At 46.4% G+C, this 241,332-nt stretch overlaps 6 protein-coding genes and 1 long non-coding RNA gene across 10 annotated transcripts; 1 reads left to right on the top strand and 6 right to left on the bottom strand.

Moving 5' to 3' along the window:
- Positions 1 to 25,532: 25,532 nt before the first annotated feature.
- On the bottom strand, positions 25,533 to 27,117 carry LOC132592384 (uncharacterized). Its single transcript, XR_009557852.1, has 3 exons — positions 26,602 to 27,117; positions 26,230 to 26,396; positions 25,533 to 25,575 (listed from the first exon to the last, which is right to left on the bottom strand). It is a non-coding gene; the product is annotated as an uncharacterized LOC132592384 (long non-coding RNA).
- Positions 27,118 to 35,026: 7,909 nt separating this feature from the next.
- Positions 35,027 to 36,215, bottom strand: LOC118086857 (small serum protein 2-like). Its single transcript, XM_035118855.2, has 2 exons — positions 36,037 to 36,215; positions 35,027 to 35,197 (listed from the first exon to the last, which is right to left on the bottom strand). Exons 1-2 carry the CDS (start codon positions 36,213 to 36,215, stop codon positions 35,092 to 35,094), a joined length of 285 nt encoding a protein of 94 aa, XP_034974746.2. The 3' UTR covers positions 35,027 to 35,091.
- Positions 36,216 to 44,995: 8,780 nt separating this feature from the next.
- Positions 44,996 to 46,202, bottom strand: LOC118086858 (small serum protein 2-like). The gene is made up of 2 exons (XM_035118857.1): positions 46,036 to 46,202; positions 44,996 to 45,107 (listed from the first exon to the last, which is right to left on the bottom strand). Exons 1-2 carry the CDS (start codon positions 46,200 to 46,202, stop codon positions 44,996 to 44,998), a joined length of 279 nt encoding a protein of 92 aa, XP_034974748.1.
- A 26,233-nt stretch (positions 46,203 to 72,435) lies between these two features.
- Positions 72,436 to 83,831, bottom strand: LOC118086859 (small serum protein 5-like; the record flags this gene model as incomplete). The annotated part of the gene is made up of 4 exons (XM_035118858.2): positions 72,436 to 74,268; positions 78,016 to 78,145; positions 82,291 to 82,384; positions 83,769 to 83,831. Coding segments are annotated over 4 exons (396 nt in total), but the record flags the coding sequence as incomplete, so codon positions are not given.
- Positions 83,832 to 88,165: 4,334 nt separating this feature from the next.
- LOC118087609 (small serum protein 5) lies at positions 88,166 to 97,905 on the bottom strand. Of its 3 annotated transcripts, none has more exons than XM_035120414.1 (4): positions 97,747 to 97,905; positions 90,189 to 90,282; positions 89,309 to 89,438; positions 88,166 to 88,336 (listed from the first exon to the last, which is right to left on the bottom strand). In XM_035120414.1, exons 1-4 carry the CDS (start codon positions 97,888 to 97,890, stop codon positions 88,231 to 88,233), a joined length of 474 nt encoding a protein of 157 aa, XP_034976305.1. In that variant the 5' UTR covers positions 97,891 to 97,905; the 3' UTR covers positions 88,166 to 88,230. The 3 variants fall into 3 exon arrangements, with proteins under 3 accessions (XP_034976305.1, XP_034976306.1, XP_034976307.1); XM_035120415.2 differs by lacking the exon at positions 97,747 to 97,905 and adding an exon at positions 92,624 to 92,781; XM_035120416.1 differs by lacking the exon at positions 97,747 to 97,905 and adding an exon at positions 91,366 to 91,389.
- Positions 97,906 to 127,982: 30,077 nt separating this feature from the next.
- On the top strand, positions 127,983 to 207,895 carry FER1L5 (fer-1 like family member 5). Its single transcript, XM_060276486.1, has 51 exons — positions 127,983 to 128,096; positions 128,149 to 128,240; positions 129,148 to 129,256; positions 132,161 to 132,262; positions 133,088 to 133,227; positions 134,384 to 134,393; positions 134,611 to 134,673; positions 137,149 to 137,199; positions 138,402 to 138,432; positions 140,673 to 140,788; positions 143,188 to 143,311; positions 146,168 to 146,244; positions 147,849 to 147,917; positions 149,729 to 149,772; positions 150,118 to 150,200; positions 151,800 to 151,906; positions 152,482 to 152,592; positions 154,114 to 154,291; positions 156,808 to 156,932; positions 158,729 to 158,829; positions 159,651 to 159,840; positions 160,982 to 161,137; positions 163,450 to 163,581; positions 164,322 to 164,485; positions 165,783 to 165,897; positions 167,585 to 167,687; positions 167,801 to 167,964; positions 171,219 to 171,392; positions 174,262 to 174,322; positions 175,375 to 175,556; positions 179,433 to 179,594; positions 182,543 to 182,641; positions 183,049 to 183,210; positions 184,553 to 184,718; positions 185,998 to 186,023; positions 187,964 to 188,023; positions 188,475 to 188,585; positions 189,608 to 189,730; positions 190,318 to 190,473; positions 190,641 to 190,732; positions 191,803 to 191,973; positions 192,609 to 192,757; positions 193,569 to 193,708; positions 197,582 to 197,670; positions 198,055 to 198,150; positions 199,317 to 199,458; positions 202,369 to 202,468; positions 203,350 to 203,561; positions 204,208 to 204,317; positions 205,240 to 205,387; positions 206,894 to 207,895. The coding sequence occupies exons 1-51, from the start codon at positions 127,983 to 127,985 to the stop codon at positions 207,893 to 207,895; spliced, it is 6,804 nt and encodes a 2,267-aa protein (XP_060132469.1).
- Positions 207,896 to 213,401: 5,506 nt separating this feature from the next.
- Positions 213,402 to 233,924, bottom strand: LMAN2L (lectin, mannose binding 2 like). 2 transcript variants are annotated; one of them, XM_035118468.2, is made up of 9 exons: positions 233,707 to 233,924; positions 232,413 to 232,531; positions 229,748 to 229,865; positions 227,440 to 227,522; positions 223,995 to 224,027; positions 221,474 to 221,635; positions 221,250 to 221,364; positions 219,909 to 220,028; positions 213,402 to 219,036 (listed from the first exon to the last, which is right to left on the bottom strand). In XM_035118468.2, the coding sequence occupies exons 1-9, from the start codon at positions 233,909 to 233,911 to the stop codon at positions 218,894 to 218,896; spliced, it is 1,098 nt and encodes a 365-aa protein (XP_034974359.2). In that variant the 5' UTR covers positions 233,912 to 233,924; the 3' UTR covers positions 213,402 to 218,893. The 2 variants fall into 2 exon arrangements, with proteins under 2 accessions (XP_034974359.2, XP_034974360.2); XM_035118469.2 differs by lacking the exon at positions 223,995 to 224,027.
- Between the last annotated feature and the right edge of the window lie 7,408 nt (positions 233,925 to 241,332).

Below are 241,332 nucleotides of genomic sequence, written 5' to 3'. Positions count from 1 at the left end.
TAGTTATAAGAATTTTCTATAATGACATCAGATATTGATTTTAGCGTAGTGCCTAAATTTTTAATCATATTCTTAAACTTTTCTTTTTGTTAATATTTGTCCTTGTGAGCTGTGAATTGTGTTATATTATTTGTGGCTTGAACGAGTCCGCTGTTTTATTTGATTTATTTTGTTGTGTTGTGTTTTATGATGGGCGTAAAGCCGAATAAACATCCTTCTCCTTATTTGGTAATCTGGCACTGAGAATTTGGTATTTTGTAAACTACTTAAAGACTAATTTAAGTACTAAGCGACATATAATTCTATTTAAATAAATAAGTGATGGAGTCATAGCTCAATGGCAGAGCACCTGACTAACATGTACTGTAGTCGAATCCTCAGCATCTTTAAGCTGGCCTGAGAACATTCCATTGTCTGAAAGGCTGGAGACTCACTAGTTACAGGTAGGTAGCTGTGTTGGTCTGACGTAGTCAAAATAATAATAATAATAAATCCTTCCAGTAGCACACAAAAGCTCACACCAATGACAAACCTAGCAGTAGTTGGTCTCTAAGGTGCTACTGGAAGGAATTTTTTAATTTTGGAGAGTCACTGTCATTAAGTGCCACAATACTGAGTTGGGTGGATCAATGGTCTGACTCAGTATAAAAGAGCTTCCTGTATTCCCATATGTTCTGTCTGTGGCTCTGGCCATGTGCAGAAACCGAAGGATGTTGCTGAAATGCCTTCCTGAACAGGAGTCGTTCAAGGGAGCACAGCACAGCACATATTTTTAATTCTCCATCCACCTTATGATAGGATAGACTCAATCGACACTATGGTTTTTATTCTGGTTTAACAGAATCCCGGACCTCCCTAGACAACTTCAACAAAATATTGTTCTGACGGGAAGGTACTTGGGGGGTCTACGGTTCCCAGGATTCTGCAATGGAAGCCATTTAGCTGGTACAATCATGGACTAAATCTATAGAATGGCTATACCCATAACCTCAGTCTGCCACAGCCAGAAACACGTTTGTAGCATGAAATAATGGTGATTAGGCTTTAGCAACATTACCTATTGAGCACATTCCATTGCACAAGGCCAGTGAGAAACAGATGACAATGATGCTCAGTAGGACTTTCTGAAAAAGAAGAACAAAAGGTGTGTGTGTGTGGTGAATCACCCAGGGAAGTCTCTGCCTTCAATTCTGTTTCTTTAAAGGCTTTGTGACCATTTCCATCATCTTAAAAAATGAAAACATAAGAAAAACCATACATTTAAAGCACTATGAAAGACACTTCAGTCTCTTTGTAGCTGCATTCACACAGCAGTTTATTTCATTTCTCCCAACATTCCCCTAAATGTTAATTTCCACAGTATATTTGATGTAAAAGCCACTTCCACAAAAATAATGGAATATTGTATAACACACCTATGGGTCTAAACCACTGAGCCGGCGGTTCAAATCCCCGCGACGGGGTGAGCTTCCGTTGCTCTATGCCAGCTTCTCCCAACCTAGCAGTTTGAAAGCATGCCAAAAGTGCAAGTAGATAAATAGGTACCACTCCGGCATGAAGGTAAATGGCGTTTCTGTGCGCTGCTCTGGTTTCAGTGTTCTGTTGCACCAGAAGCGGCTTAGTCAAGCTGGCCACATGACCCGGAAAAACTGTCTGCGGACAAACACTGGCTCCCTCGGCCTGTAAAGTGAGATGAGTGCCGCAACCCTAGAGTCGTCTGTGACTGGACTTAACTGTCAGGTGTGGGGTCCTTTACCTTTTTTAAACACATGTCTAGCAATCATTTCTGTGTTATTTGATAACAGAAAAAATATCCATTTCCAGTCCTATTAACTTGGAAAATCATGGGAGAAAAGTGATGAGATTTGGGATGTAATATCAGCACACAATTTTTTCCTGCTGTTTTCAGGGGGGAAGAGAAGCATGAATATGCATAAAGCATGAGGGAGTGATGACATTGACCAATGAGGTCTGTTGTGTTACACCACGGCCATTGGTGTGAATGAAATATAGTGCACCCTGCTGGTATATTGCTCAAAGAACCGCTGTTCCATATCACAACAGGCAATGCAGTGTGAAAGGAACATTAGAAAAAAGAAGCAGGAGCATTATAATAAGGAATACTAGCACAAAATTCAGCACGTCTGAATGTACTCTGTGTTTTATGTCGCTCTGAGTCACCTTTGTAAGTAAATCAACTAATAAGTCTAGATGCAATATGAACATATGGAAATTGATACTTTACTGTCATCTATCTATCTATCTATCTATCTATCTATCTATCTATCTATCTATCATCTTGAGGGCATCCTGAGCAAGTTTGCAGATGACACCAAATTGGGAGGGGTGGCTAATACCCCAGAAGACGGGATCACACTTCAAAATGACCTTAACAGATTAGACAACTGGGTCAAAGCAAACAAGATGAACTTTAACAAGGAGAAATGTAAAGTACTACACTTGAGCAAAAAAAAAAGAAAAGAAAAGAAAAGAAAAGAAAGGCACAAATACAGGATGGGTGACACCTGGCTTGAGAGCAGTACATGTGAGGGAGTCTTGGTAGACCACAAACTTGACATGAGTCAGCAGTGTGATGCAGCAGCTAAAAAAGCCAATCCAATTCTGGGCTGCATCAATAGGAGTATAGCATCTAGATCAAGGGAAGTAATAGTACCACTGTATTCTGCTCTGGTCAGACCTCACCTGGAGTACTGTGTCCAGTTCTGGGCACCACAGTTCAAGAAGGATACTGACAAGCTGGAACGTGTCCAGAAGAGGGCAACCAAAATGGTCAAAGGCCTGGAAACGATGCCTTATGAGGAACGGCTTAGGGAGCTGGATATGTTTAGCCTGGAGAAGAGAAGGTTAAGGGGTGATATGATAGCCATGTTCAAATATATGAAAGGATGTCATATAGAGGAGGGAGAAAGGTTGTTTTCTGCTGCTCCAGAGAAGCGGACACGGAACAATGGATTCAAACTACAAGAAAGAAGATTCCACCTAAACATTAGGAAGAACTTCCTGATAGTAAGAGCTGTTCGGCAGTGGAATTTGCTGCCAAGAAGTGTGGTGGAGTCTCCTTCTTTGGAGGTCTTTAAGCAGAGGCTTGACAGCCATCTGTCAGGAATGCTTTGATGGTGTTTCCTCCTTGGCAGGGGGTTGGACTGGATGGCCCTTGTGGTCTCTTCCAACTCTGATTCTATGATTCCATCTTCTATTTTCATCTATCTAGATATTTGTCTCCACAGCCTCACCTCAAGGAGGAATCTGTCAAAAAAGGCAATGGGATGGGGCAACTCCCCCAAGGAAAGATTGCAGCATTTGGGATTTTTTTTACCCTAGAGCAGGCACGTCCAACAGGTAGATCGTGATCTACTGGTAGATCACTGAACGTCTGTGGTAGATCACCGGTAGATCACTGGCTCCCCCCAAACTTTAGCTCCCATTAAAAAAAGCTCAACAAAGTTTGCCCTGCACCGCCCCAAAATGTGGCTTTACTCCTCCCTAAAAGGTCAACAACTTTGATCTGAACCTAAAAAAAACCAGGGCTTTCCTTCATAGAAAAAGCTCAACAACCTTGACCTGAACCCCCCAAAAGGGGGTTCTATGAGTAGATCGCAGTCTCTTGGGAGTTGGCCACCCCTGCCCTAGAGAAAAGGCAAGTAAGAGGTGACATGATACAGGCATATAATGTTAGGCACAGAGAAAGTGGAGAGATAAAAACTTTTATCTCTCATAACACTAGAACTTGTGGACATCCAATGAAGCCGAATGTTGGAAGATTCAGGACAGACAGAAGAGAGGACTTTGTCATGCAACATCTAGTTAAACTAGGCAACTTGCTCCCCTGGGAGGCCGGGATAGCCACCAGTTATGATGCCTTTAAAAGAGGACTGGACAAATGCATGGAGGTCGGAAGGGGAGAGGGCTTTCATTGACCACCAGTCACTGTTCCGCCTCTGCAGTCAGTCATCTGCCAAAGTTGTGACATTTGCTATGAGATAAGCAAAAGCCAGTGGACTGGCCAATTCATCTGTAGGAAAAATTCCTCCCTGGCTGTGAGAAATATATAGAGGTTGTCTTTTCAGATTGCTTTCACAAAATAAAAAAATGCTTCTTTTATTATGAAGGTCACAATGCTATAGGACTGTAGGGCGTAGGCTGCTATTGCTAGCATATTTCAAAATAGCTGTGACTAAACATTCTATAGGGTGTTGTTTCTTTAGAAATCACGAGGCTAGGGACTTTTTTAGTAAGGAAAACAAGTTGTTGTATGTTTCTGAAGAAATTGGGTATCTTTAGCAACCTTATGGTCAGGGGCTTCTAGAAAGAAAAGAAGATGTTGCCATGCTTCAATCATAAGGCATCTTTAGCAACCTTGCGGTCAGGGGCTCTTTAGCAAGAAGGCAGAGGTGCCAACGGCCATGCGGGGAGGAAAACATGGCCCCCCGGGACCAGAGTACGGCTGCGCCGAGGCAGAAAACGCCACTTCCCTGGAGCCCCAGGGAAGTGAATTCCTCAGTAATATTATTGCAGATGTACAAGTAGTATCAATTCCTCTCAGTGAGCTACACTTCCAGAGTAGTTTAACGATCAATCCCCCTCCCCAGGCACCCCTCAGCACCCTTAAAATCCTTCCCAAGATGATTTGGAGGACACCATGACTGTGAAATGACCTCCGAGTGCTTTCAATGGATGCTGCTCGTGTGGCCTTAATCTCAGCTGACCCAAGTGACTTGCTTGTGGGCCTCAGGTGCATTGCCTGCGTTTTCTTGTGAGAATGGGGGTAGTTTTTTGGTCACAGTAGAATATGCTTGTTTTTATCCATGTTAATAAAGACATCAATAAAAGAAGAGACATACAACAATAACTGATTGTCGTGGTCACCCTGACCTGCACATCACCCCTAGATGTTTTACGGTCTATTGATGATGTGCCAACGACAAAATAAATATCTCCTGAGACTCAAAACACTTCAGACCAGGATAAGGTAAAAATAAACATTGTTGCTTTATTGTGCGTACATAAGCGTATTGGTTACAGAATAAATCTTAGAATGTTCCAACTGACAGGTGTTTCCTTTACCGGCCTATTACCTCTAAATATAAATTACCGGCCTATTACCGCTAAAGTCAACTAAGTAAATATTTGTAAATAAACTCACAACTCTGTATCCTGACTGACTATATTCCACCATCTATTCTCCACCTCAATATTTAAAACCAGCTCTCTCTACAAATAACCAACCAACTACCTCACAAGCTCCCACTAACCGACCAACAACCCTCTTCAACTAACCAACTTCAACTCAACTGACTAACTGACTCCAGGCACCCCTGGAGTTTTTATACTCTGCCAGAGCCCTCCCCCCTGGGTTCTAACAATTCTATTAGGATTAACCCTTAATAACCTGGCTAACTTTAGGCTGATCGCCACATACCTTCCCCCATTTTAGGTTTGATCAGGAGGGGTACTTCTCCAAGTTACCTCCTGATCAAACAACACAGTTTAAAATACAAACATTTGAATCTACATTAACTATTCCTTACCTTTTTATAACCACATCAAAACAGCAAATTTTGTAATTCAACATGCAAATGTGTATCTTAGTTACATGCAATAGAATACAGTTTAATTGACATGCAATAACAATTTAATGATGCAATTGTCTCTAGTTCCTACATTAGTCTCTGATTTACACGATAAAACATCAGCCACAATGTTCAGAAAGTCTTTTATCTTCAGGACAACTTAAAGTCTTGCTTTGTCCACTGGAATTTGAAGATCTTGATGATGCAGCAACTGACTTGGATGCAATGCAGCTTTCAGTCTTCTTTGGTTTTGCTGTAGCTTTCTTCGGGTCCAAATGATGATAACGTACTTGACCATGCTGGTTTAGAGATGACTTGCTTCTGCGATAAAATCGGTTTCCTTCGCTGACTGATGCACTTGGCTGCATTAGGCTGCCCTTTCTGACAATCTTATCTCTCTCGTGGATAACATCACCATCAGATGGACAGACTGGTGGTAGTACTTTGAGTCTGCATCTAGGCTGTCTCTCTCTTAACATTTTTAGGGATAGCAGTATTCTTGGCTTCCCTATGTTTCTCATCAGACTCTAGTCTGTTCAAAGTTTTTATCTCTTCTACGTTTAAACTGTTCTCAGAGATGCTTTTATTTCTTTTAACTGTCCCTTTTGGTGTGGTCAGCTTTCTCTTGAGGGCACCATTTCGAGTTTCATTTCTGTGAGGGACAGGGGATATCGCGAAGTCCCTCCCCTCCTGAGTTCAAGCCCGTCCCCGAGCAAAGGGGAAAGCAGGGAGAGTTCCGATTCCAGTGGGGAAGCAGGAAGTCGTGTCCGAGGCTCAGGCAAGGTAGAGGAGCCAGGGTCCCAGGTGGGACAGGAAGGGGCAAGTAAGGGGGGAAGACCCATCCCCCCAACTCCAGAATTACGCAGGAAGAGGAGGGGCAAGAGGATGGGTCTGCCAAAGCTTTTGTGTTGGAGAAAGACGCGCCAAAAGCCATTAGGAGGTTCTGAAACCGACTGACAACATCGCTCCGTGTAAATAGCATTGACTTGAGCACTGTAAATACGCAGCACCAATAAAAGAATAAAATGCAGAGCTGCGTAGCGTCGTTACTCTGAAGTAGTCCACTCCGGCCACTGTGACAGCAACCTCCTAATCATTTTTGGGCTACTTTGGAGTTGCCGGGATGAGCGTGTCAGAGGCGGAGAAGTGGCGGCAGATCGCTGAGCAAGCCCAGCTAGAACTGCAACAGCTGTCGCTGCAGGCGCAGGGAGAATTGAAGGCAGCTAAAGAGGAGACTAAGAAGGTCCAGGACGACCGGCTACAACTTGCGGAACAGGTGAGAGAGCTCCAGGAAAAAGAGCAGCATTTAAGGGCGGTGGCGGTAGACCTCCAAAACAAGCTGGATGCAGAGAAAAACAAGGCGGGAGGGGCACCCCAAGTCCAAGTGCTGCCAGGAAGGAGAGCCGGGACCCTAGTAAGCAAGTTCAATGGAGACCCGAAGGAGTTTCAGGGCTTTGAGACTGAGATTGTGTATGCTCTTGAGCTGCACCACGATGAGTTCCCTGATGATGAGCACAGAGTAGCGTTTATTGTGGAGCACCTTACAGGGGCGGCCAGGGAGTGGCTAAGACCGTTAATTGCAACAAGGAATCCTTGCATGAAGAATGTCAAACTATTTCTAGAAGGTTTGAAAACGATGTATTCGTCCGATAGTCATATGGACCAGACTAAGGAGGAACTTCATAATTTACGCCAAGGAAATATGACAGTTCGCGCGTATTGGGCGAAATTCACCATGCTGGTGCACAGATTGGGGTGGGATCTGGAGTCTGCCCCAATGCAAGCGGCGTTTTACTTGGGGTTGCATGGGGAGGTGAAGGATGAGCTCTCGAGAGGTCCAAAGCCCAGTAATATGGATCAACTGAGCAAAGCGGCTCTGGCGGTGGGGGTGAGGCAGGAATCCAGATGGAGCGACAAGCAAGCAACGCGCGCAAAGCGGGCTTGGTTCCCACGGTCGCAGGAGAAGCCACTCCCTCAACAACCCTTTCAAGCCACGCCTGGGGCCAGTCAGGACCAGGAACCCATGCAGATTGATAGCGCGCGAGCGCGGGCTTTTCAAACCCCAGCGGCGCCAAGACGCAAGGAGGGAAGGGGTGGGAATTGCTTTCTCTGCAACTCCCCCCAGCATCTCGTCAGAGACTGCCCACATCGCAGGGAGTGGCAAGGAAAGGCGGGAACGGTTGTGCCCTCCCCCACTGACGCAGCACCACAGCAGGGAAACGGGAAAGCCTGGCTGCAGGAGACAAGGGGCGGCAGCCAGGCACAGTCAGCAGACAACAGCCCCAGCCCACCCACCCGCACAGAGAGGAGCAGAGCCAGCCCACCCCTCCCAGAGCAGGAGTGGTTCTAGAAGTGACGCTCACGCTCCCAAATGGCTATCCATTGACGGTCCTCGCCCTAATTGACAGTGGTGCCTCAGCCAACTTCTTCTCGAGAAACTTTGCAGAAGAGCACCAGATCCAGCTTCTGCAGCTGGATTTTCCTCTGCACGTGGCAACCATTGACGGCAGAGAGCTGCTGGGAGGGGCCATCACTCATCAAACCCCCCCCATGAGAATGACGGTTGGACGGCACTCAGAGACACTGGCATTCAACGTCACCACCATCTCAGACCCCCCAATCGTTTTGGGCATGAGCTGGCTGGCGCGCCACGACCCCTCCATAAGTTGGCATCAGAGATGCATCACTTTTGGATCGGACTTTTGCCTGGAACATTGCATGCAGCACCAACCAGGGGAGGGGCCTCCGATAGCCACGGTGGCCACCATGCACGTCAAAGGGGGTGAGGCGATACCCAAACCATACTGGGACCTGCAGGAGGTCTTCAGTGAAGCGGAGTCCGACCACCTGCCCCCACACAGGCCTTTTGACTGCCAGATCAACCTGGTGCCTGGGGCAACTATACCCCCAGCCAAGCTGTACGCCATGTCAGACCAGGAACTGGAGGATCTGCGCGCTTTTATCGACAAGAACCTCAAGCGGGGGTTCATCAGAGAAAGCAAGGCAGCAGGGGGCAGCCCGGTCTTCTGGGTGGACAAGAAAGACACGCAACAGCGCCGTCTTGTGGTGGATTTTAGACGGCTGAATTCGGTGACAGAGCCAGTGGCTTTCCCCATGCCCAGAGTGGATGATCTCCTGACAGCGGCACGCAGAGGCAAGATTTTCACCAAGCTAGACCTGAGGGGGGCGTACAACTTGATCAGGATCCGGGAAGGCGATGAGTGGAAAACCACGATGTTCACGCCTCTGGGCTCTTTTGAATATCTGGTGATGCCCTTCGGGTTGCAAGGGGGCTCAGCATGCTTCCAGGCCTTCATGCACCACGTCCTGGGGTCCCTACTCTTCAGGAAATGCTTGGTCTTTCTGGATGACATCCTTATTTACTCCAACGACCCAGTGCAGCACGTGAAGGACGTCAGGGAGGTGTTACAGCGCCTGAAGGAGAACCACCTGTATGTGAAGCTGGAGAAGTGCAAGTTTCACACCAAGGAGGTGGACTTCCTGGGCTACAAGCTGTCAGACAAGGGGCTGGCAATGGACAAGGACAAGGTGCAGACCATCCTGGACTGGCACAGCCCCAGGACGCGCAAAGATGCCCAACGCCTACTAGGCTTTGCCAACTTCTACAGGAAGTTCATCAAGAACTTCTCTCGAGTTACGGCTCCCATCACTGACTGCCTGAGAGGCAAGCAGAAGTTCAGGTGGACACCAGAGGCGCAAGCAGCGTTCGAAAGCCTCAAGAGGGTGTTCGCCTCAGACCAGAACCTGTTCCACGTGGTTCAGGACGCGCCCCTACGCATTGAAACAGATGCTTCTGATAAGGCTGTGGGCGCCATTTTGTTGCAACTGGACGCCAACAGAGAGTGGAGACCCTGTGCCTTCTTCTCCAGGAAGTTGACCCAGCCCGAGCGAAACTACACAGTTTTTGATCGGGAACTTCTTGCGATCCACGCGGCGTTCCAGCACTGGAGACACTTCCTGGTGGGCGCCAAGCACCCCATCCAGGTGTGCACAGACCACAAGAACCTGGAGTTCTGGAGAACTGCCAGGGTGCTCAACCAGCGGCAGATACGGTGGGCGGAGTTCTTCTCGAACTTCAACTTCTCCATACACTACATCCCAGGAGAGCAGAATGTCAGGGCGGATGCCCTCTCCCGCAAGCCAGAGTACATGGAGGAGGAGGCGCCACCAGCCCCAAGGCACATTTTCCCCCCGTCGGCATGGTCCTGCGGAGCAGCAGTGGTGAGCGAGGCAGAACTCACAGCACTGACGGCAGCGGATGAATTTGCCAACCGCATCTTCAGAGAACTGAGAGGGGGGAGGGAGCAGGCAAAAGACTTTGCAGAACGCAGAGGGCTGCTTTTCTACAAGGGTGCGCTGTACCTACCCACCACCCAGCTTCGACGTACGGTCCTCAAGCAGATGCACGACAACCCTACAGCGGGGCATTTTGGAAGGGACAAGACCACTCACCTAGTCATGAGACACTTCTGGTGGCCAGGGGTGAGGGAAGATGTTCGAGACTATGTAAGGGGCTGTACCACCTGCCAGCGGGCGAAGGTGGTCAGAGCAGCGCCACCAGGGTTGCTGGAGCCCTTAGCCACACCACACAGGCCGTGGGAAGTGGTGTCCATGCACTTCATCACAGATCTGCCTTCGTCCAGGGGTAAGACTGCAGTGTTGGTGGTGGTGGACCTCATGTCCAAAATGTGTCACTTTATACCGTGTGCCAGGGCAGTCTCGGCAGAAGAGACAGCCAAACTGTTTGTTGATCACATTTTCAGACTGCATGGATTACCTTTAAGGGTTATTTCGGATCGTGGCCGCCAATTTGTTTCCAGGTTCTGGCGGCGGCTCATGAACCTCCTGCAGGTGGAGGTCAGCTTGTCGACGGCTAGACACCCGCAGACCAACGGACAAGCGGAGAGGGTCAACGCCATTCTGCAGCAGTACCTGAGATGCTACGTCAGCCAGCGGCAAACGGACTGGGTGGATCGCTTGCCACTAGCAGAATTTGCCTACAACAATGCAGTGCACGTCTCCACAGGGGTGTCGCCCTTTAAGGCCAATTACGGGCGCGACCTCAGATCTTTCCCAGAGAGGGAGAGGGAGGAGGAGGAGGAGGGCCCACAGGCTGAGGATTGGGCAGAGGAACTGGAGACGGTGCACCAGCAGCTCAGAGAACACTTGGAGAGGGCCAAGGAAGCGTACAAAAAGGGGGCAGATCGCCACAGGCGACAAGGGGAGGTCATCAGGGTGGGGGACAAGGTGTGGTTGTCCTCGGAGGGCCTTCCCACCAGAGGGAGGTGCAAAAAGCTGGCACCCAAATGGCTGGGCCCCTTCACGGTCACGCAACAGGTCAACCCGGTGGCATACAGGCTGGCACTGCCAGAGGACATGAGGGTGCATCCAGTGTTTCATAGATCGCTGCTGTCGCCGTACAGGGAAAGCAGCAGGCTCAGAGACAGCGAACAAACCCCCGAGGGAGGGGGGGAGATGGAAAGCAGGGAGCAACTCAATGAGGCCACGGCCATCCTGGATTCAAGGTGGGGGGTGGGGGGCCTGGAGTACCTCATGGCATGGGAGGATGCTCCACCGTCCCAGAATGAATGGGTTCCCGCCACTCAGATACAGGAGGAATTCTTGGTGGAAGAATTTCACGCCCTCTTTCCCCACAGACCCAAGCCCTGGCACATGGAAAGGGAGGGGGAGGAGGAGGAGGCACGGGAGAACAGCTCACCATGGCGCTGGGAAGCGGAGTTTGAGGAACCAGAGGATGAGGTATGGGTGTCGCCAAGATCCACCCAGTCAGAGGAAGGAGCAGATTGGCAAAACATTTTTACCCCCACCAGCTCTGACGCCACGGACTTTTTGGGATTCCCGTCCTCCCAGGCGGAAGGGGGGGGCTCGCAGGACTGGGGGGAGGTGTTCACACCAACGGGCTCGGAGAGCACCGAGTTTTTAGGCTTCCAGTCGTCACCGACACATGGGGGGGGCCTGGGGAGGGGTGAAGGAGAGCTTGGGAGGGGGGTGGATGTGAGGGACAGGGGATATCGCGAAGTCCCTCCCCTCCTGAGTTCAAGCCCGTCCCCGAGCAAAGGGGAAAGCAGGGAGAGTTCCGATTCCAGTGGGGAAGCAGGAAGTCGTGTCCGAGGCTCAGGCAAGGTAGAGGAGCCAGGGTCCCAGGTGGGACAGGAAGGGGCAAGTAAGGGGGGAAGACCCATCCCCCCAACTCCAGAATTACGCAGGAAGAGGAGGGGCAAGAGGATGGGTCTGCCAAAGCTTTTGTGTTGGAGAAAGACGCGCCAAAAGCCATTAGGAGGTTCTGAAACCGACTGACAACATCGCTCCGTGTAAATAGCATTGACTTGAGCACTGTAAATACGCAGCACCAATAAAAGAATAAAATGCAGAGCTGCGTAGCGTCGTTACTCTGAAGTAGTCCACTCCGGCCACTGTGACAATTTCCCTCGGTCTTAATTAAACTAAATTCTTCTTTGATTTGTTTAACAACTGTAGGACTCCTATTAGCAAGTTTGATCTCTCTGGTATTGTGTGAATCATGGTTCTGTTGATTCATATACTCTATCTTCTCATTTGGCACTGATTCTATCTTTCTAAGTTTCTCAGGAATGCCTTTAAATTGTGCGCATCTGGCCTTGTCAATAACATTTAAACTGCTCTCTTTTATGTGTTTTGTTTTCACTTCCCCAGGAACATGGTGTGTGATAGTTTCTGTGAGGGGCAAGGGATATCGCGAAGCCCCTCCCCTCCTGAGTTCCAGCCCAGCCCAGAGCACGACTGAAAGCAGGGAAAGCTCCAGCTCAAGTGGGGAAACAGGAAGTGGGGTCCAAGGCTCTGGCAGGGTAGAAGAGCCATCGTCCCAGGTGGGACAGGAAGGAGGAAGAAAGGGGGGCAGACCCATCCCCCCAACTCCGGAACTTCGCAGAAAGCGTCGGGGGAAGAGGATGGGTCTCCCCAAGTTGTTATGCTGGCGCAAGACGCGCCAAACGCCATTCGGAGGTACTGATTCAAGCTGAGAAGATGTGTCTCTGTAAATAGCTCCACCTTTAGCACTGTAAATACGCAGCACAAATAAAAAAATAAAATGCAGAGCGGTGTAGAGTCGTTACTCTGAAGTAGCCCTATCCGGTCACTGTGACAGCTACCTCCGAATCCTTTTTGGGGGCTACTTTGGAGTTGCCGGGATGACAGCGCCAGAAGCGGAGAAATGGCGGCAGATCGCGGAGAAAGCCCAGCAGGACCTGCAGCAACTGGCGTTGCAGGCACAGGGGGAATTAAAGGCGGCTAAACAAGAAACGGAGAAAGTCAAAGAGGACAGGCACAACCTTGCTGAACAGGTGAGAGCACTTCAGGAGAAAGAGCAGCAGTTAAGGGCGGTAGCGGTGGACCTCCAAAACAAGTTGGATGCAGAGAAAAACAAGGGAGGAGGGGGTGCCCAACTCCAAGTGCTGCCAGGAAGGAGAGCAGGGACCCTAGTAAGCAAGTTCAATGGTGACCCGAGGGAGTATCATGGCTTTGAGACTGAGATCGTGTATGCTCTTGAGCTGCACCATAATGAGTTCCCTGATGATGCGCACAGAGTAGCGTTTATTGTGGAACACCTTGCCGGGGGAGCCAGGGAGTGGCTAAGACCGTTAATCGCGACAAAAAATGCATGAAGGATGTCAAACTATTTTTAGAGGCTTTAAAAACCATGTATGCGGCTGATAGCCATTTGGACCAGACCAAAGAGGAACTGCATAATTTAAGACAAAGAACAATGACAGTTCGCGAATATTGGTCAAGATTCACCATGCTGGTGCACAGACTGGGGTGGGAACTGCACTCGCCTCCGATGGAAGCGGCGTTCTACCTGGGGTTGAATGAGGATGTGAAAGATGAGCTCTCGAGAGGTCCAAAGCCCAGTAATATGGATCAGCTGAGCAAAGCGGCTCTGGCGGTGGGGGTGAGACAGGAATTCCGGTGGAACGACAAGCAAGCAACGCGCGCAAAGCGGGCTTGGTTCCCACGGTCGCAGGAGAAGCCACTCCCCCAACAGCCATCTCACGCCATGCCAGGGGCCAGCCAAGACCAGGAACCCATGCAAATTGATAGCGCGCGCGGGGGGGGGGCTTTTCAAACCCCAGCGGCGCCAAGACGCAAGGAGGGAAGAGGCGGGAATTGCTTTCTCTGCAACTCCCCTCAGCATCTCGTCAGGGACTGCCCACATCGCAGGGAATGGCAAGGAAAGGCGGGAACGGTTGTGCCCTCCCCCACTGACGCAGCACCACAGCAGGGAAACGAGACAGCCTGGCTGCAGGAGACAAGGGGCAGCAGCCAGGCGCAATCGGCAGACAACAGCCCCAGCCCACCCACCCGCACAGCGAGGAGCAGCGCCAGCCCACCCCCCCCCCCAGAGCAGGGGTGGTTCTAGAAGTGACGCTTACGCTCCCAAATGGCTATCCCCTGACGGTCCTCGCGTTAATTGACAGTGGTGCATTGGCCAACTTATTCTCGAGAAACTTTGCAGAAGCGCACCAGATCCAACTTCTGCAGCTGGATTTCCCCCTGCACGTCTCCACCATAGACGGCAGGGAGTTGCTGGGAGGGGCCATCACCCACCAGACCCCCCCCATGAGAATGACGGTGGGACGACACTCAGAGACACTGGCATTCAACGTCACCACCATCTCAGACCCCCCCCATCGTCTTGGGCATGAGCTGGCTGGCGCGCCATGACCCCTCCATCAGTTGGCACCAGAGATGCATCACGTTTGGATCGGACTTTTGTCTGGAACATTGCATGCAGCGCCAACCAGGGGAGGGGCCTCCCATAGCCACGGTGGCCACCATGCACGTCAAGGGGGGTGAGGCAATACCCAAGCCGTACTGGGACCTGCAGGAGGTCTTCAGTGAAGCGGAGTCCGACCACCTACCCCCACACAGGTCCTTTGACTGTCAGATCAACCTGGTGCCAGGGGCCACGCTACCCCCAGCCAAGCTGTACGCCATGTCAGATCAGGAACTGGAGGACCTGCGGGTGTTCATCGACAAGAACCTCAAGCGGGGGTTCATCAGAGAAAGCAAGGCAGCAGGGGGCAGCCCGGTCTTCTGGGTGGACAAGAAAGACACGCAACAGCGCCGCCTGGTGGTGGATTTTAGACGGCTCAACAGCATGACGGAACCGGTGGCTTTCCCAATGCCCAGAGTGGATGATCTGCTGACAGCGGCACGCAGGGGCAAGATCTTCACCAAGCTAGACCTGAGGGGGGCGTACAACTTGATCAGGATCCGGGAAGGCGATGAGTGGAAGACCACGATGTTCACGCCTCTGGGCTCTTTTGAATATCTGGTGATGCCCTTCGGTTTGCAAGGGGGCTCAGCATGCTTCCAGGCCTTCATGCACCACGTCCTGGGGTCCCTCCTCTTCAAGAACTGCTTGGTCTTCCTGGATGACATCCTTATTTACTCCAATGACCCAGTGCAGCATGTAAAGGATGTCAGGGAGGTGTTGCAGCGCCTGAAGGAGAACCACCTGTATGTGAAGCTGGAGAAGTGCAAGTTTCACACCAAAGAGGTGGACTTCCTGGGCTACAAGCTGTCAGACAAGGGGCTAGCGATGGACAAGGACAAGGTGCAGGCCATCCTGGACTGGCACAGCCCCAGGACGCGCAAAGATGCCCAATGCCTACTAGGCTTCGCCAACTTCTACAGGAAGTTCATCAAGAACTTCTCTCGCGTTACGGCTCCCATCACGGACTGCCTGAGAGGCAAGCAGAAGTTCAGATGGACACCAGAGGCGCAAGCAGCGTTCGAAAGCCTCAAGAGGGTGTTCGCCTCAGACCAGAACTTGTTCCACGTGGTGCAGGATGCGCCCCTACGCGTGGAGACAGATGCTTCAGACAGGGCCTTGGGCGCCATTTTGCTGCAACTGGATGCCAACAGAGAGTGGAGACCCTGTGCCTTTTTCTCCAGAAAGCTGACACAGCCAGAACGCAACTACACGGTGTTTGATAAGGAACTTCTCGCGATCCACGCTGCGTTTCAGCACTGGAGACACTTCCTAGTGGGCGCCAAGCACCCCATTCAGGTGTGCACGGACCACAAGAACCTGGAGTTCTGGAGAACGGCCAGGGTGCTCAACCAGCGGCAGATACGGTGGGCAGAGTTCTTCTCGCACTTCAACTTCTCCATCCACTACATACCGGGAGAGCAGAATGTCAGGGCGGATGCCCTCTCCCGCAAGCCAGAGTACATGGAGGAGGAGTTGCCACCAGCACCCTGACACATTTTCCCCCCATCAGCATGGTCCTGCGGAGCAGCAGTGGTGAGCGAGGCAGAACTCACAGCATTGACGGCAGCAGATGGGTTTGCCACCCGCATCTTCAGAGAGCTGCGAGGGGGGAGGGAGCAGGCAAAAGACTTTGAGGAAAGGAGGGGGTTGCTTTTTTACAGGGGAGCCCTGTACCTGCCCACCAACCAGCTCAGAGGGAAGGTCCTCAAGCAGATGCACGACAACCCGACGGCGGGTCATTTTGGAAGGGACAAAACCACTCACCTAGTCATGAGACACTTCTGGTGGCCAGGGGTGCGGGAAGATGTTCGGGACTATGTAAGGGGCTGTGACACCTGCCAGCGAGCAAAGGTGGTCAGAGCACCACCAGCAGGGTTGCTGGAGCCATTAGCCACCCCGCACAGGCCGTGGGAAGTAGTGTCCATGGACTTCATCACAGACCTGCCGTCGTCCAGGGGCAAGACCGCAGTGTTGGTGGTGGTGGACCTCATGTCTAAAATGTGCCATTTTATACTGTGTGCCAGGGCGGTCTCTGCAGAAGAGACAGCCAAACTGTTTGTTGACCACGTATTCAGACTGCATGGATTACCTTTAAGAGTTATTTCGGATCGAGGCCGCCAATTTGTTTCCAGGTTCTGGAGGCGGCTCATGAACCTCCTGCAGGTGGAGGTCAGCTTGTCGACGGCTCGGCACCCGCAGACCAATGGACAGGCGGAGAGGGTCAACGCCATTCTGCAGCAGTACCTGAGATGCTACGTCAGCCAGAGGCAAACGGACTGGGTGGATCGCCTGCTACTGGCAGAATTTGCCTACAACAATGCGGTGCACGTCTCCACAGGGGTGTCGCCCTTTAAGGCCAACTACGGGCGCGACCTCAGATCTTTCCCGGAGAGGGAGGGGGAGGAGGAGGAGGAGGGCCCACAGGCAGAGGATTGGGCAGAGGAACTGGAGACGGTGCACCAGCAGCTCAGAGAACACTTGGAGAGGGCCAAGGAAGCGTACAAGAAGGGGGCAGATTGCCACAGGCGACAGGGGGAGGTCATCAGGGTGGGGGACAAGGTTTGGTTGTCCTCGGAGGGCCTTCCCACCAGAGGGAGGTGCAAGAAGCTGGCACCCAGAAGGTTGGGCCCCTTCACGGTCACGCAGCAGGTGAACCCAGTGGCATTCAGGCTGGCACTGCCAGAGGACATGAGGGTGCACCCAGTGTTTCATAGATCGCTGCTGTCTCCGTACAGGGAAAGTAGCAGGTTCCGAGGCAGCGCACAGACCCCCGAGGGAGGGGGGGAGAGTGGAGGAAGGGAGCCACTCAATGAAGCAACGGCCATCCTTGATTCACGAAGGGGGGTGGGGGGCCTGGAGTACCTCATGGCATGGGAGGATGCCCCGCCGTCCCAGAATGAATGGGTCCCAGCCACCCAGATACAGGAGGAATTCTTAGTGGAAGAATTCCACGCCCTCTTCCCACACAGGCCCAAGCCCTGGCACATGGAACGGGAGGGGGAGGAGGAGGAAGCACAGGAGGGGGAAAGCAGTTCACCATGGAGATGGGAAGCAGAGTTTGAGGACACGGAGGAGGAGATATGGGCATCTCCGAGGTCCACTCAGTCAGGAGAAGAGGTGGACTGGCAGCAGATTTTCACCCCCACCAGCTCTGAGGCCACGGACTTTTTGGGCTTTCCCTCTTCCCAGGAGGAAGGAGGGGGCCAAGGGGACTGGGGGGAGGTGTTCACACCAACCGGCTCGGACAGCACGGAGTTTTTAGGCTTTCAGTCACCACCGACACCCGTGCAGCCTCTCGGGAGGGGAGAAGGGGGGCCTGGGAGGGGGATGGATGTGAGGGGCAAGGGATATCGCGAAGCCCCTCCCCTCCTGAGTTCCAGCCCAGCCCAGAGCACGACTGAAAGCAGGGAAAGCTCCAGCTCAAGTGGGGAAACAGGAAGTGGGGTCCAAGGCTCTGGCAGGGTAGAAGAGCCATCGTCCCAGGTGGGACAGGAAGGAGGAAGAAAGGGGGGCAGACCCATCCCCCCAACTCCGGAACTTCGCAGAAAGCGTCGGGGGAAGAGGATGGGTCTCCCCAAGTTGTTATGCTGGCGCAAGACGCGCCAAACGCCATTCGGAGGTACTGATTCAAGCTGAGAAGATGTGTCTCTGTAAATAGCTCCACCTTTAGCACTGTAAATACGCAGCACAAATAAAAAGATAAAATGCAGAGCGGTGTAGAGTCGTTACTCTGAAGTAGCCCTATCCGGTCACTGTGACAGTTTCCCTACCCATATGATTCTTTTGCAAGTGTTCAACTTTAGACAAATCTAGGGTGGAATCTGAGAGACTAGTGCCTGTCTCTAACTTAGAATCCTTTGTTATCTGCAAATTATCTTTTCCATATTCTTTCACTTCCATTTGGTTCAGATGGGGCTTATTTATCTTATTTGAGTCCTGAGGTACTGTATCAACAGAAACCTCGGGTGACTGATGGCTTCTATGGTGCACATCCTCTTTGTTGTGCTCATTTGGTATTGTTGGGACATCAAAATTCTTTGAGACAACAGATGTCATTTTATTGGGGTTTGAGTTATAAACTGCACTCCAGTTCCCCACTGTCTTCTTTGTCTCCCCATTTAACTTTTCCACCTTATTTGGTGCTGTCCCACTGTATAGTAATCCCCTTTTCACCACAAAACGCCCAGGGCTCTCAGGGGTTAATACTTTATTACTTGCAGCGGCCTCAAAACAAGAATGTAAACTTATATCAGCCTTTTGGCGGCTCTCAGCAAACCTTGAGGGTTGACTAGAAACTAAAGGAACTAAAACTGTATCAGAATTTTCTTCAGCGACTGTTTCATTACTTATGTCAGTGCTGGGTAACTGTTGCTGGTTTTGTGCTCTAGTTATTACCAATGCACTCTGTACATGGTCAATAAGATCCCAACCGATTAATACTGCTGCTGGGATTTCTTTTGACACAGCCACTTGCCATTTGCCTGACCAATTTTTAAACCTCAGATGTACCTCAGCTAATGGCAAGATTGCAGGAGTCGGAGGAATTCCTTTCAGCGTTATTGTTTTTTCTGGGATATAAGCTTTTTTCTCTACCAACTCAGAGTGAACCACGGTCACTTGAGAGCAAAAATCTTTCAGACCCATATAGTTTTTACCCTCAATCCATATTTCTTCCCCTGTTCGGTTTAATAAACTCTCATCCTTCTGAATAAGATAACATTCCACAACTCTGGCCTCTGGTACTGTCTCCTCAGGCTGAGGCCTGGTCGTGTGTTGTGTTGCCGAGGCAACCACAGTTTCAGCAGAGGTTGGCTCTAGGGCCCTGACACAATATGTCTTCTTTGGAGACCCACTATTTAATAACTTATTTTTTCCTGGTTCAAATCTACAGAAAGCTTGCCTGTGCCCTTTGCGACCACATCCCCAACAAATTATTTCAGGCTTTTCACCCCCACCAATTTTTATACGTTTTTCTTCAGCTGCCCCAGATATGTTGGATGTCTTATATGTTGTATTTGGTCCTGAGGGGAAATTTTTCTTTACCGCTTCTGAGGTAAATTTTGTTTGTGGAGTTGGCTTTGTATTTTTATTTACCAGTAACTCTCCCCAAAGTTTTTCCTTATTTCTTGCACCATCATAGACATGATCTCTTATTTCATTAATCTCATCCCCCAATCTAGCAGCTTCTAATATCGTTGCAGGCCTCTTTTCTTTAATGAGATATTTTAAATGATTATTTATGGTGTCATAAAATTGCTCTAAGGCAATAACTTCTTTAATTTTTTTCCACAGAATCTGCACCCTCCTGGTCCAACCATTTGTTTAAATAATTTGTTAACTTTGCTCCCAGCTGAGCAAAAGTCTCTTCACGTAGTTTACTGGTGCTTCTAAACTGTTGCCTTAATCGTTCTGAGGTTATCCCAAACCATGAAAAAACTAGTTTTTTAAAAGAACCAAAATCTCTGGACAGTTCCAATGGCATTTGTGAATAAATACTTCAGACCAGGATAAGGTAAAATTGCCTTATTGTGCGTACATAAGCGTATTGGTTACAGAATAAATCTTAGAATGCTCCAACTGACAGATGTTTCCTTTACTGGCCTATTACCTCTAAATATAAATTACCGGCCTATTACCGCTAAAGTCAACTAAGTAAATATTTGTAAATAAACTCACAACTCTGTATCCTGTCTGACTATATTCCACCATCTATTCTCCACCTCAATATTTAAAACCAGCTCTTTCTACAAATAACCAACCAACTACCTCACAAGCTCCCACTAACCGACCAACAACCCTCTTCAACTAACCAACTTCAACTCAACTGACTAACTGACTCCAGGGGTGGGGTTTTTATACTCTGCCAGAGCCCTCCCCCCTGGGTTCTAACAATTCTATTAGGATTAACCCTTAATAACCTTTAGGCTGATCGCCTTAATAAACTTTAGGCTGATCGCCATACTGATTTATTTAGATTCCTGTATATGAAAGGACAGGGGTGTGTTTTGAAAGCTTAGAAACATGGTTGGGGGGGGGGGGGCTTGGATTTTAATGTATTAATATTCCCACCTGCAGAATCACCGTATCTAAGAAGGAGAAGAACATACACGCCAAGCTTTATCTAAAGTTGCAAAGGTGTTTTTCTTCCACAGCCTCCATCTACTTTGGAGCTATCTTGGAAATACTTTGCTGGATGCAGGGGAAACGAAGGTTTCGGAAATCAAACTTGGGTTTGTCCTGGGGCAAAGTTTGCTTGGGGAATCTCGGGCTGGATGGGTGGGGGGAATTCACTTAAGTTCATACTGAAAGCCAAATTTATCAAATTTGCACTTTCCAAAATAATACGAGAACCAAAACAGAAGCATCTCTGGAGATTCAGTTATCCAAATTTTGTGATGCAGTTCACCAACAAACCATTGTTTACCAAAATACACGTATTGGGTAAAAATGTGCTTAAAAGTGAATATCTTAGTGAAAATAGCATACAGTGGAACCTTGGTTTACGAACACCTCGGTTTATGAATTTTCGGTTTACGAACGCTGCAGACCCATCTGGAACAGATTAATTCACTTTCCATTACTTTCAATGGGAAAGTTCGCTTCAGTTTATGAATGCTTCAGTTTATGAACAGACTTCCGGAACCAATTGTGTTCATAAACCGAGGTACCACTGTATTTATTGGGAAATATAATCCAATCCAATCCATTTATTCTGCAGTTTAGTGGCCAAACACGCAAAGTGTCATTGAAAATCTGCTCATGAAGTCAGAAGTCAATCTGGGGGAAAGTGCCCTCCTGAGTGGGAGAGGCAGTTGCTTTCAGGACCAGTTAGACACACACACACACACACACACACACGGTTGAAAAGTGGGTAACATAAAGGAATACCAGGCATTGGATTTGGAAGGATTTGACAGAAGATAACGGTGGCATTCATATCTGTGGTTTTACAAAGTCAAAGTTATTAAAGATGATGTCCTTAACCTTTATATATATAGGAGTCTGCTGGAGATGTAGAGGAGACATAAAAAGCTTCTGGAACACACACACACCCTGTGTGCATAAAGAAAGAAACATGCAGCCTAAATGGGTTATACAGTGGTACCTCGGGTTAAGAACTTAATTAATTCTGGAGGTCCGTTCTTAACCTGAAACTGTTCTTAACCTGAGGTACCACTTTAGCTAATGGGGCCTCCTGCTGCCAGCGCACAATTTCTGTTCTCATCCTGAAGCAAAGTTCTTTATAAAGTTCTGTATACAGTGGTACCCGAGGTACCACTGCATACAGAGATCTATTGAGCTTTCAGGAAAATGCATGTAAGCTTAAAAAGTACAACAAAATATGAAACAGTGAGCAACTAAGATGTACAGATGGTTTCTATCTACAAAGAACTAGCTCAAATGTATAAGAATGTATCAAACCCATGTTGGAAATGCAAGAGCTGTGAGGGGACATTTTATCATATGTGGTGGATCTGCAGGAAGACCAAGGCCTTTTGGGACATGATACATAATGGGGAGGGGGGGGAATGAACTGACCTTTCCCAAGAGGCCAGAATTCTTCCTGCTGGAGATATGAAAAAGCAAAATTCCAAAGAAAGCCTCAGCTGTAATTATGTACATAACTACAGTGGCAAGGATTCTCTTCGTATAGAAATGGAAGATAAGAGGACACTCTCAAAGGAAGAATGGCTGATGAAAATCCTGGAATATGCAGAGAGGGCAAAACTGAGGCAATGATTAGAGACACAAATTGAGAATCTTTTAAGGAGAACGGCTTAAGGCAGGCACGGCCAAACTTGGCCCTCCAGATGTCTTGGGACTACAATTCCCATCATCCCTGACCACTGGTCCTGTTAGCTAGGGATGATGGGAGTTGTAGTCCCAAAACATCTGGAGGGCCAAATTTGTCCATGCCTGGCTTAAAGGGAATGGCCATAGCTAGGGGTGGGAGCATCTGAATGGCCATCATTACGCGGGGGTGCAAGGGTGCAGGGCACCCCGGTGCCGAATTCTGGGGGGCACCAGGCGCCCGCTGCTGAAGCCACCTAAGCATATTGTATTGAGCTGCAATGCGGCAGTGGGGTCAGTAGAACCTTTGACACGACTTATCTTGTGCTGCATGCCTGCCAGTCACCAAAGCCAGGAGGAGGGGGAGTGACAGGAAAGAGGGAGAGACAGACTGAAAAAGAACATGCCTATCTAGCGACAGGAGCGCGCACAGGCCTTGGAACCTTCCCAAGAAGAACTCGTATATGTGCCCTCACAAGGGCCCTCCCAGCTCCTCTAGAAATAAGGTTGCTCCCACAATGAAAGGCTGCCCAAGATGGCTCTCCCACACATATGCACAATGCCTGCCCATCTCATCTTTCAGACACCTCCCTACGACCGTAAGCGCATCCGTGGAGTCTTTACCCCGACTCTCAATGTGTTCTTTGTCTTCTTTAGAAAAGCTGGTTTTAAACAAAACACACACACAAAAATATCCTTTTGGAGCCGCACAGGCGTGAGCGCTATTTATCAAATGATCATAGAGTTGGAAGAGACCACAAGGGCCATCCAGTCCAAGCCCCTGCCAAGCAGGAAACACCATCAAAGCATTCTTGACATATGCCTGTCAAGCCTCTGCCTAAAGACCCCCAAAGAAGGAGACTCCACCATACTCCTTGGCAGCAAATTCCACTGCCGAACAGCTCTTACTGTCAGGAAGTTCTTCCTAATGTTTAGGTGGAATCTTCTTTCTTGTAGTTTGGATCCATTGCTCCGTGTCCGCTTCTCTGGAGCAGCAGAAAACAATCTTTCTCCCTCCTCCATATGACATCCTTTCATATATTTGAACATGGCTATCATATCACCCCTTAACCTTCTCTTCTCCAGGCTAAACATACCCAGCTCCCTAAGCCGTTCCTCATAAGGAATCGTTTCCAGGCCTTTGACCATTTTGGTTGCCCTCTTCTGGACACGTTCCAGCTTGTCAGTATCCTTCTTGAACTGTGGTGCCCAGAACTGGACACAGTACTCCAGGTGAGGTCTGACCAGAGCAGAATACAGTGGTACTATTACTTCCCTTGATCTAGATGCTATACTCCTATTGATGCAGCCCAGAATTGGATTGGCTTTTTTAGCTGCTGCATCACACTGCTGACTCATGTCAAGTTTGTGGTCTACCAAGACTCCTAGATCCTTTTCACATGTACTGCTCTCAAGCCAGGTGTCACCCATCCTGTATTTGTGCCTTTCTTTCTTTTCTTTTTTTTGCCCAAGTGTAGTACTTTACATTTCTCCTTGTTAAAATTCATCTTGTTTGCTTTGGCCCAGTTGTCTAATCTGTTAAAGTCATTTTGAAGTGTGATCCCGTCCTCTGGGGTATTAGCCACCGCTCCCAATTTGGTGTCGTCTGCAAACTTGCTCAGGATGCCCTCAAGCCCATCATCCTAGGCCGAAGACAGAACCCTGTGGCACCCCACTAGTCACCACTCTCCAGGATGAGGAGGAGCCATTCATGAGGACCCTTTGGGTTCGGTCAGTCAGCCAGTTACAAATCCACTGAATGGTAGCATTGTCTAGCCCGCATTTTACCAGCTTCTTTACAAGAATATCATGGGGCACCTTGTCAAAGGCTTTGCTGAAATCAAGATAGGCTACATCCACAGCAATCCCTTCATCTACCAGGCTTGTAATTCTGTCAAAAAATGAGATCAGATTAGTCTGACATGACCTATTTTTCAGAAACCCATGCTGACTTTTAGTGATCACCAGAGTTTCTTTCTAGGTGCTCACAGACTGTTTGCTTAATGATCTGCTCTAGTATCTTTCCTGGTATTGATGTCAGGCTGACCGGGCGGTAATTGTTTGGGTCCTCTCTTTTCCCCTTTTTGAAAATACATCATTAAATTAAAACATAGTCAGTACATGTAAAATGTAAAGACTTTGTACCAGTCATTGAACAGCAGGAGCCCTGCATAAAATTGTTTTTTCTCTGCCAGACAGCAAAAATAAAAATATATAATTAAAACGAGTAAACAGAAATTAATTCCCTAGGCAACTAGGATAGCTACAGAAGAACTTCCTAAATAAGCTTTGCTCTTGTACTAGCAACAGGTACGTTTCAAGATATTCTAGGCACACCTCAGAAGGAACCCCTATGTTGAGAAACCCTGGGGAATTTCATTGCATCCATGGCTCACAGCACTTCTGGTCTGTCACTATTTTCAGATGCGATTCATTCATGTCTCCAAAAATTCCAGTTGTGCAGTTCTCTTGCACAATGAAAACACCCCCCCCCAAAAAAATAATCAGACATTTTGCAATAAGGAAACTGGTCAGAAAATGTACTGAAAAGTGCAGGGTGACATCATCTAACTTTTCAGTGAACAAATCAGAATAAATGCTTGATAAATAGCTGGCACTGTCAAACTTCCTCACAAATTTTGTGCCAACAAATTAGGGTGAATCTTCAATAAACACATCATCTGGAAGCAACCCTACTTGAGAGCTTCCCATTGGCATCTAGCTGGTTACAAGAACATGCAGTTTGACTGTCTGATGCCTGAGGCCCTTCAGGCAAGAGCCACAATGTCCCCTAAGCAGGATCCATGCATAAGAAAGGAACAAAATAAAAATTCCTTCCAGTAGCAGCTTAGAGACCAACTAAGTTTGTCATTGGTATGAGCTTTCTTGTGCATGCACACTTCTTCAGAACGAAAGCTCATACCAATGACAAACTTAGTTGGTCTCTAAGGTGCTACTGGAAGGAATTTTTTTATTTTGTTTCGACAATGTCAGACCATCACGGCTACCTACCTGTAATAAGAAAGGAAGTGGCTCTGTGCCAGAGGGCAGATGCGTGGGCCTCCTCCCTCACCTGGCTGGTGGTGAGAAAGACAATAGACAGAGTGTGTGTGAGAGAGCTGGGCTAGAAGTAGAAGCTGGCAAAAGCCAGAGCCTGAGAGCCATGTGAGAGCTGCTGCCCGTCCAGAGGGAAACAGGGTGGGGGTGGGGGGCGCCTGAGGGATCCCTGCACCATGGCACCAGATAAGCTTAAGACGGCCCTGTTTGTAGCCATTGGATCAAAGGATGAGTGTTTTGGAATACCTGCAAACATTCCAGCTGCTCCAAAGATTTATTTTGCTCTTGACGGATGCGGCTATGAGGCTGTCAGTGGTCAACTCCAGTGTAAACAGATTTCTGTGTGTGCAAAACAGAGTGATCCAGGAATGTGTGTGCATCAATATGTGTGCATGCATGATAGAGAGAAGCACATGAATGAACTGTGTGGGTACTAGGAGTGGGAAAGTGTTATGTGTGTCTGTGAGAAGGGGGAATGGAAACCAAGATAGTGTTGCAATTAAATGGGCATCTGCAAACTGGCATTGAGGCTAATAATGAGAGACTGAGCATTTTTAAAAAAAAAATGGCGCAGAATTACCACTCCAAAATAGTCAGAATCTGTGTTGGTGCATGTGTGACCCCAGGTTCGCACAAAGAAAAATTGAATCCTGCACTCAGAAAGCAACAACGATCCTCTGCAAAGTCTCCAAAGAAACCATTAGCAAAGCATAAAAAGTCAGAAAGCACTGGAGGAATGCAGGGCAGGCAGTAGATGGACCAAAGGTCAAAGAGGACAGAGAAATGTTCAAGCACCTTATCCTTTCGCTGCTGATCCGTGTAAATCTGCCTTCCCACTGCAACTTTTCCAGCATTTTACAAGACCCAATCGTAAGAAACGGTTGGATACACTAGCACATAAAACCATAATTTGTTGTAAGCTGCTCAGAGCGGCTGGGACAACCCAGTTGGATAGCATATTCGTATTTGTATTAGTATTACAATTCTGCTTACCATCCTGGCTTTTCGATGAACAAATTCTTCCAGGTAAGACACAGCTGCTTCTCCAGGGGCTGTTCCTTGCAAGTGACTCCAGGGAATCTGCCTCCCAAACGTATGCAAATATGGGGCCAGAGATTACGCTGACGAGTCTGGCTCCATCATGTTGCAGTTCTGGTGTACTAATGTGTCAAAAAAAAAAGTTAGAGAGAGGAAAATATTTGCTTCAGACATTAGTTTGTGTTCATTTTGAAGAATGGCAAACAGAAGCCTCTTCAGAAATACTTGAAACAGCATTTAAAATTCCTCCAGCCTATTTGTGGGTAGAGAAAGTGCGATTTCCTCGAATTTCTCCAGGGAGAGGAGAAATTGTCCAGCATGTCTTACCATTAGCATAAGTAGGATCACAGCTTCTTTGCTTTTCCTTCCTAAGATTTGCAGGAGTGGCAACTCTCTTGGAAGCTGCCTGGGCATCCTTTTGCATCATCCAAAAGGGTGGGAAAAGAATGTTGAGGCCATTTCACTTCCCCTGCTTGGGCTGCCTTTTGAAAAAGTGGGCGACCTAAAAGGTATCATTGCCATTTGCCTTCTCTTTGCTTTGCTGCCCATGGAAGGGCTTAACAAAAAGGAGCAGGAGACATTTTCTTGTAGGCAGGGGCATTTGAAAAGCAGGGAGGAGTGCCAGGGGCCGGGCTCCTTTGCCACCTCCTGGCCAGGCAGTTTCTCTAGCCATAGAGGAGTTTTTGGAAAGGGCTGTGTATGTCGTGCTGGAGGAAGAAATGCAGAATCCACCCACTTGCTGCTCTAATTGTTCAGTTTTGCTGCCTGCCAGCCTTAAATGGCTCACAATCACAATACCAAGGACTGATTCTCTCCGTTTGAACCTACCGGTCAGGGGCTGGACTGGGGAGGAATGCTGAGGACCCCCCCCTTCTCCTGAACCTTCCTGAGAACAGGAGGGCAGTATAGATTAAGAACAGTGGTTTGAAGAAGGGCATAGCTGACAGGCTGCAGAGGGCAGAAGCTGGGAAATATTGGGAGAGGAAGAGCAGGAAGAATAAGCAGCACCAGGGGAGAGACAGCTCAGTGTCCTTGGAAGGATTCCTGACACACACACCCCTTCCAGGGCCAGGTAGGCATTGAGAGTAGTAGAACAGAGAGCTCAGAGGCAGAAAGCTCAAATTAGCCAATGCAGGAGTGACGTAGAATAGGGGAGACCTGGAGGGGATGCCATTATTTAGGGAAGACTGCATTCCTTCGTCACTCTTTGTGAATTATTGAATAAGTTGCTTGGTAAGAACTTTCATTGTTTCTCTGCCTCTTGGCTGCCATCGTTGGAGGGATCTGATTCCCCAAAGCATGACACTACAGGACCCTACAATCATCTTCTGAGGCCCTTCTTAATCTGCCTCCTCCCCAAGAGGTCCAGTGGGTGGGAGAGGTATTTTTTCCGTTTGTTTTTCTCTTCCTGTTTTTAGTATGTGTTTTGTGTATGTATTTTATATTTTTATGCTGTCAACTGCCCTGGGATCTTTGGATGGAGGGCAGTATACAAATATAATAGAAATAAATTTTAAAAGTTGAGTCTCTAACCCTTCCAGGAAGAAATTTATGAAGCATAATGTGTATTTTCTAAGCAACTTCGTTTAAATGAGCTAGCCTGGCCACTCCTGTCTGTCAGGGGTTTCAGCCAGGTCAGAATTTTGATTGGTAAGTGAGTTGTTTGGCCACCCAGCAATAGGAGCCCCTAACATATTGGCAAGGTCCGAATTTCTAATGGTGCAGTTAGAGTAATTGCACCTGAACGTATGCTGAGCTTTCTTTTTAACAAAAGGTAGTCTCTAGCCCTTGTAGAAACGCAGTTTTGACAAATCGGGTCCTCCCTAACAAGAGGGCACGTGTTGCAGTGGGACCCGGCAATCAGGCCTAGGTGCTGGAGCGGGACCATTGGAGCAGCCACAACACCCTATTGGTGGTCCCTCTAACGGGGGAGCAATTAGGCTATGGGCATGGCAATCAAAGTAGTTAGAGGGACCACTATTTAACTGCTGCACGTGACCCTGAGCTTCTCTTTCGGGTCTCAGTCCTACCTGTCTCCATTGCCAACCCGAAAGAAAAAGAGCGATTGTCGAACGGTGAATTGTTCTTATTTCCCCTTATTCTTTCCGCTTAGCCTTTTTTCGTTTAATTCTTTTTACGGTATTAGAACTTGCTGCACAGTTCTAATTTAACTAATTGAAGTTAATTGAAGTTTATTGAATCGCACAATGCCAGGAAAGCATACTCCAAGCCCAGCTGTCCCTGCGAGACGGGTGATACGAGGTCAATCTCAGGCGCTCCGCTCTTCTACGCCTCTGGACTTGCCCCAGAATATTACAGACCATTTGCAGTCTATTATGGCTGTTGTGGGGTCAGACCCAGCGGCCTTGGCCAGGCTTTCTTCCGAGATGGGTTCATTAGCGCAGCGCTTTGGTGGAGGGCCGCCTGCTTCTCAGCCAGGCCCATCGACTGCTGCCACTGTTTATGAGGTCCAGGCCCCTTCTGAGAGTGAAGGCAGTGAGCAATTGGACCCTTCTGGTGCTTTATTTCCCCAGCTTCAGCAACCTGCTCCCATAGTAGCAGCCAGTGCTTCAGTTCAGAGAGGAAATTCAGGCCCTGCTAGTGAAGGCCCATCACCTTTGGGCCAGTCTCACCCACAGTCAGGTTCTGGGACCTTCAGAGGCCCCTGCTAGGCAGCAAGGGGGGGCAGTTTGGGTTCTCTTCAAAGCTGCACGCACCCCTGTCTTTCTCCTTCATTGCAGCCCCCCCCCCGAGGGAAGTGTTCAATGTTCAATCTTCAGAGAAAGATGCCATCGTCTGGAGGCAAGCGTCACAAGAGCAGTCATTCCAGGCAGAGAGCAAAGAGACACAGAGAGGGGGATACCACCTCATCTACTGGTACATCTAGCGGGTCCTCTGTGGATGAGGGTGATGCAGCTCTTGGTCTCTATTGGGGCCATGGTGAGGGGGCTGCGGGCCGGCCCGGGTGGACGTGGCTGTGCAGGTGGGTGTGGCTGCACAGGGCCAACACTCATAGGAAGAAATATGGCCTGCCTCTGGAATGTGTAGATGGGGTCCCTGCGAGAGACGTAAAAGTGAAAGATGGGCATCTTATCCCGGGTGCCCATCTTTCTTCCAGACTGTGCAATAGGATTTTAAATGGTTGATATGTTGACATTTTCAAGCTGCTGCCCCCTAGCGAGTGCCCTAGAAAAGACAAGGTGCCTGCGTCTACAAAAGGAAGCCTTCTTCTGGCAAGGTCATAAAGACCTTTGAAAAGTGGCTTGATGCCTTCCAGGTTTTTGCAGGCGTGGTCTTTGCTGCTTACCACAAATGCAGTTTACACCTTTGGATCTATCTGTCCTTTGTGCGTGGGGTTTATACACTGGCTGACTCTGAAGCAGCCATTACTTACGATGAGACCTTTCGCCGTAGAACCTCTAAGATTCCTTCTGCTCGATGGGATCGTAAGGACCTTGATGTTTGGACCATGTATGTGGCTCCTCATTATGAATTAAAATCCACTGAGTAGACCAAGAATAAAGTAGAGCCTAAGAAGCAGGGCAAGCGTTTAGTTTGTTGGGAGTACAAGAAGGGATCTTGCCAGTGTGCGGGGCGCAAATACCCCCACGTTTCTACTAAATGCTCGGGCAGTCATTCTGCCATTTCCTGTGGAGTCAAGCGACCCTTTCGTGGTGCAAGGGGGGGGAACCAAGCAGGAGCCAAAAGGTTTCCCCCCCTCAAACCCCATGTGATGCCAAGTAATGACTAAGATTCATTGGTGCATACTCCCATTAAATTGCCCGCTTTGAGGACTTGGCTGCTGCTTCTTATTTATGGCAAGGGTTTTCCTCAGGCTTTCGGATTCCTGTCGCGTTCCTGTTTAGGTCTGCGAAAGTGGAAAAATAAATAATCAGTGCGTGCAATGCCTGATATAGCGAGGCGTAAAATTAATAAGGAATTGGCCCTGGGCAGGATTGCTGGCTCTTTCAAGTCCCTTCCTTATCCTAATTTGCATTCGTCACCTTTGGGTGTTGTCACAGGTGTGATGCCTAAAAAGGCTCCAGTCGAATTTCGTATTATTCATAATTTGTCCTTTCCAAGCGGTACATCAGTAAATGATGTTATTCCTCCTGAATTGTCTTCTGTTAAATATGCTACTTTTGACCAGGTGGTCGAGTTAATCAGGAGTTTCTGAAAGGGTGCATTATTGGCAAAATGCTATATTGAGGCTGCTTTTCACTTGCTTCCCGTTCACTCCTTGGATTTTAAACTTTTAGGTTTCCAATTTGAGGGTGCATTTTTAAAGCCATGCCTCTGGGTTGCTCTATTTCCTGGACAGCTTTTGAAGCATTTAGCCCATTTCTTGATTGGGCCCTTGATTGGGAAAAAACAGGTTTTAGGGGTGTAACCCATTATTTGGATGATTTTTTTATTAAGCTCTGCAGCTGATTCCAATGAATGCTCACTATTGTTGCAGGCCTTTAATGACCTTACAGCTGAATTGAGTGTACCCCTGGCTGCTGATAAAACCGAGGGCCCATCAACAAAATTATCTTATTTGGGTATCCAGTTGGATACCGTGGCACAAACCTCTGTGTTGCCTGAGAATAAATTGCTGGCATTGCGTAAGCTAATTTTACGGTTTCTGCTCCTTAAGAAGGGTACCATGCAGCAGATTCAGGCCCTGTTGGGACACCTGAATTTCTGCAAGATTTTAATGGCATTCACTATTGCGAGATGCCCTGAATTTGCAGTTTGATTTCAGGTCCATTCAAACGCTGCCGGCTCGCTTGACTTTGGCCTTTATTTCAAAGGTTGTTGGTGTGCTCAGAGGTGGCCAGAGCAGTGCCGGGGTACAGCTGTTACTCGCAACTTAACATTTCTTGAGTTTTAACCCATAGTAGTGGCAGTGCACATCTGGACCAAGGAGTTCCAGGACCACTGGGTCTGTTTCTGGACCAATAATCAAGTGGTGGTGAGCGTTTTGGCGAGGCAATCATCCCGCTCCAGTCGAGTCTCTGCCCTGCTGTGCACTTTTGTGTTGTGCTGCCTCAGGTTTAATATTGTGTTTTCTGCCTGTTTTGTACCTGGTGCTAATAATGATACCCTATCCTAATTTCAGATGGAGTGCTTCAGAGCGCTGCCACCAGTGGCCTAGCAGTGTCTGGAATATTTCCCACCTCATCCTTGAAGCCTTGACAATTAATTGTCATGCAGGGAGTAGTGCCATCTATTTCTCCTTCTACTTTGAGGTCTTATAAGAAGGCCTGGATGGACTTTTTATCTTGCATCAATACACAGCCTATTGGCGACCCCAGTGTTAATCGTCTCGTATCTGGCTCACCTATGCACCTTAGGTCCGCCTCCCATGCTGCTCTGGATTGTGGGTCACAGCATTGTCCACTGGGCCAGCAAGAGGGCAGCAGAGTCTGGATTTGGACGGAGGCTTGGGCTTCCTGGCCACACACACACAGACGAGGAATGTGTTGGGAGGAGCTTATCCCAACGTTGTGGGCAAAGGTGTCCGAGAAAGGCATGCCTGTGGCAATGGTGCTCCAGCTGGGTGAGAATGACCTGCCGGAGGCTCCCGCCTTGCGCTTGCGCACCCGCATGCAGGAGGACTTGGATGAGTTGCATGCGGCTCTTCCTGGACTGAAACTCTTTTGGTTGCAACTGCTACCGCAATGCAATTGGAGAGGGAGTCATTGCCCAGCTGCCACCGACCAGGCCCGGAGGCACGCACAGAGCGCAGTGTCCAAGAAGGTTTTGCCTCTCGACGGGATGGTCATTCGTCACCCAAGCATTACCGCATGCAATGCAACCCTGTACAGGCAGGATGGGGTCCATTTGTCTGTATTTGGGAACGATTTATGGCTGACCTCTGTGTCAGTGGGGTTAAGGGATTGGTTACAGGAGTGAGTGGTTAGCAGAGAGCGTGTGCGCTCATTGTGGCAGATAGGCTCTGGTTCTTGTTGATAGGGATGGCAGGATGCGTAGCCATCCCTATGTGATGGGTATTCCTTTAAAAGGAATCCAAGGACTCATTGTTGGTCTTCCCTGAGCGGGGTTGTGCCCTGAGCCATGCCTGCCTCTGTCCCAGGTGTTCACCCAAGGCTGACTTATGCCCAGAGTCAGCGCTGCTTGCAATGCTGCAGGAAGCTAGCCGGACCAGAGCCTATGCAACCACTCACTTGATTTGCAATCAATAAAGTTGTGGCCTAAATTCTGCCAAAAAACAAACCAATTTTTTTTGAGTCCTGCTTGAATTTATTTCTAGGCCAGGTTAAAGGGTCACAACATGCAAATAATGTGCAGGCAACTATCTAAGCTGAGGGCTGATAACGCAATGCAAAGAGAGGGGTGAGTCTAATGCTTCTTCTGGTTCTGCAGCACAGAGCACCCACTTCCAGCTACAATTGGCTGTACTGTTACTGATGCACATAGAGACCTATAAGCTCAGCTAACTAGCCAGGCTAGAGGCCTTGTGCTTTATCTTGTGCTAGGACCAGCTTTAGTCCCAAGGTTGTAAACAACATTCCCAAGTGTCTACATTTGACAATGAGACGTGCTGAGGGGTTAGCACATTTGAGCACAGCACGTGCTAACCCCCTCAGGTAGAACGGAATGCAAAGAGACCACGTGCAGCGGTTTAATAGATTATTGCATTTCAATATTCTGTGGAAACCGCCCAGAGTGGCTGGGGAGGCCCAGCCAGATGGGCGGAGTATAAATAATGAATTATTATTATTATTATTATTATTATTATTATTATTATTATTTAAATAAAGAGTCCTTTTATTCCTTGCGTAATGAATATGTAATGAAGGAAAGCCCATGCATGGTATAATTAGTATTGTTTTGTGACTTTAGATTGGAAGAAGTTTATGCATATGTATTGCTTAACAGCTACCGTATGTATATTAAGAATGCCCCACCCTTTGGGGCTGGCTCAGCTTTTGGAGAGTGATTCCACTGAGTCTAGCAATAAACACCCTCTGTTTTCTCACCTCCATGTAGAGATTTCCTTCAGCCTCAAACGTTAATTTTTGCCACATTAATTCCTCCACCCCTTTTTGGAGGGAAACCCTTGCCTTCGCAGATGTTGTGGGACAAAACCGGAGAGGGACTTTGGGTTTTTGGGTGCTGTTAGTGGTGGGGGAAGTGCTGTTTCACCACCTCTGCTTTGGCTGCCCATGAAAGGGCCTTTGAAAAAGCATGAGAGCTCAAAAGCGTCACACCCGCCAGACTTCTCCTTACTTTGCCACACATGGAAGAGCTTATGGAAAATGTGGAGGGAGACATTTTCTTGTGTGTGTGTGTGGGGGGGGGTCTTTTTGAAAAGGAGGGAGCAGACATGTCAGGGTCTGCTTCCCCCCTCCTTGCTTTGCCAGGCAGCTGCTCTGGCAAGGAGGAGTGGTGTTGTTGTTTCTTTGAAAGTGTGTGTATATGTAGTGCTGGAGGAAGAAGGGCAGAATCCACCCACTTGCTAGTTTTCCGCATGGAGCTGCAGGCCGGCAGCTACTTTTTTATTTAAAAAGTGTGTGTAGGGATGTGGAGCAGTGCAGGAATTGCCTGTTGCTTGTGTTGCTCCTTGAGGGACTTTTTGAAAATGCATGGGTGGGTTGGAGGAAGAAATAGGGGGATCAACCCAGGGCTGCCGTGTTTTTTTTCTTGCCTGCTGATATATGGAGCAGGCAGCTACTTGAGAGGTGTCTCAGTGGAATGAGTGAGAGAGGGGAGGAGATGGCAATGCTTTTTTGTTTCTGCTGCATGTGGTACAGCAGAGATTGTTTCAAAGCTGTTCCGGGAGGGCACCTAGTTCAGAGGCATCATCAGCCCCATGATCTACTTTTACCTAATTTTTCCCAAGCTATTGTTGTTGGAGGCAGTGCAGATGCATTATTATAATCATTATCAACATTTAAATTGTCTCGATCATTTTCCTGAATCTTCCAAGCCCCCCCCCCCTTTTGTGGGGAAGGGGGTTCCCAGTGTGGACGCATCAGTATTGTTATAAACTTTTTCCAGATAATTTCCAGATAAAGTTGTCTTGGGAGGCAGTACAAAAGTATCATCAACATCATCATCAGCATTGTCATCATATTTCCCCCCATAGTTCCCAGGTTTTTTTGGGGGGGGGAGGCATGTATTTCAGAAGCATATCATCACCTTTTCCTCCAATCTGGCCCTCAACAGGAATTGTTCCCAAGTTGTTTGGGGAGGGGAATCACAGTGCAAACCCAGAAATATTATTGTTGTTGACTCACCCACCCCCAGGTCGACATAATCATATTTGTTTAAGTGCAGGAATGGGGCCTCAAAGAACTATAAATCCACACACACCTGCACTTACCTGGGGGTTAGCACAATTGAATTCAATGGGACTTACTTCTGAGTAGACTTAATGAGGATGGTAGCCACAGATGGCTTTGTGAGGGGCCATTTAGCCACTACATTAACTTTGCCTATTATTATTATTATTATTATTATTCCCCACCCATCTGGCTGGGTTGCCCCAGCTACTCTGGGCAGCTCCCAACACACATGAAAACATAATAAAATGTCAAACATTAATAATAATCTGATCCAATACAAAAAAGTCACAATAACTCTTAAATAAACAACTTATATCAAATAAAGCAATATTTAATAATTCACTAGAATCTAAATAGCGGCTGATAGCTGATATCACTGTCACTGTCACTATCACTATATGTCTCAAATTCTGCAAGTGGTGATATCAAGCAAAGACAATAGAGACACACAGAAATGCACATATGACTGATTTATTCAGATTCTCTTACATGAAAGGAATTTGGGTGGGATTTGTAAAGATCAGAAACAGGGTTTGGAGGGATCATCCAGTTTATAGAACTCATATTTACATGTTTTTGGATTTACCACTGCTTTACATCCCTCAACTTCGGCAGTACCACCGTACCTAAAGAAGAAGAAGAAAAATGTGTAAATAAGGTTTCCCTGAAGATCTTGTAGAGGGGTGCTCCTTTCTCCTGCTCGCTTAGGACGTGCCAAGAATGATTGGAGCTACCTGGCAGAAAAGCAGTTTTGCAAGATGTTTGCTCGATCCATGGAAAACCAGGCCCTTAGAAAACATTTGCCCTGGGGGCAAATTCACCTGGGGAATATAAGCTGAATGTACAAAGGACATGTCTTGCACAATATGCCATTGCATGTTGCTGTACGATAACCCTCCCCCCCCAATATGTTTGCGGTGGTTGAGGGCAGCACCCATGCACAAAAAAGGGTGTAGCAAAATGTTGGTGCGAAACCAAGAGGCCAGCCAGGAGGGAGACAGAAGGAGACAGGGAGGTGCAAGAAGGAGGAGGGATCCTGTTCCATCGGGTCCATTGGGGTCCCTCTCTCCAGCACCAATTCCTAGGTGGCTTGTGGATGAGAGGATCTGAGACTCGGGGAGATCCCAAAGTCCAAGCTTCCATGCAGTGAATGCCTGGTCATCGGATAATTGGAAAGGCACTCTGGACATGCTCATTGCTTGTTACCTGATCAAATTTCATGACTCTGCTTTCTATAAAGTCTATATCTTACGGTAATTAATTAATCAATTCACTGTTTGGTTCAAGGAAATGTAAGCAACAATTTTATGCAACCTATCTTCAAATTATAGATTTATTGGGACACCCATCTTCAGCTAATTCTGTCCATTAATATTTATTAAGCAGAAGGTCTTCTAGAGAGAACAGGGCAAAATAATTTGAAAGAGATTAATAGACCCAGTGCCATTCTGGGGATTCGCCCTACCTGGTACAGCATTCCATTCCACTTCTACTACATGTGCATTCCATGCACTCCGCTGTATTCCACTTAGAGCCCAATGGATGCTTGCTCCCATCATAGGGATCAGTACACTTGGTGGGTACCACTAGCTGACCTAGGGAGAGAAATCCTATACATTTAACATCCGCCCCCAAACAGCTCATGCAGTCAGAAGCTGCTGCTCAGCACAATGCAAAGACTGAGCAAGAGAAGTACAGTGACTGCAAATTTTCCACTTGTTCAGCTCCTCCTATGCTACTGACATCAGCCTGATACTCAAAAATATAATCGGTAAAGCATTTCCAGACATGGAGAGAAGTGCAGTGGGAAGCTTTGCCACCTTTATTCTTGCGTGTCCTGGTTGCTGGCAAGAAAGTTAGTGGCCCCGGGCTCCTGTCTTGCTTATACTGTGGCCATGGAATCTCTTGCTTGCGTCTGCAGATGGTGGTTGCAAGCTTAAAACAGGGTGGGGAGTGAATAGGGGTGCCCTATGGATGGGGGAATCTGTCCGTTTCAATTCCCATCAGTTATTATTATTACTATTTATATACCATCCTCAGGGCAGTTCACAACGTAAAAATACAATCTAAAAACCACAAAATACACAATAAAAATAAGAGCTTAACCAGGGACTCATCAATGAGAAGATGAGACGGTAGCAGCGTTATGTCATTTTAGACTCTGAGCAGCATCACAACATCCGGAGAAGTGTAAATTTTGAAGGGTAGCTGCATTTTGGTCTGTTTTCTGGTTCTGCAAGAGCAAATTTGGTAGGTGTATGCTAAAAATGAATGGGGTGCATTTTCCCCCAATCTCTAGTCAGGAACACATTTTCCAAACATTAAATAATTATTTGGCCAAATGAATAGGCTGCTTGACAACATTACATTGTTGTTGTTGTTTACTTACCATCTTTAATCACTTTTTTGTGCGGGCTAAACATACAGGCTCCCTGACATAAGGCAAGTGTGAAATACAAGGCAGTCAGGCTCAAGAGGATTTTCTGCAAAAGAGACACACAAATCATTCAAGATGGTTACAGGTAGGTAGCCGTGTTGGTCTGAGTCGAAGCAAAATAGAAAAAAATTCCTTCAGTAGCACCTTAAAGACCAACTAAGTTTTATATATTTATATTTAGAGGCTCTCTTTCTGTTAAAAAATGGATTGTATGTGACTAAATTTGAGTCAGAGCAGAGCCACTGAAATTAATGTGCCTAAGTTAGTCTCTTGGCCATCAATTTCAATGGATCTACTCTGGGTATGATTCGCACTGGATTGAACCCAAGGCCTTTGAAAAATTCCCTCTACATTAAGCTTATACACTTGAGTAGCTGAGTTGGGTCATTTTATACTTAGTGGGATTTTTATAAAGTAAATTGCCTCCCCCCCCCATAGCATTCAGTATCTCAGAAACATTGATTTTGTTTACAGATCTGTTTTCAAAGTCCATCAGTTTTGGATTCTGAGCCACAGCAAAGAGAGGAGTGTTCAGAGATAAATGATACATTAAAGCACAGGGTGATGTTCAGGTTGGCCAAGAAAAAGTCTTTGGCCAATTCCCCCGGCAAATTTCCTGACAAATGCGAGAAAGAAAACAGTCAGAGGGGATCTCAGGCTATGTGGTTTGTACCCTGGAGTTGTTGCTGTGAGAGTTCCAACTGTAGGTCATTGTAATGAGTCCTAAGTAATTAAGCTGAGCAGCTGGGGTGAGCTGGAATTTATATTAAAAAAGGTTTCACTACCCCAGCTAAAGGTAACTAAATGATGTTGTGAGCACTGGTCTGAATAGAGCATAACCTCCAAATGCTGTGATTTTCCAGAGACAGTTCCACAATTACAAAAGCCACCCCAGCTTTGATTTGATGCCCAAAGGTGAGCTCTAAAGCTAAAAGCACAGACAGTCTGGAAGTAAGTGTGGATAAGCCCTCATATAAGCCTGGAGTCTGAGAAAGCCTCAGCAATTGTGGTACATTATCCTCATAATTCTGAATGCCTTTGCATACCTCCTCTCCACATCACAAACCTCCCTTTCCACTATTTAAACCTAATGTAGATGGAAGAAAAAGTTGTGTGCCAACCGTCACCAAAGCATTCCACTTACCATCTTGGTTTTTCAATGAGTTGCCGGCAAACTCTTATTGGGGCGTGCAATAAGAGGTCTGAAGTCCCTTGTGTAAGTCTGTGGAGAATCCCATGTGCCCTTTTATACAAATGAGAAGGAGGAGGGGCAAAATGAGAGGGATGGGTGTCCTAATTGGCCGAGGAAATGCTTGCATCAGAAGAAAATATTAGCTTCTGATGACATAAATGTTCACAAGAACAGCTGGTAGAGTTCTACGTCTTCCGGAGATATTCATTGATAAGTGCAGTCCAGAACCGGAACCCAGAACAGGAAAATCAGGTTAAATGTTATTCGACCAGGATAGTGTTGACTTCTGCAAGAGATATGGCTCTAGATATTTGTCTCCTCAAGAAGGATACTGTCAAAAAAGGCCAGCAAAATGAACAAGGTGATGGGGCAACTCCCCCAAGGAAAGATTGCAGCATTTGGGATTTTTTACCCTAGAGAAAAGGCAAGTAAGAGGTGACATGATACAAGCATATAAAATTAGGTGCAGAGAAAGTGGAGGGATAAAATTTTTTATCTCTCATAACACTAGAGCTTGTGGACATCCAATGAAGCCGAATGTTGGAAGATTCAGGACAGACAGAAGAGAGGACTTTGTCATGCAACATCTAGTTAAACTAGGGAACTTGCTCCCCTGGGAGGCAGGGATAGCCACCAGTTACGATGCCTTTAAAAGAGGACTGGACAAATGCATGGAGGTCGAAGGAGGAGAGGGCTTTCATTGACCACCAGTCACTGTTCTGCCTCTGCAGTCAGTCATCTGCCAAAGTTGTGATCCATGTTAATAAAGACATCAATAAAAGAAGAGACACACATGAAATAACTGATTTATTTAGATTCCTGTATATGAAAGGACAGGGGTGTGTTTTGAAAGCTTAGAAACATGGTTGGGGGGGGGCTTGGATTTTAATGTATTAATATTCCCACCTGCAGAATCACCGTATCTAAGAAGGAGAAGAACATGCAGGCCAAGCTTTATCTAAAGTTGCAAAGGTGTTTTTCTTCCACAGCCTCCATCTACTTCGGAGCTATCTTGGAAATGCTTTGCTGGATCCAGGGGAAACGAAGGTTTCGGAAATCAAACTTGGGTTTGTCGGGCTTCCGGGTTCAGCGCCAGCGCCGATCGGCGGGGTTTCGTCTCGTCTCCGAGACGGCCCGTCCCTGCTAGGAGTGGGGAGGGCAGCGAGAGCGACGCTGCGCCCCTTAGAACCTCGGGAAGGGCGTCCCGGGGGCAATTTGCTCGGCACAGCCCCAATCCGGACTCCCCAACTCTTCGGTTAGCTCTAATAAGAGCTCCGGAGCGAGGAGGGTAGAAGTCGCGGGGGCCATTTTGAGCGGCAACGTTATTCTAGCAGGGAGAAGCTTCAAGCCGAAGGCGGAGAGCGCTAGATTCTTCCGAAAATAAAACGATTGGAAAAGACTGTAAGTAACCTCACGATTTGGATTATAAAACAATTTGGATCTGGGAGAGAGGGGAGAAAAGAGGAAGCCACCCCCCCCCCACGGCAACAAAAGAGACAGTAAATAGAAACCCGAAGCCATAAACAGAAGATTTGCAATTCAAAAGGATCCCTCAAAGGCATCAAAGAGAATCTCCCCTTTGATGCAGGGTGAGAAGGGGAGAGAGACTGTGGTTTATGACTGCCCTGCAGCAAGAGGTAAAGACTGAGAAAAATCTTTCTTTTCCTCGGGAGCCGGCAGCCCAGACAACCCAGTGAGTTGATCAGGATTTATGAGTCAATTTTTATTTCACTTTGTATTTCTGGACTTTGTGGAATTTCTTTTTTGGTTTAAATGTTTGTGAAATGTGAGTTCGAACTTTATTGTTAATAAGACTTGAAGAATGCAGCCAGCTTGTTAAAATGGAGTCGAGAAAATAAACTGTGATCATATTCCACCCCACGTGACAAGTTTTGACCTTGGCAGGATTGAATTATGTCAACAAAAAAGTGTTCCCCTGAGTTCCAGCGGTCTGTTTTGACCTTAATGTGGGAAACAAGAATAGAGCTATGTCAAGAGGAGACACGACGGCAAGAGTTACAGCAAAAATTTCAGATGGTGATGGCAGAATATGATTTTTTAGGAGATGAAGCTTTTGACACTGAAAAAGATGAATGTGAGAATGACAATGATGATGACTGTGATTTGAAAGGAAAAGATGAAGATGAGGACTGTGATGATTCAACACAAAATGAAGCACACCACGAAAAAAATGATGACTTTACTCTACAAAAAGTTGGATGGAGTGCCCCGCTTTTGAGGGGGGCACGATTGGTATTATTGGAACTCCAGAACGCTCACAGGGAAGAAGGAAAAAATATGCAGAGAAGAGAAGAAATTCAGGGGTCCTGTATGGTGGCCTGGATGGCAAAAGACTGTAAACAGGGGGTGGGGTGAAGGGAAAGTGATGTTGTGATTATATGGATGGATTAACAGGTTTATAACTGGTCTGCTGATTATGGAATTTGCTGGATTGGGGGGGTGGAGCCGGTAATCGGGGATGTAAGGTTAAATTGAGAATAGTTATAGTTTTAAAAGTGAATGGATTTTGGAAAATGTGAAAATATGGAGGCTTATAGAGGGAGAAAAAATTAGGCACGGGAAGATAAAATGGGAGTTTGATTTTTCAGTGATTTGAATATTAGATGAAAATGTTAACAATTGATTTATAAGTTGTATAAGATACAAAGGTGTATTTCTATAAAGTAAGACATTGTTGCAGATGATAAAAAAGGGATGAAAACCGGGGAAGGGGGGGGAGGGGAAGCCCACAAAATATGGTTTTACAATCATGAATGTAAGAAAAAAATTTCTGTTTTGTATTGTTTTTTTCTCTTTTTTTGCCCTTTCTTTTTTTTCTTTTTTCCTATTTCTATTTTTCTCTTTTTTTTTGGTATGACAATAGATGGTTGGATGGATGGCCTCCTGCGTACTGCCCTGGTTTGCTGGAGCTCCCTGGTGGCAGGGGGGGGCTTTGGGGTCAGGGGAGGGGGAGGAGGACAGAAATCCAAGCATAAAATGGACCATCTCTGACTGTTCACATACATGGGATACTTCTGTGGCAGGGGAGGACCCATGTGGGTGGGTAGGAAGGAGGTGGAAAAGGTGTTTATGTATGTACCGTTTTTTTTGTTTTTTTGTATTCTGTAAAGTTAATAAAAAGTATGTTTAAAAAACAAACAAACTTGGGTTTGTCCTGGGGCAAAGTTTGCTTGGGGAATCTTTGCACTTTCCAAAATACAGTGGTACCTCTACTTATGAATAACTCTACTTACGAATGTTTCTACTAACGAATGGAGCTCCGTCCGCCATCTTGGATGCGGTTTAGATAGGATTTTTTCTACTTACGAATTTTTAGATAGGGTTGCTTCGACTTACAAATTTTTTCTCCCAATGCATTCCTATGGGATTCGACTTACAACTTTTTTCGACTTACGAATGTGCATTCGGAACGCATTAAATTCGTAAGTAGAGGTACCACTGTAATACGAGAACCAAAACAGAGGCATCTCTGGAGATTCCGTTATCCAAATTTTGTGATGCAGTTCACCAACTAACTATTGTTTAGCAAGATACATGTATTGGGTAAAAATGTGCTTAAAACATAGCTGCCAAGTTCTCCCCTTTTTTAAGGGAAATTCCCTTATGCTGAATAGGCTTCCTCGCGAGAAAAGGGAAAACTTGGCAGCTATGCTTAAAATGAATATATTAGTGAAAATAGCATATTTATTGGGACATAGCATTCACCTATGGAGAGAAATCCAATCCATTTATTCTGCAGTTTAGTTAAAATAGCATATAAAAATGCTTTATATTAAGGAAATTTAGCCCTATGTTTCTGCCCAAGACAGGGTAATAGAAGGAACAGGGGCTTAGTCTGCTTTTGTTTGTTTGTAAGGAAGCAAAAATCCCAGTCCATGTCACGACATCTCCAACCCTTCGAAAGATTCCATCAACAATCTCTCCGAAATTTTTTTACACATCACTTGGGAAGACAGGCGAACTAATATCAGTGTACTGGAATGTCAGAGGTTCTTGCGGCTACTCTTGAGTAACGACACTCCACATCTGCTTGTCTTTAAGATGTTTTTTTATTGTGCATTCTATTTACAGTGCAAAGTGCCTAGAAAGCATGTCTGCTTAGTCTGAGTCAGAACCTCGCAATGGCTTCTTTCTGTTTCGCTTCCAACATAACAGCTTGGCAACTCCAAAGCGCCTCCTTCTTGTCCTACGGGGTGCCATACTCCTCAATTCAGGCGTCGGGGGGAAGGGCTGTCCCTCTGACTGCTCTCCCGTCATTTCCTCCCTCTCTACTTGGCATGGAGGCTCTTTGACGCTGCTAGAGCCTTCTCTCTCCCCCTCTGCTTCCTGACTCCTGTAATCTGATCTGCTACTGGACTTACTGCTCTGAGAGGAACTCGACCTGATGAGGGGGGTCTGTTCCCTATAAGCCTTCCCCCTTACATGGAAGAAGCAAAGATCACCAGTGTTGGAGCAATGATTCTTCAACATCAACTTTGTTGGACTGGTCATGGTGTGCGGATGCCTGATGATCGTCTTCCAAAGCAATTATTCTATTCTGAACTTTAAAATGGAAAGCGTAATGCTGGTGGTCAACAAAAGAGGTTTAAAGACTGTCTCAAGGCAAATCTTTTAAAAATGTAGTATAAACACTGACAACTGGGAAACACTGGCCTGCGAGCGCTCCAGTTGGAGAACAGCCTTTACCAAAGGTGTCATGGGCTTTGAAGACACTTGATCTCAGGACGCAAGGGAGAAACGTGCTAAGAGGAAGGCACGCTTGGCAAATCCACACTGTGATCATCTCCCGCCTGGAAACCAATGTTCCCACTGTGGAAGGACGTGTGGATCCAGAATTGGCCTCCACAGCCACTTACGGACTCATTGTTTAAAACCGTGTTATGGAAAACAATCTTACTCGGCTACGAGTGATCGCAGAAGAAGAAGAAGAAGAAGAAGAAGAAGAAGAAGAAGAAGAAGAAGAAGAAGAAGAAGAAGAAGAAGAAGAAGTCACGTACACCTGAGAGATGGTGTCTGTTTAATACAGGGGTTGTGGGAGTGCTTTTATCAACCTGGATGACCACATCCCAAGCTTCAAATGCCAGTGATGGATAGGGCTAGAGGCAAAAGTGGGAAGAGCAACAGAGGTGAGTCTTACCTTTGTACAGGAGGCTACATTCCAGCCACAACGAAGTCAGATGTTTCTGCACCCACCTCTCCAAGCAGGCAAATGGGAAACTTCACCAAAGCTCAAGACACATTCCAGTCAAATCCAAGCACTCAAGGAAAGAACAGAGCAGAGCCCATGAAGGACATGACCTGGAGAAAGGCTTGCCTGGGGAGATCCCTGAGGGGCTGAGAGAAAGGACTGGAGGGCCACTTTGGGCCTGTGAGCTTGGTGGTCCCTTCCCCTAGCTCAGTGGTTCTTGAACTTTTTTTTTTTAATTTGGCCACACTTTCAGAATAAAAATTTGCTTGTGGCACACCAATTTTTTAATTGATAAGAAATATATGGGGAAACAAAAAGAAGCAACTCCTAGCCGTGCTTGATTTATTTATTTATTTATATTAAAGATTTTCTTGATTTTCTTGATTTTCAAAGATATGCAATGTCTCTCGTAACATTTTTACAAATCAGTTTCATTTGTTAAGACATTGGGAAGAAAGAGGGCGATAGAAGTAGATGGGGGAGAGATGGGTGGGGTTGCGGTTGGGTGACGATGTTTCTATTTTACTTAATATATGTGGGGGGGTTTTGTCAGCGTCGCTTGTGCAGGTTCTCTGCTGTTCGTTTGTGTTCCTTTGGTGATGACAACAACCATACGAGAAATAAGCCCTGCTTGATTTATAACACAGAATGTACCTACTTTATAATATTATCATGGGGCATCTGGAAAGTATAAAACAATGCAGCTACAAAAGAACATGGATCATTCCCAAAATAATTATAAATGAGCCTCGTACCTTAAGTATGTGTACAAACTCAATGAGATTTGTGAGCTTGCTTTTGCCGGATAATCTCATTTATATTGGGTCTATTTTGAGACAAACGACCACTCATCTCATCAACACAAAGAAGTATTACTGTTTTCTGATTTTTCATATTTGTCAGAGTTGAAAATCCCTGTTCACAACAATATGTCATGGAGAACTGTAGAAGAATAGCCAATGCTCTTCTGATTGTATATCCTTTTGGGGGGGGGGTGATACTATGCTATACTACACTGAAATGTTTAAATGCTATTTTGATTTTCCTTGAATCTTCCTGTCACACTTGCCTTCCTGTCACGACTGCCCTGGCTTAATGCAGAAAGATATCCCTAATTGTAGAAGGAGTTTAAACTCGCAAGCAGTCTGTTTATGGCACAACTTGTGCATAATTATTTGCTAATGGTTCCCATGCTTAAATATTCCTATTCCATTTGTGGTGGAGGTGATATTTGTGGTCTCAATGATATCAGGTGATTAACAGGAGAGCTGTGTCCCCCCTTTCAAAGTTGGCCCACAGTGGTTGTGGGCAGATAACCTTCTGGCTCCCCAGCCATTTAAAGCTCGTGCAATTGGCTACAGCAAGATTAGTTGCTGGGGCAGTGGTCTGCAGTGCATGTTTACAGTCCCACCTCAGGTTGCAAAATGGCCTGGCCTGGCCCTGAGACCTCTCCCCACTCCACACAGCGAAAATAAAGACATTACTTTGTTGGATGCTGAAAGGAAGAAGTCAGAGACTGAGAGCTATGCAATCGCCCAGTTTATTCATGTCCTGATATAAACATGACAAGAAGGCAGGCTGGGTTTTTAAGGTACATCACATGGTTTTGAGGGGTCGTTAATTTTACGAGACTTGTATGTACATGTTTCTTTATCAAGATAAGATGTGCATCCTTCTAAGTGAGCAATGGCAACATATCTAAAAAACAAAAACGTGTAAACATCAGTTCCATCTTTACTTCCCAGTCTTTTGAGCTCTCATTTTTTCCTAGGAGCCAAGATTTAGTAAAAATTCTCTTATGTTTAAGGATGTTATAAAATCACACCCCACCCAATATAGAATATAAACATTTTCATTCCATGTTAATTTAATGAATCTGGGGTTAATTTAAACTTTTATTGTTTTATGATTGTTTTAAAATGGGATGCTTCCCTGAGTGCTGTGATAACAAGGGAAGAGCAGCAATATATTTTCTTAAACAAAATAAATGATATGTTATAACTAAATTCACCAGCGCTCATAAACTCATTATTATGCTTTACTGCTGGCATGTGATGTGATCCCCCCCCCCCATTCTGTAGTACAATGACCTTGACGTTTGATTGTGCTCTAATTGAATTTCCTACATTCTGTAGAAACATCACCAATAAAGAAGAAACAGAAAAATAAACCTTGTTCAGTCACTCAGTGCCTCTCTGAACTGACCCCTTTTGATAGATGGTGACTTAAAAGAAGCTGACTTAAATACAGCTTAACTTTTGAATATTTATTGCAAGTTAATATCCCAGTATGGAATGCAGCTCTGTCTTCAAAAACACAAAAGGCTGCCTGCCTATGGAGTCACACCATTATTCCATCTCAACCCTGCTTGCTCCAGCAATTAGCCCTCTTAACCCTAAGAGGAAAAACTTACATTGGTAATAGCGGAAGCCTTATTCCCAAGGCTGATTGCGGCATGGTGGGGTGTGTGTGTGTGTGTTAGGAAGGTCACAACCGGAGAGGAAAGGATTGTGTGGTACCCTTCTCCCAAATCTCTGCCACATGGCAATTGGGGTTGGGTGGGTTTTTGTTTTTTGTTTGGAAACCCACTTGCTGAGAGATCAATAATTTGGAGGCTTATGCCTACCTGGAACAGCAGCTCATGGTGCCATGATTACACTCGCAACTCATGCACTCAGATGTATTCCATGCTGACCCAGATGGGTGCTTGCTTCCATCATAAGAATCAGTACATTCACCTGGAACCAATTTCCTCTGCATTAGTGTCAAGCCTCCAAATGTCAGGGAAGCCATAGGTATATCTGGGGAAACCACCATTCGTCACCATGTTCACTACAATCAAGTTGTAGTTGCCTGATTGTTTGTTTTTCTGATGCAGCTCCTCTACATTTGACAGTAAGCTGATATACAGAGGTATAGCAGATAAACCACCTTTATTTCTCTAGCAGAGACTCCTCAAAAGTGATACAATTGATATAATCTTGTTGACATAATTTGGATAAATCAGTAATGTCAGGGGCAGCTTCCAACTGTCACTACATTAAGGTGGGATTCAGCCGGCAAGATCAGGTTGCACAATTAAAGTTGATTTGGAGGTTTTCCACAACAAACCTACCTCCTCAAAAGACTGGACTACCTGAGAGAAGGAAAGTGATGGGGAAATTACTGGGTTGTGTGGGATAGTAACACTCGCTTTGATGCAACACCATCTAATCTCCCACAAACAAATAACAAAGAATGGTCATTAAATAGCCAGCATTGTCTAATCTCCCTGCAAACAAATAAGTTAGAACTGCTGCTCAGAGCTCTTTCCCTAGCATACAAGGCTGGAAAGGACCGCTTACCTAATTCACCAGGAGTGGTAATTGCGGTCCAGTGTGGCCGGGTGGGTGGGGTGTCCCTCACGGCCGCTGAGTGACATCAGCTCCTCTGTTGGTTGCGGTGGTGGTCAGAAGTCACCCATGAAATCCAAACATGAAGTGGCCTATCACTGCCCAGCAAGGGGGAGGGTAAAAGCTGGCTGCACTTTTCCCTAGCAGTGCAGCCCCCACCTTCCCTCCCCTGTGTGCCCTGCTCAAAAGTGAGCGGGCAGAGCCTATTCGTTGACTTTTCTGTGGATATATCTGGTTGCCATATTTGGCACCAGGCTGGGATATGTTTTGCTTTCTCTGGGATTACAGAGATGCTAAGGAGTCTCCGAGTAGTTCTATCAGAAAGGGAGTTTTTCACCTGGCATTTTTCACACGTGAACAAAATGCAGAGGACGTGCCAGAGTGGGTGAGGAAGCAGCTGCCCTTTGAATCTGTCCAAAACACCTCCACTGTCCTGGGAGCTCCAGCACAGAAGGAGCCCATTTTGCTGGCACTTGCCCAGTTTAAGGGAGTTGCATTCCTAGCCTTGGATGCTAAGGACTCCAGCCCAGAAGCTGCACAAGAGCCAGTCTCCCACTCCTGGAGCAGGTGCAGGCGAGGCCCCGTTCACTGGAGAGACTTTGATGAATGGAGGTGGAGACAGCTGGAGGTGCAGCTCTGTTTAAGCCTCAGTCTGTGTTCGCTTGCTGCCACAGCTCCCTATGGAGAGATCTAGAAGGCTTCCCAGTCCACTTGACTGGAACTTAATTTCAGATTTGCCTTGCTGGAAGGTGACCTTCTTTTGCTTGTCTCACCTCACTGAAATGCCACGCTACCCTTGCTGGAACCTGAATTCATAATTACCCCACCTTGCTCAGCTGAAACCCCAACTGGGTGAGCTCTGCAGTAAAAGCAGATACTTCAAGTGGTCGAGGTACACATAGAGCCACACCCGGCATTTAAAGCAAATGACACCCCAGCCATGGGAACTGTAAATCCTAGCAACCTTAACAAACTACCTTTTTCCTAGGGGGAAGCTAAGTCTCTGGACGTGTTTTATACATATGGTGTGGATCTATCTGTACCAGGACCACCTTGTTCCTTACGGAACAATCCTTCTGCCCAAACTAACAGAGTGTTTGAAAATATTACCATCCTTATTGTCAGCGGTAAAGGAATTATGGATGCAATGTTCATGGGACAAGTCCAGAAAGATGAACAAAATAGACAGGTGGAAGATCACTTTCTGAAACAGAAGCAAAAGGGTTTTGTTTTGTTTTTTTTTAAAATCTAGAGAAGTCTCTACATAAAATTCTGGATCTATCAAGAAGACCCCATGATCATTTACATGCCCAAGTTTTTAAAAAAATGAAAACATAAGGAAGGGCCTTTCATTGAATGAGCCCAGAAATAACTTCAGTTTATATACCTTCTTTTGTACTGCAGCAAAGGCAACACTATTTGCATCCCTCCAGATCAGAAAAACACCAAAGCTCTCTTAAGAACATCAGAGCATCAGAAGAGCCTGCTGGGTCAGGCCATTGGCCCACCTGGTCCAGCATCCCTTCTGCGCCCATGATTATTGGCGAGACTTAGAAGTAATAATCAGACAGAAAACAGACTAGGCAGAAGCAGGCATGTATTAGAAGGACTAAGCATCATAATGGACTAAGTGCAGATGGGGCCATCTGGCTGAGAACATGGGACACCATTGTCAAAACATCTGCACTGGCTGCCCATCCACTTAATTTACAAAGCTCTGAACAACTTAGGTCCAGGGTAACTCTATCCCTGCTCAGTCCGAGATCATCAGCAGGAGCTTCATCGGCCATTTCTCGGGTTGATAAGGCTCATTTGACAACAGCAAGAAACTGAGCATTTATTGTCGCAAGTCCAGTATTGTCCACAGAGATTCAGCAGGCGCCTTCTGTTTCAACCTTCAGATGCTTGCTGAAAATTTCCTATTCCATCAGGCTTATGCAGGCAATTAAAATACACCATTCCATAATAGTTTTCTGATTTTGATATTTTAATGTTTTTATTGTATGTTTTTGAACATAATTGTTATGTACTGTATTCATACAAAAGTATCAGAGCAGTTTACAAGTATTTACTGTACAGTGTGTGTGTGTGTGTGTGTGTGTGTGTGTGTGTGTGTATATATATATATATATATATATATATATATATATATATAATTTCTCCAGTCTTTGATTTACTGTATCAAAATTCTGAATGCCTTTGCAGCTCCCCAGCCTTGAAATAAATCCACTTTATGGCAGCCTTTGCACAGTTTTACCTAGTCCAGATTCAATAAAGCATTGGCTATATAAAAAAATTCCTTCAGTAGCACCTTAAAGACCAACTAAGTTTTTATTTTGGTATGAGCTTTCGTGTGCATGCACACCTCTTCAGTTACACTCATACCAAAATAAAAACTTAGTTGGTCTTTAAGGTGCTACTGAAGGAATTTTTTTATTTTGCTTCGACTCAGACCAACACAGCTACCTACCTGTAACTAGAGCATTGGCTATAGTTTACTGCAAAAGCATTGTTCTGCTTACCATCTTGGTCTTTCCATATGCTGCCAGCAAAGTCTCTTTGTGGGGCCTGGTTCTGGTAGCAATGGAGAGCAAGAGCTTGTCCCTCGCTTAAGCCTGCAGGGAATCCACTGCCTACATTTATACAAAGGAGAAGGAGGGGAGGCAAAGTTGAGGGACAAGTCTCCCTTGACCTGGTGTTCGTGGTGTACTATTGTGCCCACATCATGTTTGTTTCGAAGAAAACATTTGCTTCTGACTCAGCCGGGCCTTTTTCTCTTTGCACGGAGAACGCTAGAGTAGGTGGCAGAGTATTATCAGCTGAATCGTCTTCAGATCTGTTTTATTGGTAAGAACATGCAGAAACCAGAACAGGAACAGCTTGTAAAGCATCATTGGCAAAGTGAAGCCTGCATGAAGTTTAGCGCCAGATATTCACAACAACAGGCTGTGGAAAGAGAGGGCTGCCCACCGAGGAGGAGAGGGGCCTGAAATGGGGTGTCATTTGAGGGGGAGATGGCTTGGGGACAATAACTTACCTGACAGTGAGGGTTGTAGAGTTGGGATAGGGTGGGGATAAGCAGGGCATGGTGAAATGGGTGTAAGCAACCATCCTTTTCAGGCAGACAGAATTGGCCCAACCACTTACTTTGGGCACTGCAAATAGCAGTGCTTTTAGCTGGATTGGGTCGGGGCAGAGTCACAGAGAATTTGGGCTGAGACGAAGATGACTAGTGGATTTATGCCAGGTCAGGATTTGAAGCCAGGCAGTTTCAAAGCGAGAATTGTTGATGCTTTGTGGAACAGCCTCCTAATGAGATCCACCTGGCATTTTTGTTGACACCTTTTCTGGGTGTGGTAAAAAATTGTATCCCACCTGCCAGGCTTTTCTTGGATGAAAACAATGTTGTTTGATTGTGTACCATTGTCCCCATCCCCATTCTTTCCCCTGCATTGTAATGGGAAAAATAGCACTCATCAATAGGAACCACCCCCCTCCTCAGAGCCTGGCGTTTTTAGAGGCCACTCTTGGGTGAAAATGGCTACCACTTTCTCCTAGGGGTGGGAGAGAAATTTGATTCAGTTCACATTTAAACCAAAATCTATCAGATTTTCACTTTCTAAAACAGTAAGAGAACTGAAATACAGCCACCTTCAAAATCCACACTTACCTAAATTTAGCAAATTGGTGGCCATCATTACATCTTGTGGGAGCAGCTTCCATCACTTTATGCATTGTGTGAAGAGCCTGCTGAATCCGGCCAATGGCCCTCCCCAGTCCAGCATCCTGTTCTCACAGCCGCCAACACTGTTGTGCAGTGGGTATTCAGTGATTTCAGCCTGGTGCAGATAAGAAGCTGGAGGCGAGGATCTGGTACAACATCTCTTTACATCAAAGAACAGGTAAGAGCCAGAACACAGGAATGGGGAAACTGGGGCTCATATAATAACAGAGGACTAGCAGGGAAAAGATACATTTTGGCGGGAACCAATGGTACGGATTCCCTCCCGCGGAAACCAATCCGGCAGAGGATCCAAATCCTGCACCCTGAACCAGCAAATGATAGGCATTCTTGCTGGAACGTGTACATTCAAATAAACTCTGTAATACAATACAATAAACTCTATATTACAATACATCCTTGGCTGTGCTATTACTTTAATACACAACAAACATGGTGCCTATTGTGAAGCTTATGGGTCATGAAAGTGGAGGTAGAACACAGTCATTCGAGTTAGTAGCCTTACCCTCCATGAATTTGTCCAATCCTCTTTTCATCCCTCCCTCCCATGTGAGATGTTTCCATAATTTAACTATGGGCAGCATGAGTCATTTTATCTTCCCTGAATCTTCAGCTTCATTGGATGACCATGAGTTCAACTCTACCCATTTTCTCCATACCAGACATGATTTCACACACCTCTATCATGCCGCCTCCTGCCTTTTCTCACAGTGGCCAACAAGAGACTGATGGTAATGTATAAGTTATTGCTGGAATGGTAAACTAAAGATGAAGAGGTAAAATCATTAATGATCCACTGGGCAAAAGATGTGGGGTATGATATACAACTTGCAGATTGGGAAAGACTGTGGAAGGAGGACTTGAAATTTGCAGCCTGCTGTACAATAAAGAGAACTATATGAAAATGATGTATAGATGGTATTTGACTCAGGTAAGACTAGCAGGAGGGTATAAAAATAATACTATGCTGGAAGTGTAAAGAGAAAGAATGGTGGACATACAAAAAGGCAAAGGCATTCTGGGAAATGATATACAATGAATTAAAAAAATGTTTAAGATAACTTTTGTTTAAAAAACCAGAAGCCTTTTTAATAGGTATTACAGGAGAAGAATTACCAAAGGATATGAAAAGACTGTTTATGTATATGACGGCAGCTGCGAGAATGCTTTACTCCCAGGGATGGAAGGAAGAGAAAACACTAACTAAGGTAGAATGGATTATGAAGATGATGGAATACGCTGAAATGGCAAAGATGACTGGAAGAATCTGACACGACAACAAATTTAATACAGAATGGAAAAAATACATAGACTATATTAAAGAACATTGTAAACACTTAAAGACATTAGCAGGATTTTTATAACACTTGTAATTTGCAAAAACCAAAAGACTAAAAAAAGGAATAAATTAAAGTTAGATAAATGTAATCAAATGCAGCAAATATAAAAAAAATGTACATTTTGAAAACTGGGGGAGGGCGGAGTCCGGGGGTTCAGAGAACCCCAAGTTTCTTTCAGTGTCATTTTGTTTCAATGGATGTTTGTAATGTTAACAAGCATGAAAAATAATTTTTTTAAAAACCACCAGAGGCTGATGGGAAACCCACAAGCAGGACCTGAGCACAACAGCGCTCTCCTCTCCTGTGGTTTCCGGCAATTGGCATTCAGAAACATAGTGCCTCTGATACCAGAGCCAGCAAAGTGAGTAGCCCTTTCCCATAGCCCTTTCCTCCATGAATTGGTCGAATTGGCCCAAAGCCACCTAAGCTGGTGACCGGCACTGCCTTCTGGGGGAGAAAGTTCCATAATTAATCTGTGTGCTGTAAGAACAAATGTTTCCTTTTATGTGTCCTGAATCTTCCAACATTCAGCTTCACTGGATGTCCAATAGTATTATTGTTATGAGCGAGCGAGCGAGAGAAACTTTTCTCTCTCCACTTTCTCCATGCTCTGCATAAATGCATAGACCTCACTGATGCTACCTCTGGCCCACCTGTTCTCTAAACTACCCACCCACCTTTCCTTGCAGAGTAGTTGCTCTATCTGCTTAATTATTTTGGCCGCCCTCTCCCAACTCTACAATATCCTTTTGGAGGTGAGGTGACCAGAACTGTCCACAGTACTCCAAATGCCGTTGCATCATACATTTGCATAACAGCTTCATGATACCAGCAGCTTTATTTCCGGTGCCTTCCCTAAGAATCCCTAGCATGGGATTGGCCTGTTTAATAGAATTGTAGAGCACCCTCTTTCCCACATAAGCCAACCAGATGCTTATGACAAGCCCACAAGGAGGACCTGAGCACCATAGCAGTGCCTAGCCTGATCCAAGAGAGCCAGTGTGGTGTCGTGGTTGGAGTGTCAGAATAGGACCTTGGGCCCGTCTCTCTCTGCCCCTCAGTCCATCCTACCTCTTAGGGTTGTTGTGGGGACTAAATGAAGAAGGTGGGAACCATGCATGCCACCTTGAGATCCTTGGAGGAAATGGTGGGATACAAATGCAATAAAATAAATATCTGGATCTCTGTTAAATAGCAGCCTTGTATGCTTCTCAGTTGTAGCTCTTCTCATATAGGATGTCTTCTGTTGACACCAACCTTTGTATCTTTTTGATGGCAAATACTTGTTTTTATTTTATTTGCCCAGGCATTCCAGTATGTTTTTATAGTGTTTTCATTGCTTTTATAAATTTTACCGACTTTACTACTACCCTGGAATTATGTATTGTTAAGTTTTACTTTACTCTGTTATTGTTTCAAAATTGTACCCTTTGTGCCCTCTTATAAATTTATTAAATAAAAAACCTGTCAAACTAGCAGAGACTTGTTACCTCCAGCATCTTAGTCTGGCATTCTCCAGCTGACCTTAGGCCAGCTGCTTGATAGGCATCTAGTTTACTGTAGAAATTTGGAACTAGAGTCACAGGACAGACAGGTAGCATTGGCAGGTTGCCCCAGAAAACCCAGTGGTGTGACATACTTGACCCCCTGTGCTCCCAAAATCACCTGTTACACATCTTGTGACCCATAAACAAAGGCATGTAATCTGAAAAGTTGATCTGTGTGATTTTGCGAAAGATTTATTGGTTGGAAATGGTGGATGTCTCCTCCTTTTCTGTTCTTTGAATGAGTATATCTGACCACGTTTCCTCATGATATCAGGCAGGGGGGGCATATATAGTCAGCAGCGGTATAGAAACAAGTTCTATGAGGAAAGGCTAAAGAGAAGACCGTGGCAGGGTATCTAATAGCATTTCCCCAATATTATTTATTTATCCTTTCTTTATTTCATATGTTTATATACAACTCAATACTAAAACAGTCTCTAAGTAGCTTACAAAAATAACAGATACTTTGTGTGCATGTTACGTTGTGCATTGTCACTGTGTGGTTGCGTATAATAGTGATGGATGGTGAATGCCTGAGTAATTGCACACATACCCTGCATGCATTTGTGTTTGTGCATAGAACAAAGACTCTCATAAATGTGGCACCCACCTCCCAGTAATTCTGAACCTCTAGATTAAATGTCACCCACTTTTGGAAGGCAATAAGCTCCAGGGAAGGACTGGATTCTGAGGCTGGTGGAGTCTTAACTCCCTCACTGTCCAAGATTTGGGAGACCTCGATATCCCTTGGCAGAGGAACCAAACTGAAATAAAGTGAATTTGTCAGATAGGGATTGTGGCTGTGTGCCCAACGCCACCAAATCCTGATTCAAGAACCAGCAGTGCCACACTTAGGGTGGTGCAATCAGTTCCCCTATACAGGCGCTGAGCCAAGGGGGCACAAATTTGAGAAGACCCATTTTGGGGTGCCAAATTTTGGGCTCACCTGGCGCCATATTACCAATATTACCATATTACCATATTACCAGAGTCTGACCCTGGAACCAGACCAATCTAGGGGGATCACCCCAGGCTGCCCAGAGTGATCCTAGGCTGCCCGGGGGTGGGACATCAGACAAGAAAGAGAGGTGAATGGGAAGAAGGTCAGGGTAGGAAGAAGGGTGGAAAGGAATGTCGGTTGGGAAAGAGGAAAGAGAAGCTGCAGGGCCTTGTCTGCTTTGCCAGTGCCTTTGCCGCAAGGAAAGCCCCGGCAAAGCAGCACCCCACAGGACTGAATCCCCGGCTTACTCCCCAAACTAATACATGGATCATAATTACACTTCAAATTTTGTTCCTCTCGCAAAACCTGTGAGTCAGTTCTTGGCTCAAAAAACCTACGTACCTAAAATGCATTTTTAGATTTACTAATCTTTGATAAAAAGGTGTTTAGGAGCTGAGATACAACATTTAAACATGTAAGGTAAAGGTAAAGAAATCCCTGACCATTAGGTCCAGTCGTGACCAACTCTGGGGTTGCGGCGCTCATCCCGCGTTATTGGCCGAGGGAGCCGGCTTACAGCTTCCAGGTCATGTGGCCAGCATGACAAAGCCGCTTCTGGCGAACCAGAGCAGCACACAGAAACGCCGTTTACCTTCCCGCTGTAGCGGTACCTATCTACTTGCACTTGACGTGCTTTCGAACTGCTAGGTTGGCAGGAGCTTGGGAGCTCACCCCGTCGCGGGGATTCAAACTGCCGACATTCTGATCGGGAAGCCCTAGGCTCTGTGGTTTAACCCACAGTGCCACCCACGTACATTTAAACATGTATTTTGTGGTAAAACACACATTCAAATATTATTTAAGTATGGATTTTCTAAGAGATTTAGAAAACAGAATACACAGTTAAAACTGGAAATGGAAAGATTGTAGGAATGGACACATGCAAAATGGACCCAGGCCAGCCCTATGATAGACCCTCCACCTGACGAGGCCCCAACCATTTCATTCACTAAAGATATACTCATCCTTTTGGCACTCATGGAAGAAAAGAGGCAGAGATGAAGACATGGACTGATTTATTCAGGTTCTCTAACATCAAGGGAACTGAATAGGTTTGTATATCTTCAAAATTCAGCTGCGAAGCATCATCATTTTCCATTGGTTTCAGGTATGCTAATAAAAGAAGAAGCATTAAGTATGAAACAAGGTTTGTCTTAAATTGCAACAGGCTTTAAAGAAGCTCTAAAATGACACACCAGTTTAGCTATCGCTAACATCTTTCAACATCTACCAACATGAGTTTGACCAAACTGCGGGAAGCAGTGGAAGACAGGAGTGCCTGGCGTGCTCTGGTCCATGGGGTCATGAAGAGTCGGACACAGCTAAATGACTAAACAACAATAACAACATCTTTCAGTGCAGTCTCTGCCTGTCTACTCATAAGTACACATTCACATTCACATGACTTGTATTTTGATCGTATTGTGTACCAACTACAGTAATTATTCTAGGTCCTAGAGATTTTCATGTTGTTCTGCAGCTGTGCCATAAGTTTCTTGAGAAAATCTGATCTTGCCAGAAAACCTGAAGAGAGATTTGGACCACTTGATAAACTGATTTTGGAAGGGCTTGTGAATCACTTTCTTTGAAGTTCCTGCAGATCGGCCAGCAGGGGCTGTCTCCTCCCACCTCCTCCCTTTCTTTCCATGCCCCCTCCCTGGCACTGGTCAGTTTTTTACTAGAGCTTCCAACCATTGAAATTCACATTCCCAATAATTGCCTGTCTGGGACCTGGGATTTCCCCCTCATTTTCCAGATGACCCTGTTCTGCAATAAAACATTCATGTTCTGATTTTATCACATCTTTCTCCATAATTGCAAAACCTTCCCTCTTAAAAAATTGATAGGCCGTTCTAGAGAATGCAGAGTTGATAAGTTTGGAGCAAGAAGGTCAGAAGCCTAGAGTGCTTTTAGAAAGCCCTCTTAATAACATATTTGGAGGAGGGAGCAATGAGTCCTGGAAGCTTATTCTCTTTACCTTTTAGCAACAGCTACTCTGATCCCCCCGTGTCACGTGGGACGTGGGTGGCGCTGTGGGTTAAACCACTGAGCCTCTTGGGCTTGCCGATCAGAAGGTTGGCGGTTTCAATCCCCACGACGGGGTGAGCTCCCATTGTTTGGTCCCAGCTCCTGCCAACCTAGCAGTTCAAAAGCACCTCAAAGTGTAAGGAGATAAATAGGTACCGCTACAGCAGGAAGGTAAACGGTGTTTCCGTGTGCTACTCTGGTTCGCCAGAAGTGGTTTTGCCATGCTGGCCACATGACCTGGAAGCTGTACGCCGGCTCTCTCGGCCAGTAAAGCGAGATGAGCGCCGCAACCCCAGAGTCGGTCACGACTGGACCTAATGGTCAGGGGTCCCTTTACCTTTACCTTTCCTCTGATCCCCCCCCCAAGAGGGTGGAGCAAGGCAGATAATACTCAGAAAAATCTGACTATGCACAACCCAAGAGTGTACAAAGAAACCTGGTTTCCTGGAGAGGGTTCCAGGACAGAAGTAGAAAGTGCAGTTAGGGAGCTACCAAGCAATGCAAGTCAGGATTTTTCAGGCAAATGTGGATTGGCCCTAAGTGTATATACTGGGAGTAGCCAAGGCTACCATCACCCCTGGCCATTAGCTATGCTGGTCAGGACTGGTGAAAGTAGGAATTGAACGTGGAGTTCAGCACCTTGGCTTCTCCTGGTGTATGGGCAGAAGGTCTACTGGCAGATTGATTCCCCTGTGATTTGCAGCAGTTCTTCAAATCCAGCTGCTTGTGCCTCCCAGTTGCTTACCAACAGCAACAAAAAAGCCAAGGTCCTAAATCATGTGGCTGAAATGGAGAAGGCTAACCAGAAGTGGACTTCTGTGTGGAAGGGATGTGTGAGCTCTGCTCAGTTCTGGTCCTGAAAAGAAATCCCTCTGCTCACCCTGTCCTTTCCTTCTAACTGCATGTCCTTTGCCCCTGGTTCTGCTCGATAGATCATGGGAGTCAATTTGATAAGCGCATCGCTATACAGGATTGCAATCTTAATGTGGTGCCACAACACCAACAAGAGGGGCTACTCTGTGTGTCCTGCTCAGTGGCGGGCAGTCCATTAAGGCAAGCTAAGGAGGCCCTCAGCCAGCGCCCACCCGCCAACCTCCAGGGAATGGCACTGCCTGTCAGCCTTATCCTTCATCTCAGGGCTTCTCCACACTTACTTTCCTCTGCACTTCCTAGGCACAGCCCATGCTTTAAAGCAGGGGTCGGCAACCTAAGGCCCATGGGTCGTTTAACTGGCCCATGAGCTGCCCCAAACCGAGCCGCCCGTTTGGCGAGTCTCCTGCGCTGTGCTAAACCAGTGCGGCATGGGGACTCGCTTCTGCGGTGCTGGAAATCGCATCTGCGCAGAGGCTGGAAAACATGTGTGCTTGCACACGAGATCCAGCCCACGGAGGGATCTCCGCTGGAGTGAACCAGCCCAGGCGAGGTAAACCTTGCTGACCCCTGCTTTAAAGCTCTGTCTCCGAGTGCCCCTTTCTTTTGCTCTGGAGCTTCCCCCACAAAAACCCAAATCACCATTTGCTGTGCTTGAGCTTAAAAGAGTAGGTTTTTGCAGGGGAAGCTCCATGGCAAAAATAAATAAATGGTGCTTTCAACCATGGACCATGCCTGGAACGAGCAGGGCAAAAGGTACATGTGGATAAGCCCTCAGTGCTGCCTTTGTATAACTCAGCAGGGAAGAGAAGGGGAATAAAACTGCAATTAGTTGGCTCTACCATTTGCTATGGTGCCGCCTCCTGTTGGCCTCCCTGACATCTGCCCTGCCAGTCTCCATGGGCACCAGCCTCCACGGGTCCCACTATACAGAGGACAGTCCTCTCTCTGAAGGCATCCTCTCTTGAAAAAGCTGCATTGGTTTAAAGATTAAGAATTGTCGGAAGGGAGTGCAATTTGGTAGCTTCAAAATACTATTCCAGGCAGTCCTAAAAGCTTTGGATGAAATAATGTTTTAAATTGTTTTTACAATGTTTTTTTTAAAGCTGCAATTGATTTTAGATCTTTTTAGAATGTTTTAATCTGTTTTAAAATGTTTGCATTGTATCTCTATTAAATTCTACATCTGTATGCTGCCAAGGGCTCCTTGGGAAGAAAAGGCAGGATGATGATGATGATAATAATTATTATAATAATGCACTGTATTTCTAATTGTTTCTAAATATGCACCTATAGATATAAAGTAGCACATGTAAATCTGTGTCCTCTTTTTTGGGGGGGAGGGGGTGTTGCATAACTGACCAAGCCTCTATTCACTGACAGAGGGAGCTTCTCCCCCGCCAGTTTGGGCAATGGGTGAATAGGCCCAGTGCCAATGTTTTCCTACCTGCTGTCACAGCATTCTCCTCCGTTTTTATTGCATGTGCATTTCATGCCGTTAGGTCCATTCCACTTATCCCCCATTCCATGCTTTGCCCCATCCAAAGGAGAAGTGCATCCATCTGGAGAAATGGGTGTTCCTAGAGATGACAGGGAGAACACGGTCAGTTTCATCGACATCAGTGCCCACACTTCCAAAATGCAACAAAAAGCAGCTGTTCAAATCAGAAGATAACCTGGGGAAATTATCACCACTTGGCACCACCACACTCTCATGGTTGCTCAGCCTGTAAGAGCACCCACAGCTTATTTCTCTAGCCTGGCTCCTGGGCTTAGGACTTCCCACTGTTGGAGACAGCCTGTTTCTGAGTCCCAGTTGCTCTGGTTCTCCGCTTGTGGGCTTCCCACTGGGGCATCTGACTGGCCACTATGAGAATAAGGGGCTGGACTACATGGGCCATTGGCATAGATCCAGTAGAGCTACCATGATGTTCTTATGATGCCTGTTTTCAGAAACCGTGCCTAGTATTTTGGACTGCAGCTCCCATTTGTCCCATTTGGACTGCTGATGCTATAGTCCATAGCATTAGGAGGGCAAAGGATGGAAAATCACGCACATAGGTGTCTTTAGGAAAGGGGAAGCAGACTAGTTTATCTCCCAAGACTAAGAAGAACAGCACCTTGCCTGAAAGTTCAGATTATACAAATGCTAGAAATGCACTCTTCTCCCACTTTTCTTTCTTAAAAAAAATAAAACTGGGGATCTGGAAATTATGAGGCATCCGGGAGAGAGGGCAGTGGTTCCCCCCACCCCCTCCTGCATGGATGCCCATGACCACGGCCAATGGTTTCAAAATGCACCTCTGCAGCTGCAGTGGTTGATGAAATGACAGCTTGTGGTCTGGTTGGTGCCTTTGGGTGCATGTTTTTGCATTCACCAAGTTGCATATTAGGCCAGGGATGGACAAGCTGCAACCTTCCAGGTGTTTTTAGACTCCAGCATGCAATTTTGACTCCACCCCACCAGCGTGATTAACGGCCGGGGATGGTGAGAGTGATGGTCCACAGATTCACCACTCCTGTGGGAAAGGGAAGATACACTCCGTTGCCCACTCAAATCTTTAACTTTTAGGGAACCTGAAGAGGGGACTGGATACTGAAGGAGGATAACTCTGGCAATCCTGAAAAACACAGTTTGAAAAGGTATGCCCAGAAGGCAAACCAAAAGACCAAAATATGAATGGTAACTGATCAAGCACATGGATCAGGAAATAAGAATAGTTCCTGGTACATAGTAAGGCTGTGCACACATTCCCCTCTATAGGGGAAACCTATCACAGAAGAATTTTGTATACTGAGGAGATAGGTTTCTTGCTTTATACAAGTCTTCCTGCTTCCTTATTGGCCCATCCTTAGGACTCTCAAGGATTGCTTTATTGCCCTGATTTGTTCGTGTGCTTCAGGGATAAGTGCTCGATCTCAGTCCAGCCAGTATGTAGCCTCTAAGGGATGTAAGTCTTCCTGATAGGCTGATCTGACCTTTGAGCTTTAAAGTAGATGCTGAGCTGTTGAGTGCTGTGTACTGGCCATCTAAAATCTCTCTGTTGTTGTTCTCTGGTGCTCCTGATAACTGAAGGGGAGAGTATTTTATCTTGCTTAGGCTGTGTTATTCTGCTTAAAGAACGTGTCACTGCTTTTTATGCTGTATTCGAGCCTGACACTATAAAGGCAGTGAACTTCTCTCCACAACTGTTGCTGTTGCCACTGAATCCAAAAGAATGCTTGAATTTGTCAAAACACCCTCCACCTGATCCAGAACAATCTAGGGGTCAACCCTCCCACCCATGAACCAGTCCGAAATCAATCTGGGTGGGGAGTTAATGTTTAGCTGTTGCTTTTAACGTGGTGGTGAAGCTGACCTCTGCAGTCTTCCTTCTGGACATCCTGTCTTCCAGGGCAATTTAGGGCTGTCTCAACCTGACTCAGCCCAAGCCTGGATCTCCATGAATTTGACCATCTGGTCCCTTGTCCCAGCAAGTAGGGATGGATCGAAGTCTATGGAAATGCTTGCTTGAGTGTGCAGGCCCTGCTCTTTCTTCATTAAAACTGTTCAACATTGTTAGTGCAAATATCTCATAATACAGTGGTACCTCGGTTTATGAACACAATTGGTTCCGGAAGTCTTTTCATAAACAGAAGCGTTCATAAACTGAAGCGAACTTTCCCATTGAAAGTAATGGAAAGTGAATTAATCCATTCCAAATGGGTCCGCGGCGTTTGTAAACCGAAAATTCATAAACCGAGGTGTTCATAAACCGAGGTTCCACTGTAAGCACATTTTTGTATGCAGTTTTGACTAATGTACCCATTTTTGCAAGTGATTTCTCCCAATATATTGCATTTATTTTTATATTTTTTCTAATGTGTTCATTCTTACACACACTTTTACTTAGCATGTGCATTTCTGTAAACACTATTTGCTTGGAGAACTGCATTGCAGATTACAAAGGAAGGCAATTTTGTTTCTCATGTTGTTCTAGGAATTGATAATTTGATAGATTCACCTTCAAATCCAAACTGAATGGAATTTCTCTCACATCCCTAATCCTGAGTCAGGATCATTTTTTAAAAAACAAACAAACCCAAGCATGAAATAATCAATTGCACAAATTAGTAGGCTCTTCAATAACTTTACCAACTTTACCATCATGCAAGAAGTGTGCATGCACATGAAAGCTCATACCAATGACAAACTTAGTTGGTCTCTAAGGTGCTACTGGAAGGAATTTTTTTATTTTGTTTACCATCTTCATCCACTGCTTTATTTTTAGTTCGGACACAGTCGCCTTGGCACGTGCCCAGCCAGGTGATGCACAACACAATCAGGATGAGAGAAACTTTCTGAAAAAGAGGAATGGGAAGGGGGAGGAATTCAGCAAAACAGGCTTTCAATTGCTTTGAGAGTTTACACTAAGCTTTGACTCCACTAGAACTTTGTGGTTTTTTACATTTTAATAAATGAATGAAATCTTTATTGCTAAAAGCTATAAGCCGTCACAATTGGTCACAATGCATAGAATACAAATAATTGATTTAAAACTAAACAACAACAAGAACAGCAAAGCAAACATACAAAAATTCAAAAATCACACCTGCATAAGTTAAGCCCTCCACATCTCACACTTCCCCTTAGGATAGGGTACTTGTCTTGGTGCTAAGCTCTCACCTTACTTGCAGCCAAGGCAAATTTTGCAACCTGTGCAAAATATGTTATTGCCAGCCAGCAAAACAGAAATTTGCTCAAGGGGAGGTCGGTTGGAAAAGAGAGGAAAGGATGTAATCAAGGAATTTTTGTCTATAAAGGGCATAGTAACGAATAGTGTTGAATGTCCTCTACGTCTCCCGACTCACAGATGCAGAGTCTTTGGTACACAGGAGTCTTACTGAATCTTCCCATTAGATATGCAAGGGGGCATACACTGAAGACGCAAAGCTGTAAATGTTTTTCTAAGCGGTGGCAGTGTGAGATTAATAAAGTACTGCTCCAGCCCAAAATATGTTTTATATATTGGATACCAGGATGAGTATGCCATCTGATAAGATAAGATATCTTTATTGTCATTGTCCCCTTGCGGGAACAACGAAATTACTCGTTGTTCTGGGAAAGTAAATAAAGGTCTCGCCATTTAGAGTCCAAATAATGTTTTTCTTTGATGAGTTGTTTGACTCTGTTAGAGGCAAGATTTGGTAGAGAGTCCACATTCATCCCATAATAATGGACATAGCTGCCAAGTTCTCCCTTTTTTTAAGGGAAATTCCCTTATGCTGAATAGGCTTCCTCGCGAGAAAAGGGAAAACTTGGCAGCTATGATAATGGAGAATCTTACTGACTGAGTTTGCTCAAGAGCTTCAGGGTATAAAATGCAATTGCTCTAGGAAGCATTTTTAGGGAGCCTAGTATTACTCATGCTAGCCACCTTCGGCCAGTATAGGGCTAGCACTACATACACAGGAGATTAGCCCTGTTTCAGCTCTTAGAAGGGGGGCAGGTGTACCTTTGGGAACAATCAACAGTGATTTCAGGAAAGAGTTCTGCACCACTTCTAAGAGAAGGACATTACTACCGGTATATCCCCAGATCTCTGCACTGTACAATCTCTGCACTGTACTGGCACAATAATCTTTTGAAATGCCTCAACTGTGGGGGCAACTAAGCTCCCCCAGTGAACTCTGGAAAACCGTAATAAAGAGTGAATAGAGTGAGAGGGTTTCAATTTAGCTGCGAGTAGGTGTGGCTTCCAGGACAGATCTGGATTAAAGCCCAACCCCAGGTATTTATAATAGCATTGTTGTTCAATAGGTTTATTGTCCAAACTGCAGTGTGGTGTAGTGGTTAAGAGCGGTAGACTTCTAATCTGGGGAACCGGGTTCGTGTCTCCGCTCCTCCACATGCAGCTGCTGGGTGACCTTGGGCTAGTCATACTTCTTTGAAGTCTCTCAGCCCCACCCACCTCACAGGGTGTCTGTTGTGGGGGAGGAAGGGAAAGGAGAATGTTAGCCGCTTTGTGACTCCTTCGGGTAGTGATAAAGCGGGATATCAAATCCAAACTACTACTACTACTACTCTTCTTCTTCTTCTTCTTCTTCTTCTTCTTCTTCTTCTTCTTCTTCTTCTTCTTCTTCTTCTTCTTCTTCTTCTTCTTCTTCTTCTTCTTCCACCTGTGAGGTTTTGTCTCCTTCCCAAAAATCACCACTTTAGTTTTAGAATGGTTGATTGTTAACTGCTCTTTTGTGCAAAAGACATTCATCTTCCTCATCTCCGCATCCCAATTAAGGTAGCAGAAATCAAAACCATCGGCATACAGAAGAACTGGGAATTTGACATCCTGAATAGAAACAGGAAAATATCCTAGCCCTCTTAGTTCTTGAACAATATCATTTATATAAAAATAGAAAAGAAAGGGTGCAAGGAGGCATCCCTGTTGGACTCCCCTGTCAGTAGGGGTATTATCAGATAGGAACCTATTTGCTCCAAGTCTAACCAGAAGCAAAGTATGGGTATGCAGCTGTTGAATTAAAGAGAGCAGCCTTCTTTCAATATTAGTGGAGGCTGCTCTCTATCAAGTCGAAGGCAGAAATAAGATCCACAAAAGCAGCATACAACTCTTTCCTATCATTTTGTAAGTATTTTTGGATCACGTGGTGAAGGACAAAACATTGGTCTATTTTGGATTTACCCTTCATAAAACCTGATTGTTCTTCAGTAATAACTGCATTTGCAGCAGCCCATGACTCTCAACTTACCCAATAGATCCTTTGAGTATAATTTTGACATGATACTCAGTAGATTAATTGGTCTGAAATTTTTTGGGTCAGTCTTGGACCCTTTTTTTGGGGGGGTGAATGGGGACAATTATACTTACTCCCCATCTTTGGGGAATTTTCTCATGATATGGGTAAACAATGAAGCAAGGACTGGGGACCACCAACCAGGATTTGATTTATATAATTATCCAGGAAACATATATTCTCCAGGAGCTTTTTTTGTAGGGAGGGAGTTAATTAAGACATTTATTTCATCATCAGTTACTGGGTCCCATTCAGGGCAGGAAGATAGCACAGGAATATCTATGTTATAATGGGAATTCAAGGAGGTCCCTAGGTGAGACAGATTGAAGAGAGAAGAAAGGTGGGCACACCATTGCACATAGGTAATTTGCTTATCAATGGAGCCATTTGCCTCTCTTGTCCCTTTTGCCACCAGGGCCCAGAATCTACTTGAATCCCTTTCCATGGAAGTGTGGCCTAACTCCATCCAAATATGGTGGGTATGCTTTTCCTCTCCGCCAGTAATTTTTTTATATTCCCTTTGGTGGTGTATATATTGCATATAATTTTCTAGTGAATGTGCTTTTTTAATGTATAGACTGAGACACACACATGAGTTACGTCATGAAAGCACAGCCTTCTCCAGCCTAGTGCCCTCCAGGTGCTTTGGACTACAACTCCCATGAGCCAAAGCCCCCATAGTTGTATGATGCTGATGGGCGTACAGTTGTACAGGTCTGTGCTCATGGGAGGTGTCATCCAAAACATCTGGCAGGCATCTAGTTGGAGAAAGCTGAACTGTGTGACCAATGAATAGGATTCTGATATTGACCGGCAGGAGTCAGAGAGGACAGGGAGCCTTTGAAGTACCCTAATTCTGAAGCCCATTTTAGTCAGACCAAATAAATTTGCATTCCCACCTAAGCCTTTGCAACAGATGACAAGTTCGGATCACTGACCTAAGTGAGGCACAAAAGCATTAATCCACTTACCATCTTGACTTTTTTCTCTGTAGACAGAAAGGTCTTCTTGCTAAGAAATGGCTGCTAGAATAAAGGAGTGTTCTGTGGTAATGGGAACAAGGAATCTATCACATTTATATGTGCCCGAATTAGGAAAGGCAAAATCAAAGAGAACGCTTCCTTCTACGGTATTTGAATTAATGTGACCACCCCCACAAAAAAAACCAAAAACTCTTCTTCCTGTACAGAAAGAGGAAGAAATGTCATGTTTTAATATGGGCTTAACTAATTTACATTTGCAATCTGAAGTGGAAATGTAGCAAGCAGAATTGATTCTTATAAATTTGGGCTTATTTTATTTTTTCAGTCTGAATGATGTGTACAAAAATTCATATTTTAGAGGAAGTGTACATAATCTTACATATGTTACTGAAAATAAAATACAAGAACACAGTGTTAGGCAAAATTGCCTGGAAAAATGTGTATTATGCAAAATTGCAAACCAACTTGAATAACTCAGAGAAGCTATGAGCAGGGCCGGCTCTTCATAGACCCCCGGTGGCGCAGTGCACCATGGCGCGGGGTTGGTAAGCTGGGCGCCAGCCCGGAAAGGAGGGCGCCGTGCGGCGAAGCCGCGCAGAAACCAATTGCGCCCTGCGAGGGCGGGGCAGGCGGCGGAGCGATCTCCGCCCCTGAGCACCAGGGCGCGCGATCTGCTCAAGACGGCCCTGGCTATGAGCTATGCCATGCAGGGCCACCCAAGATGGACAGGTCATAGTGGAGAGTTTGGACTAAACGTGATCCGCCTGGAGAAGGAACTGACAAGCCACTCCAGTATCCCTGCCAAGAAAACTCCATGGACAAAGACATTAGTGAACCCTAAAATGGTGACAGATTTTCATTTGGACATTAAGAATTCCAGGCTGATTTGGAGATGTGGCAAACTGAACATGTGTTTTGATAAATGAGAAACTGAAATTGACACCATCCATCCCCATCTGTTGCCATCACAATTCCACCTTCAGTACAGTCTTCCACTTGAGATTCAGCAGGTGTTCTCTGCTGTAACTTTTAAACTTTTGCTGAACACTCATGCAGACAAATAATATAACTGCTATAAGCCTGTAGTTAGCTGGTGATTTCTGAGTTAAATTTGTAGTGTGGCTTTTATTGAATATACATAACTGTTTAACTGTTGAAAACTGCTTTAATTTTTTATCTTACAAAACTGGAGTATATAAGTACTGTATTTGTATATATAAAATAAAACAAAGGTTAAGTTTTAAAAAATGAAATTCAAAAGATTTCATTAGATCTCTCTGCACAATTGAGAATCCACAAAGGCGGGGAATCATGCGGAAGATCTGAGATGTGTTCAAGCAAATATGAATAAAAGCTTCCTCTCTTCGATCTTTATCTAGCCCAGGAAGGTTGGAGACTTTTGCCTTCTACATGGAAGGAGATTTCCTGTTCAGATCGTATTCCTTGGGGATGCTAATTGCTTAAGCAGCATTCAACATGCAGTAGTACATTGGCAACCTTCAGAACCTATAGCCTTGTACCTTAATTACCTCTCCCGTCAATCTTCATGCCTCATTAATTGGAACAAAACATGCCTAACCTTCTTTTGATGGAAGTATCTGGCAATGTTTGAGCAATTCTGAAGCCCACTGTAGCCAGACCAAATAAATTTGCACTACCATCAAGAAGATCAAACCTATCCATTCTGAAGGAAATCAGCCCTGAGTGCTCACTGGAAGGACAGGTCGTGAAGCTGAGGCTCCAATACTTTGGCCACCTCATGAGAAGAGAAGAATCCTTGGAAAAGACCCTGATGTTGGGAAAGATTGAGGGCACTAGGAGAAGGGGACAACAGAGGACAAGATGGTTGGACAGTGTTCTCGAAGCTACGAACATGAGTTTGACCAAACTGCGGGAGGCAGTGCAAGACAGGAGTGCCTGGCGTGCTCTGGTCCATGGGGTCACGAAGAGTCGGACACGACTAAATGACTAAACAACAGCAACAACAACCATCAAAATCTTTATAGAAAGTCTATGCAGACCACATCAAAGGAGACCTTAGTGAAACTAAGTAAGAAATACTGCTCTTAAAGCAGTTCTCTGTGATAATGCCAGCAAGGAATTAACTATCCACCACATTTATATAAGCAGAAAAAGTCTGAGAGGCTAATTCAAGGTGCTATGTGAATGACTGGAGCGCAGACGGAACCATCTCCTCTTATGTGGATGGGGAAGAAATTTGAGTTGTTTTGCAATTTAATGTGAACTTAACTTATTAACCTTTTCAAAGGCAACATGGCGAGAAGGAGTGAGTCATCTAACTTTGTGTTGGAGAAACACAAATTTAGATGACTCCTATTTGCCACATCTACAAAAATAACATACAAAATTGTTACCAAAGATAACATACAAAACTATATTGTATAAGGCAAAACTGATGGGAATGTGTGTATGTGTGTGCGTGTGCATGCTGTAAACTAATTTAGGTTTTTAAAAATGAAACTGCAGTTGTTGTTGTTGTTGTTTAGTCGTTTAGTCGTGTCCGACTCTTCGTGACCCCATGGACCACAGCACGCCAGGCACTCCTGTCTTCCACTGCCTCCCGCAGTTTTGCCAGACTCATGTTCGTAGCTTCGAGAACACTGTCCAACCATCTCATCCTCTATCATCCCCTTCTCCTTGTGCCCTCCATCTTTCCCAACATCAGGGTCTTTTCCAGGGAGTCTTCTCTTCTCATGAGGTGGCCAAAGTATTGGAGCCTCAGCTTCAGGATCTGTCCTTCCAGTGAGCACTCAGGGCTGATTTCCTTCAGAATGGATAGGTTTGATCTTGCAGTCCATGGGACTCTCAAGAGTCTCCTCCAGCACCATAATTCAAAAGTGTCAATTCTTCGACGATCAGCCTTCTTTATGGTCCAGCTCTCACTTTCATACATCAGTACTGGGAAAACCATAGCTTTAACTATACGGACCTTTGTCGGCAAGGTGATGTCTCTGCTTTTGAAGATGCTGTCTAGGTTTGTCATTGCTTTTCTCCCAAGAAGCAGGTGTCTTTTAATTTTGTGACTGCTGTCACCATCTGCAGCAACCGTGGAACCCAAGAAAGTAAAATCTCTCACTGCCTCCATTTATTCTCCTTTTATTTGCCAGGAGGTGATGGGACCAGTGGCCATGCTCTTAGTTTTTTTGATGTTGAGCTTCAGACCATATGGTGTTTCCTGCTTGGCAGGGGGTTGGACTGGATAGCCCTTGTGGTCTCTTCCAACTCTATGATTCTATGATTCTATATTTTGCACTCTCATCTTTCACTCTCATTAAAAGGTTCTTTAATTCCTCCTCACTTTCTGCCATCAAGGTTGTGTCATCTGCATACCTGAGGTTGTTGATATTTCTTCTGGCAATCCGAATTCCATTTTGGGATTCATCCAGTCCAGCCTTTCGCATGATGAATTCTGCATATAAGTTAAATAAGCTGGGAGACAATATACAGCCTTGTCGTACTCCTTTCCCAATTCTGAACCAATCAGTTATTCCATGTCCAGTTCTAACTGTAGCTTCTTGTCCCCCATAGAGATTTCTCAGGAGACAGATGAGGTGATCAGGCACTCCCATTTCTTTAAGAGCTTGCCATAGTTTGCTGTGGTCGACACAGTCAAATGCTTTTGCGTAGTCAATGAAGCAGAAGTATATATTTTTCTGGAACTCTCTAGCTTTCTCCATAATCCATCACATGTTTGCAATTTGGTCTCTGGTTCCTCTGCTCCTTTGAAATCCAGCTCGCACTTCTGTGAGTTCTCGGTCCACATACTGCTTCAGCCTGCCTTGTAGAATTTTAAGCATAACCTTGCTAGAGTGTGAAATGAGCGCAACTGCCGTTTTTTCTTACCCTTTCCCACTGGTCTCCACAACTGTGGCGGGTGGTTGTGCTAAGTGCCTTTAAAGTTGAATTGTAGGAGGATAAAAAAGGATTCACTTTATACACACACCATAGTTTTGTGCATAATGTGCATGAAAATGGCATGCATCATAAACGTTGCTCTTTTCTGATATGTTGCTTCCATATCATTCCCAAAAGCACTGTGATTGGAGAGTCTTGGTAAAACCATTCCCTGTAATTAGAAGCTAAATTTGTCTGTTATAAAACTTCACCCCGTCCTTTCCATCCTCACTCCCTGGCATTTTGTTGGAGAACATAGGAGGGAATGTTGCTTTCATCTGAGAAAACTGCAATAGGTCTTAAATTTTGGGGAACATAAACCTTCTGGAATTCAGCACAGACCTATTCAGAGGGGAACCCCCTTCACTTTTGGCAGCTTCTGACTCTCTCAACTGGCTCACTTCAATTTGGGATTCTTCCAAAGAGAATGTATACCCCTTGTAAATGGCTTACTTTTTTTTAAAGGAGCACACAGGAATTATGACTTTGACTAGACATCACCCACCTTGAGCAACACACTCTCCAGGAAATTTTCTGGGCAGTATGAGTTAAACATTGGTCTACAAGGAAAAGCCCTGGTTCTTGTTCTTCCAGAATATTTGGTACAACTCTGCCCAATGCAGAGATTACAGTCTCATTAGCAAGATGAGAAACTGAAGACCCAGGGACACAATTTTGGTGCCATAAATGTACCACATATAAATGAGAACTGGAATGCTCACCTTACATATGGAAACAGGGCCAAGATTTCAGTACTAATGATTAATCCCCACAGATGTCTCGTAACAAAGGAGTTCCCCTGAGTTCATCAACACTTGTTGATTGAGTAGGATTACAGACTGGTACACATTTAGGACATTTACATAGATTAATTAACTCTTCACATGCTAATTGCTGATACTCAAGCAGGTACACACATTCCAATATCCATGGATCTCAAATGGTCTTTACACATAAACACTAATTGAACACTTCAAACCCCTTGTATAGCCTCATTTCTAAGACACATTGAGGCTGTCTTATAACATATTCCAGTTATAACAAAGAAGTTCTAATTAAATCCTAATATTTACTATACAGTGGTACCTCAGTTTTCGAACTTCTCCGTTGATGAGGATTTTGCTTATCGAACGCCGTAAACCCAGAAATAAATGCTTCAGTTTTCAAACATGCCTCGGAAGTCGAACATGCCATATGGCTTCCACTGAGGGCAAGATCCTGAGGCCTAGCTATCGGCTACTGAGTTTTCAGTTTTTGAACGTTTCAGAACTCAAACGATCTTCTGGAACGGATTACGTTCAAAAACCGAGGTACTACTGTACCTAAACATTTAGCACCACAGATCTATTACAGTATTCAAGATGGTTGCTGCTTGTAAAGAAGTCTCACATGCTCCTAAATCTGCCCCTTGCAAGGGTGCATAGAGCCTTGTGGGCAGAATAGAGGGCGGTCCTCAGTAAACTGACCAGCCTAACCAGGAATCTCCCTAACATGTGGAAGACGAAATTGAGGCTTGGGAAAATGAGAACCTGAGGGAAAATGAAATTGACAGATGTCCCATCTGGTGCTGAGCTGCAGCTCTTCCCCCCAAAGGAGGTGCTTTTTAGTGAGCAATGGACCCCACAAGGACACCACCCTTGTGCCTGCATGGCATGCATGAGCAACCTCAGTCAGTGTGTGTCTTGTACATGTCATTGCACAGTATTTCAGCTGCTTCTTATTTCTGAAACTTCTGCTTTTCTGAAAGGTTGAAAAATCACCTGTTAATGATCTTGCAAAGCCTTTAGAAGCTTAAGGACAATAGTGAAGCCATAATAAGAAACTGACTTCCATTCTCAGGAAACTGGCTAGCACCCCTGCTGAGACTATTCTATGCATTCAGGAATGGCTTCTCTCTCTCTCTCTCTCTCTCTCTCTCTCTCTCTCTCTCTCTCTCTCTCTCTCTCTCTCTCTTCAGGTAAGTGAAGGGGTTGGAAGAAAGGCACCATCAGTTGGCAGCAGAAGTCCGGTACATTTTGCCTCTGTAGGCATCTTCTTTATTGGCCTCTGCATCCACTAATAAGAATGATATCACAGGAATCTCAACCAAAGCACCCATGACAGATGACCATCCAACCTCTGCTTAAAAAGGCATTTTCCTTCATTCGGCTTCTCCTCCTTTTATAAATGGGGTGGATAGTAGATTCCTTGTTGCCGTTACCATAGAACACTCCTTTCCTTTAGGAGCCATTTCTCACCAAGAAGACTTTCCACCTGCACAGCAAAACTAGAAAGTCAACTAATGTTTTTGTGTTTCAGTAAGGTCAGATATCCAAATCTTTAATCTGTCCTCCATGGAAATGCTGTAAAGGTTGTTGTGATGATGCAACTATATTTGGTCTTGCTAAAATGGGCTTCAGAAACATTCCCTGTCCTCTCTGACTCCCAGTCCATCCGTTCTAGTCAAGGATCTGCCACCAACACAGTGTCTTTGGAAAGCCAGATTTTAGAAAGGGGGTTGTTCAAATTCACTTCGTTTGGCAACACTTTCCTCAGGATAGAATTCCAGTTGTCCCAGGGCAGTGTTTGGAAGGCTGCTTTGGCTGCTACCACACACAACACAGATTGTGGTCTTTCATTATCCTAATCCTAGTTTTAAAAACTGCCTCTCAGTTTTGTTCAATACAGCTCTACAACATCTCCAGATCCGTTTGCATTTACAGTGCATTTCCTGTCTAACCAGGAAGGCAAGCCATGGAGGATTCTCCACTACATCCACAGCAGGAGTGTGTGTGTGTGTGTGTGTGTGTGAGAGAGAGAGAGAGAGAGAGAGAGAGAGAGAGAGAGAGAAGGAGAGAGAGAAGGAAGTGTGTATATATATTGTTCCCTTTTCACTGCACCAGTTCCTTGGTTAATCCAGTCTGGATTGGGCTCCTGCCCAGGAAATGAACATACAGTAGTTTGTATGCAGCTGATCCATCACCTGCCCTGCCCCATTTTGCAGCAGCTGTTGCCAGTGGTAATCTGACCAGAGGCTGCATGCAACTCTTCCCCACTTTTGGCAGATTGGCACCTCTTTGAAGGTGCCTCCTCCTCCGCTGCTGGCTCCCCTGCTCCCCCCAGTGAAGGGGAGGAGCACCTCCACTGAATCCTAACCCCTGCAAGCATTGGGTTGGGTATTAGGATGGGGAAGGAAGGATTGCTCTGCCCTTCGTATGCCACTATTTCTAATGTGCTCTCAAATGGTTGTACTAGTGACAGCCCCTCTCCTGTTCCCCTAACAAGTACTACATGAATGGTTCGTGTTAGTGAGCCTAATGTGAACTTCTGACACGTGCATAGTCCCACTGGTTCTTCGATTTGGAGTGCTTACTTAAAAACAAAGCAAGGCTAATGTGCAGCCAGCCCAATACTCTGTGATGGGTGCACTCTAGCGCGGTGCTGCCTTGAGACAATTTCCCCATGGGTGTTTTGCCTTGGGTAGGACAGCTACTCAAGGAGGTATCTCTGCATCTCAGTTTCATTGCCTTCCAGGTGTTTTGAACTGCTTCTCCATCCTGAAGCATGCAATCTGAATATTGTGAAAGACAGGGAAATGGGTTAATGGATAAATGTGCGTGCAACTAAAATATGTTTGGTGTGACTTGATTACTCATGGCATAAACAGCATGGAAAATAGCTGCAGTGATGAAACTATCAAATGACAGTAACATTTTAAAGAAAGGATATCAATGGAGAGCCGTGTGAAGATTAGCTTTTATTCGTTCACCAGAGAAATGAGAAACATAACAGCATCCAGACAGTCCCTTTATTTTCTTTGCTTCTTTTCCAGTGTCCTACTGTATAGCTCTGTGAGGGGGGGGGGAAACTACAGTTCCCAGGATTCTTGGGGGGCAGCTGTGTGCATTGAATGTGCTTTAACTATAGGGTGGGGATTTGCTTTCATTCTCCTGCTACAGCTGAAACAACATGGCAAGGTTGGCTTTTATCTCCTCTTCCAGATGTATTGCTAACTACAACTCCCATCAGCCCCTGTCAGCATGGCTATTCTGACTAGGGCTCTTGGGAGTTGTAGCCTACAAGACAGATTGGAGGTTGCAGAAGGCTGCCTTGAAACACAAATCAGGTTGTTTTATTCAAGTAGCAAAGAAACAGGAAGGCATCAGGCATGAGTGTAGGCCACAGAGGAATGTGCTCTTCTGCACAGAGAGCTGTGAAATCAGGTCCAACTCTCTTTACTTCCACCACAAGGAGCAGAGGGGGGCTTACTTCCAAGTAAACATGCAAAGGAATTTGCTGTAGGTGTCCTAACATGTACCTGCCAGTTTGTCTTAGTCAGACTATGAAAATGTTTCCAAGATGTTCTTCTGTGATAAAGTCTGTTTATGTTTTATATCTGGTGACCAATGGTGCCAGTGTTCCTTAGGTGGTGGTGGTGGGTCTGCAGACCTGGGAGATTCAGGCAACCCTGGAGGCCTCACTATCTGTCCCCATGTCAGGGTCTCCCCTAATCCTGTCTCCTTCTCAGGCTACGCCAGGCATGTCAAACCTGCGGCCCTCCAGATGTTTTGGACTACAATTCCCATCTTCCCCAACCACTGGTCCTGCTAGCTAGGGATCATGGGAGTTGTAGGCCAAAACATCTGGAGGGCCGCAGGTTTGACATGCCTGGGCTACGCCCTCTCTGGCCCTGCTCTGCCCCCTCTTCAAATGCTTTGATCTGCAAGAATGTGAGTCTGAACTGTGATCCTGCCTTTTGGTTGTTTGGATGGAGAGATATGTGGGGAAGATGGGAGAGACACCCTGGATTTGTGGGGCTGGAATGTGGCCTGTGGTACAAAGGTCAGGTTCACATCTATTGCTGCACCAACTTTGTCCCTCTGGCCGCTCCCTCACTGGCCCTGGGGGGGATGAAAGCCATCCTCTGTCCCCACAATTTAAGATCACTTATATGCTCTACTGGGAGTGAGAATCTGCTGCTGTTGTTTTAGCATTTAGCAAGCATTAAGTTAATATGAAATTCAAGCCGGTCCCTTGCTTTGCTGTTTGGCAGGTGAGACACATGGATGGTGAGGCTTAAAACAGTCCCCAAAGTGGGTCTGTCCAGGGGCCATCTCAAAAGACAGTGAACTCCTGGGGAGGACACTGCCATGACCCTCTGAAAATTAATAGGCACACAGCGTTGTGGGGTCATCAAGCTTATATAACTTATACTGGCAGGTTACTGGATCAATCACTGCTTTGCATCCTACAACATCTAGAATGCCACCATATCTGAAAAAAAAGAAAAGAAAAACATTTATTTTATTTTTAAATCATTTATGACGTTTTCATAAAGCTACTCAATAAGGATTTACAACAGGGTGGAGAACGCTGTCGCGGTCACCCTGACCTGCACATCACCTCCGGATGTTTTATGGTCTATTGATGATGTGCCAACGACAAAATAAATATCTCCTGACACTCAAAACACTTCAGACCAGGGTAAGGTAAAAATAAAACGTTGTTGCTTTATTGTGCGTACATAAGCGTATTGGTTACAGAATAAATCTTAGAATGTTCCAACTGACAGATGTTTCCTTTACCGGCCTATTACCTCTAAATATAAATGGCTCCTCCTCATCCTGGAGAGTAGTGACTAGTGGGGTGCCACAGGGTTCTGTCTTGGGCCCAGTCTTGTTCAACATCTTTATCAATGACTTGGATGATGGGCTTGAGGGCATCCTGAGCAAGTTTGCAGATGACACCAAATTGGGAGGGGTGGCTAATACCCCAGAGGACAGGATCACACTTCAGAATGACCTTAACAGATTAGACAACTGGGCCTAAGCAAACAAGATGAATTTTAACAAGGAGAAATGTAAAGTACTACACTTGGGCAAAAAAAATGAAAGGCACAAGTATAGGATGGGAGACACCTGGCTTGAGAGCAGTACATGTGAAAAGGATCTAGGAGTCTTGGTAGACCACAGACTTGACATGAGTCAGCAGTGTGATGCAGCAGCTAAAAAAGCCAATGCAATTCTGGGCTGCATCAATAGGAGTATAGCATCTAGATCAAGGGAAGTAATAGTACCACTGTATTCTGCTCTGGTCAGACCTCACCTGGAGTACTGTGTCCAGTTCTGGGCACCACAGTTCAAGAAGGATATTGACAAGCTGGAACGTGTCCAGAAGAGGGCAACCAGAATGGTCAAAGGCCTGGAAACAATGCCTTATGAGGAACGGCTTAGGGAGCTGGGTATGTTTAGCCTGGAGAAGAGAAGGTTAAGGGGTGATATGATAGCCATGTTCAAATATATAAAAGGATGTCATATAGAGGAGGGAGAAAGATTGTTTTCTGCTGCTCCAGAGAAGCGGACACGGAGCAACGGATTCAAACTACAAGAAAGAAAATTCCACCTAAACATTAGGAAGAACTTCCTGACAGTAAGAGCTGTTCGGCAGTGGAATTTGCTGCCAAGGAGTGTGGTGGAGTCTCCTTCTTTGGAGGTCTTTAAGCAGAGGCTTGACAGCCATCTGTCAGGAATGCTTTGATGGTGTTTCCTGCTTGGCAGGGGGTTGGACTGGATGGCCCTTGTGGTCTCTTCCAACTCTATGATTCTATGATTATATGATTCTACCGGCCTATTACCGCTAAAGCCAACTAAATAAATATTTGTAAATAAACTCACAACTCTGTATCCTGTCTGACTATATTCCACCATCTATTCTCCACCTCAATATTTAAAACCAGCTCTCTCTACAGATAACCAACCACCTCACAAGCTCCCACTAACCGACCAACCCTCTTCAACTAACCAACTTCAACCACCAACTTCAACTGCCTCACTGACTCCAGGGGTGGGGTTTTTACACTCTCCTAGAGCCCTCCCCCTTGGGTTCTAACAGTGCGATTGGGATTAACCCTTAATAACCTGGCTAACTTTAGGCTGATCGCCACAAACGCTTTTCGAGTTGAGGGCTGCATTCCCTAGTGCACAATTTCTGGGGTGGGGGGGGACATGTTAGTGGTGGCTCAAGTGGGCAGAGCGAAGGGTGGGGCTCTTTCCTTTGTATCACAGGCTGTGTTCCAGCCAGGCAGAAGCCAGAACTTTCCTCTTTCCAGGCAACAAGAGGCATTGTGTTCAAAGCCCCATTCCAGAGAGGCAAAATCACTTGAAAGGAGTGACCAGGACGAGGCATGTCCTCCTGCATGCCTAGGTGGCTGGTGTGCCCAGGAGCGTTTTGCGCACCTGCAGCTGGTGTATCACCTCATCCCCTCCTGGCTCAATGACTACAATACAACATGCTTTACCTGGAGCTGCCACTGGAGAATGTTCAGAAAGTGCAGCTTTGGACAAACGGCAACAGTTGCTTTGCTTTCTGGTGTATGTTTTTTTAGACCCTGTTATACTGGTCTTACATCAGTTGCATTGGCTTCCAGTTTGTTTCTGGTCCCAATTCATAGTGCTGGTGGTCAACTACACAGTCCCAACTAGCTTGGGGCCAGGGACTATTCTGCAATGGTGAGGCAAAGTGACTCTGCCCTGTGCTCAGACCCCTCTTTGTACTTTCTGGAGCAGAGCTTGAACTTGAACACTAAAAGAGGTTGTGGGGTTCTCAAGGGAGGGCCTGCCTACCTGGGCCCCTGCCTGAAACCCTGCAAAGCCAGTGCCAGCCAGGGCAGACAGTGCTGAGCTACTGTAAATGGACCAATGGTCTGACTCTGTATAAGGCAGCTTCCTATGTTGCTGAGGGTATCAGGGCTTGTTGTTTCTTTTTTGAGGAATACTAAGTAAGGAACTATTTGGACCCATATGCAAAATTATTGTCAGAGCTGGGCATGTGCTAGTCTCTCCAATGATGGTAGAAATCTCCACCTGCCTACGGGGGCTACCAGCTCTCCTTCCAACTGCTCTTTGCCCTGCCTGGTGGAGGCTGGTCCATTAGGGCACCCACCTCAGTCTGACCAAACCTGCCTTCCTACTTGCAAACCGGTCCAGGGAGTGGCGCTTCCTTGTAAGCTTCTTCCTCCTTTGTCTCAGCCATGCCCTTGTAAAACTTGGCAGGAAGCAACATGGAGGCAAAGCTAAAATTAGCTGGCTCTGGCGCCACCTACTGTTGATCTCCCAGTTCTAAAGGCCCTGCCCTATGTGCAATGGGAGAGAGGGGCTGCTGCTGTTGCTTCTACTCCTAGTTATCTACGTAATACTCTAATTTCAAAAGGGTACCCACCACAGTCACCAGGGTGACCGGTCCCGTGTCGTACGAGGTACTAACGGAAGGGGGGCAATGTTGGCGCCGCCACTGCAACCAGCTACGGCAACGATTCCCAGGGGGAACCCGGGAGGAGAGCGGGACAGAGGGGTCCCAAGGGGACAGCAGGGCAGTGAGGCCTGTAGAGTGAGAGGGGTGGGCAAGGGAAGCAGAACCAGTAGGCACAGAGGGGCGCCCCGAGGCTGGAAGGACACCGGAACCAGAGCCGCAACCTAGTGGGCCGGTGGCGCCAGACCAGACAGCCCCGGCACAGCCAGCAGCCCCGGAACACGAGCCAGAACCAGAACCCCTGACCAAGGAACACCCCAGGCCACAACGCACACGTAGGCGGCCAGCAGATCTTGGGGACTACGAATGCAACTTCCCGGGCAGGAGTGAAACTTAGAGGCGAGGGGTGTTATGTACTGAGCTGAATCATAGAACAATAGGATCCAGAATCAGCAGTCTGATTGGTCCGCAGGAGCCACCCAATCCAACTCCAGGTGGAAGTGAATCCACAACCTGATTGGCCTGCAGGAGCAGCCAATCAGGCTGCTGGCAGAAGTCAATCCACAAACTGATTGGCCCACAGGTGTAACCCTGAAGTAGCCAATCACGCAAGGCCCATTGTGTAAATAATGTATATAAGCAGATGGTTTTGGGAAAAGGGCATTCTTCTTCTCTTCTTCTCCCTGATGTCTACGAGCTGAATAAAGAGCATGAAATTCACTCTCGACTCCGAGTATATTTCAAAATCCAATGCCATTCAGGGTTTTTGCCTACCTGGCACAGCATTCCATTCCTTCTTCCTTGCATTTACATCGCATGCACTCAGCTGTATTCCAGGCAGTTCCCAATGGATGCTTGCTCCCGTCATAAATATCAGCACACTCACTTGGACGCAGGAGTTCACCTGGGGTGAGGGAGAAGAAATCCCATCAATCTCCTCGGCAATAGCATCAACCTCAGAGTAGCAATGAAACCCAGAAAAGGTAATTACGGTTGCCAGCTCTTGCTTTTTTCTTTTTTTCTTTTGGTCCAGCTCCTGTGCCTTTGAGAATAGACTGATACGAATACACATTTGTCATATTTGCAAGAATATTCTGAGTAGTGTGCAATTTAGCCATTTACTTTTATCTCCTTGCGGCAGATCTTCATGCAGGGGAAGGATTGGCAATTGCACACTTTGCACAAGGTCCAATCTTTTTCCCCTTTCAGATGCACCCCACTAAATACCTGATAGGCAAAAGGGAATCAGGTTGGGGGGTTCTAAACACAGCCTACAGTATACACTTCCTTGCTAAGTGATGCAATCATTTACTAGCTATTTTTTATATATGACATGCTCTCAGTGTCGGGAATCCCCTGGGCACCAGGGGGTTTTAAGGCAAGGGAAATTGGTTTCATGACAGAAGGCTTATGTCACCAGGAATCTACATAATAGCTCCCACATTCCCAGGCTTAAACTGTGAAACAGATACTGTCATGGAAAGCATGAAGGACACTTGCTAGATAAATAAGACGAGTTTCTTTGTTTGAAAAGGAAACAAGAAAGAAACTTTCCCCTTCTTCCTTCATGGAGCTCTTGTTGCTTTTTTATCATGTTAGCCTCAACCAGGGAAACCAAACACAAGATAAATGTATTCAAAATGATGCCTGTTGCACCAATGTCTCACGTGCTCCTTCGTTTGCCCCTTGTGAGGGAGCATGGAGGAGAAGTGGCAGTGGCCTCAGACACAGGCAATTCTGCCAGGGCCACTGAGCATCTGAACCAGGCCATAGTCACAAAGAGACATGGTGATAATATCTGGCACCTTAAAGAATTGTGCAGGGCGGGGGCCTCATCAATCTTCCACTCTTGCCTAACGGAAAAGGTCAAGGTTCCACCAAGCCTCTCCACCTACCAGCAAGCAATGGAATGACCAAAATAAAGTGATCTATGGGGAAAAGAGAGATGTGGAGAGAGGAACTCCCACTGATGTTCATAGGATTTTTTTCAATAGAGAGAGGAGAGCAAAGCAAATACTCCGGATAAAATAAAATATAATTGAAAGGTGGGAGTAGGTAAGCTTTTCACTTTTTTAAAAATGAGGAGAATAGAGCCTGCATATCATTTTATTTTATTTTTTATTTTCTTTATATCTCATCCTTTCTCCAAAAGGAGCCCAGCAAGCAATAAAATGATTAATACACCTGCAAACATTTTGATCTCAGGTTCTCCAAATGCTAAACACTTCGTCTAAATAAATAAATAAATAAATAAATAAATAAATAAATAAATAAATAGAAATGAACTCTGCGGATTGTGAAATGAACTCTGCGGCTGGGAATGCTTATAGTAGATCTCCTATCCTCCCTTCCAGCAGTAGCCAATGTGGTGCCCTCCAGATGTCATTGGACTGCAATTCCCACCAGCCCCAGTCAGCATGGCCAATTGTTAAGGATGATAGGAGTTGTAGTCCAACAATGGATGCAAGCAGTTTTTTCTTCTTCTTCTGGGGGTGGAGGGAGGGAGAGAGAGAGAGAGAGAGAGAGAGAGAGAGAGAGAGAGAGAGAGAGAGAATGTACCCTGCTTCAGCCAGATCTTTAGCGCCAGTCAAATGGGTGATAATTCTCAGCATCCTCATCAAACGGCAATTCCTTGAATGCCTTGCTGGGAACGTGTTCCTCAAACTTTGATGGTTCTCCCATGCAAAGCACTCATAAGACCATGAGAGTATAAGAAGAGCCAGAGGGGCCGTGGCCCTGGGCGCAGGTTTTTGAGGGGGCGTGAAGCAGGTGCCCCAATGCAGGCGTGGCGTGGCTGTTGCGCCCTTCTTGTGCTGCCCTCCCTCGATCTGAGCTTTGCAAGGCTGATCAGGGAGGGGGGTGTGAGGTTGCAGCAACCATGCACCCTTCAATCCCAGCCTTGTGAGAGCCTTACAAGGTTCATATCTGGAGAGGGGGGTGCAACAGCCATGCCACTTGGGGCTGGTGTCACTCTGGCGGGGGCGGGGTGGGCTTCATTTGTCCTTCACCCTTTAACCCTCACCCCGCACACACGCCTGCCCCGGGTGGCGTGGAGACATGATCTGCCACTGGTAGCCCATGATTGGCTTCTGGAAAGCCCGCAAGCAGGACCTGAGCGCAGCAGCAGCAGCAGCAGCAGCAGCACTCTCCCTAATTGTGATTCCCAGCAAGTGCTGTTCAGAGGCACACGGCCTCTGACCTTAGCACATTCAAGGGCATCTCTATATCAACAGGAAAACAGGGGTAGGCAAACTAAGGCCCGTGGGCCGGATGTGGCCCAATCGCCTTCTAAATCCAGCCCACGGACAGTCTGGGAATCAGCATGTTTTTGCATGAGTAGAATGTGTTCTTTTATTTAAAACTACCTGGCCCTGCCACGCGTTGCTGTGGGTTATTTGTGTGATTTCCCCTACCCTGTGCCGATCCATGACATATTCCTGTAATTCCCCCATCCTCCCCTCACCCCCTCGGCTTATCCCTGTGATTCCCCCCTCATCCTCATCTCCCTCCCTCATCCCTGTGAATCCCCCAACTGTGTCCTGATTCATGACCCCCTCTTCCCCCCACCCCGGCTTATCCCTGTGATTTCCCCCTCTCCTCCCCCTAACCCCCCCACTTACTCCTGTGATTTCCCTCCTCTCCTCCATCCAACCCGCCCCCCAGGTTATCCCTGTGACCCGTTCATTTTGTACACAATCATTCCCCCAATGCTCGTGTTCTGTAAAATTTTGCCCTGTCCCAACCCTGACTCCCCTACCCATGTGTGTTATGTGAAATAACATTTATTCTACCCAAAGGCACGGCCCTGTAAAAGGCCGATATTCAGTTGATTCTATGCTGTGGCCTATTCGGCCCCCCCATCCCCTACCCAGGCAGGCCCCTAAGTCTGCAAAGCCAAGACGAGATACTGTGGAGAGGGCAGGTTTCATCCCTGTGTCTTCCCCCACCCTGTTCTTACCCATTACCTATCCCTGCCCCCTGTTCGGACCCCCCAGGCAGCCCCCTACCTCCACTTGGCAATGTTGGGCCTTGTTGCTGCAAAAGGCCTTCAGTTGGTTGCTGTGGAATTTTGTGATGTCATCTGGTGGCACGGCTTTGCAGGCAGCAGTGGGCGATCTGCCTTTCTATTGGATGCTGCTGGAGTCTTCAGAGCTTCTGCTGGTGACGTCTAATTTGGGCGCCACTTTTTTGTGTGTTTCATCATTATTTTAGGTATGAAAAGTTTGCTTTTTTGGGAAAAAATTATGTCAGGTCCCTCACTGATGGGCATGGAATGTTGTGGCCATATTTGTTACATTACAGTTCAGCGGTTACGGAGAAAGGCTGTTACATCCCCGTGCGCAATGCCTACATTTTTTTACATATAGATGCATCTCTGGGTTATTTGTATGGCCTGCCTAGTGTTTTTACATGAGTAGAATGTGCGCTTTTATTTAAAATGCATCTGTGAGTTATTTGTGGGGCATAGGAATTTGTTCACTTTTTTTTCCAAAATATAGTCCGGCCCTCCACAAGGTCTGAGGGAGGGTGGACCAGCCCACGGCTGGAAAAGGTTGCTGACCCCTGATTTAACAGTTAACTCCTATAAAGAGATATCAATCAGTGGCCACTAATGGATCACAAAAAAGAGGAAACACATTACTAACAAAGGGCACATATTTGCACAAACTCTGCACCTGCTATTGTATATGTATAAAAAGATAAAGGTACCCCTGTCTGTTAGGTCTAGTCGCAGACGACTCTGGGGTTGCGGCGCTCATCTTGCTCTATAGGCCGAGGGAGCAGGCGTTTGTCCGCAGACAGCTTCCAGGTCATGTGTATATGTATAGATGCAATGTATATGTATGGCTAACCAGTTGGCTTCCTTGGTGCTCATTGTTGGTGAGCAACTTCAGGGCCCTGGCTCTGCTTTTTCTATGAACTGGTCTTGGACCAGCCATTCCTTCCAAAAGAGGGCTTCTTCATCTAGAGAACTGCCCCTGACATAGAGGACTTTCTTTAGTAAATTGACCACCCTACATGACCAGCAATCTCCCACTGTAGCCTTACCATTTCTAACCCTTATTTTATGCACTTCTTGGAAGCAGAATCCACAGCAGGAAGCCAGGCTGAAACAGAGGACAGTCAGGCTGAGGAGATCTTTCTGAAAAACAAGCACAAGGAGGAGGAACTTCAGCTCCATTGAGATGCACAAAAAGGCATTACACTCAGTGGCAGGGGCAGACTTTAGGAATATGGCGCCCTGAGCAAGGACAAAATTTGGCACCCCAAAGATTCATTTGGCACCCTTCCTCCTCCCACCTTCCATTCAGCGCACGCTCTCAAGTGCATTACGCCATAGTTGCAGAGACAAATTAACCCAGGGTTTAACTTTGAGTAGGTACCTGTAAAAATACAGATTTTTTTATTAATACTTTTCACCCACCCAGCTTGGAGACCTGGGTGGGGGAACTGCCTACACCACCCTAAATCTGGCACTGTCAACGAGCTACCCAAGAAACAATAGTTGATATATACTGTACAGGTAGTTGTCTTTTTTTTTCAGCGTCAAAGACAGTTTGGGATAATTGAGCAGAGGTTTTCAACCTTTTTGAGTCCATGGCTCCCTTGACCAACTACATTCTTTCTGCGAACTCCTGTGCGGCTCAGGAGCCCAGTTACATCACACCTTGCCTGCAGAGCTGGCAGCCTCTCACCCTTTTTCAAGCAACCCTCCCCTCTTTTTGGGAGCCCTCTGAGCAGTCGCTGCTGCCGCCCCTGGTCTCTGAGCTGCTCCCCCCTGCCCCAAAAGAGAGACGCCTCCTCACACTGCCCCACAGGGCACTGGGACTTTTCTGCACAGCTGCAATAGCAAGGGCTGGCAGGCTGGCTGGCTGGCTGGCTTCCCTTGCCCGCTTTCTTTCTTTCTCCGAGGCTACCTCAGCCCGTGGCCAGCCCCAGAGGCACCTTTCACCTGCGGAGCTTGTACCCAGGGCTGCTGTAACAAACAGCTGTGCAAGCCTTTGGGAGGTAGAGACATGAGAGGGCATCAGAGGAGGGAGGGAAGGAAAGAGGGACAGAGGCCGGTGTTGCCCGTGGCCCCCCGGGCATCATTCATGGCACCCAAGGGTGCCATGGCACACTGGTAGAAAACCACTGGTCTAGAGCAAAGTGGTGGGTATACAAGGTGAATCATATGGACATAGGGAGCTGCCTTTTACTGAGTCAAACCATTGGTCCATCTAGCTCAGTACTGTCTACACTGACTGGCAGCAGCTCTATGTTTCTGGCAGGTAGTCTCTCCCAACCCTACCTGGAGATGCCAGGAGTCGAACCTGAGGCCTTCAGATGCCCTATGACTGAGTACAGGCCTTCCTCAAAGAATTACATTAAATTGCAAGACACAGAGATTCCCCCAGAAACCTGACAAATCTGGCATGCGGGGGGGGGGGGAAATCCTGAGAAAACAATGTACTGCATAATTTGCAAGGTCCCTCTGAACATTCTAGAGTCAGTTGATTGAAATAAGGATGAGTGTTTTGGAATACCTGCAAACAGTCCAGCTGCTCCGAAGATTTATTTTGCTCTTGACGGATGCGGCTATGAGGCTGTCAGTGGTCAACTCCAGTGTAAACAGATTTCTGTGTGTGCAAAACAGAGTGATCCAGGGATGTGTGTGCATCAATATGTGTGCATGCATGATAGAGAGAAGCACATGAATGAACTGTGTGGGTACTAGGAGTGGGAAAGTGTTATGTGTGTCTGTGAGAAGGGGGAATGGAAACCAAGATAGTGTTGCAATTAAATGGGCATCTGCAAACTGGCATTGAGGCTAATAATGAGAGACTGAGCATTTTTTTAAAAAAAATGGCGCAGAATTACCACTCCAAAATAGTCAGAATCTGTGTTGGTGCATGTGTGACCCCAGGTTCGCACAAAGAAAAATTGAATCCTGCACTCAGAAAGCGACAACGATCCTCTGCAAAGTCTCCAAAGAAACCATTAGCAAAGCATAAAAAGTCAGCAAGCACTGGAGGAATGCAGGGCAGGCAGTAGATGGACCAAAGGTCAAAGAGGACAGAGAAATGTTCAAGCACCTTATCCTTTCGCTGCTGATCCGTGTAAATCTGCCTTCCCACTGCAACTTTTCCAGCATTTTACAAGACCCAATCGTAAGAAACGGTTGGATACACTAGCACATAAAACTATAATTTGTTGTAAGCTGCTCAGAGCAGCTGGGACAACCCAGTTGGATAGCATATTCGTATTAGTATTAGTATTACAATTCTGCTTACCATCCTGGCTTTTCGATGAACAAATTCTTCCAGGTAAGACACAGCTGCTTCTCCAGGGGCTGTTCCTTGCAAGTGACTCCAGGGAATCTGCCTCCCAAACGTATGCTAATATGGGGCCAGAGATTACGCTGACGAGTCTGGCTCCATCATGTTGCAGTTCTGGTGTACTAATGTGTCAACAACAAAAAAAGTTAGAGAGAAGAAAATATTTGCTTCAGACTTTAGTTTGCGTTCATTTTGAAGAATGGCAAACAGAAGCCTCTTCAGAAATACTTGAAACAGCATTTAAAATTCCTCCAGCCTATTTGTGGGCAGAGAAAGTGCGATTTCCTCGAATTTCTCCAGGGAGAGGAGAAATTGTCCAGCATGTCTTACCATTAGCATAAGTAGGATCACAGCTTCTTTGCTTTTCCTTCCTAAGATTTGCAGGAGTGGCAACTCTCTTGGAAGCCTGGGCATCTTTTTGCATCATCCAAAAGGGTGGGAGAAGTGTTGAGGCCATTTCACTTCCCCTGCTTGGGCTGCCTTTTGAAAAAGTGGGAGACCTAAAAGGTATCATTGCCATTTGCCTTCTCTTTGCTTTGCTGCCCATGGAAGGGCTTAACAAAAAGGAGCAGGAGACATTTTCTTGTAGGCAGGGGCCTTTGAAAAGCAGGGAGGAGTGCCAGGGGCCGGGCTCCTTTGCCACCTCCTGGCCAGGCAGTTGCTTTAGCCATAGAGGAGTTTTTGGAAAGGGCTGTATATGTCGTGCTGGAGGAAGAAATGCAGAATCCACCCACTTGCTGCTCTAATTGTTCAGTTTTGCTGCCTGCCAGCCTTAAATGGCTCACGATCACAATACCAAGGACTGATTCTCTCCATATGAACCTACCGGTCAGGGGCTGGACTGGGGAGGAATGCTGAGGACCCCCCCCTTCTCCTGAACCTTCCTGAGAACAGGAGGGCACTATAGATTTAGAAAAGGGCATAGTTGAGAGGCTGCAGAGGGCAGAAGCTGGGAAATATTGGGAGAAAAAGAGCAGGAAGAATAAGCAGCACCAGCGGAGAGACAGCCGACAGACTCAGTGTCCTTGGAAAGGATTCCTGACAGACACACCCCTTCCAGGGCCAGGTGGGCATTGAGAGTAGTAGAACAGAGAGCTCAGAGGCAGAAAGCTCAAATTAGCCAATGCAGGAGTGACGTAGAATAGGGGAGACCTGGAGGGGAGGGGACTTTACTTGGAGCAATGCCATTATTTAGGGAAGACTGCATTCCTTTGTTGCTCTTTGTGAATTATTGAATAAATTGCTTGGTAAGAACTTTCATTGTTTCTCTGCCTCTTGGCTGCCATCGTTGGAGGGGTCTGATTCCCAAAAGCATGACACTACCGGACCCTACAATCATCTTCTGAGGCCCTTCTTCATGTGCCTCCTCCCCAAGAGGTCCAGTGGGTGGGAGAAGTATTTTTCTTTTTTCTTTTGTTTTTCTCTTCCTGTTTTTAATATGTGTTTTGTGTTTTAAATAAATAAATAAAACTTTATTCACATTAACCAATGGCCATAGCAACAAAAAGAGTGGCTGGGGAAACCCAGCCAAATGGGCGGGGTATAAATAATAAATAATAATAACAAAGCAGGTTCTCCCCCTAGAGGAGAACATGGGTTGCAGAAGGGTTAACAAGACATCCCAGGGTTGGAGAGGCGGGTCAGTTTGGATGGCCACATGTGTGATTGGTGGGTGTGCTGTTGCTGGGGAAATTTGCATGTAGCAAATGATTGATTGACAGCCTTACCCTATATATGCTTCGAGAGCAGTTTTCAGCTCCACTTTTGCTGCTCACAACAAATCTCCCGCCCGCCCTCCTCTAATTTTAGGCGTTCTTGCATTGACTTTGCTGCGCCTCTCATGGGGGTCGCCCTTTTTGGATCAGGGGCCTGGTAGAAATTTTGCCACTTGGCTGATTGGCTGCTGCCAGGTGGTTTTTGCCTACTACGCTGCAATAAGTCACAACTTGTAAGGTTGGTGGTTAGGCATTGGTTCAAATTGGATGGTGGAGGGGTACAGATTTTGGTTGGGCCTGCCCCTCATGGTTGCTGCTGCCTTTAGGGGTATTCCTTTAAAGGAATCCTGTGGCTCTACATGTTTGTCCGTTTATCCCCGTTAGGGGCCAGGGCCATGCAGGAGCCTCGGGGAGCATCTGAAGGATGAGGTCAAGGGTGTGGGCCCCTGCCCCGATCTCACCCAGAGGGTGCTTACCTACTGGCTCCCCTACTAGGCTAGTGAGAGTCAGATATGTCCCAGGCGGGGGACAGATGTCAAGAACCAATGCCTAAGCAACCACTCACATTCAGTTGTATTTAAATAAAGTTGTGGCCAAATTAATGCCAAATTATTGGGGGGATGTCTTGGAACCTCAGCACGCAATTGAACATTACAGTATACGCAGAAAAGCAAATTTGATATAAGAGCACAATTTAAAGTCCTGAATCAGCAGTCAGTTTGTGACCCTTATTCTGATTGCCCCTGCTATGAACCTACCAACCTTTGCTGTTATCTGCTCATTTTGATCTGATAAAAGAAAGGACATGGTGGCAGTGGTTGGGTGCCCTGGGATGGTTAGTACAAGTGGGGTGATGAGCTTGTTCCTCAGTTCTTTGTAGAGAGTGCAAGAGTGTGTTTTTATTTTGTATTTTTTTGCTGTCAACCGCCCTGAGATCTTTGGATGGAGGGCAGTATACAAATATAATAAGAATTAAGTTGAGTCTCTAACCCTTCTAGGAAGTTGCGTGTGGAGACCTTTTAACCGTCCCCAAGAAATAAATTCAGTCAAGATTCAAAAATTTTGTTTGCTTTTTGGCAGAATTTAGGCCACAACTTTATTGATTACAATCAAGTGAGTGGTTGCAGAGGCTCTGGTTTGGCTAGCTCCTGCAGCATTGCAGGCAGTGCTGAATCTGGGCACCAACCATAAGTCAGCCTTGGGTGAACACCTGGGACAGTGGCAAGCAGGAGCCCTGCTTGACCTCCACCCAGATGAGCCCTGGACTCGGCTCCGGGCACAACCCTGCACGGGGAAGACCAACCATGAGTTTATGGATTCCTTCTTAAAGGGATACCCAACGCATAGGGATAGCTAGGCATCCTGCCATCCCCTATCAGGTTGCCAGGTCCGACCGCAACATGTGCCCTCTTGTTAGGGAGGACCCAATAAAGCATAATGTGTTGGGGGGAGGGGTCTTTTTGAAAAGGAGGGAGCAGACATGTCAGGGTCTGTTTCCCTCCTCCTTGCTTTGGCAGGCAGCTGCTCTGGCCACGGAGTGGTTTTTTTGTTTGAAAGTGTGTGAATAGGGTGAGACAGGGCACAATATTTCAATTTTGAGAAATGTTATTCGTGTCGTGACATCACTAGAACATGTCTATAGATGTGTGAGTACAACAGTTGTGACTGCGCCGCCCACCAGTTAGCTGTTGGCATTTGACGAGAGTAGGTGTGTTTTTAGCATGGCTAACTAAAAAATTACATGAGATATATATTTAATAATTCATTAGAATCTAAATATCTGCTGATAGCTGAGATAGGCATGCCTATCACTGTCACGATCACTATCACTATATGTCTCAAATTCTGCAAGTAGTGATATCAAGCAAAGACAATAGAGACACACAGAAATGCACATATGACTGATTTATTCAGATTCTCTTACATGAAAGGAATTTAGGTGGGATTTGTAAAGCTCAGAAACAGGGTTTGGAGGGATCATCCAGTTTATAGAACTCATATTTACATGTTTTTGGATTTACCACTGCTTTACATCCCTCAACTTCGGCAGTACCACCGTACCTAAAGAAGAAGAAGAAAAATGTGTAAATAAGGTTTCCCTGAAGATCTTGTAGAGGGGTGCTCCTTTCTCCTGCTCGCTTAGGACGTGCCAAGAATGATTGGAGCTACCCGGCAGAAAAGCAGTTTTGCAAGATGTTTGCTCGATCCATGGAAAACCAGGCCCTTAGAAAACATTTGCCCTGAGGCCAAATTCACCTGGGGAATCTAAGCTGAATGTACAAAGGACATGTCTTGCACAATATGCCATTGCATGTTGCTGTACGATGACCCTCCCCCCCCAATATGTTTGCGGTGGTTGAGGGCAGCACCCATGCCAAAAAAAGGGTGTAGCAAAATGTTGGTGCGAAACCAAGAGGCCAGCCAGGAGGGATACAGAAGGAGACAGGAAGGTGGAAGAAAGGGGAGGGATCCTGTTCCATCGGGTCATTGGGATCCCTCTCCCCAGCACCAATTCCCAGGTGGTCTCTGGATGAGAGGATCTGAGACTCGGGGAGATCCCAAAGTCCAAGCTTCCATGCAGTGAATGCCTGGTCATCGGATAATTGGAAAGGCACTCTGGACATGCTCAGACTTGTTACCTGATCAAATTTCATGATTCTGCTCTCTATAAAGTCTATAAATATCTTAATTAATTAATCAATTCATGGGCGTACCCAGGGTGGCAGGGGGGGCACCTGCCCCCCTAGAAGCAAAAAATTAACGTATTTTACAGACCATAACCAGCACTTTCCCCCTCCAAAAACTGAAGTTTTGATCCTGGGTACACCCCTGAATCAATTCACTTTTTGGTTCAAGGAAATGTAGGCAACAATTTTATGCAACCTATCTTCAAATTATAGATTCATTGGGACACCCAACTTCAGCTAATGCCGCCCATGAATGTTTATTAAGCAGAAGGTCTTCTAGAGAGAACAGGGCAAAATAATTTGAAAGAGATTAATAGACCCAGTGCCATTCTGGGCCTTGGCCTACCTGGAACAGCATTCCATTCCACTTCCACTACATGTGCATTCCATGCACCCCGCTGTATTCCACTTAGAGCCTAATGGATGCTTGCTCCCATCATTGAAATCGGTACACTCGGTGGGTACCACTTGCTGACCTAGGGAGAGAAATCCTATACATTTAACATCCGCCCCCAAACAGCTCATGCAATCAGAAGCTACTGCTCAGCCCAATGCAAAGACTGCGCAAGAGAAGTACAGTGACTGCAAATTTCCCACTTGCTCAGCTCCTCCTATGCTACCGACATCAGCCTGATACACAAAAATATAATAGGTAAAGCATTTCCAGACATTCTTGCGTGTCCTAGTTGCTGGCAAGAAAGGTAGTGACCCTGGGCTCCTATCTTGCTTAGACTGCGGCCATGGAATCTCTTGCTTGCGTCTGCAGGCGGTGGTTACAAGCTTAAAACAGGGTGGGGAGTGAATAGGGCTGCCCTATGGATGGGGGAATCTGTCCGTTTCAATGCCCATCAGTTATTATTATTACTATTTATATACCATCCTCAGGGCAGTTCACAACATAAAAATACAATCTAAAAAACACAAAATACACAACAAAAATAAGAGCTTAACCAGGGACGTATCAATCAGAAGATGAGACGGTAGCAGCGTTATGTCATTTTAGACTCTGAGCAGCATCATAACATCTGGAGAAGTGTAAAATTTGAAGGATAGCTGCATTTTGGTCTGTTTTCTGGTTCTGCAAGAGCAAATTTGGTAGGTGTATGCTAAAAATGAATGGGGTGCATTTCCCCCTAATCTCTAGTCGGGAACACATTTCCCAAACATTAAATAATTATTTGGCCATGAATAGGTTGCTTATCAACATTACGTTGCTGTTTACTTACCATCTTTAATCTCTGCTTCATGCTGGCTACGCATGCAGTATCCCTGACACAAGGCAAGTGTGAAAGACAAGGCAGTCAGGCTCAAGAGGATTTTCTGCAAAAGAGACACACAAATCGTTCAAGATGGTGTTATCATATATTTTCATTTAGAGCCTCTCTTTCTGTTTAAAATGGATTGTATGTGACTAAATCTGAGTCAGAGCAGAGCCACTGAAATTAATGTGCCTAAGTTAGTCTTGGCCATCCATTTCAATGGATCTACTCTGGGTATGATTCACACTGGATTGAACCCAAGGCCTTTGAAAAATTCCCTCTACATTAAGCTTATACACTTGAGTAGCTGAGTTGGGTCATTTTATACTTAGTGGGGGTTTTTATAAAGTAAATTGCCTCCCCCCCCAAACCCATAGCATTCAATACCTCAGAAACATTGATTTTGCCAGTCCATCAGTATTTGATTCTTAGCCACAGCAAAGAGAGGAACACTCAGAGATAAATGATTATTTACATTAAAGCACAGGGTGATGCTCAGGTTATTGTAATGAGTCCCAAGTAATTAAGTTGAGCTTAATTCCAACTGCTCAGAAGTTTGGTTTTTGTTTTTAAAAAAATATATCAGCACACAGTGTCTATGGATACTCTGGGTTGTAAGGCTGTCAGTGGTCAACTCTGGTGTGTGAAGAGGTTTCTGTGTCTGAGGGCTGCAATAGGTCGGTGCATCTGTCTGTTAAGCAGGCGGCTGGTGGTTTGAGCCCACCCAGGGGCGGCTGTGGGCAGGATTCCTGCATTGTAGCAGGTAGATGACCCTCAGGGTCCCTTTCAACTCTACAATTCTCAGGGTCCCTTTCAACTCTACAATTCTATGACTCTATGAGACAGCAATACATGAATGGCTAAGGTTAGGATTGGAGCTAAGGTGAGGGTGAGGGTTGGAGCTCGAGTTAGGATTGCAGTTAGGGTTAGTATGGTATTAAACTGAATGTGTGTGTGTGTGTGTGTGAGAGAGAGAGAGAGAGAGAGAGAAAGAGAGAGAGAGAGAGAGAGAGAGAGAGAGAGAGAGAGAGAGGGACTTGCAAACCGGAGAGAGAGAGAGTGGCTAGGGATGGCAACTTTTAAATTAAAAAAGCAACCTTCAAACACAGTTACTCATACTAATTAGACAGGATTTCTTCTGTACCATGATCCAAAGAATCACTTCCAATGCTTCACGAGGAATGTCTGGATTCTATTCTCAGAAGTTTAAGGATTTGAATATAGATTCAAGTAGGTAGCCGTGTTGGTCTGCCGTAGTCAAATAAAATTAAAACAATTCTTTTTAAATATAGTTAAAGAGACTATTTCATGTGTATGCATACTTCCTCAGGTATCTTAAAGGTAAAGGGACCCCTGACCATTAGGTCCAGTCGTCATCGACTCTGGGGTTGCACGCTCATCTTGCATTATTGACCGAGGGAGCCGGTATACAGCTTCCAGGTCATGTGGCCAGCATGTCAAAGCCGCTTCTGGCGAACCAGAGCAGCACATGGAAATGTCGTTTACCTTCCCGCTGTAGCGGTACCTATTTATCTACTTGCACTTTGATGTGCTTTCGAACTGCTAGGTTGGCAGGAGCTGGGACCGAGCAACGGGAGCTCACCCCATCGCAGGGATTCGAACCGCCAACCTTCTGATCAGCAAGCCCTAGGCTCAGTGGTTTAACCCACAGCGCCACCTGCGTTCCTTAGGTATCTTAGCTTATACCTAAAACTACTCAGTTGGTCTCTAAGGCGCTACAGTATAATTTTTTAATTCTTTTTGGAAGGATTCTTTTAAAGACTTCCTTAGATCATATATCTTTTTTTGAATCTTGATTCTTTTAAGGGAGTTTTTAGGTTTTTAAGAAGAGTATTTTTAACTATCTTTTTAAAGAATTCTTTTAATTTGATTTGAATATAGTTTACTTTGCTCTATCCCTTTTCCTGGTCTCTAAAGAAAGCTGCAGTGGTGGCTAATGGGTCAAGAAGGAGAAAGAGGTGCATTCTAGATGGATCAGGAGTCAGAGAAAGCAAGGAACTTTTCAAAAACCTCATCCTTCTAATTTTGACTTCTCTTAGCATAAACCTGCCTCTCTAGTAAATCCTTTCACACTTTTTTTTTTTAAAAAAAATTATTGGCTTTATAAAACTGAAAAACACATAAAACACAAAGATACAAAAAACACATAAAACACAAAAATAGAAAATACCAAACAATATACAAAAAGAAAAAGAAACCATATTTATCATTCATATATCATAACAATTTTGACTTCCTCGTATCCCTCCTAACTGTGTTTCATTATATATCATCCTTAGTAATTTCTATATCATACTTCAATTATCTTATTTTTACCTTAACAAACACCCTGTCACACCTTTTTAGGATCAGCGGGACAAAAAAAATAGAGTGTCACTTACCATCCTGGCTTCTCTGTCCTCAGCTGGTGGGAAACTCTTCTTGGTGAGAAATGACACCTACAGCTGTTTTCCCTTCCAATGCCTGGAGTGGACTCACATCTCCAAATTTATGCAGACATGGGGAAAGGGAAACATGGAAACGCCTCCCTTGCATTGCTGTTCTGGGCGAACTAATGTGCCAAAGCAAACACACCGGTTTTTTTTTTTTTTTTAAGAGCACTGACTGGAAGAAAATGTTGGCACCAGACTCTCTTGAAGTTTGTTTTCTGGAGAAATATCTGCATAAATGGGAGGCTCTGAGTCCCTTCACAAATGCTTGAGAAAAACACACCCAGGCAAGGTGGGGGTTGTAAATAATCCAGGGAATGTGGCGGTGGTGAGCTGGTCAGGCACGATAAAGCCAGACGGGAGGCAGGCTTAGTGACTGGACTGGCCTCACTGATGAGTGACTCAGAATCAGGGGCGTCTTACCAATAGACGCTAGTCGCACAGGATGCTTCGCTGGCAGCACCAGGAGGCTTCCTCCACCTCTGCTGGTGTTCCCTCCCTGAAAAAGGTCGACAACTCTGGGAAACGGGGGCCCACCGGTGCCAGAGGGATCTTTGCACCACGGCGCTGGATATGCTTAAAATGGCCCTGCTCAGAATATAATTTCTCCCATCTGTGAAATTCAGACATTTCTGGATTGAGTTGTGGTGAATGTATCCTAATGTGACGCATTGTAATGACAATGGAAGGAACAGGAAGCACACTGATGTTATCCCTCTATGTTCACGACAGGGTGCGGCTCAGCTGAATGCAACTACCAAGTGGTTGTTTCCAGATTGGAATATTGCTCATTGACTTTATTGAAAAGCGACAAACCAAAAATATGACTTTGAGTCATGTGATCTAAGGTACATTTCCTCACAGCAGGGGCGAACCTTGGTGTCGCGGTCACCCTGACCTGCGCAACACCCCCGGACGTTTTACGGTCTATTGATGATGCGCCAACGACAAAATAAATATCTGCTGTCACTCAAAACACTTCAGACCAGGATAATGTGAAAGTAAAAAGATGTTGCTTTATTGTGCGTACATAAGCGTAATGGTTTCAGTATAAGTCTTAGAATGTTCCAAATTACAGATGTTTCCTATACCGGCCTATTACCTCTAATTAATACTATTACCGGCCTATTACCGCTAAAGACAACTAAATATATATTTGTACATAAGCTCACAAACTCTCTATCCTGACTGATTATAATCCACCATCTATGCTTCACCTCAATGTTTAAAACCATCTCTCTCTCTCTATCAACAACCAACCGACTAACTCCAACCGACTAGGAGTATAGCATCTAGATCAAGGGAAGTAATAGTACCACTGTATTCTGCTCTGGTCAGACCTCACCTGGAGTACTGTGTCCAGTTCTGGGCACCACAGTTCAAGAAGGATACTGACAAGCTGGAACGTGTCCAGAAGAGGGCAACCAAAATGGTCAAAGGCCTGGAAACAATGCCTTATGAGGAACAGCTTAGGGAGCTGGGTATGTTTAGCCTGGAAAAGAGAAGGTTAAGGGGTGATATGATAGCTATGTTCAAATATATAAAAGGATGTCATATAGAGGAGGGAGAAATGTTGTTTTCTGCTGCTCCAGAGAAGCGGACATGGAGCAATGGATTCAAATTACAAGAAAGAAGATTCCACCTAAACATTAGGAAGAACTTCCTGACAGTAAGAGCTGTTTGACAGTGGGATTTGCTGCCAAGGAGTGTGGTGGAGTCTCCTTCTTTGGAGGTCTTTAAGCAGAGGCTTGACAGCCATATGTCAAGAATGCTTTGATGGTGTTTCCTGCTTGGCAGGGGGTTGGACTGGATGGCCCTTGTGGTCTCTTCCAACTCTACGATTCTATGATTCTATGACTACCTCAACCAACTGACTACCAACTCACTCTCTGACTCCAGGGGTGGGGGTTTTTATACTCAGCCAGAGCCCTCCCCCTTGGGTTCTAACAGTTCTATTTTATTTAACCCTTAGTAACCAGGCTTAACGTTTAGGCTGATCGCCACACTTGGTATTTTGCCAGCTTGTGCAGGACCATTTGTCACCCTCCCCCCAACAGCCCTTGCAGCTTTGAGAAGGAGGTAGGAGGACTCTAGGACCCTGTCAGAGGCCTCACGCCTCCTTTCCGCCATCTTACTAGGCTTTGAGAAGGCACGCTTCTTGCCTGTGCGCCTGGTACAACCCCACCACTCACACTGCCCTAAATCCACCTTTGCTTACAGAGTTTTAGAATGAATGACAATAAAGGGGCCAACAAAACATCTGTGGACATGTGACCTATGATTTGAGGGTGGTTTTGAGGAGATCCTGTGGGAAATTTAGCCTCATATAACCCACATGTTTACCTCTAGTTAATGCATGAAAGGGTTAAAAGCATAGAGTAAGCTGTTTTGCCAGAGCTTGCCTAGGTCATACCCCCTCTCACTGAGTGGCGAAGGGTCAGCAAAATCCTGTTGTCCACTTTCTTCCACCATGTGAATCCAACCAGAGAAGACATTGGGCTAATTGCTCCAAGCCCAGACCACGTTTTTAGAAACCTTTTTCCAAGTTCTGTAATTATGTTTTTCTACCTGTGTTTTCTTGCTGCTGTATGGAAAAGCACATGAATCTGACTTTTAACAAGTTTGAGATTAAATGTACTTGTATAAAAGGTAAAGGGACCCCTGACCATTAGGTCCAGTCATGACCGACTCTGGGGTTGCGGAGCTCATCTCGCTTTATTGGCCGAGGGAGCTGGCGTACAGCTTCCAGGTCATGTGGCCAGCATGACTAAGCTGCTTCTGGCAAACCAGAGCAGCACACGGAAATGCCGTTTACATTGCTATTTACCTACCTATATATCTACTTGCACTTTGAAATGCTTTCAAACTGCAAGGTTGGCAGGAGCTGGGACCGAGCAACGGGAACTCACCCCGTCACGAGGATTCGAACTGTATACTCATCCTTAAATTGTGGGAGGGCGGTTATGGGTTTGTTTTGTTCTTGTTCTTTTCATTCTGTCTTTTTATTTTGTATTTCTATGCTGTGAACTGCCCTGAGATCCTTAAATGAAGGGCAGTATGCATATTTATTTAATAAATAAATAAATAAATAAATAGAAATAAAATCAACTTTGTGGTCTTTTCTATGCTAAAGGGGAAGCTTTGAAAGCGAATTAGAAATTGGATATTCTAAAGGTCTAACAGCCCATATTTCCATGCTTTACTAAGTTGCATGTTTTGTGATTTAAACCACTGCTGGGGCTCTCTTATCAGAGAATGTATGCCTCGCATCTGGATCTAGGGATTCAGGGGATTCTTCTTCAAGCCAATCATAACAGATCACTTGGGGGGGGGGATGTGGATCCATAGAAATCCATAATTTTTGTCTATGTTTTTCTACCATTTCAACACTGAACAAAACACGCGGTTTCAGGAGGACCAAGTCAAATCTTTTCAAATCAGAGATTGATTTGATTCAAGAGGATCCATTTTACTGAATGCAAATGTATGGCTTTCTCTTTCCTCATTCTCTCTCTCGCCTGAACCTCATGACTCCCCACCCCTCTGCCCTAAAGCCCAGAGTTTCACAGTCGCTTGCTGTATGTTGAAAGCTGTGTCTGACTGTATCGTTTGTACCCACATGAATCAGAAAGAAGGGGGTTTGGCCAGAGGGCTTGTTAAGACTTGGCAACTTCTCTGTCACATCTTGGATGTTAGCACCTGGAAGACAGCACAGCTCCCAGGGCAACCTCTTACCTCCACACACAGCTGCCTCTGTTCCCCTCAGTAGGGAGTCAGCTATCACCACCCCTCGCCTCCTCCTCCTCTGAGGAGTGACAGGAGTCATTCAGTGCCCCATACCTTCCACAGCCACCTCGGTATGTTTGGAAGTCTGCAGCTTCTGTCCCAGAAGCAGTGCCTGAGGTGAGGTCATGGAATTGATTTTGCAACTCCAGTGACACAGCATTCTGGCAGAACAAACATGGTTCTGTGCCATGTTTCCTCCTCCCCAGGGGCACCCCACCTCCTTGTGTCACTGTTCCAGGACAGCATGCTCTACCCTGTCAATAAATCCCTCATCTTGCCGGATAACTCAAGGTGTGCATTGGCAGGCCTCAAGTTGTTGTACCTTCTCTTCCAGCAAGACAACCAGTTTGCCTTTGCTGCAGGTAAAAAGGTAAAGGACCCCTGGATGGTTAAGTCCAGTCAAAGGCGACTATGGGGTGTGGTGCTCATCTCGCTTTTCAGGCCAAGGGAGCTGACATTTGTCCACAGACAGCTTTCGGGGTCATGTGGCCAGCATGACTAAACTGCTACTGGCGCACAGAGGACTGTGACAAGTGCATAGAAAAGCTGTTTACCTTCCTGCCGCAGCTGTATTTATTTATTTATTTATTGCCGTACCTATCTACTTGCACTGGTATGCTTTGAAACTGCTAGGTTGGCAGGAGCTGGGACAGAGCAACAGGAGCTCACTGTTGTGCAAATTTGAACCACCAACGTTCCAATCAGCAAGCCCAAGAGGCTCAGTGGTTTAGACCACAGCGCCACCCGCATCTCTCTGAGCCTCTTGGGCTTGCCGATTGGAAGGTCAGCAGTTTGAATCCACGCAATGGGCTGAACTCCACTTGCTGTGTCCCAGTTTCTGCCAGCCTAGCAGTTCAAAAGCATACCAACATGAGTAGATAAATAGGTACCGCTGTGGCAGGAAGGTAAACGGCATTTCCATGCGCTCTGGCACTTGTTATGGTCCTCTGTGCGTCAGAAAGCTGTCTGTGGACAAACACCAGCTCCCTCAGCCTGAAAAGCAAGATGATCGCTGCACCCCATAGTCACCTTTGACTGGACTTAACTGTCCAGGGGTCCTTCATCTTTACCATTTGCTACAGATGTAGTTTTGCACGTTCCCAGAAAGGAAGACAAACATGGTACAGGTGTTGCAAGTCACTGCAGCACCTCCCTCGCCATTCATGTCTCTTGGACCTATGGACACCATGAGATGGCACACCTGACCTCCCCCTCAAACTGCCCCCCAAACACCCTTGCCAACACAAATGTCATCAGACTCCAGTGACCTTCACCCTAAGGACACTAACCTTGGATATGAGTTGGGATCCTTGAAACCTGCCACCACTCAAAAATAGGAGTGCATGTTGTGACAGTATCTTTTTCCTTCCCCTCTTCCTCACTTGGTCACAATAAAAGCAGGCTCTCGACTGACAACCAGACCCAAACAGCATTTTAGCAATATGTACCACAGCAGGGGAAATTGTAAATGAGTAGGAAAGAGTGGGGCAAAGGTCTCCTCCTGAAAACCTCCTGTTGCCCAATCAGTGATACAACCAGCTGTTGCAAGCCGACTGCCCCCCCCAAAAAAACATAAGTCATGCTCTCAGAGGCTGGGGATACACTGCAACATTTTGTTGTAGGTGCTTACTTTGATTACTTATTTCTAAAGTACTTTCAACACACAGTACAGAAGCTGGTGAGATAAACTGAACAACCATTTAGTTCTACTGTTGTGGATAATGCAAACAAAACCTGTTCATGCAAATTATATACTTGTTTCTGACTAATCTGCTGTTTATTTTGTGCAAAGATACTTGTAGTCCCTGGCAGAGTCATACTACCTCCATTTGCTGATAAGGAGAGGCCAAAGTCCAAGCAGGATATTCTCATAAACTAGCAGGATAGGGCTGAGTCCAAAACAGATGCGTCAGCTGTGGGCAGCAGTACCAGGAACACTAACAGTTCGATGACTGATGAGTTAGCATTTCTGCTGCTCCATCTGGAATCCCAGATTCATCATGGGTGACATGAAATGTTAATAAAATACGATCATTTCTAGGTTGAACTATGGTTAAAGTGTTGATGGGGTAGACTCCTTCGGAAGAGTCAGTTGCATAGTCTGGGCCTGTATTTGGCCCTCTGAGTGGAGACACAAGTGACATCAATGGCCAGGAGTGACCTTTACCGGCTTTGACTGTTTCACCATCTGTGACCTTATCTAGAGAGTAATGACCTTGCCACCATGACGCATACATCTGGGCTGGGGTGGCCACCGGGACTGTTCAGAAACTTCAGTGGGTGCAAAATAGGGCATCAAGAAGGCTGGCGCTAATCAAGAATCTTCAGAACAGATTATACCAGTTCTGCCACATATGCTAGCTGCTTGATCACTTTCCAAGTCTGGTCATTCATGCAGTTGTGGGGAAGCCATGGAAGCAGAAGTTGTTGGAGTGCAACTGATGGGAATTGGAGTCCATTCTGGAGGGCCACAGGTCCCCCATCCTTGCCTTAGCAGTTTGGAACCAGGATCTTAGGAGGAGCACCTACACTGGGAGTTGTGGGACCAGTGGCCCTATGTGCCAGGTATCTGTGGGTCAATGCGGCTACCCAAACCCTTGCATGGTGCCTCCCAAGCTTTGCAACCTCACCGTCAGGCACTTGAGAAGTGCTGTGCAAAGCATTTTGCAAGCCCTGCGCTTGCTCCTTCAGAAACACCAAGCACCAGGCTGGTAAAGCTGCTTTCTACAAGAATAGGCTGTGCAGCTAAGATCCAGCCAACCCAGCCAGGTCTCTAGCTGCCTTGGCACCTGATGCCACAGATGTAGGGCACCTGGGCATGGTTTGGGGAATGCAGACTTGTGGGCCAAATTGGGACCCATGCTGTACCAATTTTGGCCTGTGGGCCAGAGGTTCCCCACCGCAGCCTACAGCAATACAAAACTATGCAGGCTGTACTGTTGCCCATTCAGGTCTCTGGCCCATCTATGAGAGATATGAAGCAAACCAATATTAGGGAATGGGTTTTTTCAGCAGTGGCCCCATATGGAAGTCACTGGTTCAGTGACAGAGCACTTGCTTCACATGGAGGAGGAGTCAAGATGGCGACGGAGTAGCAAGCAGGCTTCGGAGCTCTGCTGGTAACAGGACTGTAAAGAGTATCAACTGCCACCCAGGGAAGTAAATTTTCCTCTTTTATTTTCTTCTTTTAAACTTTTAAATTTACCACCCTACTAAGATTTTATCAGCACCCTCTTCTATGCTATGAGAAACACCCTGGGCAAGCTCCATGAAGTATCCTGGGCAGGTCGCCAGCTGCTAGATATCAACCGCCGGCTCCCTTTTTTACTTTGCTCCTGGAACTCCTGGCAGTCACCACAGTGAAGCTCCTAAACTGAACAAACTGAGCGCTTTCTACCTCTTCTTTTCTTTGGTTAAGGAAACTTTTCCTTGTTTACTTTCCACCGCAATACTATGCCTGCTAGTATACGCAACAGGGACTCAGAGGAAGCAGATTCATTACCTGCTTCCAAGCAATCTAAATTGGAGGATTTCTTTAACAAATCTGCTTTTACAATCCCAACAAAAAACCGTTTCTCTCCCCTTGAAGATGATTGTGAGGATGAGGAGAATACTCAGGGTGGGAGCGCAGAACTGGATCCAACGATGGGGCAAGCTGACCCTGTGCCTTTAAGCGAGGAAGGAATAACAAGTTGGGAGAGCACCCAATTAACGGTTGAGCATATCTTCCAACAAATTAGAGGTATTGCCTCTCAAATAACCCAACTATCTAAAGAGGTCCACAGTTTATCAACTAATAACAAGCAGGCAAGCACCAAAGTGAAACAGCGACAAGAAGAGCAGACCCCTAAGCTCGACGGAGAATGCGTAGAGGCCTTTAAAACAAAATCTTCCTATTTAATCTTCCAACCAAAAAAGATCTGCATGATAATTCGTGGTAGACTAGATCAAACCCCTAATTGGAAAGGTTTCCAGCGTTCCAGACAACATTTATCAGACTTACTTAGTATTGGACTCACAGAGATCGACTTAGTTGGGACTGAATCCTTGAACATCACAAATCAAATCCAAAAAATTATGTTAACTTTTCCCTCTACTAGGCTACCCTCACTGATTCACAAGCTGAAACTTAGATTGTCAAGCAGAGGAGTTTTTCCAACCCGGGTTTTTCACAATTCTATTGTTGCACCTTTATGTAAGTTGAGGATTGGTGCTACAGAGGGGCCTATAAAACCAAGGCCTGGATCCCCAATAGAAGTAGCGACATTGCAAGAAAATACGACAGGTGGAGTGGAAATAGACATGCCCGAGTTGAACTCGCAGATTCATGCTCAACATCAAAACAACCAGGAGAGCCAAAAGGAACAGCTGATTCCCTTAGACAATCATCTTCAGGAACCTGAGCATTCTGTAAATCCTTTGGAAGAGGATTTTCTCAGCTCCTTTAGGAATCTCCCTCAGGATGAACAACTAGCAGTCATCAAGAGGCTTGATCTTATGAGCCAGACATTATTGTATTGTTTAATATTTCTTTTAATACATCAGTGGCCATGTGATGATTTTAGTTTATAAATTTTATTCTTTAATGTTTCAACTGGTGTATTAAAGTGTTTCCATAGCTTTGTACTGATTAAATCATGTTTTGATAATGTAAATGTTCTAAGTTTTGTACCAAATTTGTATATATTTTACTGAATTACATTGTATACATTGCAGCAGCCTTTGGCTATAAGCAATAAACTTGATACCGATACATGCAAAAAGCCCCAAGCCAGGGCTGGCTCACCCAAGAGACAAGGTGTGGTGACTGCCTCAAGCAGCAGGATCTACTGGGGCAGCAAATTCTGATGTCAATGTAGTTATTCCCTCATGCATTCTTCCCTGGTGGGGAAGAGACGCCATTTTGGAGTTTGCCTCAGGTGCCTAAATATCTTGGGCCAGCCCTCCCCCAAGTTCAATTTCCCCAGCATCTCCAGTTAAGGTTGGGAAATGTTCTGCTTTCGAAACCCCGAAGAGCAGCTGTCAGTCAGTGCAGACCAGCCCCAAAAAGATTCCCTACCCCTGGTGAAGACAACACAGAGTTAAGTGGGCCATGGCCTGACTCCATTGTTCCTGTGGCCCCATCTCTGGAAGCATTTAAAAAACAACCTAAATCATTTTTTTTATTTTAAAAAAATCAGCTTGCTTTTTATTAATTGCTGGTGGTGTTTGAACCACTGTTGTTTAGTTTTAAGGCATATGTATATTCATATGGGGACAGACAATGAAAAACATGGCTTGAAAAAAATGGTCCTAGAAGGAATTCAGCTTCTGTAGATGTATGTACTCAGGAAACATGTTCTGAGGATTTCAAAAAGCTCACCTCTCTGCCAAACGTACTTGCAGATCAGCCCTGTTCTGTTGCTCATCCCTTGGGGAAGGTCACCCAGTCACATCCCTGAATGAATGGGAGCTAAATATTATTTTCTTCTCTTTCTCTCTCTCTTTAAAGCTAATTCATGACATCCCTGGAGATGAAAATCTGGGCAATTTTCCTGGAACATCTCAAGCTCTGGTTTCAAGACATGCTTTTGTTTCAGTTGAAACTGAATCATTTTGATGCATAGACTAGCAACAACTAAGGCAATTAAAAGTAACTCCTCCAGGAACATAATATAATGAGATCAGCAGTGGGCTTCTACTGTTCCTCAGCAACACTCTGCCCCTCCATTCTGTTTTAGCATTGGAATAATTCGAATTGACAGAGCCACAGTGTGTGTGGAATCCATCTGTCTCAAGAGACAGTGGTGTGTGCCTCTGGGGGTGAAGTCAGACTGCTGTGTTAGGAGCCTGGCCAGTCCTTAGCTTTTTCTTCTTCTGAAGATGTCGTGCAAGGCAGCAGAGGTTTAGGATCAGAGATTCCTGCATCACAGGGGGTTGGACTAGATGATCCCCAAGTCCCTTCCAACTCTACAATTCCATGATTCTCCTATATGAGCTACCTTCCCAGGTTGATGAGCCCCACCTCCCACTCATTTCCCCCTTTTTGTATGTAGATTGTAATGTCTCCTCTCCTTGAAATTGCATTTCTTAGGGATGCGGTTCCTCCTTTCTCCCTCATCTCCAGTTGGCAGTTGCACCAGCCCATCTCTTCCATCATATCCATCTGGCAGCAGACCAGCAACAAGAGAAGGGAAGCAGGGCTTCTCCACTGGCTCTGCTGAGAGACCAACAGCCATTGGCCCTCCCTCCACCAGGCGATGCCACCCAGGATCCCTAGCTAACAGGGCCAGTGGTCAGGGTTCATGGGAGTTGTAGTTCCAAAACATCTGGAGAGCCAAGGTTGCCTATGCCTGCTTTAGTGGATTAAAGAAAAAGATGTAGTTCACAGGCGGTCATTTGCATGGTCTGATTTGCATGACCTTTTGCACTGGTGGGTGAGATGAAGTGAAACTGCCGTTCTAAATGGTGCAGGGGGAGATGAGGCTGAATGTGCTGTACTTTGGTCTGCATATTCACACCCACAGCCTGGACACTGAGCTGGATTAAAAGGCATTTTAGCCGCCCCAAATAGAAGACAAACTTCCCAGAGAAAGCTCTGGACAAGACCAGCAGCTTCATTCGTCTTCTCAGGTTCTCCAGAGGAAGGATTAAAAGTAACTTTTGAACAAGGAAACGGGTCATTTCCATCCTCCCCTTTACCCTGACAGAGCAATGGGGTCCACCTGCAGCTCCAGGTGTATCTCCAGGTCTGCCAGCCCTCTGGGTGTGAGAGTGCCAAGACTGGACTTGCATCCTTGATTCTCAAAAGGAGGTGTGGTGCAACCACACTTGGAATACTTTGGACAGTGTACAGAGGCTGGAGAAATGATCTCATGAGGGACAGGTACAATATGTGGGGTTTCTAAGTTTAGAAAACAGGCAAAGGGGCATATGATGGAGGCGTATAAGATTTTGCATGGTGTGACAAGAGAGGTTTTTCTCCCTCATAATACTAGGGGGCATCCGGTGGAGCTGATCCATCTCTCTTCTTGTGGTTTTTATATTTAAACAGAACTTGGATGGGTCAGCCCTTCAAAACAGGACACACACACAGAGATTGGCAATTTCTCCTGGAATTTTGCAGCGTTCCAAAATGCAGACCCCTTACCGAGTGAGATGGCCAGATTTTGAATCTCCTGGATTCACTCCCCTGAAGAGTTTTTTTCTGACAGGGATCAGGTGGTTCCTTCTCTGACCCAGGGGAACAACAACCACCTCCAGGAATGAGCCAAGAATGATGATCCCATGCAGTGCACAGGGAGAGGAGTTAGAGCAGGAACAGGGAACCTTTTTCATTTATTTTCTTTCCGCCCCCTAGACCAACACTGTCAGATCGGCAAGACAAGCCAGCTGTCAATCACAAAACAGCATTATGACACATGATTGACAGGCTTTCCGATAAGCAGCTTTCTTTCTTCCTGACATAGCACTTGATGTCAGCTGATTGACAGGTGGATGTCGTTTGGGGGAAATGGTCTCACTGACCAGATTGGACTGCCCCCTGCTGGACGAAGGGTGGCCCACAAGCTAGAGACTCTCCACCCCGGAGGAACTGACAGAGGCTGGCAAGACAGTGGGTATTTCCCACGGCTCTGGAACTCATTATTGTAATTATTTAATTCTATTGCTTAAATTTAGTTTAGATGGTGTATATTTCTGCCCTGGAATCCTTGGGTGAAGGGTGGGCTTATATATGTCAAATAAATAAATTAAATAAATGAGAGTAATAGAATCATAGAATTGTACAGTTGGAAGGGACCCCGAGGGTCATCTAGTCCAATCACTTGCAATGCAGGAATCTTTTCCCCAATGTAGGCCTTCAACTCACCACCCTGAGATTAAACGTCTCATGCTCTACCTACTGAGCTATGCGTGCCCATCCTAGACCCTTGGTAAAGTCAGCCTTCAAATTAGATGACTCACTTGATGTGGGGCACTTCCTGGCCCCATCCTGATAGCCTGCCAGTGTCAGAAGTTCTGCTTTGTTGCTGGGGGTGGGGCACATGTTTCTGGAAGGCCTTCTTTTCACAGGCTTGGCAGAGCTTCCTGGATCACTTCCCCCTGAGCTTGCCAAACAACTGCAAAAGAAGAGAGCAAAAGCTGTTACTGCAGTGAAGCATCAACAGTGGGCTTTCACAGCAAACCAATGCTTCGATGCGCCCCGCTGCGCCCTGTGGGAAGAGCACATTCATCTCTCTTCCATGCCATTAACCTCAGGGGAAATGTCAATCTGCCTGCCTATTTGCCTGGATCAGCGGAGAAGTGTCTCTAGTATGAGGTGGACGGATACTGAAAAGTGCACAATTAGATAAAAGACTTTCCGAGTTGCATTCTCTATAGACGGCCTCTATGAGGCTGGTAGTGCAGTTATTTTAGGCTCTGAACCTAATGGTCTTACTGGGGGAGTGGGGGGGGGACTCTCTAGATGGTGATGTGTATTATTGCACTCTCTTCAAATGCGGTAAGCTGGCCCAGCTGTGTTTGGGGTAGGACCCTTACGCCCCTCACCGTGCCACTGGATGCTGGCACACTTATTTCCCCCTCCTATGTGTCCTCCACCCAGTTTCTCATTAATACTCAGGTTGCCCACCTGTCCACCCGCCTCACTCCATATGGATCCCCCCCCCAGGTCTTCATGTATTTGTTGTGTATTGAGTCAAAGGATTTTATATCTGTATTATTATTGTCTGTATTTGCATTAGGATAAAGTAACTGCCTTTTGGTTCCAGAGGGTACAGCTACTATTGGTTCATTTAAGCTGCTGTATTTGGATCCTCTGTCTTATTGGTTTCCTCCAAAAGGCAGCACTGTGATTGCTTGATATTGTTCCCTCCAAAATGTATCCCTTCCTAGCTAGTCCCCTGTCCCTATAAATGTAGCTTTCCTCTCCTCAGTCTTCAGTCTTGTTCACTTTAATAAAGAGCTGTTACTAGAGAACTGTCTCCAGCATGTTTTGTCAAGAGAGCTGAAATCACAAACTCCACGTCACAACAACTGGCGACGAAGGTGGGATCCGGAATGCTGAGGAGCGGTTAAACACAACCCTGCCTCAGAGTCCGGATTGCAGCTGAGAACAAGACTCACTGGCCAGCTGAGAAGACGACCCTGCCCGCTAGGACAATGGAGAGTCCAAGGGTATTGGAGCCCTTCCAGCCATCAGAGCCCCACACCTGGGAAGACTACGTCGAACGCTTTGAGTTCTTCGCAGTGGCTCAAGGGATCACCGATGCCAACAAAAGAAGGGCCACATTCCTGAGCTACTGTGGGCCCGAGACCTTCAAGCTAGCCAAGGCATTACTTGCTCCAGCGAAGCTGAGTGAGACATCTCTCCAAGATATTCTTGCCTGCCTAACAAGCCACTTGGCGCCTACTGAGACCAAGATGGCCCGGCGGATGGAGTTCCATAAGAGGCAGCAGCATGCTGGGGAGTCTGTATCCGCATTTCTGGCTGAACTCCGGAAGCTCGCTCAGCACTGCGGCTTCCAAAATCTGGAAGAGACTCTCCTGGATCGGTTTATTGGTGGTCTGAGCAGCAAGAAAGCCAGAAGACGCATCGTGGCTAAAGAAGAGGTTACCCTTGCTTCAGCCTTGAAGGAGGCCACCGCCACGGAGAATTATGAAAGAGAGGAGCTTGATGCCAGTCGCAAGGCCACTAAGCCACAGATAGAAGTTGCGCATGCCATGGACGAGCTAGAGGCTACTCCGAGCCAGAGCCCAGTCCGTGGGGTCGAGTTGGTGCGTCAGGCCTGCACAGTGCACAAAGATCACCAAGGCAGTTGCCCAGGTTGTGGCGGAAACCATGGGCGGAAGAGTTGTCGTTTCAGGGATGCTATGTGCCGGATGTGCGGGAAGACAGGTCACATCGCCAGGGTCTGTAGATCGGCGGCGTCAGGAGCAACAGGAGCACCTAGACTGGAGCATCGCAGACCGCCCACAGCAACTCATTTTCGAAAGGACTGCCACTACATAACGGAGATCAACGGGAGGGCCGTGCAGTTTCCAGCGCAAGGCAAGGCACACGTCAAGGTGAAGATTGAGGGTCAGCAGTGCGACATGGAGGTGGACTCTGGATCTGCATTCACCATCGTGTCGGACCAGACCGCGAAGACATTCTTCCCCAGGGGTAAGTTGCCCCCTCTGGAACCCTTCCCGGCAACCTTGCAGTCGTACTCAGCAGGCCGCATCCATGTTATGGGAATGTGTGCTGTGAGAGTACAGTTCCGGGACAAACAGGCTGTACTCAAACTGGTGATTGCGAAGGGCAGTCGCCCCAGTCTCCTGGGCACTGACTGGTTCCCCGCCCTGGGACTGAGTATCTCAGGGCTTAATTCAATCCAAACCTGCCCTGAGATGAGTGAGGTATTATGCAAGGAATTTGCTGGTCTCTTTAATGGAAAACTGGGTTGTTATAAAGGGCCCCCAGTTGACTTCGAGTTGGACCCCGGGGTGGCTCCAATCCGACTCAAACCAAGGCGAGTGCCATTTGCACTGCAACCCAAGATCGAGGCAGAGCTGGATAAATTGGTCAAGCAGGGAGTTCTCTCACCCGTGGACTCTGCTAAGTGGGAGACTCCAATCGTCACACCCCTTAAAGCAAATGGGGAAGTCAGGATATGTGCAGATTACAAATGTACTATCAATAAGGCACTCAGGGGAAACTCATACCCCATTCCAGTCGTATCACATCTGTTGGCTAAACTGGCTGGGGGCAAGGTGTTCGCCAAAATTGACCTGGCACAAGCTTACCAACAGCTGCCAGTAACCCCACAATCAGCGGAAGCACAGACTATTGTCACACATAAAGGGGCGTTCAGAGTTAACAGATTACAGTTCGGAGTTTGTGTGGCCCCAGGGATTTTTCAAGGGCTCATGGAACGCCTGTTAAGAGGTCTGCCGGGGGTCTTGCCATTTTTTGATGACGTTTTGATTGCTGGAAAAGACCCACAGGAACTGGTTGCGCGTGTCCGTGCAGTGTTGCTCAAGTTCAAGGAGGTGGGGTTGCAACTGAAAAAAGAAAAATGCAGTTTTGGGGTGCCAACTGTGGATTTCTTGGGGTTTAAAATTGATGCATCAGGCATCCACCCCACAGATGCTAAGATTAAGGCCATCATCGAGGCACCACGACCACAGAACAAGACGGAGTTGCAGTCATTCCTGGGACTTATTAACTTTTATCATTCGTTCTTACCCCAGAAAGCTTCGGTAGCTGAACCATTACATAGACTATTGCAGAAAAAGAATGTGTGGCGATGGGGGCGGGAGCAGCAGAAGGCTTTTGACTCCTTGCGAGGAATGCTGAGTAGCAGGAGCGTCCTTGCTCATTATGATGAGTCAAAGCCGCTGGTCCTGGCATGTGATGCCTCTCAATACGGTCTGGGGGCTGTGCTGAGTCATAGGGAACCGGATGGGTCGGAAAAGCCCATCTCTTTCTATTCCCGTACGTTGTCGCCCACAGAGCGCAACTATGCTCAAATTGATAAAGAGGCACTGGCTATTGTGTCCGGAATCAAAAGGTTCTATGATTATTTGTACGGTCGCCATTTCTCCATTGAAACGGACCACAAACCACTGTTAGGGTTGTTCAACCCAAACAAACAAACGCCACAAATTCTCTCCCCCAGAATGTTGCGTTGGTCAATATTCCTGAATGGGTTCCAGTACACCTTGACCCATGTGCCGGGGAAACAGTTGTGCCATGCTGATGCGCTGAGTCGATTGCCCCTTCCTGGCGGGAGCAATGAGGATCCTGCTCCGGCGGAGCACATTATGATGCTAGAAACACTTCCGGGGGCTCCTGTAACAGCTACGGATATAGCTGAGAAAACTAGGAAAGATGCTGTTCTCTCCCGTGTGCTCACTTGGGTGGGGAGGGGGGGGCCAGGTGGTCCGCATGAAGAAAAATTCAGGCCTTATGCGACAAGGCAGCACGAATTGTCCATGCATAAGGGTTGTCTCCTATGGGGAGATAGGGTGATAATCCCAGCACCACTGAGAAACAGGGTTCTTGAGACGCTTCACATGGGACACCCGGGAATGGTCAGGATGAAGTCGCTAGCCCGATGTTATGTGTGGTGGCCTGGAATGGACCAGAACATAGAACAATGGGTACGAACATGCAAGGCATGCCAAGAGGTGCGGCCAGAAGTGGCCAGAGCACCAGTCCACTGGTGGGAGCAGTCCAGGACTCCCTGGAGCCGGCTGCACATAGATTTTGCTGGGCCATTCCAAGGGAAGGTCTTTTTGGTTATCGTTGATGCATATTCCAAATGGTTAGAAGTGGCGATGGTCCCTAGCATGGCATCAGCTGCCGTAATCAAGGTGTTGAGGCAGCTGTTTGCTACCCACGGGTTACCTGAGACCATTGTATCAGATAATGGGGCAGCTTTTGTATCCCAAGAATTCAGGGCATTCTTGGCTGATAACTTTATAAGAGGGGTCACATCCGCGCCCTTTCACCCATCCTCCAATGGGCAGGCTGAGCGCATGGTAAGAACAGCCAAAGAATCCATTGCGCGCTTAATGGAGGGTAACTGGTCGGCTCGCATCGCGCGAATGTTATTTTTGCAGCATGCGACGCCGTGTACTGCGACGGGCAAGTCGCCAGCCGAGCTGCTCTTAGGTAGAAGACTGGTAACGGTGCTGGATTATGTCCACCCAGATAAAATGCCAAACCGTAATTCAAGAGCAACCCCCCAGGCTGAGACTGACACAACAAGGTATCTCGCCCCTGAAGATCTGGTCTGGGTAAGGAACTATTCACGAGGTCTGCGGTGGGTGGCTGGTGTGATCACCCGGGCTAGTGGACCTGTGTCCTATTATGTGACCTTGGAAAATGGGCAAGTTTGGAAGAGACATATAGATCAGCTGAGGCGCCGGGTGCTCAGCAGGGAGGAGTCAGATAATTCATCCCTGGCTAATGACGCACAGCTGCGAGACCAGAGTGAAAATGGTCCAGAGGTACAGTCACCAGGGGCTTCAGCAAATGAACCAGGGTCTGCTAGTCCTCATGATGACGAGGTACAGGTCGGGGACCCTGAGATGTCTGGGACTCCATCTGTTCCTGATGAAACCCCTATAGCAGCCCCTCCACCACAGGTAACACCCAATCCAGAACCTGCAACACCTGTTGTCAGGAGATCAGGTAGAAGTTGTAGGACCCCACAGTACCTGAGGGATTACGTCTGCTGTGCTCACTAGGGGGGGAGGGGTGTTGTGTATTGAGTCAAAGGATTTTATATCTGTATTATTATTGTCTGTATTTGCATTAGGATAAAGTAACTGCCTTTTGGTTCCAGAGGGTACAGCTACTATTGGTTCATTTAAGCTGCTGTATTTGGATCCTCTGTCTTATTGGTTTCCTCCAAAAGGCAGCACTGTGATTGCTTGATATTGTTCCCTCCAAAATGTATCCCTTCCTAGCTAGTCCCCTGTCCCTATAAATGTAGCTTTCCTCTCCTCAGTCTTCAGTCTTGTTCACTTTAATAAAGAGCTGTTACTAGAGAACTGTCTCCAGCATGTTTTGTCAAGAGAGCTGAAATCACAAACTCCACGTCACAACAGTATTTATGTTTTTACCAGGGGGCTCTGCCCTCCTGCTGACTCCACTCGCCAACACCCCCTTCCTCCCCCATGCAACACTAAGCTCCCTTTCCACCTTCCCAATCCTCTTTCTGAAACTGCTTTTGTCCTTACCCTGCACCTCCTGAAACCCCAGGCAATATGGCCAATGATCAGGTTTTATGGGAGAGGGAACATACATGTGCAGGAGCACAAGCTAGCCAACTCTGTCGGGAAGTCCCATGGGTTTCACTTCCAGAGGAGTTAAGTGCATACCAGTCTCTGGCCTGTAATTCCTTTCTTTCCTCCTCTTGCTTCTTTGTAATACAGCAAGTCTGCAACTTAAGCACATTTAACCTAAATAAAATGAATAAATGAAAAAGGGCTGGGAAGAGAGCGGGCTTCAAGGAAAAATAGCTGGGGTGTTTCAGTGTGGGGGCTTCATTATGGGGCAGGTTTCAGTATGGGACAAGCTGTTTATATTTTTCACTGTGGAGCAGTGGGAGTTCCATCAGTAGCCTGGTGTGTGGGGTGGAGCAGACATTCCAAGTGTCCCTATTTTCCAGGGATGCCCCTGATTTAGAAAAGCCTGGAATATTCCGCTTTTCCTTAAAGGTAAAGGGACCCCTGACCATTAGGTCCAGTCACGGACGACTCTGGGTTTAAGGCGCTCATCTCGCTTTATTGGCCGAGGGATCCGGCGTACAGCTTCCGGGTCATGTGGCCAGCATGACAAAGCCGCTTCTGGTGAACCAGAGCAGCGTACGGAAACGCCGTTTACCTTCCTGCCAGAGCGGTCCCTATTTATCTACTTGCACTTTGACGTGCTTTCGAACTGCTAGGTTGGCAGGAGCTGGGACCGAGCAACAGGAACTCACCCCGTCGTGGGGATTTGAACCACCGACCTTCTGATCGGCAAGCTCTAGGCTCTGTGGTTTAACCCACAGCGCCACCCGCATCCCTTCACTTTTCCTTAGGATGTCCCTATTTTCATTGGAGAAATATTGGAAGGTATGGAGTTATGCAACCCCCGAGCCAAGGAGATAAGTTACAATACAGCCGTTAGAAGACACCTGAAGGCAGCCCTGTACAGGGAAGTTTTTTATGTTTAATGCAGGGGTCAGCAAACTTTTCAGCAGGGGGCCGGTCCACTGTCCCTCAGACCTTGTGGAGGGCCAGACTATATTTTGAAAAAAATTAATGAACAAATTCCTATGCCCCCCCAGAGATGCATTTTAAATAAAAGGGCACATTCCACTCAGGTAAAAACACGCTGATTCCCAGACCCTCCGCGGGCCAGATTTAGAAGGCGATTGGGCTGGATGCGGCCCATGGGCCTTTGTTTGTCTACCCATGGTTTAATGTTTTCTTATGTTTTTATGTATGTAGGAGTGGCCCAGAGTGGCTGGGGCAACCCAGTAAAATGTGTGGCATATAAATAGTAAAATTATCATTATGGAATCCTATTTTCATCAGAGAAATGTGGGGTATGTGGGGGTTGTTTGGGGCAGTGTGTGAAGAAGGGGATTCAGTGTGCAGCAGTGGGGGGGGGTTCAGTGTGCAGAGGATCAGTGTAAGGGGGGATTCAGTGTGGGGCAGAGTGTTTAGGGGCTTGCAGCATGGGGTGGGATTAGGGGGTTTGCTGTACAAGGGAAATGTAAGGTTGTGGGGTAGGATTGCCTGTAGTGTTTTGACCATTGAACTGATTAAAAACACACAGCATGCATATCAGACGGGCGCATTGCCATTGTGGAGCGGTCGGTGGGTTTGTGGCTTTCCCAGGGGCATCTGGTTGGCCATCCCAGAACAGGATGCAGGGCTAGATGGGTGCATGGCCTCACCTATGTGTTGGGGACTTCTTGTAGAATCATAGAATCATAGGGTTGGAAGAGACCACAAGGGCCATCCAGTCCAACCCCCTGCCAAGCAGGAAACACCATCAAAGCATTCTTGACATATGCCTGTCAAGCCTGTGCTACAGACCTCCAAAGAAGGAGACTCTACCACACTCCTTGGCAGCAAATTCCACTGCCGAACAGCTCTTACTGTCAGGAAGTTCTTCCTAATGTTTAGGTGGAATCTTCTTTCTTGTAGCTTGAATCCATTGCTCCGTGTCCGCTTCTCTGGAGCAGCAGAAAACAACCTTTCTCCCTCCTCTATATGACATCCTTTTATATATTTGAACATGGCTATCATATCACCCCTTAACCTTCTCTTCTCCAGGCTAAACATACCCAGCTCCCTAAGCCATTCCTCATAAGGCATTGTTTCCAGGCCTTTGACCATTTTGGTTGCTCTCTTCTGGACACGTTCCAGTTTGTCAGTATCCTTCTTGAACTGTGCTGCCCAGAAGTGGACACAGTACTCCACAGTACTGTTCTTCTGTGTGTTTCAATGCGGGGTGAGGTGCTTGTGAAAGGGGTTTCATCGTTGGGTTGTGTGTGTCTGGTGTGTGTTTATTAAAAGGTAAAGGTAAAGGACACCTGGATGGTTAAGTGCAGTGAAACACAACAATGTGGTTACAGTGCTCATCTCGCTTTCAGGCCAAGGGAGCTGGTGTTTGTCCACAGACAGCTTTCCGGGTCATGTGGCCAGCAGGACTAAACCACTGCTGGCGCAATGGAACATCATGACAGAAACCAGAGCGCACGGAAACGCCGTTTACCTTCCTACCACAGTACCTATTTATCTACTTGCGTCGTGTGCTTTTGAACTGCTAGGTTGGCAGAAGCTGGGACAGAGGAACCGGAGCTCACCCCGTCATGGGGATTCGAACTTTAAAAACTGTATTCATTGTAAAAGTCTGGCTTCACTTTGGATTTCAATCATGTGCAATACTATTTTGCCATTACTAGTTTCCCATAGACTTTAAGGGGCAGTAATGATGGGTCCTGCTTTTTCTGCTCTCCTTAACTACAGGAACAATCCCTGTGCTTCTCTAATCCTCCATCCACCTATTTCTTCTCTGCAGGAGATGGAGTCACAAAGGCGGACACCAATGGAGGCACTACCATCTGGACATTGTGTCACCTTCAGGTGGTTTCAGATTTGTCCTTTCTCATCCAGGCAGCGTGACCAGAGATTAGGAAGAGGAATAACATGCTTTTCTCTGGCAAGGGGATTAGCGACCACAGTGCCACCATCTGCAAATTGACATGTCACTCAGCACCTTACAGAATCTTAGATTTGTGTTTTGTTTTCACGGCTACTTTTGGGTTGTTTATTTAATATAGGCCTTGGTACAAGCTTTGTCGATCCAGATGATTCATGACTATGTTTTGTTACCCATTTCGTAAGTTTGTTCAGTGAGTAACAAAGTTTGTTGGCTTCTTGGGGATTATTTCTATTTTATGAAAAAGAATTGTTTGCTGTTAGAAACCTCTAGCAGCTGAAACAACTTTTGTGTAGCAAATTAAAACTACAGGCACAAAAGATGATCTCATGCCTTGTATACCAAGCCAGCCATTGCACAACCAGCACTCTGCCTCCTACAGATGTCATCTCATCAGGAAGAGTTTTCTCTACAATACAGGAGTCAGACCTTCAGTGTGGTGGCACCTCCTCTTTGGAACACAGTGTCGCGGTCACCCTGACCTGCGCAGCACCCCCGGACGTTTTACGGTCTATTGATAATGCGCCAACGACAAAATAAATATCTGCTGTCACTCAAAACACTTCAGACCAGGATAAGGTGAAAGTAAAAAGATGTTGCTTTATTGTGCGTACATAAGCGTAATGGTTTCAGTATATATCTTAGAATGTTCCAAATTACAGATGTTTCCTATACCGGCCTATTACCTCTAATTAATACTATTACCGGCCTATTACCACTAAAGACAACTAAATATATATATTTGGGCAGTAGAGAAAAGATGGCGACGTGAACAGTAGCCTTGTTCTATGCTTGGTAAAGCTTTTGTTTTTACTTTCTGCTTTGAAGGGTTTTTAAGGGCTTTAAGACGCTTTAGGGCGTTTATTTTAGAAGTTTTATGGTTTTAAGGTTCAGATTATTTCCTACTTCTCCCATAAATCTGCAAGAAAACGCTATAGATAGAGATTGTTAAAGGGAGCAGGGCTTATCAACAGCACAACCTGCCCTGCCCTGACCCTGTGGTTTTGAGAAATTTTCTCCTTGTTTTCTTGCCGATATGAGAGGGAAGAAACGCTGCGGGCAGCATTCCAATGAAGCTACGAGCATTGCCAAAAAACAGACAAACATCAGAGATTTCTTGCTTGATAATGACCTAAAGGAGATCTGTAGAAACGTCCCTACTGCAAACAGTTATGATGTCCTTGCTCCCAGTACTACTCATGAGGAGCCTGCCGGCATTGTGGATGGCTCACAACTAGCCTCAAGCCTGTGTATGAAGGAACAGAAGGAACAGACTCAAGAGTCCCCGCAAAAAACTTCACCTGAACTATCCCAGCCACCAGCCCAGTAAAACGAGGACCGAGAGGCACTGGAACTGTTAATCTGCCAGACTGAGTTGATAACACATACCATCACCAACCTATCTAAAAGGCTGGATGGGATCGAAAAGAAGCTTGAAAAAGTCTTTGGCTTGTTCAGTCGCGCCCCCCCCCCTCACTTCCTCAGCTTAACAATATTGCAAACTCCACTCACCCCTGCTCTAGTGTGCAGGCCAACCTTGCACAAAAACAAGTAAGATGCCTGCCCAACCAAGTCCAAAACTCAAGTCTGCAACTCCAGAACAGCAAACTTGCAGTACTGGTGGGAAATCACCCCTTGAACTATAACAAATGGGTGGATAAACACTCGGTCGCAAATTCCCCGACCCAACTGTTGGGGCAGACACTACGCCCCGTAGGTATCGTGGACATCTCATGGCTGCCCTCTGATTTATGGTTATTAACTTTAGATCTGCCCATTTCGTTGCAAAGATTCTAAAACTAAAAAACGGTACAAGAAAATGGTACATCTATTTTACAAGGGTTTTTGCACCAGGATAGATGCTGCCTGTGTTGATGTTGGGCCTGTGTGCCACAGAGAACAAATAGACGGGGGAATGGAGCCGGGGACCGCAAACAAGGGCAAACCTATTACCCCACAGGAAATGGCAAGCCTGCCTGCAAATGACCTAATTGATTTCCTACTCCCCCCGCTTGGTACCTTGGTCTCTACGTGCAACGAGCCTGACATAGGACCACCCAAGCAAGACCAGTCTGAAATGCTCTCGTCCTCATATGCCTTGATGCCGAAATTGGAGGCTTCCATTATTTTAAGCCCAATACACAATCAAGATTCACAACATCTGTCAAATTCTGACCCGCTAGCAGCATCGACGCAAGATACAGCTGTTGACCTGCTATCTTTACAACCTATACAGGTCGGCAAAGCCCATGCATTGGAAAAATCAGCTGAACATTTTGATATTTACAATAGTGTCATCGAAGATCCCCTGGGCCATATCAACTTATTGGGCCCTCAGTTAAAGTTATCACACCTACCTAGGGACCAGCGACCTCAAACCTGGAATCACCAAGCAGCATAGCTGCCAAGTTTTCCCTTTTCTCGCGAGGAAGCCTATTCAGCATAAGGGAAAATCCCTTAAAAAAAGGGATAACTTGGCAGCTATGCCAAGCAGGGCGGAAAGAGGATGAGCCTAACCAAGGAGCCTCAAATCATCAGAAAAGAGATTGACTGCCACTATTTCCACCATCACCCTATTTTCACATTCTATCTTGGAATGTGGCGGGATGGTTATCTAAGCAGGGTGATGTCGACCTTCTGGACTTCCTTACAAAATTTCAGATTATATGTTTACAAGAGACATGGTGTCTAGATTTCCATATCCCTTCTTTACAGGGATACGAAGCCTTTGTTACCCCTGCGATAAAACCAAATATCCGAGGCCGACTGTCAGGATATGGGCAGGAGTCAGGCTTTGGGGCCTGTAGTGCTTTGCAGGACTGGGGCCTGCCTCAGCTTGTGCTGGAGAAGCAAGGAGTGGCCACTCAGGTGAGGCCACTTGATACTCACTGCACCTGGTGGCAAGAGCTGGGAGGGATAAAAGCTCAGCATTTCCCTTCAGCTCTTTGCCACAGCAACGCTATCCCTGCCTTGTTGCATCTGGGCTCCTGCGCCTTGCTCCTTGGACCCTTGCCTTGCCTACGCCTTGCTCCTTGACCCTTGGACCTTCGCCTTGCTTCTTGTTCCTTGAGCCTTCGCCTTGCTCCTTGCTCCTTGGACCTTCGCCTTGCCTCCGCCTTGCTCCTTGACTCCCAGACCTTCGCCTCCGCCTTGCTCCTTGACCCTGTGACTGCCTGCTGCTGGACCCTCAGCTCTGCACCTGTTCCTGCTTCTACACCACCATCTTGCCTCTGGTCCTGATGTCCTCAGCCAGGGCTTCAACCGCCCGCCGACCGGACCGTGACACCGACCTAGTGGTGGCTTAGTCACTTTTGTTTCTACCAAGCTAAAGTGCAAGGTCCGGCAACAGCAGTGGGTGAAGAGTGTTGTTGTTGTTGTTTAGTCGTTTAGTCGTGTCCGACTCTTCGTGACCCCATGGACCATAGCACGCCAGGCACTCCTGTCTTGCACTGCCTCCCGTAGTTTGGTCAAACTCATGTCCGTAGCTTCGAGAACACTGTCCAACCATCTCGTCCTCTGTCGTCCCCTTCTCCTAGTGCCCTCAATCTTTCCCAACATCAGAGTCTTTTCCAAGGATTCTTCTCTTCTCATGAGGTGGCCAAAGTATTGGAGCCTCAGCTTCACGATCTGTCCTTCCAGGGAGCACTCAGGGCTGATTTCCTTAAGAATTGATAGGTTTGATCTTCTAGCAGTCCATGGGACTCTCAAGAGTCTCCTCCAGCACCATAATTCAAAAGCATCAATTCTTTGGCGATCAGCCTTCTTTATGGTCCAGCTCTCACTTCCATACATCACTACTGGGAAAACCATAGCTTTAACTATACGGACCTTTGTCGGCAAGGTGATGTCTCTGCTTTTTAAGATGCTGTCTAGGTTTGTCATTGCTTTTCTCCCAAGAAGCAGGCGTCTTTTAATTTCGTGACTGCTGTCACCATCTGCAGTGATCAAGGAGCCCAAGAAAGTAAAATCTCTCACTGCCTCCATTTCTTCCCCTTCTATTTGCCAGGAGGTGATGGGACCAGTGGCCATGATCTTGGTTTTTTTTATGTTGAGCTTCAGACCATATTTTGCGCTCTCCTCTTTCACCCTCATTAAAAGGTTCTTTAATTCCTCCTCACTTTCTGCCATCAAGGTTGTGTCATCTGCATATCTGAGGTTGTTGATATTTCTTCCGGCAATCTTAATTCCTGCTTGGGATTCATCTAGTCCAGCCTTTCGCATGATGAATTCTGCATATAAGTTAAATAAGCAGGGAGACAATATACAACCTTGTCGTACTCCTTTCCCAATTTTGAACCAATCAGTTGTTCCATATCCAGTTCTAACTGTAGCTTCTTGTCCCACATAGAGATTTCTCAGGAGACAGATGAGGTGATCAGGCACTCCCATTTCTTTAAGAACTTGCCATAGTTTGCTGTGGTCGACACAGTCAAAGGCTTTTGCATAGTCAATGAAGCAGAAGTAGACGTTTTTCTGGAACTCTCTAGCTTTCTCCATAATCCAGCGCATGTTTGCTATTTGGTCTCTGGTTCCTCTGCCCTTTCGAAATCCAGCTTGCACTTCTGGGAGTTCTCGGTCCACATACTGCCTAAGCCTGGCTTGTAGAATTTTAAGCATAACCTTGCTAGCGTGTGAAATGAGCGCAATTGTGCGGTAGTTGGAGCATTCTTTGGCACTGCCCTTCTTTGGAATTGGGATGTAGACTGATCTTCTCCAATCCTCTGGCCATTGCTGAGTTTTCCAAACTTGCTGGCATATTGGGTGTAGCACCTTAACAGCATCATCTTGGGTGAAGAGTAACAACTTACAAATCTTACTCATTTCTAGCAGTGAAGGAGGAGATTTCCTTTGCTTTGATATATATATCCCTCCCATGGGCACCCCTCCCCAGTCGTCACAAATCTGGGAAGATTTAGAGCTATGTTTGGAGAAGGCTGAACTAGAACTCCCTGGCATGGATATCCTGCTGGCAGGTGATTTCAACGCCAGGATAGGAAATGACATTAATATGCACTGCTCCAAATCTCAGTTCCTACCAGAGGAGACTGCCTTCAAACATAATTTGTATAATCTGCATGGTACCTATATGGACAGGTCAGGGGGTTTCTTTTCTTTTCTTGGGCCTAGAGGTGCGAGCATTATTGATTATATCCTGGTCTCCTCAAAACTTTTGGAGAGGTCACAGGGCTTCAGGACTTTCAATAGAATTGAGTGACCATTTTCCTATAGCAATCTCACTAATTCCCCTTGGTTTGGAGGATCCGCAACACCTTCACTGTGCAGACCTACCTCCAATTCTGGCCCTCCGTAGGCGTAAATGGAACAGCGATCTGGAATCTAAAATCAAACACTTGCATTCATCAGATTTACTGGCCTTGAGAGACTAGTGCATTTTATCTAATTCTGACCCCTTTTCAACATTCCAGCGGGTCTCAGAGTCGCTCTTCCCGCTACTCACGAACTCCAATCCTCCCAAACAACAAAACAATTCGCGGGCCTGGTTCGACAAAGACTGCCGGAATCTAAGATCCTTGCTTAGGAAATTACAAAATAAGGTAAAACGGGAAGGGACTTTGTCCTCCATGGTAAACCTGCACAGGTGGTGTTCTCATTATAAAAATACTCTAAAATTTAAGAAATCCCTCTACAGGAAGGAACAATGGGAGGCACTTGACAAAGCGATCAAATTGCGGGACGACAAAAAATTCTGGGAAATAATTGCTCAGGGAGTTTCACCCAAAGGGAAAATTGTAACCAACAGTATTTCATCTAACTTATAATAAAAAAATTCCTTCAGTAGCACCTTAAAGACCAATTAGTTGGTCTTTAAGGTGCTACTGAAGGAATTTTTTTATTTTGCTTCGACTCAGACCAACACGGCTACCTACCTGTAACTCATCTAACTTATGGTACCAACATTTTTCCCGGCTATATACAGCTCCAAACATTGCTAAACCGAGCCAGTTTCCTCCTCTTTAAAACGATCTACTAATGGGCTGGGATCTTGTTACCGAATCAGAATGTTTACAGCTAATTAAAACACTCAAGAATGGCAAAGCTCCTGGTGAGGATATGATTCCTCCAGAGGTGTTTAAACTAAATGCCCAGTGTTGGGCCGCTATTTTGGCCCAACTTTTTATGGTAATAAATGATACATGCAAAATCCTAGAAAACTGGAAACTGAGTCTGGTAGCCCCCATCTATAAGAAGGGAGACCCCCAAGACCCATCAAACTATCGCCCCATAAGTCTCCTGGACATCGCGTATAAACTTTATATTCGTTACCTGCTAAATAAATTGGTTGACTGGGCTGAGCACTCTAACTTGTTCAATCCGGAACAGGCAGGGTTCCGAAAGGGCCATAGCACAACAGGTCATGTATGGTACTGTATTACAGACAATGATAGAGAAGTATACAAAGGTACATAAGAGCAAACTTTTTGTAGCTTTTGTAGATCTTACATCTGCTTTTGATTCAATTTGTAGGGACAAATTATGGCAAAAACTATATGAAACAGATATTGATAGACGACTTCTCAAAATACTTAGAGAGTTGCATACAGACACCATAGTTAAAATCAGAACTGGGATGTCAGGCAACTATATTGACCCAATGCCACTGGGGAAAGGGGTTAAACAGGGTTGCTTTTTAGCGTCGTTCCTATTTAATTTTTATATAAATGACATTGTTCAACATGTGGCGAAGTACAAGTCATCAGCTCCTGCCCTGGAAGGCAAACATCTGAATATATTGCTATATGCTGACAACATGGCTGTCATGGCACTTACTCGAAGGGGTCTACACAGCATGCTGGAAGGGCTCACTGCTTATTGTTCCCAAAACTCTTTAAAGATAATTTATGACAAAACAAAAATTGTGGAGTTTACTAGAGCTCGCCACACATTTAGATGGTCTTTAGATGAACACATAATTGAACAGTGTCCTTTTTAAAAATATCTTGGTATTACTTTCCAAGCTGCATCTAGCTGGCGTGCCCACTTCAAGGCTGTAACCCTTCTAACACGTAGGACAATCGGTGCTTTGCTCAGTTTTTTTTTTATACGAGGGGAGGACAACTGGTGATCCCGGCACTAAAAGCTTTTGTTGGAAAAGTGATTCCCCAGATGCTATATAGGGTAGAACTCTGGGGATGGAATCAGAAGCTGCTAGAACGGCTTGAAATCTTCCAAAAAAATTATCTCAGAAGAATTCTAGTCCTCCCTCAGGGTACTCCGGCAGCCTTCTTAAGAGTGGAAGTAGGATTACCTTCTGTGTCTGCCAGGGCCCACTTAAGATTTCTGCGTTTTTTCATCAACCTCGCAGATGCCTCAAACACCTTATTAGCTAAACAAGCCTTTGTATCTTTACAATATAATACTACTTGGCGTCAAAACCTATTAGATATTCTATCCAGATACAATCTACCTGAGTTTAATACTCTCAAACTGTGGAGCCCTGATAAAGTTCGGGAATGGATCTTTGAAAAAGACGCCTTTTTGGACACCACAAAGATAAAAAATTCTGGGTTTTCCTACTAGTTTCCCCGAGTAAAAGCAGTCAAAATCTGTGCCAACTACTTGGTGGAGATCACTGATCCCACCCTTCTGAGAGCTTTCACTATGGCCCGGTTTCAAACATTGCCAACTGCATATCTGACCGGTAGATTCACAAAAACCCCAGTAGAACATCGTTTATGCCCTTGCCTTATGAAAATTAAAGAGGATCTTATACATTACCTCCTCTATTGCCCCATTTACTCGGGCTTTAGAGACGCAATGCTGCAAATTATACCCAACTCTATAATCAATCCTGAAGATAGAGTAAAAATTTTGTTAGTTGATGCAAACCCATGTATTACCCATGCGGTAGCGGTTTTTGTGATGAAGGCCATGAAAGCCAGGGAAAGATTTATGGATGACAATGTAAAGACCCCTTCATCGTCTGTTTAACTCGTTGCTTGTTTTCCTTCTCTTCCTGTTTTGTGGGATGAAGGTTTTGTTGGGATAGTATGCAATGAATTTTAATATTTTTAATTATTGTTGTGTTGATATTTGTGTACAGGCATGGTCCTCACAATAAACGGATTTGAATATGTTGACTTTAAAGACTTTAAAGGCATGCAAACTGCACAGCATCATTACCATTCAGTCCAGGGAGTGCGGGCGGTGGCGAGGCAGCGGGAGGCTGGCTAGTGGCAGAGGCGGGGGCCCAATCCGGCCGTAGGCCGAGCACGGGAGGCGGCGTATCCGGCGGGAGGCCAGCTAGTGGCGGCGGTGGGGCCTGATCTGGCTGTAGGCCAAGTGCGGGAGGCGGTGGTCTGGCAGGAGGCCGGCTAGTGGTGGCGGCAGTGGCCCGATCCGGCTGTAGGCCAAGCGCGGGAGGCAGCGATCCAGCGGGAGGCCGGTTAGTGGCGGCGGTGAGGGCCCGATTCGGCCTTCAGATGTCGGAAAAACCCGTAAGCGCGCGCCAATTTTTATCGTTCGTTAGTCAAATATTTGTAAGTAGAGTCATTCGTAAGTCGAGGTATATAGTTTTCCGTCAGGTTCTTGGCAGTTGTTTTAGGAGGGAACTTTTGGAGGGATCTTTGAATTATGTTTCTACAAGTTTGTGTGTGCGTGTGTGTACAGACACACACTCACACAATGTGACCATTCAGGGGCACTTTTTCAGCCAATCCAAATAGTTTTAAAGCTTTATTTTTTTAAAAAATAATATTTATTAAGTTTTCCATTTTAATAATCCAATAAAAACCACGTTAAAACATTCCAAATTACAATACAATCAAAAAAGCCAAATATAGGTACCAAATTATATATCTTTGGGTGACTTCCCATGCTCTGAATTTCACAAAGTGCTGATCATCTAATATCACATTGCATTTCGTACTTGGTCAATAAACCATTCCGATGTTAATCCTTCATTTTGTTTTCATTTATTTATGCAACCACTGGTCTGTTCATCTTTCACCTTCATAGTTCTCTGTGAAATATTTTTCCCTGTTGTAATCCACACTTCAGCAATTCCATTTTCAGTTTCTGCTCTCAGGACCCCTAATATGCCACATCCCAAACAAAGTGACGCCATTAGCCCCAGGCAGACATCTGGAATTCCCCTCTGTAATCTCGCTCCATTTCCCAGGATGCTGGTACCTCTGCAAAAACACAATAACTCTAGTCCAGAATTCTTTCCATCCTTCCTCTGAGGGTAGCTGCCAAAATCTTCACCCAGTCAGTATTATATTTAAGCCATAACGGCAGCAGAATGCTCTTTCAAGCCCACTTGCGTATTTCAAATAGTTGCCATTTGGGGGAGGTTTGCCAGGTAAAACTGCAAGTACAAATATATCATAAGAGAATAATAAAGGCTCACCTCCCCCTGGGGCTATAGAATAATCCATCAGTTAATTCAGCAAGCGGGCCAGTCCTTTGTGCTGTTTTGCTCCTCAGCGAAGCTACTTTTGTTTTCTGCTCACAGGGATAATTTTAACTGAGTCACAGTCCACCATTAGTCCCAGGCAGATATCCAGAATTCTCCTCTTTGGTCTCCATCCAACTTCTAATGAGATGGTACCTTTGCACTAACACAATAGCTTCAATCAGGAATTCCTTTCATCTTTTCGTTAATGGTCATTGCCAGAATCATAGTCAAAACTTCACACAGTCCATTTCGTAATTAAGCTAGGTGTCCACTCACATATTTCAAACAGCTGTCCCTTAGTTGCGACAAAAGTCTTTTCTCCAGATCAAATCCTTCTCAGTGGCTGGTTAAATTAGCAAGTTATTTTATCTCTGCTACTTCAGAGCATGCCTGTTACTGGTAATTAAGTCTGAATTTTTATCTTAAAAAACAGGTGTCCTCTGCTCATGGCATCGGCTTTGGAGAATTGCCTAGATGCGCAGTGCATTTCACCCAGCACCCCTGCCCCCCCCCCCGCATTCCTTCAGGACTGGCAGCAGGTATCAGACGATCTGCAGGTGGAGCTGCCCCCCAGGCCCTGGGGGGGTTTGGGGAGGACAACTACTCCCATATTATCCTCATTGTTCGCACGAAAGGGCTCTGCTCTTATGGGCACAGCCGTTCGCAGCCAAACAGGAAGTTAAAAGCATAAAAGTTACATCCTTAGAGCAAGCAGTTCACATACAGAATATTTATTGCCTTCCTATTGTGACCTCACTTTTTAGAAGTTTTCCTTCCATTTTTCTCCTTTATGATGTCAACCTTCCTTAGAGCTGGATGCTGAAGAATGCTTCATTTCCTTTGAAATGGGAAAACTGAGCGACAGGCTTTAAAGGGGACTTTGGAATCAACCATTGGGATGGTTTGGGGTCCTCATTAGCAGACTATTAACAGTGGAGAAAGGGAGGGAGACTTAAGGGGACATAAATGGTTTAAGAGATCCCTGGCAAATAACCAAAAGGGGTCATTATCAGCTTTTTTTCAGAAATATAGTTTGGAGGGGAAAGCAGGTTGCACAAGATGTTGCGTGTTTTTGTTATGTCTGCTCATTTACAGCTTGAACAGGAAGATCGCCCTGATACGTATGTGACTGGTTCCTTCAGAGGTAAAGCAATAACGCAGTTCCACTTGCCTCTGAACAATTGTATTCTTGTCAAGGTTATAAGTAAGACATGTTTCCATGGGACGTCTAAATATTGTGTTAGCTGCAGAATTCAGCTTGCTAAGAATCTCAGCTTGATTGATTGCAACACCAGGTTGATGAAGGCTGATGTGGAGGAACTTAGGAGCAAAAATGTCATTTTCATGTTTAAAACACAGATTACCTTCGTCTCTAATTATTGAAGATTTACATGCAAGTGAACTCCCTCTCCCTTGAGCTATTCAGACTTTCAGATCTCATTTGCAATCCTGCTAGTCCTGTAAAAGGAAGTTTAAAAAACACAAGCAAAGCATGGCTTTAAAATTAATTTATGAACCAACAATGCCTGCAGTGACAGAAGATTTTAAACAATAGTCCCAGATTGATCTTTCATGGTTAGGTTAAGAAGCGGTATTAAAAATGACTATAATTCCTAGGATGCTTTTTCTACTTGTCATGATAAAGAATGACAAAGGGCTATTATTGAACTGGCAAGAACTACTTTCAAACTTCGTGTGGAATAATAATAATAATAAAGCCAGCGTTCCCATTGCAACCTTTGAAAAAAGCTCAAATGAAGGAGCTGGAGGAGGAGTTAAGTTTCCCAATATAGTAGATTATCATGTCATATAAAACTACATATATGGACTGAAGGTCACAAAGGTAACACCATGGTACAAGTGCCCAAAGCAGTGCCCAAATTCTGCTAGCAGTTATTCCGAGGTATAGAAAAAGAGAGAGAAGAGGCCAATAAATGTTTGATTATTGTTTGATTCTTTATTGATTGCCATTCATATCCCACCTTTTCCCATATCCCACACAAATTGCTCTATTGCCAAAGTTGGCATGTGGGTTCCTGATGTGGCAGAGGCTGCCTTTCTTGATGCTTGGACACAGGGCACTATTTTGAAACAAGGCGGTGGACAAAATGTTAATTTGGCATCACTTTGCTAAATTTCTCACAAACTGCCCTGTGCATTAAAAAAAATTATTATTATTTTAAAGAAGGTTTTAGCTGATACTGGAAGCTAGAGAAACAGAAGCAGCTCTTGCCAAACACTAGGACAGAATGGGCAGTCTCCAACCAACACAAAGATTTCCACTTCTGCAACAAGACTCACCTGCCCCAAATCTGCTCCTCCTCCCTAAAACAGGTTTTTTTGGGGGGGGGGGGACCCTGAAGAGAAAACCAGGAGGAAATCCCACGGTGCAAGTGGAAATCCTTGTACTGACTGGACAACCCAACGCAGCCAGAGGCCAGTAGGCTCCCTGGGAATGGATGTGGTTTCTCTCACACAGGGATGATCCATGGACATGGCTGTTTGTCAGGTGTACTGAGGAAGGAGACCTATGCTAGTCATATTCATTGACAGAGTGTCCCCCCCCCCCCCACCTTAGATGTTCACAGGGACACCAGAGTTGTGCAGAAGGAACAGAATCCCGTCTGGAACGAGGTAAACTCTTTAATCCTGTTGATGGCCTCAGTCACTTGTCTGTGGCCGCACCCACACCATCCATTTAAAGTGCTTTAAACAGTCACAGTTTTCCCAAAGAATTCTGGTGGCTGTAGTTTGTTAAGGGTGCTGAGAGTTCTGAGGGCAACCCTATTCCCCTCACAGAACTGCGGTTCTCTGTGTGGTTTACCACTCAATCTTTCTTCAAAAAGAACTCCTGGAATTGTAGCTCTATGAAAGGCATAGGGGTCTCCTAACATAAGGTTACCAGATTTTTTTCAATGAATCCTGGGGACCTTTTCAACTTCCTACTAAATAGATGGAATTTGTCAGGGGACTGATTTGCAAATCCGGGGACTGTCCTCAGGATCGGGGACATCTGGTAACCTTATCCTAACAGCTACACTTTCCATGATGCTTCTGAGGAAGCCAAGACTGCACATCCCTCAACTTGAATCATAGAGTTGGAGGAGACCACAAGGGCCATCCAGTCCAACCCCCTGCCAAGCAGGAAACACCATCAAAGCATTCTTGACATATGCCTATCAAGCCTCCGCTTAAAGACCTCCAAAGAAGGAGACTCCACCACACTCCTTGGCAGCAAATTCCAATGTCGAACAGCTCTTACTGTCAGGAAGTTCTTCCTAATGTTTAGGTGGAATCTTCTTTTTTGTAATTTGAATCCATTGCTCCGTGTCCACTTCTTGAAGGTAAAAACCAGGATGCCATCTTCCCAGACACCATCTGCCTGTTCCTTCTCTCAAGAGAACACCGGCCATTAGGGGCATTGTGCCCAAAAACACGTGTTTTGGGGTGCTGCGCAAGATCACAGCCCTGAAAAAAAGTGCTTTTTCGGATGGAATCACGGCACAAAATCACACAAGATCACAGCACCCAAAATGTTTTTCTAGGAGACTTGCGGGGGATGGGACTGTTTACAATGGTATCATAGCACTTTAAATGTATGGTGTGAACACGAACAGACTGTCAGGAAGACTGCCTGGGAGGCCATGTGTCCTACCCTACAAAAGGACACATTTGAAGGGCTGCCGGCTGCCCTGTTTAAAGCTAAAGAACCTTTAATGGCTGCCTTAAAATTTTCACTTACTGAAATTTAATTCCTGTTTTTGAATACACCTTTCAGAGTGTCACCAAAGATATTAAAAGATTGGCAGTACAGATTTATAAAATGTGTTTGGAATTGGGGGGGGATGGGGGACCAAGAGTTGCTTAAAACATGAAGCAAAGTTAAAAACAATGGGAAACTGTGGTCTGTTTTTCCCATTCATAAAACTACATTATGTAGCAGCTATGCAGATCTGTGTCCCTCTTCATTTGTGTGTCGTGCAAGTGGCCATCCCAAAGACTGCTAGTCCGACCAGCATTGGGTCTCCCTCACTCGTAAGTTATCTAAACCAGGGGTAGGCAAAGTAAGGCCCGGGGGCCGGATGCGGCCCAATCGCCTTCTAAATCTGGCCCGTGAATGGTCCGGGAATCAGTGTGTTTTTACATGAGTAGATGTGTCCTTTCATTTAAAATGCATCTCTGGGTTATTTGTGGGGCATAGGAATTCGTTAATTCCCCCCCCCCCAAATATAGTCCGGCCTACCACACGGCTGAAAAAGGTTGCTGACCCCTGATCTAAACTGAGCAGGGCTGTCTTAAGCAGGTCGGGCGCCCTGGCACCCTGGCGCGCAGATCGCTCCGGCGCCCCCGCCCCGCCCCATTTCCTCCCGCGGCTGGTGGGCGGGCGCAGCACGCAGTGCCCCCCTGCCAACCCGGTGCCCTGGCGCCCCGCACCACTAGAGTCAATGGGCAAACCACCCCTGAAACTGAGGGAAAGCTGTTGAACATTTGGGTGAGCTCTCTTCCACCCCCCAGGAGCATGTGACTGTCCCTCTAAGACCACCTGATTCCCTAGGCCAGAGGGATGTTTGTTGTTCAAGCATCCTAGGAGTAAACACAGAACCTAGATTCAGGGAGTTTTTGATCCAGGCCCCCTGGCACCTGACCATAGGCAAGCAGACCTTCTTGAATAAGGGTTTTTATTCATTCATTCATTCATTTATATTTAACAAAATATATACGGTATACTGCTTGATTGTAGTAAAACTCTTAAGTGATTTACTCAGAATAATAAAAATGAACAATAAAAACAGCTGAAAATGCTTAAAGCTATTAAAACCTAATTAAAATAAGCAATAAAAGAAAATGTTTGCATAGGCTTGCCTAAACAGACATGTTTGAAGCAGGCACCAAGAGGATGCAAGAAATTCCAAAGTGTGAGTGGTACCATCCTAAAGGGTCAATTTCATAAAATTAGGGAATGAATATTTTGTGGCACATGTGACAGTGACAGTTCCACAGATCACAACTGCTGGAGGGTTGTTCCTGTTTACATGCTTCAAAGTTCAGATGCATCTACCCAACACTTTGGAATTAAACTTCCAGAGACCCCAGGGAGCAATAATGACTATTCTAGGAACTCGTATATATATTAACAAGACAACTCCCCAAGAAAAAAACAGAAATAAAATATGTTTTTGCTCAGGCCCAGTATCAGCAACCAGAATAATAACCCAGTATTATCATGATTATGATTATGATTCAGAAGGATTCAGAAGGATTCATTGCTAGCCAGTTCCAACCCTGCCAACTGTCAGTGCTACCAAGAATTTTACGCAGCATAGCACTTTTCCTGCTCACCTCATTCCACCCCACCCCCTTAAACAAAGAGGTTCTTCAGAGGATTGCCACAGTAGCAGCAACACCAAGTTGGTTGCATGATAAAAGACATCAGGCAGACACCACAGTTCCAATACAAACTGAGCAATGACTCGGCTCCCATTCAAAACTGGCACATCATGCAGGAGCCAGGACTACCCACCCAGGAGAAGGTGAGTGACTGGCACCATCAGACACTGACTGCTTTTCTTGCTCCCCCTGCAGACCCTGGTGTGGTATTTGGATGGAGAGCTGTTGGACAGTGACCCTTTTGTGACTGTCCACCTCCGAGAGTGGAGCACTAAAGCTGTTGACAGGTGAGTCACCAGAAGAAAGCCAAAATGGAGCATCTGGGGGTCAGGGGACCATTCTTGCTTTGCGTGCACTGTTGAAGGACCTCGTTTGCATTGCTAGGTATTCTCCAGCTAAGTCGTGTGTACAGAAGTGAGTCATGGGCTTTTGTCAGGCATGTGGCCCCAGTTCTCATCTGGGCAACTACTTAGTTGTATAGGGAAGCTTTTTAAGGTTTAAAGTTTTACTATGTTTTTATATATGCTGGGGCAACCTAGTCAGATGGGCAGGGTAATAATAATAATAATAATAATAATAATAATAATAATAATAATAATTTATTAATTTATACATCGCCCATCTGGCTGGGTATCCCCAGCCACTCTGGGTAGCTTCCAACAAAATATTAAAAAATAACAAATTATTGTTGTTATTATTATTATTACAGTATTAAGAAAGATGTGCACAAGGGTAAACTCCATGTTTAATGTCTCGTGCAGTTTGACCCTCAGGCACACACTGCCATCAAATTCCAGGGGGTAATGGGTGGACCTACCCAGATGGGAGGGGCTTAACAGCTGACCCTAGCATCTTCTTGACAGTGCCAGGGGAACCTGGCATGTCACAGCCATTTATTTACGTGTTACAGAATACTTGCGTCTTTGTGGAAGGATGTGGATTGTGGTGGGCTGGGAGGTCAGACTCCTGTGTTCTTGCTCCTGACCCAACTTTGCCCAACGTGGAGCCTTCCAGGTGATTTGGACTACAACTCACATCAGCCCACCACAATCCACATTCATAGATGCTGTGGGGTTGTAGTCCAAAACATCTGGGGGGGCACCATGTTGGGAAGGGGGTCTCCTTCTAACACACTGCTAACTTGCACTGGCCTTGAAGCTATTTGACAACTTCCCCTTATATCTCCTACTCCAGGAATTTTGGCTTTGCTAGCATAGCCCTAGGAGCTGCTTCTGAAAGACCCAGAACTTTGATCAACATCAAGAACCTGGCACTGAGGGATGACAATCTGAAGCCAACTGGGGTATGCCAGGAAAGGGGAGTCTGTGAGTGAATGATGAGGGGATCTGGGTGTCCATCTGAGAGGTAGTGAGAGACAGTGGGCCCAGGACATTGAGTTCCCTCTGGATCAGCCTTCCTCAACCTTCTGCCCTCCAGATGTTCCATACTCCAGCACCTATCATCCCAGAACTGGCTATGTTGACAAGGGCTGATAGGAATTGGCTGCACATCTGGAAGACACCATATAGGAGAATACTGCTCTAGATTGCTTAATTTGGAACATGCTAGTGTGGGTTGCCTCCCCTCTAGGGTTCCCTGCTGTGGTGGTGCTTTTCCATAATTATTTGGAAGTAGAATTAACAGGGTGTTTTTTAAATAACATTAGAAGGGACCTTTGCTGAAGTGGACTTATTTAGAAATTTGTAAACACTGGTCATGAAGAAGGACACGACACTGAAAGATAGCATTAGATCAGGCATACCCAAACTTCGGCCTTCCAGATGTTTTGGACTATAATTCCCATCTTCCCCGACCATTGGTCCTGTTAGCTAGGGATCATGGGAGTTTTAGGCCAAAACATCTGGAGGGCCACAGTTTGAGGATGCGTGCATTAGATTGTCCAGCAATGCTCTTCCCATAACCTAAATATTTCTATAATACTTACTCACAAGTCTATTCAACAACAGTCCATTCCATGTTGATTTAAAATGTCCTCTTTGTAGGCCCAACTTTTTAATTGAACAGAAATGATTAAAAAGTCCAGAAAGTGCAAACAGGAAGGTTTATTTAAAGGCACGGGAGTCCCAAGACACCTCAGTAGCGTTTTGCCAGTCTATACAGGACAGGACAGTGCTGCAATTTCTTATTATTGCACACACACAAAAACACAAATTGGGTCTATAAAGGTAGGATAGGTAGGCTAAAAACACTGAAATGCAATGATGTGGTGGTGGGATCCCCATTATCCATAAAATTTAGTGAATTAAGGATGCCAGTCCCAAAGGACTAAAAGCAGCCATAGACCCAGTTGTGAAAGAGCCTCAGTGCTTGTCAGCCATCCCAGCAACTTTTCTGGCATTGGCCAAAATAATGAAAGGTCGGAGCAAGTGTGCCTGGAGAAAAAGTGCAGAAGGCAGTCTTGCAGATAAATCCACAAAATTAATAGCCCTCTAAGTAATTTTAAAGGCAACCAACACACTCAAAATGTGGGAGATATTTGAGGCACACACTGAAAGAAATTAAGAAGAAGCTGGCGTTCATCTGACCTACAGAAAATTCTCATCTGGTTGCCCAGAGAAAACCCTTCCTTACCATAAGTGAATGGCTATATAGCCGCCTGCATAGATAAGCTAAAATAACTATTTCTAAAGGAAAATGTAACATTCAGAGAAGAATCCACAAATATTTCTTAGGGGGCCTGGTATCTACATTGTGGGTACACACTGGCTATAGCAGACATGAGAAGATGAGGATTCTTATATCCATACTGTTAAAAACTTGCCCAGTGATTTCTGCAGTTCAGGCTGTTGTTCTAGGGATGTGAGCAGGCCAGGCTGCTCTCTTTAGGTTTCAGGTGGGGTTTGCTTGGGAACCCCTTGTTTTCTTCACTTTAGCTACTTGCAAACTAATACACATTCACATGACTCAACATTTCAGTGTACCATCACTGTGAAGATCTGCTTTTCCCCTCCAGAACCTGCAACAGATCTGCCATCCAAAAAACATGATTTCAGGAAATTTAGTAAGTATGCAGTTGGCTTGGGGACTGATGCCCACCTAGTATTGCTTACCAGCCCACAAGCTTGGGTCCTCATTCCATGATGGGCCTCTAAATACTGAACCAGAGAGTTCAGCTGCCAACCATGAGAAAGTCATCATTTCTAAGATGGGTTTGATGAAGCAATGAAAACTTAACACCTCATAAGCCCCCTAAGGAAATTTGTATTTTCAGTCTATTTGAGTTTTTTTGTACAAGGCGAGTTTTTGCTTGTGTTTTTATGTACAACTACCTGGCATAGCTGCCAAGTTTTCCCTTTTCTCGCGAGGAAGCCTATTCAGCATAAGGGATAACTTGGCAGCTATGCTACCTGGCCCGGCCATGCGTTGCTGTGGCTCATCCCTGTGAGTGGCCCCACCCTGTCCTGATCCATGACGTATCCCGCCCCCTCCTCCCCCCAACCCCCACCCAGGTGAGTCCCCACTTCCATTCGTCCTAGTCTGCAAAGGTGAGCCAAGGTGCTGTGGAGAGGGAAGGTTTTCTAGCTGTAGTACCAGTGTAGCCGCCGCTAGAGGGCAATGTTTTGTAACCTGGTTCTTTTCCCAGCATACTCGACAGGATCTCCTGGCTGATTTTTTAGGGCCTAAAAATGGGGTCTTACCTTGTGCAGGTGTGACATTTGTATACCCCATGTAGCTAGTAACACTCCCATAGTGGCATGTGATGTTGTGTCCAAATTTCATCGCTGTTGCTCAAGGGGTTTCGGTGAAAAGTGGAAACCAACAAACATGGCCAGTTTACATTTACAGTGTATATATATATATATAGATTGCTGTGCCTTTGTATTATTATTTCTATCAATTATATTACTCAAAGATTATATTGCTCACCTTCTTATGCCCCGTATGGGTCTCATTGACTTTGTCTGTGTTTTTCATACCTAAGTCTGCACATTTCATGTGTGTGCAGCAGACTGTGCTGCAATGTAAGCAACACCACCTTCACTCCTGTGTGTTTGAACCACACATTAGCCCCAGGAGATCCCCAGGAGGAAAGATTTCTGTTTGCCTTTGATTAATGCTTGTATCATTTCAGAGATTCTGTGCATAATATTGCTTCAAATATTTAGGGGAAAAGCTATGGAAACATTAGACGTTACAACACTGTTATTTCTGGTCTTCACCAGTTTGCTGCCCCATCTTTGCAAAGGATTCTGAAATGGAAGACCTGGTTCCAAAGGAAACAGATCAAGAGGCAACGCCAATGTCCACACCCAAGAAAGTGTTGGTCGACAAGAAGCAAGTCTTTCAGGTAAGGTGGTCCAACTGCTGAGGTCAAAATGTAGGAACAATCACTATTTTAAGACATCCTCTGCCATCCTGATAACTTCCAGGCAGCCATACTGGCTGGGACTAATGGGAGATCAGGTGCAACAACATATGGATGATGACTAGTTAGCCACCACTGCTATAAAGTCTCCTCTTTCTATCTCAACTATTTTCCCTTGGATGTGACTCACTGGTAGAGATGTAAGAGAATTCCAATGAATATGGAAATGGGACCATAAATTGTCAATGTTCACTTATTTGTCCCATATCTGGGACATAAATCAATCTTGTAAATACAATCAGTATTTGCTTTTGCTTTCAGTTCACCAGTGATAAATCATCGATACATTTCTTCCCCATTTGCACTGCATCTCCTTTGCATCAGAATGAATGGGGTGGAAAATGTTGTGACAATGCAATTTAGATAATTAATTATGTAGATTACATTTGTTATGTAATTTCACTGCAGTGGACCATGAGAGAAGTAATGCAGGCTTGGGCAGAAGATGAACTGCAGTGGAACAGTGTAGCGTGTGACAAATACATGGCGAACTAGAAAAAGCTGCCTTCTTCCATTCCTACCCACTAGCTTACATCCTGGCGTCTGAGCTCCACTATCCCTGGTCACTTTAACCCTTCACCTACTGATACCCCACATTCCTGCCTCTTTGTTCTCTTATTTTGGCCCTTTCTCCAAGCATGTCTCCATTTTGGGTGTTGCTCACCTGCCTGTTGGCCATAGACTATGACAACAGATCACCTAAGATGCTTTCAGAGTGTGGCCAACATGTTGTCTCTCTCATTCTAGGTGCGAGTTGGAATAATAGAGTGCCGGCAGCTGCAAGAAAACAACATCAAGCCGGTGGTCAAAGTCTCTATTGGGGATTACGTGTTCAGGACAAGAATTAAATTTGGGATCAGCCCCTACTACAATGAGGTTGGTATTCTGTGAGCTTTCGGATGGCATCCACAAACACTGTCCTTGACTGACAGGGGCCTTCCGGTCTGGGGCTCAAATGAAAAAGTCATTGTACAGTAACAGGATCTTAGGACTTGAAGGTGCTGGCTTGCTAAGAGGAAGAGATGCTGTATTTGTAAAGGCAATATGAACTGCCTGCTTTCCTAGAATGAACACACTGTGAGGCTGTTTGCAGTCATTTCTGCAATGTTGGGGAACCTGTGGTGCTCAAGACATTGCTGGACTCTATCCCCCATTAGCCAAAAGCAGCATGGACTCTGCTTGGAGATGATGGGAGATGCATAGCTGTCAACTTACCCATTTTTCGCGGGAAACCCCCACTATTTAAATCCATTTCCCGCTGTTATCCCGAATTGCAAAATATCCTGTAAATCCCCCAGATTTATAAGAAAGCAGCTCCTGCCAGCCAGGGAGGCTCCTCAGCTGCGTAAATGTCCCGGCTCCCAGCTGGCTGCTCGCTCACCTGGCTTGCCGAGTGCTGCCGGAAATCGCCTCTGTGCATGCCCGGGCATGCGCAGAAGTGATTTCTGGTGCCCAGACATGCGGACACGGGCAGCCTGGCACTGGAAGTCGCTTCTGCGCATGTCTGGACATGCGCAGAACCGATTTACGGTGCCACTCTGCCCATGTCTGGGCACCGGAAATCGAGTAGAGTTGGCACCGGAAGTCGCTTCTGCGCATGTCCCATGGTTTCCAGCAAGTGGTATTTTGAAGCACTGCTGCACTGCTGCCTACAACTGCGGAGGTGGAATATAGCCATCATGACTAGTAGCCTTTGACAGCCCTCTCCTCCTCCATTAATTTTTCTAATACTCTTTTAAAGCCATCCAAGTTGGTGGCCATCACTGCCTCCTGGGAAAGCAAGTTCCTAGCTTGATTGAACACAGCATCTCCTTCTAACAATATTCTGTTTTCTTTATCAGCTCGTAAGACAACTGTATTGGAGGGGATTCAACAATATGCATGATGGTGGTATCCTCTTTATGGTCCTTTTTTGCACCTGCTGAAGACAAATCTATTCACCCAGACCTTTTAAATAACATACATTTTACCTCTGGGCCACTCTATTTATCATTGAGTTTTAGATTATGCTTCTCTGTTTTGTTTTTCTTGTTGTTTTATTAGGTTTGTTTTGGTTTGCTTCCTGTGAGTACCCAGAGAACTCCTGTTATAGTATAGCTACATAAAATTAGAAACTAAATGCATGAATGATTACTCGGGTAGAAAGCCCTTTAATGGGTTTGAAGCTGTAACAAGGACTTTACAATATTGCCTCTGCTGCAAGGTTGTCATCTTACTACTGCAACCTAGGTACCTCTCTTCTTCATTCACATTTGTTTGATTTTCCTTAGACATTCGTTCAGACTTTTGATGAGAGACCTATGGAACTATTTGACCAGTTCATTGACATCCAGGTGAGAAAGCGACATCTGGTCCTCCACCCTTCCTTTTCAACAGAATTCCATGTCACAAGAATAGTGTGGTGCTCTCCAAAGGCTGCCAGGCTCCAACTACTAGCAGCCCCCAAAGTCTGGCATGATAGGCTTTGGATTCCAGCAGCCTCTGGAGGACAAAAAGTTAGACACATATTGTGATTGCATTACCAGCATACTGGGTTGTCGGCAAATGTGGCCACATTCACACCATACATTTAAAGCACTATTGTGTCACTTTAAACAGCCCCAAAGAATCCTGGGAGCCGTAGTTTGCTAAGGACACTGAGAGTTATTGGGAGAGTCCTGTTCCCCTCACAAAGCTACCATTCCCAGAGTTCTTTAACAGTCAATCCCTCTTCACAGGGAACTCTTGAGAATTGTAGCTCTGGCAGGCTTCATTCGGTCTCAGGGCTGATAACCTGGGAAGCAGAACTAGCAATTTTGTAAAGGAAAAAGCAGACCAGATGTAGAGCGACTTCTAGTCCGGAATCTTCAGAGAGTCTTAGTAGAACAAGGAGGCAAGAAGGAGCCACAGCAGAAACTGAGGAGTGGATACAAGAACAAACACAGAGATTCCCAAGGAACAAGGCCTTCCCACCACCATCCCCAGCAAGTAGCTAGAACCTTGTCCTCAATCCACATCCTCAGCTAAACACTGCAGGGTCCCAGGGTCATTCACCGTAACACCAAGGAACCTGGCCAGGTGAGAAGTTACATGAGCTGCTTCTGAGATGTTGCATGCCCATGAACTGTGGGCACTCTTTGCCACTCCCCAGCCACGCTTCCTTCTCACAAGAGGTCACAACACCTAAAAGGCCACAAATGACTGTTAAGCATCTAGGTTGTTCCACTCAGAGTAGACCCATTGGAATTCCTTCACTTGTTAGGCCACATTCACACCATACATTTAAAGCACTACAATACCACTTTAAACAGTCCTGGCTTCCCCCAAAGGATTCTGGGAGCTGTACTTTATTAAGGGTGCTATTAAGGAGGCCCCTTTCCCCCCCACAGAGCTATAATTCCCCAGATTTCCCTGTGAAGAGGGACTGATTGTTAAACCACTGTAGGAACTGTAGCTTTAGGAGGGGAATGGGGGTCTCCTAACAACTCTTGACACTCTTAACATACTACAGCTCCCGGAATCCTTTGGGGGAAGCCAGGACTGTTTAAAGTGGTATCATAGCACTTTATGATGTGGGTGTGGGCTGAGAGAGCTAGAAGGGCAAAAGCAGGAGACACCCATTCCTGGGACTGAGGTCTAAGAAGAAGCCATAAGGCAGGGGAACCAGAGATAAGGATAGAAAACCAATGTACCATTGCCCAGGTGAAGTCCAAGCTTGACCCTGACACTTTTTGCTAGCTCTTTCAAGTCAGGAACATGGGAAGTTGTCTTGTATCAAATCAGGCTGCTGGTGTATTTTCTATACACTAGCTAGCAGCAGCTCTCCAGGGTTTCAAACAGATGTCTTTCCCAGCCTTACCTGGAGTTTCCAGGGACTGAACCTGGGACTTTCAGCAGGCAAAGCAAGTAGTCTCCCTCTGGACTGTGGCCCTTTCCCCGCCTGGCCTGACGGTAGGGAAGTGTGGTGTGTACACCAGAAGAAGTGGTGTGGGCTGGTGGCTCTTGAGTCTCCTTCCTCCAGCTTCCATTGATTATGTTTTCCCTTCTTCCGCACCCTCTGCGCAGACAGTGGGTTTTTGCTGGGTTGCCTGTTTTGCATTTTAAACTCTTAAATCTATTCCTTTTCCTCAGAGATACAAAAGAAGCCCAATGCAAGTGGTAAAAGGACAATGCAGCTGCTAACTGCATCTCACTTAGACTAGGGGCAACCAATGTGGTGTGGTGCCCTCCATATGTTTTGGGTGAAGGGGCACTCCCCAGTCCAGAACCAGCAGCGTATTCAGGGCACCCCATTAGAGGGTGGAAGTCTCTGTCCAGAAGCCTTAGAGCTTCCAGCAAATGGCCTTAGCATGGCCACCTCACTAGCTTGGTACCTTGGAGAGGCCAAAGTCCTTGGCATAACCCTGAAAATGTTTCAGCCCTTCAGCAGGAGGCTGGAACAAATATACACCCGATGCCTGAGCCAAAATTCCACCTACATCTGTAGTCAATAAAGTTGTGGCCATTTTTAATGCAGATTGTTGTCTGGCTGAGTTTATTTTATCACTCTTTATTTTAGTCACTGCCTGGGGGAGAGTGGAGTTGTGACTGGGGTCGCAATTGCCTCTTACTCAGACCAGAAGCAACCAATGTGGTGAGGTCCCCTCGACATACAGTATTTTGGAGTTGAGCTCCCATCAGCCCAAACACGGCATTATCAGTGATCAAGGATGATGGGAGTTGTAGTCCTCAACATCTGGAGGCACTGCATTGCCACCCCCTATACTGTACTAGATGGACAAGGGAGCTTTGTGGGAGGGGAGGGGAATTTATGTGTGTTTCTTTTTTAGGTGCTGAACTCCAAGGCAATACGGGCCGATTCCCTCATTGGGGTCTTCAGGGTGAGTGGATGCAATTTTGGCTGATATCTACAGAGAGGCAGAAATCAAGAGGTGTCTCCCTACTGCTGATGCTCAGTAGGCCAGAACCCAGGGCTGGGCCTTGAGCTGCTCTGGGCTGGCCCCCGAGACAAGGGAAAGAGTCTTTTTTAGAAGTTTGTTTGTTGTCTTACCACTGGTAGCACTCAACATCTGGCAAAATCCAGCACTTAAACAGACTCTATTTACGACAGCTAATTACATTAGAGCAACAACTACTAAATGAATGAAGTATATTAGGGTAACGTTTGTCTATAAAGGCATACATCAGTGAAAATGCCATACAAAAATGCATTACCATAGGGGAGGTTGCTTGCAAACATGTCTATATTTGTAAAAGATATAAGAATTTAAGAATTTGAATATAAGCATTTAAGAATTAGGAAAAAATCACACTAAAATGCTGAAGAGGGTTTTCTTAAAATAAATTTTAAAAATACAAATTGCTGCAGAAATGTGAAGAACTGAATTTAAGATTGGAAAAAGGAGAAACTGAGAAAACCAGAATTTGTAAATCCCTAGTCCCAGCTCATACCTTGGGTTGGTTTCCTTGGAGTGAAGGCCACTGAAGGCTGATGGTGATTTCTGTGGTAGAAGGTTTATAAACACAGGCTGAGCATGTTCTGGAAGGTTTACAGCATTAATCTTCCAGCTGATCGTCTCCACCTCCTACATTAGCTTCCTGGGGTGGGTCACCAAAGCCATAGCTTTGGATTCTTGCAGAGAACAAGTCAGGTCTCTGTGTCTCTTCTGCAGCTCCAGCCCCCAAACGGCCATTCTCCTGTGTCTTTTTCCACGCAGAGATATCTTGAGGACATCCCCTTTAGCCATTGATCACCCAGGAGAGCCTCCAGAGATTTAGAGTTTCTGTTAAATTAGCATACATTACAAAGCAGATACTTAATAGACCTGCCTAGGTTATTTCCTTAATAAAGAAGCATTTGACCATTTTAGAAATCTCCCCTGTTCCTGTGGAATCCCATTTCAGTTATAAAATCACAGGATTGGAAGGGAACCCCACCTCCCACAAAAAAGAAAAACCACCACAATTTAGTCTAACTGCAAACTCTTTGCAATATTTTGAATTGCCCTGAAATTTTGCCACAGCTCAATTTTTCCTTTCCTTGACAATTCCTGTAACTCCTTCTGTTTTTCTCTCTATGCAGATTGAGATCGGGCTTGTGTATGAATCTCCAGGTACTTTTGTCTAGAGCCAGTGGCAGGTTTGAGGGCTCTTAGGAGGCAGGGTGCCCAAGACCCTTCAGCCACTGTTCCCCCATTGGGCTTTGTGCTCCATCCTCACATCACAAGCTCCATGGATGTTTCTGGTGTCAGATCTTGTTAATTGACCTACTGGTTGTTTTGTGCTGATTTAAACTTTTGATATGCTTTTTATATTGTAGTGCATTATATTTGTATTATGTATTACAGCTGTTGTGCTACTACTATATTTAAATTGCCTATTTTCTATGTATATTTGTGGGAAATGAAGTGTAAACCAGCTAATGTAGGACATGGGATGGTGTTTGAGTATATGGTGATGGCAACTGAAGGCAATTGAGAGTGAGAGCTAGTGCCTAAAAGAATTGGAAAAGGAAGCCCTCACCAACATTGCAAAAACATTCAAGGAAACTTGCGAAAAGTTTCAGCTCAGACCTCAGATTTAGGGCTTGACAGCTTATGATCTACAGAGTAAGGCAAGAGGGACTCTGCACCAGGTCACACAGTTTTATATTGACATTTGATAGAATCACATCCTTGTGATACTGTTACTCATAGCAACTCCCCTGCGAGGACTTTTTAGTTAAGAGAAAAGGTGAGCAAGAAGTGACATGACAGAGGTGTCTAAAATGATGCCTGACCTGGAGAAAGTGGATAGAGAAATGTTTTTCCCCCTCTCTCATAACACCTGAACTCATGAACAGCCAATGAAGATGGATGTTGGAAGATTCGGGACAGATAAAAGAAAGCCCTTCTTCACAAAGCAGTTAAACAGTTAAATTGTGGAACTGCGGAACTCACTCCCACAGGAGGCAGTGTAGGCCACCAGCCAGGATGGCTTTTAAAAAGGATGCAGCAAATCCATGGAGGAAAAGGCTATCCTTGGCAATCAATGGCTGCTAGCCATGATGACTATGCTGCTTCTGAAGACCAGTTGCTGGAAACCACTGGGGAGAGAGGGCTCTTGGGCTCAGGGCCTGCTTGCAGGTTTCCCACAGGGATCTGGCAGAACATGGTTGTGGGGACGATTCGGGAGGCAGGAGAGGATGTAGCCTATTATTTAATGATATCCTTCCTAACTTGCACTAGCAAGTTCCATATTCTAGCGGAATTCCAAACATCCCCCTTTTTAAATGATGCAGCCATCAGCTTGTTGCTGACTCATCTGAGTCTTGCTATTAAAGATTCCTTCCTGGTAAAATCCCTTCTAATCCCTCTGAAAAAGAATAAACACAAGCAAGAATCTGATTAACGTTAATATAAAAGTAGTTTACTCATAGATTCATTCGGGTTCACAGACATATCCCTGAAGGCAGGCTTAGGTTACATAACAACTAGAACTATTCCATAAAGAAGTTAGTCCCAAGTGACTGCGACTAAGCAGTCACTTCTCCAATCATGCAGAAACATACAAAATGGAGAAGACACACTGATCCGAACATGGAGGCCGTGTGCTCCTCCATGATAGTACAACAGACCACACCCTCATCAAGTCTGTCCCAGCTCAGGAGGAAACAGGGTCTGTGCACCACAGTTCAAGAAGGATACTGACAAGCTGGAACGTGTCCAGAGGGCAACCAAAATGGTCGAAGGCCTAGAAACGATGCCTAATGAGGAATGGCTTAGGGAGCTGGGTATGTTTAGCCTGGAGAAGAGAAGGTTAAGGGGTGATATGATAGCCATGTTCAAATATATAAAAGGATGTCATATAGAGGAGGGAGAAAGATTGTTTTCTGCTGCTCCAGAGAAGCGGACACGGAGCAATGGATTCAAGCTACAAGAAAGAAGATTCCACCTAAACATTAGGAAGAACTTCCTGACAGTAAGAGCTGTTCAACAGTGGAATTAGCTGCCAAGGAGTGTGGTGGAGTCTCCTTCTTTAGAGGTCTTTAAGCAGAGGCTTGACACCTATCTGTCAAGAATGCTTTGATGGTGTTTCCTGCTTGGCAGGGGGTTGGACTGGATGGCCCTTGTGGTCTCTGCCAACTCTATGATTCTATGAGTGGTACAAAACATCCCCTAACACGTCCACTGTAGGAATGTTGTACTTGACTGCAGTTTTACATCCCGCAATGGTGAGAACAGGATGCTGGACAAGCCTGATCCAGCAGGATCTTCTAATGTTTTTAAAAAGAATGTCTACCGTATCCACAGAAAATGCCAATTAGATGGCACTTCTGGATGGTGTGAATATTGGCTCTTGTTCTTTCCTCTAGGTCATGCTCTGATGGGCAAATGGCTGAGCCTCTATGACCCAGCTAATCTCAATGCCGGACTAAGGGGCTACGTGAAAGTTAACCTCTGTGTCCTTGGAGCTGGCGATCAAGCACCGGTAAAAATCTTAACATTGAAACATCTTCACCACCTCAATGCGTTCAAGTTCATGTGATGCCATTGGCAGCTATTAGAATGATGGGATGCCTTGTTTGGATAATGGAATAAAGCATAATTTTTCAAGAATGGTAGGTCAGATGCCAACTTGCTAAACGGTTTAGTAGAGCAGGACAGGCTGACTGGCCAAGCAGAACCCTTGGTGGCCCTGTACCAGCAGCTTAAAAATAGGAAGAACTTGGGGTTATAGCAGCAACATTCTTAAGAAGATAAATACTATCTATACCTGGGTCCTGCTACAGGATGCCAACAGCAGCTCAGTTGATAGCTCAGTTGGTTAGAGTGTGGTGTTGCCGGTTCAATAAGGGACAGCTGCATATTCCTGCATTGCAGGAAGTTGAACTAGATGATCCTCAGGATCCCTTCCAACTCCATGATTCCATGATTCTACTATGTGGGGTTTCCACCCAAATTCCTATGCCAGACTGGGATGGTGGATATGGAGTGTTAGACTTAGGCCTATGGTGAACAAGGTTCAAACTCCTATTCTGCCCTGAAGCTCAATGGATGAATGGGGTCCAGTTGCTCCATCTTGACCTCACCACCTGTCTTGATTTGCACCTGCCCCTACATTAAGAACCTCACAAGAAGGCTGCTTGGGGTTGCCCCCACTATCTAAAGGGCCTTTTGGGTAGTAGCACTCCAGCCATGGAACCACCCTCCCCAGAGAAGTTTGCCTGTTGTTGTTGTTTAGTCGTTTAGTCGTGTCCGACTCTTCGTGACCCGATGGACCATAGCACGCCAGGCACTCCTGTCTTCCACTGCCTCCCGCAGTTTGGTCAAACTCATGTTCGTAGCTTTGAGTACACTGTCCAACCATCTCGTCCTCTGTCGTTCCCTTCTCCTAGTGCCCTCAATCTTTCCCAAGATTGAGGAGCCCAAGAAAGTAAAATCTCTCACTGCCTCCATTTCTTCCCCTTCTATTTGCCAGGAGGTGATGGGACCAGTGGCCATGATCTTGGTTTTTTTTATGTTGAGCTTCAGACCATATTTTGCGCCCTCCTCTTTCACCCTCATTAAAAGGTTCTTTAATTCCTCCTCACTTTCTGCCATCAAGGTTGTGTCATCTGCATACCTGAGGTTGTTGATATTTCTTCCGGCAATCTTAATTCCGGCTTGGGATTCATCTGGTCCAGCCTTTCGCATGATGAATTCTGCATATAAGTTAAATAAGCAGCAAGTTTGCCTGAAGCCTGTCTTTTGTTTGTTGTTTTTTTCCTTCTCTTACCTTTTGCAGATAATTTTAATTGCTCTTGCGATTCTGTGGTCTTTAACTTTATCTAAGTTTTGTTTGTGCCTATATTTGAACTGTTGCAAACTTTTCCGGGAACATGAACAAGCAGCGGAAAAAGACCTATGATTAATTCATTACCCTACCTCATAAGGTTGTTTTGAGAACAGAACCATGAATTCTACTCTGAGTACCTGGCCAAATGGAAAAGGCCCACCTTACACCATTGCCTGCCCCCATGTAGCCCTCCTGTGTTGATTAGCACAGGGAGAAACTACAGGACAGCAGGTCCCACATGCCATATCTACTGTTTTCTTGGAAGACAGCATGCCTGTTAAACCGGGTTGAGTTTTCCAGTGTGATAAATATGTCCCACAGCTTTCCTTGCAAAACTGTGGCCTGGTTCCGACATTGCATTTGTTCCTGCTACAGTGTTTGTGCTCCTTTTGCGAAGCGAGCAGCAAAGAGCACAAACTGCTCCTTCAGCTTAAACGTAGCCAGGGCTGTCAATCAACAAATTGCAACAAGCAAAAACCCCTAGCAACAATTAAACCACCAATCAAGGCCAAATATCAGACCCGCCCCAAAGCCCTGGGTCGTCTTGTTAGCCTTGCCACAACCCATGTTCTCTCCTATGGAGAGAACCTGCTTTGTGCTCCTTTTGCAGCTGCCACTGAAATGAACACAGAAAATGCCCTGTTTGAATCTGAAACTCCCTGTGTGTTCTGTGGGGATGATCTGTGACAGCTTTCACCCACCTAGGGCCCTCCCGATATGAAAAAGGATTCTGAGGAAGGGAGCTCCCTGACAGAGCACCTGCTTTGCTTGCAGGGAGTCCCCGCTTCAATCCCAGGCATCTCTAGGTAGGGCAGGGAATGTCTCCCATCCAAAGTCTTGGGAGCCGTTGCTGTTCAGCGTGGACAATACTGTGCCAGATAGGCCAATGGCCTGATCCATGATAAGGCAGCTTCCTGTGTTCCCATCCATCCCAAGCAGCACAGCTGGGGCAGGAAGTGGTTGGTGGGGGTTGTGAGTCAAAACCATCTAGAGGGGCACCAGCCAACAGCATCTGGGTCACAGGTTTATGTTGTGCCTTTCTCTTCTCCAAGGATGCAGCCCTTTTGCCAGACAGTGGCAATTTGGAGGCCAACATCCTGCAAGCAGCAGTAATGCCAAGAGTACCCAGAGCCATGCTCCAGCTCTTTGTATACCGAGCAGAAGACTTGTCTCCAAGTAAGTTTGCCCCCCCTCTCTCTCTCCACACACACACACTTTTACTTCTGTTTAGCTTGTGCTTTCTAGGCACAAGTCCAAGAAGTTTTTCATTTGCCCATCTGCTTTCCCCAGGAAAACTCGCTGTTTACTGCTGAATCAGGACAAACCCCAATTGGGGTTTTGAGGATGGATGTTTGTTCTGATTCAGCAGTAAACAATGGACAAAGGAAAAACCTCTTGGTGACTCTGCATCTCTGTGCCACACTCAAAAAGTGGTCTCTTTGTCACAGTGGGGTGGCAGTGCCAAAACAAGATAGGGAGACAGATTTTATTTTGCAAATTGCAGCGCAATTTATTTATTTTTTAAAGTTACAGATCTCATATAGACCGAAGTGATAACCATTAAGATCAGTAGGTGTACAGTGGTACCTCTACTTACGAATTTTATGTGTTCCGAACACACATTTGTAAGTCAAAAAAAATTGTAAGTCGAATCCCATAGGAATGCATTGGGAGAAAAAATGTGTAAGTCGAAGCAACCCTATCTAAAAATTCGTAAGTAGAAAAAACCCTATCTAAACCGCATCCAAGATGGCGGACGGAGCTCCGTTCATAAGTAGAAACATTTGTAAGTAGAGTTATTCGTAATTAGAGGTACCACTGTAGTTTGGTCCCTTGCTTTCCTCGTATCGTGTGTTAATCTTTGCATGATGAGTGTGAGATGCCGCCAAACACACTTATACCAATTTGCAATCAAAAATTCAGAGGATGTTTTCCAGCCTCCAGCTGTTGATCGGGCTGCAGCCAAGGGGAAATTAATAAGATATTTGTGGAGGAGGTTTCAGCAGCGGAGGAAGCAGCTTGGGCGCCTGAAGCGGTGCACCCAGGGGCAGCGCGAGCAACCCATAGGGCAGGGTGAGGGCGGGGCCTCTGGAGTCTGCCTGCCTCCTCCCACTCAGCCGCCCTACAGCTGGGGAGGGGGAGGCAACGGTTGGACCATTTCGGCAGCACGGAGCCTACGCACACCCAAGCCACTGTATCTCTCCCAGGAGAGACGCGTGGCTTGGGCGCACTGTAGGCTCTGTGGTGAGTGCTGCACGGCATTCTGTCACACCCCCCCCTCAGTGGTGACACCTGGGGCGGCCCGCACCCACCCCACCCCCGTCCTCCGCCCCTAGGAGGTTTGGACCAGTGAAAATAGACAAAGAGCTTAAGGGGCAGCTTCTGGCAGGGTCTCTCCCTTCCTGTTTGACTAGCATTTCCAGAGCACTGAAAGTGCCGTGAGAATGGGTTAGCTTCCTGTGGTGTACAACAAGGATGGGAAACCTTTTTCAGCCAGAGAGCCATGTTTCTTTGGGGGAGCCTTCTGCATGGCAGCAGTGTGCAGGGTCCCAGGGAAAGATAGTGGAGCAGTGGATATAAATGTTGCCGTTGTATACTAGGCTGTTTTTAAACAAAGCTATGTTTTTTTAAAACATATGTAACAGATTTAAGCACCACAAAACATCCCACCCGCAAAAACAAACAAACCACACACTTATTATGGACAAACGTTTGAAGTAGCCCTGGTCAGTGGGGGAAAGACATTGCATTTTTCATATGCATTTTCAATTAATCAAGTACCTTGGGTAGCAGTAGGGCTGGGATGTCCTTTCAAGAGCTAAGCCCATGTTCTTTCCCACATGTTGTTATGACTTTGCCTCGGTCTTTGCAGTATGCCAGGCTTTATAAAGAGCTTAATGAGCTTTGCTGCTTTTTGCAAGCAAAAATGTTTCTTAATTTTTTAATTTCAGAAATTCCGGTGCCTGTGCTGGGCCAGACAAATGATTAGCAGTTAAACTGGTGGGTCAGAGAGTGAGGATAATAACTCAGTTTTGTTCTTGTGTTGGTGGACACAGTGGACTAAGCCCTTGCTTGTGAAGGGGCAGGGGGAGAAGGCAACAACCGAGGAATTGCCTTAAGCTTTGTCCTGGCTTAAGAACAGAAGAAGCGCCCTGCTGAGTCAGGTCAAAAGCCCACCCTGACCCAGCATTCTCACAGGGTCCAACTGGGTGTTTGTGGGAAGCCTGCAAGCCAGACTTGAGTATAATAGCGGTCATAGAATCCTAGAGTTGGAAGAGACCCCAAGGGCCATCCAGTCCAACCCCCTGCCAAGCAGGAAACACCCTCAAAGCATTCTTGACATATGCCTGTCAAGCCTCTCCACACCTGCAATTCCCAGCAAGTGGTATTTAGAGACCTACCGTCTCCAACTGTGGAGGGAGTACCATGGCATGCATTGCAGTGGTGCATTAGTGTGCATGCATGGCCTCCACAGTTCAAGCATGCACAGTGCTTCTTCTGATCTTTTCTCAATACTTGAAGGACAATCACTGTTTTGTTTTGTTTTTATTTCAACTGGGTTTTGCTCTAGGAAGCTTTTTGGCTGGAGAACATGAAAAAAAATTATTTACTTAAATAAATCAATAATTTTTTTTGGGGGGGGGAGAAACCCCAACAAACAAAAAAACCCTTGGCTACTCCAATTTCCCATTTTTAACATAGAACATTCAAATAAGTGGCTCAGAGGTCAAAACACAGCCAGACAAGAGTTCTGTGTCTATGAGTGAGAAGGCTTGAATCTTTTCTTCTAAATGATATAGGTTGATAGTTCAGATTCATGTTCCTCCAGGTTCCCTTATGCAATCAACACATTCCCATTGGAGCTGTCCAGCAGATAAGAGAGTAAGGAAGGTCTAAGTTCAAATTTCGTCATTCTGTCATTGGTGGCCTCAGACAGACATAGTTTGCCAACCTGAAACACACATACACACCCACCCTGGTAAAATGGGATCATTAAAAAGGATTTAATAGGGCTGTTACTTTCCTCAACAGTACAGAGCGACCTGAATGTTGATCCCACTGGCAGTTCAGTTGACCCTTCTCTGGAAGTTGATTTTGGAGGGAAACTGGTATGTAAAATGTACCCCTAATTATTTTATTTTTCCTTAAAGGAAGACAGTAGTATCTTAAGAAACTAGCATCTGCTACTAACAAACAATAGAATAAGTTACTGTACTCTACAGCCTTTGAATTTACTAGCCTGTACAAGCTATGTTTCCGTGTGCTGCTCTGGTTCGCCAAAAGCGGCTTTGTCATGCTTGGCCACATGACCTGGAAGCTGTACGTCGGCTCCCTCAGCCAATAAAGCGAGATGAGCACTGCAACCCCAGAGTCGGTCACGACTGGACCTAATGGTCAGGGGTCCCTTTACCTTTACAGTCTATGTTAATCTCTAGTAGCATAAAAGGAGGAAAGGGCCAATATTTGAATCCATCCTTGCCTGATCACCTGGAGGCCCCTGATGCTCATCAGAAACAACCTAGCCAATGGTTGTTTGCAAGCCCAGTGTTTGGTGGAAATGACAAGTCGCATTAATGCAAAACAAAAGCACGGTAACTACTTCCTGTTTACCTGGGAACTCATTTTTATGTCTTGCATGGAAACTTGAGAATGACTTGAAGGTATGTCTGGTAGAATTGTCAAAAGGGTGCATTTTGCAAAACTCTGGCGCCAGTTTGGAAGGAGGCTGACACAGAAACCCAAGCATGCCAGTGACGTGAGTGCCTTGCTGGCAGGTCCTGGTGTTTCCACACAGATAGAGATTTTCTTCCAGGTAGTGCTTCATTGGCACATGCTCAGCCTCAAGCTTAGCTGGAAATCATAGCACTGGACTCACTTTCTGCAGGTGAGCTGCTTCTGGTTGCGATTGGGGATCCTAAGGAAATTGGGGAGGTGGTGGCAAGCAGGTCTCACACAAAGCAATGCACCCTCCTTCCAGCTATTCTCAGCATGGGCTAGGTGCCATTATTTTTAGCTACCAGTGAGACCTGGGAGCTTGGCTTTTCATCTCTCTCTAATATTATTATTTTATTGCGCACTATCAATGTACATGGTTCATAATTGTGGATGGGGGAGAAATTCTACCTAATTCATATTTCCTGGAATTATACACAAACTAAACTGTGGCTATGCTTTGAAATCTGCAGCTCAACTGAAAAACTGCTCCCAATTAATCAGGCAGCAAATTACATGTTTATACAAACAACAGAGGGCAACCACCACTGTTATTATCTCGGTAGTGGCACCCGCCCTGTGGAACGCCCTCCCACCAGAGGTCAAAGAGAACAACAATTATCAGACCTTTAGAAGGCATCTTAAGGCAGCCCTGTTTAGGGAAGCTTTTAATGTTTGATGGATTTCTGTTTAGGGAAGCTTTTAATGTTTGATGGATTTCTGTATTTTAATGTTTTGTTGGAAGCCGCCCAGAGTGGCTGGGTGAACCCGGCCAGATGGGCGGGGTATAAATAATAAATTAGTAGTAGTAGTAGAATCATAGAGTTCAAAGGTACCTTAGGGATCATCTAGTCCAACCCCCTGTAATGCAGGAATATGCTGTTGTCCCCTTTGTCATCTAAAAGTGGGTATCTTACCTGGCACAAGCATGTGCTGAAAGCTAAGCCCTCTACGGAATGGTGGCTCTTTATTGACCTGCTCCCTTTACCCACATGCTCAGCTAAAGACCAGAGCTGTGTTCAGAGACGCCAACCCTGTGTGGAACCAGGTGATGTTCTTTCCTATGCAGGTGAGTAGTTATCCAGAAATGGGGTGAGGAGAGAGAAAGCACAGGGGTAAATTTGTGGCTGGAGCTGAGCTTGCTTCCTACCACCATGACATCATGTTTCATCGGGGAGGGCTCTCCTGCAGGGGTGTAGCGGGGGGGATGGGGGCGGTTTGCCCCGGGTTCCTCTCTGGGGTGGGGGCGACACCTCGGCATGCACCCCCACCCAACCTCCAACAACAACAGCCGCCGCTGCCGCGGTTGCCATCGCGGAGGCCCCGGTGTTGCCGCCACCCGCCACTCTGTTGAGTGGCATGTGAAGCAGCCAACGGAGCCTCGCCTCACCTCGCCCCTCCTGGCTGCTTTACATGCCACTCAACAGAGTGGCGGGTGGGGCCGCATGCGGAGCCTGCTGACACTCGGCGGCCCCCTCCCGCGAGCGAGCAGCCAGCTGCTGCCCGGTAAAGCCTTGCTCGGTGGTTGGCTGCTTTGCTTCTTTCTGCTGGGGCGGAGGCAAGGGGCGGGCCAGAGAGGGGCGTCAGTGGCGGCCGCTGACGCCCCTCCCTGACCCGCCCCTCGCCGCTCCGCCTGAGCAGGGAGAAGTAAAGCGCACTACGGAGCGGGTTGCCGGCGGCACCGCTCTAGTACAGTGGAACCTCGGTTTATGAACACCTCGGTTTATGAATTTTCGGTTTACGAACGCTGCGGACCCATCTGGAACGGATTAATTCACTTTCCATTACTTTCAATGGGAAAGTTCGCTTCAGGTTATGAACACTTCAGTTTATGAACAGACTTCTGGAACCAATTATACCCATGCTTCGGGTTAAGTACGCTTCAGGTTGAGTACTCCGTGGACCCGTCTGGAACGGATTAATCCACTTTCCATTACTTTCAATAGGAAAGTTCGCTTCAGTTTATGAACGCTTCAGTTTAAGTACTCCGCGGACTGTCTGGAACGGATTAATTCACTTTTCATTACTTTCAATGGGAAAGTTCACTTCAGTTTATGAACGCTTCAGTTTATGAACAGACTTCCGGAACCAATTGTGTTCATAAACCGAGGTACCACTGTATTGGAATCCTCGGATCCCGGCGCTGTAGCACTGCCCCTGGCAACCTGATCCGTAGTGCGCATGCGCAGAGCGATGCATGCATTGTTACGTAGCGATGTTGCGCGTGTGCACCACGGAGCGGGTTGCCGCCCTGGGTGACCAAGAGGCTCCATACGCCGCTGCTCTCCTGTGTTGCAGTCTGTTACTCTGAAATGTCTGCTACTATTTACTGTTTACACCTCTGACATGCAAACCCTCGCACTGGCTCAGTTAGGAATTGGCCTTGGCAAGCAGAGCCCTCTGGCCCTAAAACCAGAAATTAGCTCAGTCTTTTTGCTTTCCAAAATGCAGAATCCTGTTAGGTTCCCAATAACATCAATGGAAGCCCAAGACCTCAGCCACCACCTCTCCCTCATGCAAACTTTACTTGGCTGCTATAATGGCCTCCATTTATCCCTGATGCCTGGGGTGCTGAAATGGGAGCATGTTCATTGGTATTCCAGGTGCAAGGAGATTTGGGGTGTGTTGATTCCATGGCACCTGAGCTTGTTTTATTTTCTGAGCTGGAGATGAACTTCTCCGGGACACATGGGCGCATTAGGAGCTTGAGAAGTTCATTCCCTGAGCTGGGTAAAACTAATCATACAGCCCATCATCTCTAACTTTACAGTGACTGAAGCTGGGTTCTGTTATTTGTGAGGTGGTGATGGAATCTTGGGTGGTCCATGGAGCAGACAGACGCAGAGAGATTTCCTTATCAACTTGCCTTTTCCCTTGCAGATGCCTTCCATGTGTGACCTAATCAAACTCAGTGCTCTTGATGGGTGAGTGCTGCCAGCACACCTCGGATCACACCTCCAACACAGCACAGTACCTGGGCCATATACTATGCCCCCCATAGACATTGCCTGTCCAAGATATATTACTGCTTTCCAGTCATGCAAAGGTCAGAGGTTTCTGCTCTAGCCCCCATCCAAGCAAGTGGATGTTCATATTCCAACCAAGCAAAAAAGCGCATGAGAGGGTACAGAGCAGGGCAGTGAGGAGTCTGTTCTGGGGAGATGGGGTACAGTTGAGGAGAGTTCCAGGGGCTAGGAAGAGACCTGGAGTGCCACTGGGGGGGTGTTCCCCACCGCTGCTGCCATAAAGCCTTCTATTTTGTTTTCTAGGGAACAAAATGAAGATAGCAGTGTTCTGGGGACAGCATTTCTCAGCCTTTCCCAGATCTCTTCAGCTGGGACTGACTTGGGAAGTAAGCAAGCTTTGATTCTTTGCAAACACACACCCTGCAAATCTGGGCCACCTGACAGCAACCACTCCTTTCAATTAGCATAACACACAATCTTTCGGTGAGCTCTCTTATGCAAGCAGAGCTGGTTCCAGGTTTCAGAGGATCCTGGAGGAACTGCCTTCCATGGCCCCTCCCCACTGGGAGCAAGCCCTTCGCTGGGCAATGGCAGGCATCCCGGACAGCAGGCACGGATGGGATGGCCTCCTGGCTTGGCTGTGTGGCTGGACTTACCATTATAGCCACCATTTTAATTTGCCCACAATGCAATGCCCGTTGCATGTACATCATATTGCATTCCAGGGAAATTCAAAGGATGGCCTGGGACTTGGCACCAGTCACAGTGCCCCCCCCCAAGTCATGGGGCTTCTGGCATTTGCCTGAGATTGCTGTGCGCTGGTGTAAGCCCCATTGAAATGGAATGGTGGGAACACACTATTCTACGTCCCCCTCAGATCCAAAGGCAGTGAGGTCCAGGTCCTGAGTCTGAGAAGGATAATCGTCGGCTTGGAGGGACCATTTGGTGGCCAAGTTGCCCAGAATGAGGAAGATTAGCCGTTCTTAGAGACAGGGTGGGGAATCTGTGGCCACGGAGGTATTAATAGACTCCATGCCCTTAGAGTCCTAGCCATCATGACCAGCAATCAAGGATGCCAGAAGTTGTAGTCCAGCAGCACTGGGTTTTAGGGCAGTGTGGGTGGTTCCCCGCACAAGGTGCCCAGCCAAGGAGGCAGAAAATAATAGCCGTAGTCATAATACTAAAACCTCTATTTATATGGGTACCTACTGAGAAGATCCATTTAAAAAGCACCTGTACCAAAAGGCATTACTGCGAAAACATGAACTATGCAGTGGAGGCACAACATTTTGTCCTCACTCAAGGCACCATATTACCAAAGTCTGCTCCTGAGTCCAGCAACATCTGGAAGGCCACAGTTTCCCCAGCCGTCTTAGAGCTCTATCATCCCCCTCAACTGTACCTTTTTAAGTGGAACATCCCAGATCATAGAAGCCAATCCTGGCTTCCGTTTGGATCTTGGAATGTCTCGTTAAAGACATCAGCAGGGTCACACCAAAGCGTCTTTTGGTCCAGCACTTCGGCAAAACTCTTCCAACTCTCCAGGTGATTGCCAGAGCAACGGACTAGAAGTTGCACCCCTCCTAGTGTCCCGATTTTGGGGATGAAACTGTTGGAGGGCATGTTCTATAGCAGATGGTGTTATAGGATTGGCTCTATACAATCACATGATATCAAGGGCCAAGAGGATTCTGGGTAGTGGTGTCCGGTGTTGAGCTGCCTGCTGTTCCTTCCCCTGGCCTTCAACCCCAGAGGCACAGAGTCCCATAGAGCTCCAGGTTCAAGCCCTCTGCTGCCTTTTAGCTTCCTTGGTTTCAGTGGAAGATTATGCAGGAAGACTTCCCAATACGGCAGATTGTGCCCTGGGGATCAGATCTGTCTGATGTCATCTTGAAGATCACCCCAAACTGGCCACCTTGCCTTGCCTTGTGACTAGGCTGGTGGTGTACAGACTCTTCCTCCCCTCAAGCTCTTGTTGGTTTCAGAGAAATTCTCAGGCTTCCTGCCGTGCTTCGGGCCAAGCTTTGTGACCCTCTACAGGACCCCACCAGAGCTCATGAACGAAGAGGACAATTTAGAGAATGTCGGGAGTGTAAGTCTGTCTCTTGAGTCTATTTCTTAAGAGTTGTGGCAAGAGGGTGATTGTTCTGCAAGGCACCAGCACTGCAAACTGAAAATAGTTTTCTAATGCTGAGCTACAACATTTACCAAGAGTGAATGACACAACCGCTCTTTGTGATTAAGATATAAATTTATATCCAGAAACATATTTAACAATACCCGTGTCAGAGATGGATGTATCCATTGGCCAGTAGCCTCACTGATCTCCTGGCTTCCAAAACCCTTGTACCTGGGGGCAATCCCAATCCCTAGGGGCATGTGGAGGTAAGTATCAACCATACCACAGCCTCTCAAATGTATAGGAGAATGAATAGGGTTTATCAGGGATAATTTCCTCGGTGTAAAGTACACCTTGGCAAGAACAAGCTTTTGTGTTCCAAGGAGAATGTGCACACTCTTGCTGAGCTGGGCTATTTTAGGCTGTGCTAAAGAGTGTAAGGAAAGGCTAATACAGACATCACAATGTTGCTCTTTCTTTTCAATTCTTCCTCATCATCGTCTGTTATTCTGCTCTTTCTATCACGAACTCTTTTTCTCTTTTCGAAGGAAGGGATGATTTACCGGGGAAGAGTCCTAGTGGAGCTGACTAGCTACATGGAGTCGGACCCCGTTCAAAGAATAGAAGCTATTCCTGAACCATATATTAAAAGAATGGAGGTAACCAAAGAACGAAATATATACAAGTTATTTTCTTGCTATGTGCAAACAGGACTCTGGGATGGGGTAGGGATGTTCCATAAGACTGTGAAGATGTGGACCTTGTAGGAGCAGCTACATAGCCAAGATGATTACAGAGAGAAAGACAAGGGGAAAGAAGGAGGTAAAGGAGGCCTCAGGAGGGGAGGAGTTGTTTCCTCCCTGCTTACTTTCCCATGTTTCTCCTGGAAGACTGTAGTATCATGGAAACACAGGATTCGGGCAGCTGGCAACAGGAGCAGTCTTTATTATCTACTTACAGATGAAGCTTTCTTGTGTTTGTCTTTGGAAGATGTTGAGGAACTTTACATGGTCCAGAATGCAGAAGCTAAACTGTGTGGTTTGAGATCACAGTGTCACCAGTTGTTTTATTTCATAATGATGGCCTAAACCAGGGGTGGCCAACTCCCAAGAGACTGCGATCTACTCACAGTGTTAAAAACTGGCAGTGATCTACCCCCTTTTTTGTGGTTCAGGTCAAAGTTGTTGAGATTTTTTTAAGGAAGGAGGAAGGCCCATTTTGGGGGGGTTCGGGTCAAAGTTGTTGCGTTTTTTCAGGGAGGAGGTAAAATGTTGAGCTTTTTTAAGGGGAGCCAGAGTTGTTCAGCTTCTTTGGGGGAGCCAATGATCTACCGCAGATGTCCAGTGATCTACCAGTAGATCACAATCTACCTGTTGGACATGCCTGGCCTAAACCTTTCAAGTGGGCCCTCAGAACTCTTGGACCAGGATATTTCAGTGATTGCTTCCTATGTTTTTTAGCAGAAAGACGGCATAAATTGTTCTAGTAAATGAATAACATAATAGAACTGCTTGTGAGCTCCATACAGCAAGAGAAGGCCTGTTGACCTGTCATTCCCTGCCCACCTGGCATGCCTTCTCTGCTGTCTGGAAAGTGCAAGGCCAAGAGCTTGAAGAACCCAAGTTCTATCCAGGCACTGGGTCACTCGGGTCCTCCAGGTGTTCTTGGACTCCCGTCAGCGCAGCCTATGGCCAAAGATGATGGGAGGTGCAGGCCAAGAAGACCTGGAGGGTTTCCCATGCCAACTGTGCCAGACTGGAGTGCCCAGGTTCTGCTGGCACGCTTCCACTGGGGCCTCTCATTGGCCACTGTAAGAACAGGTTGGTGGTTCTTCTGCTTAAATTTTGAGGAGAGGATCTTTTGTAGACACTTTAATCACTTCTCAATATGTAAGTATTATAAATAAGTAAATAGATAGTCTTTTTGTTTTACAAAAAGAATAAAACAGTAAAATTATTAGTAAAAAAACATCCAAAGGATAATTAATTCCAAGATAAAGTAAAAACAGATTAAAACACATTTCAACATACTGCATATTTTAGTAAGCTTGTCTAAACATAAAATGTTTTTAACAGGCACTGAAGGTGCCTGTCTGATGTCAATACGCAAGGAGTTCCAAAGTGTGTGAGGTTAATTTGTTACTGTGCCAGTTCCACAGATTTGTTTGTTTGTTTCTGCAGCGCTATTTGCCTCAAATCCGGTATGGGTTATGTGTCATCTTTTATTCAGCTACTATGTTGGCGGATATCAAGGAGCAGATCCAGTTTGAGGTCAGCATTGGGAACTATGGCAACAAATTTGATGGGACTTGCAAACCTTCTGCCTCAACCACTCAGTACAGCCATGCTGTGTATGATGGTAAGGAACGATGATGATGAAATTTATTAGTTATCCTTCACCAACAGATCCCAGGCTGGATCTGTTTAAAATTTGAAATTTAAAATTCAGAATTAAAAACAGTTGAAACATGTTACATTCCCCAAAATAGGGTGTGTCTTGAAAATACACATCTCAGGTGCCAAAGATCAGGTTAAAGAGGTGCATCTTCAGCATTCAGTAAAAGCTGCATAGTGAAGAAGTCAGACACACCTTTCTGGGTAGGAAATTCCACAACTTAGGGGCCACCACAGATCTTGCCCTCTCCTAGACCATCACACCCAGTTACCCTAAACTTCTGAGGCAGCTGGAAAGCTTGGTTGCAGATTTGGCTCCTGTAAGGGACTACTTCATATTCCTGCACTGCAGGGGTTGGACTAGAAGAGCCTCAGGGTTCCTTCCATCTCTATGATTCTGTGAAAGCTATGAGGTGCCCTCTCTGCTAAGCTTAACACCTGGGAGGATCTGTAGCGAAGGAGGCAGTCTTTCAGGAATTTGGGGCCTAAATCATTTACAGCTTTGCACACTAACATAATCACCTTGAACTGGGCCTGGAAATGAACTGGCAAATGGGGGTGGGCAGGAAAAGAAAGGATTCACTGTGAAGGGAAATACTATTTGGAGGTCGAAGGTACAGGAGCTCAGTGGGTAGAGCATATGCTATGAGTGTCATGTGTCCATGCATCTTAATCCCTCCCTTCTTCCAAAGGGCTCAGGCATGGTTTCTTCCATGTATCCCTACAATAGTCTTGTGAGGAAGGTTGGAGGCAGACGTTCACTGAATAAACTTGTTGCAGAGCGGTGCTCATGCTAGTGTCTTGGGGGGGGGGGAATCTTCTGGTGCCATCAAGAGTTAACAAGTTCATTATGGCATAAGTCATCCATTATCTGCATAGCCCATGGAAGCTTATAATAAATTTGTTAGCACTTTAAAAGGTACCACAAGACTCTTTGTTGTCTTCCCAATTAGAATCATAGAGTTGGAAGAGACCACAAGGGGCATCCAGTCCAACCCCCTGCCAAGCAGGAAACACCATCAAAGCATTCCTGACAAATGGCTGTCAAGCCTTCGCTTAAAGACATCCAAAGAAGGAGACTCCACCACACTCCTTGGCAGCAAATTCCATTGTCGAACAGCTCTTACTGTCAGGAAGTTCTTCATTATATTTAGGTGGAATCTTCTTTCTTGTGGCTTGAATCCATTGCTCCGTGTCCGCTTCTCTGGAGCAGCAGAAAACAACCTTTCACCCTCTTCCATATGAAATCCTTTTATATATTTGAACATAGCTATCATATCACCCCTTAATCTTGTCTTCTACAGGCTAAATATAGCCAGCTCCCTAAGCCGTTCCTCATAAGGCATTGTTTCCAGGCCTTTGACCATTTTGGTTGCCCTCCTCTGGACATGTTCCAGCTTGTCAGTATCCTTCTTGAACTGTGGTGCCCAGAACTGGACACAGTACTCCAGGTGAGGTCTGACCAGAACAGAATACAGTGGTACTATTACTTCCCTAGATCTAGATGCTATACTCCTATTGATGCAGCCCAGAATTGCATTGGCTTTTTTAGCTGCTGCATCACACTGCTGACTCATGTCAAGTCTGTGGTCTATCAAGACTCCTAGATCCTTTTCACATGTACTGCTCTCAAGCCAGGTCTCACCCATCCTGTATTTGTGCCTTTCCTTTTTTTTTGCCCAAGTGTAGTTCCTTACATTTCTCCTTGTTAAAATTCATCTTGTTTGCTTTGGCCCAGTTGTCTAATCTGTTAAGGTCATTTTGAAGTTTGATCCTGTCCTCTGGGGTATTAGCCACCCCTCCCAATTTGGTGTCATCTGCAAACTTGCTCAGGATGCCCTCCAAGTCATTGATAAAGATGATAAAGATTGATAAAGCACCCCACTAGTCACTTCTCTCCAGGATGAAGAGGAGCCATTGATGAGCACCCTTTGGGTTCAGTCAGTCTGCCAGTTACAAATCCACTGAATGGTAGCATTGTCTAGCCCGCGTTTTACCAGCTTCTTTACAAGAATATCATGGGGCACCTTGTCAAGGGCCTCCTGAAATCAAGATAGGCTACATCCACAGCCTTCCCTTCATCTACCAGGCTTGTAATTCTGTCAAAAAATGAGATCAGATTAGTCTGACATGACTTATTTTTCAGAAACCCATGCTGACTTTTAGTGATCACAGCGTTCCTTTCTAGGTGCTCACAGACCATTTGCTTAATGATCTGCTCTAGAATATTTCCTGGTATTGATGTCAGGCTGACTGGGCGGTAATTGTTTGGGTAATTGTTAGCTTTGTTGCTGAACAGAGCACTGGCCTGACCGCTACACCACAAAGGTTTTCATGGAAGGGCCTCTGTCTGCATGTTTGGAGAGCTGTTGCCAGTCAGAGTAGGCAACACTGGGCTAGATGGACCAGTAGTCTGACTGCTCATGAAGCAGCTTCATGACAAGACAAGACCCGGTGCAAAACCAGGCAATTCCTTTCCAGGTAACCACTACTACTACTTGCCATGGTATGACACAAAGCCCATGGTTGCCATCACCTCATTCTGGGAGAACATTAGCTACAGAATCACCAGTATGAATGCCATGCTATTCATTCACGACAGGCTGGTAAGTCCAGGAACCACTGATTGGAGGGAGCAGGCATGTTTGGGATGTACCACCTAAGAGGGGGTGGTGGAATGGCCTGTCTGCAAGAGGGATATGTATCCCAGGTTATTTTCTCATTTCCTACGGCTGCCAATTATATACCCCTTGCATGATGGAAGCCACCACTCACAATACCAGTATCATAGTGCTTCTGAGCATGGAGGGTATGTCCTTAGCTATCATGCCTCTGGTCTGCCTTTATCTCCATGCATCATAGACACATAGAGTTGGGAGTGACTTTGAGGGTCTTCTACTCTAAGTGCCTGTGCCAGGGACTGGAAGAGCTCTGAGCAGTCTGTGGTGGAGGCAGGGGGCCAGGGAATTAACCCAGAAGAGGGGGCCAGCAATTTATGGGATTGCTCACTGCCTGTGAGACAGAAGGGGAGGGGAGGGTCAGAGACAGAGGAAGACATGCCGGATGTGTCAGAGGCGAAGGAAGAGGCTGTGCAGGCGAGGGGCGAGCCAGTCCAATCCCTGCCACCACCACACACACACACCCCGCTGTCTCCTAGAACCAGAAGGGGCTTGAAGAGGAAAGAGCAGCGACAGCTTCCCTGCAGAAGCCGCAGGTGACACATGTCCCATCAGATGAGGGTACATATGCCGGGGGTGGATGTCCCAATGTTGTTCCATAGGGTGCTTATCAGAGCTCAGCTGCAGGAGATTCCTGAGTTCTGGACAGAGCAACCTGGCAGGCTGCATTCAGACCTGAGGTGGTCAAATCCTGGTGCCAATAACCTAGTAAGAAGAACTGGCAATCTTGTAAGGCAGAAGCAGAGCAGATATAGTGTGGCTTCTGGGCCAGCATATTATCACCATCATTATAACTATTATTTACCCCCTTTCACCCTAAGGTCACAGGGTGGGTTAAAACATTATAGCTTGGTGTTAAAGAAGTTTAAAACAACTTAAAACCACAGAGATATAGTGGTTTCTAAAAAATATGCACCTCCAGTGTGAAAAGCCAGGGTAAAGCATTGAAACAGGCCAATGACTGCTGGGCTGTATGCAAGTAGGCTCTGCTCAGAGTTGACCCATTGGAATTAAGGAACTTAAATTAGGCCACATTCACACCACATGTTTAATGATCCATTATACCACTTTAAATGCTCATGACTTTCCCCAAAGAATTCTAGAAGCTGTCGTTTGTGAAGGGTGCTGAGAACTGATAGGATACCCCCAGTCCCACCCAAACTACATTTCCCAGAGTCTCATGCAAAAAGGGATTGATTGTTATACCATTTTGAGGATTGTAGCTTTGTTAGGGGGAAAGGGGGTGCTCTCTGAACAATTCTCAACACTTTTGAATTCTGTCTCCCAGGACTCTTGGGGGGGAGCCATGACTGTTTGAAGTGGTGCCATTGTGCTCTGTGATCTACTCCCGGGGGGGGGGTGGACTAGCAGTGATCTGCCCGTTTTTGGGGGGGTAGCAAATACTTGGAACCCAAAGTTGTTGAGCATTTTTAGGGGAGCAGCAAATACGTCTGCCCGCGAGGAAAATGAGCCAGCAATTGACTTCTATCAACCGGGGATCGACCTGTTGATCATGGTCAACCAGTTGGACAACCCTGTTGTAATTCATCTCTACCCTTCTTCACAGGGCCCATATTCACCTAGCAAGATGGCTTTCATAATTTTTATTACTATTACCCTAATTGTAGAAGACACATAGAATATAACTACTGTATACTATAATATGCCGTTGGTTTTGGCTTATGGGCTGCCCAGCTATCACCATGTGCTTCCTTCCCTAACAGAAGAAGAACCTGGACACTCTTAAAGCCATCAGCACTCCCAAAGACCCAGTTGTGGGTACTGTTTGGAAAACGCTCCAGAAAGAACTGGTGGAAGACTGCAAGTGAGCAATGGGAAGAAGGCCATGGAAGTTCTGGCAGGGGAGGGGGCCGCAGAGCTGGTGTGTTCCTGGTGTGCAAGGGAGGGCATACACCCAGGCAGAAGGCGTCTCCTCCCCAAACCAGGCTTTCATAGAGAGTGTGAGACTTTAAAGTGGCACTACACATCCCAAAAGCATGCTCCGACCTCCGTGTCCTTGGAGCTGTTGGTCTTTGCAACTACTTCCAAAAACTTGAATCTCCTATTACTTCAGTGGATGCATTTAAATTCCCCAATGTTTAAAGTGAGTCACTCAGCTGCTCCCCTGGATCCAGGCTTCTCTGAATATCCCCACTGCCATCACCTCCTAGCTTGCAGTGAGTAGCTGGTGGGAATGTCCCCTCAAAACCTGGAGCCTGCCAGTACTCAGGAGAAAGATGCACTAGTGATCAAAACTGTGGGACCTTTTTGGACAAAATGTATTTCTGAGGTATGATGATTCATACCATCAGCCTTTTTTAGAATAATGCCATGAATTTATATATCATTAGAAAGTTAATTTGTTGCATTATATTCTGCTGTGTTGCATTACTTTTATCCTATCAAAAGTTATAGCCAAAATAAAAGACGTTATACACAGAAAACCATGATAAAGGGCATTTTATATATAACTTTTCCTAAAGGTTTCCACAATTTTGGCCACTACTGTAGTGTCCATTCTTTACCTTCCCTTCAGCTCTGCACCCAGAGCCAGAGTTGCAATGGATGCCTTCTGCCACTCCAACCTTTTGCCCACCTCTTTTCCCGCGGGGAGCACTGAACTTTTCCCGCCTCCTCCATGCTCAGGAGACCTCTTCCTACCTGGGAACCCCCAACAGTCCCTACCATGCTGGATCTTCAGCTGAGGAAGCTGCGCACCCAACTCCTCCTGAAAACCAGCAAGGCTGCAGAGAAAACAAGCTGGAAGACGCCCCTGCAGAAACTGATTGCCAAAGCAGAGATTTGGCTGAACAGGATCGCTTCAGTCACTTCCGAGGTACCTCCTGGGGACAACTCTTGTAAGGAATGGAAGCTCAAGGACTGCTTTTCTCAAATGCTTCTGGGATATTAGTCCCCCATGTTCCTTGGACAAAGCTGCTCTGCCCTGAGCCTTAAAAGGAGAAGGAAGGCTTGGGGTGTTGTGTGTTTATTGCACATCATGTAATGGATGCCATAATAGTGCATTAGTGGTAGATTTATACTGGAACATTCACACATCATTCCAGTTGATTGCTTATTATGTGATGCTTCCCCAGTGTTTCTGCATTATTGCTGGCCACAGGGGCACTCCTGCACTATAGTGCTACAAAAGCAACATAACAGAAGAAGAAGAGGGGGGAAAAACACAGAATGTGGTATAAAATGTTGTTGTTGATATATTTATTTATACTTCAACTTTTTCCTTCATTGGACTCAAGGTGGCTTACAGATAAATTTAAGGACTGGTAATAACATAGAAAATTGTGCCTGGAAACCAGCTGGTAGCCAGCGGAACAGTTGTAGCATCTTCTTCACATCTAGTGCACTCCAAGTGCGAGTTTTTAAAGCCACAGTTGCATGACGTTGGCCACAATCCATGGCCATCCTGTAGTTTCTTGATAAATGCTGTTATCTCATGTGTTTCCCCCTCAAACCAGCTTCTATCCAACTAGCAAACTTAAGCTGCATTCGCTTCAAATTTAAGAATGGTGTGTACATATGAGACAGTCATTGTGCATCTACAGAGAAGAGCACATATGCAGATGACAGATTCATGAATAGGAGTTTGGGGGAAAGGGGGTTGCAGGAGCCAAAAAGGTCATGCTTGTTGGGTGAAAACATCCCCATTCACTCTCTCAGACCCTCCAAGTGCCCCTATTTTCCAGGGACGTCCCTGATTTAGAGAAGCCATCCCAGTTTCTGATTTGATCCCGGAACTTCCCACTTTTCCTTAGGATGCCCATATTTCATTGGAGAAATGTTGGAGGGTATGCTCTCTGATGTGACCAACACCATGCAAATGTGACTTGAAAAGATGCAGGGTGGAAACAACTGTGCTGTGTTTTAGGCTGCTTATATGAACATACCCTACGTGTTATAAGTACAAATGCAACCACAGTTAGTGACCTCTGGCTCCCTGTCCTTCTTGCTGCCCTTAGGCCCAGATCAGCATTCCAGATGTCATGATCTGGATGCTGTGTGATGACAAGCGGGTGGCCCACACCCGTGTCAGGTCTCATACAATCATGTTCTCCAAAGCTGGCCCCCATGCCAGGGGCAGGATGTGTGGCAAAACCCAGACCATCTTCCTGCAGGTAAAAAGAACTACTTTTTGACACTGAAAATGGGGTCTCTGTTTGCTTGTTTTCCTCTTCCCTCCTCTTCCTTTTTTTCTTTTCTGCTGTGTCTATTAGATTGTAAGCTTGCAGGCTGGAATTGTTTTGTTTTTACTGGTCTTATAATGGCCATTCTAGGAGTCTTTTTATTCTGAAAAGCAGAGTACAAATGCTTTAAATAGAATTAAAATAGCAAATAGAAAGATATATCTAGCTTGGCTCATTTGTTTCCCAATTCTCTTAGCAAAAGCCATAGGAATTAAAGCTATTGGGGTCACCCAGGAGGCATCTCATGCCCTCCCCTCCGAGTCTGCCCAAGGGAGTTGCTGACACTCCTCTAGCCCTGCCTGTTGTGCTTTCTTTCCTCCTTACATTACTGCCCTTATGTCACAGGAACCGGGGGGGGGGGAGAGAGAGAGAGACAAGGAGCAGCTGTTATGTGGGTGAGCTCAGTGCTGTACTACTATTGAAGGTTTCCTGACTCCTGCTGCTTCCTGGTATTGGGGCAGATCTGTTGCAAGGTTTCCCCTCACAGTGTGATACTACAGGGACACTGCAGGACCCCCATGTCCAGAGGCAGTCTATCACCAAATACCGATATATGTGGAGCAGCAGTAGATCTGGCTGGTACCTCTATGCCCCCTACATTGTGGGTTTCCCAGAGGCATGCAAAGGCCTTTGACTTCATCAGCCAAAAAGGACTCTTCACATGGCTCCACAAGATGATTGTGTCCTTCCATGAGAACCTGCGTGGCGCTGTCCAATCTGACAGCTCATCCTCAGATGCCTTCCCTATAAAGAAGAGTGTGAAACAGGGCAGTGTTCTCTCTCCAACCCTCTTTGGCATATTCTCCTCCCCGTTGCTCTCATACGCCTTCAGCTCGACTAAAGGTGGTATGTCCACCCATACAAAGAAGAGTGGCAGATCCTTATCCGAGAGATGTTTTTTGCAGGCAATGTGGCCTTGACAGCACACTCCAAGGAAGCTCTACAGAGACTCAACAATTTTACCCAAGCCTGCAGGGAGTTCAGCCTTGCCACCAGCCTGACAAAGACCAACATATAGGTCTACCAGGCTTGCATGTTGAGCACATTGCTCTATGGAAGTTAGTTGTGGGCAAATTACAACTGTCAGGAGCGATGCCTCAGTGCCTTCCACATGTGCTGTGCCAAGAGGATTTTGGGTATCAAAAAGAATTCCAAAGAAAGGTGTGCTCTCCCAAGCCCACATTTCCAGCATGTTTGCACCATCTCAGCATTGTCTACGGTGGCTTGGTCATGTCCACAGAATGGAATATGGCCAGATACCCAAGGATGTGCTCCACAGGGAGCTGGTTTCCTGCACCAGGCCAGTTGTTAGGCCTACTCTGCATTGCAAAGATATCTTCAAAAATGACATAAATTCTGGCAACACCAACCCTACTACTGTATGTAGGAATCCCTTGCCAATGACCACAGTGCCTGGAGACAAACAGTCAAGTCATGTATCCATAGCAGTGACCAGAGGAGACATGACCACTAAGGGGAGCACAGAGAGAAGAAACACCATGCTGCAGCTGCAGCTGCACAAGTGGGTGCCTTCATCAGCCCCAGCTGCAACAAAACATGTCTCTTGCATCAGTCTCTACAGCCACAGCAGGCGCTGCAATGGCTTGACTTCACCCCCAAAGGCACCCTCCTCCATTGTCTCCTGAGACAGATGGATGCCAGCATGTGGTTAGCCACCATGGGATGGCTCAATGTGCTCAACACACAAGCCTGGTAGACCTTCATCTTGGTATTGGCATCACATTCTCCCAGGCCCTTTTGGAGAGGCAAGCCATTGCCACAGCTGCCTTGCCAAATGCTTGTCCAGCTCAGCATCCATGGAGAGATTGCTGGCTATGGTAGACAAAATCATCTACCACCTCAAGCATGTGGCCATCAATGCTGATGCATGAAGAGCTGGCCAACGTCCTGACTGGGTTCCAGCCTAGATGGACCTTTGCTCTGATCCAACAGGGTTCTTCTGATGTCCCTTCAAGGCTCAGAAAATAAGGACAGCGGGGGATCGAAGTGTTTTGGAAAGACCATGGCCAGCACTTTTGATGCTTAGGCTGGGGATGGGCTCAGTGAACCATCGGACCATTTCTGAATCTTCAACACACTGCTGAGGTCTTGCAAATCTCTTAGCAATAGGGACTTAAAACTAGTCTGTTTTTTGTAGCCACTGTGTCCACTGTTATGTCTTGCAGTCCTGATGACGGTGGAAGGAATGCATAAGGATAACTCTTTTCCTTTCTATCCCACAGAGTGCACAAAACACAGGAGAGAACGCTCCCATTCCTGCTGTGCTGCGGGTGCGAATGTGGCTTGGAAAGCTGGCTGATAGTGCAGAGTTCTTGAAATGTTGTGAAGGGAAAATCCTTATCTACGCTGAGACGGTGAGACACAAGCCAGGCAGCTGCATGGGAAGGGTCCAGTTTGAACCTGATTCTAGAAGACACCTCCCCACTGAGCCACAATGCTTACTGAGTGTTACTATCTCTTAGCATAACCTTTCCTCACAGGTTTATACTGGGGGCCATATGGGAGTGGGAGAGGCCCTGTTGGAAATGCAGTCGTAAGGATCATTCCGTTCATAATTTCAAGGTTAATTTTGTTAATGTCAGCTAGCCAAGAGGGAAACAGGTGGAAGTGTTGCTTAATAAGCAAAGAGGGTGGCATGGCATCATTGAGGCATCATGTGCTTTGATTGGCTGTGTAATTCTGAGAGAATTTTTCCTCTGTATGGTTGGCTGAATGCCTCCATGATATGTGCAAAGCCTGAACTAAGAAAGGCATAACCTCTCTGTTCCTTTCTCCTTAGACTCCTTTCTCATAGACTATTTTTGTTCAGTTTGCTCACCAATATGTTTTTAAGAATGTAGGAAGCTGTCAAACTAGCTCATGGCTGCCAGTGCCTACCCTAGGTAGCAGTGACTTTCCATGGTCTCAGACTGGGGGCCTTCCCAGCCGTACCCGGGACCTTCTCCATGCAAAGCAAATGAGCAGTGGCCCCCTTCCTCCAGACCTCTCTCTCTGGACTATGCTTGGGCCATTTAATTGGCTGTGCTGATATACACCATGTATGCTGCCCTGAGGGGGATGAAAATAACCATGGTGCTAACTCTCATGCTTGCAGTATGAAAATCAAAAGAAGACCCATGGAATATGGGGGACCAGGGACATGATGCAGCACCCCGCCTTTTCAGATGTCACTGGGCAGGTCAGCCTTCCCAAAGAAAAGTTCCAACTGCCTGTGGGATGGCAGTGGGATGGCGAGTGGGTCGTGGAGCCCCAGAGAAGGTGAGTGGGCACATAATAATTTCAAGGTTACTTACAAGGTTCTTCTTTTTTAAATGCCGCACTTTTCTTAAAGAACATCAAAATAGCTTTCAATAGAATATAAAGTGCAAATGACAGCCTATAACACAGCAGGGGGACTCAGTAACCAACAATCCATCAAATGGGGGGAGTGGGGGACAGAATATTAAAACAGGGTGCTTGAAAAGAGGAATTTAAAGACCTTCCTGTTAACACTGGCATTTGATGGTTGATAGATACGGGCCATGACAACCTTGACATTAGCAACTGTGAGGGTATGCAGTTGCTTTTAAATGTTTTCCAGTTGTTTTTAATGCTTTAAATGTGTTCTTGTTTTTATTTTAAATTGAGGTGTTTTAACATTTTGATGTTTGCCACACTGGGCCACTGAGGAAGGGCAGGAAACATTTGATAAATAATCATTGGTGGACACCCATCCACAATGCTTAATAAAAAAAGCAGTAACTGACCGTGAGGGGAGGTTATTGATTTTGTTTGTTATTATGGTATGTATTTTTCTGTTTTTATATGGTTATGCACCACCCCAATCTCCACAGCAGCGTGAGAATCCAGGGGTTCCAGGAGCTTCCCCAGGGTTCATGTTTCCTATTGGAAAGAGGCACAGCAGAGGCTGTGGTGACTTCGCGATCTTTATTTACACTTTATTTATACAACCTGAGCCTACCGTGGAGGGGTTTAGAGCATTGCCACCCCAAAGGGTCTTTCTTCTCCCATAGGCCCAATCCTGAATTCAAACAGAAATCAAACATGCTCCAAAACATGGTTCTGGCCGTCTCTCCAGAGAAATGTATGATTGTAAACTGTTCCGTGATCTTCAGATGAAAGACAGTATAGAAATTTAATAAAAGCAATGATAATAATGTTATTTGGGTAGGTGTGGGTGCACCCACCCCAGTGCCAGGACCACCGACTTCTGTTTTCAAATAGGCACACTGCAGGGCAAAGGAGAATCAGTCTGCAATTAGCTTTCATTTTCAGAATGAAACCAGTTTCTCAAGGATCACTTTTCAAGGGCAAAGAATATGCAACAGATCTCAGTGACGCATGGACTACATACTGGGGGAAAGCACTCGGTCGCCATTGATTCTAAAATAGAATGTGTCTGCACAGATTACATAGATATAAACATTGTTTATTCCTTTTGCAATGTCTTCATGTGGTTCACCAGGTTGGGGCCTTTGGGTCACTAAACAGTATATAAATAAACCACACCATACCAAAAGCATACCGGACTTTTCTCCCTTCTGCATCTGACCAGGCTCCTGCTGGACAAAGAGACAAACCACACCGAAGTGCTAGAGGAAGTGTATGAGAACCAGATCCGGCAACCTGGGCGTCGATGGAGACCGGCCCCAGTCCCTTATAGCAATGCCGTGAGTGAGGGGAGAGGCAGACAGCTTCAGCCTGGGACTGAGGACAGACCCTCTGAGGCTTGGACATCCTTGAGAGATGCCAGTGGTTTTCAAACTTACCTTTGGAAGATGCTCTCCCCATAGATTCTACCCCTGTCAGGACCTCCCATATCCAAAACGGGTGGAAACCCCCCCACCCCCCACAGAACATCCCATGAAACTGCAAGGCAGACACACCATAGCACTCCATTCCTGGGATCCTTCTTGTCAAGGACCAGGAGTCTGATTCCACCTTGTTGGGTGATGGACAGGAGGGCTGCACTTGAGGGAGAAGGGCATACAGGGCCAGCTCCAGAACCATTGCTGCCAGTGCCACCCCAAGCCCAAGGATATGTCTCTGCCATCTTCCAACTCCAAGGACTTCCTTGTACTGTATAAGACCTTAGAAGACTGGGTCCTCCTTGGCTCCTTCGCAGGAGGAGATGACTGTAGGAAAGTCAATGCTCATCTCTCTGTCAGTCTGTTTGGACCCTTGAACAGTCAAGCTGCTGATAGATGCTATGAAGGAGTTGTTAAGACTCACTAATATATAACATATAGTTTATTTTGTAACCTAAGTAGGAATCTGACAGTAAACTACGTAGTTTGTTTTATTATAACACCATAGCTGTCAAGTTCTCCCTTTTTTTAAGGGAAATTCCCTTATGCTGAATAGGCTTCCTCGCGAGAAAAGGGAAAACTTGACAGCTATGTATAACACAGATTCATGTGTATTGTTTTTAAGAGGGATAAAAGGGATTTGCAACTAAGAAAGACTCGTAACAAGTCAGCAAGCCATTTTGACTCTGCAACTAAACTAAAGTGTATTATAAACGTTCCTACAATTACGAGGGACAGGTGGGCCCCTTTACGTAGGGCAGCCTCTTGCGGCACAGGTGGTGCTAGCAGTTAGGCTACACCTGCTGCTGCCTCTACAAATGGGCTCAGGTTGTCCCTTGCTAGAGCTTTGTGTTTCCCAGAGCACAGCTGGAACCCTGCCTTGTGTCCAGCATGAACCTCACCTTGTCCTACCCCCCGGGTGAGTCTTGCCACGCTACTGAGCAGGATACCGCTATACCACAGGAACATCCACCCACCCATCACTCCTACTTTTGATATCCTCCTGAGGCTGGGGGGTCAATAATCTGAAAAAAGACTCAGCGACCAACAGTGTGGTGCCCAGGAATGTGATGGCACCCATGTGGTCTTCCCCTGGTGCCCCAAAGCCTCCGAGTCCCCCCCCCCACTGCCCCTTTAGCCATTAGATGGAGAAGATGGTCCCCTTTTCCTCCCTTGAAAAATGCTTAGGAAGTTTCTCTTTCAGCTATATGTGCTTTTAAAGTCTCAGATTAATTCTGCCTGAACCAACTTTTACCCAGATCCCTTGGAGAAGTGAAGTGTGTGCATGCAGGTGTACACTGACTCTCTGTCTCTTGAGGGAGGGACTGACCAAGGGAGAGAAGAGAGCTGATCAGGGAGGGCAGGGGTGCTATGGCACTCACTCTAATATTCTAACATGCCCTCAAGCCTTAAAAGGTTGGCAACCCCGGTGTTCAATAGTACCTCAAAACCCTCCCCTGCACTTGAGCCCCCAAGATTTGCAATGTCCTGCACATTTTAAATATTGCTGCTTAGACACCCATTTTGCCCCCTGCCCTCTCTGTTTTAGAGTGGTGCTCCTGCCCCTCCAAAGGAAGAGATTTTGTGCCCCCAAGGCTGGCTCTTTGTAGAAGACTGGAAAGTGGAGGAGAATCGAGCTGTGGACGATGCTGGCAAGTTTTCCATTTGTGTTTGTCTTGGCCCTGGAGCCACTCCTGAGGACAATGGCTGTATATCTTCTGGGGTCATTGCTTGGAGCCTCATGAGAATACATTTCCTCCCTTAGGTTGGGAGTATGGCGTTGCTCTCCCGCCTGCAGAGTTCCCTTGTTGTTGGAACGCAGCCGAGAAGACCTACCACACCCACCGGCGGCGGCGCTGGCTCAGGAAACGCTGCCGGAACCTGGCCAGCGAGAACCAAGAAGGAAAAATGGCCGCCTTCCTTCGGCTGGTAACTGGCAGTGGTGCTCACAGCGGTTGTGCCCAAGGGCTTGCTCACATTGGCAGAGAATGTTAGGGATAAAAAGTCAGCCATAAATGCAGAGCAAACTCTGAGGCCAGGACTTTTATGGAGACTAGGTGGACAGGGATTGGGGTGTCAACTGACAGAACCCCTGAGGCAGGCTGGTACTGCAGCTTAGACACTGCCCACAAAACACAGAGTTCGAGTCAGCCAGGCTTGCAGTGGAAACAGGAAGCTCATTCCACAGGAAGTAAAACATTCCCTGACCGCCGCAGTTCAAGAGGTGCACACTTCAGCCAACAACTTAGAGGAACTGGCATATCTCAGTGTGGCTGTGCTAGTCAGTCCCTGCTGAAAATCCAGTCATATTTTTACTAACTGATTGATAAAAGTATTTATATACCACCAATTCATATTATATAACACAGCGATGTACAGCGATATGTACAATAAAATAGAATACAAATTGATAATAAAAATTCCTGGCACAGAGATAAGGGACATAAAAAGGCATTCAAGAGGTGCCTACTACCGTAGTAAAAAGGGAGGGTGCTTGCTGCCCAGTCTCATATAACCAACATGCTTGATGCATGAAGGGGTTAAGACCATGCTGTCTTGCTAGGAAGGGTTACCAAACTATTTGTTATCACTCTTCTTCCTCCATGTTAACCCTACTATAATGGTCTCTGCAGGCAAGCAGCCTGATAAAGCAGCGAAGTCTCTCCTGTCAGTTTGTTACTGAAAGAAACACATTCAGAGCAGGGCAGACAGCCATATTCTCATTAGGCTAGTTGCTCCAGTCCGAGTCATCATGCCGCCCTCTCCAACAGGAGGAACACCAAAACACCACCTTCCTTCTCTTCCCCCTCCTTCATCCTCTAAGCTTTTCTAACCTACGAGTTTTTGGACTCTCGGGTTGAATGCAATCCCCCTCTGAAGATCCAGCCTGAGAGGAAGTCTTATTTGATGGTTGCCTGGCAATGTCTTGGTCAGGATCCAACTCCTCCTCCTGGGACCTAAACCCTCCTTCACTGGAAATGAGGAGGGGCCCTGGGCTGCTCTCTCCGAAATCAGACAGACAGCTCTCAGCTACAGAGTTAACCTCTTCCGTGCTCAGGGGGCCCACATTCCTGATACCGACCAGTAAGGAGGTCTAAGCTGGATGCTCCAAACTTAGATCATGTGGCCTTAGCAAGCTATCTTTGTGTTTCAATACAAATAATTTAGAAACATTTACCGTTTTGGAACGTAAGTTAAACTGCCTATCTTTTCTGGCTGCTGTATGGGAAACCAAATGAATCTGACCTTTGAAGAGTTTGTAAGTAAACCATTTTTAACTTACCAAACATGTGGTCTCTTTCTGGGCTAAGGGAAGAGGGGAACTTTGGAAGCAACCTAGAAGAGGATATTTTAAAAGTCTAACACTTCCCTTATATTCCCTAATATTTCCACACTTTACTTTGCTACATATTTTGTGATTTTAAACCTCTGCTAGGGCATTCGCACCAAAGAGCACTTGCCACATACCTGGATCTAGGCATCCGGGGAATTCTCCTTGTTATTGTTTTCTTGTATTTTTCTTTTTCTTTTAACCAAAATACAACAAAATACCAACACATGTCACATCTCCGCTGGAAGTGTTCTACAGCATGGGTGAAGTGACACTAAATATTGGTTCTAGAGCAGGCTTCCTCAACCACAGCCCTTCAGATGTTTTTGGCCTACAACTCCCATGATCCCTAGCTAGCAGGACCAGTGGTCAGGTATGATGGGAATTGTAGTCTCAAAACATCTGGAGAGCCAAGGTTGAGGAAGCCTGTTCTAGAGAGCTTGTAGTTGAGCTAGAAGCCCCCGAGGTTGTATTAAATGTTGCAATAAAGCAGGGGTCCCCAGACTTACCCGCCTTTGGGCTGGTGGCCGCCGCGCCGATCACGCGGCAGGCCGGAGGGTGGGGGAGTGTGCGCCAGTGCGCATGCGCAAACCCATTTACTGGCGTGGTGGCGCGCTTCCAGGCTGAAAAAATCGCCGAAAATTGTTTGTGCGCATGCGTATGGGCCTCCCCCGACCCGGAAGTGCACCTCCCCCGACCCGGAAGTGCACCGGAAATGACCTCTTCTGGGTCGGGAGAGGCCCATATGCATGCGCAGAAACGATTTTCGGCGATTTTTTTCAGATCTGGAAGCACACCGCCGGGGGTCGTCGCGGGCCGGATTGGGAGGCCAATTGGGCCGCATCTGGCCCACGGGCCGTAGTCTGGGGACCCCTGCAATAAAGTGTCCAGTGTTGCAGCTAAAGACTAAGGAATACGAGTTGCTGGAAACAGCAGGAAAGGAGAGTGCCTGGTTGTGGGCTTCCCTCTGGGGCATCTCTATGGTCACTGTGAGAACAGGACAAGGGGCCATGGGCCTGATCCAGCAGGGCTCTTCTATGGGTCCTGGGGGGCAAATCCCAAGGCCCCCCAGGACAAGGGCCCCCAAGTGACCACCCAGCAAGTGGCAGGTGGTCAGGCTGTGGCAAACAGGCCCAGCATCACCACATGGGCCCTGCCAGAGCTCAGTGGAGTTGAGGGTGGGTAGTGCAGCACCCTTTCTTCTTAATTTAAAGAGAGTTTTTATAGTGGGGACAGGCACATACACGGTTACAGCTTCTCATTTCATTATTTTAAAATGGTGCCTGGTCACAACTAATTAACGTCTGTAGCATCAAGTCAGCAGGAACAAACCCTCTTTTTATTACTGTAATGGAGAGTTTAGGATGCAAAACTGCAGGTGCTCCAAAATATTTCTCTTTTTGGGAGGATTGTGAAAGCACTTCTAAATCTGGCCCAACAAAAAAGAACCAATATAAGAATCACAATATGAAATTCCCCATTCAGAACCAAACATGACTAATACTAGCACTAACCAGAATAATCCCAACATATGAAGTAACCATGTAAAGTAAAACAACTAAGAACCACAAAAACAAACCATACATGAAACCTCAAAATATATTGCAATGACAATGAAATGCAATGTAACATTGTGTAGTTGTGTACGTCAAAATTGTAGTAACACACATGGTTGTCTAAACTGGGGCCCCAAATCGAATCACAATCTTCATTGTTACTGTTAATGACCAGCATTGAAGTGAACCCCCATAAAACCTTCAAGCCCATCCAGGGGGTCTCAAATGGCCTTGATTTGACCTAATCACTATCTTTTCTCCAGCTCACTTCAAGCCTCTTTATCCGTTTCCTGCAGCACTCTGAATTAAAGCTGAAAGAAGAGACTTGGGAATATGCTCCACTCCATGGCTGGAGGTTCCACCTGCAGCGACATCCCAGCGACATCTTTCGCCGGCGATGCTGGCACAGGAAGCTCGTCCCAATATCGCCCAGCCGTGTGCCCTCCATTTTTCTCCTGGAGGGTTCACTGGTAAGGAAAGGCAGGTGCCGTGGTTGGGTGCCTTCTCCCTCAGCTGTGGCACAGCTGGCAAGTGATTCATTCAGAGGACATGAAGCCAGTATTTTGGCCTTCGGAGGGCTCAGCCACGTGATTTCTAGGCCCAGGTTCATGATGGGTAGGCAAAGGTCTGAGCAGGTTTTTTTTTTTTTTGTCCCACCACTTTCTCCAGGGAAACATGCTTTCTCCATTTTACAGCTGAATCGGAACAAACATCAAATGGGTTTTCCACGGATTGACATTTGTTCCAATTCCTCAGATGAGCCTAAATTTAATCTTGACAGCTGGAGAGAGACAGAAATGGTTCAATAGCAGCATCCACCAATTCTATCCTCAGTGCATCCATGACAGAATAAGCTTCCATTCATTTCAGTAAAATTCAACAGAGAAGAAGTCTTGATATCAGTCACAGTGTGACTCAAGCAGTGTTAAGCTGAAATGTCTAGAAGTGTTTCTGAATTTCTTCTTTTTCTACCCTTGTAAAAAAAAATTGCATTTTTTCTATTGCTTTTTTGTGGTGGCCACCATTTCTCAACAAGCACACACACACACACACACCACATTCTAGATTGACACAAGGTCTCTGGGGCATTGTGAAAGATGATGTAAAATGGTAGCCAGAGATTTTGATCCCTGTTGAAATTTCAGAAGTAAGAGAAGAAGGTAAACAAGTTTTCCCGTCGTCAGGGGGTGGGGTTTCAGGGTTCTCTCTCTCTATCTCTCTCTCTGTGTCTCACTCACTCTCTCTCACTCCATTCCAGTAGCAAAACTGGAATAATTTGGCAAAATAGCTAAAAGGCTATTAAAAATGCAAAATAAAAGAAAATGTGTTCCTGTGCTTTATTTGCATGATTTGTATGGGTGGTAGGGTTTTTTAAAGTGTACACTTATGGCATTCTTTTATTTTAAAAAATTATTATGTCATCTTTTTTCAGGGTGTGGAAATTGCAAGCCAATGGAAAAATAAGAAAATTGAGATAGGAAAGAAAGAAGAAAAGAAAGATGATAAAGAGCCAGAAAAGGCTCCTTCTCAAACCCTCCTGAAGAAGAACACCCCACTTATCTTCTGCATGTTTAAGAGTGAGTAGTCTGTGTTAACAGGCCTTTGCAGCTTGGGTGAATTAGGTTGCAATAATGACTTACAGTTTCTGGAGTTCAAAGGCTTTATTCATGCAGGAACTATTTACCTGATGAGTGGACATAAGAGAGAAATAGCAGACATCTTTTATGGAGAGAAGAAAAAACATCTTTTAGGGTTGGAGTTAAATTAGACATAGAGGTTTACAAACACTGTTGGCTAAATAGCTACACACAAAGTGCCCTCTTGTAGTTTAAAGCAATTCATGCATTAATTACAAACTCAAGAGAAGGAAATGCTTTGCTTTTCTCCAACAGTTTGTCCAAATGAGAGCACATGGAAAAAGAAGGCACATAAAATAACAAGTAAATATTAGATTCCATGACAGATGCAAATGGTCAAGAAACAGAATCAAGTGGAAAGAAAAGTGACAGAAAAGAAACCACTAGTAGCCCCCACATTGATTCCTGAACTCCAGAAATTTTCCCAGATTTTCCCAAATATTATCCTTAATTCTTTGGCAAATAGTGCATTCAAAGCTTACATGGAGCAGTCATAAATCTATAGAATACGCGCCATGTTTTCTATGTATGCCACCTTGAACTCCTTGGAGGAAAGGTGGAATATAAAAGTAAGTTTAAAAAATTAAAATATGAATTTAGGAACTGTTAAATGATGAGCCAGGCTTGGGCTTTAGGGGTATCCAAGACAGGGGACTGTTACCCAGAGACAGATTTAAAGCAGCGCATCTGGTTCTACCACACCAGGCTCTGAGCCTAGAGGGTGACACAGGGCTCGCAAGTACAACATAGTGAATTGAGCAGAACAGAGGGCTAGAGGAGGGCAGTGCTGAACTTTGGGCTCACATAGGGCACTGCTGAAATATGAAAGGCCCAAGTCTGCCCCTGCTGTTACCCCTCCCAGATGTTCTCCCCTTTCTCCAGGACTTGGCCAAACTGCTGGGTCACCTCCAGCTGTGACACTTGGCTGTTCTGTTCCTGCCAATAGCAAATGCAAGATCAGGTCTGTGGGCAGGCAACCAGGTTGCTAAACCAATTTTTTGTTGAAATTGTGCTACTTACGCTGATGCCTAGAGTGTCCTTGTTTGTGCCACTTTTTGGATATTTTCTCCCCATTCTGTTTTTCATTTTCAGTGGTCACTCAGCATTCCATGGCCACTGAGCATGCTCAGCACTTACTGAGCTGTATTGAGGCATACTTTTCCATAGGGCGGTGGTTGTATTTTGAAAGACTCTTTTCTATAAACCTTGGGATTCTCCCAAGCATTCTGGGGCATAACTCATCCCCTGAGTTTGCTATTAGATGGAATGATATTGTGGACAAGGAGACTCTCTAACAGAGCAAGTAGGGAGTTTGCAGAGAATTCAGACGAAAACAGAAGCAGGAGCAGAAATTGCTGGTGTTTGCAAATTTATCCCATGTCTGGAACAGTGCTACCTACACCACCATTTGCAAAGCATTTCCTTTGCATTGAAATAAATGGGCTGGAATAACATAATGACAACATAACTTGTGCAATTTATTTAATCAATTACATAAGTTTACCACAATGGACAGCGAAGTTTTGGGTGGAAGAGCTGCATGCGATGAATACAGAGCAAAATGGAAAAACGATGCCTTACTACATCCCTGTTTGCAAGTCTGGGTGGTATATTGTAGGGAAACTAGAAGGAAAGTGCAGTTCTTTTTTTCTGTTCTTTTTTTAAAAAAGACTTCCTCCTTTCAGATCCTGTCTATTTCCAGTTGCGCTGCTACATCTACCAAGCAAGAGACCTAGTTGGAACTAGTGCTAAGAGTTCTGCAGGTAGGTGCAATGAAAAGTAATTGCATTGCAGGGGTTGGACTAGATGACCCCTGGGGTCCCTTGCTACTCTACCATTCTATGATTCCAAGCCCTCTGCCCTCCCATGCCCTCTATCATTCACTCTTCCCTGTCCTCATCTCTTTCCTCACAAGAGGCCATTTCTCCAGAGGCACTCAAATGCCTATGTTACGCAGAATCTTGGTGTGTGTACCCTCCCATTTCAGACCACAGGTAATTATTATTTTTCTGGAGCTCAGGTCAGGGCCAAAAAAGCTGTGTTGCAAGAGATCCAGTATTTGATCTCCTGCCTTCTTCTTCTTCATCATCATTATCATCTTCATCTTCTTATCCTCAAATCATGCTCTAATTGGATCAGGGCAACAGTGCTGGGTTTTTAAAAAGCCATTTCCCCATCTAACCACACACACACACCCCCACACACCCCAATGTTGCTTTTAGCTCCACAGGAAAAAGTACAGCTATGTATATATCATTCCTCTCTCCTCTCCCTCCCCATTTGCTTTAACAGCCGCTTTTGCCGGTGTGTGTGTGTGTGTGTGTGTGTTAGAGCAGGAAAGTGGCCTGGGGGGAAAGGGTTGATGCTTATAGCACAGTACAGCTGGCCCAATCTCCAATGGTGGGTGGGAAGTGCAAATGTTGAGAATTCTCTGTTGGAGATCCCTAGACTCACCCACCTTAAAACTAGAGTTTCCAGAGTTCCCAAGAAACGGGGGGGAGTGAATGGCTAGTTACAGGTACCGTAGGTAGCCATGTTGGTCTGCCGTCAAAACAAAAATAAAATAGAAAAATTCCTTCCAGTAGCACCTTAGAGACCAACTAAGTTTGTAACTGGTATGAGGTATCTGAAGAAGGTGTATCTGAAGTAGTGTGCATGCACACGAAGGATTTTTTTCTATTTTATTTTAATTTTGTTGTGAATGGCTATTCATCCATTTTAAGCTTGTAGCGTAGTGTTATCTTGGAAAACATGTAGGTGATATTTGAGTCTGTATCTGTAATTCCTCCATCTCCTGTTATTTCCTCTCTGCTAGATCCTTTGGCCCATGTTTCCTTCCTTCACATGAGCCAACATACCCAGACCATCTCTGGCACGCTGCACCCCTGCTGGGACCAGACCCTCATCTTTGAAAACATCTTGATCTATGGAGACCCTCGAGCAACTGAGCAAGAGCCACCTGTGGTGGCCTTGGAGGTCTTTGACTTGGACGCAAGTGTATGTGCATAGGAGCATAGGAAGTTGCCCTACGGCGCTGAGCCAGACCATTGGCCCATCTAGCACGATGTTGTCTATATGCTGACTGGCAGCGGCTTTCCAGGATTTCCCACACAGTCTTTCCCAGGAGATGCCAGGGATTGAACCTGGAACTTGCTGCATGCAAAGCAGATGATCTAACCCTGAGATAGACATGAGGTTCTTTTCACAGGCCCATGTAGGGTTGCCAGACTCAATAGAGGACAGGACTTCTGTGCCTTAAATTGCCCTGCTCTCTTTTGAGTCTGGAAACCTTAAAGAGAAACCAGCAGACCCTTTGTTTAATTTCCAAGAAAAGGGTCTGCTGGTTTCTCTTTAAGGTTTCCAGACTCAAAAGAGAGCAGGGCAATTAAAGGCACAGAAGTCCTGTCCTCTGTTGAGTCTGGCAACCCTAGGCCCATGAAGTCAACAGAAAAAGGTGGCAAGCAAAAGGGCAACTGACCCACCTATTCAGGCATCCTGTTTCCCAATTAATCTATCTTCAGGAAGTCCACAAGCAGGACAGGAAAGCAACAGCCCTCCTCTTTTGTTTAACCCCAGCATCTGATATTAAGAGGTAGACTACCTCTGAATGTGGAGGTTCCATTTGGCTATCATTTATAATAGTCCCTGATAAGACCCCCTCCTCCATAAATTAGTCAAATTGCAAATGTGGCAAAACACCACATCTCATGGCAGTGAATTCCATGCAACATATGTCAACAAACACTTTATTTAGTCTGGGGTGACTAATGTTTTTTCAGCCCAGGAGCCACGTTCATTCTTGGTCCACCTCCTGGGGCCACAGGTCAGCATAACCTTCTAGAATAACTATGATTTCCAAGGATGCTTTAAATAGATTTGGATTACCTTCTGCCTGTTTTATTTTTCCCTCTTAACAAAGAAATCACTCTCAGACTACTGAGTAAACAAGAAAAAGACACGGTTTACTCATATCAAAATACTTGCCAGAATTCAAGAGATATACTGCTGAAAATCAGGCAAGCAATAATCCTTAAATGTTACAAATATCTATAAGTCCAGTTCAAAATGGAGATTGCTCTCTGGTAAGGATGGAGAATAAATTTGGGCTTCCGATTCGTCGCGCTGGTGAAGTTGGATGCAGGGACTTCGTGCTCCGAAGTCCCTGGCTTCGTGGAGGGGGGGGGAGTCCGCAGAGCGAGTGGACTCCCCGAAAAAACACCGGGTAGAGAGTCCCGGTGACATAGTGCCCAGCTGTTTGCTCCGGACGCGAATCCTCTGCTGCCTGAGAGCTCAGTAGAGCAATCGAGAGCCAGCGGAGTGGAGTCGCGGGAGCCATTTTTGGGTTTCATCTTACCTCCTTGAAGTGAAGCTCCGAGTCCTCAGCCTGCAAGCGGCGGATTCTTCCAAGGAAATAAAAGACTTCTTCAAAGTAAGTCAAATCTCCATTCGGATCTTAAAAATTTTAAATTTGAAGATAGGAAGAGATTCTAAAGTAACGGAAGCCGATCTCTTTCAAATGGACAATCGGGAGGCGCATTAAATATTCCTAAGCCGAAAAGGGAAAACTTCTTTCAAGATTGCGGACCCGAGAGAAAGAAAGACTTTTCCAAACCTCCCCAGCCCCCAGTGTCGTTGCCCCTTGAGGTTCAGCAGCAACAAGGGGGAGGACGCTTTGACAGCTGTCAAAAGCTGTCAAATTATTAAAGGACTAAGAAAGACGATTTTATTCCTGTGAATTGGAAATTGATTCAAAGGGTTTTAAAAGGATTTAAGTGGACTGTAAATTTGAAATCTGATGAGGTTAAAGACAAAGGATAAGAACAGCCAAGATGGAGCCGACAACGTGGTAGAGAGGAATTTTCCAGTACACTTCTGCCCTTATCTCTGGTCTGCCTGTGGTCAAGTGAACTATGAAAACAAAATTCTCTCGAGCTTTCCAGGAGGCTGTGCTGGGTTATCTACAAACATGGGAAGATATCTACAAGGAAAGGCAACGCTTCAATCCAACAGAAAAGGAGAATGAGGTGCAAGAGCAAGATTTAGAGGACAATCTTGATTATGAGATTGTGTGTGAGGAGCAACAATTTGAGGACAATTTGGAGACTGATTCAGACTATAAAAAATATGTGTTGGATGATGAAAAACAAAGATCAGAACAAAGAGATGAGGCCGACAAGGAGAAGCAAAGTGAAGAGAAGATTGATGGAAGTGAAAATCCTGGAGAGACTGAAATGTTGAATGGTGTTAGTGAAGGGAGGGAAAGGCAGAAAGAGGGAGGAGCAGAGGTCTGGAAGTGGATGTGGGAAAGAATTGGTGTGGGGAAAAAATTTTAGTTTAAGGTACTTTTTTTTGGTTTATGAACAACGGTGTCGGAATCTTGGCCTGTTAAAGGATATGCTGATCCAATTGGGAGGAGGGACATTGGGGGGGGGGGAAGAGATTTTTATAGTTTAAGGTTAAGAGCTTTCTGGAGGGTGTAAAAAGAATGGCTGAGGAAATATGCTTAGAGTTTGTTTTTGAATAATTTTGGTGATCAGGAGGTGTTTGGGTGGAAAACTGCCTGTCTCCCCCTCCTTACTCTTGGTACCCAGTGGCAGGGGGTGCCTTGAGGGGAGAGGGAAGGGTGGAGGGAAACCCAGACACAAAAATGGAACCTTTTGACTGCTGGACTCCTCGGGCTACCCCAGTGGCAGGGGGGGGCTCAGAGGGGGACAGCATGAAGAAGGAGGAGGATTGTGTTAATATTATAAGAATAAGATTCTGAATTGGATTAGAAAACCCGCCATAACTATGTAAAGAGGTTGGGAAATCCAGGAGGAGGAGAGTCGTGGAAGCCATTAATATTTTTCCTTTTTCCTTTTTTTTTCTTTCCTTTTTTTCCCCTTTTTATATTTTTGCTTTTTTTTTTCCTTTTTTCCTTGTTTTTCTTTTTTCCAGTACAGTGAAGAAATAGCTGGGGGATAAGCCAATCCCCAGAGATCCTCTGCCTTTGTCCTCTCAGTGGCAGGGGGGGGATGAGGGGGGAGGAAGGAGGGGGGAGGTCAAACCCAGCTTAAAATGGACCCCTTTGTTCCCCAATACCCATGGGGCTCACTGGTGGCAGAGGTGGGCTTGTGGGTGGAGGGAAAATGAAGGGACAGAGTTTATGTTGTATACTTTGTATGTGTTTTCTTTTTCTAAAAATTAATAAAAATTATTTAAAAAAAATAAAATAAATAAATTTGATTTGGTTCACATTTAAAGGCAAATCTACCTAATTCACACTTCTCAACAATACACAAACCAAAACATACACCCCCTTCAGAATTCACACTTCTTTGAATTTTGCAATGTTGTTCTCCATCCATGTAACATGTACAAAAATGCATATGTTTGAGTAAAGTGTTCATAAAAATATGTGTGAAAATAACATAGAAAAATGCATTATATTAGGGAACACTGTTTTGCAGAAATGTGAGTGTTAGGCAAAAATGTATACAGTTAGGAGAAATTTGCACTGAGACACATGTGAATTTTCATGAGAATTTTTTTGGGGGGGAAATCACAAACTGATGTGGAAATGGAGAGAACTGAGTGTAAGATCAGAAAAGAGAGAAACTGAAATTGATGGATTCGCCCATCCCTAGTCTGTTTTAAACTTGGCCTTCCCCATCTTGGTGCCCTCCAGCTGCTTTGGACTGTAATTTCCACATAAGGGAACAACTAGATTATAACACCAAGTACAGTCTTCAGCATCTCCAACATTTCCTGTCTGTTTGCTTTCTGACCCTACACTGTTGCCCACATATAGGCAGCCAAACCCACTATTGGCTTTTAACCACTTCTCCTAGCTAGCCTGGAAAACCTTCACCCCGTGTTCTGTGTCTCTTTCAGGGCCACTCCAATTATTTCATGGGAAGGAGCTTGTGCACCCCAAGTGTGCACCTGGATCTCAGCTCACGAAGACAACCCCGCCTCAAGAAGTATACAATCATCAAAGATCAGGAGGATTCCGGTCAGCTCCTGGCTGCTTTTGAGCTTTTGTTGGACAAGAAGGTAACAAATTAAATTATGCCTTATGCCAGGTGCGTTAGTATCATGGACTGGTGGGACGCAGAGGAACGGTGGAACTAGCAGGAGAACTCCCAAGGGCAGAAGGCACAGAATCTGGGCAGTGGTGGTGGGACAACAGTGAGTGGTCACTGGGAGAAGTGGGAGAAGACTGGAAAGAGGTGTCAGAAGCTGGAGAGGTAACAGAGCTAGTGAGCTAGGAGAGTCTGTGGCAGAGTCCAGAATCAGAGTCATAAGCTGAAGCAGGAAAGTGGGATGAGGGAGGCCAAGAGGCAGAGATGAGTCAGGCGGGTGCAAAGTGACAGGTGTCCGTCCCCCCCTTCCTGCTCCAACAAGCTCCCCTCTCCTGTGGTCTCCCAGGAACACAAGAAGCATGAAAAGGGTAGAGGAGAGGTTGACTTTATGCAGACACAGTCTCCAATTGCTTGAGAAAAGTCCTGGAGAGGAGGGAACTCCTGGAGTGGAGGCTGTGGTGAGGCAGAGACTTTCAGTCTTGGCAACTGATAATAATAATAATAATAATAATAATTTATTATTTATACCCCGCCCATCTGGCCGGGTTCCCCCAGCCACTCTGGGCGGCTTCCAACAAAACAGAAATTCTAAAATACAGAGATCCATCAAACATTAAAATACAGAAATACATCAAACATTAAAAGCTTCCCTAAACAGGGCTGCCTTGAGATGCCTTCTAAAGGTCTGGTAATTGTTGTTCTCTTTGACCTCTAGTGGGAGGGCATTCCACAGGGTGGGTGCCACTACCGAGAAGGCCCTCTGCCTGGTTCCCTGTAACTTGGCTTCTCGTAGTGAGGGAACCGCCAGAAGGCCCTCGGAGCTGGACCTCAGTGTCCGGGCAGAACGATGGGGGTGGAGACGCTCCTTCAGGTATACCGGACCGAGGCCGTTTAGGGCTTTAAAGGTCAACACCAACACTTTGAATTGTGCTCGGAAACGTACTGGGAGCCAATGTAGGTCTTTCAAGACCGGTGTTATGTGGTCTCGGCGGCCGCTCCCAGTCACCAGTCTAGCTGCCGCATTCTGGATTAGTTGTAGTTTCCGGGTCACCTTCAAAGGTAGCCCCACGTAGAGCGCATTGCAGTAGTCCAAGCGAGAGATAACTAGAGCATGCACCACTCTGGAGAGACAGTCAGTGGGCAGGTAGGGACTCAGCCTGCGTACCAGATGGAGCTGATAAACAGCTGTCTTGGACACAGAGTTGACGTGTGCCTCCATGGACAGCTGTGCGTCTAAGATGACTCCCAGGCTGCGCACCTGGTCTTTCAGGGGCACAGTTACCCCATTCAGGACCAGGGAGTCCTCCACACCCGCCCGCCTCCTGTCCCCCACAAACAGTACTTCTGTCTTGTCAGGATTCAATCTCAATCTGTTAGCCGCCATCCATCCTCCAACCGCCTCCAAGCACTCACACAGGACCTTCACCGCCTTCACTGGTTCTGATTTAAAAGAGAGGTAGAGCTGGGTATCATCAGCATACTGATGGACACCCAGCCCAAACCCCCTGATGATCTCTCCCAGCGGCTGCATATAGATGTTAAAAAGCATGGGGGAGAGGACAGAACCCTGAGGCACCCCACAAGTGAGAGCCCAGGGGTCTGAACACTCATCCCCCACCACCACTTTCTGAACACGGCCCAGGAGGAAGGAGCGGAACCACTGCATGACAGTGCCCCCAGCTCCCAAACCCTCTAGACGATCCAGAAGGATGTTATGGTCGATGGTGTCAAAAGCCGCTGAGAGATCCAGCAGAACAAGGAAACAGCTGTTACCTTTGTCCCTAGCCCGCCGGAGATCATCGACCAGTGCGACCAAGGCAGTTTCAGTCCCATGATGAGGCCTGAATCCTGACTGGAAGGGATCCAAATGGTCCGCTTCTTCCAGGCGTGCCTGATCCATGAGGCAAGCTGCTTTGCTCATTGGGCCTGACACTCCTCCAGATCTGTGCAGATCATGTTCTTGCTAATAGAAAATTCACTCCAGCTTGAACGGTGTGATTTACTGCTGGCTCACTCCTGACATTTAGGTACACCAGAATAAACCCAACTTAAGCTTGGTGTTGTTGTTTACGGTAGTTGTTTAGTCGTGTCCGATTCTTCGTGACCCCATGGACCATAGCACACCAGACACTCCTGTCTTGCACTGCCTCCTGCAGTTTGGTCAAACTCATGTTCGTAGCTTCAAGAACACTGTCCAACCATCTCGTCCTCTGTCATCCCCTTCTCCTTGTGCCCTCAATCTTTCCCAACCTCAGGGTCTTTTCCAGGGAGTCTTCTCTTCTCATGAGGTGGCCAAAGTACTGGAGCCTCAGCTTCAGGATCTGTCCTTCCAGTGAGCACTCAGGGCTGATTTCCTTAAGAATGGATAGGTTTGATCTTCTTGCAGTCCATGGGACTCTCAAGAGTCTCCTCCAGCACCATAATTCAAAAGCATTAATTCTTCGGCCAACTTAAGCTACAACTCCTTTAAAAGACTGAATAAAAAAGTCATACAGACGCAAGCAACAGATTTCTTTGAGTTTCCCAGAGGCTCTAGAGCAGGCTTTACTATCCCTGGTGCCCTCCAGATATTTTGGACTACAGCTCCCATCAGTTCTACTCATCACATCCACATTCCCTGGGGACGATGGGAGTTGCAATTCAAAGCATCTGGGAGGTTCGAAGGAGCGTCCCCAGCATCATTTCAAAAGCCTTTTGCAACCAATCGTTTCAAAGCTCCAGCACTTCTAAGCAGGGCAAAATAAATTCATCTACTACACTCTACTCTCTAGATTTCTGCTCTCCAGATTTGCTCTCAGGGGCTCGTAAAACCAAGAGTTATCCTCCAGCTAAAGACTGAGGAGAAAATGTCATTCATCGCTGGCTGAAAAAGGAAAAGCAGATCTCTATTCAGCAGAGCTCCTCATCTTCTCTCCACAGGATGGATCCTTAGGAAAGCTTCCACCGCCTCCATGGAAGGATGGGACATACATGATCCCTAAAGGAATCCGGCCCATCTTAAGGCTGATGGCCATTGAGGTGAGTGTAAAGCCACAATATGATATTATTATTATCATTATCATTATTATCATTATCATTATCATTATCATTATCATTATCATTATCATTATCCTGCCCATCTGGCTGGGTTTCCCTAGCCACTCTGGGTGGCTTACAGCATGCATTGGGGGGATAATAAAACATCAAGAATTAAAAAGATTGCACATGGGGGCTGTAAACGCCACAATTATAATTTGATTCTTCAAAGGTTCGGGGGAAGTAAAACCCTGCAGCAAATCCAGAAAGGAGAGCCTCAGGCCCTGTGGGGGTGAACTCAGTGCTACAGTGGATGAAGAGGCTTCTCCTGCCAGAGTCCGCCCACCTGTCTGCCCCACTTTCTGCTGAGCTGTTGCTTTTATAAAACATTGATCATGATCTTCCCACAGATCCTGGCATGGGGCCTGCGGGACATGACGACCTACAATCTGCTGGCCATCAGCAATCCAAGTCTCATCATAGAGTGTGGAGGAGAAACTCTTCAGACACCAGTCATCAGGAATCTCCAAGAGTACCCCAATTTCCCCATCAATATCTATCTCATGAAAGTGGTGAGTGGGCCCCTAGCATATGATAGAGACAGCTTTCAAGGGCGAATCGTAAGGCTCGAGATGAAACTAACCTCTCCTCCAATCATCATCACCACCATTTTAGAGTTTGCTAATCAGATTTTGCAATCCACATTTTCACTGTGACCTTTTCCCTCTTGTCTCCTTTACTAGCTATACTTTCCCTCCAGCCTCTACCCAGGGCTGGCCCACCCATGAGGCAAGGTGGGGCGACTGCCTCAAGCAGCAGGATTCACGGGGACAGCAAATCTGGCCTCCAAGGAATGCAGTGCCCACTGCTGTTGCCGCCACCACGGTGCTACCAACAGTTGCAGCGTGCTCATTGGAGGCTGGATCTGCTGCCTCCTCAGCAAGCCCCCCATGCCACCTCTACAGCAGCTTCTTAGAACCTTATAGAATTGTAGAGTTGGAAGGGACCCATAGGATCATCTAGTCAAGCCCCCTGCAATGCAGGAATATTCAGCTGCCCCATATGGGGATCTTAGTCAGGCCCGTCCTAGCCATAGAAGCTAGTGGCATGGAGAACCACGGCGCCGGGCGCTGGAGGGCACTGGAAGGACACCAAGTGAGCGCAGGGTTCCGGCGATCTGACCAGGACTGCGCTCCACGAGCTCAGAGGCTGCGCCGCGTCTCTCTCCTTCTCCGAGGACTCCACGCTGCGCCTCCTTCTCGTTTCCCCAGCGCTGGATTCTGCTCAGTCGAGCTTCGCCACCAGCGCGCACACAGCGCCCAAGCAGCTCTTGCTGGTCCCACAGTGCGCACGCTGGTGGCGAAGCTTGACTGAGTGGAACCTAGCACTGGGGAAACGAGAAGGAGGCGCAGCGCGGAGTCCTCGGAGGTGGCCTCCCGCTGCTGCCGCAGTCCGCTTGGCACTCCCGGGCCCTTGGAGAGGCTCTGGAGGGGGGCACTGGAGGGACCCAGCGCCAGGGCGCTGGATGGGCTTAAGACGGTCCTGATCTTAGTGATCAGGAGGCACTGCTGGTCTCCTCTCACCCTTGTTCTAGATTTAGATCTTCTCTCACCCTTTCTTCCCTCATGGGAGGAGAGGGGACGCCATTTTGTGGTTTGCCTCAGGTGCCAAAATGTCTTGGGCCTAGCCAAACTGGTAGCTGTGTCGTCAAGAGCATCTTTAGGCCAGGCATGCTCATTTAAATGAGCATCTTTTTAGTTACTAGCTATAGTGAAACCTTAGAGGTGTAATCTCCTCACTTGGACAGCATGACAATATGTGCACAGCTGCCTTTGTCTCATCATCCCTCAAATGGATCCCCCAGCCGATCCTTTCCTGGGAAAACCTCATGCAGCCCCTCCTGACCTCCCTTAGTACCTGCCTGTGGATGAAGATTATGCGCTTCCTATCGAACTGAAGGTGATAGACCACAGAGAGTTTGGATTTAAGCCTGTGGTGGGCCAAGCGACTGTGAGATCCATGAGCCAGTACTACTGTGACCCCTGGGCAGAAAGGAAGGCCCATAATCTCCCTGTCAGAGGTAGGCTCCACCTTACAATACCTTATAATACCTTTACCTGGCCAGGAGTGAGATCATTCCATTTTCTATGCTGTTTTTCACTCACACGAGTCACAAAGTGGCTCACAAACAATAAATGACAATAACATGATAGAACACCACAATTATAGAATAATTAACAAATAATCAGTAAAACAAGCACCTTCTACAAAACACTATTAACTAAACAACTAAAAAAAATAAGCTAAACAGCACAGCCACAACAAAGGTAATGTTATAAGATTCACAAAGCACTACAGCACTCGTAATCCACAATATTAGCCACATTAACAAACTAACAACCTGAGTTCCATTGCAAGAGCTTATTCTTAGGGCTGAACAGAGCTATATTCCTGGCTGCAAACATGGCCTTGGACACCCCAGTTGTCTCCAAACAGCTGCAAAGTGGCAATTGGGGGAAGAGGCTGCAGAGCAGCCGCAGGGTGTGCTTAACCCTTTCCCACCTGTCACTTTCTCCCTGCAAACTTCTCCTCCTCCTTCCACCAGTTGCTTTTAGTTGCAGCACAGGGAATATAGGTCTCCATGCCAGCCACACACTCTCTCTGCAAGGACAGAAAGAGGATAGCCTCGTGTATCTCTTTGTCAGTTCTGGGGAACAGGAGGGCTTTGCTCAGTGGAGCAGAGCCACAGCAATAACCCATAGCAGCAGTGCCACTGGCGCTTAGCGAGGTTTGGTTGTGGCAAAGCACTGAACTGGCTCTGCCATTGTCCCTGTGCCACCTTGTCCTTCCCAGTAAGCGGCAGCGATGCCACTTCCAGGAGGCTATTCCTGCTGCACCGCTGCGCAAGTCACTCCTGGGAAGTGCCTTCTGGGTTGCTTCCACATCCGTGTTGTTGGTTACCTGACCTTGCATGCCAGCTGCATAGTCTGGGAACACCTGTTGTTGCTGTAACACAGGTGTGAGGAACCGGTAGCCCTCCAGATGGTTGCTGAACTACTGAACAAGCAGGGACAATGGCCAGGGATGATGGGCGTTTCAGTTCAGCAACATCTGAACCCCTGCAAATAAGGGAGTGTGACTCAGGTTGATCCCTGCCTGAGAAAACCAGGGAGCCTCATGCAAGCCTCTCAGAGCTTTCCAAAGGATGACCAAGCTATACTAAACTAATGGCTCTCCATCTCCAAAAAGCATTTGCAAGGAAGGTGGCGGATTTTGTTCCTGCTTGTTTCCACTGTCAAACCTTTCAAAGCTTCCTATTATTAATGCCACGTCTTCTCAATTTTCCTTTCCCCAAACAGCCATTGCCAAGACAAAGAGAAAGAAGGTAAGTGTTGCTGCATCTCATTGTCTTGCCACTATTTGGTTCAGTTCCTTCCTTCCTTCCTTGAAGAAGGTCTACAGTTATCAGGCTCTCACAGGCCGATGGAAAGAATGAACCTTTAAGAGCCCTGGTCTCCTCCTACGGTGGTGGCTTTCTAAGGGCTCATTGATACTTCCTGTTGAACCATGTTTCTAGGCACAGCTTTGCATTTGTTTGTTTGTTTGTTGCCCCAGTGCTTTCCCCTCAGAAACATGCTCTTTACTGCTGAATTGAAGCAAGCAGCCATCCATAGAATCATAGAGTTGGAAGAGACCACAAGGGTCATCCAGTCCAACCCCCTACCAACCAGGAAACACCATCAAAGCATTCTTGACAGATGCCTGTCAAGCCTCTGCTTAAAGACCTCCAAAGAAGGAGACTCCACCACACTCCTTGGCAGCAAATTCCACTGTCAAACAGCTCTTACTGTCAGGAAATTCTTCCTAATGTTGAGGTGGAATCTTCTTTCTTGTAGCTTGACTCCATTGCTCGGTCCACTTCTCTGGAGCAGCAGTAAACAACCTTTCTCCCTCTGGTTTGTCAGAAGCGGCTTTGTCATGCTGGCCACATGACCTGGAAGCTATACGCCGGCTCCCTCGGCCGATAATGCGAGATGAGCGCGCAACCCCAGAGTCGGTCACGACTGGACCTAATGGTCAGGGGTCCCTTTACCTTTAATATATATGAACATGGCTATCATATCACCCCTTAACCTTCTCTTCTCCAGGCTAAACATGCCCAGCTCCCTAAGCCATTCCTCATAAGGCATTGTTTCCAGGCCTTTGACCATTTTGGTTGCCCTCCTCTGGACACGTTCCAGCTTGTCAGTATCCTTCTTGAACTGTGGTGCCCAGAACTGGACACAGTACTCCAGGTGAGGTCTGACCAGATCGGAATACAGTGGTACTATTACTTCCCTTGATCTAGATGCTATACTCCTATTGATGCAGCCCAGAATTGCATTGGCTTTTTTAGCTGCTGCATCACACTGTTGACTCATGTCAAGTTTGTGGTCTACCAAGACTCCTAGATCCTTTTCACATGTACTGCTCTCAAGCCAGGTGTCACCCATCCTGTATTTGTGCCTTTCAATTTTTATTTTTATTTTGCCCAAGTGTAGTTTGTTGGGCAAAAAAAATATGCTGTTTGTTCCAATTAGTGTTAAAGAGCAGATTTTCCTGGGGAAAGCAGTGGGCCAAAAAAAGTGCTTGGTTACTGCAATTTATTAAAGCACAAACTTGTGCCTAGAAAGTGTGGGGCGGAAACTAAGTCTGGGTGAGCCCTAACGTCCCATGTTCTATATCAATGTATTTCTGTATCTCTGAGATTCTTAAAGTATTCTTGTTTGCATGATTTTTGCAAGCATGTTCACACACATGGGGTGCTGGCTGGGCTTCTTGGGCCTCTGCATAACCTCGCGTCAACTATGAGTTATTCCCCCAAACACACCACACATGCAGCCTCTACAGTGGATTGCTAGCAGAAGGGAAAGCCTTATCCAGGGAAGAAGCTCAGGTCATCTTCATTCAGGGCTGGACCTACCATTAGACAGAGTGAGACACCCACCTCAGGCAGCAGATGTTTGGGGACAGGGAGAGGTGGCCTGCAAACCCCCAAACTTCCTGTTTTTCTTATTCCTTGCCTTCCTTTCCCTTTTTCTCTCTTTTTAAGGCTTCTGTCTTTTTGTTTTGCATTTCACTTCCATAGGTTTAGTCACTTTTCAGGCCACAGCCTATGGCACAGATGCTGCCATGTAGGAAGTGGTAGCCCAAAAAGCCCAGTCTCCTAGGGAAGCTGGGTTGTCCTTCCACATCAAGGTATGAGAAACTATGGGGTTCCCTGGAAGGAGGAACAAAGTTGGATGGCTGTTGGGCTTGTGAGAGTTATTCTGCTGCTTCTTGCAGGGACTGGGCAAAGCCTACAAGGCCTGGTTCTGGAAAAGGCCCTTTAAGAAAGAAGAGAAGGTAAGTCATGATGCCATCAAGGCTAAGAGTCGTCTTGATGGCAGATGCTGCATCCGTACAGATCCAGAGGCTCCCAAGCCATTCCCCTGCTTGATTTATTGTTGATTAGGGAGGGGGGTAACTTGTGATGTGGCACTTCTGTCATCAAAACAAAGACTGATGACTACTCAGATTGGGGGGGGGGGGGGAGGTAGAAGGATCCTTCATAAAACCCACAAGCCCCACGCCCCTGACTTCTCCCAATTTTAGTAAAATCACAACCTGTGTAGCCTTCTAGAAACAGTAGCTGAGGGAGCCATCACAAAATGTTTGGGCTATTGTGCTGCCTCCTATAATCTGAACATATTCTACAGATCAGATCCCACAAGTCAAGTTTGGATCTGAACGAATGTTGTTTTGCTCTGAAAGCATGTGATGTGGAGGTGAACTGAATTTCCTTCTCCCCATTTAGGAGATGGACGAAGAGGAAGAGGAGGTGGACTGGTGGAGCAAGTACTACGTGACTATGGGAGATCTGTCAAAGAGTGGACATTACTTGGAGAAGGGCTTTGATAGTTTGAAGGTGCCTGTGTTGTGGGGGGAGGGGTAGCAGCCCAAGCTGAATGCAAGGCAGAACAGCAGGTTTCCTCAACTAACATCTGTCCCCAAACTCATGCTTGTAGAGCCTGATAATGCAGGGATCTAGGGTAAGGGATGAGCAGTGAGGCAGCCAGGTTTGCTGATGATACTAAATTGTTTGGGGTTATTAAAACGAAAAGGATTGTGAAGAGCTCCAAAAGGATCTCTTCAAACTGAATGAATGGGCAGCAAAATGGCAAATGCTGCCATTCTGTGTAAACAAGAGTGAATGATGTACATAGGGATCACTAGGGAAAGAATTGAAAATAAAACTGCCCATATGATGCCATGATGCAAATCTATGATGCAACCGCACTTGGAGTACAATGTACAGTTCTAGGTGCCTCAACTCAAAATGGATATTGTAGAGTTGGAAAATATTAAGAAGAGGGCAACAAAATGCCCGTTTGGGTCTTTTTAGTTTAGAAAAAAGGCAAGTAAGAGGAGACATGATAGAGGTATATAAAATTGTGGGTGCTGGGGAGACAGTGGATAGAGGAAGGTATTTTCCCCTCTCTCGTAATATAAGAACTCAGGGATGTTGAAAGATTCAGGACAGACAAACGAATGTATTTCTTCACACAGTGCATAGTTAAACTATGAAATTCATTCAAGAGGCAGCAATGGCCACCAACCTGGATGGATTTAAAAGATGGCAGAGATGGCTGTGTTCTGCCTCTACAGCCAGAGGCACGAAGGCTTCTTTCTGAATACCAGTTGCTGGAAGCCACAGCTCTTGTGGGATGCTCTTGTGCTGGTGGGTTTCCCACTGGCTTCTGGCTGGCCACTGTGAGAACAGGCCGCTGGACTAGGCGGGACATTGACCTGACCCAGAAGGCTCTTACATTCTGATGTTCTTTAATGTAAGAAAATGAATTTAACTCAATGCCTGGGGAAAGGTGGCTGAAGCACTGAGCAGGTGTACAGCCAAGGTGCTAAGCCAACGTCTGTGTCTCCTTCTCCCAGATGTATAACTGTGAACTGGAAGAAGTGCCTGAATTCCATGGCCTGCAGGATTTCTGCCAGACCTTTCAGCTGTACCGAGGGCTGCTGAAAGATGATGACCCCAGAGTGGGGGGTCAATTCAAGGTGAGGGCCTGCCCGAAGTGGGCCTGCTTTCTAGCCATCTATAAAAATCCACAGAAATTCCACCCTGGAGACTGTTTTCGGGAGACTGACTTCCCACGCTGCTTCAGAAGCAGAGATGCCAAGTTTTGCATGTGGGTTTCATCTCAAGGAGTAGCCTGACTAGCCAGTGTTGCAGCAAAAGCAGCACAGCGTCTTTGGCACCTTAAAGACTAACAAATTTATAGTGGCCTAGACTTTCATGGACAAGAGTCCAGTTTTCTTTGTGCAAGGCTTCTTTGGTCTCATAGCATCTGCATGAGAAGCAGGAAATCAGCAGGGGAGAAATTATGGCAGCTTTGAGCAACAAAAATGTGTATTCTTGTCTTGAAGCCTTTCCAGGCAGTAGCGGCTGGTGGGGGGTGTAGGTGGGGCTGCATTGCTCTCTCGGCTTCCCAATACCTTGCACCCCTTGCCAAGAGCAGGGCACTCAGCATGGAACAGGCACAGCAGCACAGAGCAATGAGCATCGACGCAGAGCATTGGGCAGCTACTTCTGGCGTGGGGGCAGCGGAGTTGGTAACTAAATGAAACGGTGCTTCCTCTGGCAGGGGCTTTTCCGGATCTATCCTCTACCAGAAGATCCGAATGTCCCACCCCCTCCACGCCAATTCCAGGAACTTCCCGACAACGTCTGCGAGACATGTCTGGTCCGGATTTACATCATCCGAGCCTTTAACCTCGAGCCAAAGGACAACAATGGTCTGGTAATGGCAACAGCTGGTTTTGCTTTTGCTTGCCTGCAGTTATTGCTTCCTGCTCTGAGCTTCCCTGTGTTATTTGATAGGAGGCTTCCTTTACAGCAGATGTGGCTGGATCCCGTTTGAGGGTCTGGTCCTCCTAAAATTCTGCATTGAACTGTGTCCCCTTACAGTGTGACCCCTACATCAAAATCAAGGCAGGGAAGAAAAAGGTTGGAGAGAGGGAGGAGTATATTCCCAACACTCTGGAGCCCGTCTTTGGGAGGTAGGTCTGGCACACTTCTCCCTCAGAGCCTCTGCCTGCTAGGGCTAATCTCTTGGCGCTGATCCTGCAGGTGCTGCCCCCACCTCTAGTACAGCACAGGGCAGGGCAGGAAGCTACTGGGATAGGAGAGGGTTGTTAAGACTTATCCTTGGAATGTACAGAGCAGCACAACAAGCATTCAGGTGTGGGAAGGGGAAGGGAGGGTTTCCTCTCCATATATATATATATATATATATATATATATATATATATATATATATATATATATATATGGGACCCAGGTGGCGCTGTGGGTTAAACCACTGAGCCTAGGGCTTGCTGATCAGAAGGTCGGCGGTTCGAATCCCTGTGACGGGGTGAGCTCCCGTTGCTCGGTCCCAGCTCCTGCCAACCTAGCAGTTCGAAAGCACGTCAAAATGCAAGTAGATAAATAGGAACCACTATAGCGGGAAAGTAAACGGCGTTTCCATGTACTGCTCTGGTTTGCCAGAAGCGGCTTTGTCATGCTGGCCACATGACCTGGAAGCTATACGCCGGCTCCCTCGGCCAATAATGCGAGATGAGCGCGCAACCCCAGAGTCGGTCACGACTGGACCTAATGGTCAGGGGTCCCTTTATATATATATATACTGTTTTACAATTTTTAATACTTGTTTAAACATCCTTAAAATATAAATGACTTCTCTTCTTCTTTCAATGGTTCATTTTGCATACAATAAATGCCTACATCTTTTACATAAACCATTCAGTATTCCATTATTACATCTATCAAAACTTATTTACACTGTTCAATTTATCTTAATGCTGCCAATGTTTTCAAGTGTACACATTTCCCCCCCCCATATATTCAATAAATATTTATGAATCTTCTTTAAATGTATGTTCTTCTTGTTCTCTTATTCTATATGTTAGGTCTGCAAGCAGCACATATTCCATCAGCTGAAGTTGCCATTCTTCTTTAGTTGGGACCTCGCTCATTTTCCATTTTGGGGCTAACAAAACGTGGGCCGCAGTAGTGGTATACATACTGTATTTATTTATTCCTCTACTCTTTTCCTTGACCGCCACAGGATGTTTGAAATTATGTGCAACATCCCAACAGAAAAGGAGTTGAAGATCTCATTCTTTGACTTTGACATGTTTTCCCCTGATGATGCAATTGGAGACACCACCATTGACCTGGAGGACCGGATCCTGTCCCGCTATGGAGCCAACTGTGGCCTTCCGCAGTCTTACTGCGAGTAAGTAGCAATGAGCATACTGTAGGTGTTAAGTGGGTGCCTTTTGGATTCAAGCAGGCAGCTGCTTCAGGTGGGCTCATTGTCAGAGCCCATGGTTTTGCTGCAACAGCTGGGAGCAGCCAATTCAAGGGGGCAGCCCCACAGAGATGCCTTCCCCCAAAGCAGTGTCATTGCCACGTCCAGTAGCAGGGCAGGAGCACTAGGCTTAACTAATGAACTGCCAGCAGTCATTTCATAAGCTACATATCAATGTTTCATAAACAAAACAGTCGTTTTTTAGATCACGGTTGTCTTCTCTCTATCATCCACAATATAACTGCTCTGGAACACCAGAAATATTTCCACTATGTGTTCATCTTACCATTTTAGTAAGCAATATTAATATTAGCTCGGCAAGTTCCTTCCCTTTAAAGTCTCTATTTTTCCAGAGATAGGAATGAAATAGGTGAAATAAAAATGAACAATTAGCTAATCTTTCTACCCAACAGAGCAGAAAAATCATTGCCCTTTTTAGGGCATTAAACCATGAAATAAAGATTTTTCTGCAGTCCAAAGTCTAGAAGAAACTACATCCCTCAAGCAGCCCCCCCCCTGCAGATGTCACTTGACCTCCTGGTCCCTCCTTTCCCACACAGAGGTGGCCCCACCCAGTGGCGAGACCAGCTTCTTCCAAGCCAGCTCTTGGAGAATTATGCTCGGACCAAGAACATTCCTCAGCCTGATATAAGTGAAGATGGCAGCAGAGCCACTTTCCGAAGCAAGATTTATCAGCTGTCTGACTTTGGTAAGTACTTCACAATATTCCCACAGAGCAAGAGAGAGGGTTGAGCTGCTCTGAAGGTTGAGCCTGGGGTCAGCACCAGCCACTGGTATCACTAAGCACCTGCTAAAAGGAAGCTCACTGCCAATCCTTTGAAGCTCTGGCTTGCTGTTCCTCCTCCTCCTTGTTGTTGCTTCCTGCTCACCTGTCCTCTCTGGGTGTGAGAGCAATGGTTCGGCGCATATGTAATGCTAAAGGAAGATTAATTAAGCTATAGTTTGTTAAGCAATGCTTTAGCATTTTGTGTGAACCTTGCCAACAAAGCATGATCTGAAGCCATGGTTGTTTGGTGGCTTTCCAGGGTTTATTTTATTTATAGCTTGGTATTATGTGTGAACCCAGCACCTGTCCTTAACCATGGTTTGTCTGACACTCACCAAGCAACAAATTGTTGTTGTTGTTGTTGTTGTTGTTGTTGTTGTTGTTATTTGTATACTGCCATATACCCACAGGCCTCGGGGTGGTTACAACATAAAATCTAATAATAATAATAATAATAATAATAATAATAATAATAATAAACATGACCCAATAAATCCCCACAAAGGTTTGTGGGAAGAGCATAATGCAAGGAAAAATGCTCTCCCAGAATCACTGCAAATGTGCTCATGTTGCACAATGCATATAAATTGCAGAACACAGGCTGCCATGGTGCAGAATTTTATTTGTAATCGTGGCCCCCTTTGCCCTGCATGGAAGTCTCATGCTCCTGTGATACATTTGGCAGGTCTTTGAATAAGTGCTGATTCTATTGTACTTGACATTCCCCTTTCAGAGACTAAACTACCTTCACATGGCTTCCTGGGGCCTCCAAAAGAGCGCATGGCTCTCCACCTCCTCCACACCTGTGGGCTGGTGCCTGAACACGTGGAGACTCGTGGCATCTACAGCGCTACCAATCCTGGGATCCAGCAGGTAAATTTCCTGCCTCCATTCCCCCACTGCACCAGGAGTAGCCAGTTGCGAACTGCAGCTCCCACCATCCCTGGTCGGGGCTGATGGGAATTCTAGTTGACAACTGCTGGAGAATGCCATGTTAGCTGCTGCTGAGCCTACACTTTTGGTGGTTGCTGGAAGAGAGAAGTTTCACCATTTGCCCATTTGCCCAACATTTGGATGCCATGTTCATTTATCCTACATAAAACTACAGCAAACTCATTCTCCAAGTGCTGACACTTACGGTACGTAGCCCAAGCAGCACCATCCACTCAGGAGAGAGCTTAATCCCAAGGATCATAGAATCATAGAGTTGGAAGAGACCACAAGGGCCATCCAGTCCAACCCCCTGCCAAGCAAGAAACACCATCAAAGCATTCTTGACATATGGCTGTCAAGCCTCCGCTTAAAGACCTCCAAAGAAGGAGACTCCACCACACTCCTTGGCAGCAAATTCCACTGTCGAATCCATGCCAGCAAAACCTTACAAGGGGCCGCTCAGGACTTCGTGGAAAGCATGGCCTCCATGGGGCTGTCCCTGAATAAGTCTGGTCCAACTCCTAGCCGCGGACATGCCTTGGACCTGGTGTTCACCTCTATGGATGCTGGTGATCTGACACTAAATAAAAGCAAAACTAAAGAAGTGCCATGGTCAGATCACTTCCTGGTGCAACTGGACTTCTCCGCGACCCTTCCTCTAATGGATCCAAATGGTTTCCAGAGAGTGGTAGGGGATGCTTTATCCCATGTTGATGGCCTTTCAGCTGATTCCCTGGTGACCAGTTCGAATATGGAGTTAACCAGGGCTATTGACTGTCTGGCTCCGAAGCGCCCTCTCCGATTGCATGGAGCCCGGACAGCCCCGTGGTTCTCCCTAGAGCTGAGGGTGATGAAACAATCACTGAGACAGCTAGAGTGCCGGTGGCGGATAACTCATTCTGAAGCTGACCGGACACAGGTTAGAGTTCAGTGTCGAGCCTACCAAGTGGTGGTAGCGATGGCGAAGAAGTCTTTCTTCACCGCCTCTATTGCATCTGCAGAAAACAGCAGCAGGATACTCTTTTAGGTGGTTCGCAATTTAGCGGAACCACCTGCTCCATTGGGGCCCAGCACGGGCCACATGATCTCCTGCAATGATTTTGCCAAGTTTTTTTGCAGATAAAGTCGCTCAGATTCGGGAAGAGGTAGACTCCACCTTGGGAGCAGTGCCGGGGCGGGGGAGTGCTAGAGTTCTGTCTAGTCAAGTTGTGTGGGATCAATTCCAATGTTACCTCCAAGGATGTGGACAGGCTGCTTGGACGAGTGGAACCAACCACCTGTCTCCTTGATCCTTGCCCATCCTGACTCATAAAAGCTAGCTGGGAAGGACTGGGCGATGGGCTTTGCGGGGTGGTAAATGCTGCTCTCTGTGAGGGAGCCTTCCCATACCCGCTGAAAGAGGTGGTTATTAAATCGCTTCTTAAAAAACCATCTTTAGATGCAGCCAATATGGCCAACTATCGCCCAGTCTCAAATCTTCCATTATTGGGCAAGGTGATTGAGCAAGTGGTTGCTGAGCAACTCCAAGCACGCCTGGTAGATGCGGACCATTTGGATCCCTTCCAGTCAGGATTCAAACCTCATCATGGGACTGAAACTGCCTTGGTCACATTGGTTGATGATCACCAGCGGGCTAGAGAGCTGTTTCCTAGTTCTGCTGGATTTCTCAGCGGCTTTTGACACCATCGACCATAACATCCTCCTGGACCGTCTAGAGGGGTTGGGAGCTGGGGGCACTGTCATGCAGTGGTTCCGCTCCTTCCTCCTGGGCCGTGTTCAGAAAGTGGTGGTGGGGGATGAGTGTTCAGACCCCTGGGCGCTCACTTGTGGGGTGCCTCAGGGTTCTGTCCTCTCCCCCATGCTTTTTAACATCTATATGCAGCCGCTGGGAGAGATCATCAGGGGGTTTGGGCTGGGTGTTCATCAGTATGCGGATGATACCCAGCTCTACCTCTCTTTCAAATCAGAACCAGTGAAAGCGGTGAAGGTCCTGTGTGAGTGTCTGGAGGCGGTTGGAGGTTGGATGGTGGCTAACAGATTGAGGTTGAATCCTGACAAGACAGAATTACTGTTTGTGGGGGACAGGAGGCGGACAGGTGTGGAGGACTCCCTGGTCCTGAATGGGGTAACTGTGCCCCTGAAAGACCAGGTGCACAGCCTGGGAGTCATTTTGGACTCACAGCTGTCCATGGAGGCACAGGTTAACTCTGTGTCCAGGGCAGCTGTCTATCAGCTCCATCTGGTACGCAGGCTGAGACCCTACCTGCCCGTGGACTGTCTCGCCAGAGTGGTGCATGCTCTAGTTATCTCTCACTTGGACTACTGCAATGCACTCTATGTGGGGCTACCTTTGAAGGTGACCTGGAAACTACAACTAATCCAGAAAGCGGCAGCTAGACTGGTGACTGGGAGCAGCTGCCGAGACCACATAACACCGGTCTTGAAAGATCTACATTGGCTCCCAGAATGTTTCTGAGCACAATTCAACAATTCAAAGTGTTGGTACTGACCTTTAAAGCCCTAAACGGCCTCGGTCCAGTATACCTGAAGGAGTGTCTCCACCCCCATCTTTCTTCCTGGACACTGAGGTCCAATGCCGAGGGCCTTCTGGCGGTTCCCTTGCTGCAAGAAGCCAAGTTACAGGGAACCAGGCAGAGGACCTTCTCGGTAGTGGCACCCGTCCTGTGGAACACCCTCCAGACTTTTAGAGGACATCTGAAGGCAGCCCTGCTTAGAGAAGCTTTTAATGTTTAATAGATTATTGTATTTTAATACTTCTGTTGGAAGCTGCCCAGAGTGGCTGGGGAAACCCCGCCAGGTGGGCGGGGTCTAAATAATAAATTATTATTATTGTTATTATTACTAAAGAGTTTTGTTGCCCTTGTATGAGAAATCCACTTTAAGAAAGTAAAGAGGAATCCTTATCGCACATTTAAAGTGCATGGCTTCTACTAATGAATATTGGGAGCTGTGGTGTGCTAAGTGTTGGGAGTGGGAGCTCTTTGAGGTGTGAACTACAGTTCCTGGGATTCTTCCCAAAAAGGAAGGGGGAAAATCCATGCGTCCTATGGAGCGAAGGCCAGAGCCAGAGCCACACACAGTGGGAAACCAGTTCTCGGGCTGCTTCCGTGATAGCGGAGAGGGTTGCTTCCCTCTCTCTCTCTCTCACACCCCTTCCTTGTCTCTCTTTCTCTCTCACCCCTTCCTTCCCTCCCTCCCTCTTCCAACTCAATAAATTATTGGGGGGCAGGTAAGCCCCACTTCACATACCGTATCAGCCTTTCTCAACCTGTGGGTCCCCAGATGTTGTTGAACTACAACTCCCATCACCCCTAGCTAGCAAGGCCAGAGGGATGATGGGAGTTGAGGGATGATGGGAGTTGTAGTCCAACAACATCTGGGGACCCACAGGTTGAGAACTGCTGCAATTGATCTCAAGACAAAGTGCATGCACACTATATGAATGACAATGCCCATGGACATTGGGGGGGTGACTTCCTCAAATATTTAATGGGGTGCAAAGGCACCTAGGCCTCTTGGAGTTGGCTGCTATGCCTAGGACAATTCAAGAAAGCAAATATATATATATCTTGTTTTCCTCCTCTAAAAAACCACGTGCGTCCTCTGGTCACGTGTGTCTTATGGGGCGAAAAATACGGGACTTGCCTGGTTTCCAACATAGGGAGGAGGATGTGGTTGTTTGTTTTTGTATCTCTTGTTATGTTCACTTTCTGTTTCGTGACTTTATACTTTATGTACATCACTGAAGTACCAACTGATAAACATTAAGAATGTGCCTCTCTTCATATCCAGGGGAAAGTGCAGATGTGGGTCGACATCTTCCCAGAAAACATAGGAGAGCCAGGACCTCCTTTTGACATCACCCCAAGGAAGCCCAAGAAGTAGGTGCACCAAACACAGCCACCCCAACCTTTTAAAGACCCAGAACTATTTGCACCACGTAGCGCACTTTCAGGATGGTTGAATGAGTGTGTCAGGGTGCAGGTGGATGTGGATGCTGGATCTGACCAACCACTGTTGCATACTTGTCATTGTTTCTAATCCCAGAGCCTGACTCTCAGTGCCAGAGCATTTGCTTTGCATTCAGAAGGTTCCAGCTCCAAACGGCGCTGGCATCTCCACATTGGACTGGAGCGGGGTTGCACAGAACGTTTTCCTGTAAAAGTCCTTGTTAGCCTGCCCTGTTCTTGTAGATAGCAGGAAGAGGAATCCCTTAAGGCACCCTCCCAGTAGCACCAAGACTCTCCTGTTCCTCTCCTCTGTAGGCATGAACTTCGCTGCATCATCTGGAACACCAAAGATGTGGATCTGGAAGACACCAACATCTTTGGAGACAGGATGAGTGACATCTATGTGCAAGGGTACGAGAGAACAGAGACAGAAGGTTTATGGCAGCCCGACTCCTATGGTGGCAAGTGACCAACAACTGATTTTATTTGCAGATAGAGAGCAAAACCTACCAGCCCTAGCCATATTTCCTTTGAGGTGTCAGCTCCATGATTCCCAAACTGGTATAGCCCTATTTGCATAACAAAACAATCGTGAATTCATTCATCAATTGTGTTGCTTTCCTCCAAAGAACCAAGGTGGTTCACAACAATCAAATGAAGTAGCAGTTCACAAAGGAGAGACTACTGTAGTAGCTAGGGACCCAGGTGGCGCTGTGGGTTAAACCACAGAGCCTAGGGCTTGCTGATCAGAAGGTCGGCGGTTCAAATCCCTGCAATGGGGTGAGCTCCCATTGCTTGGTCCCAGCTCCCAGCAGTTCGAAAGCACATCAAAGTGCAAGTAGATAAATAGGGACCGCTCCGGCGGGAAGGTAAACTTCGTTTCCGTGCGCTGCTCTGGTTCGCCAGAAGCAGCTTTGTCATGCTGGCCACATGACCCGGAAGCTGTCTGCGGACAAACGCCAGCTCCCTCGGCCTATAGAGCGAGATGAGCGCCGCAACCCCAGAGTCGGACACGACTGGACCTGATGGTCAGGGGCCCCTTTACCGTAGTAGCTAAAGATTTGGCTGGTGCTTCCGCATCTTGTGCACCAGAACTTTCCCCTTCTCCTGGTATGGAGAACCTTTGCCCCTCTGCTTCATTTGTAGCTGAACCGCAACTCCCATCAGCCTTCAAAAAGGGTTGCTCCAATAGTCTAATGCAAGAAATAAAACATGGGTTTTCTGGCACCTTAAAGGGGTGAAAAATAGCCTTTGCCAACCTAGTGTCCTCTAGATGTTTTGGAATGCAACTCCCATCATCTCCAGCCAGTATGGCCTTGTGTTGCTGAGGCTGATGGGAGTTGGAGTCCAAAACATCTAGAGGGCCTCAGGTTGGGGAAGACTGGGCTGGATGATCAGCTCGCGCCTGTCCCTTGCCTAAGGGTAATGGAGGAAGAAGGACATCTCTCCCAAAGCTGCCAACGGGACTAGATGATGCAGCTTTTCATTGCCAATGTAGCCAAGTGTGCCCTAGAATCTGGGATGGGGCCAAAGAGTTCCTGTGAACAGCTCCAACAGCTCCTTTGCCCTGGTTCCAGGTGGATGGATGGCCTGGAGGAAGACAAGCAGAAGACAGATATCCATTACAGGTCCCTGACAGGAGAAGGCAACTTCAACTGGCGCTTTGTGTTTACCTTGGAGTACCTGCCCATGGAGCAAGTCTGCGTTCTCACCAAGAAGGTCGGTGGAAACTGAAACAGAGCATTGCTCCAATTTAGGAAAAGGGAAGTGGCCTTGGATTCCTCAAAGCTTACCTTACCATATAGGAGCACCCTCAACCACCCGGACGCCCAGAACTGGCACCTTTATAGTTAACATCTCATGTCTGCTCTGCACTTGCAAGGAATCAATCTCTGAATGTGTGGCAACACCTATTCTTTGGAACTCTCTGAAGGCATCTTTGCTGCACTCTTGTTGACGCCTGCTTTAAAAAATCCTTTTTGCATAGGCCAGGCATCCCCAAACTTCGGCCCTCCAGAGGTTTTGGACTACAATTCCCATCTTCCCCGACCACTGGTCCTGTTAGCTAGGGATCATAGGAGTTGTAGGCCAAAACATCTGGAGGGCCGCAGTTTGGGGATGCCTGGCGTAGGCCATGCCTAGACAGACGTGCAAATTTATAGTACGTAGTTGTTTTCTCCCATTTCTATTTGTTTTTTAAATCAGTTTATTTTATTGGTGTTTTCTTGTGAATATTTTATATTCATTTATGCAAACTGCTTTGATTATTATTATTTGTTTTGACTAAGTAGTACATAAATTTTGTTAAACTTGAATGAATGAATGAATGAATGAATGAATGAATGAAGGAGGGTTGTGTATGGACAACCAGCGAAGCCTTCCTATCCTCCATCTCACAAATCCAACTCAAGAGATTATGATTATATTATTATTTATTGCATTTATATACTGCCCTATACCTGGAGGTCTCAGGGTGATTCACAGAAAATATCTCTCTGCATATCATGTGTTGGAGGATAATCAGAGGCACATTGACAGGCACATGGCTCTCTGTGGTGCACACATTTTAATGGATACTCTCATTCATATTCTGGCACACTTGGTCCATGTAAATTTAAGAGCACTTGTTACTGATTATAGTCCTCAGATATAGGGCACTTCCAGGCTGTTGCTATTTTCTAGTGGGTTTCAATTGTGTAGCAGCAATCACAATTACAGCTGATTAGGAGGTCCCATGCAACAAATAAGTAAATAAAACCACTTCCCACAAAAGATCAGACTTTTTGCAATAAAGGAAGTGATAGGGAAATGCCGTGAAAAGTGTGGAATAATAGCATTGGCTTTCACGTGACATGATCTAACTCCCCACCACCACCCCCCCCCCAAAAAACAGACTTATTTTTAAGGAATTTGGCCCTTGAACTGAAAAAGGCTCCTAAGCTCTGGTCTGCTTTGAGTGGCAAGAGCTCTCTGGGTTCTCTGGCAGACAGGGGATATTTCCCATTACCTGCCACTGAGAATCTGGAGCCTGCCTTATACCCAGTACTGTTTGTGGGGGACAGGAGGCGGGCAGGTGTGGAGGACTCCCTAGTCCTGAATGGGGTAACTGTGCCCCTGAAGGACCAGGTGCGCAGCCTGGGAGTCATTTTGGACTCACAGCTGTCCATGGAGGCACAGGTCAATTCTGTGTCCAGGGCAGCTGTCTATCAGCTCCATCTGGTACGCAGGCTGAGTCCCTACCTGCCTGCAGACTGTCTCGCCAGAGTGGTGCATGCTCTAGTTATCTCTCGCTTGGACTACTGCAATGCGCTCTATGTGGGGCTACCTTTGAAGGTGACCCGGAAACTACAACTAATCCAGAATGCGGCAGTTAGACTGGTGACTGGGAGCAGCCACCGAGACCACATAACACCGGTCTTGAAAGACCTGCATTGGCTCCCAGTACGTTTCCGAGCACAGTTCAAAGTGTTGGTGCTGACCTTGAAAGCCCTAAACGGCCTCAGTCCAGTATACCTGAAGGAGCGTCTCCACCTCCATCGCTCTGCCCAGACACTGAGATCCAGTGCCGAGGGCCTTCTGGCGGTTCCCTCGCTGCGAGAAGCCAAGTTACAGGGAACCAGGCAGAGGGCCTTCTCAGTGGTGGCCCCCGCCCTGTGGAACGCCCTCCCACCAGATGTCAAAAAGAAAAATAACTACCAGACTTTTAGAGGACATCTGAAGGCAGCCCTGATTAGGGAAGCTTTTAATCTTTAAGAAATTAGTGTATTCTAATATTTCTGTTGGAAGCTGCCCAGAGTGGCTGGGGAAACCCAGCCAGATGGGCGGCGTATAAATATATTATTATTATTATTAAGGGTTCATCTAAATTTCTGTGAAAATAGTCACAGTGTGGGCACAATGTGCTTCCTCCAGTGAATAGCCCTGGAGCAATTGGCCAGCTTCTCTAACTAATAAACTTCTCTAATAAACTTGAAAAGAATACTCCAAGTTGGTGCTGCCACCTAGTGTCAGGCAAGTGCTTTACCACACTCCTTTTTCTGGAAAACACTGTTTCATGCTGTTATATTATCGAATCATAGAATTGTAGAATTGGGAAGGACACTGAGGGCCATCTAGTCCAACCCTCTGCAATGCAGGAATCTCAACGAGATTATACTTGACAGATGGTCATCCAACTTCTGCTTAAACACCTCCGAGGGAGACCGTTCTACTGTTGAACAGCTCTTGCTGTCAGAAAGTGCTTCCTGATGTTTAGTCACAATCTCCTTTCTTGTCACTTGAAGCCATTGGTTTGAGACCTACCCTACAAAGTCAGAGAAAACAAGCCTGTTCCCTCTTCCATGTGACAGCCCTTTAGATATTTGAACATAGCTATAATTTCTTCTTTCACTCTCCTCTTTACCAGGCTATGCATGCCCAGTTCCCTCAACCATTCCTCATAAGGCTTGGTTTCCAGACCCCGGTCGTCTTGCTTGCCCTCCTCTGTGCACATTCTCCTCTGTGCTCCTGCCCCACAGCCTCGGCATCAGCTTCCAGGTGTGGTGGAGCTGGTCCTGACTTGAGCAGATCTGCCTTGACGCCTATCATGCGTCTCCTATTTCAACAGCCATTCTTCTACCCTGTTTGCAGCAACATTTCTGGAGCCTTGACGAGACCATGCACAAAGTGCCTCCCAAGCTCATCATCCAGATCTGGGACAATGACAAGTTCTCAGCTGACGACTTTATAGGTAAAAAGAATTCTGAACCGGGGGGGCAAGACAAGGCTTTTCACCCCATGTCCTATTTCAGAGTGGGGAACCTTCTTCAGCCTGAGGGCCGCATTCCCTTCTGGGCAGCCTTCCAGGGGCCACATGTGAGTGGCAGGCAGGGCCAGAGCCAACTGTGGGCAAAGCCATAGCTTTGGATTTTGCCTTGTACAGTCGGCTAGGTTCTCTGTGCACATGCACACACGCACGCGGTCCTCCTCCCAGAGATGCAAGAAGCATTAACAGAGACCCTAGTTGCATTCTAGTCAGGTATCATGGACCGGCTGGACACAGTGGGAGGAACCAGCTGAGGGAACCTCCAAGGGAAGAAGGCTCAGAGGGAAATGAGGGAGAAGACTGGGAGGAGCAGGTGTCAGAAGCTGGAGAGGTAACAGGGCTTAGTGAGCTGGAGGGAGTCTATGGCAGATAGAAGTTCAGAATCAGAGGCAAAAGCTGAAGCAGGGAAGGAGGGAGGCCAAGAGGCAGAGAAGTCAGATTGCTGAAGAAGCAAGGGGATCTCTCCCTTCTGCTGAGATAAGCTCTCCTCCCCAAGACCTACCAGGGATGAGCTGCTGCACTCATTAGGCTTGATACTCCACCAAGTCTGTGCAGATCATGTTCTTCCAAATAAAAAGTTAACTTCAACTTGCACCGTGTGATTTATTGTTGGCTTGCTCATGGAGGGCGCAGGGTGTGGCCTGGGGAGTGTGGCTGTGGCCAGGATGCGGCCTGAAGAGAGTCCAGCTGGAGGGCTGCATTACCCCCCAGGGCTAAGGTTCCCCAGCCTTCCCCTGCCCTCAAACATGCCATCTGTCCCTGTCTTTCACAAAGCATGGAGACTGAGCACCCGGTTCCACTTGCAGGAATCCTGGAGCTGAACCTGAACAGCATGCCTCAGCCCGCCAAGCGTCCCCGTGACTGCACCGTGAAGATGCTGCTGGAGGACACCAGTGCCACCACCTCCACCTCTTTTTTCCATCGCCGCAAACGGAAACCGGTCTCCCTGTTCAGGCAGAGGGAGATGAGGGGGTGGTGGCCCTGCATCGTCTTTGAGAAAGACAAGCCTCGTGTGTCGGTCCGTAAGGCACCATAGGCCAGACCTCTGCATGTTGGGACTTGGGTCTGGGGGGCTAAGAATGAGCTGCTAAGCCAGCCCTTCAGAGGCTTCGGTCTGTGAAAAACAGCCATGTTGGGTGGGGCTGGTGGGTGGAACCTCTGGAGGGCGTTCAGCTCTGCTTGTCTTGTTCTGGACCTTCTCTAACTCTTTCCCAGCTCTGCCGTAGCAAAAGGTTTTCCAAATGTACCGTGTGTCCCATTCTCCACCTTCCCTTCCCTTCAAGTATTCAAGGCTGGGCATGCCTTGAACAGGACTAACAAGAGATGCCAAAGTAAGAATGGTGGCACTATAGACACACCGTTCTATGCAATTGAGAAGATACCCCAATGAACAGAAGAACCACCCCCATATATTGAAAAATATGCAAACATTGGGTATTTCGTTGAGGAGTTACACTAGTGTAATGACTTTAAGCTGTGCAATTTAACACCCCTGTTCCCTGCCCTCCCCACGACCACCTAAATCTGATCCACAGGTTTCTCCAGCCAGTGGGGAGTGGGGAGAAAGTAGAAGTTACGCTTTGCCATTTTGAGTCGTTGCTCTTTTCTGTTGAATACCACCCTGGAAACCCCTTTGCCCTATGCACTCTCTCTCGTTCTCTTAGGGGAAGGTGGAAATGACCTTGGAGCTGCTGACAGAAAAGGAGGCTGAAGAGCGGCCAGCTGGGAAAGGAAGAGAGGAGCCCAACATGAACCCAGTTCTGAAGCCACCAGAGTAAGACTGCAGGGCCTGGGTGCCCCCTGCTGCATGAACCACTGGGGAGGCGGAAATGGGGAAAGGGGTGTCATTGTGTCAAGAAAGAAGCCTTTGCCAATCTAGTAACATTGCAGGTGTTTGGGGCTATAGCTCCCATCACCCCTTTGCTTGGCTGGGGCTGATGAGAACTGCAGTCCAAAACATCTGGAGAGCACCTGGTTGGCAAAGGCTGTGGCAGAGCATGTTTCCAAAGACTGGGTTCCTAGGAGGCTTTTGTATGAGAGCTACACCAATTAAGCCACCTTCACCCAGTTTGGCTAGCCTGCTCCGAGCACTGTGCCCTCTGTCGCTTTCCCTGCCCATGTCTGCCTGGCATCTGTGTGGGCCCTGAGGACCTTTCCTAGCTGTACTGGGCACCTGGGTGCAGCCACCCTTTGTTCAGTTGTTCTGGATACTGCTTGGTATCCCATTTTTATATGCAAACATATAGAAACTACATGGTGTAGTTTTTGTATGTTTGCATTGCTTCTACGCAAGGAACTGTTTATAACTGTTTTGTTTCTTTGACTTTAAAAATGTTATTTTATTCAAGCTGGCACCACTGCTGGGGCCATCCCTTGCCTGAAACTCTAGAGAGCTGCCACCAGTCAGTGTTGAACAATTGCAGGGAACCTTTGGCCTCCCAGATGTTGCTGAAGTACAACTCACACACACCCCACCCCTGGCAAACATGGCTAATGCGCAGGTATTATGGGAGTTGTAGTTCAGCAACATCTGGAGGCCCAGAGCTCCTGATGTATACCATATAGAACTAGGTGGGCCAACAGTCTAATTCAGTGTACGCCAGCTCCCCATATTCTTAAGCCAGGGAAGATTGAGACAGGTGCTGTAGGCAACAGCTGGTTAACTTTTCTTGCCCCTTCCTTCTCCCCTTGACCAGGAGGCCGGAGACCTCTTTCCTGTGGTTTACAGCCCCGCTGAAGAGCATCCACTTTGTTGTGTGGCAGAAGAGCAAATGGAAGATCTTCACTTTCCTTTTCTGCGTGCTGGTGATTCTGCTGTTTGCAGCCTTCATCTACGCAGCTCCTGTGAGTCTCCTCAGGAAGAGCAAAGCAAAGGGGACCCAGGCAGCTTGGGCTCTTGGGACTCGTACGGCTCAGCCACATCCCTTGCTTGATCTTACCCAGCTGTGCCCCACTTGGTGCAGCATCAACCCAGGCTAGACCATCTGGGAGTGGGGCTGCTGTAGTTCACCAGGCTTCATTCGCCCTCAGTGGGAAACCTCTCTGCCTCAGAGCAGGACTGCAGGGCCTGCATCTCAGGCTTGGGCTTAGAGACACATTAGGGGTGCTGTTGGTGTACCAACACCACCAACATCCTCCCTGACCAAGCTGGCTGAGGTAGTCTTGAGCAGGGTGCTGATGGAATCCCAGAAGATAATTCTGGGTGACATCAACTTTCACGCCAAGGCTGCCATTGGGTCATTGGTTCAGGATTTCATGGCCTCCATGGCAACCATGATGCTCTCAGGTTATCATCAACCCAATGCACAAAGGACCTACCCTTGACTTGGTCTTTGCTCCAGAAGGGATGAAAAGTGGTCTGGAAATGGGTATGTCATTCCATCATTATGGTTGGACCACGTCCTGATGAAGGTTGGACTCATAGCAGCTATCCCTCTCTGCAGTTAAGATGTTTCACCTTCTGAGAGCTATGGATTCTGGTGGATTCCTGAGTGCTCTGGGGCACTTTCTGGTGGACAGAGCAGGTGATCCTGTTGAGGCTGTTGTCTTACTATGGACTGAAGAGAACTATTGCAGAGGACTATTGACATGAAATTTCGTTGTTCCTGCAAGGGGACAATGACAATAAAGATCTAATCTATTCTATTCTATTCTATGATCACTCCTGAGTACCCTCTTCGGCCCTGTGGAGCCTGCAATGTCCCCCAATATTCTACGGAGTTGTGTGCAATGAAACAGGCTAGGTGACGGCTATAGTGCTGGTGGCATAGATCTTGTTCTAAGGGCTAGCAAGCAGTGGTTAAAGTGCATAATCACACCTCCCATGTAGCATCAAGGGCATGGTCTCCACTGTGTCCTCAAGTAATTGTCCAGGAAAGCTTCTCCAGCTTGTCTGAAACCTGCTCTCATCTGCCAGTAGGAATGGGCCTCTGGTGGCAATGAAAGCCTGCTGTGGTCCATTGTTTTGAGAATACAGTTGCTTGATGCTCCAACATTTCCCAAGAGGAATTTGGGACATCAGCCTCTCCCCCATCCTGCCCCACGACTTGCCCCCCTCCCACCTTACCTTGGACACCTGTCCCTCTCCCCCCACCACCAACTACGGCCTCTGGCTGCAGGCAAAGGCCATGGGGTGGCAGAAGCAGAGGCTGCAGCATGCCAGAAGTGCATCATCAGCATGCTTCTGGAAAAGATAGTGGCCTGGGCCGCAGGTGGAGGCCATGGTGCTGTGCCCAAAATGGGACAAATGGGATTACTTTCAGAAGCCAAGGTGGCTTCTGTAAATCCAGGATGTCCCAGTAAAATTGGGGCAGTCGGGTGGTATGCTATCATCTGTTTTTCCCCCTTCAGGGCTACTTGGCAATGAAGATAATCAATCCGATGGGAGGGAGACGCTCCATAGTATACCAAATGCTTCCAAAGAAGAAGGAAACTCTTGGGAGGCCACCTGAAGAAGCTCCTGAAACACTGCCTCCAGTTGCCGAGACACCACTCCCAGCTCCCAATAGGTTGCCACCCACTCCCCAAAACCTACTCACACCTCCCAAAGAAACACCCACTACTCTCAAACCACCATCCACTCCCACAAAACCACGTAAAGCTCCCAAGAAACGACCCAAAGCTCCCAAGAAACGACCCAAAGCTCCCAAGAAACGACCCAAAGCTCCCAAGAAACCACCCAAAGTTTCCAAGAAACCAGCTCCAGCTCCCAAGAAATCACCTCCAGTTCCCAAGAAACCACCCAAAGCTCCTATGAAATCACTTCCAACTCCAAAGAAACCACCCAAAGCTCCTATGAAATCACTTCCAACTCCCAAGAAACCACCCAAAGCTCCTATGAAATCACTTCCAACTCCCAAGAAACCACCCAAAGCTCCCAAGAAACCAGCTCCAACTCCCAAGAAACCACCCAAAGCTCCCAAGAAACCACCCAAGACTCCCAAGAAATCACCCAAGACTCCCAAGAAACCACCCAAGACTCCCAAGAAACCTCCCAAGACTCCCAAGAAACCACCCAAGACTCCACCCAAAGCTCCCAAGAAACCACCCAAGACTCCCAAGAAACCACCTCCAACTCCCAAGAAACCACTCAAGACTCCCAAGAAACCACCTCCAACTCCCAAGAAACCACCCAAGACTCCCAAGAAACCACCTCCAACTCCCAAGAAACCACCTCCAACTCCCAAGAAACCACCCAAGACTCCCAAGAAACCACCTAAGACTCCCAAGAAACCACCTCCAACTCCCAAGAAACCACCCAAAGCTCCCAAGAAACCACCCAAAGCTCTTAAGAAGCAACCATCCACTCCCAAGAAGCCGCCACTGATTCGTAAGAAAAGACGCACCTGGTAGTTAGCTGCAGCAGAAGCAAATTATTTCTCCAAATGCTGTTGCTTATAATGTCTTGCACCAGAGGATCACTCTGTTCATGCTCCATCTTGCCTCCAAATATCTGGCAAAAATGGAGCATAGCTGCTTCTAAATCATAAGCCTACATCGGGCAAGTCTCACTTAATCTTTGCCTTCCTACCATTATGAAGGCCGCCTGATCCCAGCCACAAATTTACAGCAGCATCGCTGAATAAAACTAGCTTGGGCTGGGGGAGCAGGGGTAAAGCACCACGGTAGAAATAGACTATCCAAACAGACTTATGCTCAATTCCTGCCCACCCACCATCATACATTTTAGCATATTTCAGTCTCACAGACCATAATATTCCCATAAAAATAAAAGAAAAGTTAAGCCCAAAGTCTCGCTGGTTCTAGAAGTGGGATTGTTGGTATTTGTTGTGGGGTGCGCAACTGGCTTGGACTCTCTCCCTAAAGGGTCAGGCAAGCAGCTTGGTGGGTGGGGGCTCGTTGGCTTGGCCCTCTTTGGGGTGGAGCAACATCTTCAGCCATGTCCCATGTCTTACGAACAACATCTGTGGCCTTACTAAAGAGAAGGCATGCCTTGCCTCAGTGATACAGGATAGGATTAGGTTACTGCAATGAGCTTCACATGGAGTAACCCTTGAAGACAGTTCAGAAACTTTATTTGGTGGTATATGAGGGAGTTGGATCACATGGCACTTGTTTGCCCCAGTTACGTTGCTTACCTATTTGCTTCTGACCCCAGTTTAAGGTGTTGCCACTGACCTTTAGAAGAAGAGGAGGAGTTTGGATTTGATATCCCGCTTTACCACTACCTGAAGGAGTCACAAAGCGGCTAACATTCTCCTTTCCCTTCCTCCCCCACAACAGACACCCTGTGAGGTGGGTGGGGCTGAGAGACTTCAGAGAAGTGTGACTAGCCCAAGGTCACCCAGCAGCTGCATGTGGAGGAGCGGAGACGCGAACCCGGTTCCCCAGATTAGAAGTCTACCACTCTTAACCACTACACCACACTGGCTCCCTTTAAACTTTAGTTTGGGACCAGGTCATCTAATGGGTTCTCTGCACTCATTAAAACCTGCCTGAGACAAGCTCCTGCCTGAGGTGAAAGTCCATACATGCCTCATTCCAGTAGCTGACTTTTCCTTCAATATTGGTGTCCTCCACAGCACTGGAGGGCAGGCAGCTATTTATTTTGTTTGTTTGTTTGTTTGTTTGTTTAATAACAGACCTTTCCTCTCAGGAGCTCAAGGTGTCACATTTCACTCTCCTTCTCCCTGTATTATCCTCACAACAACCCCATGACTAGGTTGGGCTGAGAGATGGTAGGTGACTGGTCCAACATTGGGCTTCATGGCTGGGTGGCGATTTGGACCCTGGTCTCCCAGGCCCTATGCCAACACCCGATCCACTACACCACCACACTCACGGACCGCATCTGTGTGTCTCAAGAGACAATGGAGTGTGCCTCCAGGGATGAGTTCAAACCACTGCATTAGCAGCACCAATGTCACCTCCCCAAGGTGCAAGACAAGTGCCTCCTCTCAGCCTCACTGATGGGGTCCAAAGAAGAGCAAGAGGTTTGGCACCAGCTTGGCTGCAGGAGCTGCTTAAAGGCGGTGTACGAGGCACCATCCAACTGACTTAGGGACTCCAGATTTGTGTGGGGTTTACTCTTGAGCCTTTTCTTCTCCCAAAGATGTTCCGCAAGGTAGCGGAGGTTTAGGATCAGAGTTTTCCTTCTCCTAGATTCCCAGGTTGACAAGTCCTACCTGCTTCTCACTGCTCTTGTCAGAGTGAATGTACAAGACAGGTAAGGTAAAGGTAAAGAGACCCCTGACCATTAGGTCCAGTCGTGACCAACTCTGGGGTTGGGGCACTCATCTTGCTTTACTGGCTGAGGGAGCCGGCATACAGCTTCCGGGTCATGTGGCCAGCATGAGTAAGCCGCTTCTGGCAAACCAGAGCAGCGCACGGAAATGCCGTTTACCTTCCCGCTGTAGCGGTACCTATTTATCTACTTGCACTTTGACGTGCTTTTGAACTGCTAGGTTGGCAGGAGCTGGGACAGAGCAACGGGAGCTCACCCCGTCTCAGGGATTCAAACCACTGACCTTCTGATCGGCAAGCCCTAGGCTCAGTGGTTTAACCCACAGCGCCACCCACTTCTCACAAGACAGGTAGGTGATACTTACGTTACTGGAACATATTTACATGAATTTGTATCTGAGACCGAGCAATATTTACAGACTGGCTCTGAGGCAGACATCATAATAATTTATTATTTACTAGTGTATTTCAGCCCGTTCAATAACGGGCTCTAGAACATCCTGGGGTTCGGAGAAGCGCTTGCGCAGCGCTTCTCCGAACCCTGGGACCTGTCCTTGCTGTCGGCGGCAGGGGGACAGGAACGAAGGAGGAGAAAGCGCTGCTTTCTCCTCCTCCGTTCCTCTCCCGCAGCCGCCGACAGGAAGCAGACATCCCACGGTTCGGAGAAGCGCTTGCGCAGCGCTTCTCCGAACCCTGGGACCCGTCCTTACTGTCAGCGGCAGGGGGACAGGAACGGAGGAGCGCTTTCTCCTCCTTCCTTCCTCTCCCCCAGCCGCCGACAGGAAGGACGCGTGCACTCTCCCCCCCCCTGCCTCCTCCAACCGCCGCTCCTCTCACGGGCCAGGGAGGGTTGTGAGGAGGCCTTCGCCGGCCTCCACCCTCGCTTCCCTGACGTGCCCTGCAGTGAGGCGGGAGCGGCGGTTGGAGGAGGCAGAGGGGGGGGGAGAGTGCGTGCGCGCAGTCTCTGCTGTCCAATCCCTGTATCCCTGGGGCACATGTGCAGTACCCCAGGGACACACGGGACAGCTTGGACGCAGGGACAACTTGGACTTTATTATATAGGATACCCCACCCATCTGGATGGATTTCCCCAGCCACTCTGGGCAGCTTCTTTATGGGCTTCTGTTTCAGCAAACATTTACCTGCTGCTGTTATATGTAAGGTTACACTGAGTGCTGTTTAAAACATTGTTTAAAATAATTTGGAATGTATTACTGTATCTATATTGCACCATCTGTGCACAAGATAACAAAGAGCAGTCCTGAGAGGCTCCAGTCCCAAAGGAGACACAATCTAAAATAGACACAGGGAAACAACAGAAGAGAGAAATTGGAGGTATTGGAGGTAGGCATCCAAATATGAGCCTCTAATGTGGAGTTCTCCGTTTTGAGAGAGAAGCAGATTCCCCTCCCCCGTTGAAGGAAAGATGTCCCATTTTGAGGTTGGTTGTTTTTGTTTTGTTTTTTGCAATAAGCAGACTGTATCAGACTTCCAGGACAGGTGGGAGCCCCTGCCTGCCTGTGGGATTTCAGTCAGTCCCAACACATGTTCATTCCATGTGGTGCCACTGGCGGAGGCTGGGGGCTATGGAGTTGCCCTGTTGGGAACTCTGCCACCCTCACAAATGTGGGGAATGGCAAAGCTAGGAGAGGGCTTGCCTTGCAGCAACCCCTGTATCAGGACTGACATCTAGCCATCCCCCATGTTGGCTGAGACTAATGGAAGCTGGAGTCAAGGAACAACTGGAGAGCCAGTGGCTTCGCCTTCCCTGTCATAGCTCAACAAGCCTCTTATCAGCTCCAACTGATATGGCAGCTGTGACAAATTGACGCAGTTTTGAAATGTTTATTCCTACCTGGCTGGCAAAGAGTTAAGCCACCTCCAGCCTGACTGACACAGAATTCTGATGGGGGCGGGACTGTGCCCGGTTCAAAATGGAGGGAGTGTCGGTTTGGTCAGTGAGAGGAGAGGGAGGAGGGTGTGGTGGGATATATGAAGAAAGTGGAGAGGTCAGGAGACTGTGAATTTAGATAAGATTTAGGAAAACTTGAAGTTAAATGTTTGACTGAGTTTTTTTTTTGTACAACTGAAACAAGGCAGATAAATACATGACACGTTAAAGAAACACTTATGTTTTTAAGACAATAAAACTTCATCTCTGTTTTGCCAAAAAGGTTCGTCTTTATTTTTCCAGCGAGGTACCAGGACTCACAGCCGTGGTGGCTCAAGAGAGGGCAAAACTCACCTCAGGCAGGGAGGTGGCAGTTTGTGTCTTGGAGTTACACGGAGGAGGCTTAGTAGGGTAACCTGAGGCGCCAAGAAGTTGCCAGAGTGAAAAGGGCAAACTTTTACAGTGGGGAATCAGACTGAGGGAGACCCTTTACTGGAGGCAAGAGGTTATTCCGTGGGACAGCCTAGAGTTTCCTAAGGTACCAGGCCACGTAAGCTGGAAGGCTCTCCTTACTAAGAAACCCACAAGTAAAAGGGGTTTATTTTTGAGTCGGCAGGAGAAGAGGGCGGGTGTTTTCCCTTCCGAGTTCCTGTGTCGCATTGATAGTAACAGAGTGGGACCCATCGTCACAGCAGCTTAGAAAGACCTGGACACTCTGGTCACTTCCCTTTAGTACTGCAGTGCACTGTAAGTAGAACCACCTAGAAACTACAGCTGGTAATAGGCCAGCAGTATAATAATAATAATAATAATAATTTATTATTTATACCCCGCCCATCTGGCCGGGTTCCCCCAGCCACTCTGGGCGGCTTCCAACAAAACAGAAATTCTAAAATACAGAAATCCATCAAACATTAAAATACAGAAATCCATCAAACATTAAAAGCTTCCCTAAACAGGGCTGCCTTGAGATGCCTTCTAAAGGTCTGGTAATTGTTGTTCTCTTTGACCTCTAGTGGGAGGGCATTCCACAGGGCGGGTGCCACTACCGAGAAGGCCCTCTGCCTGGTTCCCTGTAACTTGGCTTCTCGTAGCGAGGGAACCGCCAGAAGGCCCTCGGAGCTGGACCTCAGTGTCCGGGCAGAACGATGGGGGTGGAGACGCTCCTTCAGGTATACCTGAAGGTATTTATTAATTGAACTGAGCTGTTCAATCTTATGCCAGTACCTCATCAGCCACACTGGATGCCAGGCTGCTTCCAGGGTTGGTTGAAAGCCTGTAACAGCATAAAGGATACCCAGACCACCACATTCTCCTGCATACACTTACCCAAACCATAATATCCTCCTCAAAGGCCTTGTTCCATGTGTTAACACTCTAGTGAAGTGAGGTGATGGCCGCTCGCAAAGAGATCAGCACTTCAGCTACAGAATAGCCTCACATCTGGCATCTTCTTTTCGGCACCCGATGAAGATCCTTTTATCCATCCAGGTCTTGTAAACAACTTACACTTGAAAATAAAACAGATCTGTGCTCTTTTAACATTCAAGTTCTGCTTGTTTGATCGTCCAAGCTGCTAACTAGTTTTATTTTTCCTCCACTGGAAAGTGAAGTTTATATGTTACAAGTCACTGCATTTTTAATTACTGGGCTTTTTTGTATTTTAACATCTCATTCTTCATTCTGTGAGCTGTTTAGAGATCCCATTCCCAACTGTGATAAGAGTAAAAGAGAACTACATTAAGCCACCCATACACACAGCAGTAAAGAGACTTCAGCATCTGTGTTTATTGTCAAGACACAAAAACAAGTACAGAGAAAAAGGGAGACGAGCATACAATCTTTTTACCAGATCAGGCAAAAAAAATAAATAAATGGGGGGGGGGGTGTCTTTGAAAGAAGCAATGCTTCCTGGCTACAATATTGCTTCATCACTATTTCAAACAGCCTTCACCAAGCAGGTGTTCAGTAGATCTTTGAGCCTAGATCTACTATCAGCTCCAAAATATCCAAAGTTGTCAGCCAAAATATCCAAAGGGTACCATGTTGGCAAAGGCTGATGTAGGAAACTTCCTCTTCAGAAAGAGGAAGGGTTCTTTTGCAGCCGTTAACTCAGCAGCAGCCCCACAGCCAGATGCTGGCCCCTGCTGAAGCACAGCATTTGGGCGTCAGTGAAAGTGAGGCCCCCACATTCAAAAAATGGGACACTGCAGTGGTTCCCCCCCCTTTAGCAAGGAAGGTACTGGCGTCCCTCGCCATGCTTCGCTTGATGCTCTAGAACCAACATGAAAGGCCACTGTCCAGGATCAAAATACAGAAAGGCACTTGGCATCGTTGGAGGAGCAGCTTGTGGAGGATCACATGCTCCCCCAATTCTGCCTCATACCAAGGCTGACCATTAGTCTGTCTAGGCCAGGAAGTAGATCTCTGGCCGGTTTGGCAAGCGTTTGCTTCTCAATCCTTTAGCAATGGCAACAAATGCAAAAGGCTGCATCACTACTAATTAGACCATTGAATTCAAGAACACTTGGAGTTTGTGAGTCACAAGACCCAGAGGCTCACTATTGTTACTAAAATCAAATTACTGCAATGTGCAGTGAGTAAAAGGCACCCTGTTCATACAAGTGCATCCAGCTCTTAAAGCCACTATTCTTCCACTTAGTGCAGGTGCTGAATCTTGGGGGGTTCAAATAAAACAAAATAGATCATGGAAGCTTGAAGTCTGCCCACCCAACGAAGTGCCTCTCCAAAGCCTTAAAGCAGTTTTTAAAAAACTAGAGGTGCCGGGAGTTGATCCAAGGCTTCCTGCATGCAAAGCATGTGTTCTACCTAGGGCTGCCATACATACATCCAGGTCTTCCTGGACATCACCAGGATTTCAAAGGTGGAATTAATGTCTTGGGGGGGGGGTGTATTTCCTAAAGGTAGTGCTTTGCCCTGCTGGATCTTATGTAAGTCAATTGAAAAATCTCGGGGGTTTTATAAAAAAAAAAACCAACACTCAAGTTTTGGGGTGTCCTGGTTTTTATTTTTTGAAATATGGCAACCCTAGTTCTACCATCATTTGTGGAGGTTGCGACACTGATATAGAAGTAAACTGCACAATCCACTTGAGCATTTGTGGCAGGTCTCACTCCCTAGGGACTACACCCAGAACTCTTATGGAAGCAGTGGGGAAAGCATGCCATCTTCTTCCTCCTTCCACTGCTCACTATCCACAACCCCCACTTGAGGCAACCAGGGAGGCTCCCCCTTGATTACTCCACTAGTTGCACAGAGATCTGTTGAGTCTTTGGCCTGAAGCTGCACCTCACCTCAAGCAGTTACAAAGGCCCAATTGACTTAGCATGGTAATCCAAAACATGGCTTAGCACAAGCGTGTGAGCATGCCGGTTCTGCGAACCTTTGTGTGCCTGCCTGCCTGGTCACGTTGCTGATGGGCTTTGCCCAGCTAAGCACCCCTGGACAAACCATAAGCTGTAAACCATAGGGTACACCATGGTTACAGCTTGTGGTTAGCCAGGAGAGAGTCAAATCGGACCACACACTAAGCCAAATGATGGATTCACTCAGCATAGCAGCAAGAACAGAATCAGAGAGGATCAAAGCTCTTCTTGCACAGTCTGCGTAACTGTGTTAAGCCATGGCTTGGCTTGCATGACATGTGGACCAGGCCAATACAGAATGCTGTTGTCTCATGTGACCACCACCAAGTGCCTCCCTAAACAATAAGAAATACATTTACTTGTTTATATGAAGGAACCTAACATTACAGCCTGTTTCTGAAAAGCAGCTTTTGACAGAGATAGTAGCAAGATTTAAAACACATCCCCAATGAGAAGAACACAAGCTCCCTGCAAGTTCCTCAAGCCGGTTCTCAAAAATCCACTAGTTGCTTTTGAGCAACTTTACCAATCATTTATGAGCTAGGGAATATTTGTAGTTCATATCCCAGCTCTGAAGGCTGTTAAAACAATGGAAGTTTTTGGGTTTTGTTTTTTTAAAAAAAACTTATTACGAGATCATGCTTCTTAGCACAGCAACTCTCAAAATCATCCTTGTAACTAGACTCCCCCCTCCCCCCAAAAATGTGGTTTCTTCTTCCCGCAAAGGATCCATTTTTACAAGGAAGTCAAACTCTTCACTCGGCAGAATCAACACTTCTGCCCTCAAAGGCTCCCTCATGATAAGTGTTCCCTGCGGGTAGGACAAGTGGGATGGGGTCAAAAGAGCAATCTAGCCCAGGATCACTGCAGACAACATGGGGCAGAGAAATTGGGGGGCAAGGTCACTATGTGCCTCCACCCCACCACAATTATTCAGGGCAGGGCACAGGATTTTTTTCTTTAAGGCTCTCCTGGAGGTATGAGGTCTCTCCTGTTTCCCCTTTAACTAGGACAAGTTTATGAACATAATATTTATTGCAAATAATACAAAAGGTCAATTGCATCAGAGATAGAGACAAGCCCATGTTTATCGCTAAATAGAAAAGGCTCCTGAAAAACAATATAATTTGTTAACTAAATTGGGATGAGGTAACATGCAAACCATTTAGACACTTAGGCTCTCTCAAAATCCTGAGCTTTTCTTTTTAAGCATTGGCCTTTTCGGAGATTTTGGCTTATTTGACTCCGTCTTGGGATCTTCCAAGCAGCTGGCTCATAACTTTTCACATTCCATTTTAAATGTGTTAAAAAACAACAACCCAGGTGTAGTGAATTATGATCTGGACAAATGTCAAAGCATTTTAAAGTTCCTTTCGAACTAGGGTTGAGCCAAAAGAGCAAAGGCAGGATTTGTGGTTGTTTTCAGCAGCATTGAAAAGCAAATCCTCCCTCCTCATGGTCCACCTGAGTGCAAGGAAAGTAGTTTGTATCCCACATGGCCAGATCCGGAAGTCCAGCCCTCCCTCTCAATTGAATTTCTTTGCTCTCAGTAAGACAGACGCCACCCTTCAGATTTGGCCATCACAAGGTCCATTACATGATCCTTGATTGCCTGGCAATCCTTGAGAAAAGAGATCACAGAGCCAGCTTTTAAAAAAATGGTAACTAAGGAAGAAAAGTAACATGCTAAAGACAAGATGACCATTAACAGGTTTAGGGAAACATTTTTCTTTCTGCCTTTCCTTGCTCTCTCAAAGCTGAAATGAAGAATATTTAGCACAACCCTAGTTCCAACACACCAAAGTCATTAAATGTCATTATAAAACTTTAGAAGTTGGAAGGAATTCAAAGATGAAAATATGTGCAGTGTGACAGTGACCAGGCTCTCCCCACTTCACAGGAAAAGCACAGCTCATTTCTATAAAGACATTTGTGCAAGCAGATGCACCCCTCCCCCCTTCCACCCATGCACACCCCAAGGTAAGGCACCTCTGCCTTAGTGGGGTCAGAGGTCAGGTCAGGCAACCAAATTCACTGTAAATAAGAAAGCCTTCAAGCATCAGTTTTCAGGTGAAAAATGGTCCTGATGCCAACGGGCCTTTCCTCCTGCCCTGGTGAACCATGGCAAAGGTTAAAATGATGGCACCAATCTGACCATTAAAGGGGGGGGGAGCCCATCAGTAGGGAGGAAAGAGGGGACTTCTGAGTTGTATGGAGCGTGTTCAGTGCTGGAGAGCGATGGAGGTAAGAGTCCCCAGAGAATTGGGAAGAGTCGGCTTACATACGGTATATATAAAGGAGGTAATAGCAGCAATAAATGTCAGCAGCATTTTGTCTAAAACAGTAATTTGCCCTTAAAAAAAAAATCCCCACCCACCATCCTTTCTACTTTTCAGTTTTCACATTAACTTCTAGGTGCTCTGGCATAGTACACTGCCTTCCCCATTGCTGTGCAGATCAGTTGTGCGCTCAGGAACTTAACAGCAGGCAAAGATGACTTTCAGGGAAGTGAGGCTACTAGGAGAGGCGGATTTAGGGGAACGCAGCTGGTTCGCCTGCTGAGGGGACTCCACAGGGGGTGCTTCAGCAATGAGGAACAACAGAAGGCGAGAGGTGGGGGGTACCAAATTTTGGCATTGCACAGAGTGCCTCTGAAATGTTAGCCTAAAGTCTGCCACTGCTACCAGTACTGATCTCTGGAACCACCAGCCACAGGCTTCTGGTGGGACCTAGGAAGAAAAGGCACCCTGTCCTTTCCATCACATGGCTGGCTAGCTCAAGAGGATGACTGGCAAGGGAGGCCCCTCATCTGAGTTCCTGTCAATGGGCCAGCTAGTATTAAAAACAAAGGGATTTCCCCCACCCAATCTCCATTAGCAGAGGCAGAGCAACCAGGGGAGGCTCCCAGCTTCGGAAAGAGGAATGAACACATAGTGGCTACCTTTTAGTTGCTGTAGGAGTCAACTGCTTTGTAGCACCTGATTAAAAACATACAGCAGTTTGTCCAGTTAGGAAAGCCAGAAGGTCTCAATTTGTAGTGGGAGGGACAGGATTATAAGGCAGGCTGCCATTTATTTTAGGAGGGAGGGCATTCACATTTGTTTATTCTGCAGGGTGGTGTCTTTGTAAACTAGAGGAAAAATAATAGTAAAGGTATATTTGTGGGTCATAAGGTAAGGATACCTTGGTTTCTTATAGATACAAGTTTCCCTGCTTCCCTTGCCAAGCTAGCTGGTTGGGGCTGATGGGAGCCGTAGACCAAAACTGGAGGGTACTAGGTTGCCCAAGACTGATCTACATGCTAGTTAAGGCATCCCCGTAAAACAAGGTTAGCTAACCTGTGGCCCTCCATATACTGCTGGGCTACAACTCCCATCCCCAACCACTGTCAATTCTGGCTGAGGCTGACAAGAGTTGGAATACAACTTCTGCCAAACTCAGCTTGATCAACATACCGACATTTCAACACCCACTCCACTACTCTGGTTTCCAACCAGTCTCCACAAGGAACAGCAGAGGTGACCAAATCCAGATCTCATGGGCTAAACGTCTCTCCCATCTACATACAGCGATGTGATGAATGTTCACTTCACATTGCATGATCAAGGATATGTCTATAATGCATCAAGTCTCGTAGAAATGCCAGTGTTGAAAACTCACAGTTCAAAGCAGTCAAAGTAGAGCAGAGAGATATGGCTGCCTCCATCATTGGGGGCCCACCCCCAATCCAAAGGCTGCCGTTAGAAGTATAAGATCCAGATGGACAGGAGTCCTCACAGCAGGGCTTCTGGAAACTAGTGCCTGCATAGGCAACCACCCATGCCACCAAAACCAATGGCCCTCCAGAAGGCAGAGGAGGACGCCTCCAAATCAGTAAAAGTGTTTCCGGCTCTGTTCCTGCCATTTGTTGTAGACTATAATTCCAATGACGATGGCAAACACAAGGGCAACCAACGAGAAGAAGACTATCAAGAAGAGAGCAAGGCCACTCATTGGTTCCATTGGAGTCTCTACTGCAAAGGATGGAAACACAGATCAGGCTCAGCTACCAAGAAATAGCCATGAAGAACCTTGTGCCTCTTTGGCTGAATTCCTTGGCCAAACTTAGCTTCACATCAAAAAAGGTCAGCAGAGTGAGTAGGCATGGAGGACAGATTCAGTTCATGGTGGACTGTTAGCCAGAATACCTAGATGGGATCTAAATCTCAGAGGTATTGTGCCTTTGAGTAACAGATTCTGGGAAGAGCAGCAGCAGATCTAGAGATCAAGGACCCATCTAAGCTCAGTGCTTTCTACACCAGGGAAGGGGTGCCTAAGTGGTGGCCCTCTGGATGTTTCTCAGCTACAACTTCCATCACCCCTGATCACTGGCCATGCTGTCTGGGGCTCATGGGAGTTGGAATCCAACCACATCTGGAGGGCCACAGCTCCCCACCTCTGGCTTTCACTTACTTGCACAGCAGTGGCTCTCCAGGGTTTGAGGCAAAATCTTTCCCAAGTCATACCTGGGGATGCTAGGAACTGAAGCTGGAACTTTTTTTCATGCAAGTCATGTGCTATGCCAGGGAATTGTGGCTCTTCCCCACCAACACCAGCGAAGTTGCTTCATCTTCCTGGTCCCAATGCAGACGCACATGTGAATTATCTGGAAAACTCTTATTTCTAGCCTTCAGGGACTTAACATCTGACCTTTGAAACGGACCTCCTTCTGTCAGTCTTACAGACAAGGCCCATTGCTGCACAGGTAAGAATTAACTGTATGATATCAGTATCTTAAGAGAGAAGGACTCCTCTGCAAGCAAGCAAAAGTCTGCACCCCTAAAGCATCTCTTCCTGAAACTCCAGCCCTAAAGCCCCGTCACTCCACCCACCCACCCACACTTACTTCCAGGCAGTTTCATGTTGTCCACCACAGGTAGGAAGACTTCTTTGTCCCGCTTGTCCTCCTCCAGTGTCCGTTGAACAGTCAGTTGGTACAGCTTCAGGGAAATGATGTCATGGTTATCTGGGGCAAAAGAGGAATAGAGAGAAGGAAGACTGTGAGCACAAGGCAGGCAGGCACTCCCCTCACACCTGCTGAAATTCCCCCTTGCGTGGGAGGAAGCACAACCCCTACTGGTTGGCCAGGTAGCCTTCCCACTTGGCTCTCACACATCTCATCTCAGGACTGGCTTGCGACCATTGTTCAAGAACTCTATTTTGTCAATTCCATCTGGGGAAGAGTAGGCAGATAGCTCTTCCCAAACTCCTCACAAATAGGAATGTGGCTGTGTGGCAGTCCTTTAAGCTGGACTTCATTAACATGCTCACATAATGGCAAGAGCACACAGCTGCACAACAGATCCCTTCGGCCAACTTAGATCCACCCTCTCCTTCTCACTGTGCAATGGCAGTTGGCCCTGGGTGATGCGTCCATCCTGGAGTTCTCCCCATGTTCCGTGCACAGCCAGCCATTATTAAACAGGAACAACCAGCTCCGACTTATGGACAGGATTTGCATCTTCAGAGGAGAAACTGTGCAGCTCTTAGGCCACTGGGGTGCAATGGGCAGACAGAGGTCATCACTAAGCAATTAATAACTTATCATAGAAACTTTGGTGAGACATGAGTAAAAAAAGGGTGAATGAGCCCAGTTGGGAGCACTTAAGCGGCCATGTCAAAGTGAGAGGAACCCGCACAAGGCACATGAGTGATGCCCATTTGAAAATGAGACCCATGAAAACACAGCAGGTATGTTTGCAAGTGAAAGGACTGTGAGCTCAGTTCTACTTCTGAAACTCAGTAAGTTCCTAGGTGCAATTTTCTCTTAATTCTAAGTGCACATCTTTGTAGATGTGTGCATCTGTAAGTTGTAATGTAGATCTCACAAGCCTGAAGTCTGCCCTCGCCTGGTCCAGAAAGACCAGACATAGGCAAACTCGGCCCTCCAGGTGTTTTGGGACTACAACTCCCATCATCCCTAGCTAACAGGACCGGTGGTCAGGGATGATGGGAATTGTAGTCCCAAAACATCTGGAGGGCCGAGTTTGCCTAGGCCTGAGAAAGACCATATATCTACAAACAGAACTGCAGGAAAACATGAGAGCCAGCAGCCATTTATGGGTTCACTTTTCCCTGAACTTCTTCATTTTTGCTTCTAGGAGATCTGGCTTTGGACTCTTGAAAAACACAGCAGCAGCAGGAGGAGGAGGAAGAGGATGCTTTCAGCCGGCCTTAAGAGCAGTACCCGACAGGTCCCCGGTGACAGAAGAGACCCCAAAGTAGTAGCCGCGTGGCAAGTGTACTCCTGGGATGTCAATGCAGTCTCTCCATTCATGCTTGCCATCGATATCAAGCAAGACCTGAAAAGAGAGAAGACTCAATCCAAGCTACTCCTTTCTGAGGCCACACCTGAGGAATGCTGGTGGGAATGTGGGATGCAGCAGACAAAGAGCACAGAGAAAGACTCACCGTAAGCCTCCTCTTCACATAGCGGATCACCAGGAATGTGTCGTGGTTCAAGTTGCGCACCATTGCTGTGCATCCACCAAGTTCAGTGGGTCTGCCATCTCTGTCATGGTCATAGGCGAGGGACCCATTGCTCACCATGGCAGAGACGTATGGGAACACCCGCTGGAAGAGAAGGGAGGAACTGCAGGTCAGCCAGCTATTTGCACACTGCTCTGTCAAAGGTCTGGTCACATCCAGTGGACAATGGAGGAGAAACACGCATGCAGGGAGCCAAGCAGGACAGAGACAGAACCCAACATGAGCATTAGCAGGGCTGGGACTTACTCTGGACAAGCAAGCACAGATCAGCACAAACTACTCCTACGTCTGAACAAAAGTTAAGGTCTAAAAAAAGGGTCAGACAACACCACTCACTCCCATAGGAGGCAGTGATGGAGAAAAGCTATCACTGTCTACCATTCATGATGCCCAAGTTCCGCCTCCATGTTCAGAGCCAGTAATGCTTCTGAATGCCCGTTGCTGGAAGTCACAGGAGAATGTGCTCTGGTGCTCAGTTACTTGCAGGTCACCCACAGGCACAGCAGAATTAGAGGAGGCACACCCCAAATTCTGGAAGGGTGTGTTCTGATGCTCTCAAAACACATTGAGTCTCACCTAGCAAATAGGTACAAAACTAACTACTGTACTCTACAAAGATATAAAATGCCCACCACCAGCTTAAGCAACTGTAGCACAGCTTGAGCCAACAGGCTGCTCCACTTGACTAAACAATAGGCTGGAGACTTCCTGGTTACCACAAGGTGGCTACGGACATAGAGTGCAGTTCTCCGTGAACGGCTCAATTGTCGTGAGAGAACACAGGCCCTTTGCCAACCTCACGGAAGAACTTAACAGTGAGGCTTGTGCCCCATGAAATTCTTCTAAGAGATGCATCTTGCCCTTTTAGACTATACATTTCTGACCAGGCAACATTAATGTATCACTTCTGATATCTGCATCAAGTGTTGTTAAGCATACCACCATTCAGCACAAGCCTAGAAACACGGAGTGCGGAACTGAGCACAGAATTCCATTTCTCAAAACTTCATGTTTATTAAAATAATAATCCTCAAATTTCTAAGCCATATGATTTATTTAAAAAATACCGTATATTCCGGCGTATAACACAACTGGGTGTATAAGATGACCCCCAACTTTTCCAGTTAAAATATAGCGTTTGGGATATACTCGCCGTATAAGAAATACGACCCGGCGTATAAGACGACCCCCGACTTTTGAGAAGATTTTCCTGGGTTAAAAAATAGTCTTATATGCAGGAATATACAGTATATGCTTGAAAGCCTGTAAGAGCCCCCACCCCCCAGCCAGCATCAAGTCAGTCAAAAGCACAGATTCTGTTTCACTGTTATCCACTGATAGACCTGCCCTCCTTTATGGATTTGCCTTAACTCCCTTTAAAGCCATCTAAAGCAGTGAGCATCGCCACACTTTGAATACTGTGAGTTTCATAATTTTTTAACAAAACACTTGTCTGTCCTAAACCCACCATGCAAGGTCTTATGCTAAAGGGAAGAGGTGAGAAGGGAGAAGTTTATAAACTCATGCATGGCATGAAGAAGGGAAACAGAAATGTTGGCTCTCTCTCTCAAAACGCTAGAACTCATGGACATCAATGAAGCTGAATGCTGGATAAAGTCAAGTCCTCCTTCACACAAAGCATCCTCGCTCCCAACCTGGAAAGCTTTAAAAGAGGACTGGACAAATGCATGGAGGTGGGGGGGGTACTGATGCCTCCAAGGTCAGAGGCTTCTGAGTACCAGTTGCTGGAAGGCACAGAGGGGGAGAAGGCTCTTGCACTTGGTTCCTGCCTCAAGGCATCTGGTTGGCCACCATGAGAACAGGATGCTGAACTAGATGGGCCACTGATCGGATCCAAAAGGCTCTTATGTTCTTCAGTGGGCAAAAGACCTCTCCATAAAGCCCTGCCTGCATCTTAGTACAGAAAGACCCTACCATGTATCTCCACAGACAACTGTACCCTACATAACAGTGGAAGTGGCTCTCAGAAAGTCACAGTGTGTCACTTTTCATTTTAACTAGTCCAAGTTCATCTTGGACAATCACCCCCATCTACAGATTATGAACTGAAGCCTGCACCCTGTGGTTAGAGCTTGTGGTTTGCCCAAGGTCAGCTGACAAGTCTGAGATTTGAACACAGAGGTCACTATGCTCCAAATGCATTAAACTGATGAGACTCACAAGAGAAGGCAGGGGAAAATATCCCAGTAACTACACATATAGCAAAGCCAGATCTGCGGGGAAAGGATGGTGAAGAATGGAAAGATAGAGGGTGGTCCAGTAAAACAGGCTGTCATTCAATAATTGTTGCTCTGGTTCCAAGCACTGGAGTTTCCCTGACCTGGGATATTGGCAGACATAAAACCCAAAAGCAGTAAGAGAGGCGACTGGCAAAGAGAATGCTATAAGCTTGATGCAAGGCTAGGAGAGCATCTTCAAGTACCTGGTTTCCTGAGGAATACCTCTTCTTCTGGGCCTGAGAATCCAGAACAGTTATTGCAAAGCAAGGGAGAGAGGGAGGGAACGAAGCAAGAGACGGTCATCCAACAGACAGTCAAACATTGACCTGTAAAACTGCACACCACCACTCAACCGTGGGCAGGCTTGACCAAGATCCATATTGGGGAAAGCCTTGGCAACTATTCATATGCCTGGAATTGATGGTCAGGGATATTTTGATACAAATCTAAAGAAACTCTGTAAAAGCGCAGGTGGGGATATTTAACCACAAATGGGCTCAATGATATGAACTGAAGTACCAAGCAGGAATCGAGCCAAACCATGTGCTTGCATATATGCAATGGAGAGGGTTGTGTTTTTCAAACTGCAAATCCCAACAATTTAAAAAAGACAGGCAGCTTTTAAATCCTGTCCAGCATACTTTATTTTTAAAATTGTTTTTATTAAATATCTGCTTGGGTTACAAAAGTACATACATAGTTTGTTTTCAGATCTTGAAGTCCTTTCTACAGATCAGTTATATTTGATGTGAGACTTTAATGTTGCATACAGTATCAGCATACTTCTTGACCCACAAAGCTCACCAGCTTCGTAAGCAGTGCCGCCGCCACCTCCCAGCAAGTCATATGCACCAGGTTCTTTGCACATTTGCCGGATGCACCAGACAATCAACTGAATCAGATGGCCAAGGACACCTGTGGCCCAAGAGATCCACCTACAGTGATGGCTCCCTGTTGGACCAGCATTTCATCCAGAGGGGCGTCTTCACCTCCATCCACTGCTGGTCTCAGCTGGCAACAGGCAGCGCTGCTGCTCCTGAATCTGGATCACTCTCCTCATTCCTAACTACAGGGAGGCACCAAAGTGACTCCCCCTTCAAGGAGGATGCCCGTCCCCTGCCTGAGGTATGCCTAGCTCAGTAGCTCATACAGAGGCGGAGCGGGTGAGGCTGTTCTGAGGCAGGCAAGTGAATTTACAATAAAACTCTTGGGCATACAAGTAAAATGAGCCTTCTTTTTCAATGGGGGGGGGGGGAAAGAGGTGCTTCACTTTCCCCACCCAAGAGTATGCTCACACTGGCCAAGACCTGTTCAGTATTTCCACAGCAAGGCCAACCAGTTGTTGTTGGTTTTTTTTAAAAAAAAAAGGTCTGAAACTGCAGTGTCTCATTGTGCAGCAAGTCTGCTTGCCATTTGAAAAGGAGAGATCCAAAGTAAACATGGGAATTGGTAGTTTTGTTGCTGCAGAGCTGCTCTGCTCCATAAGAAGGTGAGCCCTGTGTTCTCACTACAGGGCATGCCACATTCTGCAAAGGATGGTCCATGGTACAAACAATTTGATTCTGGAAGCCATGTTAAGAGGTCTTGATTTAAACTGACCTGTGGTGGCCAGGGAATGGGAGAGAGAGAAGGGAGGGGAGGGAGAGAAAGAGATGGAGACCTGCCTTGGAATGGGGTCATTAGTTAAACTGTATTACTGAACTTGCCCACCCTTGTTCTGAACAACTTTCCCCAACCCGGTGCCCTCCTGATGCCTTGGATTACAACTCACATCAGTCCTAGAAGACACCAGGCTGGAGACTGCAATTTCAGAACACTGGGCACAATATTCAACATAGCACATCACAGCTGTACAGAACATCTGGCAATTCCAACCAGTTTAACTTTCAGAACAGAATCAGATGGCAAAATTTTCCTAGATTTTATAGCTTTAGGTACCAGGAAGGGATTAAAACATTTGATTCCAATGAAGAAAAACTCCCTGCACATACAAAAATAGAATTGAAAACATAGAATCAAAAGCAAGCAGCATTGGCTTGGAATAACTAGTCAGGTGGTTTGGGGATTTACAGGTTAGGCATTATCGTAGTTGGGGATTAAACTCAGAAAAGGTTTTGCATTGACAGAGAAGCTGCAATATGGCAGCAAACCTGCTAGCAGGATATCATTTAGGGCACCAGACAGAAGCTCCTCAATTCTGACTTGGTAAAAAGAAAAGGGGGCAGATATAATAGTCACTGATTCAAGACAAGGTTCCTTCATAGTTCCTCAGATATATGATGCATGCACACTCCCATGTACAAAAACATTTGCATCAATCTCAGTATAGAAGACAGGAACCAATAAGGATCTTGCAAGTTAAGGAATGTATTTTAAATGGCTGGCTAGACCAGGCATCGGCAACCTCCGGCCCACGGGGACTCACCAAGCGGCGCCAAAAAACGTGTCTACACAGCCGCAGAAGCAATTTCTGGCGCTGCTGACATTTTGGAAATGGGAAATCACTTCTGCGCAGCTGCGGACATGCGCAGAAGCCATTTCCGGTGTTCCGGAATATGGGTAGCGCGGCACCGGAAATCGCTTCTGCGCCTGTATGGCCCATGTCCAGCCCATGGACAATAGTCCGTGGGAATACTCCGGCCCATGGGCAGAAAACGTTGCCAACGCCTGGGCTAGACCACCTTTTTTTAAATGAAGAGTTACCACATTTCTAGTCCTGGCTTTGTCAGCCTGGTACCCAGGAAATACCTGGGACTGCATCTACCACCAGCCACAACGTGGTCATATGCTCATCATCTGAGGCCCCTTTTTGTGTGCTTCCTCCACAAGGTCCAGAAGGTGGCAACTCGAGAACAGGCCTTTTCTGCAGTGGTGGCCCATTTGTGAAATGCTCTTCCCTAAGGAGAATCACCTGGCGCTTTCATTAAACATCTTGAGGCACCGGGTGAAAACGTTCCTCTTCAACCAGGTCTTTAGCCTTTAACTATCTGTGGCCTTTTAGAAGTGGGCCAGATGTTTTAAAATGTATTTCTTTCTCCTCTTGGTTTTAATGGGGGTTTAGTTGGTTTGGTCACTTTAGGTTGCCCTGGGCAAGATAAAGCAACTAACAAATTTATTAATAAATAATACTTTGCTTTGGATCATGGGGAACCATGGCCATGTTGGTGGAGGCTGTGGGGAGCTGTCATCCAAAACACTGAGTGGGCATGAAGCTCAAGAAAGCTGGGCTGGGAAAAAGCTGGGAAGCACATGGGAAAAGTTGGTTGAAGCAAAGCTAAATATATATTTCCTGTCATTGGGGTGTGTGGCTTCAGTGCACAGTTTCTCAGCCCTTCAGATGAGTAGCAAAAAGCAATGCTTATGAAAAACTGAATTGATGGAGACCATGACAAATTTACATTGTGCTGGAAGTATTAAAATCCTGCACTCTAAACACACAGATCATCCTATTTGTGGTTCATTTTGTTTCATTCATGGCCAGTTACAGACCCTGAACCAGCTAGTAAGCAGACAGCAGACTAGGCACTTAAAAAAACCAAAACCTTTATCCCATTGCAATGGACACCCCCGGACACTGAACAACAAGGATTGTCCCCCACCCCACCCCGCTCTCCCACTGCTTTAACCGCTGTTCCAAGGCCACCTTACCTCCTGCTGCTTTTCCTCGTTTGGGTAGGTGTCTACAAACACTCCCAGCCCTAGAAAGTTATCCTTGCTCCCGAAGACAGGCCCTAGAACAGATGTCAGGGTGTTCACCATCAGCTACCACCAGCTGCTGCTTTCTAGCATTTTACTCCACCACTTGTGGAGCAAGCAGAAGTTTGAGATAAGCAGGCTTATTCCCCCCAACCAAACTACAGAAGACCTGGCTTCCCGTTTACACAACTTTTGGAAAGATTTATTAAACTTTATAGCTTATTTTGAACAATGCAAATCTACAGCAGAGAAGTGCAAGGTTCTCATGCCTGTATTCAATCGTCATCCATCTCCAAAATCAGCACATTTTGAAGTCAGTGATGGCTAACTCTGAAATGGACCCTGGAGCAATCCAACATGGTTCTTGGTGGGTTTACCAGACTTTAGTCAAGTTTTGAGCAAGAGATACAAATTTAACGCCAAAGTGAAGTGCTTTCAGTGTGTAAAAGCACCCACAATCAAATGTTGCATCTCTTGCTTATGAATACAAGTACATATATTTGCATGTAATGTCGTTAATCAAGTGGGGGGGGGAGCAGTAACCTAGTCATTCATAGAAGTTGTTCCTGTAGAGTAGTCATTTCCAGCCTGACGCCCTCCAGATGTTTTGGGCTACAGGCAGACCAAAAGATTTGGAGGGCAGCAGGTTGGAGATGGCTATTATGCAGCAACTCACACTTTAGGACTCTGGCTCACTGCCCAGAGAACAGTATGGCTCTTGAGAATGCCTCTCCCATTTAAAGCTACAGCTCAGTCAAACTGGTTTTGGTTGAAAAAAATGCCACCTTATCCCCCGAGTCAGGGGTCAGGAATAGGCTCCAGCAGGCAGGCCAAACCCTTCTCTCTCCTTTACCTGCCACCTGCCCACAGACCAAGTTTGACAGGTGGGCAGGGTCACTCCTCTGACATCACAACAATGTCAGGTGACCTATTTTTGCCTTTGTAGTTTGAAACCAAACCATGTGGTCAAAGGCACAGCCCTGTACTTTGCAAAGCCAACCATCAGCTGACCATTGTGTGCACAGTGCTTTGCAAGCCCCGACAATCAGGTGAAAAGCAAAGTGCTGTTTAGGGGTTTTGCAGTTGCTACTGTTCAGGTGCCTGCAAACTCACTTTCGACTCAGCTGTGCCTTTACCTGCCCTACAGTCGCCTCCATAGAAGCCATCAGATGCAAGAGAGGTTGGGCATGGCTTAGTCCAGGCATCCCCAAACTGCGGCCCTCCAGATGTTTTGGCCTACAACTCCCATGATCCCTAGCTAACAGGACCAGTGGTCAGAGAAGATGGGAATTGTAGTCCAAAACCTCTGGAGGGCCGAAGTTTGGGGATGCCTGGCTTAGTCAAAGCAGCCTCAAAGGCCTAATGTGAGACTGGGTGGGCTAATAAGAGGTTCCCCACGGCCGTCCTAAGTGCCAACTTCTTCAGGGATCTTCTACATTAACTTGTTTGAGAGACACACAGTGTGAATGCATCCAGTTACTGGGGGCAGGAGAAGTGATCAGCGTCCATTTATGGCCAAAACAAATTTATCGTGTGGCATTAGGCAAAGCACAGAATCTCAGGGGTTGTCCTTCCTTAACACTCTAAAGCCACTAGCCTAGAACCGGATGAGCAGACGTTGGTGTGGGCACCATTAGTTATCTCCCAGTGCACTTTCAGTTGAATCCCCTGACATCACAATGAAAAAAAATATGGAAAGATTATTTGGGTTCCCACTACAGACTGAAGAGGCAACCTCCTTTCCAGTTATGTTCACAACTTAAATTAGTACTAGCTTGCCAACTTTAGCAGTGCAAAACAATTGCAGCAAGAAAGCAGTAAGAAGGAATTGATTAATATTTATTATTATTATTATTATTATTACTACTACTACTACTCATTGGGGGGGGGGAGAATGCAGGAGCTGGGGTTTTAACTCAGCAGCTTTAAGTATCTTGCCTTACAGCAACTACAAAGGAAGAAAACCTAAACTGGAAAAATGGTCCTCCATTCAATAAACTCCTTTGTTTGAGGTAGCTTTTAGCTCACTTCCCATCCATTACACAAGAAAGGAAGTCTCCCAGGGCCTTGCAAATGCAAGAGAAGATGTTAATATACACACCCAAACCCCAACCCACAGCAAGCTGATCTGTGCTATCAGAATCTAGAGACAGGTGCAAAGCAGGCAGGTGGCTCACAATATGCTATGGATCTGCGTGAATTTGGTCCCTTGAGCAGTGGCTTGTGGTTTGGCAATGCACTCGAGAGAAAAGTCTTTTACCTGGCTGCATTCGGTCCTTTGTGTACCAGATTGCAAAGCCATCTCCATTCAGATTCTTCTTTCCTTGCCCGTGGATTTTGAAGTGTACCTGCATCTCCCAGTCTCTCAAGTAACAAGGCTGCAGAAAGTGGAAAGGGGACAGGGAGAAGACAATGTATTTGTGATATCGGGGACAACTATTCCAACATCTGCCACACAAGCACATAAGAAAAAAGGAGACTTTTGGTCACATTTACACTACAAATTTAATTTAGCTTTAAAACCAGATTTGTTAAATGGCTTTCCACCAGGAACAAAAGTATTCCAAAAGCACTGCGCATTCTGTTATCAACCCTTATTTTTAACATACTTTGAATGAATCTACTTTGCATGCAGAAGGTCCCAGGTTCAATCTCTGCCATCTCCAGGTAAGGCAGGAAGAGGACCTCATCTTAAACCCTGGGCAGTAGGCAATACTGTACTGAACTAGACACTTTGTGCAAGAAAGCTCCCCATGTTCCATAGCACAAAAGGACAGGCCCCTGCCCTGAGAGGCTTACCATCTAAATTTGGCATAGGAAAGTGATGTCAAGTTATGAACCTTATTGCCACTGAAATACAGTAGTAAGGCAGCCAGCTGATAAAATGCCTGCAAATTTCTACACTGAATATGGCCAGTGCCAATGTTTGCTGAACCTCTGGGACAGCAGGCAGAAAAAGGGAGTTGGCCAAACATAACATACAAATGATGAAACCCAGTCTGCTTTTGGATAGTATGAATAAACACTGAGCTTCTAACAGTTTCTGATGTCTGCAAAGTCCAGGCCATTTAATACCTTAATTGGTCAATATTCACTATCACATTTCCTGAAGTAAGAACAAAAGAAGGGTCTTGCTGGATTGGATCCAATGCCCTTCTAATCCTGAATTATTTCCAGAAGCATTCAGATAAGATTGCCCTAGGAAGCTGAAAAGCAGAGGCTCTGAATATTAGGAAATCATTCATATTGTGATACAACCTACACCCTGCCCAAATCTCCTCCTCAACGTAACTATTACAGGTAGTCATGCAGTGGAGAGGGAGCACACCTCCAGGAATTTTCAGAACAGAAGCAATAACATCTGCTGGAGCAAGAGGGTAAATGATTGATCCCCTTTGCTTTGGCAAGTGAATGAAGTAATAACAAGGCTTTCAAGTTTTGAAATTGTTTGTGAAGATTAGCATAAAGGAAGTTGGAGAAAGAGGAAATAATCAAATAGAGGGTGGATGCTGCTTGACTTTTCTTTGTTGATGTTCCTATTTCATTCTTGGCAAAACCAAATTTGGTAAACAAGGAGACAAAGGTCACAACTCTATATTTTAAGACTGTGGGGAGAATGTTTGGATACTCTCCAATATACCCAGTGGTCAGATTTAAAGCTTAGTCTTTGAAAAGTGAACAAACAGTGCCTAGAAGTGGGCCTCCCTGCTCCCTACAGCCCACTCCAGCTGAGCGTTAAGTCACAGAATTCTTCACAAACCAAAGCATCTAGACTATCTTCTAGGATAGTCCTGTGCAGGGTTCGAAAATAGCCAGGTGCCAGGAACATCTTTGCACCTGGCTATCAACCACTTGTGACCAAGTGAAGATGCCTGGGCACCACAATGGCACCTGTCATCTCCACTACCTAGAGATGCATGCCTGGGAATCATTGAATCTTGACTGTTTAACACACTAATACCACACCCTGTAGAATTCTATCAGTTATATTTTATCTGCACAGTCAGAGTGAATTTCAGGAACCAAATGCTTTTTTTGTGCAGCCTGAACAGGAGCAGGGAACAATGTTACAGTATAGTTAAGTGTTGCAGTTTGTCTTCACTTACCCCACCCCACTGCCCTGCTCACAGTTGTGAAGAATATTCTTAAGTTATGAATGGTTTGTGTCACCATTAAGAAAAATAAGTTGAAATATGTGGACTGTCTCTGGATAAAGTGACTTTTCTTCTCAAAGACTTTTCTTCTTAAAACCTTAGTTCAAGGTTGTCATCTGAACTAGCCAGATGTTTAACTGAGAATCGATCAGTCAGTCCATCATTTGAAAAGTAAGACTTTAGAGCTGCCTTACCCCAAAATGGCAACTAGACATTCCGTTCTGGTGACTTCAACCCTGGTTTAAGGAGCTTTTTGGCAACATATATCCAATTTCCTAACACTGCTCTTGTGTTGTCATGGGCATTTGAAGCAAGCTTTTTTGGTTTTAAATACCAGTTTACTGAACCAGCAATGGAGAATGGCACATCAGTCAGCAAGCCCAGCACCAGAAAAGCTGAAGGTTGCTTTACTGCTTGGAAGCTCACTTTTAAAGTCATTTCTGATCTTGAAAATAAACATGAGCCACACAGTAATTTCAATATAGAGCTCTGGTATAAACAGAACTTTGTAACCAACGCAACTTGGCTTTGAAACATAGTTTGTTTCACATCTAATTTTGCCTGCACTCCATAATATTTTTCAGCACATTAGACACTCTAAATATTAATCCTCGCAGGAATTCATTATCATACTATGAATTGCCTCCCCCTTCACTGCTTTAGTTTCAGATAGGGTAACATCAACAAGAGAAGAATTTACAAGGCAATTATTTCTGGTGTAATGAAGCCCTAGAGCCCACCTGCAGGCAATTAGAGGAAAATAAGCCTTACCACCCTGTTCCAGAGAGCGCCCTGCTTGCTCTGAATATCTGGAGTGAGACGAACAAACTGGGTCATCACCATTGCATTGCCCATAAGTTCCCAGAGAGAGGAGCTGGCTGATCCTACACCTGAAAAAGTGAGGAGCAGAGCATTTAAGTCATAATCCTAAAAACAGCTCTTTCATCACAGCTTAGTACAACAAAGAAAGTAAAGCAACAATGAATCTGTGCAACTGAAAGGATACAGAGACAGCACCCAATTTGTTTTCTCAGTGACTGGGGAAAGCCCAGCCCATCATTATGTTTTCCCATACAGGTGAATGGTTGACAGTCACTTCTACTGGGAGAAGTGCTTTAATTCATTTGAGGGCAATTAACCCAGCAAGAGTCAGAGTGTCACTTGCCCCGATCTAGATCCTACAGAACGTGCCATGAGGCTCTGTGCACAGACATACTGTACACTGCAACCACCGCCGATGTGCCCCAGTCATACCAGCATAAAAGCCCACCCAGTCACAGGGAGAGGCACTCTGCTGGTCATTCTATTTTCTGTATTGTTTCTTAATTTTGTATACCACCCTTCATCTGTAGATCTCAGGGCAGCTCAGAGCACAAAAATACAAGAACAAGAGTTCACTGCATACAGGCAGAACTTCAATCACACCCAGAATTTCTGAAGGGTTTTGCACAAGGAAAAAGGCTTCACTTGTTGCATTCAGAACTTAAATATAGCTACGACAGCCTCCTTTCCATCTAGTCTCACTAGATATTGGGATGCACAGCCTACTCCACAAGGGGCTGCTACTCCACCACCACCCCTCTTCTGTGCCTTGAATAGTTAGTTGCACAGAGCAAAAACGGAGCAGCTTTGCATTCCCACTAGGTGCCTTTCAGAGGAAAGGTTTCCACCTGTTGGATTTCTTATGTGCATGAGGCTGCTCATGGCAAAGGAGCAGCCCAAACATGCAGCCCCACCTTTTCCTTCCATGAGCCACCCTCTCTCTCCCCACCCCCGCCCCAAAGCGGGGTATCGCCTCCTTCCCCAAGCAGCACCACTGAACACCTGCACAACTGGCCAACACCCAACAGGTAATGCACCATTCAGCCTTCAGTGCCTACGTCGCTTTTGAACAGCTGCCTAGCAGGCAGACATCCAACGGGGGAAGCGACCCCCAACAGGTAAGGCGAGATCGGGAGGGGGGAGCCCAGCGAGGGAGGCCTGTCCCGGCAACAGCGCCGCTGGGCTTGAAGAAGCTGCACCGGGAGGATCCCTGCCTGCCGTGAGGAGAGCGGCGGCAGCTCACCCTGGTAAGGCTTGGTGAGGGAATGCTCCCGCTTCAGGTGCTCCTCCATCTGCTCGGCCCGGGACCCCGGAAGCGGAAGCAGCAGCAGCAGGAGAAGCGGCGGCGGCGGCAGGCAGAGCCCCTGCAACCCTGCGGGGCCCCGGCCGCCTTTCCGCGGTCGCCCCGCCGCCTCGCCCGCTGTTGCTGCCGCCGGCGCCGCCGCCATCTTTGTCCGTCCTTCAGCCTCGGCGGGGCTCTTTAAGCACAGCTCCGCCTCACGTCTCCTCCCACGGCCAGTAACGGACGCCGCTTTCATTGGTTCTCCCTTTAGGTACCTCCCATTTCCGCGTCGTGCGCGCAAGTCTGTTGGCTGGAGTGCACGCCCGTTTAGCAGAGACGGCGAGGTTCTCGACAGCTTCGCCGGAGACTTTATCCGCGGAGGAGTCTGGGAAATGTAGTCTGTCGTTCCTGCTTAAGCCCGTTTTCGGAGGCTTACGGGAAGGATGCTCAGCGCGGTCTGGTCGGGGTTCTGCTCCGCTAGATGTCTTCGAAGGTTTTTAATTGGCAGGTCCACGCCATGCATTTAAAGCGAATTCGATGCACATTTAAAGTACAAGGCTTCCTCATCCCCACCCGCCAGAATCCTGGGAGGTGCAGTTTGGGCTGGGAATTGTAGCTCCGTGAGGAAGAAATTACATAGAAATTATTTTTCAATGTCCAATTAATGCTGGCAGGAAGTCAAGGTCGAAAGCACTGCACTGGTTGCCAATATGCTACCAAGCCCATTTGGGAATCTGGTTGCCTGAGAGACAGATCAGCTTGAATGTTAACATGGGCTAGGATGTACCGGGTAACAGAAGTAGGCAACCCAGCGGAGAGTCTTCTTGGCGGCTGCATCCCAGCTCTAGCTCGCCTTCATCCCTCTGAGATTCGCCAACACAATTGAATTGTCACTGCCAAGTGAAGACTTGGGTCTACCACTTTAATAGTCTTGGCTTCCTCCAAAGAGTCGTGGGAACTGTAGTTTACTTCTCCCAGCACCCTTCACATAGTAATTTATACTTTCCACACCAATTTTTCCATCAAGAAACCCCTGCGGATTTGCCATGGAATGCCTGCATGTCAAAGAGAGATGTGTGAACCAGGTCAGTCACTGAGCTGACCAGGAAGAGGGCGCTTCAGAAGCCCAACTGACTTCAACTAGGGTCACATCCCCACCATGCATTTAAAGCACATTTATACCAATTTAACAGCCTTGGTTTCCCTCAAAGAACCCTGGCACTGTCCTTTACCCCACACAGAGCTACAGGTCCTGGGATTATTCAAAGTCGTCACCAGTCTCATGCTGTGGAATACTCTTCCATAAATGATTCTACACTAATTTCTGTCCTGATTTTTTAAAAAATATTGATCATTGTCATTTTGCTATTATTGTATTACAATTACAATATAAATTTTATATAAAATTATTTAATTTACAAATTTACAAACAGTCATCAAGCAAACACAACAAAGGAAGAGTTCTATCGATTCCCCTGGGCTCTCCCCCCCCCCACTTTGTGGGTCCTTAGATTAACTTTTTTCTCCTGCATCTTCTCTCTTGATCCAATTCTATTAATTCTCCATTACAACATAGTCCAACATTTAACTATAAGTGTCATTCCAATCCTACTAATTATTTTATTTGTTTACCATGATTTTTAAGGTAAATTATATATTTTTCCCATTTCTGAAGATGCAACTCTTTACCCTGGCTTCTGACACTTGAGACACACCATATTTTTGTGACTGAAAGTTGTTTTAGACTGTTTTTAATTATGTGTTTTAGTTGTTGTAACCTGCCCTGGGACTGTAGGGTGAAGGATAGGTAATAAATTAACAACAAGAAGTTTTATTTTACCTGCCTATATTGTTGTAAACTGCTTTGATATTTTATAGGAGTGGGCAATGTGTGAATATGCTTATAACAAATATATACATATTCTATAGATCAGGGCGGAGGGCTGCTTTCAGCCTGAGGGCTGCATTCCTAACCTTCCAGGGGCCATACAATGGCAATGGGCAGGTCAAGAGGCAAGAGCAGGTGAAGGAACTAAAGCAAATTTTACCTTTGTACAGTCACAGGCTCATTTCTATACACACTCCTGTGCTCCTTTCTATCCCCATCCAGGCACCCAAGAAGTATTAGCAGAGTTCCAGGACACATTCCAACCAGGTGCAAGCACTCAAATCGGGTGTGAAGCAGGATGGGTAAGGCTGCAGCCTGGGGAAAGTCTCAAGGGCCGGATGCAGAGGTGCAGAAGGTCGCATTCTGCCCTTGTTGACCTTGGCTGGGTGGAGGACAGGACGCAACTAGAATGAGTTGCCTCTGCCTGTCCTTGGCTCTGGCTCCCCCTACAGTTGGGCTCCCAGTCTTCCCCACTACCAATCCCAGTGGGCACCAGGTCACATGCCACTGCCAATCAGACAAGTCAGAGATTCCTACACACACCTCCCTCTCCACCCTCCATCTAAGCATGCAAGAAGGATGGTAATAGTTCAAGGGCGGGATCCAGCCAGGAAAAAGCATTGAAGAAGTGGGTGGAGCAGAGCCAGAGAGGAGCAAGGCCTGGGGAGAGGGGGCAAGGGCCACATTTGGCCCCTGAGCCTGATATTCCCCCTCCCCTGCTGTGCAGGTTGCAAAATTCAGCATTTCTTGATATGGGAGATTTTCTTCTTGTGACCCACTTGTCTAATATAAGAGGCTGCTTTAGTTACTGTGCCTGGATTTCCATTTGTTCTGCATCAGCTGAAGTGGCCTCATCAGAATGGTCTGTCCAATTGCTATTTAAATAACTTATTGTGTTCCATTGAGCTGTTAAAGAACCCACATGTTCCCCCAAGAAATTGGCTTCATTTCAGGCATAAAAGGGCAAACTCATTCGCCAGTGTGCTCCGTCTAACAATCTGTAAAGCTTTTTTGAAATCTTGGGCAGGGGATGAAAGGCACTATATAAATGCAAGATATTTATAGCCTTCCAAGCATTACTACCAGGCAAATTGCCAGACAGACCTTGCTGGTTTGCTTTGTTGCCATAACATGAAGACAGCAAGCAATGCTTTCTATTGGGACTGTTTCCTTGCCGTGTTGCACTGCAAATTGCAAACCTTAGGGAAAACCACAAAAAGTCAAGTCAAACCCTAAATAGAAAACCACCCATCTGCTTTGAGCATATCCACAATGCAGATTTACGATGGTTTTTTAAATAGTTATCCCCTTTCCCCAGGGAAGCCCGACAGTGGAAAGTGTATTTCTGTCACAGAGCTTAGGAATCTGTAACAGAGAATTCTCACCGACTGCAGTAAAACAACAATTCTCCAGATTCTGTGGAAGAAGCCATGACAGGGAAGTGAGCATAAAAGCAGAAGGGAATGGTCACATCCCTACCATATATCTAGTACACTCTTATGCTACTTTAACAGTCATTGAGAATCCTGGGAACTGTGGTTTGTTAAGGGTTTTGGGAAGTGCATCTCTTTGAGGCCAGCACCCTTAACAAACCTCAGTTCCCAGGATTTCCCATGGCTGTTAAAATGGTGTGAGGGTGCTTTAAATTTACAATGGGGATGTGATCTAGTTGGCAGTGTGACTTCTCAGCAGTATGACACACAGATGTTGAGGATGGGAAGCGTCCCACCTGTCACTATTGACACCCTGATGAAATCTTCATTCATTCAATTTCTGTGTGTTGGACTGCTGCTCAAGGCACAGGACCAAAGGCCATAAGAGACATAAGAAGACCCTGCTGGATCAGGCCAATGGCCCATCCTGTTGTCTCAAGTTGGTGGCTGTTGCTGCCTTTAGTGGGAATAATGAGTTCCACAGTTTACGGTAACTATGCCCTGTGTGAATAAGTTCTTTATTGTACCTGCCCTGAATCTTCCAATGTTCAGCTTCATTGGGTGTCCATGAATTCTAGTGTGTGTGTGGGGGGGATTTTCTCTATTCACTTATGCCATGCATAATTTTATGAATTTCTATCATGATACTTGCCTTTCCTGTACAGTATAAACTAAAAAGTCCCAAGCACTGCAACCTTTTCGCATAAGGCTGATCATTTTGGTTTCCCTGTTCTGAACCTTTTCCAACTCTTCAATACCCTTCTCGAAGTGAGGCGACCAGAACTGTACACAATATTCCAAATGTGGCCATACCATAGATTTGCATAATGCCTTATGATATTGGCAGCTTTATTTTCAATTCCATTCCTAAGGACCAAGGGACCGTCTGGTGAAGGGCAGGCTCTAAATACGCCAGATAAAATAATAAACAATCAAACTCCCAGGTATGCCTTTGACAGATGAACTTGGCCCAATGCAGTGCTCTTTAGGGCCAAGATATTTTGGAGAAGGCATGCACAAGTTTTGAGTCACACAGACTACAACATCAAAGACAGATTGAGGAGGTTGTTAATTAATGCTTACAAAGAGACGAAATTCTAGTTAAAAATGCAAGCAGTTCAGGTCGTAAAAATTCAGTTCTGAACTTAAAATTGTATGAAACACTCTCCTCTTGAGAGATTGCACCCCACACATAACCAGACAGTAGCAATAATAATCAGACACATATTTTAGCTGCCACCTAAATCCACTTTTGGCAGATTAATCCTACATTATTATTATTTAATTCACCACATTGTAGAATTGAAAACCACATTGGACAGGTATTGTTTGACTGAGAGTGTTCCTTTCTGGTATTTTCATCCTCCCCATCAGACACCAGCATTTCCAGCTTGAGTTCTGGTAACAAAGCATTAATGAAGATCAATGACAGAAGGGGTTCTTCTGCATTAAATTCTAATATTTATGCATCTCCCTGCCATTATTGCCTTTTACCTTCTTAATGTGAGCCTAAATCTCCTGAATAATTAAAAGCAGGGCTAAAATAGATATTGGTACCAAGTAAAGACGGAGATCTTTTGGGGTCCTGGGCCAAAGAAAGGCTCTGGGGCATTTGGAAGGCACTGGGGGGGGGAGACTGGCCCCCAGATGGGCATAGGTGGCCCAGCAGGACAGAGAGAATGAGGTGAAGGGATAAGTTTGGGAAGAAACAGGCCTCTGGCCATCCCAGTAGTACACCACAAACAAAGCACAGAGTGTGGCTCCTGCTGGGTGCCTGTACCTTGAGCACTTGCAGGCCAAGCAGGAACCCAGCATGGTGCAACCGTCCCTCATCAATGCATCTGCAGGCTGATGGCAAAGCGTTGCCTGTTGAATGTCACCTGCTTTGCATGCAGGGTGATGTGGGGGTTATCAGGCACAGGAGAACTGCTTCTCCCATGACCAGATCGGAAAGCGGACGGAACTCTTGTGCACCCTATCCTGCATGTGCATCGATGAAGATTACTCCTGAGTAAGACTTTCCTCCAAGGAGCTCAAGGTGGCACACATGGTTCTCGTGGCTCCATTCTATCCTTACAACAACCACGTGAAGTGTGTTGGGCTGAAAGAAAGTGACTGGCCAATGACCACACGCAATGAGCTTCATGGCAAAGCGGGATTTGAACCCTGGTTTCCCAGGTCCTTGTCTGACAGACCAACCGCCACATCACACTTGCTTTTGAACTACAACTCCACAGTGGTTGGGACTGATGGGAGTTGTCGTTCAGAACATCTGAAGGCCTACAGATTAGTCAATCTACACTTACTGACAGCCGGTCACAAAGGTTTTAGACAAGAGTAGCTCTCACCTTTGCCCGGAGATACCAGGCTCAAACTTTGATTCTTCTGCATGCAGAGTGTGTGCGCTGAAGCCATGGCCCTTTTCTCTGCATCTTCCTCCTGCCCCTGGCTCCCCCTTATGGTGTATTTATCAAATTTATACTCTGCTTTTCCATCCAAGATAAAACTGCTACAAAAAAAATTCATGTATAAAAGAAAATCACCAGTGTTTATGCATTTTTAAAAATCACACTTTTTAATTTATTTAATAATTTTTTAAAAAAGTTGAGTACCCTTCTTTCTTTCTTCTTTCTGAAGAAGCCAGTCAAGTAGAAGCTGGAAAATATATACTCAGTTCTTCCAACTGGTTTCCTGTAAATTCTTCAGTTCTTTTCCACCAATAGGGCACAAATGCCGAAAAGAATATAGCAAAAGCACCTTCCTGGTGTCAGTTGGCAGGGAGTTCCAGTTTGGGTGCTGCCACACTAAATATCTATAAAAGATATAGAGACATTTCACAGAATCATAGAATTATAGAGTTGGAAGAGACCACAAGGGCCATCCAGTCCAACCCCCTGCCAAGCAGGAAACACCATCAAAGCATTCTTGACATATGGCTGTCAAGCCTCCGCTTAAAGACCTCCAAAGGAGGAGACTCCACCGCACTCCTTGGCAGCAAATTCCACTGTCAAACAGCTCTTACTGTCAGGAAGTTCTTCCTAATGTTTAGGTGGAATCTTCTTTCTTGTAGCTTGAATCCATTGCTCCGTGTCCACTTCTCTGGAGCAGCAGAAAACAACATTTTCCCTCCTCTATATGACATCCTTTTGTTTAATTCCAGAATTTCAGCAATGGAACGAAAAGCATATGAAACAAGTCAATTCAATGACTAAAAGGGAGCTAAAAGGTGAAACGGTACAAATGATAGAGCAGGCATCCCCAAACTTCGGCCCTCCAGATGTTTTGGACTACAATTCCCATCATCCCTGACCACTGGTCCTCTTAGCTAGGGATCATGGGAGTTGTAGGCCAAAACATCTGGAGGGCCGCACTTTGGGGATGCCTGTGATAGAGCAAGCATATGCAAAGTGCCTTTCCCTCCGGGGCATCAGAACTTAGAAGAAAAGGTTACCCACTTGGGTCTGCATTTCTCTTCTCTTCTCCTGCTGCTTCCAGCTCTGTCTGAAACATTGAGTAGAACAACACCATACATTTAAAGCACATCTACATCCATCAGCACATTTAAAGCACATGAGTGTGTGATGCAGCAGCAAAATAAACTAATGCAATTCTTTGGCTGCATCAACAGAAGTCTAGTGTCCAGATCAAGGGACATAATAGTACTGCTCTATTCTGCCTTGGTCAGAGCACACCTGAAGTATATGACCAACTGGGCATCCCAAATTAAAAATAATATTGGCAAGCTGGAACATGTGCAGAGCAGTGTGACCAAGATGATCAAGGGCCTGGAAACCATACAATTGTAGAGTTGGAAGAGACTCCCAAGGGTCATTTAGTCCAACCCGCTGCAATGCAAGAATCTTTTGCCCAACGCGGGGCTCAAACCCATGACTTTCAGATGGTAAGAACTGTTTGGCAGTGGAACAGATTATCTGGGAAGGTGGGACTGGCCTTCCTTGGAAGTTTTAGAACAGAGACTAGATGGCCTGGAATTCTTTACCTGTGCTTCCTGCATTGCAGGGGGTTGGACTAGATGACCCTCGGGAGTCCCTTTCAAGTCTACAATTATATGATTCAGTGGTTCTCGTCCATCCCCCGCCCAAGGCTCGTGGCAGGGGTGCCAACTTGAATAAAATATTTGGGGGCGGGGCGGCGGTAAGCCCCGCCCCGCATAACTGATCACATGATGCAATGCACAGACACTGTTTGAATGGGAATGTCCATCAACTTTTTGGGGGGGGGGCGAGGCCGGCCGCCTCAAATATT

Source organism: Zootoca vivipara, chromosome 6 (assembly GCF_963506605.1).
Source record: "Zootoca vivipara chromosome 6, rZooViv1.1, whole genome shotgun sequence".
NCBI lineage: Eukaryota > Metazoa > Chordata > Lepidosauria > Squamata > Lacertidae > Zootoca > Zootoca vivipara.
This window is presented reverse-complemented; position numbering and strand designations above follow the sequence as displayed.

Coding starts and splice junctions, on each gene's coding strand:
- LOC118086857 (XM_035118855.2), bottom strand. CDS start 36,215: ATGAGCTGTTTGGGGGCGGATGTTAAATGTATAGGATTTCTCTCCCTA. Junction 35,198..36,036: donor GGAATGGAATGCTGTACCAG/GTAGGGCGAATC, acceptor CTTCTTCTTTAG/GTACGGTGGTACTGCCGAAG.
- LOC118086858 (XM_035118857.1), bottom strand. CDS start 46,202: ATGGCTTCCCTGACATTTGGAGGCTTGACACTAATGCAGAGGAAATTG. Junction 45,108..46,035: donor ACCATGAGCTGCTGTTCCAG/GTAGGCATAAGC, acceptor TTTGTTTTTTAG/ATATGTTGCCATTGCTCACT.
- LOC118087609 (XM_035120414.1), bottom strand. CDS start 97,890: ATGCTGTTTGGGTCTGGTTGTCAGTCGAGAGCCTGCTTTTATTGTGAC. Junction 90,283..97,746: donor GATCCCAACTCATATCCAAG/GTTAGTGTCCTT, acceptor TCTCTTTTGCAG/AAAATCCTCTTGAGCCTGAC. Junction 89,439..90,188: donor TGAAGCAGAGATTAAAGATG/GTAAGTAAACAG, acceptor TTCTCTCCCTAG/GTCAGCAAGTGGTACCCACC.
- FER1L5 (XM_060276486.1), top strand. CDS start 127,983: ATGATAAAAGACATCAGGCAGACACCACAGTTCCAATACAAACTGAGC. Junction 137,200..138,401: donor CCCTCATTGGGGTCTTCAGG/GTGAGTGGATGC, acceptor CTCTCTATGCAG/ATTGAGATCGGGCTTGTGTA. Junction 150,201..151,799: donor AGCTGGGACTGACTTGGGAA/GTAAGCAAGCTT, acceptor TGTTGGTTTCAG/AGAAATTCTCAGGCTTCCTG.
- LMAN2L (XM_035118468.2), bottom strand. CDS start 233,911: ATGGCGGCGGCGCCGGCGGCAGCAACAGCGGGCGAGGCGGCGGGGCGA. Junction 227,523..229,747: donor AAAGGACCGAATGCAGCCAG/GTAAAAGACTTT, acceptor CATCTGTTCTAG/GGCCTGTCTTCGGGAGCAAG. Junction 220,029..221,249: donor TGTCACCGGGGACCTGTCGG/GTACTGCTCTTA, acceptor CTTTTGCCCCAG/ATAACCATGACATCATTTCC.